General features: G+C 46.3%; 3 protein-coding genes across 12 annotated transcripts; 1 reads left to right on the forward strand and 2 right to left on the reverse strand.

The window, feature by feature from the left end:
• Positions 1-77,974: 77,974 nt before the first annotated feature.
• TMEM45B (transmembrane protein 45B) lies at positions 77,975-115,132 on the forward strand. 4 transcript variants are annotated; one of them, XR_013813061.1, is made up of 8 exons: positions 77,975-78,054; positions 105,755-105,951; positions 108,045-108,251; positions 109,300-109,484; positions 109,918-110,063; positions 111,081-111,525; positions 112,297-113,512; positions 114,999-115,132. XR_013813061.1 is itself a non-coding variant. In XM_079763207.1 (6 exons), the coding sequence occupies exons 2-6, from the start codon at positions 105,771-105,773 to the stop codon at positions 111,190-111,192; spliced, it is 831 nt and encodes a 276-aa protein (XP_079619333.1). In that variant the 5' UTR covers positions 77,975-78,054; positions 105,755-105,770; the 3' UTR covers positions 111,193-112,027. The 4 variants fall into 4 exon arrangements, 2 of the variants coding, with proteins under 2 accessions (XP_079619333.1, XP_079619334.1); XR_013813062.1 differs by lacking the exons at positions 112,297-113,512; positions 114,999-115,132 and adding an exon at positions 111,984-112,027; XM_079763207.1 differs by lacking the exons at positions 112,297-113,512; positions 114,999-115,132 and having other exon boundaries at positions 111,081-112,027.
• Positions 115,133-115,532: 400 nt separating this feature from the next.
• NFRKB (nuclear factor related to kappaB binding protein) lies at positions 115,533-143,701 on the reverse strand. Of its 4 annotated transcripts, none has more exons than XM_079763206.1 (27): positions 143,585-143,701; positions 142,459-142,595; positions 140,971-141,126; positions 138,731-138,932; positions 135,952-136,079; positions 135,137-135,311; positions 134,520-134,621; positions 133,609-133,682; positions 131,627-131,711; positions 131,091-131,271; positions 130,734-130,842; positions 130,227-130,353; positions 129,912-129,977; positions 127,725-127,804; positions 127,572-127,618; positions 126,481-126,538; positions 125,937-126,111; positions 125,027-125,133; positions 124,673-124,796; positions 124,384-124,463; positions 124,027-124,247; positions 123,661-123,931; positions 122,880-123,092; positions 119,951-120,718; positions 116,639-116,745; positions 115,777-115,912; positions 115,533-115,664 (listed from the first exon to the last, which is right to left on the reverse strand). In XM_079763206.1, exons 3-27 carry the CDS (start codon positions 141,103-141,105, stop codon positions 115,539-115,541), a joined length of 3,897 nt encoding a protein of 1,298 aa, XP_079619332.1. In that variant the 5' UTR covers positions 141,106-141,126; positions 142,459-142,595; positions 143,585-143,701; the 3' UTR covers positions 115,533-115,538. The 4 variants fall into 4 exon arrangements, with proteins under 4 accessions (XP_079619332.1, XP_079619331.1, XP_079619330.1 ...); XM_079763205.1 differs by having other exon boundaries at positions 126,481-126,541; XM_079763204.1 differs by having other exon boundaries at positions 134,520-134,657.
• A 1,513-nt stretch (positions 143,702-145,214) lies between these two features.
• PRDM10 (PR/SET domain 10) lies at positions 145,215-221,619 on the reverse strand. 4 transcript variants are annotated; one of them, XM_079762775.1, is made up of 22 exons: positions 221,517-221,619; positions 193,594-193,775; positions 190,922-191,086; positions 187,869-187,928; positions 180,335-180,560; positions 178,532-178,773; positions 176,819-177,022; positions 174,968-175,040; positions 172,737-172,854; positions 171,447-171,576; positions 170,486-170,728; positions 164,920-165,267; positions 164,054-164,209; positions 161,474-161,653; positions 159,581-159,691; positions 158,343-158,543; positions 157,598-157,741; positions 157,038-157,208; positions 155,190-155,327; positions 153,684-153,849; positions 150,126-150,229; positions 145,215-148,573 (listed from the first exon to the last, which is right to left on the reverse strand). In XM_079762775.1, exons 2-22 carry the CDS (start codon positions 193,660-193,662, stop codon positions 148,373-148,375), a joined length of 3,450 nt encoding a protein of 1,149 aa, XP_079618901.1. In that variant the 5' UTR covers positions 193,663-193,775; positions 221,517-221,619; the 3' UTR covers positions 145,215-148,372. The 4 variants fall into 4 exon arrangements, with proteins under 4 accessions (XP_079618901.1, XP_079618904.1, XP_079618902.1 ...); XM_079762778.1 differs by lacking the exon at positions 221,517-221,619 and adding an exon at positions 204,155-204,202; XM_079762776.1 differs by lacking the exon at positions 221,517-221,619 and adding an exon at positions 196,239-196,324.
• Positions 221,620-243,256: the final 21,637 nt, after the last annotated feature.

Below are 243,256 nucleotides of genomic sequence, written 5' to 3' on the forward strand. Positions count from 1 at the left end.
CCAAGCCGTCCATCACTGCGCACAGTGTGGCAGGAGGAGGGGCACGTGAGTCCCACAGACCTGGCTCTGGATCCTGGCCCCACCACAGGCTCGCCAGGCACCTGGGCAAGCCGGCTGACCTCTGTGAGGCCAAGTCCCCCACACGTGGGGAAGGTCGCAGACCTACCTTTTGGGTTATTGGGAGGATCGGGTGAGAAAATGCCCACAGAGCTCCAGGCAGCCTGGCCTGGGAAGGTGGGCATTCGGTGTGCGCTTCCTCACTCTCTGCACCTTCTTTCTTCCTCAGAAGCTCTCATTGTTCACGAATCTTGACCTGCCTCTGCCTCGGGGACATTCCCAGCACCGCGTGCTGCCGGCACCTCGCCAGGCTGGCCGGCGTGGGCCCACCGCCCTCCGCAGCAGCACGGTGGGACCGGGCTGGGGCTTTGTAACAAGATGCCACTCAAGTGGGGAACAACCAAGGAGACACAAAGCCAGACGAACATGCATGTAACAGGGTTCCTTCTGGACCTCGTGGCCCATCTACCCAGCCTGCTCAGGGCGCCCTCCAGCCTGGCCAGGGTCCTCCAGGTCCCTGCTGAAGAGAAAGAGGCCGAGGCCCTCGAGCTGTCTCTCCCAGCCAAGACCCACCTCTGGACCTATTTTCCCATCGGAACCCAGACATCTGCCCCAGATGATAACAGGAGTAAGCGTTCCTTTCGGAGGGCCCCAGCTCCTTACGTTCAGGAGAATGGCATCGACTCCGCACAGCCAACCCTGCGTGCATACAGGAGATGCTGGCCTGGACCAGCAGGAGAAAGAGAAGAGGGAGGGTTATTACAAGAGCTGGGTCTTTTTATTTTTTTAATATATACTTTTATTGATTTCAGTGACGAATGGAGAGGGAGCGAGAGATAAAAATATCTTACCTAATAATAGACAAACATGTAAATTGACCGTACCTCCGCTACACCACCAGCCAATCTGGAGTGATATGCAAATTAACCAAACAAAGATGGCGGTTAATTTGCATACTAAGCCGCCAAATGATGGGGGTGGGATGCTTGCGTCATCGCAATGGTGATGATGCAGGCGTTCCGCCCTACCCCCGATTCTCAGGGCCTCTGGCAGTGTGGGAAGGAGGGCCCAGAGCGGAAAGAGGCGGCTCCCAGAGCGAAAAGAGGCAGCTCTGGGGCCTGAGTGGAAAGGGGCTGGGCTAGATTGGAAAGGCGGTGCCAGCAGCCAGGGAAAGGAAAGCCCATTCCAGCACGAATCTTCGTGCATCGGGCTTCTAGTCAATGATAAGAGAGAATCGTTGATTGGCTGCCTACTGCACGCCCCCTGCTGGGGATCGAGCCCACAACCTGAGCATGTGCCCTTGACTGAAATGGAAACCAGGACCCTTCAGTCCAGAGGCCAAGGCTCTACCCACTGAGCCAAACCAGCTAGGCCAAGAGCTGGATCTTTACATGGCCTCCCTGGATTCTCACAACAGCCCTGTCAAGTATTTGGGGTTATCATCCCTAATCTGCAGAGAAGTGCATTTCAGCTCTGAGAAGTTGCATGAATTGGGCAAGGCCACACCTGCTAGCGGGGGGCAGAGAGAGCACTGGGGCTCAGTCATCTCCAAGCCCAGTTCTCTGGTCCCCAAACCCTTGAGCCCAGGATACCAACCCCAGCAGCTGCACCTTCCCAAGGAGGGAACCCGGGGCTCTCCTACCGACCAGCGTGAGAGAGGGCTTCCCGGAAAGTGCCAAGTGAAATGAGCAATGGACGGAGCCACAGGTACGAGGCCAGGGGACCTGGCAGCCGCCCCTTTCTCTGCCAGCTTGGAGGCCAGGACACCTGGGTTTGAGTGCAGGCTTCGCCACCTGGAAGATTGCATGGGTCTGAAATCTTGACTCTCAGTGCCTCCGTCTCTGGATCTGGGAAATGGGAACAAGTGAATGTTCCAAACTGGTCCAAAGGTGGTCTCTCTCTCTTGGGTGGGTGGGAGAGCTCGAGGGCCTCGGCCTCTTTCTCTTCGGCCTGGCCCTCGAGGACCCTTAGAATGGTGCCTACCACACAGTCGTTATTAAACAGAGATAATGTGTCAACATTGTTGCTGTTGTTACTATTATTCCTTCTCAAGGTTTTGTGACAAATAAATGAGACCAGAGATGTGAAAGCATGTTTATGCTGCAAAGGTCAGGGGTGAGCACTCACCTATGCTGAGAGGGTAACAGGAAAACAGACTTGGCCTCAGACAAGGTATCTGAACCGTTTCAAATTCTTCAACATGAAACACAGAACTACTTCTCCCAAAAGCAATCACTCGCCTTCTGGGTTTTTGTGTGTGTGTGTGTTTTGTTTGTTAGTTTGTTCTATTTCCATTTTAGAGCAGGTCTTTCCTATCTAGCTGTGTGCACTGCATGCAGTTTGGGCCTTGTTAGGGGCCGCGCCTGGATGTCACCTCGGATATCTTAATGGGAACGGAGAATACAATTATGCTTTGTCTCGCTGTCTCAGGTAATCCAGGTGCAATCATTCTTGACAGTCTGGAGGAACCAGGCAGGCCAGCCACCCAGAGAGGAGGAGTTGCCACTGGTTGATGGATGGCTGAACGCCCAATAGTACCTCCCGTCAAGATGCCGAGGCAAAAGCTCTTTGGCCCCCAGTGGGCCAGGTTTAGTAAGCGTCCGATCAATTAGCCAGGCGAGAGCCAGTGAGTCCGGCTTTGCGCCCAGCCACCATGGGGTGCATCAGGGAAGTGCCTGTGCCATGACCCCTGCCCTTATGGAGATCCTCAGTGTGGCTGATGGAATAAGACCGCTGGAACCAAAACAGTGATGTAATGGAAGGCTAGATTTCACAGCACAGAATGTAAGCTTGGGAGTGTAGAGTGAACGGAGCCGGGTGAAAGCTAAGGGGGGGCAGGAGGAGGCGTGTGCAGGAGACGGCTTGTTAGCTGGGCCTTCGTGGGTGTGTAAGAGCTGCCCTGTTGGAAGGGAAAGAGCATTCCACGTCAGGGAAACGGTGAGAGGAATCTAGGAGGTAGAAGAGGGCTGTTTATAGTGAAATTGGCATGACTGCCGTGGAGAGAGTGCAGGCACCCCAATTCCCAAACCCCGAGGTCGGCAAACGGCGGCTCGCGAGCCGCATGTGGCTCTTTGGCCGCTTGAGTGTGGCTCTTCCACAAAATACCACGGCCTGGGCGAGTCTATTTTGAAGAAGTGGCGTTAGAAGAAGTTTAAGTTTAAAAAATGTGGCTCTCCAAAGAAATGTCAATCGTTGTCCTGTTGATATTTGGCCCTGTTGACTAATGAGTTTGCCGACCACTGACCAAACCCATCCCCTGCGTTTCCAGAACCAGGAAAATAAATTCCCATTGGTGATAAAACTAGTCCAAGGTGGTCCGGCAGGTCCTGTTATGCCTCTCCCATGGATAGCCATCCATGAACTCCGGCAGGTCACTTAACCCCTCTGAACTCGCTCTCCTCCCCTGCAGAATGGAGGTGACGACGCATGTGTAACAGGGGCCCAGGGAAAAGGGGTGCTATGTGGAGGCTCCCAGGGCACGTGCTAGGAGACAGGTCATGAGGGGAGCCAAGTCTCCCTCCAACTGCAGGTCAGCAGCTCCAGGCTCAGGTGCACCCAGGGAAGAAACGCCCTCCCTGCTCTCGCAGGAGCTAGCGCCCATCTCTCCTTCCAGCGTGGCTTTGTCTCAGCCGTGTTTGGGGCAGAGGACAAGGGCAGAGGTCTCTTTGCTCCTGGGACTTGTGCCCATGCCAAAGGGACACCCAGACTCTGTCTTAGACTCTCGGAGTTGACATTGAGCCATAGGAAGTGCGAAAAGAGGAAGCCTCCAGCCCACAGGCCCAGAAAGCATGACTGCAGCCTGACCTTGTGGGGGGCCCAATAGACACCTGCCAACTTGGGGGGCCGATGAATGCAGCCAGGAGTCCTGTGGGGCGGGGGCGCTCTTCTCCTGCCTTGCGCTCCCTTCTTTCTCCTCCCTGAGAGGACAGAAAGGTAGGAATGGCCTTCGCTACCCTCTCCAAAGTGCTGACTGGCCCAGGAAACAGAGGTGACCCCGTAACAGCTGGGGGCGCACGGGAAAGGCTGAGTCGGAGGTGGAACGGGGCGCGCTGTCCTCTGCGCAGACTCGCGGGGGCTGTTGTGTGCGGAGAAGCAGAGGCAGGCGGTTGCTAGGGTTAGAAACAAACAAACAACCGCCGCAAAAATGCCTTGGGAGGAAGGAGCACCTAATCCATCACCCGAGAGGCACACGTCCGCACCGCCTGACGGTGCTCCTCGGCCTGGTTTCAGGCCACTGAGTCCAAGTTTCTGCCACAGACCCAGGGCCGGGGCTGTTTCCAAATTGCCTGATAATTGTTTTCCACCTGTGCCTTGCCCAAGAGCTACTGCCGAGCGCACCTTCCCTCTCTCCTCCCACCAGGCTGGGCCCCAGAAATCATTACTAAGAAGGGAGTAATCTGCCCGGCGAGGTCGGGTCTGGGCGGGGAAGCCCTGCCTCCCTCCCGGGCGCTGCGGCTGTGGACCTGGGGGTCACCTGGGACCGCGCCGGCCTGCCCCGCAGCGCGCCAGGCGGACCCCGCGCTGCACGTGGGCCCCGGAGAGGAAGCGGGGCAGGTGGTGACCACCGGGAATCAGGGGCCTCAATCCCTGGCCGTGCACCGCTGACCGCAGTGGGCAGGGGGCGTCAGAGCGCCCTTCAGGGCTGCTGGAACCCACCGCCAGTGCCTCTTCGCTACCCTCAGCGTGAAGCAGGTATGTGTGCGTGTGAGCGTGCGCACGTGTATGTGTGTCAGTGCGTGTGCGTGCACACGTGTGTATGTGGGTCAGTGCTTGTGTGTGCATGAGTAAGAGAGGCTTGTAAAACAGGAGGCATGGCGTGTGTGCGCGTGCACGCGTGAACAAGAGAGGGGGTTGCAAGGCAGGAGGCATGTGCACGTGTGCGTGCAAGAACACATGTGTACTTGCACGTGCATGTGAGGGCGCCTAGGTGAGCCCCTGCGTGTCCATGTGTGCATGCGCAGGTGCGCATAAACAGGTCCCAGAAGGGGGCACCCTAATGGAGAAGTCTAAGTAGCCTAAAGCCAGCCTGAAGCCGCTGGATAGAAACCCCTAGAACTGTTGCTCTTTGGAGGAGGGTTTTGATTGGTCACTGCCATATCCCCGGTGCCCATTAGGGTAGCTGGTACCTAGCAGGTGCTTAGTAAATAGTTGTTGAGTTGATGAATGGATGCCAGGGCAGAGGGAGGCCATTCTGGAACTGGAGAGAATGGGGAACAAGCCACGTTTCACCAGCATGGCTATTCTTCTTGGTACCAGCCCCGGCTCTGCCTCCAAGACCATCCCTTTTCCATACCCAGGTTGCACCACGTTTTCTTCTCTGCTCCTGCTCTCACACCCTCTCCCCTTGACCTGTTTCCCCGCTGTCCCCTTCCTGTTAGCCCTCCGCTGGCAGCGTGGAAGGCAGGGATGCAGGGGAGCAGAGCGCTGCCGATGGGCAGCTACCACGGTGGCCTCCCTCTCTGCAAGCACATGGTATACTGGGGTGAGACTGGGCACGGTGCCCCTGCTCCTCCGTTGGAGAATTTAGACTGAGCTTCCATCTCCCCACTTTAAGATAGCACCTGTACCATCTGCCTCACAGGGTTGTTGTAAAGAGTCAAGGAGACGGTGGGAGGAAAGTTCTGGAACGCGTGGTAGGTCCTATAGAAATGTTCATTTCTTTTCTCCACTCGTAGGCAACAATCTGGGAGTGCCCCACGCAGGTGGGGATTGGTTGTGGTTTGAGAATCGCTACCAGAACACCCCCCACACACTTCTTTTTTTTTATTTTCACAAGATGCCTTGGGGGGAATTGAGTGGTTGCTGAAAACCAAGGCAAGCTTCATTCCTAAAACATTCAGGAGTTCATATGCGATGAGTCACGTATGCTGCTGGGGCCGCGCCACACTCGGGAGGGAAATTTTCCAAGCAATTAAGCCATCAGGTTGCAGCTGACCTGAAGTGCCCAGCTCTGGCCTCGCCGCCTGGAGACCTTCCCCGGCCCACGCCGGCTGCCTCCACGACTAGCATGGAGGAGGTTAGCAAATGCTTCCTTCAGCTGCAGAGGGAGACACTCTGTGAACACCGGAGCCTGCAATAACATTTTTCATCACTTAAAGGAAGAATCAGATTTCACCCTTCTCGGCCTGACTTCAGGACTCACCAGAAATAACAACCTTCATGGGGCGGTAATTAGGGAACTATCCTCTTACAAATTAGTAGATGTCTCCCTTCTGTTCCTTGGACAAGAGGGAGAGGATGTTGTTGTTGTTTTTACCGTGGGGAAGCGGCTGGCTTAACCACGCCACCTGGGTAATTGTTCACTTGTGGGTAAGCGGATAGCTTGCCGTTCCAGGGTGCGCCTGCCAACGCTCTGCAGAATAACATGTTCCGTCCTCCGTGCAGCCCTTCCCGGTGAAGGGAAAACGTCAGTCGGATTTAGTTGAAGGAGCCCTTTAAACCTGGCCTGTCTGGAGGTGGAGAATTGCACGAAGGTTAAGAAAAGGTTTCCTAGACGCTGACGTCGCCTTGCCATACTAGCAGTCAGCAGCTGTGCGTCACTGCAGGTTGCCCAGGACCAAACCAGAGAGGATCGGACCTGCATTACCACCATTTGTCCACCATCCAGAACTGAAATGTCATTGCTGACATGTACACATAAGGAACTGTTTGACATTGAAATTGGGTCTCAAAAGAACTGTTGGCCCAGAAAGAAACTCACTACAGACTGATTCATTTGCCTTTCAGCATAACCATTATTGCTTGTCTCATTTTCGGTTCTTATAAGTGTATTTCTAATAGCACATGATCTCACTCATCTAGGGGAAATGATGAACAACAGACACTGATGAACAAGAACAGACCCAGAAACAAGGAGGCATAGATCAGACTGTCGGGCCTCAGAGGGAGGGGAGGGGAGGGTGGGGATAAAGGGGAGAGATCAACCAAAGGACTTGTGTGCATGCATATGAGCCTAACCAGTGGTTAAGGACAACAGAGGGGTGGGGGCATGCGTGGGGAGGGGGGTGGGATGGGAATGGGGGGGATGAGGACAAATATGTGATACCTTAATCAATAAAGAAATTTAAACAAAAAAATAAAAGGTGAAAAAAAATAGAAGAAAAAAACAAGAAAAGGTTTCCTAGAATTGGCTAGGCATGAATTTATCTGAAGGGATTGGGTGCCTTCAGTCTGAGCCTGATCAGTACCACCTGTGTCTGGGCTTGTGGGAAACAGTGCGGATGTTCTGGGAGAACCCAGGAAGTCCCCAGAGGCCCCAGGAAGCCTTGTTATTTGATAGCAAGGAGAACTGTAAGCTCGATAAAGCCTGACCTGTTTTAATTTAGTCATCTTCTAAAATGATATTGCCTATAAGAGCAGAAGCCCAAAGGCTAAAATGGAATTAACATCAGCTTCCTCCTTCCATGCTGACTTATTCTCATTCCTCCTCCAATCCCTTCCTCTTTCTCTCTCTTTTTCTCTCTCTCTCACCACTACCAGCACCAACAACAACAACAACAACCCAACAGACTTGACAAACTTCTTGGATTCATCACGTCTCCTTGAGTTCTCACTATGCGAAAAGAAGGACTGAACGAGATGTCTCTGTGTGAGTGTACACAAGCACATCTTTTAGGGTTTCTGTTTAGCACTTGATATATTCCAAGAGCTCTTGCACATTCTCTCAATGCAATCATAAAAAATAAAAAATAAAAAAAGGCGGTGTGGCAGATGTTATTACCCCCAATTTCACCTGGGAGGAAACAGAGACTAAGTCTCTGGGAGGTGAAATGACGTGGGTAACGTCGTGCCATTGGGGTGCCAGGATTTGAGCCCATGTACCCTCCCAAGTCATTAACAATGGCCATCATCTCATCCAACTCCGTGTGGAAATGAACTCGTCGTGAAATCGGTGCTCTGTAGTCAATGGCTGATAGCAGTTTCATGGGATGCCCCTTCCAAAAGTGTTTGCATTTAAATGGAAAACAACTCATCATCCAAAAGCAGAAAGCTCTAATGCTTTTTAAAAAAAAAAGTTAGGCCCCAGAAACCGGCTGATAAAAAAAATAAATATAATTATGAAGAGGAACTGAGATCTCTTGAATTACAAACATTGATGGAGGTTTTATTTTTAGGAGCCCCTATAAGCCTCCTGGAGGCTTGCCCTCAGCCTGTCTCCTTCCGACCTGCTCTGCTAGTGCCAGCTGCTCACGAAAGCATGAGTAGGGAAGACTTCCTAGCGCAATGGGTCCCAAGCATTCTCCCAGGATGGGCAGCATCCAAGGAACCTGGAGCTTATTAGAGATGTAGACCCCAGCCTGCCCCCAGACCAGTTTAACCAGGAACTCTCAGGGAGGGCCCACCCACCCATCTGTGATTAAGCCCTCCAGCTCATGCCGGTGCATGCTCAGATTTGAAAACCACGTCTGTAGAGCCTGCAGGAGAATGTCCAGACACCGGCCCAGGATACAATGACCCCAACAGGTCCCTTAGAGTCTATATCCACCTAACACTCACTGTCCTCTCGACATTTCTTTTTCATGTATCTTTGATACCCTGTTCCTGTTCATTGGAATGGCCTTTGTTTCCGCTTCCCTGCCTGGCAAACTCCTACTAATCCTTCAAAGATCTCCTCCTTTTAAGACGTAGCCTATCTTCTCCCAGGGAGTTTCACTCACCTCCTTCCTGAATCCCCACAGCATCTGCACATGCCTCAAAGTATTGTCCTGTCCTAGTCTTTCTGTTTCTCCACATTACCTCATAGTGCACTGTGATAAAGTCAGGGACTCTGTCTTATGCTCTCAATCCCCAGTACCTAGCATTGTGCCAAGAATACAGTAGGTATTGTGCCAAGAATACAGGATCCCCCATCAGGGCCCATGCCCAGGTTGCGGGCTCTATTCTCAGTGTGGGGTGTGAATCATCTCCTGGCAGCCAATGGATGATTCTCTCTCATCATTGATGTTTCTCTCTCTCTCTCTCTCCCTCCCTCCCTCTCCCTTCCTTTCTGAAATCAATAAAAATATATTTTTTTAAAAGAATACTGAATGATAGACAAGCAACTGGCCTATGGGCACACAGCTAGCTGCTTCAGAGCCTGATCTGACCCCAGGCATCCTGACTCGCAGCCCAGGAGAATAGCTGATTCATTTGTATCCCTTAGACTCGGTGGCTTTAGGTCAGGTACTTGGTAAACAAGAGAGTCGTTTTTGGCTACTTGGTGACACATGATTATGCCAAACACCCAGAACAGGGAAAATTCTTCCCTTTAGGCTACGGAGCTGCCATGTGGTGAGGTCACAGCCTCTCTCGGTTATCTCTGCATCTCTCTGTGTTCGCAGTTATATGTGGCACCGACCTATCGCAGTGGCATCTAGACCAACGACGAAACCATTTAAAATGCCCAGGAACCAATTTGTGGCAGCCAGCAATTAGTTCCACTCATGTTTTTCCATTTTTCTCCCTTTGAAGTTTAATGGATGGTTATTATGATGTCGTCTGCACGCCTCCAAGTCTGCAGGCTGCTTGCAACCCCGGTTGGCAGCTAGAGAGGATGAGACTCCAGAGGGAAACTGCATGGAACCAGGGAACCTAACACAACTTTCTGGATTCCTTTTCCCAAGTCTGTTGCTTTACCTGGGTCTTCCTTCTCCATGAAGAGAGTCAGGATGAACAAGGAGAAGGAATCTACCCCAGGGGTCCATTCAGGCAACACATATTGCCTTACCACGTGTTAGGTACCGGGGATACACAGAGTATCAGACATGATACCCACCGTCACAGAACTCCGAGCCTAGTGGGGGAAGCCAGGGTTGTGAATAGGAATTTATGCTGTGGAACCGGAAGCCCGTGGAGGGAAGGATATTTAGGCTGAGAGCCTAATATAAATGACTTTTCTGATAGATTGGTGGTGATATTAACAAATGTGTGGGGTTTGTGTGAGTAGCCCTTAGCCAGCTGAGACAGACAGAGGAGGGTCCCAGGCAGAGGAAGCCCAGTGTAAAAGAGGAAGGCACTCCTGAAGAGCTGAAAGCAGTTTCCGTGGCCAGACTCGTGTGACAGATGTTGGTGCTGCATGTTGGGTGGATGCCTTGAAATCGCGTAATGCACCAGAGGCCCGGCTGGGAAGGAGGGAGCGGGTGGACAGTCTGGTGCTAGGACGGTTAGGGAGCATAATTTCTCCACAGTGCCTTCCTTAAAAGTAATAGGCACAGACAAAAGTTTGCCCAAAATACCTTTCATATCAAGGAGAATCTCTGTCTCTCCAAGCCATTGGTGGCTTTGGGGACTAAGAAGGTTTGCAAGAGACAAAGAAAAGGATTATAATTCATCATGATTGTCAATCTTCCTTTTTCTACCGGCAACTTCCCCAGAGCTTATAAAACATACTCAAAGTCTCTTTCATCCTAACTAAATAAAAGTCCTTGCTCACCCTGTGATAGGTGCAAGTTACCTTTTTATCTCTTTTCCTCCTTTAAAAAAAAAAGTTTATTAATTTCAGAGAGGAAGGGAGAGGGAGAGAGAGATAGAAACATCAATAAAAAAGAATCATAGATCAGCTGCCTCCTGCACGCCCCCCACTGGGGGGTCGAGGCCACAACCCAGGCATGTGCCCTGACTTGGAATCAAACTCTGTCCTCCTGGTTCATGGGTTGGCACTCAACCACTGAGCCACACCAGCTGGGCTCTTTTCTTACTTTGATAATCAAGCTCCTAAAAAATGTGTGCACTCACCCTCTCCAACAGTGCTTTAAAATTTGATCTTTCAAGCAAAAATTAGAAGTTTAGAAAATATGCATCTGCCACTATGAGCATGACAGTTTCCCAATACTTAATGACTTTTCTGATAGATTGGTGGGGATATTAACAAATGTGTGAGGTTTGTCTTGGATCTTGTATAATGAGATGTATCAACATTTGGAAGGTCTGCATAACTCATTAAGCCAATATTTTTCAAATGGCCAGTGGTTGATGTTAAAAAAAAATATGTATAAGTAAAAAAGATCTATTCAGGTACAAGATGGACCAATGGGTTTTAATGTAACAGTTTCAAATGTTCATTAATATGGTTTCAGATTACACATTGCAACTAAACTTGAAGAAACTGCCACTTATCAAATCTTAGTGTATTATCAAAGAATATCCATAATTACCTAAAAAGGCTGTTAAAATATTTCTCCCTTTTCCAACTACATATCTATGTGAAGCAAAAGTTTCTATATATACCTCAACCAAAACAACATATTGTAAAAAACTGAAAACAGATATAAGAATTCAGCTATCTTTCATTAAGCCAGACATTTCTTACAACTTTTTTGTATTGAACAGTCAAATATGTTATTTATGTTAACATGTAATGAGTTTATTGGTATTTTTAAATGATTAACAAAATATTAAACATTCTTAGTTTCAATTTTGAATAAAATAAATATCAATGTTTATAATCCACATAAACACAAAATTCTTTGAATCCTCAATAATTTTTAAAAGTGCAAAGGAGTCTCGGTTTTAAAATTGCTGACCTATAGGATTAAGGTCCAAATTAGTTTTTTCCTCAGTATTTTCATTTTTTAAGGTTTATTTTAATTTTACAGATTAATTTGACTTTGAATGTTTAAGGTTAAAAAGCGAATGGCTGATAAATAACAGTAACTTGGAAAAGGATCATGACCACCAAAGTTAAATCTCCAAATTTGAGAAATATTCATCCTTAAAAATAAATGATAATTTGCCTTACTGATAAAAATAAAAGCTTTTTTATTTTAATATAGTTCAATGAACCTATTTTTTTCTTTTGTTGCCTATGCTTGGTCTCACATCCATGAAATCGTTGCTAAATCCATGGCATGCAGCTCTTCTTCTATGTTTTCTTCTAAGAGTTTTACAGACTTAGCTCTTACAGTTATTTTTGTTTATGGTATAAGGAGGTTCCAACTTATTTGCCCAACATGTTAGGTCATTCATTCTTTGGCCCCCACCAATCTCTCCAGCCTCTGCTGTCAGTACTGTGCTGTAGCCAACACACCAGCATGCCATGACCTCCCCTCCCAGCCCATCCACCGTCCCCGTGTGCCAGGCTGTCTCCTGCCTTTATGCCTTCGCCCACCCTCTGCCTGAACTGCGTTTTTCTCATATTGTTTTGTCTTGTCCTTTTTCTGCTTTTCATACTTCAAAACGCACTATTGTCTTCTCCTTTAATGAAACACCCCCTGCCCCCAATGACCCTCGGAAAGACTTGATCACTCCCACCTTTGAGTCCCTAGCTACTTCTATCCAAGCATCCGTAACATTTCAATGCTGGCTCTCCAGTCCATCCTGCAGGCCTGACCGGGGTGCATTGTGGACAGTTCCCTAATCGTAGGCAAATGAACTGTTTTACATACATTTTTTTTCTGTTCCTGACAAAGAGGCCTTGGACGTGCTTGTACATGTCTTCTGGGGCACTTGTGCAAGAGGCTGTCGAGAGGAGACTCCTGGAAGGGGAATTACTGGGTCACAGGGTTTGCGCCTCTTCGCCTTCACCAAGTATTGCCGAGTTCTTCTCCAAACCGGTTGCACCGATATATACCACCAGCAGCAATACATTAAACCTCCTGATGTCCCCACATTCACATCAACACAAAGTAATCAGACGAATGTTTTAAACTGATGGCTTGGAAATAACATCTCATTGTTATTGTAGTTTTCAATTTCCTAATTACAAACGAGGTAAAAATCTTCCCATAACCCACTCAGGTGTCTTCTGTAAATTGCCTGTTCAGAAATAGCCTGTGTGGATCTTTGGGTTGTCTTTTTCTTCCTGATAAGTGTAGTTCTTCATGGATTCTGGATACTAACCTTGTTCTGCTGTGTGCATTGCAGATCCCTCCTCCCTGTGTGTGATGAGTCTGTGAACTTGGTCTATGGAGTCTCCTATTACACAGAAGCTTCAGTATTTAATATGATCAAATGATCGATCTTTTTCTTTCTAGTTTAAGCATCATGTTTAACAGATTCTCCCCCAACCCAAGATCATAAGCTATTCCATCTATTTTCTAAGCAGAACTCTAAAACTTTTAAGAGTTCGGCTTTTCACATTTAGATCCTTAATCCTTCTAAAAATGTATTTTTGGTAAGGTATAAAGAGGCAATTTACTTTTACCTATTCCCATATGTATAGTTAGTTGGTCTGAATCCATTAATTAAATAGTTCATCCTTTCCCAATGTTTTGAAATTCGATTGGCCTTTTATTTTATTACAATGATCTACTTTTAGGGTCAGCAAAATTGTTCCGTAAAGGCCAGACAATAAATATTTTATGGTTTGTGGGTCACAGAGTCTCTGTCAGGATTACCCAACTGTGCTGTTGCAGTGCGAAAGCAACTAAATGCGTGTGGCTGTGCTCCAAGGAGGCTTTCATTACAACAGAGGCAATGGGCTGGGGCTGCACACAGGCCATGGTGTGATGACCCCTAGTCCATTTCTCTATCCTTGCACCAATAGGACACTGTTTCAATTCTGTGCAGCTTTTTTAAAAATGTATTTTTATTAATTTCAGAGAGGAAGGGAGAGGGGAGAGAGATAGAAACATCAATGATGACAGAGAATCATTGATCAGCTGCCTCCTGCACGCCCCACACTGGGGATCCAGCCTGCAACCCGGGAATGTGCCCTGACTGGAAATCGAACCGTGACTTCCTGGTTCATAGGTCAATGCTCAACCACTGAGCCATGCTGGCCGGTCATTTGCAGCTTTATTATTTTTCTTTCTGTTTGGTAGAGTCAATTTTTCCTCCTATGTTTTTTTAAAATTGTCAAAGCTATCCTTGGCCCTTTATCCTACCAAATAAACAGGATCGCCTTTAAAATCCCATCAAAATCCCTGATTTAAAGGGAAGAGGGGTTTCTTCTATTTTACTTTTCTAACTTCTGGAACTGAACAGCTAACTCTTCGATGTTTTACTCTTTCTTCTTGTTATTCATTTCCTTTAGCTATTGCCTTAGGTATGTCTCACAGGTTTGGTTGCTATTATTTTAATTGTTATAAGTGCTGTCTAACAACATACCCATTGTGATTTCTTGTTCGAATTATAGATTATTTAAAAGTATGCTTAAATTGTCCACCTGTAAGGGAGTGGTGAGGTTTGTCTATTTTGTAGTTATTAATTTCATACCTAATTACACTGAGCTTGAAGAATCTGGTCTAATTATATAAATTGAGTTTTTTGGTATTTATTAAAACTTGCTTTGTGGCCTAGTGCATGGTAACATTTTATAAATATTTTAGAATGCTTTGAAAGAATATATTGTTGAGAGGCAAGTTCTAGATCGCCTGTCCTGTTCTAAACTTTGCAAATATGGTTATAGAGTCTCATTTTTTCCTCATACATCTGTACATGTTTGCTCTCTCTCTCTCTCTCTCTCTCTCTCTCTCTCTCTCTCTCTCTCTCTCTCTCTCTACTTGAAGCTGTGTGATTTGCCTGGTCTGAATACAATGAGAAATAAAACAAAAAGCAAAGATGTAGGTCAAAGCATTCGCTAATAGAGGTGAAGCTGAAAGACATATCTTGGTATGACACCAGAATGGGTTTGCAAATGACCTGAAAATGAGCCAACATCCTCCCCCAGCTCCAGGCAGCTCTAGAGCAGGGCAGTCCTCCCCCACGGGGAGCAGAGCCTTTCAGAAAAGTGGAACAGGCACTCTCCACGGGCAGCTTGCTTCCACAAGGGAGAAGGCGCGGGCACCGCTGATCTACCCGTGCCTTTGATCAGCGCCCAGGTACCCATCAGACTAGTTAGTCCCATGGGTGGAGTGAGTAGGAGGCCGAGGGAGGTAGAGCATGATTCAGGAACCTGTCGCCTCGTGGAAGTTAGGAACCAAAAATTGTTCCCTTTAGCATATGCCTACACGTTTAAAATGGTGTTATCTTCCTGGTGAACTGTTTTTTCTATTATTGTGTGTTGACTTTGCTTATGACTAATACTACCTTTTGAATGAAAAATCTATTTTGTGTGACATTTTAGGAGCTGCATAGCAACTGTAAAAAATTAGTTTATGCCTGGTTTATTTATTTTTTGGGGGGCCCTTTATTTTTAAACTCTCTGTGTCCTTATATTTCACTTGTATTGTTTTCAATAGCACCCAGCTGAAATTCTGATTGTGGTAAGAATTGTTGAGTGAATTTATTTAGTCAGTTTCTTTTTCTTTTGAAAAAAGATGTTTAAACCTAGACAATGAGCACCACTATACCTCTCAACTAAGATTCGCCACTGCTAAAGTCTTGCCAAATCTGTGTTCCCTCTCTTATTCCCTCTCTTTTTTTCTCTCCCTATCTATCTATCTTTTTTACAAGTCATTTGTGCTATACACATCATGACACATCACTCCTTAACTATTTCAACACACATTCCCAAAGAACAAAGTCATTTTTATACAACTTCATCACCATAACCACACCTAGGAAAAAACATTAATTCAATAATATCTTGAGATATTCAGATTTCCCCGGTTGGTTTTCCCCTTTGATTTAAGATCCGTTCAAAATTTATGAATTGCGTCTGGCCACTATACCTCTTTCATTTCCAACAACCTAGATATTCCCCACACACAGACTTCCTTCTGCTTTCTATGATGTTGAATCCTTTGTCGAGTCTAGGCCCATTGTTCTGCACTAAGTTCTACACTCTGGATTTGTCTGACTTTCATCCTATGATTAGATTAATTTCAAGCATTCCTGGTGAGAACACCAGACAGAAGATGGCGTCTATCTGTGGGTAATGCCACGCTGGACTCCTCGGTTAAGTTTAGTAACTCCCAGATTTCTCCACTGTAAAGGTACAAGTTCTCCTCACTAAAAAGTAATCTGTGGAGTTTTACCTTGAGACCAAATAAATACCTTTCACTCAATCATTTTAGCATTCATTGGTGAACTTTGTCTGCATAAGTTATTACACGAAGTTACAAATAGTGGTTTGTGGCTCATCATTCCTTCCAGAGTTATCAACTGGCTTTCTTCCATCAAACACACTGCGTGTGTCCAACTTGATGATTTAGCCAACATGTCTCTGATGGCTAGTGGATGATGAGTGGGCCAGAGCACACCCAGCTTATGATGGTGTTTCAGATCACACAGTTACCTGGTCCTCCTGGTCAGGCACTCAGTCTCTACCAGAGCACACTCGCAAGCCAAGAACTGCTCTTTGTTGTTCTCAGCAGAAGATGAACAGTCTAACTGGCTCAGGGATTGAGCGTCGACCTATGAACCAGGAGGTCACCGTTCAATTCCTGGTCAGGGCACATGCCCGGTTGTGGGCTCGTGCAGGAGGCAGCTGATCTTTCATCATTGATATATCTGTCTCTCTCTTCCTCTCCCTTCCTCTCTGAAAGCAATAAAAATTTTTCTTCTTAAGTCTGAATATATTCAGAAAATATATCTAAAATTCGCTTATGGAAGAGCAGTTCCAAAGACTTCTTTTTGGCTCATCACACCCTAACAGCTCTCACTCCACGGATTAGAGAAGCAATGTGGAGATTGTTAGTGACTAAGCATGTCTAAATTCCACTATACCTTTATGGGTTGGGGAAGTAAATATGCCAAGCTCCTTATTTCACTGCACCCACCATGAGCTGAGCGGGAGGAAGGGCTCTGTCGCCTGGCATTCATAAGTCTCCACTCTTACCAGTGGGTGCTGGGGGCATTTTGGAACTCGAGATATTAAAATCAGCTCAAAGTCAATATCTAAGAGCACGCCGGAGTTCTGCATGCTTCTCTTTCACCTCCGCACAGTCATCCTGACAAATGGGTACTCGTTTCTCAGGAAAAGATTTGAAGGGCCCTTTTCCTAAGGGACTCGACGTTCTCCTTCACCAAGAGACTCCAAGTCTTTTTGAACTGAGTGATGTCTGAGAAACAGGTCAAAGGCTATGAAACCCCTACAGTATCTTGAGCCACATTGTGGCCCCCCAGACCCAGAATACTTCACTTACACATTTCGATGAGCACCTTAGCAGATGGACTCGCCATGCTATTCCTTGGTAAGCCTCATTAATTTGTTATGGTACAGATTCATGTGAAAACATTTGCTAGGAGATCAGTAAAAGCGTAGACTGCCCCTGTCTCCCAACAGCTTGTAATGGTAATTTTGTCCAGCATGTCTCCGATGACTGATGACCCCGCCAGGCCTCCACAGGCCAAGATCCATTATTCCCACTGAAATCAGGGAACCTAGTTGCCCTGACACTTCTGCCACCATGACCTCTGACCCAATAATTCTGGTGCTTTCCTGAGCAATGCAGTTCTTTCACCTTCATGAAGGGGATATCCTCTTAACCCTCCTTGAGAGGATAGGTAAACAGTGGCTGGGCAAGTCACTCATAAGTCTATTCCAACAGTCCCATCTCCAGAGCCTTTAGACTCCATTCTCTACCGTTACTGGTTGGAAGTTTCTGCTATTTGAATATGATCCATGAATCAGAACTTGTTCTAAATGCATAATCCCAGGCCCAGCCCAGACCCAGAGATTCAGAATCTGCATTTTAACAACATAGTCAAGTGATAGTCTGCCTATTAAAGTTTGAGGAACCCCGCTGTCTACCATTGTTGAGTCCAGGCTACTGTAACTACTACTTCTAGACAATTGAGTCAATATATTACATCTAGAATTCCAGATGAGTGCTCTAATACCAATAAATCCAGCCTGATCTAATCTTATAGTCTATATTCTTAGTCTCACACCTTCAGAATCCATTACCACACATTCTGCCTATAAGGAAACAGGCGCCTTAACATATGACCTGGCAGAGAGGGAGCCAGGAACAGTGCCACCCCTGGGATAAGCAGGGTCCTGGGAAGATACAGTAGGGGTTTTGTCTACATAAACAACATAATTTTAAAATGAGTTGCAAAATATCACGGGCACGTGTGAGCTGAAGTAACGTATAATATATGCACACCCCTTTGGAACCTGTTTATATTGTAACATGTAGATCTTTTGCTTCTGCAATCCCTAGAACCACTTATCGAATGCTGGTTCCATCACTACTTAGGATATCTCATCATCCATCATGAGCACTGCTGCCAAGGCCTCTCTTGAAAATGGTTACTGTGCTTCACTCACAGTGACCATAAGCACGAGTCTATCCAGAGTCTGCAGAAGGAGAAGGACAGTTTGCTTTCTGGTCATGTTAAATTTACCGTTCTGAATGTAATACTGTAAATACAGAATAGCACATCTTCCAGCCATGGTTTGGACTCTTTAGGCCATAACAACTGCACTCCTAGCATGTAGTCTCTTTCACTGTTGCACACTCTCCTACCCCACCCCACCCCACCCTCACAGCACCACCAGGAGGGAGAATAGGCAAAAGGCCTACGAGCAGAGTGAGACTGTGTGCATTGAGGTCTAGCCCTCAGTCAGCATGGCGTAAGTCTGACCTGGGAGAGCATAATGATGCCATGTCGATCAAGGGCAATAGAGGGTGTGAGTTAGGACATAAACAACAGTCTCAAAAGCCTGCAGAGGAGACAAACACAGCCACTCCTGGATTCCCTGTGAAAGGGGTGGGTAGTCACCCCAAGAGCCAGCAGTGAAGGGTGCACAGGCTAGAGGACACCTGTTGTTACCCCCACTGCCCTTGGGTACTGTTGATTATAGTGCTACAGTCAGAACACATTCAAGCAAGAGCCATATAATGAGTCCACAGAAGAGCCACAAGCCCAAAGAGCAATAGTCCAGTGCCTACAGCTCTGAACTCATCTTCTGTCTGTTGTGAGCGAGAGGCACCTAAAATCAGCGTATTAGCACTGTCCTGGTGGCCCAAAACCCAGATGTGGGTAAAAATGCCTCAAGCCCTGGCCGGTTTGGCTCAGTGGATAGAGCGTTGGCCTGCGAACTGAAGGGTCCCGGGTTCGATTCTGGTCAAGGGCATGTACCTTGGTTGCGGGCACATCCCCAGTGGGGGGCGTGCAGGAGGCAGCCAATCAATGACTCTCTCATCATTGATGTTTCTATCTCTCTCCCTCTTCCTTCCTCTCTGAAATCAATTAAAAGATATATTTTTAAAAATGCCTCAAAAGGAATCAGTGGGGACTGGGGCCCATGCAGGTTCCAGCCCAGGCTCAGAGCCCCCTACCCGGCTGGTCCTAGGCACTAGAAGAGGGCTTAGAAATTTTTGAGTTAGCCCTAACCGGTTTGGCTCAGTGGATAGAGCATCGGCCTCTGGACTCAAGGGTCCCAGGTTCGATTCTGGTCAAGGGCATGTACCTTGGTTGCGGGCACATCCCCAGTAGGGGGTGTGCAGGAGGCAGCTGATTGATGTTTCTAACTCTCTATCCCTCTCCCTTCCTCTCTGTAAAAAATCAATAAAATATATATTTAAAAAAAATTTTTTTTTTAGTTAGATGCTTTGACCTTTCAGCACCCAGGTGGGACTTGATCTGGTCTGGGGCATTTTGCCTGGACAGACAGTTCCAGCCTCCAGAGGGGGAGTTAGAAAATTATGAAGTAGATGTTTCCGGTGACCCCAAATCACACAGAACTACAGACAGACTTGGGCTGTCCTGCCTGTACAGCACTGCTGGTCCTAGCTCAGTGGTCGGCAAACTCATTAGTCAACAGAGCCAAATATCAACAGTACAACGATTGAAATTTCTTTTGAGAGCCAAATTTTTTAAACTTAAACTTCTTCTAACGCCACGTCTTCAAAATAGACTCGCCCAGGCCGTGGTATTTTGTGGAAGAGCCACACTCAAGGGGCCAAAGAGCCGCATGTGAGTCGCGGTTTGCCGACCACTGTCCTAGCTAGTCCCAAGCACTAGAGGGAATTTGGAAATTTTTGAGGAAGGCACTACAAAGCATGTTGCTATACCCCCCTGGAGTGCAGGGTCTAGAGTAGGGAAGCCCTGCTTGTCTGGATGTACTAGGCAGGAGAATAAATATCTCTCTTCTGAAAAATCCTATTCCCACCCTCGTAGTGACTGAACCCAGCCAGAAGCCAAAAGAAAGACAAGTGATTTTGAGTAATGCAGTCTATAGAGATCAGCCTCCTGGGACAAAAAGCAGTGTGCAGAAAGGTGAAGGTAGCCTGTGGAAGCAAATTGAAAATATTCACATAGCATAAATTGACAATTATTTTTTCTCATTCCATTTGTGAAATTAGCCCATAGTATTCTAATTTCTATTATTGCTAATAAGTTGATATCAGTTGAACTGTTCCTTTGTAGATATTCTGGGTAATTTTCTCAGCTCTATATTCTATTTCACTAATTCTCTCTCCAACTGGATTGCATCTGTTATTTAAATAGTGCATTGAGTTTTTCATTTCAACAACTCATTTTCATTTTTGGATATTCTAATTTTTATTTTCTTCTTGATTTTTCTTTTTAGTTTCTATTTTTTATCTCTATAATTATTTTACTTTTCAATTAAGTACAGCTGTTTAGGTGAAATTTCTTAAAAATTTGTTTGCTAGCTCTTATCCATGATAAGTTACTTCTTTGTGTGTTTTGTACATCTTAATAGTGAGTTCATCTTCAGTGGGATTTTACTTTCTATGCAAGTCCTGTACAACCTGAATTTTGGAGGAATTCCTTCCAGAGTGGTCCTGCATTTGCTTTGCCAAATGAGTTAGATTTATTGCTGGCCAAGTTCCAATTTTTATGTTAACTTCTCACCCTTGAGTTTCCTGAACCATATGATTCGATAATATTTAGACTCCAATCCTGTGCATGGTGCAGGCTTGGCCTAAGAATAATTTTTAAATATTTGCAATATTATCTTTCAATTTTTAAATGATTTTACTAAGCATTTATTTTGTGTTAATGTTCCCTGCTTCTAATTTTATCTTCTAATTATTATCAAATGTCTATATAAGGTAGAGGCTATTTTTACATATTATTGAACCAAGTAATTTTGTCACAATATTTGGGTGCATAAAAGTAATAACCAAGCATTTATTTATGTCTTTTTCCTCTTTACAGAAAACCTTCACATTTTTAGTATAACCTATTACAGAAAAACTATTCATTGCTTACTATTGTGACCAATCTTTATTATTTAAAAACACGTAATTTTCCCTAACCAGTTTGGCTCAGTGGATCAAGCTTCAGTCTGCGGACTGAAGGATCCCAGGTTTGATTCCGGTCAAGGGCATGTACTTTGGTTGCGGGCACATCCCCAGTAGGAGGTGTGCAGGAGGCAGCTGATCGATGTTTCTCTCTCATCGATGTTTCTAACTCTCTATCCCTCTCCCTTCTTCTCTGTAAAAAAATCAATGAAATATATTTAAAAAATAAAATAAAAATAAAAACATGTAAGTAGCGAGCTATGAAAAATACAGAATAACATGATTTTAAGAATCCCTTGGGAATTACAATTTCTTTTTTTTCTACATCACAAAAATAGCTATCTGTCAGGAATTTGGAAAGATTGGCCTGTACTCAGACAGCCAGAGTGGAAGTGGAGAGGAAAGAAAAGAATAGAGAGGTTGTAAGAGGTAGAATGATCAAAGTTAGTGGCTGAGTAGATGTGAGAAATAGGGAAGAAGGGCTCTAAAATAACTCCTAAGTGTCTGGTTTTGTTGACTTGGTTGATGAAGATTTCAGGAAGAAAAGCAGTGTGGGGCGGTGAGGTTGTTCGACCATACAAAGTTTAAGGAGCCTGAGTCATTGGGCTGGGGTGTCCTCCGGTATCTGGGCTCAGCAAAGAGGTGTGTTCTGGAGCTGAAGACTCAGCAGCGAAGAGATGGCAGTTAGAATCATGGGCAAGTTAGTATTTGTTTCCAACTACTTTGGACTTGCTTGATGCATCTAAAATATAACAGAAGAGGTGGGTGTCTGGGAGCAATATGGGAATACATATTTTATAGCTTTCCCAACCTTACACATTATCTTAGTCATTTTGGCAAGCAAAATCCGACAGCTGGCTATGGCTTTTAGCCTCAAAACCTTCCAGAATTAGAGATTTATGTATGTCAAAAAAATAAAGCAGGAATGCCTTTTGGTTTTATTTTAAATTGAAACTAAAATTTTAGTGAGAAGGAGAATTCTTCTTTACCCCTCCCTTTTCCTTTAATTTCAACAACATTTGCACAAATATAGAGGGAAAGCTGATGAAAATAAGTTAAATAAGCTAGGAAATAATGTAGCACAGAGATGAGATGATCTACTATGTTGTGTTAATATCAAATGGTAAACTTGTGCGCTGCAAGCACCTCATTCTACCTAATTTTTAAAACCTGAACATGTGTGACTACATTCTGATTTGCTTGCTCTAGAGCTCAGAGTAAAAAGCGAAGGCTCCCGACTTAGACAAACTCGGGTTTCAGTCCTGCCTCTACTGCTGCCGAGCTACCTGACCTCAGATGAGCTGTGAAATCCCTCTGAGCTTCAGTTTCCATGTACGCAAAATGAGTCATCCTAGACTTCTCCCATTCGTTAACCCCACCGCCTGTACCTACTACACACTTTTTGTATCTGCTCCTATTTCCCCGTCCCCAAGTCCGGGCTATATAAACATCTTGCGTCTGGACCATTGTCTTCCCACACTCAGTCTTGCTCCCTTGAAATCCATTCTTGATCCTACAACCAGAATGATCATTTGAAATCATGACCCTGTACATGTCACTCTGCTGTTTACAACTCTGCACTCTCCCCATTGCCTTTATGGTTTTCCACCCACCCCACCCTCCGCCTTCCAGTGGGGCGCCTACCAAGACACTCTCTGAGCTCCCTCTGCCTCTGGGTCTTTGCTCAGATTAAAGACAACCTTCATCTCCTCCACTCCATGCACTTTGACTTCCTAAGCCCTTTCATCCTTCAAGTCTCAGCTGAGAGGTCACTTTCTCAGGAAGTCTCTCATCCTCTAGCCCCCAACTCTGGATTAGGTTCCTATCGTAGGTGTTCCTGTAACACAATACACTTCTCTAATTCATTCTGCTTTAATAAGTTTGTATTAATTTGTGTATAATTACTTATTGTACTGGTTCAGGGTTTTATCAGGAAAATAGAAGCCACTCTGTCTATTCCAAGTATTAAGAGTTTTAAAATGGGAAAAGTAAGACTTATGTAACCACTGGGCAAGTGAAGACCCAGAAGGCCATCATCCACGCAGCACTGAAGGACATGCTTCTGAAGAGCTTATCTGGGAACAACAAAACACATGAATCTCTAAGATGATCCCACTCACTAGTCCAGCATGTGGACAATTCTCAAGAAGTCCACCTGAAAACTGTTTGAAACATGCATTTCTCTGTGGACCTGCCTACGGTGTCTGCCTCCGGAGAACAATGGTCTCTCCTTTGCTCACCTGGGTGCCTCTCATTGGATGATCTCTCCTGGAACCAGACAGAGAGAAGGGATTCTGGGAAATGCAACCACCAGTTTCTCTTCCGCAGAGTGGGAAGACATCAGAAGGGGATGTCAGTGATTTCAGTTGACGACCCACAGTTCAGCACACTTGTCCTGTGACCACTTAAAACAGTGATGCCAACAAGACTGGATGATACTGAACTTAATAGATATTTTGCTTGTTTACTGGATACCACTGCTCATTTTCCTGTAAAGCCACACACACAAAAATTAAATGGTGATGCACATTTCATCTGGTCCATACGATGAGTGTTATGACTGAAGCTGAGTTGTTTGTGTACTTTTTTATGACTTTATGATCATTATGACTGTCGAGTGGATAGGTGAGTCACATCCTTGTGTCCTACACATAACCTATTAAAACCAACAGGCCTCTACAGACCTGGGAAGAACAGGGCAGCCTTCCATCCTTAGATTCCATTCCTGGCAAAGGTGCGCTAAGTCAAAATGATGTAAGCTGAGTCAGATTTTCCAGTAACAACTCAGCCACGTGCATTACCAACCCCAGATGACCAACGTTTTATAGGAAGGTGACCACAAATGCCACAACTGACTACCTCCTAAGTATGCTCCCATGCGCAGTCAGCATAAAGCTTTACACAATGTATAGATAGCAAACAGGGCAGTAGAGAAGCCAATCGCTGCAATCTAATAATCAATTAAACTGTTCGTGTCTTTTAATGATTTTGTGTTATATTACCACAAAGAATAGAAAGTCAAATTGCATTTCTCTAGAGATTCTTTGCTTAGCTTCTGATGAGAATCCTTACACAGAATGTTGAGGAAACTTAGGAGTTTGAGATGATTTTTGAGAAATAAATCCAGGGATATACACCTCAGCTGCCAAGCTGTTAGTGCAGGTCTGAAGCGACAAATGATCGGTCGTTCCGTATGTGAATTCTGTGTGTCACTTTCTGAACTACAGTTCTACAAGCACTAGCCACTAACTTCTACCTATCTTATGCTAAGCATACTTTTTAAAAAATTGCTTTGAATATGCATAAGCTAACCTTTGTTTGCACTGGAGTGTCCATCATTTTATCACTTGTTGCATTGTTTCAGAGTGCCAATGTGCTCAGGAATTACAGCCAGACTCACTAATATGCATCATTGGGGTGGCCCAGAGTCCAGAGTGGTCCTTTTGCAGCTATAGTGGAATTGAATTCTCTAGTGGTTAAACATAATTCCATTTAAAAAATAAAAGACTCTAAAAGAGTGAATAGTTAGGATATTTACAAGTTAGAGAGCTCCTTCTCTTCCCCATAGCATGTTAGAACACAGAGACCCAAATCCCGAGCATTCGCCGGAAGTGGCTGCCTTGGTCTACACACTTCTGCAGTTCCTCTTGGTGAACTGCCTTTAGAATCAGAATCATCAAGGTGCTCAATTTCACCCACCGATTTTTCACAAGACAATTTTCACTGGTCTGCAGCCTTTCCCTTCTTCCTCTTTCCAGCTCCTCCCCTCCCCTTTATCTGCTGAAGTCCAGTTTCCCTTCGACTCTGCTGCCTCCATGCTGGAGCCGAACAGGAGGGAACTGTAAGAGCTGGGGACACGTACAGGGCAGGGGCTGCCCGGGCAGGGAAGGGAAGCTGGGATGGAGCACACTGGGAAGGCGGACCCAAGGCCGTGGGGTAACAGCACGGCGCTGACAAGCATGACTGACGTCAGTGTTCCTAAATTCACTGACAAGACACGTTTTCCAGAACCGCTGGTGGCCCCAGTGTTCTCATCTGTGAGATGAGTGGGCTGGAGCATTCACTCTTCCTCCTCCTCTAACTTTCTACGTCTCTCTGAGGTGTGCTCTCTGCTTGCTGAAATGTAAATACGTGCCAGAGGCCAGTGCAGATTTAGGCAGGGAGCAAACCTAACCTGACCATTTGCATTCTAACACCATAGGCCAAGGTGAAGATGCTGGCTCTGAGTGGACACGTCCTGGGAAGGTCTTGTGGAGGAAGTGGGATTTTCTGAGTCATCGGAATAAGGAGAGAAAGAGGTCAACTTGGCAGCTTCTCCATTCAAGCAGCCACACAGGTGAAGGCCCTGGGACATGCTGGTCTTCATTGGATGAGCTCGTCCACTCTGCCTTGAACTACCTCCCGGCACTACCTCTTCTCCTCCCAATTGCCACGTCAAGTCAACCCTGTTGACCTCCTGGAGTTCCTTCCAGCAGGGCAACTTTCCTGACTGCCTATCACTACCTAGCGATTCTTCCTGCTGAGAGCGCTGCCCCATATCTCACCCCACAGCCCACACCCCATCCTGCGTATATCAAGCCCCAAACCTGATCTAATCAACGCCCACATTGGACTCAATGCTCTTGAAGGCTGTGCGGGCTTTGTTTCCCCCATTGGGAGTTTGTGCTGTTTCACTGAGATTATAAACTCTCAGAGGGAGTTATTTCATTTGGTTGGACTCTGAATTTGTGCACTTAACAGGCTCCCTTTGGATTAACTGTTGAAGAAAAAAGTGGCCTCAGGCTTATAAAGATGCATCACAGCTCATATCATCCTTCAAGAGTATGGTTGTTGAGGTAATCTCTGCAGACCTTCCGCTGGACACTCTGAAATGGTAAGAGTAGCCAAGTCCTCATGGGGACAGGTGGGTAGATCCCCACTACCCTGTGGTCCAGGCTGTCCTGTGAGGTCCCATGTGTGAGCTACTCTTCTCTCCTTTATTTTCTTCTTCCGAAAAGAGGAAGTGTCCCCTGTTGCTTGTGTGGGTCTTCCTCCCCCGATTTGGCTGTGCTCTAGAGATGCTTCAGGAAGGAATGGACCAAATCGCCTTCTCTGTCGGATGCTCAGGTTCCTTGCCAATACTTATGGGAGGAGAGGCCAATGTAGGTGTCCCTACTTTGCATCTAGAAAACATGAAATCAGAAAGACACAGAAGAACTTACTATGGGATTATAATAAGTGATGGGAGAGATGAAAATAATCTGAGTAATAGGTCCCGTCACCCACTCCTCGGAGGATGGATGGGCGGGTCACTAGATAGAGCCTGCAGAAAAAGACCTTAGTCATCCAGGCCAACCGCTTCATTTTACAGGAAATCGAAATCTGGAAAGAAGCAGTGACTTGCTCTCTTAAGCTACTGGATTCAATCGGATGCTTTGCGCTTCTGCTTTAGATCGAGTCTAGCTAATTCTAAAACAACTGCATCCCTCCCAGGGTCCCAGGGGGTCAAGGAGCACCGGCAGGCCACTACTACTTACCCCCACACTCATCTACTCAACCTCATACCCAAAGTCCCAACCAATTCATTAGCAAATGAGTAAATTTCAGCAAAATAAATAGATATGTATTTTAAATTCCCAAGTCTATGAGGTCACAGAATAATATAGAAAGAATCAAAGCCAAGCAAATGGTATAAAATACAACTAGAATAACTGAGTATAAGAAAGGAAATCCCAAATTCCATTTCCCTAAAACCCAAGGGTGTATCTCATTGATGGACACAAAGTATTTTTTTTCATCAATGGTACTTTGACATTTGTTTCCTTTCTGATGATCATTTCTAATTAGCTAATCTGATGGTTCATAAAAACCCAGCTTTAAGACAAATTCCCTGGCTTCGCTCCTACAGAAATTCCGGAGTCACCATTGTCAGAAAACATGGGGCGCACTCCAGAGTTCCAGGGCAGTGTGGGCCAGTGTTCACTGGGCAGCCCACCTGAAAAAAAAGTTTCTAGAAACTCAGATGTTTCATCAGAAGGCTGTGAAAATTGGGGTTGTCTCTCTAAACAACACAACCCCTGGTGCCGACAGGAGCCCCTAGAGCTGGTGCCAGAGCCGGAGCCGTTGTGAAAATTCTCCAGTGGAGTCAGGATCCCCACCTTGGAGAGCAGGAGCTGACTCGGCTCCCTGTCTGCCTGGCCCAGTGGCATCTGGGAAACTTGTTGGCCACCCTGCCTCTTAGAAGGCAGGGCATGTCGCCCGTTGGAAATTTACTCCAGGGTGCCAGGCAGACAGAGGAGCAGATGGGCTCATGTTTATGAGTACTTTTGAACCTCGATTGACAGCATTCGTCTCCTCCTGGGACGCGGAGTGCTCCGTAAATCAAGCCTTTCTCTCGTTGCCAGCCTTGCTAGTGTTTGCTGAGTCCTCCAGTCAGAGGCAAGTTGGAACAGTGCGGAGACTTTGGCAAAGGGCTTCTCCCCCCCTCTCGAGCTCCCCGTTTTCATGAAACAATTCTAGGGTGAGGTTGGCCCTAGGAGTTATTTCTCTGACTCACCTTCCCTTTGCTCTTTTCACACACTCAGAATGCGAGGACTCAGTCCCTCATCGCCCTGGGCAGAGAGAGGCCAGGGTTGGGGCAAAGCCCTGCTGGGGCCCACTCCCAAGGCTGAGAGACAAACAGGGAGGTGTCTTTCCCAAACCGATTTCTGTCATCACCCCAAGCTATTTGGGGACACCATTACCACACACCTCCCGAAGAAGCTCAAACTGGTTCTAACTCTCAGGGGTGGAAGTAGGCCTACTTAACCGCCATGCCCAAAGCTGACGGAGAATTAGCGAAGGAAGGAGGGAGGGGGCTGCTTTGGCGTCTGTCCTTCTATTGGAAAAGGGAGTAAGGGGGGTCCTTACTGCATCTTCAGGGGCTTGGACTGACATGAGAGATGGACCCCGGCCCAGAAAAGCAGCTGGACTCTCTCGGCGTCTTGTCCCAGGCTTTGTGTCTGATCATGTGATTCAGCAAAAATGACTCTGTTGGCACAGAGGTGCAAAGATGATAAGGACGCAGTACCACCTGCAAGGAGCCCACAGATTAGCAGGAGAGGCAGACATAGGCAGCTTCAATGTGATGGCAAGTGCCGAGGCAAAGTTACGTGTGGAGGACTGGTTTTCCTTTCCCAAGGACACAGACAGTAACACACGCTCCCCCCACACATGTACACCCTGGTGCACACACATGCTCACTCCGAACATGAGCTCTGTATCATGATATATCCCCATTGGTGATGGAAGAGCAGGAGCGTGCGAGGTGGAGCAGGAGAAGCCCCGGCAGCGCTGAGAGTGGGAGAGTTTGCACAAAAGCCACCTTTGCTCCGCCACCTTCTAGAACGCGCTCTCACTCCTGCAATGTCACAAGCCGAGGCTCACTCAGTCCGAAACAAACAATCAAGCATACAGATCCTGTAACGTGCGCAGCTCAGCGAACCTGTCCTCGCCCTTCCTGGAGAACAGAGACACCCGGATGTCAGCTCTCTGGGCCACAGGATTCCCAAATTCCCTGCCCTCCTTGGCTGACCTTGAACACCCTTGGGAGCTCTTTGAATACAATGTGGAAATTGGGTTTTCTTGGAAAGCGCATTTGGAGTATTAAGATGACGGTGCCCGGTAGCATTCATTCATTCATTTGTTCATGCATTACCTCTGCATTTCACAATTACATCCAAATGCGTATTATGTGTTAATGTCGGTGCAAAAGTGGTGTGTGTGCAGGAGACAGAGATGAATACAATGTGCCTGCCCTCAAGGAGTTTGCCCTTAATGTGAGACTTGAGTTAATCAATTAACAAAAATCCAAGGAGGAATGACATAAATACAGAACTAAAAATGTACCAGTAGAATTTCTAGCAACAAGCCTGACTACACTTGTGTGGGCTTCCCCCCTACTTTGTCTGCACACAGAAATGCTAGCTAAACAAAAGAAGGAAAGAAAGAACCCAACCCAGAGAGAGTGGAAAGTCGGAGCTAACATCATAATGGCCCAAGAGGAGTTTAGGCCTGCATGTGGGCCCCAGGAGGACCGGTATTTTCCTGGTTACATTGGCACAGGGCATGGCCTGGAGCAGGCATCAATTTGGAATCGTAATGGAATCCCCTCGATAAAGCACAATGACTTGCAAGGTTCCCAGTCCCTGGAAAAGAGACTAGGAAACTTCATCCGCCATCTATGGAAGTGGCAAGGAATCTTGACATCCATTTGAAGCTTTGATGGAGTTCAAAGAAAAAAGTCATTTATAAGAAGGCCAACTTCCAGGCCTGTGTCATGGGACGGTGTGGGGTCTAGATGTGTGATGTACGTGCACATGGGAACTCCAAACCAAGCCATCAACATAACATAACACAAGTCCTGAAGCCTGGAAATGCCTGTGGCTCCCATAGAAGCAATTGAAAAGTCGCTTTGTAGAGGCACGTAAGCCATAGTAGACGTTTCCTGGAGGGGTGGGGGGAACGTTGTGATGAAGATAAGCTCAAAACCAAAGTTTGTAAACCCCATGAAGAAACAAACAACCGTGGTGTGAGGGAGTGTACATGGACCATAAGTAAATGCAGCAAATAGACTTAGCACCTCAGAACCTGGCAACAATGACCCAATTTGAATGAGATTATAATATACTAGAGGCCCGGTGCGGATTTGTGCACCAGTGGAATCCCTCGCCCAGCAGTCCGACATCCCCCAAGGGTTCCTGGAGTGTGAGAGGGCATTCTGCAAAGTTGCTGTCGCTTGGCAGCTCCTGCATTGAGCGTCTGCCTCCTGGTGGTCAGTACGTGTCATAGCTACTGGTCAGTCAGCTGTTTGGCCTGTCATTTAGGCTTTTATATATATAGATGAATGTTTAAACTGACTAGACAGGTAAGCGAAGAAATAAAAGCTACAAAGACAGTGGAAGATGGTTTGGAAATGTAAAAGCAAATCCAATAAAGAACTGCATCCTACTTTTACAAGTGACAAACATGGTCACTGAACATGAACAGCTCAATAGACGGGTTCCATGGCAGATGTGTGTGGTTCAACCGCCTACGAACGAGGGCAGCGCTATTTTGAAAGTTGAGCATTCACACCGTCTCCCGCTCAGCAAATCCATTTCTTGGAACAAAACCCAGTAAAGCCAAGAGACATGAATAATGGTATTTACAGTAGTGCTGTTCACAATTGCACAGACTTGGAAACGGCCCAAAGGCTGCTGACAGAACTGTGGGTAAATAAACCGAGAGATAGTCACACAATGACACAACGGAACATTATAGAGCAGTCAAAACAAATGAATCACAGCCGCATGCAGCAAGATGCGTGAATTTAGCATAACTGTGAATGAAAAAGCAAGTCCTGGTGGACTATCTCAGCATAGACTATTTTTATAAAGTTACCAAAATTTTTAAGTTAAAATAAAAAATGGGAAAGTGTGCTTTTAGAAATACATATGTTCTTAAAATAGAATCTATTTAAAATTTTAAGTAAAGAACTGATAATCACAACATTCCGGGTAGTGGTTACTTTGGATGAGAGGAAGTATTGGGACAAAATGGGAGGGAGCACGTAGGTAGATATATTGCTAACATGCTCGTTCCTTTATTTTTTATGTTATTAATGAATAGATTACCATATATTAGGTTGTGACTAATTGCAGGAAATTATCATTTTTCTGTCTGCAACCTTGTCTTCAATTTAAATAAATACAAATATAACAATCCTATTTTTATAGCTCCAGTTTTCGCTACCGAATTTTGGAATAAGGCACACTTATGTGCGATGCTGGGACAAAGGAATTTTCTTTCCCGTGTGCTCTTTGTGCTATCCCAGGAATGGCGTCTTTCTCCCCGGATTTTGTAAGTGGTGGTGGAAGAGGTTCCACAGAGGTCCTTGACTTTATTGTTGATGTTGTTGTTAATTCTCACCTGAGGATATTTTCTCCATTGATTTTTAGAGAGACTGGAAGGGAGGGGGGAGGGTAGAGGGAGGGGGGAGAGAGAGAAAGAGATAAGGTCTACCTTCTTAGCTAATTTAAAGTATGCAATACAATATTGTTCTGTATTCTGTGAAGGAAATCTCTAGGAGCTATTCATCTTGCAGGAACGCTGGCCTAGGCTCTTGGAAAGCCACGGATTCGGACGAGTTAACTTGTCCTCCAATTTGATTCTCCCCTCACACAGCCCCGGCAGGCATGCCCACCCCTCGCTGTGGGTTTGGAAGCCTTTGGCTGCATGGCGCTTTTTTATTTCCAACAAGGGTCTAGCCTGGGGTCATTTCCAGCTCTGACCTGCTCGCTGGTGATGGAGAAGGGGAGGTGATGGTTTCTGGGAGGTGCCTGGGACCAAAGGCAGAGCGGGCCTGCCTTGCAGCTGGGCAGGGAGAGGGAGAAGGAAAAAGGAGCCCTGAGCACCCTGGTCTCCTCTCATCCCCTCTGCCACGAAAGGGGAAGTGCCTCCTTTCGGACCGGCCTGCACAGAGTCATTGGCGGCTGCTCTAGGCAATCAGACGGGGAAGGTGTGCAGTCTCCTGGCTGGGGTGCTGGTCTCAGACCCTCGGAGTAAAACAAATGCAGCTCTGGTGACAGGCAACTGCCCAGCCTTCTCCGCACAGCCGGTCACCAATGCTACAGCCAAATCCTGCCACTGCCCAAGGAAGGACTCCCCTGCCACATCCTGTCCCCTCCCAGAGGGACCTGTGCAGGCCTGTCGCGGGTTCCCTCTCCCGATGCTGCCCGCCAGCCCAGCAGGGGGCGGTGGGGGCAGGCCACGGGCTTCCCGGCCATGGGAACCTGCCTCACGGTGGGTCACAGCCAGGGAAAGGATTGCCGTGGGAAGAGTGGTACTCAGCTCCCCTGGGCGGGGCGGGGCGGGGAAGTCAGCCCTTTCTCCCAGTGGCACTGGCTCTCCCTCTCCATGCACCTGGGCACCTGGGTTCGCCTCTGACTCACCCATTTTGCCCACGTGTGAAGATGGGTTTGAGAGAAGCTGCGCTGCTCTGTTGTTTCCCCGTAGAGACAGGCCCCCGAAGTGGCGGGCCCAGAGCTCCGGGCAAGTGGCCCTTCCAGACCGAAGATGGACTTGGATGTCTTGCTGCCTCGGCCCCAGGAAGGAGGTGGCCGCATCTGCCTGAGAGGAAGGCGGACTCTGGCTCAGTGCCTTACACAGGGGCACAAGCTGAAAACAGAGCCCCAAATACAGCTGACCCTTGGCCAATGCAGGTGTTAGGGGCACCCATCCCAGGCGGTCAAAACTCTGCATAGAACTTCTGACTCCCCCAAAGCTTAACTACCCTGGTATCGACGAGGGGTTGGTTACAGGGGCCCTCAGATCAGCAGATGCTCAAGTTCCCTCTCTACTAGTAAATGGTGTAGATCAATGCATATAGTTGGCCTCTGCATCGGCGGACTCCCAACCACAGATGGAGAATAGTATAGGTTTATATTAAAATAAATCTGTTTTTTGTTGTTGTTAATCCTCACCAGAGGGTATTTTTTCCATTGATCTTTTAGCCCTAGACCAGGAATCAAACCCATGATCCTTCGGTGCCCGGGCCAATGCTCTAACCACTTGGCAACACTGGCCAGGGCTAAAGGAAAGCTGGGTATAAGTGGATCCACACGGTTCAAACACATGTTGCTCAAGGGCCCACTGCAGTTTCAGTTATTCCACGTATGGATTCTCTATCTCACTTCTCACCGTCAGCCTAAATGCTGGGAAAACTGTGTGCAAGCCGCTCCCTGGAGACTCTGGGGGAGGCAATGGGGCTAAATGGAGAAGCCCCGGGCCGGCAGGGTCACTGCCTCAGAGCACGCGCTGGGATGCCAGGACTCGCCCAGCCAGAGAGCTCCCTCCTGCCTCCCTGTGTGGAGCAACCGGGCACCCGGTGCCCTCAAGGTGGCCTTGACCTCTGGAGACAGATGTTGGCTCTTCCAGGCAGGACAGAAGGGCATACATGCTTTGCAAGGTTTTGCGAGGAGGGGAAGCGCTTGTGCTGGGCCAGTCTCAACCTCGCCCCCTGGTGGTCAGAGGGGTGATTTGCAGGGTGGGTGGGTTCAAGAATTGAAACCAAGTTACTCCCCACATGGGAATTGAACCCATGACCTAAAGGACACCAAGTCCTGTTACTGTCCCTACCTCGGGACCGCTGCTCTGACCCCACCATGTGGGGGTCTCCCAGTGACAAGATGTCGTAGCACATTGGCTGACATATTTAATGTATACAACCTGATGAGTTCTTTCATAAAATAATAACTCCTCCCAATTGTAATCATATGGTTCCAGAGTCCTTCCCCGTGCGGAAAGCCTTGACCCTGTTTAATGTTGGGTTCTAGCACATTGTCTGTGCTCATAACCAGCTTTTTTGAAAGAGTGTAAAAGGCTTGGGTGTCCCAGCTCCATTGCATGAAACCCCTCTGCCTCAGGGGAGAGCCGGATCCTTGTACACAGTGGGGCCAGCGATGTGAGCCCCACCCTGCCTCTGGAGCGTCCCTCTAAAGGGCCTGGCCAGCCATCATGTGCCTGAGCCTGGCGCTCCGCAGGCGTGTCTGGAGCAGGACCCACAAGGGGTGTGGAGAGAGCAGGATGGAGTTGAGCGAGATTTAGAGAAAAGGACTTGGAGCTCAGTATTGAAGGGGGGTGGGGAATGTCAGTGATGGAGAACAGAAGTCAAGCACTCCATTTCTTCCTGCCACCGCCTCCCCCCGAATCCTTACTCGTTGAGCCATAAACCCTCGGAGCACAAAGACCCAGCTCACTGATCAGACTCTATATATCTCAGCAATATCCTCTGACAACCAGGGATATGTCAGAAACCCTAGGGTAAGACTTCCGATAGTCTCATTGGTAACAATATTGTATAGGGAGCCCTTCAGAGGCACCTCAAAATATTAATTAATTAATTAGTTAATTAATTCCTCACAACTTATTCTTTCTAAGACAGCCCCTGACTAGCAGGTTTGTCCTTAGTCAAAAGAGCTCCCCAACCCCCCGGCCCAGCTGGAGTGGCTCAGTAGTTGAGCATCACCTATGAACCAGGAGGTCATGGTTTAATTCTCGGTCAGGGCACATGCCCAGGGTTGCAGGCTCCATCCCCAGTGTGGGGCATGCAGGAGGCAGCCAAAGCAATGATTCTCTCTCATCATTGATGTTTCTATCTCTCTCTCTCCCTTCCTCTCTCTAAAATCAATAGAAAAAAAAAATTTTTAAGTGCCCTCCTACCCCTGCTTTGAGCCCACGTGTGCAGGGCCCGCTGGGGGGCCCAGGTTCTCATGACGTGCAGTCATTAGGAGTCAGAACTGCAGGCCTGGGTTGAAGGTCGGGTTCTAGAGCTTCCTCCTTCTACACAGCGGCTGGAAAGATGGAAAGATGGAAAGGTGGACACCCCTCTATTTCTCACCAGTTTTTTTGGCAGCCCTGGAAGAAACTGTTAGAAGTCACTCCTTGCATTCTAAATGACCGTCTTCCTTGCCTGGAGATGATTGCCTGACCTCCACGTAAAGGCGGAGAGCAAAGAGCTGAGATTGTGGGAGAGATTAATGTCCCCATACAGGGAAATCTGCCCCCCTTTTTTGCATAGGCAGCAGTTCAATAAATAATTAATGCTTGTTAATCTCCTAGCTATTTCTCCCATTGTAAAAAATTAATTGGTCTTCATCATGTATTGCATTGTAACCCGGAGGGATTTGGCCCCCATCCGCCACCTGCTGGGACACGCTCCTCCTGAAGCTCATTGGTGTGTGGCAGTGACACTTGGCAGCCGTGCCCAGCCCCCCGGGGTTCAGGGCATGAATGGGAGCGCACGGAGCTGCGCAGGCACCTGGGGAGGGAGCGCCGCACACAAACACTGCCTCTTTCTTCCCGGGGCCCGCAGTGTGCAAGCAGGCTGCCCACATCTCCTCCCTCGCTGCTGACAGCCCAATTTGCAAAAGAGGTTGAGCAAGATTCACCATGGGGTGGGGGAGCAGCCGCCTGTCTCTCTGGGCCTCGGATTACAGACAACAAAGGCCCTGGGATCTCCTTCTGGCCTTGGCCGCTGAGCTGTGCCTCAGTTTGCCTGTGCAGGACCCTTAGACCCACGGGAGGTGAGATGAGGAGGGTCAGGGTGGGAGGGAAACGCCCTAGGTGGCTCAGTTCGTCCAGCCTCGACGACTACATTTTTCTCTCTTTTATATCATCAATCAATCAATCATACCACCTCCTCCTCCAGGAAGTTCTCCTAGATGAAACCAGTGTGGCTACCCCCACCCAATGCCTGACTTGCTCTTCCCCCTCAGTGCCCTTAGGTGATTTTCCTAATGACCAAGTTCTGTCAGTGATAATTGCTGCCTCCTTTGTTTTCTCATATTACTAGAAGCCTGGTGCGTGAAATTTGTGCAGGGTAGGGTCCCTAGGCCTGGCCTCCCCGCCTCCCCACCTCCTCCTTCCCTCACTCCCTCAGCACCCTGCCACCACCGCTGGTCACCTGCCATGTTCCACGCTGCCCCCTGGTGGTCAGCACCCATCATAGTGAGTGACCGAACTCCTGCTCTCCTGGTGGAACTCCAGAGTGGACAATTTGCATATTAGCCTTTTATATATATAGACTAGAGGCCCAATGCACAAAATTTGTGCAAGGGGCTCGGCCCTCGCAGCCTCGGCTTTGTTCAGAAGGTTGTCCGGACGGTCGTTCTGCTGTTTGGTCTAATTAGCCTATTAGCTCTTTATTATATAGGATAATGTAAGCCCCGAGAGGGCAGAAGTCATGTTTGCTCTGTAACAAATACGCCAAGCACTTGTGTGGCTGGGAAGAATCTCAGAGGAGAGAGGAGGCAGTGAGCTGGGGTAGCCAAGAAGTTCAATGAGAGCAGACCTGAGCCAGCACTTGGAATGGTCCCCCTCCCCACCCCACCCCCGCCGGAAAAGCCATGCAGCTACATGGGTGCGAGGGACAAGCAGGTGTCAGGGGCTCGCTCTGGTCTGTCCCAACCCTGCTCCCTCTGCTGCTGATGAGTAATGTCACTGAGCCTCTCCCAGCCCAGTCTCTCATCTGAAAAATGCCTCCCTCGTCCAGCCGGTGTGGGTTACATGGGCTGATGCACATGGGCAATGTTTGCAGACAGTCGACACTAAGTAAGTATGCGGATCCGTTGCTCACATCATGTGTGGTCTTCTCACTCTAGTACCTGCCCTAGAGCCGGCTTCAGAGACACCTCCCGTGCCCACCTTGCCAGCAGCCTGGATTCCCAGGTGCTAACTTACCACCCTCCTTTCTGGCTTCTCGAGGTAGCTCAGTGACAGAACGCTGCAATGTCGGAGCCAGGACGACCCCAAGGTCAGCCAGCTCCTCGTTGCATGAGTAGGAAAACTGAGGTCGGAAGAACTCATGCAACTGACGAGGGCTTGAGTGGCTGCTCAGCAAGGCTATCACAGACCACGTGCCCCCACTCCACGCTGCTTGAGAGGGGGTTCCTTCATCAGAGCATCCGTGTGTGTGTGTGTGTGTGTGTGTGTGTGTGTGTGTGTGTGTGTGTGCTTACCTTGTGCCAGCACTGTGCATGGGTCACTCATTTAATCCTCATGAAACTCTGTGGGTCAGTACAATCTTTATCCTCACTGGATAGACGAGGTAACTGAGGCCCTAAAGGTCCCCAACAGAAAGTGTCAAAGCCCCGTTCTTTGGTGGTCTCGCTCAGGGGAACTGTGACCACGCGAGAGGACTCTGCTTCTTGGGGGAATCTTGCTTCTCCCAGGGTACTGGAGGTCTAGGTGCAGGGGAAATGATCGTACCCTAAGGGATGCCGGGCCAATGGGCGTGTCATGGCTCACAGACACTCTCCTCTCCTCATGCTCCGGACACAGAGGAGGACCGTGCAGGGAGACCAGCAGATGTGCTTGAACATAGGCATGAGGTTGGGCCCACAAAGGTGTATCCATGGACCAAACAGTCAAGTTGGCCAAACGACAGGCCACCGCACATCACTTTCGCTGTAGCTCTGAGGAAGACTGTGATGAGGAATCAAGAAGCTGCGAGCTAACGCGTGTTTGTACCTCTGGGAGGTCCCGCCACCACAGCATGGCAGGACAGTCACGGGACAACCTTGGGCATATTACCGAGGGCAAGGGCTGGGGAACCGTTTTTCTGCCAAGGGCCCTTTGGTTATTTATAACATCATTCTCGGGCCATACAAAATTATCAACTTAAAAATTCGCCTGCCATATTTGGTCAAACATTTAATTAACGCACCCCTCATGCCTTGGCAGGGCCAGACCAAAGGATTTTGTGGGCCTTCTATGGCCCATGAGCCCAATGTTCCCCACCCCTGCCATGGGCCGAAAATGGTGACATTCATAATCTCTCATACCTACGTTCTGCCTCTAACTGGGACTTTGCTGGAGACAATGCCTTACCCTCAAAAAATGAGTCCCTGGTCGGAATCCTGGGCTCCAAGGCAGGGCCGTGGAGGCAAAGGTTCCTGGACAGACAAGCCTGACACCACCCCTCGAGTGCCAGCATCTTCCACTTGCAAGGGAAGCCCCCCACCCCCTGAACATGGGGTCAAGGTGGGGTCAAGGGATCTGTGTCCCAGCCCAGGCTCCACCACTCGTTTGCTGTGTGGCTTTGGACAGACCTCTTAATTCCAGTGACCTTCCGTGACCTTGCATTCCTTTTCCGTAAATTGGAGGTAGGGTATCTTGTCCTGCTTACAGGGTTTGGCCAAATATAGCAGGCTAATTTTTTTAAATATATTTTTTATTGATTTCAGAGAGGAAGGGAGAGGGAGAGAGTCAGCAATGATGAGAGAGAATCATTGATCAGCTGCCTCCTGCACAACCCCTGCTGGGAATCAAGCCCACAACCCTGGGCACATGCCCTGACCAGGAATCAAACCAGCGACCTCCTGGTTCATAGGTCGATGCTCAACCACTGAGCCATGCTGGTAGGGCATATAGCAGGCTAATTTCTAAGTTGGTATAGGTGTTAAGCTTTCTGAACTAAGAAGACAATTGTCTGCGCAGAGGATTAGCTGTTAAGACCTCAATGAGGGTTCACCCTCTCTTTCTGGACTAGCGCATTCTTTCTTAGTCATCAATAATTGGAGTGGGTAATGATTGTTGGGTGATTTCGTGTTCAGCAATTACTTGATGAAAGCTAAATTTAGCTTTCTACGTGAGGTGAGGCTCTGAAGCGTGACCCGATGAAACCGGGCTCCGCGAGCACAAAACAGGTGCAGCCTTGAAGTCCAAGCAGAGTCCGGTGCCCAGTCCTGGCCCATTAATCCCAATCCGCTCGCACAGAGGGAACCGTTAGCGCAATGAGCAGACCGGATTAGGAGGGGTGATCAACCCCAAGAAGTGGAGTAATTTGTCTAAAAGGAAATCGGCTCCCAGAGGCCCCGAAGGCCCAGCCGGTGGCCTGCGCCCTGCTGGCATCTCTGCCCGTTCCCAGCGCCCTGCAGGGAGCCAGGTCTGACCTTGAGCGGATTGTGCAACCCCTTGCGATGAAATGCCTCATCTGTTACCTGAGACCGCAAGCCTTTCATGATGGACAGGTGGTCTGGCGCGGAGGGTGCAGCCATGGGTTGGAAGCAGGCAACGGGGAATTTAAAACCAGCCTTGTCACCATCGGTGCGATGTGACCTTGACGGAGCAAAGTTCTTCATTTGAAGCTGTTTCTCTCTCACTCTCTCTCTCTCTCTCTCTCTCTCTCTCTCTCTCTCTCTCTCTCTCTCTCTCTCTCCTAAAGAAGACTGGAGTTGGTGATGGGCTAGAATGTCACAGGATGGCCGTGGTACCTCCCTGGCCCACAAACATTCTGTGGAACCTTGTCTGAACCCCAGTTCCTTGGCCTGTAAGAGTTCAAAGGCCTTCACACCATTTCTCTGAATTCGCCTGCCACCAGGTAGGTACCTCGCTGGTGTGTCTTACCTCTGTTCTGCCCCACATCAACCCGGATGTCAGCCCAGCCCCCCACTGCCACAAGACACGTATATACAAGCATGTGGTGAATGCAGAGAAACTGAATATGGGCAAGGTGGCCTGGAGTCACTTCAGGCACCTCTCAGCCTTTCACCACCCCTCCCCCACACCCCCTTAGGACAAGGTCCAAACCTCCCCAGGCACATTCCATCCCAGCCCAGGTGCCCCTAAATATGAGCTTCTATCCCAAAGCACAGATCAAAGTATTTCCCCAACAAGCCAGCCTTCCGCTAGGGGAGATGCCGGTGTAGGTAAACTTTTCTCCATTCTGTCACAGTTGGAACTTGCACGAATATGCTTTGTTTGTAGGCACTTTACAGGCCATGCATTCATGCCTCACAACAACCCTGAGAGCTGTGACTTTACAGATGGGGAAACTGAGGCGGGGAGATGTGGGGTAAGCAATGGTGCGCACCTGGAATCAAAGCCAGGTTGACCAGAAAGCCCGTGCCTTTCCTTCCATCACCTGCCCCTGGGTGTCCGCTGCTGAGGACCCCTCCGGACTGGCCTGGATGAACACGGGCTCCCAGGAGGCCGTTGGCAAGCAACCCCTTCCCTGCCAGAAGGTCAGAGACCCTGCTTCTCCACCACCCCTTCCCCAGCAAAGCCTGCTCTCTAACCCCCAGCAGAGAACTCAGGTGGGGACAGCGACATGCTCCCCAGCTTCTCTCCTTCCAGCATTTGTCCCTAATCAACCTCCCATGCCCTCCTTCCTCAACCTCCGGATTCTCAACCAAGACATCCATGTCCTGGCAGCAAAGAGACACGTGTGAGACGTGACTCCAAGAGAAAGCCACAAGCAGAGAGGGAACAGCAGCCGGGCAGACAAAAGGGTAGGCACAGAGCGGAGTGTGAGGAAGGCTCTGGAGACACAACCTCGGGCATAGTGGAAGCTAACAACGGATGGAGACAGAGTACATGTAGGTACATATGGTGTATAAAATGATTCTCAGGTAATAAGGATAAAGATAAGAGGGTGTATATATGAGCAAGACAGACTCATTGTCTGCTTTGCAGTGTAGTGCAGCGTGTCTTACAGGCTTCCTCTAACACAGGCTGGCTCAGGCTGGTCATAAAATGCAACTGTAATTTCCCGAGCACGCTCCCCACCTGCTGATAGTGGCGGGAGGTGGCAGAGAAATGTGCTGGGTAGTTCAGGTAAGTCAGCCTCTGATTAGATAAAAGATTGGCTCTGGGTAATTTATATATATAAAAAGCCAGGGACTGTAAGGCTGTAACAACCAGTTGCTACGACGCCCACTGTGGCCAGCAAACCAGCCAAATCAGGGGGGTGGGACCAGCAGGCCAACCTCCCATAGCCTTCCCCTGGGCGGGCCCTGCCCTTGATCGCCCCCCCCTACCACAATAGGGGGTGTGGCCAGCCGGTCAATCTTCTGCAGCCCCTCCTTCCACCCAGCCCCACCCCAGATGGACCCCCAACCCCGATTAGAGGCAAGACCGGCCAGCCCCACCCCCAATCAGCCCCCACCACCTTGATTGGCCCTTGGCTCCTCCCCGCAGCCGGCCCAGCCCTGATCAGGGTCCCGATCAGGGTGGGCTGACTGGCCAACTTCCCGCCATCTCCTCCTCCCGAACAGGCCCAGCCCTGATCTGCTTGATTGGGGCCAGGCCGGCCAGTGACCACCTGTGCACGAATTCGTGCACTGGGCTTCTAGTATACTAAATAAATACCAGCAAAAGCTGACAGTTGACCACCCTGCCTAAAACCAGGGTAGTGTGCAAGCTGAGGGAGAAGGGCGTACGACGCCGCAGAGTGAAGTTTTAGATCATCGAGTGAATGAAAATGCAGTTATTGTTATAGTGCCTTCCAGTGACACGGCACTTGACAGTTGGTCCAACACTTCCACTTACATCTTTCTATTCAGAGAACAGAATCGTCTCGACTCCAGAGTTCAACTGCCTCATGTGAGCGTCAGCCCCACACGCTCTCCTGACTTTAGGAACGTGATTTTCTTCCATGTGCCAGGCCTCTCACTGTGCAATGGACATGCTAACGGTCCCCATCTCCTAAGGCTGTTCTGAGGACGCGCTCTGAGTCCTATTCATTCATTCATTCATTCATTCACTCGGCAAGTATTCGAGCGTCTCCTGCATGCCAACACAGTTCTAAGCACAGTGCTTTGGCAGATTGTGCCAAAAGCACTCTTTGCATAAAATGTTCTTTCCAGTGGGGGAAACAGAAAATTGACCTAATAAAGGAAGACACCGTACTGTATCTTAGGAGATGATTTAAGCTTTGAAAAAAAATGAGCAGGGTAGGTGGGACCACCGTGCCTAGCACCTTCGAAACACCAGGCAAACACCGGCCTGCCAGGAGACAGGCGTATGACTCACATTTTACAGGTACCCCTCCTGAGGCTCAGAGAGGCATCTGACCCACCCCAGGCCCCACAGCTCGCAAAGGCCGAGCCTGGACTCAGAGTCCTTCTTCTTCTGACTCCCACTCCGGCGCTCGCTCCCCGCGCGGAGGGAGACCAGACCGACTGCTGAAGGAGAGGTCACACTTAGAGGGGACTCGGCTGCACGCAGGGAAGCTGCTGACCCCTCCAAGGGCTCTGACACCTCCCTCCCTCCCGCCTGCCCGGGGAGCTGCCCGAACTTGCTGAGCAGGACACTCCGGGCAGCTGACAGCAGCGGAGGCCGGGGCTGGAGGGCCCGGGAGGAGGCCTGTCCCGAAAGGAGGCTCCTGGGGAGAGTTCCCACGCTGGGGAGGCTGTCGGGGCACCTGGGGGAGATGCACCGGCTGGTTTTATGGACTCCTCCTGCGGTGAGGAGACAATGAACAGGAGCGGAGAGGCATGGCAGCCTGCAGCTTGTGGCTGAGCCGCAGCCCACGCAGGCCCTGCCTTCTCCCAGCTGGGATGCTGCCCTGCGTGTCCCAGGGTTGTGCGCAGGCCTCCCCTGGCCAGTCCTGCCCAGGGACTGTGTGCAAACAGGCCGGGAACAGGCGTCACGCACACACAGTTCAGAAGGGACCCCTCTGGGTTGGCGCTCTGACAGGCTGCCAAGTGGGAGGGAGGGGTTCGTTTCCAGTTCAGGCCTCAGCCATGTGAGCACTGACCTCTTATTCTGAGACCCCACAGCCCTGCTTGTCCACAGCTGGGCCCGTCTGACCCTCACTGGGAGGCCTCCCCCAGCCCCTGGAATTAATCTGAACACACGGGGCGGGGGAGGGGGGAGCGAGCACTGAGTTACCCTCGGTACCAGGTACCATTGAGACCAGCCAGTGACCTGCCTGCCACCTGGCTCCTGCTTGTACTGTGGTGGCTGGCTTTCTCTGTTTCTCTCCACGCCCTAACAACTCACTACCCTCTAGAAAATCCTCATTGCCCGACTGGTGTGGCTCAGCAGTTGAGTGTCGACCTAGGAACCAAGAGGTCATTGGTTCGATTCCCAGTCAGGGCATATGTAGGGGTGTTAATCCCCTTGGAGGGACAATGCCATGATTCCCTGAGGTGGGAAGATGTCTCCCTGGTGAAACCAACAGGCTCAATGTCCAACCTCCCCTTTGCTTCCTCTCCTTCATTAATACCTAGCGAACTTCGGTAACAGTGACGTTTTGAAAACCTCCAACCAGTCCTGTGTGGCCCCCTCTCCTCAGAGCCTTTACAGAGGCCATGGACTGGCTCTTGCATTGAATGACCAAACTATCCTTGGACTGTAGCCAAAGCAGATGTTTGGATGGTGACCTTGGCATTGTTCCTGCACAAATTTAGGATTGTGTGTGCTCAGAGCTGACGCTCCATTATCTCTTCAGGGCCCCCAACTGCCCCCAAGCTCCCCACCAGCTCTCCCATTAGCTCATCTACCCCCACCCCCTGAAGGCTCATCGCTTACTTCCAGCCTAGATGAGGTCATGGTGCCCTACGTTACCAAGACCCCATATGCCCCCACGGGGCACTCAATGTGCCTCCTTATCGGCTGTCTTCCTCACCAAACGATAAACCCCTTGAGGGCAGGGACCTTGTCCATCTTGTTCATGGTTGGGTTCTACTGCCTAGAATGGTGTTGGACACATATACGCACTCAGTAAACAGTTGTTAAATGAACCCCCAACTTTCATTTAATAATGCATTCATTGCCCTAGCCCTGCGGTCGGCAAACTGCGGCTCGCGAGCCACATGCGGTTCTTTGGCCCCTTGAGTGTGGCTCTTCCACAAAATACCACGGCCTGGGCGAGTCTATTTTGAAGAAGGAGCATTAGAAGAAGTTTAAATTTAAAAAATTTGGCTCTCAAAAGAAATTTCAATCGTTGTACTGTTGATATTTGGCTCTGTTGACTAATGAGTTTGCCGACCACTGCCCTAGCCACTTTGGCTCAGTGGATAGAGCGTCAGCCTGTGGCCTGAAGGGTCCCACATTGCAGGCTCAATCTCCAGAAGGGGGTGTGCAGGAGGCAGCCGATCAATGATTCTCTCTCATCATAGGTGTTTCTCTCTCTCCTTCTCCCTTCCTCTCTGAAATCAATAAAAATGTATTCCAAAAAAAGAAGGAAAACTTAAAAAAAGATAATTCATTCATCAAAATTCTTAACATGCTCAGCACAGAACGAGGCCCTAGAGATTCAGAGACCAATGGGCATCACCGATGCTATAGAATGTCCTCCACTTCCTCCCATGATACATTGAGCCATGGAGCCAGGGCTCCTGCCACTCCAGTGGGGGAGCCAGCAGGTGAGCAGTGGGAAGCAAGATGAAAACTGTGGATTCCAGCTATAAATTATACAAATGCTTGGCATTAAAAAGGCATTTTAGCACATCGCATATTAAGTCATTCGTGCGCTCTGCAATTACTTTATCTGTCATCAGCACATTCAAGCCATTTGAAGTGGTGACAGATGGGAAGGAGCCCATGCCAATTTTTCCTGCAGGTGTGCATCTGGGCTAGAGGGAGGGCCTGTACGTGCAGGAAGGGAGGGGAGGGGAAGGTGACCGAGGTTATGAAACGGGAGCTGATGCGAGAGGCTTGGCAGAAAAAAGAGAAAATTGCCAATTCGCATCCTGGCGAGCTGCAGGCATCGCGCTCCCTGGGAACTCAGAGGGACCGTGCACTGGGCAGCTCGAGGGAGGCGAGAGGACATGTTGCCCACTTTACAGAAGGGGGAGGTCAAGGCCCAGCAGAGCTAAGGGGGCTAGTAAGGCAGAGCTAGTGACCAGACCCAGGAGCTCCGGCTCCGCTCCCCTTGTTGGAGCCTAATCCATTGGGCTAATCAGTTCTCTGAGTGCAGCAACCTGGAGAGAGGCAGGTTACGTGGCAAAGGGAGGGAGAAGGGGGTACAGATGACGTGTGGACTAGGGCTCCTCAGAGGCCCCCAGATGAGGGATTGAGGGAGCATCAGGTGCGGGATGGAGGGATGGGAGGAGCACCCTATACCAAAGGTCTGACCCAGGCCAAGGAATTTTCTAGAAGAGGTTCTGGTACAGGGTGTGAGATCCGGTCTGGAAGAGGTGGAAGCCTGCCTCTAAACCTGGAGCGAAGGCAGAACTTCCCGGGTCCGAGAAGGTACTCCCGCCAGGTGGCCTGACACCTGTGCCCGTGTCCACGTGCCCCTCCCCCCTCCCAAATCCCCAGAACCCGGGGTTCTGCTTCAGGCACAGCATCCTCAGCTGCTCTGAGAAGGCCTCCGAGGCTAGGAGGGCGCGGCTTACTCCGTCTCCTCCTGTCGCTCCAAACGGGTCCCCCCTCCGCTGCTCCACCCACCACCTCCTTCCAGATCACACTGTCTTAACTCTCTTCATTGACTTGGATATCAGAGCTCCCCCCTCCCCTTTCCTTCTAATCCCTTCCTCATAAATCTGGGCCAATCAAAATGCCCCCTTAGGCAGATGAGCCCCTACCTGCGCCCCACCCCAGCCACACACACACACACACACACACACACACACACACACCCCTCCTCGGGGTGATGAGGCCAAAGGTAGAAGCGAATTCACTCTACAGGGCCCCTTCCCTGAAGCAATAGCCCGTTGGGCACGAGATGATGCTGGTTTTCTTCCCTCTGCCCAGGCACAACGGCCGGGAACCGGGAAACGACCGACAGCGTGGCAGGGAGGGCCAGGTTGCTGAGAGCAATGACTTGCAGCCGGTGGCTGGTGGTCCAGCAGAAAGGAGCTTTGAGAGCCTTTTCCATGCGGGGCGGGAGGAGACACTTCAGATCTGGGGAGGCTCGGGCAGGGCCTTGCCTGGCAGACGGATGCGGTACCTTCCCCATGCCAGGCTGCTCTCGCTCTGTGATGGGCAGTGGGCCACCTTGCTGAAAGCCGATTGCCAGGCAGCCAAAGTGCCCAAAACCGTTGACTTCCAGCAACCTGACGTTCGGGGAATGGACCGAGAGCCACACAGTGGGGGCCAGGCGGGACGATGACTGACAGGCGAAGGGCAGACTGAGTTCTGAAGGGAGGGCTGTGCAGGCGAAGGGAGCACAGCATACTCAAGTTCCTTTGCTTCCATTTCGTTTCATAACAACATCTGGCTTGTTTTAAAACGTTCATAACAGAGAAAGGAAAAAAAATGTGTTTCTCAAAATAGGGCATGGGTTTTTCAAAATTGGGGAAACTTTGTTCTTGGATAATGTGCATCTTTTTTATATATTTTTTTTTATTGATTTCAGAGAGGAAAGGAGAGAGATAGAAATATCAATGATGAGAGAGAATCATTGATCGGCTGCCTCCTGCACGCCCCACACTGGGGATTGAGCCTGAAATCCGGGCATGTGCCCTGATGGGGAATCGTACCATGACCTCCTGGTTCATAAGTCGATGCTCAACCACTGAGCCATGCCAGCCGGGCAATAATGTATATCTTTATTGGAGCAAAGGATGGATTGAGATTCCATCTTATTCATTCTTGCATTTGTTCATTCCTACAAGAAATAGGGACTCACTCCCCACTGAGGCAAAGGACTCGCCGGACGTGGGATTATAAAGATGAGTAAGGGCCAGTCCCCAGCTTTGAGGGGGAACTAATCTGGCGGGGGAACTGGCATGAGAGCAGAGAATTACCACGCAGGGGATTCTGGGATGTGGGTGCTCTGGGAAGAGATGAAGGGACCCCAGGCAGGAGGCCTTCCTGGAGGCAGCAACCTTTGAGCAAGGGTACGAGGAGCCAAGCAGAGGACGAGTTTGGGAGCTGAGAGTCCTGATGTGAAGCGGCATCATTATTCCAAAAATGCCCCCAAAGCCCCCAGGACTGAATCGCATGGACCAGCAGCAGGAGCTGATGCAGGAATGGGGTGGGCGGGGCCGGATCAGGGCCAGGCCTGTGCACCAAGCTGAAGGCTTACAGGTAAAGTCCCCTGTGAAGGACAGACGGGAGAGGAGGCCAGCTCTGCGTGCAGGGAGGGGCAGAGAGCCAAGAGATTACTGCATAATCAGGTGGGAGAGAGACCCGTGTCCTGGAATCTACTCCATATTGGAGATCAACGAGGCCTTACACGTCTTCATCATCCACCACAATTGTGAATCCCACAACCTTAAACTTCATAAGATTCCAAGTAGGAGTTGAGACTAAAACTGGAATAAAAATGCAGAAACTGCCCGACCGGCGTGGCTCCGTGGTTGAGCGCTGACCTATGAACCAGGAGGTCATGGTTCGATTCCCAGTCAGGGCACGTGTCCGGGTTGCAGGCTCCATCCCCAGGACGTGCAGGGGCAGCCATCGATGGTGCTCTCTCATCACTGATGTTTCTATCTCTCTCTCTCCCTCTCCCTTCCTCTCTGAAATCAATAAACTTTTTTTTTTAAATGCAGAAACTCCAGGGGCAAACATATGCAGCTACTGCAAGATGAAGACACTCGGATGGATAAAGAACAGTTTTAGGAGAGAACCTGAGGGTATGAAGAAGTCAGGTAGAACTACGGCTCTCCTTCCCGGAGGAACTGAGAGCCGGCTTCCGAAAGGGTGCCCAGGAGCCTCAGTGTCTGCATTTCATGGAGGCTCTGCCGCTGAGGCATCTACCCGGTGCCTGGAAGCCTCGCCCCTATGGCCCCGGCCAGGAGGCCTACTCACGGGCTGTCTCTGCTCACTCTCCACGCAGGTCATGCACAGAACCACCTCCCCAACTCAGTGGCTCCGGCAAGGTCTCTGTCCCCGGAGGCCAGGCCCCCCCCCCACCCCCCCGGCAGGCACGGCCCCTCGCCACGCCCGATGTCAAGAGAGGATGATGCATGCTCATGAATGGACTGGGCTGAAGGGGGGCCAAGCCCTTGCCGGTCAAGTGCCAACAGGGCGACTCTGAACCTGCCAGGCGGAGTTAGTCATCACCCTTACAAAATAAAATACCCCAATGGTTCATGGAAGGAAGTGGGAGCCCCGCGGGGTCCCCTAGGAACTGGGGGAACATTATTAGCCAGCACAGCAGGAGGGTTAGGGAGTGCCCCTAACTCCCGCTTCCCTGGCAATAACTAAACCCCCAAATCTAAACCCCCAGTAACTAAAACCCTCTAAAGGTCAGGAAGAAAAAGAGGGGGGACACAGGAGATGATGCCCATGCTCAGCCCTTTTGCCCGGTCATTTCAGGCACCCGAGACTTTTCTAAGCATCTCTGTCCCTCAGCAGGCTTCTCCCTACACTGTCGGTAGGAGAAGCAAAAGTAAGGGCCATGAACCCTATAGAAACCAAGCCATTGCTTCAGCGATGCCTCCCCCACCTTTCCAAGTAGAACTTCCTGCCTGAGGGTGGAGGGGGACCCCAGCTCTCTGGCATGGATCCACATCCAGGTGAGAGAGACACATCAGTTGGTTGCCTCCAACCAGGTCTGGGGATTGAACACACAACCCAGGTACATGACCTTGACCAGGAATCGAACCCACAGGTTGGAGTGCAGGCCAATGCTCTAACCATCAAACACCAGCCAGGGCTAGCCATAAGTTTTGGGGAGAAAAAAAAAATCCCTGTTAATTCTTCAGCTAAAACCCAGTGTGACCACCTTTTAAATGTCTCAATTCCCTCCACTTCTCTCCACAGCACTCGGCCCACGTCAGCTCTCAGGTGCCCTGTGCCCAGCCTGCGGTCTTGCTCTCTTTCCTTCCATGTGCCACTCCAGCTGGAAAGATCTCCCCTGGATTCCTCCCCTAAAACCTTTCCACAGCTCCCAACTGTGGTCCTGACCCTAACCTGACTCCTCCCAACCACTCCAGCCTCATTTCCTTCCCACTGCTCCATCTGTCACTCAACAAAAAAGCATACTCAGCTCTTTTCCATTTCCCCTGTATGCTCTTTCCTCTACAGCAACATTCCCATCACTGACCTCCCTCCCCGCTGCTTTCAACCCACCTCTTCACTCACGAACTCCTGTTCATCCTTCTAGTCTGCTGCCTTCAGGAGAACTCTGGTCCCCAGACCAGGTTACATCCCCCTGTAATCTATTATCATCTGTCTAAACTTAGCCTGTCTTGCCCAACTGGCATGGCTCAGTGGTTGAGCATCGACCCATGAACCAATAGGTCATGGTTTGATTCCCAGTCAGGACACATACCTGAGTTTCCCAGTGGGGGGTGTGCAGGGGGCAGCTGATGAATGATTCTCTCTCATCATTGATGTCCCTATCTCTCTCTCTTTAAATCAACTGTCTTCTCTTTATATCTCTCCCTTCCTCTCTGAAGTCAATAAAAAAAACATATATTTTTTTAAAATATAAATAAATAGATAAACTTAGCCCGTATGACCCTCATTAACACTTTCCAGTGGCAGGCTTCCCATGACCTAGCCAGCCCTGGTCGGTCTCATTTGCTCACCACTGCTTTCCCAACGCCCAGCACATTCCTGGGTCAATAGATGTTCTAGGTGGAAACTAAACCCATTTTCAGGGCAGCTATGACTCTCTGTCTCTCTGTTGCCTCCCCAGAACCCCTGCCCAATGTCAGCCTTTGCTAGTAGTTCTGAGTTCATTTCATATCTGGATCCTCCTTTTGTTCAATCGCACAGAGTCTAGTGACTAGACCAATTTACCTGTTCTACTTCCCTGTGAAATATCCGCTGTCGTCACTTTTTCTTACTCCCCCACTAACTCAGTCTCCTACTCCTTCCCTGGACAGTAAATTCCATCTCACCAAGAAACTCAAAAGCCCCCAGAGCATTGCGCGATGTTGAGGAATTAGCTATTTAATCTTTTCAAGGCTGAACGGAGGGCTGGTACGCCCCCTAGAGGTGACGATGAGTGCTTCTGTAAAAATCGTCTGACCCCTTGGATCCCTGTTAGCAATCTCCAAAATCACCCCCAGAATCCCTAGGTGTAAACCAGGAAGCACTGTTAGGAGTCCTCAGTTCACAGATGAAGCTTAACCCCTGAGCTCCCAGAGTTATTCAAGAGGGAATCATATTGCAAAGCTTCGTTTCTAACAGACCTCCGTCACCCATATAATAAAACACAGGGAACACGCTCTCTGGTCAAATTCAGTAATCCTATGAAATGGGAGATATTTGCTTGTAGACATTTTATGGTACCTACAAAACGAATGCTATTTTAAGATATTCTTTTTTAAAATATGTTTTATTGATTTCAGAGAGGAAGAGGAGAGAGAGATAGAAACATCAATGATGAGAATCATTGATTGGCTGCCTCCTGCGTGCCCCCCACTGGGGACTGAGCCTGCAACCCGGGCATGTGCCCTGACCAGGAATCAAACGGTGATCTCCTGGTTCCTAGGTCGATGCTCAACCACTGAGCTACTGCGGCTGGGCCTTGGCATGGTTTTAGATGCCGCATTGCAACTACCCTTTAAGAAACTAGTACTCGTCAATTTTTCAGCTAACAAATATCTGTCATTATCTATTAAATACTTCTTCTCTTTACAAGTACATATCTGTGTGAAGTCAGATTTTCTCCATATATTTCAACTGAAACAACACAACACATTTTTGTTGGTGGTGGGGGTTTTTTTTGTTTTGTTTTGTTTTTCAGAAACAAACATGGGAAATCAACTGTCTTCTCTTCAGCCAAACTTAGAAAAGTTACAAACATCTAAACCACTGCCACTCTTGCCCTGGCCGGTGTGGCTCAGTTGGTTGGAGTGTCATCCGGTACACCGAAAGGTCATGGGTTCGATTCCTGGTCAGGGCACATACCCAGGTTTCAGGATTGGTCCCTGGTCAGGGTGCATACAGAAGGCAGCCGATGTAAATCGATGTTTCTCTTTCTTCCTTTCTCTTAAATCAATTTAAAATAATAATAATAATATTAATAAAATACTGCCACTCTCCTCATTAAAGTTTCTTTGCTTTGGAAAATATAGTTATTTTTTAATAAAAATCATGTTATTTATGTTGATATGTAATGGGTTAGTTTCGTGGTCGGCAAACTGCGGCTCGAAAGCCACATGCGGCTCTTTGGCCCCTTGAGTGTGGCTCTTCCACAAAATACCACGGCCTGGGCGAGTCTATTTTGAAGAAGTGGCGTTAGAAGAAGTTTAAGTTTAAAAAAAATTGGCTCTCAAAAGAAATTTCAATCGTTGTACTGTTGATATTTGGCTCTGTTGACTAATGAGTTTGCCTACCACTAACCATTAGTTGATTTTATTTTTAACTAACACTTTTTTAAATGTCTCAGTTTTCATTTCTACTGTATATGAGCAAAAGTAAACCATGGCTGTAATGCAAATCAAGCTATAGCACTTCCCTCCCTAAAACCTTTCCATGGATTCCCACTGCAATTAGAATACAATCCAACCCTTGTCCGCAGGCCAGGCCCACAGCGCCCTCTGCCCTACTCGGTGCTCCCCACCCGAGCCCCGGCACAGCCCCTGGCTCTCTGTTTCAGAACACGTCCAAGTTGCTCTCACTTGGATCCTTTGCACTTAAAGTGCATGGCAGCCTGGTCATCGTACTGACGGGCTCCGATGCCCTAGGACCCTCCACCACTTCCCCCTTCCCCACCCCCTACCCCTGCCCCCAGAGCAGCATGTGCATGGGACACGCCCACCACCTGAAGTCATCTCACTTGTCTGTGTTTTCTTTTCTTTTTTTTTTTAATGAAAAGGAAACTTTAATTTTGGTGGGGAATGAGAGGGTGGGTGGAAGGGGGCATGACGCTTTTTCTTTTTGGGGGTGACGTGCGGCAGCTTCTGCATTGGGCGGGTCATGCACCCAGGGTGGGCGTGGCGGAGGCTTGAACTTGTCTGTGTTTTCATGGCCTGTCTTCTTGCACCAGCATAAAAGCCCCATGAGAGCCATGGCCTCATCTGCCTCCGTCACCCTCTCTCCCCAGCATGCAGGACAATCTCAGGCAGGTCACAGCACCTCAGTCCCTGCTTTCGAGTCACCGTGGACAGGGAGGAAGGGGGAAGCCTTGGGTGAGAGGGCTCTGGGCAGACACCTCAGGCCAGAGTCAAAAGCTAGTTGGCGACGAGGGTGGAAGCGCCTCATAAACACTCTGCCTTCTGTAAACACCTTAAAAGGGGGACTCGAGAGAACCCTTCCCGTGACACATGGGCACAGCACCTCCCTTTGTCACGTACGAGCACACACACCCTCAGTTCCTCATCTGCGCACCTTCGCTCCAGCTTGTTGACTAAGCTACACAAACATACATTCAGACACACAGGCATGCACCCACATCCGCCCGATTTCTCTCTGTAAAAGTCCTCCCTCTTCCTTTCCTGAAATGCTGTCATTCCCGTTCTCTCAGTTCCTACCCGATTTCTGAGACGCACTATACGTTTTAACTCCTTGGCTGCTGCAGGCGTGGAGTCCATGAGAGAGGAGCTCTCAGAGTCTCGGGCAGCATTTTCTCTCGTCTTCACTCAGCGTTCCGGCGAATGCTGGATGTCCCAGTGGTCGGCAAACTCCTTAGTCAGCAGAGCCAAATATCAGCAGTACGACGATTGAAATTTCTTTTGAGAGCCAAATTTTTTAAACTTAAACTTCTTCTAACGCCACTTCTTCAAAATAGACTCGCCCAGGCCGGGGTATTTTGTGGAAGAGCCGCCCTCAAGGGGCCAAAGAGCCGCATGTGGCTCTCGAGCCGCAGTTTGCCGACCATGGGGATGTCCCCAAAGATGGCTTCCCTCCGAGAACAATCATCATGAAGCATTTACGTGTCAACTCAGCCTGTCACTGAATCTCATTTTTTTTATTATATTTTTTATTTATTTCAGGGAGAGGGAGAGAGAGAGAGAGAAACAACCATGATGAGAGAGAATCATCCATCGGTCGATCGGCTGCCTCCTGCACACCCCACACTGGAGATTGAGCCCACAACCCAGGCATGTGCCCTGACCAGGAATCGAACTGTGACCTCCCGGTCCATGGGTCGATGCTCAACCACTGAGCCATATCAACCAGGCTGTCACGGAATATCTTGCAAAATTAACAAAAGATACAAAATTAAAGTAGAAATCGTTAGAAACACATGACTGACCCCACGGTTAGAAAGATTTTAACAGCCGACACCGGTTTGGCTCAGTGGATAGAGTGTCGGCCTGCGGACTCAAGGGTCCCAGGTTCGATTCTGGTCAAGGGCATGTACCTTGGTTGCGGGCACATCCCCAGTGGGGGGTGTGCAAGAGGCAGCTGATTGATGTTTCTCTCTCATCGATGTTTCTAACTCTCTATCCCTCTCTCTTCCTCTCTGTGAAAAATCAATAAAATATACTTTTAAAAAAAAGAAAGATTTTAACAAAGAAATTCTTCCCAACTTTCTTCTGGTATTATATGGGTTTTAAAAAAAAAAAAAAAACAACCAAAAAAAAACATTTAAGCCTTTGGTCCATTTTGAGCTTTTTTTTTTTTCCTTCAACTTTTTCTCACCCGGGGAAGGGGTCCCTCGTGTCCCCTTTCATCCTAACCTGAACTTGGCCCTGCACTCCACTTAGACATGACAACAGCTGCCAGCCATGTAGACTTCAGGCACCTCCCAGAGCGATCAGAATCCCCCCATGAACTTGAGCTGTCTGCGGCGAAACAGGTTTGGGGAACTGAAGGAGGCAACTGAAAGGAACTCAACAGCGGGGGCGGGACCCCAACGTCGGTTGCCTCAGCCACTTAAAATTCTTGGAAGCCCTGGACGGAGTCACTCGGAAAGAGCGAGAAACGGACTTAAAAAGCCATCCCGGGGCTTGAACATGTGTTCTTCGCTGGTAGAATCCAGGATGAGGATTTGGAGGACCCTGTGGGAGTATCTCTCCCCGCTCTCCCCTAATCCTCTCCAAATCGCCTAGGCTCTACAGCTGTTGGTGAGCCAGATAAACTATGTGTTCAATTATTCTTGGCCTGGAGGGGGCGGCTCCCCTCAAAGGCTTGGGGGATGTAGAATTCGGGGGACTTCAATCAGCCCGGCCCTCCCAGGGCTGCCTCCAGGAGCCAGGGCCTGTTTGAAGAGCCAGTGGTCCCAGTGAGACTCTCTCTCTCCCTTCCTCTCCCTTTTCATCTCCGCCCAGACGGGGGCAGAGGCGGCTGACACCTCCCCACGGACCCGGTGGCGGGGAGCGGAGTTAGCGGTGGGAGCCATGCCAGAGCAGAGGACCAAGGCGATAAAATAATTACAAATGAAAGGGAGATTAGCGGGCACTGTCGGGACAAATGCTTCCAAAATGGTTCCTGAGATCTCCGGGGCGGCACATTCTCAAAGGAGACGGGCGCAGCAGCTGCTGTCTCCATGGCAATGGGGGCAACAGATGCCCGGCTGGGAGCGCTGGCTGCAAATGTCAGACCCAGCCCAACGCCAGCCACGGGCACGGAGATGACAGACCGGGTCACCTTGGCATCATGGAAATGCACTGGTAATTAACACAACTTTGTTTTCTCCTGTGTCTGCTCTCCCTCCGCCTCCCCTGGCTACGGCGGAGTCCCGCTAATAAATGGTTGACAGCTGTTGAGAGACGGGTCGGGGCTGGAGTGGCTCTGAGAAAGGCTGTCTTTGGGGGGTGGATCCCCCAGCGGCTGCAAGGTCCTCGGCGGGGCTGGTAGCTCTCTCTTCCACTGAGTGCTCCTCTGCACCCCCTTTGGCAGGTTCCACCTTTGGCGACTTCGCTTCCTTGGCCTCCTTTGCCAAATGCCCGTTTGCTAGTTTCTATATGTTTTTCACCACGTGTGGGCCGTGATCCACCCCCATCGGAATCACCTGGTTTGCTTGTTACAGGTGCGGGTCCGAGGGCATCATTCCAGACCTCCTGACTCAGAAGCACCGGGCATGAGCCCCCATCACGTGCAACTTCAACGAGTTTCTCACGTGCTTCCCATGTGCCCTTGAGCTTGGGGTCCACCCCAGGGCTCTGCCAGGGGGCCGAGCTCTGCCCACTCCCGCCAGCCGGACCTTAACTACCCAAGCCGCCGAAATCAACCCAGCTTCGCTTGAGCCTCCCCAAAGGCTAGAGAGAGAGAGCCAGGAGGGGCTGAAAAGGCCGGGCCTGTGCGCCCGTGGCTCCGAGGTGAGCAATAGTTGGGCGTCTCCGAGGTGAATTATCCTTTCTCCCGTCTGGACACACAGTGGCGGGTGTTTTTCTTTCAATGTCATGCCTAATGCTTCGCAGACTTCTGGGGGGAGGAACAAGGGCAGCTCAGAGGAGGGACTTTCCCGACCTGGAAGTCAGTCACCTGTCGCCACGGTGTGGGGAGATACAGGGGAGAGGCTGACCCCGAAGCCGGACCCTTCGCTCTTGGCCTTCAGTGGAGCGGGTGAGCCCTGGACCCTCGGCATTTCCCATAGTTAGGAAGATGGCTTGATGCAGCCTTCCCACTCCATCACCTGCGTCCCGGCTGGCACGGGGCTCACACAGGCACAGAAGGCTGCACTCAAAGGCCTAGGACCGTGGTCAGCAAACTGCGGCTCGCGAGCCACATGCGGCTCTTTGGCCCCTTGAGTGTGGCTCTTCCACAAAATACCACGGCCTGGGCGAGTCTATTTTGAAGAAGTGGCGTTAGAAGAAGTTTAAGTTTAAAAATTTTGGCTCTCAAAAGAAATTTCAATTGTTGTATTGTTGATATTTGGCTCTGTTGACTAATGAGTTTGCTGACCACTGGCCGAGGAAGTGATTTCAGTTTCCGTCTTGTCCTTCTTACACACACACACACACACACACACACACACACACACACAGAAATGGGGCAAAGGTCCAGGTAAGACACCATTTTCTTAGGTTCCTCTCCATCCAAAATTTCCTTCCGTCCTCTGACACACTGGCCCAATCCCTACCAGATTCACATCCCTTCACTTTCAATATTGAATTTTCCCTGTTCCCTCCCTACCCAAGAGAGATGGACTTCCTAGAAGCCAAACACCTAGAGAGGAAATAAAGGCCTTTGGGACTCCGTGAAATTGCGGAATCACTTGGGAGGGAAGGTGCCGCGGAGCCTGTCGCCTGCTTTTGTCCGCCCAGGGCGGCTGGAGCCGCTGGCTTTGGGCGGGCACCCTGGGCTTGAGCATTCGCCTCTGGACGAGGTCTCGCGGCCTCCCTGGCCTCGCGTGTCTACCTCTCTCCGATGAAACCTTCAGGGTGCTCATGTGGCAAGAACAGGGCAAAGGAGGTGTGCTTCGCGTGCCCTTGATAAGAAACACTTGCGCCCTAACCGGTTTGGCTCAGTGGATAGAGCGTCGGCCTGCGGACTGGAAGGTCCCAGGTTCGATTCCGGTCAAGGGCATGTACCTTGGTTGCGGGCACATCCCCAGTAGGGGGTGTGCAGGAGGCAGCTGATCAATGTTTCTCTCTCATTGATGTTTCTAACTCTCTATCCCTCTCCCTTCCTCTCTGTAAAAAAAATCAATAAAATATATTTAAAAAAAAAAAAGAAAGAAACACTTGCCCAAGAAATTCATTTGTTAAGTGACAGCGTGTCAGGAGAATCCAGTTTTGTGTTTCAATGACAGGCTTCTGCTGACGGGCATGCCAGGGTGGAGCCGGGACACCTAACGATCATTATGTGTGGCTCGTTCAGAATACCCTCACGTGCCTCATGTTTTCTTTTTCTTTTTCTTTTTTTTAAATATATCTTTATTGATTTTAGAGAGAGGAAGGGAGAGGGGGAGGGAGATAGAAACATCAATGATGAGAAAGAATCATTGATCGGCTGCCTCCTGCAGATCTCCCACCGGGGATCGAGCCTGCAACCCGGGCATGTGCAGGAATCCGACCCTGACCTCCTGGTTCATAGGTTGATGCTCAACCACTGAGCCACACCGGCCGGGCCATGCCTCGTGTTTTGAAAACATGCTGTCCTCTCTCCTTTCTAGGTGATAAGGCCTGAGAAGCCAGGAGAGAATACACAGAGGCCCGAGACATCTGTGAAACTGTATTGGACCTGGAGTGTGCAGGATCAAAGATATAACTTGGAAGACAAGAGGAAAAGAAAAGAGGGGGTGGACTTTTGCCCAGTGGCTAAGGAGGGCGAGGGGTGGGAGGAGTATGCACAGTTCATACTGTTCCAGGAGAGCTGAACATAAACCTATTTCATGGGTTACACTTGGCCCAGAAACCTGTTCACATAAGAGCTCTGGCTGACTGGAGACACAGGGAGGTGGGCTGCAGGGTCCCACGCTGAAGGGAAAGAATACACTGAGATGGACTCCCTGGGTCTGGGAAACAGAAGTCAGAGGGAGCCTCTTTGCAGTAATACTTCTCCAGGAGCCACGCAGCACCCCCTGGTGGCCGAAGGGCTGTGAGTGTCATTGCAACTTCCTGGAAACGGTGCCACCTGCTGCACGCTCTGGAGCCTGCTGATTTGTCAACCAAACTTCTCCAGGTACTTTCAATTTACCCACTTAAAGGAGGCAGTGTTGGGCTTTTGGAAGTGAACTTGTGAAATAAAAAAAGAAAGGGAACGTACAAAATGGTTTGACTGCAGCCATTAAACTGACCATGCTCTTTTCCCCGTGGGGGCCTGGTGTGCAATGGCTGCACACAGTTGCATTCTTATTTATTTTTATATATTTACTTAGTTTTGCATGTGAATGTCCAGTTATTATAACATTGTTTCTTGAAAAGATGATCTTTTCAACGCGTGTGTTTGTGGATTTATTGATGATAGCCATTCTGACAGGTGGGAGGTGATATCGCATTGTGGTTTTGTGTGGAGGTTCCTCAAAAATTTTTTAAAAAAATAGAACTACATGTGACCCGACAATTCTGCTTCTGGGTATTTATCTGAAGAAATCCAAAGTGCTCATTTAAAAATATATATGCATCCCTGTGTTCATTGCAGCATTACTTACAGTGACCAGAACATGGAAGCAACCTAAGTGTCCATATATAGATGAATGGATAAAAAAGAAGTATATAGCCCAGCTGGTGTGGCTCACTGGGTTAGAGCAATTCCCAGGCACCATCTGTGTGCCCTACAATCCAACTCAGTTCTGACACTATCTACCCACTGGTTAAGGGCGCAGTCCTACAAAACTGTCCCCTTTCCCCCACGTCAGACACCAACTGCAAGTCCAGGTTGTCACCTGAGCTCTGACCAATTGGCTGTAGATCAGAGGTTCCCACAACCCACCTCTCGGGTTCAATTAATTTGCTAGAGTGGCTCATAGACTCAAAGAAACAGGTTGCTTACTAGACTACCAATCTTCTATATATATAAAAGGCTAATATGCAAAGTGTCCCCTTGGGAGTTCGACCAGGAGAAGGGAGTTTGATCGCTCACTATGACTTGCGCTGACTACAAGCGGGCGGTGCGGAACATGGCAGGCAACCAGTAGCAGCGGCAGGAAGGTGGGGAACCTGATTGGCCCTGATTGCCGACCAGGCCTAAGGACCCTACCTGTGCATGAATTTTGTGCACTGGGCCTCCAGTTTATTATAAAAGGCTATGACTCAGGAACATCCAGATGGGAAGGGTCTCGCTTCTGTGCCTGCTCCAGCACCTTCACCTGTTCACCGGCCTGGAAGCTCTCCTACCCCCATCCCTTGAGTTTTGATGGAGGCTTCAATACAGAGACAGGTTTTTGTTGTTGTTTGTTTGTTTTTAATATATTTTTATTGATTTCAGAGAGGAAGGGAAAGGGAGAGAGAGATAGAAACAATAATGATGAGAGAGAATCATTGATCAGCTGCCTCCTGCACACCCCATGCTGAGGATCCAGCCTGCAACCTGGGCATGTGCCCTGACTGGGAATCGAACCTTGACCTCCTGGTTCATGGGTCGACGCTCAACCACTGAGCCACACCAGCTGGGCAGAGACACATTTGATTAAACTACTGGCCATTGATGATGAACTCAATCTCCAGTCCTTCCCCCTTCCCTGAGGTGGGGGTGGGGGCTGGGACTGAAAGTGCCAACCCTCTAACCTGGAGGTTGGTCCCCCTCAGGCACTTTCTCAAAATCATCTTATTAACATAACAAAAGACACCCTTTCTGCTTCCATCAGAGAATTCCCAGGGTTTTAGAGCTCTGAGCCACACTGGAGGCAAAAACCAAATACATATGTTTTATTCTAAATCCCAGCGTCACCAGACCCCAGACGTTTGGTGCAGACTCTAAAGGGACTGCAGTGATCCCCTGAGATCCTGGGGGAACGAGAACCAGTGACATTGGAGTTGTTAATGCATATGTTGCTTCCACAGGGCTGTGGAGACATGAGAAAAGTTTGCGTGGAAAGGGGAACTGTGGGGAAGCACGGGACTTGGTTGGAAAGTCTGGAAGGAGGATTCTCTGAGAGATCGGGGGCCTCTGGGGGGACCTTGCCGAAGGCGGCAGCCCCTGCCTTAGCTTTTCCAAACAAGTCTGAGCCCCCGGGTGTTTTGCTGGAATCTCTATGTTTAGTCTTTAAAGACCGACCTTGTAGAAGCATATACTTTCTCAAGGATGCTTACCCTGCTGATAGTATCTAGTAGTTAATTTTAGTTCAAGCTGTTGGGCCAGTAAAAGCCAAAAGAGGCAGGCAAACAAGGCTATTTGGCGGCAATAGGCAAATAGGCAATAGTCCCTTAGCCTCCCTTTCACAGAAACATGTGTCAGAGTTATCATTCAGGGTCTGCCGGTCAGCCCTAGCAGGGAACTTCACCTTTGTCCCCTCAGAAGTCATCAGCCCCTTGGCTCCACCCCGACACCTTGAAGATCCGTCTTTGCCATTTCACAGAGATGGAAGCCAGGAGGTTGTCTGACCACCTACCACGTTACAAAAGGTGGTAGGAGCTCATTTGACTCAACATAAGGCTCCCACTCACGTGTCTATCATCCCAGAGAAGGTTCCTAGCAGCTGTCTCCAAGTTCCAAGTGGTAGGAACTACTCGGTAGATAATATGTCAAAACACCATTCATGCCCCCTCAACACCCACTGTCACCCCCCTCCCCTTCCTCTGTCAACCACTTTGCTCCTCGGCCTCTCCCTCCAGCTTCAATGAGCTTCCACAGCCTCCCTCCAACCTACACGCAGCGCTCCCCATCCTTTCTCCTCCTCCTTCCAGTTCCCCACACCAAGACTGAGCACCTGTCAGAAACTGCTACCTCTGGGCCTTGGGGGACCTCCTGTCTGCCCCCCACTTCCTGAGGTCCCGGGCCTCCCGACAGCTGGGTCCTTCCTGGCTCCCCTCCCATCACCAAGCCAAGCCAAGTGTTCCAAAATAGTCTCCTGAACAATGAGGACAACTGCGCAGTTATGCTGGAAGGTCTGTGTGGCCAAGACTCAGAACAATGCAGGAAAGACAATGAGGCAGGGGGGAGGATGTGGTGGGAGGGCAGCAGGGCTCACGGGTGGGGCCGATGAATTCAAAACCTGCATTTTTCCTAAAGGATGACCAGAGAATGGATGGGCATAAGACTAAAACCACAGCCAGGGAGGGCCCTACAGCTTCCCACCCCTAAGACTGTGAAGACAGAGAAATGGCTTCCTTTAAAATTGCCTTTGTTATTCTCACAGGGTGACCAGGATGCAGGGCCTGGGTTACAAAAGGTGACACAGCCTATTGGAAGGCCTAGCACTCTTCAAACTGCAGTTTCTAAGAGGCCCAGAGTGGAGTCCAGTGATACCTGGTGATAAAGATTACTAACTGGAGCTTTAAACAAACAGGATCAGCTGGGAGGGTCTATGGGAGGAGCTAGGGCTTATGGGAGTTCTCACACTTTGCATAATCACAAGAACCCTACACGCGAGGACCCTACAGAAAGAATTCTGTGTTTATAAGAAAGCTCTCTGGTTCTAACTTCCCTTTCCCTTCACTTCTGTTTTCCCGTCTATGAATACCCTCCATCTTAGCACGCAGGACAGATGCAACCCTTTCTTTTTCCCCAAGTAAATCCTCTTTGCTGACAAAACACCGAGTCGATATTATTTTCCAGTCGACAATAGCAATATTTTTCTTCTTTATTTTTGAAAATCTTATAAAACGTACAGACAGAAACATAAAGTTATTACGTTTACCCTTTGATGAATTGTCACCAAATGAAAGCATCTGTGAAACCAGCACCAGATCAGGAAACATAGCATGGCAAAATCCCAGGGCTCCCCCCCCCCGCCAAAAAAAAAAAATATATCCAGTCACTACTCCACACCCAGCCCCGGGGCAACCACTCTCCTGACTTCTAACATTGTAGACTAGTAGTCCTGTTATTTGAACTCTAAACTCAGACTATAATTTCATGACTGGCTTTCTTTTTCCACTCAACATACACTGAGTGCCAGATTATTATGATCTCTGAACACATAATAATCTGGCCACTCAATATATATATATATTAGAGGCCTGGTGCATGAATTTGTGCATGAGTGGGGTCCGGCCAGCCTGGCCAGGGGGAGGGGACATGGGCAGTTGGCCGGCCTGCCTGCTGGTCGAACTCCTGGTCGAGGGGACAATTTGCATATTAGCCTTTTATTATATAGGTTATACACTGAGTGGCCAGATTATTATGTGTTCAGAGATTATAACAATCTGGCCACTCAGTGTAAGTGTGTGAGATTCGTCCTTCTTGTATGTAGTTGTAGTTCATTCATTCTCATTCTTGTACAGTATTTCATTGAATAAATAAGTATACCACTGTTTATTCCTACAGACTACCGTAAGGCATTCGGGAAGTTTTCATCCTGGCGGCATTGGTAAGAGGGGTGTTGCGAACCTTTCTAGAACATGATTTTTGATAAACATATGCATACATTTGTCTTGGTGTATACCTTGGAGTGGGATTACAGTTCTCAGCAATATATTTCAAAGAAAAGAAAACAAATTCAAGTTTGATGTAGACTTGATTGTTGCATGAAATGGGTTCTGTGATTGTAGAGGAGACCACGATGGCCATGAGCAGTGTGCTTGTTAGAAGGACAACTATAAAATTGGGAGACACGGATGAATCTTAAAATGATAGGACAGAACTCAGAAAAAAGATCACAGGATCATTCAGACGAATAAGGCTGGTGGGTGGGTCTGTGACTATCTTCAGAGAATCTGTGTGAGATCATACAGTTGCTCTTCCTTCTTTATGCCCAGCTCTCAGGCAGTGAGTGCTGCGAGTCATTGGAAAGGGAGAGACGTGGGCTCTACAAGGAATCTGAGCTGGGAGGTTTTTTAAAAATAATTCTGGATGGAAGTAAGGAGGCAGGTGATATTCTGTTGTCTCAAGAAAAGAATTTGAGTTACCATTCTCTGCCCTGAACCCTCCTACTGTGTGTGAGTGGAACAACTTCATTCATGCTAGCAGATCCCCTCACTGACCCAGGCAAAATACTTATGAGCAATTTTAGGGGATTCCCATTCTTTTTGAAAGTGACAGAATTAATCTTCCCCTTATGAAAATAGAAAAGCGAAGCTCCAGGGAACCTCCATTTTCTTGTTTCAGTTTTAGTGGACATCCCGGAAGTTCTGTCCGAGTAACTGAAGTGACCCAACCTTTGAACCAGACAGAAAGCCTCAACCTTCCACGCAGCAAAGCAGCTGGCTGAGCCTACAGCGCCACCTTGTGTCCACAGTGAGGCAGCCACTTTGTAAGTACACCCTCTGTCAAGCATTCTTCAGCTATTCCGTGTTGAGTGTTGTGCCTCACTAATACGGTGGGTGCCAGGCATACAGACATGAGTAGACAGTTTTAGAATTCAAGTTTTCATCACCATATGGCTTCGGGCAATTTGTTTTATCTCACTGTGCCTCAGTTTCCTAAACCTGGAATGGAAATAGAAGTAGGAAACGGATACAGTTTTTCATATGAAACGTTTGCCAACCTAGTCATCACTTCACACATGGCAAATACAAAGCATGATCCCTTGAAGAGCTGACCATTCCTGTAGGGGAGGCAGACATGTAAATGGGACACAGAAAATATATGACAAATAATGAAATAAAAATAGAAATCCTTTTGTGGGTATTTCATCCACACAGACAAACAGCAAAGCTAGCATAGATTGCTCTTACATGTGGCCTCTAGGAATTATGCTGTGAGACTTTCACCACAATCAAAAATCAAGCACAGACTAAAATAACAATAAAGGGCCTCCTGGCCCTTTTAGGCATAGGAAGTAAGTTATCTGGCATTATTAACTTTCCAAGCTATATTTCTCAGCCCTTAGTTGTTACAAATTAACATATCACATATAAACATTTCAGAATTCTATTTCATCTATAACTAGAGGCCCGGTGCACGAAATTCGTGCACGGGGGTCCCTCAGTCCAACCTGCACCCTCTACAATCCAGGAGCTCTCAGAGGATATCCTACTGATGGCTTAGGCCCACTCCCCATGGTTCTCTGCTCTCTGCGGGGCCTGGAGGTTTCCCTGCAGCCATGGGGATGAAGCCCCCATGCCCTGCTGTAGCTCTCTGCCTGCTGCCACCATGTGCCATGTGAAGGAAGCCCCAATGCCCTGCAGTGTGCTCTGTCTGCCAGGCCTGGGGGCTTCCCAGACACAGACACACTAAGGAAGCCCCCATGCCCTGTTGTCCAGGCTCTGTCTGCCCGGCCTGGGGGTGTTTCCACTGCCACTGCCCACTAAGGAAGCCCCCAAGCCCTGCTGTCTGGGCTCTGTCTGCCATGTCTGGGGACTTCCCTGCCACTGCCCCACTAAGGAAGCCGCCATGCCCGGCTTTGCAGGGCCTGGTGGCTTCCCGGCTGCCAAGATCAGGAAGCCACCATGCCCTGCTCTGGTGGCACTGGAGTCTTCCAGATAGCCTCTGCGACCAAAGGGAAGGTGCGGTCCCCGCTCCTAGGCCGGCTCCGTGTGCGCGGGGCCCGGCCGCTTCCCGATCGCTGCGGAGATCAACGGGAAGGTGCCGATCCCCGCTCCTAGGCCGGCTCCGTGTGCGCGGGGCGGGGCCGCTTCCCGATCGCCGCGGAGACCAACGGGAAGGTGCCGGTCCCCGCTCCGAGGCCGGCTCCGTGTGCGCAGGGCGGGGCCGCTTCCCGATCGCCGCGGAGACCAACGGGAAGGTGCCGGTCCCCGCTCCGAGGCCGGCTCCGTGTGCGCAGGGCGGGGCCGCTTCCCGATCGCCGTGGAGACCAATGGGAAGGTGCCGTCCCCGCTCCGAGGCCGGCTCCGTGTGCGCGGGGCGGGGCCGCTTCCCGATCGCCGTGGAGACCAATGGGAAGGTGCCGTCCCCGCTCCTAGGCCGGCTCCGTGTGCGCGGGGCCCGGCCGCTTCCCGATCACCGCGGCGAACAACGGGAAGGTGCCGGTCCCTGCTCCTAGGCCGGCTCTGTGTGCACGGGGCCGGCCGCTTTCCGATCGCCGCGGAGACCAACAGCAGGGCTGAGGGGACTGGGCGCCGCCATCTTGTGGGTATGGGGCCGCCATTTTGTCGCAGAGTGACGCCTAATTTGCATATTACTCTATTATTATATAGGATAGATATTCAAGTTCATTAACTTCAGAGGGTTAATATTAAAGAATATGGTTGACAAAATAATGGCGTTAAGCCCAGCTGGTGTGGCTCAGTGGGTGTCAACCTATGAACCGGGAGGTCACAGTTAAATTCCCAATCAGGGCACATGCCTGGGTTGCAGGCTCAATCCTCAGTGGGGAGCGTGCAATGATTCTCGTCATTGATGTTTCTATCTCTCTCTCTCTCTCTTCTTTGCTCTCTGAAATCAATAAAATATATATCTTTTTTAAAAAGATAATGGCATTAAAGAATAGCACAGCCATGTCCTGGCCAGTGTTGCTCAGCGGTTAGAGTATCAGCCCCATCACCAAAAGGTTGCGAGTTCAATCCCTGGACCCAGTTGGGGTGCATTCAGGAGGCAACCAATTCGTCTCTCAAGAATGATCCCCACAGCCACTAGACACCACCTACAACCTTCTTTGCAAGCAGCTGCCTCCTCTGGTCAGTTTGTTCTTCCTCTGCTCACTAATAAAGCTGCCTTTCTCTCTCTCCATGGCCACCTCTGCTTCCAGCCTGAGCCACAGACCCCCAGCTAAGCCACAGCAGGCGAGTGGGAGCCTCAGACCAGCGCGGGGACTGGAGGCTGCCGCTTGGACGGCCACTTGTCTCTCTTTCCTCGCTGTATCCACAAGAGGGAGCCTGGTGCCAGCTTCTCCAGCCACCTGGCAGCCACCAGGACACCACTTCTGCTCTTCGGTGTGGCACCCAGGAAGGTAAAATTTATAATATCTTGCATCCAATCAAAAATTACCAGGCATGCAAAGAGAGAGAGAGAGGGAGAGAAGAAAAACCCCCAGAAAAATGCCAACCATGATGAGGAGAAAAAGCAAACATGGAAAGCAACCCAGAAATGACACAGATTGTAGAATTAGTGGACAAGTGAGGTGGACAGTAAGAAGCTAGGAAAATTCCTGGATGGGTGGAACAGGGAAACTGAGGCAAGATCATTAAGCAAGGCCAAACAATTTGAGCAGCGTACAGCCAGCTAGCAAATCGCAAGACCTTATCTCTCCTAACCAAGGACACTTGAGAGCAAATGGTTTCTCCCTCTCTTCCCTAACCAGAGAACACATAGCTGAAACCACCCTGGTTGGGGAGATCGAGGACAGAGACCCAATTAATGCCATCTGTGCCATCCAAACCCAAGGAAAAAAGAAGTCAGGGAAACAAAACCGGATTCGATTCGGACAGGACCTGGCCAGTTTTGCTCAGTGGTTAGAGCATCAGACCTGGGCTCAGCTCTCCGAAGCATACTGCCTCCGTGGGGCCTCATTGGCCCCCGGTGCCAAGTTGTGTTAGACCTGTCCTATCACGGTTTGAAAAACAAGCCTCACCATTATCAACAAGACAAGCAATAACAAGGGTTGGAGAGGTTGTGGGGATATAGACTGGTACAACCACGATGAAAAGCAGTCTGGCGGCTCCTCAAAAAATTAAGAATAGAGCTACCACATGACCCAGCAACCCCACTCCTGTGTATATACCCGGAAAAACTCGAAATCATGTATTCAAAAAGATACATGCACCCCTGTGTTCATTGCAGCATTATTCACGGTGGCCAAGACACGGAGACCACCAGAGTGTCCTGCGACCGAGGGCTGGGTAAGGAAGATGTGGTCCATGCACACAATGGAAGACTACTCAGCCACAAGAAAGCATGAAAGAGCGCCATTTGCCACTACGTGGATGGACCTGGAGAACATTGTGCTAAGTGAAATAAGTCAGCCAGAAAAAGCTAAGAGCCATGTGATTTCACTCATGTGTGGGATATGAAACAGAAACTCGTGAGTGGTGGTTGCCAGAGGGAAGGGGGTGTGGGGAGAATAGGGTCCTAATATAAGGTGACAGGAGAAGATTTGACTCTGGGTGGAGGGCACACGGTGCAACATACAGATCTTGTCACATAGAAACCCACACCTGAAACCTATGTGTTCATGTTGGCCAATGTCACTCTAATACATTTAATTTTTTTAAAAAGATTTTTTTAAAAATAGGCATAAATAGAAATCTAGAATTTATGATGAACAGTTAAATCTCCCACCATGGTTAGAATTTTTTGTGGTTTTTTAAAAATCTTTATTGTTGAGAGTATTACAGATGTCCTTCTTTTTGCCCCCCATTGTCCGCCTCCACTCGGTTCCCACCCCGCCCCAGGCCTTCGCCACCCTATTGTCTGCGTCCATAGGTAATGCATATATGCATGGTTAGAATTTTTTTTTATTGCAATTCTGTCTTTTCTCCTTAGGAATTATTGTATCATCCACCCCTTTAGTAAAATTCCACAACAAAGGAAAAAGAGCCTCAAGAATGAAACTGACTCCAAGTAACTTATTGCATTCTAAACCAAGCCAAAAAAAAAGGTAAAGGAATTCAAAAAATCCACCGCCCGATAACATAAAACGTACAATGTCTACCACCCAATCAAATATTACCAGGTATGCAAATAAGTAGGAACACAGCCTATAACCAAGGGGAAAAAAATCTATTTGTTGATCTAAAAAGCAATTCCAAAGAGCACAGAGGACAAAATGAAGTCTATTTTAGCCAAGATTTCACACTTTCGCCTCATCACAGCTTTTAGCAGCAGATGGTGACTCAAACATTACAGAATTAGCGGTTTCCTTTCCCTGAATTTTAGGGCTAAACATCAAAAAGTCATTAAGAAGAAAGGAAAACAAAAGCTCCACTGATGTCTCATTGCCTCAGAGTTCTCTAATCTTCCCATTTTTAAACCCTGCTTCACTTTTTGCGCCTTTCCATTCTTTTTTGTATTCCTTCTCTTTGGTAAGTACATGCCTATTTTATTTTTAATAGAAGTATTTTATTTAAAAAAATAGTTCAAAAACAAAAATTCAAAAAACATACCTAAACTAATGTATGCATGTCCACCATTAAAGGGAGGTTTCTGTTTTGTCATTTTCGCTTTAGGTCTCTTGAATAATAGAAAAAAAATGGATAATATGCGGCTCTGTGCCAAGCACGGTAAGTGCCATGGAAGTATGTATATATTCTCATGTAAAATACACACGTTTTGGTTATTCCAGCAACCCTATCTGGTAGATGTTATCATCAGTTCCATTTCACAGATGAAGAGATGGAGGCACACAGAGGTTCAGAAGCTTGCCCTCAAGTTATGCGGTTAATAACTGGCAGATTGGGCCCTAGCCCGTTTGGCTCGGTGGATAGAGCGTCTGCCTGTGGACCGTAGGGTCCTGGGTTCAATTCCAGTCAAGGGCACATACCTGGTTGTAGGCTCCTCCCCAGCCTGGGCCCTGGTCAGGGCTTGTGCAGGAGGCAACCAACCGATGTGCTTCTCTCACATTGATACTTCTCTCTGTCTTTCCCTCTCTCTCTAAAAATCAATGGGAAAATATCCTCAGTGAGGATTAAAAACAAAACAACAATAAATAACTGGCAGATTGGGGTTTGAATTCAGGTAAGCTACCACCAGAGCCTGTGATTTTAACTGCTATACTGTAGTGCCTCTCACACACACACAGGCTATTTTTTAAAAATAAAGCCACACAGATGTAACTGCTGCAGCGCCCTCCCTTCTTTTCCCTCCCTACCTCCCCCAAAGCAGCCACCCATCTGAAGATGCAGATAGTTCTCATGTATGACTTCCCCCTCCCCTCCCCCCACCTTTGGGTCTCAGATGAAGACGTCTGAGTAAATCATATTGCCCAGTTTTTAGCATACAATCCATCTGCATCAGCCCACAAAGACCCTCCCCCTCTTATTTTTTGCAAATGAATGTATATATGCATACCTTTCTATACCCTTTCTCGAGCCCCACTCCCTCATTTCCACATTGTTCACCTCCACAGTTAGTTGGTCGAATGTGCTTTATATGTATCCTATATAATAAAAGGCTAATATGCAAATTGTCCCCTCGACCGGGAGTTCGACCAGGGGGTAGGGCCGGTCCACCAACCTCCTGAAGCTCCTCCCCACAACCAGCTTGGCCTGATTGGCCCCTATCGGGGTGGGCCGGCCTGACCCCACCTGTGCACAAATTCATGCACCGGGCCTCTAGTTTTTTTAATATACTTTTATTGATTTCAGAGAAGAAGGGAGAGAGAGAGAGATACCCTTTGGTATGCTACTTGTGAAGCTAATTGGATCCTGTTCTGAAGCTGGCCACTGGGTATGTTAGTTCTGGGGCCTCTTGGGAGGGACTCTGGTGCAGGCCAATGTCATTCACGGCCTATGACTGGCCCTGGGCAACCTGTTTGGAGCTACAAAGTGATCCACAGTTTGTGACTGCCTCTACTGGGCCTGGGTGTACACAGGAAGGACCAAGCTGTGCACCAATGCTGGATTTTATTAGCACCAGGTCCATGGGCAAGTCAGCAAAAGTCCTGAGGACCCCAACATCTCCTTCCACCTCCCCCACATCCCCACCAGCTGCCTGATAGAGATTCTGGCAGTACTTGAGGTGTATGAGGTGGGTTCTCAGTGAGGCAGTACTTGAGGTGCATGAGGTGGGTTCTCAGTGAGCCACCAGGTAGGGGTGGGTGGTATTCAACAAATAGATGCAGGTTCAAACTCAGTGCCAGTGCTGGGTCTGAGGCTACTCAGCAAATGTCCCAGGGTGTTCCAAGTCCATCTGTCACCTGCTGGATGCCTACAGACCTTTGTGGTAGGGTGGGGGCCCCAGGGAGTCATCAGGGTGAGGCCAGCAGGGTTTATGAGGCCAACACTGACTAAGATTTGGCCATGTGAAGGGATGGCTCTGCATCAGGTGGGCATTCACAGAAAAAAAAGGGCCCTGATCCTAGAGCCACACAACTTAGTCTCCAAGATTCTACCAGCAGCCTGAGCTCAACAGGGCAGGGCCGCTGGGGGTCAGAAGGGTGGGGCTAGAGGATGTCCTGTGAGGGGGAGTTGCCAGAGTTGCCGGTCAGGCTTGGGGAAAGGTGGCTGGAGTGGCCCCCGCCCCAGAGTCACACCAACCACTCAGTGTGTCCTGAAATCTGACCAACTTCTGCAGGGTGGGGCTATCTGGAGCCTAGAGGGGTGGCTAGCGGATCTCCCATGAGGGGGATGTGCCAGTCAGGTTCACAGGGGGAATGTCTCTCTCCCCCCAAGGCCACTCAGTTAATGACACCCCTGAGTCTTCCCAAACCTCTACACCCCGGCCCAAGCAGCTGACTCCTCAGCATGGCACGATCTCTGCAGGGTGGGGCACAGAGAGTTCAGAGTGTGTTGCTGTTGCTTTTCCCAGGCTGATGTTGTAAGGAGGGGTGTGCTCCACCTAAGAAAGATGGTGTCTGTGGTGCGGGAGAGTGACTCAGACAGGAGTCCCTGCAGCTGTCCCCTCAGCTCTCTCCCCAGAGCCACAAACCCCCATCTCTCCTCAAATGACTCCAGTCCGCTCTGCCCTCCCTCCCCTGGAGCCCAGGGTGAGTGACTGACTGCAAAGGAGATTTTTTTGTGTGTTGGCCCCTTTAAGAGGACACCTGTGTCTCCAGCAGACTCTTGTCTCTCCCTGGAAGATAGCATCCCCCCAGATTTTCTCAGCCAAGTGGATGTGGGGACCTCTTCCCAGCTCTGGTCCTCTGGAGTGGGGAGCCTGGCATGGGTTTGAGACCTCAGACTTCTCAGGGGGAACCTCTGCCGCTGGGCTATCCCTCCTGGAGCTCATGGGAGTGGGGCCAGTCTCAAAAACCAGCCTCGATGTGGCTTCTTCTGTAAATTTTTGGTTATAAGACTTCTATTCAGCTAGTTTTCAGTTGGTTATTCAGGTTGATTGTTCTATATTTTAGTTGTAATTCCAGTTTGGTCATGCGAGGAGGTGAGTGTAGCAGCCACCTAGTCTGCCACATCTTGGATCTCTACCTCTTTCTTTCAAATACACAAAAGAAGCTGTAAAACTATTATTCCCTGGAATTTTGAGATCTTGCTTTCTGGCAATTGTCTTTATTTTTGACTCAAATAAACTCTAATGAAAATTCAAAAGCCCGGCCGGTGTGGCTTAGTGGTTGAGCATCACCTATGAACCTGGAGGTCACAGTTCAATTCCTGGTCGGGGCACATGCCTGGGTTGTGGGCTCGATCCCCAGTGTGGGGTGTGCAGGAGGCAGCCAATCAATGATTCTCTCTCACCATTGATGTTTCTGTCTCTCTCTCCCTCCCCCTTCCTCTCTGAAATCAATAAACAATATATTAAAGGCAGGTTTCTAGGTAACTCACCGTGTTTTTTTTAAATATTGTAGACTTTATAAACATGTATACTTAGGCTATACAAAATATATAAAACAACATGAAATTTAATCAAGCATAAGAGAAATTATGCAATCGAGAGAAAGGTAAACACAAGATGTTTGAGGCTGCTGCTGGGGTAACAGCACTTACTGTTTTACAGCGAAATTTTTTATAAACAGAAAGAGTACAGTCTAACATAACAATAATAAATCTAGTATAGTGAATACATAAACCAGTAATGGTTGTTTATCATCATTATCAAGTATTATGTACTATACATAATTGTACGTGCTTTACTTTTATACAACTAGCAGCCCAGTAGGTTTGTTTACACCAGCATCACACAAACATGGGAGTGATAGAGTGTGCTGTGCTGTTGTAATGGCTGTAATGTCACCCAGTGATAGGAATTTTTCAGCTCCATTATCATCTTATTGGATCACAGTTGTATATGCAGTCCATCATCAACTGAAACATCAATATGCATGACTATATTAGTAGTTCATTCATTTATGTTGTAAAATAGTATTTTATTAATAGTATTTTATTTTATAGACATACTAGAGGCCCGGTGCACAAAATTCATGCACAGGTAGGGTCTCTAGGCCTGGCCAGCGATCAGGGCCGATCATGGCCTTCCTCCCCCCCCCCCCCCCCCCCCCCGCTGCCAGCTGCTGGCTGGGGCTTTCCTTCATCCCGCACCACCCCCTGGTGGACAGCACGTGTCATAGTGAGCAGTCAAACTCCTGGTCAGTTGAACTCCTGAGGGGACAACTTGCATATTAGCCTTTTATTATATAGGATGTACCACATTTTGATGACCTACTCACCAGTTGATGGATATTTGAATTGTTTCCAGTTTTGAATATTATGTATAATGCTACTACGAACATTTACATATAAGTTTTTGCATGGACATGTTTTAATTTCTCTTGGATACATACCCAGGAGTGAAATTGCTGAGTCATATAATAAGTTTAACTTATTATAAAAAGTTATATAAATTGCTGAATCATATAAAAAGTTATCATTGTTTAACTTTTTAAGATACTGTCAAATTGTAATCCTGAGTGGCAATACCACTTTACATTTCCATAAGCAATAGATGAAGGTTTCATTTTATTCACGTCCACCCCAGTTCTTATTATTTTCTGTATTTTTTTTACTAGACTCATGCTAGTGGGTGCATTGGTATCTCATTATGGTTTAAGTTACATTTTTCTAATATTAATTGTGTTAACCATCTTTTCATGTGATTTTTAAATATGGTTTGTTGGCAAAATATCTACTAGTATTCAAATAGTTTGCCCATTTTTAATTAGGCCTCTTATTAATTGATTTATAAGACTTCATTGTAACTCTAGCCACAAGACCTTTATCAGATCTATAACCTGGAAATAATTTCTCCTAGTCTGTGGCTTGATTTGTCATTTTATCAATGTCTCTTTTGGGATTTTAATTTTAATGATGTCCAACTTATCAGGTTTTTCTTTCATCAGCCATGCTGTTGATGTAGACAGCTTGGGTCCTCTCTGGTCTACCCTGTGCAGACATGTGGAAACTTATCCCGACCTTTTGACGGTCTCCTATTCCAGACCTTCCTGTTAAATTTTTGGGCAGTCTCCCACTTGTCCCAGCCAGGACTGCCAGCTGAGCCACTGGTTTTACCTGTTTGTTTGTCATCGAGGTCACAATTATTACTTACAGCGCTACTGGGCGTGGGTTTTTCCAGCTCACTCCAAGTCAAGTGAGACCCCTCTGGCAGCGAAGCTGTGCGTTCTCACAGCCTGAACACCTGGTAGTGCCTCCCGTGAACTTGGGAAGGAATGGAAACAATCCCAGGAGGATCACCACAGAACCTACTGTTTTTACCGAGTCCAGTGTCTCATTAATAATCCCTTCTAACGTGGTCATCTGCCCCTTTGGTCAATTTCCAGAGCCCTTAAATGGCTGTTTTTGACAAGTTAGTCCAGTTTTGTCATTGATTTGGGGGAGAGAATGTTCTGGGAAGTAGGGTTGAAGGACTGTGTGCATGAGACGGCCTTTCCCAACAAAAACAAAACTAGGTTGTTTGGGGGTGTTGCTGGGGCACCAACTCAGCAGTTTAAAAATCAGTAACTAAAGAAAAAGAGGCATTGATCCTGCCTTTTGGTATGAGCTCTGTATCAGGGAACTCAGATTCCTTAGGATGAAGGTGAGTGCGCGTAGAAATGTTCTAGCTAGTAAGTGCACAGTGAATGATAGAAAATCACCATTGGCAGTTTCTAATGAAATAACTAATTCAGGCAATGATCATTCATAAATAAATTTAACAAAATATGCCCAAGACTTCTATTCTGAACCCTATAAGACAATATTGAGAGAATTTAAAGAAGACCTGTGTAAAAGAGGAACATACTGTGTTCATATATTGAAAGACTCAGTACAGTCATCATTTAATTCTCCCCAAATTGATCTATAGATTCAATGCAATCTCGGCCAATCACTGGCAGATTGCGTGTGTGTGTGTGTGTGTGTGTGTGTGTGTGTGTGTGTCTAAAACAATAAGCTGTTTTAAATATGAAAATGCAAAAGAGGATAAGAATAGCTAAGACAAACTTGAAGAACAAAGCTGAAGGACTTATCAGATATCAAGACTCACAATGTCACAATCTAACAGCCTGGTTTGGCCAGCCGAAGGGCCTCCAGGGCACAGTGGCTGACAGTGAACTATCACAGGCTGAATGCCAAGGCTGTGCCCTTGGCCCCTGAGGTGCCAGACATCATCTCCATCGCTGAGATAGTGACAGCCTACCCTGGAGATGGGCATATCTGCCATCAATCTGGCTCATGCTTCTTTCTCCACTTGCAGGAGGAAGAGGAGGACCAAGTTGCATTCACCTGGACCGACCTGCCGTAGACTTCCAATAGGCTTCCGCAGGCACACCTCAACTCCCTGGCAATATGCCACCAGTGGGCGGGGCTTGACCTCCCACAAGTCCAGGTCACCACAGGCATTTCGGTCATCCTTCGTATCAACGACACCCTGATAGTAGGGCCCACCGAAAACCAGGTGGAGGGGCTGCTGCAATTAGTCACAATGACTAGTGACAGCTGGGCTCTGAACCCTGAGAAAGCCCAGGGCCCAGCACAGCAGGTGCCATTCCTAAGGGCCACTTGGGCAGGAAGCCAATGAAACGGCCCAGATTCGGTAAAGCATTGTGACCCTGGCGGCACTGGAGACAGCATGTACCCCTGTGGGTGGTCTTTTGCCACCACTAGTTTAGGTGACCCCCAGGTGCCAATTTTCAAAAATGAAAGAATAAAGACAGACTAAAAGTTTAAAAAAAAAAAAAGGCAGAAAACAAGTGTCAGCAAGGATGTGAAGGAATTGGAATCCTTGGGCACTGCTGATGGGAATGTAAAATGGTGCAGCTGCTGTGGAAAACAGAGTGGCAGCCCAGCCAGCATGGCTCAGTGGTTGAGCGTCAACCTATGAACTCGGAGGTCACGGTTCGATTCCCGGTCAGGGCGCATGCCCAGGTTGCGGGCTCTATCCCCAGTGTGGGGTGTGCATGAGGCAGCCGATGAATGATTCTCTCTCATCATTGATATTTCTATCTCTCTCCCTCTCCCTTCCTCTCTGAAATCAATAAAAATATATTTTTTAAAAAATACAAAGAAAACAGTGTGGCAGTTCCTCAAAAACTTAAACATAGAATTGATGCAGCAATTCCATCAAAGAACTGAAAGCAGAAATTCAAACAGATATTTGTGGACAAAGGTTCATAGAAACATCATTTTCAACAGCCGAAGGTGGAAACAAACTACGTTTATCAACAGATGAATGAATGAATAAACAAACCGTAGTATAGACACACATTGAATCTTATTCAGTCTTTTTTTTTTAATATATTTTATTGATTTTTTACAGAGAGGAAGAGAGAGGGATAGAGAGCTAGAAACATCGATGAGAGAGAAACATCGATCAGCTGCCTCCTGCACACCTCCTACTGGGGATGTGCCCGCAACCAAGGTACATGCCCTTGACCGGAATCGAACCTGGGATCCTTAAGTCCGAAGGCCAACGCTCTATCCACTGAGCCAAACCGGTTTCGGCAAATCTTATTCAATCTTAAAAAGAAATGAAATTTTGATACATGGGTGAACAAACGAAGACATTATGCTAAATGAATTAAGTCAGACATAAAAGAACAAATACTGCCCAGCTGGTGTAGCTTAGTGGTTGGGTGTCGACCTATGAACCAGGAGGTTATGGTTGGTTGGGTGCCTGGTCAGAGTTGTGGGCTCGATCCTCAGTGGGGGGCATGCAGGAGGCAGCTGGTCAATGATTCTCTCTCATTATTGATGTTTCTATCTCTCTCCCTCTCCCTTCCTCTCTGAAATCGATAAAAATCTATTTTTTTAAAAAAACAAATACTGTCTGATTTCATGTACATGAAACAGCTTGAGTAATCAAATTTATGGAGACAGAATGTAGAACAGTGCTTATCAGGGGCTGCAGAAGCAAGAAATGGGCAGTTATTACTAAAAGGGTTTACAGTTTCAATATATTAGAATGATGAGAAAGTTCTGGAGATAGAGGTGATGGTTGTATAATAATGTGAATGTACTTAATGTCACTGTAGTGTATAATTTAAAATTATTAAAATGGTAATTTTATGGTACATATATTTTACCACACACACTACTCTGCAAGCTTTTTAACTTTACCAGGGTAATAATACTTCATGACTATTTTCCTGGTCAGTAAATATGAATCTAATTCATCCTTTTTAATAACTACACAATATATCATAGAAAGGGCACACTATCCTATATTGAACTACTCCCATATTGACAAACATTTGCTGTTGTAAATAGTGCTGCAGTCAAAATCTTTAAGGTTCTTATGATGTATTAGGAGTCTCCAAACCGTGATTAGTGGGCAAAGTAAATAGTATATTTAGATCTTCCTCTAAGCCATTTTTTAATTTTTATTTGTTCCTGGTATAAAACTAAGGGCAAGATGTCCTACCATTTGGCTGCATATACCAAAAATCTCAAATAGCTGTGACTTATACAGGATAGAATTTTATGGGCATTTCAGGACTGGTGTGAAAACTAGTGTTGAAACTTCTGCATGAGATCATCCAAGAATCCAGCCTTTTTCATCCTCTTACTCCACCCTTCATTTTCGTGATCCAAGATGGCTCATGGTGATGTCCACATTCCACTGAGCAGCAGAAGAGAGAAAATGGGCACACCCACTTCCTCTCAGGACTCTACCTAAAAGTTGCCTCTTCCACTTCCACTAATAGCCTATTGTCCTGAATTAAGTCATGTAATCCATCCTAGCGAAAAGGAAGATTGGGAACAATCCCACTCACCCCGGGTGGCCATGTGCCCCATTAATACCATGGCTGGACAAGAGAGACTAGATACTGAGCAATTCTCTGATAAGATATGCCAAAAGAAGGGTCAATTGTGTCAGCAATATTTATAAAATATTTTCCATTGAATTAAAATGCTGTCCTCTTGTTTATTAAGGTCCACATACAATTGGATCTGTTTCTAGACACTAATCTATTATATTAAAATAGCTTTATAATAGTTGTTAGCTGTTCTTATTGTGTGAATTTATAGTTGTTGATATATTAGTAATTTATTTTTTGTTAACTGTTTGATTTGTTATTTGATTTACATTATTTTTACAGATCAAGTTAAAGATGGTCAACCTATTCTGTAAAAACTGGTTTGTTCTGGCACTTGGATATTATAATTTGAGGCAGAGGTCATTTTCCTAGTTCTGATTTTTCTTTTATCTTTTTACTTATTTCAGAGAGGAAGGAAGAGGGAGAGAGAGATAGAAACATCAATGACAAGAGAGAATCACTGATCAGCTGCCTCCTGCAGACCCCCTAATGGGGATTGAGTCCACAACCCAGGCATGTACCCTGACTGAGAATTGAACTGTGACCTCCTGATTCATAGGTGGATGCTCAACCACTGAGCCACACCGGCCGGGCTAGTTCCAATTTTTCCATGTTAAGAAGCATCTCTACCCACCAGTAATTACAACTAAGAGGTCACACATTTGTTCATCATCATGGCCCTAGAGGAAGAGAAAACCCCACGGAAGAGAAAGCCTGACCATAGCAGGGATCTGATGGCAAGGAGCAGGGTTTCCCAGGGTAACAGGCGTCCAAGGCTCCACGTTGTCATCCATTTGCAAAACAATGGGTGTGAGCAAGTCCCAAGATGATGGGTAGTGAGAGGGGTGCTCTCCCAGCTCTGGCTCTGGCGCATTATCCATCTGAAGTGTGTGGCTCCATCAGCCTTTTAACTGGTATCAGTGCCTCTCTGCCATTATCTCCTTCCACCAGGCTTCCTTTCCTTTTTATTTACTTATTTATTTATTTGAGAGTGTTTATTACAGCCGGGGACAGTGGAACAAGGAAAGACTTAGGATGGAAGAAGCAGCAGAAGAGGGACTAGGCAGGGCTGCTCTGGCTCTCTGGAAACATTATGGGAGAGAAGTGAGCCAAGGAGGAGCTGCTGTCAGCTCACTGGAGAGGCAGAGAAGTGGGGGTCCTGGGAGAGGGGTTAGCCCAGGACAAGACACCACTGCCCATTGCTCCCCTGGATGCAAGTCTCCTGGGGTTCCTCAGAGTTTAGAAGATGCACACATGTGGGGGGAGTAAAAGGGGAGGGGAAAATGCAGGCGTGCTGGGGGTGGGAGGGTGCACCCACTCTTTCATAGAGGAGATTTGCTCAGATTTATGCCTCATCCTCAAAAGTGCCTTCCTTTGTAGAAAAGGAAAGCTACTTGATCAAAACAAGCTGCATTTGGGACCCTTCCCTTCCACCCAGCTAGTGTATATCCTTTGCCTTTCAGTTTAAAACCTACATGCAGCATCTCTTCCAGGAAGACTCTCTCGGTTTCCCGTGCCTTCAACAATGGATAAGCTGGCAGGTGTCTTAGAGATCTCAACCCTGGCTTCCTCCGGTCACAGCCAAGCATGTCCAACTCGCAGCCGGAGGGTCCGGTCCATGGACACCCACTGCGACCAACTGTGACCTCCCAGGATGCAGTCATGACAGAGCCTGGGAGGCGGTGGCCAGAACTGGGATATTTAAAGGAGGCATACGGCCCGCGGGCCTGGGAGTTTGACGTGCTGGGAACACCTGCCAGCACTCCTCCCAGATTGCCATCGCTGGGTCTGAGATGCAGCCTGAGCTCTTGCATGCTTTCAACTTCCACAGGCTTTGATGAGCAACAAGGTGGGAAATTCAACTCGGCCAACCCTTAACTTACAGATGAGAACATTGAGGCCACCTGATGCTACAAAGAAAAATAGCATTTCTTAGTAGGAAGCCGCTCTTTCAGGGTAAGGACTTTTTCTCCATAGCAGCTCTAACCCCAGCACCCAGAACTGTGCCTGCCTAGCAGTGGCAGATTTGAGGGGGGAAGGAAGGAAGGAAGGAAGGAAGGAAGGAAGGAAGGAAGGAAGGAAGGAAGGAAGGAAGGAAGGAAGGAAGGAAGGAAGGAAGGAAGGAGGGAGGGAGGGAGGGAGGGAGGGAGGGAGGGAGGGAGGGAGGAAGGAAGGAAGGAAGGAAGGAAGGAAGGAAGGAAGGAAGGAAGGACGGAAGGAAGGAAGGAAGGAAGGAGGAAGCTTGGTGTGGCTGCACCCAGCTTCAACTACAACGCTGGCTTCTGGTCCAGGATATGACACACTCTTCCTCAGCACAGCCTCTCTCCCAGTCCTGGCCGCCACCTCCCAGGCTCTGTCATTACTTTGCATCCTAGGAGGTCACAGTTGCTCGCCGTGCGCGCCCATGGACCGGACCCTGTGGAGCGCACTTCTTAGGGAGTGTCGGGGCGGGGAACAGGGCAGGTGGAGGTCAGGGGCGTGGAGGAAAGTGAGGACTTTGAGAAGGAAGGAACGGCGCGTGAGCAGGGGCGGGGAGGGGCGGTCAGGGGCGGGGAGTGCGGGCTAGATAGAGCCAGGGCGCCGGCGGGAGGAGCGCTCGCACCTGCTCCTCGGCGGCAGCGCGCCAGCGGGTCGCTTGGGCACTCAGCACAGGTGAGATGCCCGCTGTGGGCAGGGGGCTCGGACGGGGAGGGGGCTCCGATGGGGAAGGGGGCTCGGACGGGGAGGGGGCTCGGACGGGGAGGCGGCTCGGACGGGGAGGGGGCTCGGACGCAGAGGGCGCTCAGACGGGGAGGGGGCTCGGACGCAGAGGGCGCTCAGACGGGGAGGGGGCTCGGAAGCGGTGGGGGTTCGATGGGGAGGCGGCTCGGACGCAGAGGGGGCTCGGATGGGGAGGGGGCTCGGACGCAGAGGGGCTCAGACGGGGAGGGGGCTCGGAAGCCGTGGGGGTTCGATGGGGAGGGGGCTCGGAAGCCGTGGGGGTTCGATGGGGAGGCGGCTCGGACACAGGGGGTTCGGACAGGGAGGGCGCTCAGACGGGGAGGGGCTCGGACGCAGAGGGGCTCGGACGGGGAGGGGGTTCGGACAGGGAGGGCGCTCAGACGGGGAGGGGGCTCGGACGCAGAGGGGCTCGGACGGGGAGGGGGTTCGGACAGGGAGGGCGCTCAGACGGGGAGGGGCTCGGATGCCGAGGGGCTCAGACGGGGAGGGGGCTCGGAAGCCGTGGGGGTTCGATGGGGAGGGGCCTCGGACGTTGCCCAGGTGGGAAAAGCTGGAAGGCTCACGGTTGGGGAGGCTCCCCCCACCCCGAGCCCCTCTGCCGTCGCCTGCGGCGCTGGGAGGAATTTGCTGGGTTGCCCGTGTTGCTCGTGAGCGGAGCTGGGAAGGGCGAAGCCCCTGCCGTCCATTCCCCCAGCGGGTTAGAGACTCCCGGGCGGTGACGACTGGTGCCGGGCCCAGAGGCCGGGGCTGCTTTCGTGGCTCGACGGGACGGTGGGCTGAACAGCCCCACTGTCACTTCTCGGGGCGCCCGTCCACAAACCCACCAACCAGGCTCTGCCCTGAAGCCAGGAATCTAATCAGAGGCGATTGATTGATTGGTTGATTGATTGATTGATTGATAACGTCTCTGGAGCCTTTGTTCCGCTTCCGCTGGTAGCCGGGTGGGTAGAAAGGGATCCAGGAGCCAGAGGTGCCATTAGCGCCGGTTGGAGAGGTTTACGGGACCTAGACGCAGGTTTGGGGTGACCCTGCCTGGGTCTAGAGGAGACAGGACCCAGCCTGGATGCAGGAAACATTTGCGTTTCAGGAAGGAAACCTGTGGCTTTAGGAAAAGTTAGCCAGGCACCTCTTGTAAAAGCCCCAGAAATGACCATTTCCTTCACATGCTCTCCCACCTACCCCCCCAGTTTCTACCATTGCCCCCCTCTTCCCCATCCCTTTGCCCCACTGCCCCACCCATCGCTCTACCTGGCTCATAAAGTGGCCTAGGAATGGTGCCTGTACTTTTACATTCACTTTAATAGGGAGTGTGGCTTAGTGTTCAGAAGAAACCAATCCTGATACAGAGATATGAAGCCCGGCGCTTCCGAGGAAGGGCGTTCTCCATGACCCGGTGCTGTGGGCTTGGTGATGACCGCTTACCCTCGGCTCCTAGTGTGTCAGGGCAGGTGCATTCTATGTGGGATGTATCCAGTGTGGCCCCTTGGTTTCCCAGGGAGAGCGCCTCCCAGGGACGTAGTGAGGCGTGGTTTTTGCCTGTGCGGTATTTGTTTGGGTATCTGGGGAGCCAGGCACACAATTTCCTTGATTAAGGAGCTTTGATTTCCTCTCGCTTCTTCCGTGGGAGGTGGACACAGCAACACCCGTGACTTAGCTCCTGGGGGCATGAATCCTCCTATCCCGTGGGCTCCTCCCTCGCCCACCTGGCGGCCGTGGGCTGTGATGGCCACGGGGAAGCTGTTGAACCTCACGTTCAGCACGTTATTCTATTTGGCGACTTCCCCGGTGTGTCCTTGGTTGTGTCTCCTGCCTAATCTCAGCAAACAGCGCTAGGAGATCGTTGGAATTGGGCAAAGGCTGGGGGGGGGGGGGGAACGTAAAGAGAAAGACCTGCTTTCTTTTCTCCCCGCCACCTTTGGGTTAACATCGGCTGCTGCGCTTAATTGGTCAAAGTACAGGTGTTCCTAGGTTGGCTATAATGAAAGGGTTATCGCTTGTCCTCAAACGACTCTGCCGGTTGATATGGATAAGGGCAGTTTTACCCTATGTGGAGCCACTCCCATAGCTAAAGTTCCTGCTATTGTGAAACTTCTTATAATTGTGGGTAAGAGAACTAAAGTCACTCCTGTGTCATCGGCTAATGACTGCATATGGAGACAGAGTTCGTATCGATGGCTTTTTTCTGTAGACCGGTCATAAAACAAAAACCAGATTATTCACAGTACGATACGATGCTGCGTGTGAGCCATCAGGGGCCACGGGTAAGTGATCCCACACTGTATTTGAGTTGGGCTTGCCTTCTAACCACCCACCCTCTCCCCCAAACCGCCACTGGGGCTCAGGCAAGTGGGTGGTTTGCATTTTAGCTGTTTTTGCTTCTCTTGTCTGTCCTCTTGTGTGAAAATAAAATGGGTCACCCGGGAGAAGGACACTCAAAAGACCCATCAGCCTTGGGTGATGACGGATTAAACGGAAGCTATCAAAGCGCACACGTGTGTTTCCCTGGCAGGATGTAGATATTATAAGCCATTTCCAGTGTCTTGTGGGTATTATAAGCCATTTCCAGTGTCTTATCACATCATAAGGGGGCTTTACAGAGAACAAGGTGATTTCCACAAGCAGCACTGTGAGGGCAGAGGAGTAGCCAATTTCATAAATAAGGACATTGAAACTTCGAGATACAGAGAATCTGGCCTGGGCTTATCCATCTGTTAGGTGGCAGCTAGGATGCAAAACAGAGCTCTCCCAAATAGCACAGCCCGTCCAGGGTGTGGTGTGTGTGTGTGTGTGTGTGTGTGGTGAGGAGTTGTGATTTGTCTTTCCTGAACATGTATTTAATCTATTCTCTGACTTGAACTCTTAGAATATAAATTTAGAGACATTCTTGTTTGGTATAGATCATGCCCATCATTTTTTCAATGTCATCACAAAAGTATTTTATTTTATTTTTTAAATTTCTTTATTGATTAAGGTGTCACATATTTGTCCTCATCCCCCCATTCCCATCCCACACCCCTCCCCATGGATGCCCCAACCCCCCGCTGAACTTAACCATTGGTTAGGCTCTTATGCATGCACACAAGACCTTTGGTTGATCTCTCCCCCCTCCCCCCACCCTCCCCTATCCTCCCTCTGAGGCCCGATAGTCCGATCGATGCCTCCTTGTTTCTGGTTCTGTTCTTGTTCATCAGTCTATGTTGTTCATCATTTCCCCTAGATGAGCGAAATCATGTGTCACTAGAGATATACTTATAAGATTTGAATGTGCGACGAGCAATAATAGTTATGCTGACAGGCAAATGAATCAGTCTGTAGTGAGTTTCTTTCTGGTCCAACAGTTCTTTTGAGACCCAATATCAATGTCCACCAGTTCCTTATGAGTACATGTCGGCACTGACCCCTCAGCTCTGGATGGTGGACAAATGGTGGTAATGCAGGTCCGACTCCCTCTGGTTTGGTCTCGGCCGGATCCAGGGGCATGGCTTCACCCGGATCCAGGGGCCCACGGCCTCACCCGGACCCGGGATCCAGCCTCACCCGGATCTAGTGGCACACGGCCTCGCCCAGACCCAGGATTCAGCTTCATCCGGACCCAGGGGCGCATGGCCTCACCCGGACCCAGGGGCGCGTGGCCTCTCCCAGACCCAGGGTCGCGTGGCCTCACCCGGATCCAGGGGCCCACGGCCTTCCTGGACCCGGGACCCAGGCTCACCCGGATCCAGGGGCCCACGGCCTCACCCGGACCCGGGGCCAGACTCACCCGGATCCAGGGACCCACGGACAAAAGTATTTTAGAGGTGAGGATAGCCTTAAAGATGATCAAGCTCAATCTTCTTGTTTTCCAAAGGAAACAAACAAAAAAAAAAGTGGATTCCGGAAAAATTGAGGAAGTATGTCATGTGGCTTCCCCAAATCTACTTTGCTGAAGAATTATGGCTGAAACCTAGGTCTCCTGATGTTCAGATTCCTGTTCTTTCTGGCATGGGGTATTTGAGGATTTCCCAGATACATAAGTCAACTGGTTTAGTTTGATTGACTCTATTGCTTTTTTGGGGGGAAGGAGAGTAGTCTGTGAGAGCAAACTATAGCTTCCCTGAATCCTGGACTCAAACTTCTGTAGATTATTCTACTCTTGCTATATCCCATGTTCCATGAAGGAAAGAGCTTTACTTGTCTGGCCCAGGTGTAATTCCCAGCACAGTGCCTGTAGTAGGCACTCAATGAAACATGTTCAGTAGCTAGCAAATAGTTGCTTCTTGGGTTAGAAGAACAACAGGAATATAGTTGTTGGGGAAAGGTGAGTTTAGTCGTATCTGTACTACTCATAATAGATAGTAATGATCTCGTTCAATTAAAAAAAATCCAGAAACAAATATGAAGAAATGTTCACCATTATGAATTCTGGGTGTTGAATGTTATTGTTTGCAATTCTTTGTATATTAAATTCCTCAAATGATAAAAAAAAAAACAACTATCAGATAAACATTTGAATACCTGTGAGATGTCATTCAGCTGCAGTCACAGATCACCCTACTCCAGTGACTTGAGATTGTTTTTCACAAATAACTAGGCGTCTGGAGCTGAGCAGTCAGGGCTGGGCAGCTCCTCTGCCTTCCTGCCCCACTGTCCTTGGCGGGCAGCTGGCGTCCTCGCTGAAGGACGGTCACCTCTTCCGTGTTAGCTAGAGGGCAGAAGGCAGGTACCAGCTGAGTCTGTCCTTTTTTTTTTTATAAAACAAGATCTTTCCTGAAAGCCCCACCCAGTCAACTTCTTACATCTTGTTCATGTAAAGGACTGTGTCCCATAGCCACTCCTGAGAGCCTGAGAGGATTGAGTGCTTTGTCAGACATTTTGCCAACACAACAAAATAGGGGCTCTGTTAATAAGGAAGAGGGGAGAAAGGCTGTTGATTGGGTAGGCAGTTATGGGAATTTGCCCTCGTATGTTTTCTGAGTCATTGACTCTTGTCTTCTACATCGGTTGTTAGGTTGTTTGTTTATTTCTTTGGTTTACTAACAAGCAATAGATACGTAGTGGGTCTGGAGGGACTTTTTTAAATTATAGAGTCTGAAGTCCATCCCAGGAAATGCTGGCTACTTAAGTCTGGGACAGGCCTATGAATCTGAATAGTAAACAGCCCTCTGAGTAATTGAAATGCAAGTGTTTGTAGGGGCACAACTTTAAAAAACATTGAATTGGAGGTGCTTTAGCAGGGACACTTCATTGTATGTCCAGCAGCTTTCTGTATCACTCCTCTTGAGGACATTACTGAAACGGAATTTTTGGACTGGGACCCGGATTCTTTGTCCACCAGAGTCAAAGAATGAATCCACGGACAGAGGGTAGTATAGCACAGGTGGAGATTTATTGAAGAACAAGTACAGACTCCCACGTGGGGAGAGGGAAAGAGTCCCACAGAATGGACTCCCACGTGGGGAGGGGAAAAAGGGTCCCACTGAGTTCTTTTTCTCTACGGCTTATAAAGGCTGCAGGTCCTGGTGCCTTGATATCCCCTGATTGGTCACTGTTCCCTTAGACCAGTTACTATAGTAACTCCTGAGCTCAAAGGTCAAACACCACATGGAACATGTAATGCCCGCCTCCCTCATTGTTCTTTTCTTTCTGGCTCTCTTCCTCCTTCTTCATTTTGTAAATATAGACCTTTTTGGCTACTTCCAGCTCCCTTGTCTTACGTAAATGCAACTGTTGCTGTTCCCTGCACCTGGCTTCCTTGTGTGATGGAGATGTACCTTCTCCAAATCGGTAGCCCTGTGTTTTTCCATGGACCCCAATTCTACAAATTGCCTAAGCCTGCCTATATTCCCCTAACATTCCTGTTTCGTTACTTCATGTTTTAAATTTTATATTTTGGTCATCATAAATGTATAGTTCTAAGGTCTTTATGGAGTCCATACTGAGCTGCCCCCTATAGGCGACTACTTGTAATGCTCTGGGCTATTTTTTTTTTCTCATATTTACCACCATATTGCCAAATAGCATGCTACTGGCTATTTCCTTTTCTTTTTCCAGTTCTAGATACTATCTGTTAACCTCCTACCTTGGAGGATGAGGATTCTGCTTCCTTTATTCTATCTCATACTAACCTCTGTTTCTTGCAAGATCCCAAGATATTCTACTTATGTTTAATACAGCAATGTTTAATTAGTGTTCACATTATTATGACTATGCAGATATTATTCACAACTGTGCCTTTTGATAAACCATGATTTTTTTTCAAAAAAGAATAGTTGATTGATTTTTAGAGAGAGAGGAAGGGAGAAGAGAGAAACATCGATGTGAGAGCACAACACTGATCCCCTCCCTCTTTTGCAGGCCTCCTACATGGGATCTGCCCTGACCAGGAATCGGTAACCAACCAACTGAGCCACACCAGTCAGGGCAATAAACCATGATTTTTACCCTTCCTTTCCTGGTCAACCTTTTTCCATCCCCTGGAGTTAGTAATTGCTTCGCCGTCTTCAATTTTGCTTAGTTTTTTGAGTATTCATTACCAATTCTTGTTCAGACGTTGACAGGATGGTAAAATTCCTCTCAGTAGAGTTAAACATCAAGTAGCCACTTTGATTTTCTCTCTGTCTTGGAAACTTCCCTGCTCAGCCCCCATCCTCTGGGACTGGCTGTTCTCTGAGCCCCTGTGATACTGGGAGCTCCCTCGCTACCGGCCTGGGAATGCCTGGATTCCTGTTCCTCGGATTCCATGCCTTCTCACTCCTTGGCTTTGCTGGAGCACAGCTTCCTGAGAAAAGGCATGTGGAGACAGAGCAGGTTTATCCTGCAGCTTACAAAGCTCATGGGCCCTGGGAGGGCTGAAAACTGCTGCCAGGTGTTGGATGGAGAGGAAAAGCCAGGTGGCCACCAAGAAGCATTTTGGCCCGGCCAGTGTGGCTCAGTGGTTGAGCATCAAACTATGAACCAGGAGGTCACGGTTTGATTCCCAGTCAGGACACATGCCTGGGTTGCAGGCTTGATCCCCAGTGTGGGGAGTGCAGGAGACAGCAGATCAATGATTCTCTCTCATCATTGATGTTTCTCTCTCTCTCTCTCTCTCTCCCCCTTCCCCTCCCCCTCCCCCTCCCCCTCCCCCTCTCCCTCTCCCTCTCCCTCTCCCTCTCCCTCCCTCCCTCCCTCCCTCCCTCTCTTTCTTTCTCCCTCTCTCTCCCTTCCTCCCTCCCTCCCTCTATGAAATCAATAAAAAATATTTTTTCTAAAAGAAGCATTTTTGGTAAATTTCCTAAAGAGATTTTAAGAGTCCTGAACCTCCATGGCTCCGATTTCTTGTGATTTCTTTTCTCAGTCTGAATAAATATTCACTTTCACACTCAATTTTGTGTTTGCAATCTTATGATTATTTTTTTTCCGTAAAGAGTGTTCCCCAAATTAGAGAGAAGTCAGGCCCCACAGGACATGGCTGCTTTTTGAGACGTTACGCATTTAAGATGTGCGTTTTCTTCCTTCGCACTTGGCGGATGGTGGCTGGATAGAGGGTATTAACTGGAAATAGCTTCCTCTCAGTTTTGGAATCACTGTTCCATTTTCTCCCGCCTCCTTGGAGTGCTGTTGAGAAGGCGATGCCGTTCTGACTTCTGGTCCCTTGGATTTTGTTTTGATCTCTGGGAGTTTGTAGGGTTTTCTTTTCCATATTCCTCCTGTTCTGATATTTCACCACGTCATTAGTTACTGATAGGGTGTGTTTGTTTGTTTCAGTCATTGTTCCAGGTACTTTCAAGACCTTTTCCATCTAAAAATCATACCCTGGCCCTAACTGGTTTGGCTCAGTGGATAGAGCGTCGGCCTTCGGACTGAAGGGTCCCAGGTCCAATTCTGGTCAAGGGCATGTACCTTGGCTGCGGGCACATCCCCAGTGAGAGGTGTGCAGGAGGCAGCTGATCAATGTTTCTCTCTCATTGATGTTTCTAACTCTCTATCCCTCTCCCTTCCTCTCTGTAAAAAAGCAATAAAATATATTTTAAAAATAAAATAAAAATCATATCCTGCAGTTCTGGGTGGTTTTCTTGTTATATCATTTCCTCTGTCCTGTTTTTCTGAAACATTAATTACTTAGATGTTGGGTCTCTTGGATCCGCCCTCTGAGTTGCTTATCTTTCCCCATGTTCAAAGCTGTCTCCTGTCTTTTAGTTCTAATAAATCTCCCAAACCCTCCTATGAAATTTTTCTACTTCTACCATGATATGTGTAATTCCCAAGGGCTTTTATTTGGCTAGGAGCCTTCTGCATGTTTTGTTTTATGGCATCCTGTTTTTATTCCATGGATACAATATCTTCCCCTATGTCTCTGAGAATATTAACTTGGAATTTTTTTCTACACTTTTAAGTTTTCATCAGCTGCCTACAGCGTCTGTTTATTTTCAAAGTCTCTGTTCTTTTGGGTTCTGCCTTTTATGTTGGGGGCTTTATTGAAATGTCCAAGTTTAAGAATGGTGTACTTAAAATAAGAACGGCATACGAAAATCCAGTCTTGGGGTGTTTGAAGAGTGGCAAGCTTCATTGCAGGGTGATCAGGCAGTGCACTTTCTTTGTTGGCTTATCGTTATGTCTCCAGCAGCTTCCTAGTATAATCAGTTTCTCATTAAAAAGGTCTATCTCTAGCCCGGCCAGTGTGCCTCAGTGGTTGAGCATTGACCTATGAACCAGAAAGTTATGGTTCAGTTCCCAGTCAGGGCACATGCCCAGGTTGTAGGCTGGATCCCCAGTGTGGAGTGTGCAGGCGGCAGTCAATCAATGATTCTCTCTCATCATTGATGTTTCCATATCTCTCCCTTCTTCTCTGAAATCAATACAAATATTTTTTTAAAAAAAGAAACACGAAAGGCCCTTTAATCAATAAAGATTTTTTAAAAAGGCCCTATCTCTAGTCGTTTGAGAAAATGCCACTAATAACTTAGATTTATTCATTATATATAATTTATTTAGCAGTAGAGATTCTTGTTTTATGGAAGCTTAAGTGGTAGTCTAGGGTTCAAAACCAGACTTTTTGTTCTAGACTCCACCCACTTTAGAGTACCTGGTGCTTCGGTCACCTATGTGCCCCTCGGCGTCCCTGTCTGTCACAGAGACCATCAGAGACTAAAGGGTCCCAAGTTCGATTCCAGCAAGGGCACATGTCTGGGTTGTGGGCTAGATCCCCACCCAGTAGGGGGCATGCAGGAGGCAGCCAATCAATGATCCTCTCTCATCATTGATGTTTCTATCTCTCCATCTCCCTTTCTCTCTGAAATCAATAAAATTTTATTTAAAAAATAAGAGATTCTAGGGCAATGTACATATGTACAAATAATTGTTTTGGAGTAAGCATTTCCAAAACATGTATTCCCCACCCATAATGAAATACTTAGGAACCCAGAATAAATCAGGGGCTTTGAAGAAGCTCTATCTCATGCCAGTGTTTGTCCTAACAGGCTGTTTAGGAGACGATTTAGCTGAGATGGAAAAGCATAATCCGCCTGGTAATTTTTCTTTAGAAGGCTTTACTGGGGAAAGATTGTCCTAGTACCTCTGGAGAATTTCTTGGCCATAGGATCTGGGAGAGAATTTCTGTCCCTGAAGGCCACCCTCCGAATCCATGCCGGTTCCCCTTGTGCAGCCTGACGTGAGAGTCAACGCGTGAGGCAGATTCATCGCTCTCGGCTGGGGAAGCTTTAGGTCCCATGGAGACACCGGGCACCATGTTACAGGCATGACTCCTGGTCTCGCTTCCAAAGACCAGCGGAAAGCCTCCACGTTAGATACTGGCGTGTCCACTGTGGGCTTTTCCTTCTCAGGCGCCTTCCGAGAAGACTTGCCAACTCCTTGGAGGCTGGGGTTCAGTCTTGCTCTCCCGGTTCCTCCATCACCGGTCCTAGAACAATGCCGGATGCATAATAAGCTCCGGATTAATGTGGCTTGACTTCAGTTGACGTCACTACCCTTTTTAAATGAGCCCTTCCTACATGTCCCCTTGCTGTTTCCTCTGTTTCTCCTGCACCTTTTTCTAAAAATAAGTTTTTATTAATTTCAGAGTGAAAAGGAGAGGGAGAGAAAAGTAGAAATATCAGTGATGAGAGAGAATCATGGATCAGCTGCCTCCTGCACTCCCCACACTGGGGATCGAGCCCACAACCCGGGCATGCGCCCTGACTGGGAATCAAACCATGACCTCCTGGTTCATAGGTCAATGCTCAACCACTGAGCCACACTGGCCGGGCTCTTCTGCATCTTTTCATGTCACTTCCCTCATCCTCAAAGTTGATAGATGGGACAGCTGGAAGATAACAGACCAGGAAGGTGTCAAACTACCAGGACTCCAGGTAGAACTTCCAGGGGTGAAAACTCCCCATGTCATTTTACTAAAGATGCAATAATTTCTGAGGTTATCACCCAAAACCCTGCAGATAGCCCCATCTTTAACCACAGTCCCATTTGGAATTTTTTTCTTCATGCTCCACATCTCGCCTCCACAGTCCTTCCTCTCCTTCCACTCTCTTTGATCTGGCCCCCACTGTGACCCAAGCCTTCTCTTTGTTGTGTTTTAATGTTGTTTTTCTGCCTCCTCTCCCCTACCTTTATCTAGCATCTGGAATATTCTGTAATAATAAAACACAGTGATGTGCTATTTCAGAAGACCTGCTTGCCTAACCAGGCACATACCCTGGTTGCGGGCACTAGTAAGTAAAATAAGGGTGACAGGAACACAAGCATTGGGGTCTGAGACAGTCAATCTGGGCCACATGTAGAAAACTGAGCAAAGGTAAGTCCAGTGAAGAAAATTGCAAAGGACATAACCCAAGCCCAGGATGAAAAACCTCTCTCTTCTGGCTGCTTTTGAGGTCGTTTCTGTGCTTTGGTCTCGCTGGTGCTATTTATTTTTATATGACAGGCTCTCATCAAGAACTAAACTACAGTGTAAAACCATGATCTGTCCATTCGTGTTTCTCAGACACTACACTCACCATAGAATGTGTGCCCCCACGACATGGAGGCTTGGCCGAGAACAGCCTAGAATAAGCTGAAGTCATTTTTTTTTTAAAATATATCTTATTGATTTTTTACAGAGAGTAAGGGAGAGGGATAGAGAGTTAAAAACATCGATGAGAGAGAAACATCGATCAGCTGCCTCCTGCACACTCCCTACTGGGGATGTGCCCGCAAACAAGGTACATGCCCTTGACCGGAATCGAACCTGGGATCCTTGAGTCCGCAGGCCGGCGCTCTATCCACTGAACTAAACCGGTTAGGGCTGAAGTCATTCTTAATGCCTGAATGTGTATGATACTCTACAATCCACCTCTATCTGTTTTACCAGGAAAGTCATATTCCGTGAAATCTTTAGGTGAAATTGATACTCCAGGATGATGTACCATATTGGTCCTGTAATTTCAGATATTCCTTTGCTTACCTACTCCCAAGAGGCACAGTACTAGATGATCCTTGTAAGGACGCATCTAGCTCTAAAAATTATCTGAGAAAGTACTGGTCGCAGCAACCTTACTAATGACTGGATTTAGATGATAGTTTCCTCATGATTTAGGGTTAAGGCTAAGCTGCATCAGTTCATTTCAGATCAAGAACTGTTATTATATGCCCAGCTTTGTGCTCAGCCTTGGGAAGTTGAAGATGAAGCAGATAAGGTCTGCTTTTGAGGAGCCACTAGTCTAGTGAGTAAGACATGTACGTGTGTAATTTTAATGTGACAAGTAAATGATACAAATCAAGATATGTATAAGGTACTATGGTAGCACAGAGGTGGTACACGTAACCCAACCTGGAGTTCACAGAGGACTTTCTAAAGGAAATAAGGCCCATGTGTTGAAAACTGAGCAAAGGTAAGTCAGGTGAAGAAAATTGCAAAGGACATACTAGGTGGAGAGACTAGCATGAGCAAAGTGTACCCTGAAGGTTTGTGTTGGGGGAAAATGGGAGATGAGGATGGAGAGGCAGGCAAAGAGCCAAGTCTTGGGACCAGTAGATCCTTTTAGCCACACTTTCGCTTTCCCTGGTTTCAGTTACTCACAGTCAACTATGGCCCGAAAATATTACATGGAAAATTCCAGAAAGAAACAATTCATTAAGTTGCATGCCATTCTGAGTTGTGTGATGAAATCTCATGCCATTCCTTCCCGCCCGGCTGTGAATCATGCCTTTGTCCAACATCTCCACACTATTGTTCCCACTGGTTAGTCACTTAGAGGATCTACCTCAATTATCAGATTGACTGTCTCAGACCCCGATGCTTGTGTTCCTGTCACCCTTATTTTACTTACTAGTGGCCCCAAAGTGTAAGAGTAGTGATGCTGGCTATTCGGACATGCCAAAGAGAAGCCAGGAAGTGCTTCCTTTAAGTGAAGAGGTGAGTAGTAGAGTACAAGAGGATATTTTAAGAGAGACCACATTGACATTATTTATTACAGTATATTTTTATATTTACTCTAATGTTGTTGTTAGTCTCTTACTGTGCCTAATTTATAAAATTTATTATAGGATAGGAAAAAAATATAGTATATATAGGTTTGGGTACTAACCATGGTTTTAAGTATCCATTAGGGGTCTTGGATTGTATCCCCTGCAGATACGGAGAGACTACTATATATGAAATGCAAAGGGGAGTGGGCTACATCCATGTGGCTATTAGTCAATGAAATATTTTTTTTAAATTTTGTATTGATTTTATTTTTTTCAATATTTCAATAAATTTTATTGAGAACAGTTTTATATTTACAGAAAAACTGTGAAGATAGTGCAGAGAATTCTCATTCATACCACTCACAGTTTCCCCTATTATTAACATCTTACTAGTATGGTACATTTTTCACAGTTAATGAACCAGTATTGATATGTTAGTATTAACTAAAGCCCATATCTTACTTGGATTTAATTAATTTTTTTTCAATTAATTTCTTTTTAATTATAAATTTGAGTCCTTTAACATACTTCATGATTTCTTATTTTTTACTTTGCTTCTATTGCTTCTACCACTTATAATTTCTTATTCTTTTAAAAATTTTTTAATTTTTTAAATAAATCTTTATTGTTCAGATTATTACAGGTGTTCCTCTCCCCCCTCCCCCCGATAGCTCCCCTCCACCTGATTCCCCACCCCACCCCATGCCCTTAACCCCGCCACTGTCTTCATCTATAGGTGTAAGATTTTTGTCCAATCTCTTCCTGCACCCCTCAGGCCCCCTTCCCCCTGATAATTGTCCGTCCCCTCCCTTTCTATGTCCCTGATTCTATTATATTCACCAGTCCATTCTGTTCTTCAGATTTTTTATTCACTTGATTTTTAGATTCACTTGTTGGTAGGTATGTATTTGATGTCTTTTTGTTGTTCATAATTTTTACCTTTACCTTTTTTTTCTTCTTCCTCTTCTTAAAGAATACCCTTCAGCATTTCATGTAATCCTGGTTTGGTGGTGATGAACTCCTTTAGCTTTTTCTTATCTGTGAAGCTCTTCGTCTGACCTTCAATTCTGAATGATAGCTTTGCTGGGTAGAGTAATCTTGGTTATAGGTTCTTGCTGTTCATCACTTTGAATATTTCTTGCCACTCCCATCTGGCCTGCATAGTTTCTGTTGAGAAATCAGCTGACAGTTGTATGGGTACTCCCTTATAGGTAACTAACTGTTTTTCTCTTGCTGCTTTCAAGATTCTCTCTTTGTCTTTTGCCCTTGGCATTTTAATTATGATGTGTCTTGGTGTGGTCCTCTTTGGATTCCTCTTGTTTGGGGTTCTGTGCGCTTCCTGAACTTGTAAGTCTATTTCTTTCACCAGGTGGGGGAAGTTTTCAGTCATTATTTCTTCAAATAGGTTTTTAGTATCTTGCTCTCTCTCTTCTTTTGGCACCCCAAAATTTCGGATGTTGGTACGCTTAAAGCCGTCCCAGAGGCTCCTTATGCTATCCTCACACTTTTGGATTTTTCTTTCTTTCCGCCTCTCTGGTTGGGTGTATTTTGCTTCCTCATATTTCAGATCTTTGGTTTGACTCTTCGGGTACGGTGATCTACAGTTGAGTGGCTGTATATTCTTTATTTCAGACAGTGTATGCATAATTTCTGACTGGTCCTTTTCCATTTTTTTGGTATTCTCATTAAGGTCCTTGAAGGTCTCTTCAAGTTTCTCAGCGGTTTTTAGAAGATTCTTGAATAACCTTATAAATGTGGTTCTGAACACTGTGTCGTCCATTAGTTTACTTTCCTCTATCTCTTCTATTCGTGACATACTTCGGTGTCTCCGCATTTTGGCTGCCTCCCTGTGTTGATGGAGTGGCTTTGTGTGGTCAGTGACCTATAGGGGCTGGTAGCTCAGCTTCCCCAATCACCCTAGGTGGTCGCTCTTGGTACACCCCTTTGTGGGCTGAGTGCAAAGTCTTGGTGTAGTTAAAAGCCTTGATTGCTGTTGGTACACTGGGAGGAATTGACCTCCAGGCCAATTGGCTGTGAGGATCTGCTGTGTCTATAATGGAAGCACTGCTGCGCTGGAGACACGCTTGTGGTACAGGGCCTGTTTGAGTGGGGCTTTGGTGCTCACTGAGTCTGCCTCCCGAATGTGTCACTTATGGATGTGCGGAGTTGAAATCTGGTGCCTCACACTGACCACTAGGTGCATTGGCTTCTGAATCTCCAATGGGGTGCAGTTCAGCTGCTGTCTGAGGCTTCCCTGCAGGAGCTACAGTGAGAACTGCCGTCCTCTCCTCCCTGCTTGGAGCTTGGAGGCCTTGGAGCTGTCTGTACCGGGTTGCAAGTTTACTAGTTTAAACTCAGTTTTTCAGCGTTTGTGCCCTGATTGCGCCCGTCTCTTTCGGTCTAGTTGTAGAGGTTCCGCTCAGCCAGCTTTCCCGTGGTTCTGGATGATAGACGTTCTGTCTTTTAGTTGTAGTTTTGGAAATTGTTGTGGACGGCAGCAGCCCAGATGTTTATCTATATTGGCATTCTTTGTATTGATTTTAGAGAGAGAGAGAGAGAGAAACATTGATGAAAAACATCAATCGGTTGCCTCCCACACGCACCCTGACCGGAGATCGAACCTGGGTATGTGCCCTGACTGGGAAATGAACCCTCACCTTTGGCGTATGGGTCATTGCTCCAACCACACCAGCCAGGGCAATCAATGAAATATTTTAAATTCTATGGTGGTACAGTCAGATTTACATTGTAGGTAGATGACTGTGGCTGCAGAAGTGGAAAGATTGATGGGCAACAGGACTTAGAAGCATTGCAGTAGTCCAAGCAAAAGACACTATGAGCCTAAGTGAAATAATTGTAGGAACAGAAAGGAAAGAGGGAACACCAGCAAATGTGGAGAAATGAAATAAGCAGAGTTTTTTTAGTCTCTTGGGGGAAAAGGGACCCTGGAAGGCAGAGTGAGGGACAAAGAGGAGTCTAGGGTGACCCCCAGGATTCTGGCTTTAAGAGTGACTGGATGTTAAGCCATTGCCCAAGTTTGGGATACAGAAAAGCCAGTTTGGTGGGGAAGGAAAATGAGTTCCGTTTGGAACATGTTGACATGAAGGTGACTGAGAAGTATCTGTGTGTTTATGTGTGTGCCTGTCTGTTCGGCAGGTTAGATTCAGGAGTCTGAAACTTAGAGAAGAGCTCAGGGGTAGAGATAGTTATGGGAGTCATCAGCATGCAACTGTTAATGGAGCCATGGGTGTGTATGAATTCTTATAAGACAAAGACATAGAAGAATGGGCCAGAGACAGCTCATGTTTAAAGAGGCAGACAAAAGAAGAGGACTCCTTAAAAGGGAGGAAGGAGATTATGGAAGATGAAGAGAACCAGGAGAGAATAGTGTCATGAAAGCCAAAAGGAGTAGATCATTTCAAAGATAAGTGACTAGTTGACCCTGTTGACTACAAAGTAGTGTCAAAAAAAAAAGAGAGGTCTACTAAGATAATGTTTTAAAGATTTCCATTGAATGAAACAATATGAAGTGAACTCGGGTTTTGAGGGAAGTGATGTGTTCTCAAAAACTCATCTATGGGAAATAGAAGGAGGAGCTTGCACGTGACAAGAGCTGTTGAGTGGAGTAGAAGGCCCAGCATCCACCTTGTTCACTGATGTAAGTGCTGAACAAGTTCCCTGGTAGTAGAGAAAGTAGGAAAAATATACTAAACTTTTCCCCTTTTTGCTTAAAAAATAAGCCAACCTTGCCTGGCCGGTGTGGGTCAATGGTTGAGTGTCAACCTATGAACCAGGAGGTCATGGTTCGATTCCCGGTCAGGGCACATGCCCAGGTTGCGGGCTCGATCCCCAGTGTGGGGCGTGCAGGAGGCAGCCAATCAATGATTCTCTATCATCATTGATGTTTCTCTCTCTCTCTTCCTGTCCCTTCCTCTCTGAATTCAATAAAAATATTTTTTTTCTAAAAATATGTAAAAATATGAGCCAACCTTTCAAGTTCAGAGATGCCTCCTTCAGTCTAATGCATGCTGAAGTGACTGCTGGTGACTGCTTCTTTGTTGGTAGAATCCATAACCTTTGTTCCATTCTTCCCCCACCCTGACTAAACTTGTTCTAATTTCTTTTCCTTTTTCACTTCATTCATTTGTGTAATGTGTTAGGAACAAAGGAAGAAAGGTATTTTAGAACCAGGAAATGCCATGGAGATTACCTCTTCCAAACTACCCCTTTAACACACAAGGACATTATGATCCTGAGAGGTTACATATCTTGCTCAAGGTCACAGAGTGAGCTCATAGCAGAACTTGGACTAGAACCCAGGTCTTCTAACTCAGAGGCCGGTGTTCTTTATTAGATCTTGAGAAGTGAATTTCAGTCTTTAAGATTCCAGCCATAGCCAGTTTGGCTCAGTAGATAAAGCACCAGCCCGCCAACTAAAGGGTCCAGGGTTCGATTCCGGTCAAGAGCACATACCTCAGTTGCAGGCTTGATCCCTGGCCCTGGTTGGGGCACATGTGGGAGGCAAACAATCAATGTGTCTCTCTCACATCGATGTTTCTCTCTGTCTCTCCCCCTCCCTTCCACTCTCTCTAAAAATCAATGGTAAAATATTCTTGGGTGAGGATTAACAAAACAACAACAAAAAAAAGATTCCAATGAGACTGGCTAATGTTCATGACAGTTTGAAAGACGCAATCAAGAAGGGCCCAGCTCAAATGCCAGACTCCTCTGTGACGGCCTCTCAGAGTGTCTGGTGAGTTTATTCTCCCGTGTCCACAAGGACTGCTATCAGCATATCCCATGACACGCACTGTTTCACAAGTATATAGCACCCTACTAGATTATAAACTTGAGTGTAGGGCCCATTTCTTATTCCTGTTATTATTTCCTCAGCACCCAACACAGAGTCTCGTATTTAATAAGCTCCCATGGGAAATAGAAAGGTAAAGGCAGGAATGAGACCATCCTTTGCATAGGAACCAAACTGAGCTAGGAGGCAAATGAGCTCTTGTTCATGGTAATTTTGCTCAATAGCACCGTGAGCTCGTGCCAGAACGAGGTTCACACTGTTATTCTGGTCTTGCACCTGCAGAGCAAATAACAATGATGGTAGTCGCTGTCAATTCGGAGACAGGGATGGACTAGGCCCGCGGTCGGCAAACTGCGGCTCGCGAGCCACATGCGGCTCTTTGGCCCCTTGAGTGTGGCTCTTCCACAAAATACCCCGGCCTGGGCGAGTCTATTTTGAAGAAGTGGCGTGAGAAGAAATTTTAAATTTTAAAAATTTGGCTCTCAAAAGAAATGTCCATCGTTGTCCTGTTGATATTTGGCTCTGTTGGCTAATGAGTTTGCCCACCACTGGACTAGGCTATCGCCACACCCGCCAATGGGCAGCGGAGGGCAGCCAACACGGTCCCTGTGTGTCCCTGCCTCCTGTTACTAAGCAGCTCACAGAGGAAGGAGGGTGTTGCCCTGGTTGTTTGCAGAGGAACAGAAAGCTGAGTCAGGCAGGGTTGGTTGTATTCCAAAGTACACTCAGACTGGAAACCAGGTGAGTGTTTCTGTGGGGAGGACAGGGTCAGGGAGTATAAAGATCAGGTTCTGCAGTAAAATGCTCTATTCTCCCCAGAATCTACTTCCCTACTGATCAATACACATCCCACTCGCCAGGATTAGAACAGCAACACACACACACACACACACACACACACCCCTTTGGGGGAGGTCAGCTATGAAAAGCAAGGGGCAGCAGCCTTAGTGCAATACGTATACTTCTCCTGACAGACGCCCAGGCTTCTCCCCTGTGAATTGTGGGAACAGGTTTAAGAACGCCAGAGACGAGAGGAAACCGGCATTTATTAAAAACGTACTCTAGCCCTAGCCGTTTGGCTCAGTGGATGGAGCATCATCGGCCTGTGGACTCAAGGGTCCCAGGTTCGATTCCGGTCAAGGGCACATGCATGGGTTGCAGGCTCAATCCCCAGTAGGAGGCATGCAGGAGGCAGCCAATCAATGATTCTCTCTCATCATTGATGTTTCTCTTTCTCTCCCTCTCCCTTCCTCTCTGAAATCAATAAAAATATATATTTTTTCAAAAACTTACTCTAGTTAGCAGCAGACGTTTTCAGTTAATCCTCACAAGATCCCTCTGAGGTAGGTGCTAACGTCCCTGTTTTAGAAAGAGGGGTCCTGAGATGCAGAGGTTGGGGAACTGGGCAAAGGTCGCAGCAGTAGAAGTGGCAAGACCAGAACTGCACGTGGGTTTGCCACTCCGAAGGTCGTGTTCTTTCCATGATGGGACCACATCTCCCCTTAAAGGGAAGGTTAGGAGCCCCGTTTCCTTTAGGTCGCGAGCTACATGTGGCTCTTTGGCCCCTTGAGTGTGGTTCTTCCACAAAATACCACGGCCTGGGCGAGTCTATTTTGAAGAAGTGGCGTTAGAAGAAGTTTAAGTTTAAAAAATGTGGCTCTCAAAAGAAATTTCAATCGTTGTACTGTTGATATTTGGCTCTGTTGACTAATGAGTTTGCTGACCACTGCTTTAGGGAAATCTAAGAACTAGCATACACCTGACCAATATAACACTTGACTTACATCTTCCCCAGTTCAACCTTCCTCTGGCCCGTTTGTGGTTGGTTTAATCCCTTCCCAGAGACTCTAGGGCAGGAAGGACCACAGTGCCTGGTTGATTTGACTTTTAAGTATACTGTTTGCACATTCCCAAACTAAGCCCACCTCGAGGTTTCAAGCATCCCTCCCTGGGAGAGAACGACCTGGTCCTGGTGAAGCTGGGGATGTTTGGGTGAGGAGCAGGAGTGCCAAGCACAGCTGTGACGTGTGAATGACTGGTCTGGCTCGTTCTTTTTCATGGTTGCGTAATATTCCAAGGTGAAGGTAACCCATCATGAAGTCAAAGCTGTGAGTGGAACTAAGCAGAGTTCCAGGTGCTCTGTGATAGGTGGTAGTCCACACCGTTTGCATCCTGCCATCACTAATTGGGAGCAGTCGGCTTCAGCTCTTCCTCCTGCTGTGAAAGCCACACCCTTAGCCCTCCTCATGCCCAGGCAGAAAACCAAATCCACTCTTTGCTCCTTCTTCTTGATCCTCGGACTCATCTAGATACATCCCTTCCTTTACTATTCCTACTTTCCCCATCGAAAGGGAAAATAGGGACTTTATTTAAAAAAAAAAAAAGGGTGCCATTATCAAGTTTTTTAAAAATATATTTGTATTGATTTCAGAGAGGAAGGAAGGAAGGAAGAGGGAGAGAGAGATGGAAACATCAATGATGAGAGAGAATCATTGATTGGCTTCCTTCCAAACACCCCACACTGGGGATGGAGCCCACAACCGGGGCATGTGCCCTGATCAGCAATCAAACCGTGACCTCCTGGTTCATAGGTCGATGCTCAACCACTGAGTGCTGGCCAGGCTCAAGTTTTATTTTTAACTCCAGGCGAGTGGCATCAACCATGATCTCTCCTCCCCACCATCTCCTCTCTCTACTTCTGTGCTTTTCCTTCCTCGCTCCCACTCTTCCTCACTCTTCCTTTTTTTTTCTTTCTGACACCATCAGTTTGTCTTCAGTTTCACTTACCTTACATGAAAGAGACAGAGAGAGAATGTAGATAGGGAAAATGGTTGAAAACAAGGAGAACAAGGAAACACAAGTCAGACTTCTTCCTGAAATTAAGTTCCTTTCCCAGCGATCTCTTTAGATGTGAAATGAAAAGTTGACCACAGCACTAGCCTTCTCGGTGGCCAGCCTTCGCTTACAGCTACTACCTGTCCAAAATGTCCAATCCCCCCGTCATGCTCACTATCTATCTCATGTGATATCAAAAAAAGAGTAAATATATTAAAATGTAAAAGGAGACTTGTCTTTGCGGAAGCACTTTCTGATGTTTTCCTACCTGTGGGTTTTCCTTAGAATAATACATTTTAGAGTGTAAGGCCCACACCAGTCTGTGTATACTAGGGAGCTCATTCCTTCAATGTTTACTTTTTTTAATTTAAATATTTTTTAAAATTATTTCTTAAAGCTAGAATTCTCAGGGACTTAAACCTATTTGAATGTTGTTATCCAAATTATTAGAAGTCTAAATTTTTTAAAGTTTATTTTTATTGTTGGGGCACTATTACAGATGTCCCCATTTTCCCCCCTTCCACCCAGCCCCTGCCCTACCCTCCCCTCTGGCCATCACTCCACTGTTGTCTGTGTCTGTGGGTTATGTATATATGTTCTTTGGCTAATCCCTTCACCTTCTTTCATCCAGTTCCCACTTTTCAACCCTCCCCCCACCTCTGACAGCTGTCAGTCTGTTTCATGTATCCATGTCTCTGTTTCTATTTAGTTTGTCAGTTTATTTTGTTCATTAGATTACACGGGTAAATGAGATCATACGGTATTTTTCTTTTGCTGACTGGCTTATTTCACTTAGCGTAATACTCTCCAGGTCCATCCATGCTGTCACAAAGGGTAAGATGCCTTCATTTTTGCAGCCATGTAGTATTCCATTGTGTAAATGTACCACAGATTTTTTATCCACTCATCTGCTGGTGGGCACCCCCCTAATTCGATAGAAGTCTAAGTTTTTGGTTTTTATGTGAGGTCAGTTATTGCCTTGTGCTTCCTCATAAAGACTGACCTATCTTATATCTCTACCATATGTTCTGTAATGTAGCTAATCTAATAAACTAAGCAAATAATTTGTTAATGGAAGAAATCTACCTCCTCCCTTTCTCTCCCCTATCAAATCAAGCTACTCAGCCTTCCAAGAAGCCTAAGTAAATTCATAAGTAGTTTCTACAGACGTGCGGCAGGCCCTACTGATATAAATTTCAATCAGGGAGAAGGGGAGGGTGGGCCCAGGTATGGACACAGAGGCAGATAAGGACTCGGCCTGCATTTGGGGTACTGCTCTCAGAAGAATGGAGAAGGGCAGGGAGCACTGACAAAGCTGATTTTTTCTGCACTTCTGGCTAGAAAAACAAAGGTGTATAACAGGCCTGATCTTGAAAGGGGCCTGTTTTACATATTAAATAAAAATGGAGAATTGTTTTATGTTAATTACAAAAATTAACTCAAAATGGACCCTAGGCTTAAGTGTAGAATGCAAAAGTAGAAAACTTCTAGAACATAACATAGAAAACCTAGATGAAGTTGGGTATGGTGATCCTTTTTAGATACAACAACAAAGACATGATCTATGAAAAAAAAAATGATAAGTTAGACTTAATTTTTACATACATTTTTTAATTGATTTCAGAGATGACGAGAGAGGGAGAGATAGAAACATCTATGATGAGAATCATTGATTGGCTGCCTCCTGCACACACACCCCGCCCCCCCCCCCCCCCCCCCCCCGCACTGGGGATCGAGCACACAACGCTGGCATGTGCCTCAACTGGGAATCAAACCATGACCTCCTGGTTCATAGGTTGATGCTCAACCACTGAGCCATGCCAGCCGGGCTAGACTTTACTTAAAATTACATTTTCTCCTCTGCAAAAGACAAAATCAAGACAGAATACAAGCCATAGATTGACAGAAAATATTTACAAAAGACACATCTGTAAAGGACTGTTATCCAAAATAAACAACTCTTAAAATTTAATAAGAAAACAACCTGATTTAAAAACAAGCTAAAGACCTTAACAAACACTTTATCAAATAAGATATCCAATAAGCCTATGAAGAGACTAGAGGTCCGGTGCATGAAATTTGTGCACAGGTAGGGTCCCTAGGCCTGGCTGGTGATCGGCCGATCTGTGGGGTAACTGGCGGGGCAATCAGGGGTCCTTGCACCTGCCTTGACTGGCCTGGCACTGCCCACTCACCGGCACCGCCCCCACCCCCACCCCCGCCTCCACCAGTCGGGGCCTGAAGGCTGGGGGCAGCTTCTGCATTAAGCGTCTGCCCCCTGGTAGTCAGTGCGCGTCATAGCGACTGGTCGTTCCACTGCATATTAGGGTTTTATATAGATAGATGCTCCACATCAGATGACATTAGGGAAATGCAAATTAAAACAATGAGATACCATTACACAACTATTAGAATGGCCAAAATCCAGAACACGGACACCACCACAGGCTGGTGAGAATGTGGAGCAACAGGAACTCTCGTCCGTTGCTGGTGGGAATGAAAGTGGTGCAGCCACTTTGGAAGACAGTATGTTCTACAGAACATACTCTTACCCTCTAACCCAGTAATCTCACTGCTTGGTGCTTACCTAAAGGAGATAAAAACTTATGTCCACACAAAATCCTGCACACAGATGTTTATAATAGCTTTATTCATACTTGCCAATTCTTGGAAGCAACCAAGATGTCTTTCAGTAGGTGAATAAATAAACTGTGGTACATCCAGACAATAGAATTTTTTTTGTGTATTAATCCTCACTGGAGGATATTTCTTCCATTGATTTTAGAGAGAGTGAAAGTGAAGGAGGAGGAGGAGAGAGGAGAGAGAGAAACATTGATGTGAGAGAGCCACAGTTGGTTGCCTCCTGCACACACCCCAACAGGGGTGGGGAACCTGCAATCCAGGTACGTGCCCTTGACCGGAATCGAACCCTTCAGTTTGTGGGCCGACGCTCTAACCCACTGAGCCATGCCATCCAGGGCTAGAATATTATTTAGTACTAAAAGTATATAAGCTATCAAGCCATAAAAAAAAAAACAACACATGGGAGAAACTTAAATGCATGTTTACCAAGAGAGGAACCAATTTGAAGAGGCTACAAGACTGTATGATTCCAAGTACAGTCAAACATGGGTTCTCGAATGTCTCCCATCTCCCACAACTCAGTTCTCCACCAAGTTGTTCATGGAAAAAATGTCTCGGTTAGCTTCAGTTCTCAGCCTGACAACCCTTTCATGCCGATACATCAGCATGACAAAAAGCATCTCTCAGGAGAGAATGTGCCAGTATGAGTCAGTTTACCACTAACATCTCAGGAAATTGTGCATGAGTGTGTGTGTGTGTGTTGCTTTTGTTGCTGGAAAAATAGACAATTGGCATTCATCCCACAAATATTGGAGTGCTTACATACTATGTGTCAGACCCTGTGTGAGTACGGAGCTACCTGCAATAACAAAGCAGATCAAGTCCCTACTTTCACAGAACTTACATTCTAGTGGACAACATAGATGCTAAAAAAAAAAAAAAAGGATCAATACGTACTACAGATAGTGATTCATTAAAGAAATTTAGAAGTATATATGGATTGAAAGTGGGACACATCTGCTACTTTGCATAAAATAGGGAATAAAGAAACATCTGAGCAGAGACCCCAGTAAAGTGAAGGAGAAAAGAGTCGGCTCTCTGTGGGAAAACTGGTCTAGAAAGAACAGCTAGTGCACAGCCCGGAAGCAGGAGTGGGTGGTACTTGTTGAAGCAATAGAGGGGGACCCTGTGTTGAAGAGATAGAGCGGGAGGCAAGATCAAAGAGAGAGCTCAGGTCACGTGGAGCCCTGGTAAGGACTTTGGATTTCCAGAGCCATAATAATGTAGCTAATGATTTCAATCAATGTGTGTAATGTAACGCCTGTGAAGTGAAGGGGAGAGGCTGTAAGAGGGCTCCAGGAAGTTGACAGAGAATGCCCGACAACAGTAAATTAACAGATGGCCGTGTGCACAAATTAACTAGAACGATGGAGGTAATTACCAGAAGAAGAAAAAAAAACCAGAAAGAATTCAAAGTGGTTTATGGTGGGAGGCGGGAACATGGGGCTGCTGTTTTTCATTGTAAAACTTAAAATACTATTTGACACTTTAAAAACTGTAAGCGTTTTTTAGAAGCTTGTGGAAGCGCTTGATGAAGGGTGGAAACCTCAACTGCAAAAGTATCAGGCGCAAACCAGTCCTGACGATGTAGCCAGTGTTGGGGACGGCAGGGTTGGAGTAGGCTGTGCAGACCGAGGTGCTCTATCTTCCTAAGTGGTATGTTCAGATCTCCATCAACTGCTATTTTTCTCCCACCCTACATTGCTTTAGGTCACCAGCCAGGCCGCAAAAAAAAAAAAAAAAGGCACTTTCCTTCTGAATAAGTTCTGTGTAACTCATCATGTTGCTCCCATAGCCTATGCTACTGTAACCAGGATAAAAGAAACCAGGCCTGAAATTTTGTGTGGAATAAGGTGGTGCTGATGTAACTATTTTGACTTTTACTGAATTTGAATCATGTTGACCATATTTATGTTAGAGCTGCATCAAATCTCTAATTTTTCAAATTATATTCCAATTAGGTGAAAATGATACTGTGCATTCGTTTGCATGTCTTTAATTCCAGTGAGATTCCTTATCGGTGTGTTATTTGTGAATTGTGTTCGTGTCTTTGCCCGTTCTTCTATGGCAGTGGTCGGCAAACTCATTAGTCAACAGAGCCAAATATCAACAGTATAAGGATTGAAATTTCTTTTGAGAGCCATATTTTTTTAACTTAAACTTCTTCTAACGCCACTTCTTCAAAATAGACTCGCCCAGGCCGTGGTATTTTGTGGAAGAGCCATACTCAAGGGGCCAAAGAGCAGCATGTGGCTCTCGAGCCGCGGTTTGCCGACCACTGTTCTATGGTATGCTCCTCGTTAATTAGTAAAGGCTATGGAAGGGAATATTGTGATGAGGAAACAGCTATTTGGAGTTCATTCCCAGGGTCTAGACATTTAGACAAGACCTGAGCTGAGGACTCCCACCCCAAGTTCTGGCTTTGCTTCTCCTGGGGTGCCTTTTAAAATAACTATTCCGGCCAGCCGGCGTGGCCCAGTGGTTGAGCATCAACCTATGAACTAAGAGGTCACAGTTCAATTCTCAGTCAGGGCACATGCCTGGGTTGCAGGCTCAATCCCCAGTGTGGGGCGTGCAGGAGGTAGCCGATCAATGATTCTCTCATCATGGATGTTTCTCTCTCCCTTCCTCTCTGAAATCAATTAAATATATAATATATATATATATATATATATATATATATATATATATTATAAATTTTTTTTTTAAATAAAATAGGGAGTCTCTGTTTGGGGGGCTCAGGCAGCTGTGCTGTAGGTGCCACCTTTAGAGGCTCCCTTTCCCTGAGACTTTACAGCCATTCGAGGCGAAATGGCTCCAGACTAGAAAGGAGCGGGCGGAGGCTGTGCAGGGGCTACGGGAGCACAGCTGCCTGCAGGGAAGGACGTGGGAGGCCCACTGAGTCGCTGGGCCTTTGCTTTCTCCCTTTGCTGTGGCACTCACTGCCTACCGCAAAGATAAACGTGTCTTCTCTTTGGAGAAGGAGCATCTGTGTTGCTGGTGGAAGTGGGGCCCTTGTGGAGTCGTGAGAAAAAGCAGAGACCCACAAGGGAGGGTGAGGTTTGGTGGTAAGAGTTATTTGGGTGAAAATAGAAGGCCCCAATGTCCCATTTGTCTGTCCCAATATAGAAAATCGGGGCCAGGAAGTAGGGCCAATGTCCAGAGAGTCTGTGCCATGTTAAAGCTAGGCCAGGCCAGCCTTCCGCACCGTCAGCGAGCTTAGTTCTTGTTCTGGCTGCAATCAGGTGCGGTGCTGCTGGATCCAGGCTCCCATCTGGAGCCAGCGTTTGAAGTCGTCCCGCCGTCCCCATCAGCCATGCTGCTAAGGCCACATGGTTGCTAAGGAGAGAACATGCAAATCAACAGGATGATTGCATATTCCCTGAGTATATATTTTTATTGATTTCAGAGAGGAAGAGAGAGATAGAAACATCAATGATGAGAGAGAATCATTGATCGGCTGCCTCCTGCAAGCTCCACACTGGGGATCCAGCCACAACCCAGGCATGTGCCCTGACCAGGAATCGAACTGTGACCTCCTGGTTCATAGGTCAAGGCTCAACCACTGAGCCACGCCGGCCAGGCATCCCTGGGATTGTATTATCTTGGGCTTGGGGAGGACCAGGTGCTTTTTCTAAATAACTGACCAACTTCCGAAGCTTTCACAGGCCTCTGATGGGCCCACCCCGATCAATGATGCTGGCTAGACTGACAAGCCTCTATGGTCAAGCACCTCCCCGTGGGCCATTTTGACTTCTATTTCACGTGTGCTTACCTCCCCCTGGCCCCCCAGACAATCCGGGCCCTGAGGGGGAAGGCAGGGGTGTTAATCCTTGGTGGGGCAGTACTGTGATCGCCTGGTGAAACTGCAAGCTGTGTCCGATTCAGCTCCCCAGCCCTTTAAGCTCAACGGTATTTGATTCCCTTTGCTTCCTTTATTAATATCGACACTGCTGTCTGCAGACGCTCAGCTTCTCAGCTGCAGAAAGACCGGGTCGAGCACGCACCTCCACATGGACATGTTCCACGAGCTGAACCGTGACGCCGTTGAAACAGTGTCTTATTGCTTGTTTCAAACGCTGGACCAGTCTCTCAGCAAAACAGTCCTCAGACATTGTTGGCCTCATACTGAATTCCAGAAACGTTGCTTTGAATGCTTAAAAAGAAAATGTGTGCTGAATGTGGACGTAGCTTTCCTCGAGTTGTTGGTTCAGTGTTTTTCTCCTGGTGCAGTGGTCGGCAAACTGTGGCTCTGTTGCCTAATGAGTTTGCCGACCACTGTCCTGGTGGACCTAAGTTTATTCAGCTAATAATCATTTTGCATGATTTGTTGCAATGAAATATATAAAAACCCACGCATGAAGGGCAAGGGGCGGCCCCCTTCCCTGCCATGCCCCGTTTCCCTGGACGAGGGGCGCTCTGCACCAACCAGGTCCCACTGCACGCTGAGGGCCACCAGGGCGGGGGACCGGAGGCCACCTGAGGCTCCTCAGCCTGGGCAGGACGCTGACAGGCGGTCGGTCATAACCCCACAGATGGTAGCTTCGCCCCACTGGCTTGCCTTCTCGTGTTTTGATCTATAAAGTACCAGTGTCCATGACTATTTTTCTTACTCCCTCCTTTACGTTTAGGAAGACTTTTCTACCCTGAGATCAATTAATATTTACCTATCCTCCGTTTCCCCTCTCCCCCTCCCCGCCCCCCTGCTATTTACCAACATTGTTCAAACCTCAGGGTCAGCATGTAACTGCTCAGCGGACAAGATGTTGGTGACACGGTGACAGGACAGACTTACTTGATGAGAATGAGTGGGCCCTTCTCCATACTGCTTGTGACTTGGACTCCTCAGTCATATGTTGCATTTCCTGCCAAGATTCCCATTTGTTTTCCTCCTCCAGCCACCTGACAGCTGCCCCTGTGTTTCAGGTGACCCAGGGCCCCGATGGCAAACTTCAAGGGCCACGCTCTCCCGGGGAGCTTCTTCCTGATCGTTGGGCTGTGGTGGTCAGTGAAGTACCCACTGAAGTATTTTCACCAAAAGGGGAAAAGAGGCCAACTGAGTCATAATTATGAGCGTCTGGAGATCATTGAGGCCGCCATCAGAACTTTATTCCCCGTCATTGGTAAGGATGGGGACTGCGTGGTCCAGGGGATCTCCCATCACACCCAGAGCCTTCAGCCCCCCTCTGGACCCTGTGGATGGACGGCTCCACGGGCAGAGAGAACAGAACGGGCTGTCAATGGGCCACTAAACATTTCACCGCAACACCTGCTGTGCACCCAACTTCGTAGTATCAACAGTGAATAGTGCCTGGCATCTCAGTGCACTGTGAGAAAGTACCAAATAAATACATCCTTTGCCCTAGAACAGTGGTCGGCAAACCGCGGCTCGCGAGCCACATGCGGCTCTTTGGCCCCTTGAGTGTTCTAACGCCACTTCTTCAAAATAGACTCGTCCAGGCCGAAAACCGACTTCTGCGCATGGGCCACGAAGTTTCAATCTCACTGTACGTGCGCGCCCGCACGTGGTATTTTGTGGAAGAGCCACACTCAAGGGGCCAAAGAGCCGCATGTGGCTCGCGAGCCGCGGTTTGCCGACCACTGCCCTAGAAAGACATGGTTGTAGGAAGAGAAGACATACTTTATGAAAAGGGCAAAACACCAAAATAGAAAAAGAACAAATTAAGAGAGTAAGCTCACGAGTTATAAGAAAAGACTAAATGGAGTTTTAGAAAAATCTTTTTTCCCAACTGTCTCTCCTCCAGAATCTCAAGAGTAAACCCCTACTCATTGGCGTATCCTCCACCCCCAAACCTCAAGCAGGTAGCGAGAGGAGTGTTATGCTTGGGGCTAGTAAGAGGCAGCGGAAGAGACGGAAAGAAGCCCGCAGAGGCTGTGAGAGGGATCTTCCTTTATGGTGCCCTTCCCTACAAGATTCGCCCACTTCCTCCTCACTATTCCACTCTGCTGGTGGCACAGGAAGAATGAGTGGTATCAATGAGGGACCTTATTCGGCAATGGCATTTGCCACTCACCATCTCTGGCCTCGTTTCCTGGGCGCAGCTGCAGCCATGCCAGCGGCTTCTCTGGGAGCTGGCACAGGAACACAGCTTTGTTTCCTGGTCCGGCTGGACTTGCCCATTCACCAGCCACTCGGGCATCAGAAAGGCTTTCTCATCTTTCTGGAGCCGAGAAGTAAACAGGGACCATATGGCTGAAATGGTATTGGCCTAAACAAAGCTAAAAAGCTGTGTCTGGGTGAAAACAACTCATTCACCAACGATTTCCTGAGTTCTCACCTCACTCTGTGCCAGGAACTCGCCGTTCTAGATAAGGGGGTACAGTGGGGAACTACAGCTAGTCTCCAGCTCTGATAGGACTTCCCTTTCCTGGGTTGTTTTCACCCACTCCTGGATCCTTTATGCATACATTCAGACAGGGGCTGGGTTCGGGGAAACAATGTTGGGGAGCAGGGTCCCGAATGTGTCATGGAGGAGTTACTGTAGCCCCAAGAACATTCTGGGCACCAGGCATAAAGGCAAAGCTTTCGCCTTCCAAGCAGGTGACAGGAGGAGGGAGGAGAACCGAGACCCACACTGAGGCACAGCTTAGCCACCTGGCCGTCTCTAAAGCTTGTCTCTCCTGGGACACAGTATGGGAGAAACCCCAAGGTGACGTGTAGGACACTGAAACCTAAAGCTATGGGAAGGAGCCGAGACCACAGAGCCCACTCCATGCCTCGAAGCGCCCCTGGGAGCGGCCTCCCTCCCTTGGGCGTGCACAAGTATCTCCATCACCAGTGTCTGCTCAGATTCTATTATTTCCAACCGAACGGTTTCCTTCCAGGATCTCTTTCCCTGCTCCCTTGGCACAGGGAGCCCCAGGACTAAGTTATCTGCCACACTCGCACGGAGGTGACAATGCCTTCCCTCCATCTCAGCTCCCAGACAAGTTTCCTGTGCACTGTGCTGCGTTTCTACGGCTGCTGCTCCTCCCTCCACGTGCCCCCGTCCAAGGAACAGCAACTAAGACACGACATCTACATAGGTTCCTCAGCAAAGACCTCACTTTAGACTGAAGTAGCAGAGTAGGGCACTAAGCCGCAGGCCGTCACCCACATCCTGACTTCAGTCCTGACTTGGGGTTATTTTTGGCTTGTCTCCAGCTGTCTTAGAGTCACTCTCCCCTCCTCATTTCCATCCTCATTTCCCTGCAGGGATCCTAGCAGAGCAGTTTGTTCCGGATGGGCCCCACCTCCACCTGTACTCGGAAAATGAGTGGATCAAGCTGATGAATTGGCAACACAGCACCATGTACCTGTTCTTCGCAATCTCAGGAATCACGGACATGCTCACCTATCTCGTCAGTCACGTGCCCTTGGGGGTTGACAGACTGGTGATGGCTGTGGCAGCGTTCAACGAAGGTAACTTAGTGGTAAGGATGGGAAAAGGGAAGAAACTGACAAGCTGTGGTTAGGAGGGATTTGGGCACAGGACACCAGAGCTATCACAAATATAACACCCTTCCCCAGAAAAATCCAAATCTCTGGACTTCAACAACCGAGCAGGCTTAGTCCTATGCTCTGATGGCATAGGTGACATATTCCTTAAAGAACCCACGAAAGGCCCGGCCACTGAGGTTCAGTGGTTGAGCATCGGCCTATGAACCAGGAGGTCATGGTTCAATTACCGGTCAGGGCACATGCCTGGGTTGTGGGCTCAATCTCCAGTGGGGGACTTGCAGGAGGCAGCCATTCAATGATTCTCTCTCATCACTGATGTTTCTCCCTCTCTCTCTCCTTCATCTCTGAAATAAAAAGACCCACACAGAGCTAGGCAAACCTCCCAACGTAGCTCGATGTTAAATGGGTCCTTAAAAAAAAGCATCCTGTAATCCAACAACCTCACTGACTTTTGTTATTTCAGGAAGAGTTTAAAAAAGGTGCATGAGGGCAAAACCGAATTTCAAGTGAACACACACACAATATGTCACCAATCAGCAATATTTCACTTACCCATCCTGTATTGAACCCTACCATCAACTCTAAAAAGATAGAGATATATCCTTTGCTGCTTATAGCCACTTTACACACAATTTTTAAAAAAAAATATAGTCTTATTGATTTCAGAGAGAGGGGGAGAGGGATAGAAACATCAGTGATGAGAATCATAGATCGGCTGCCTCCTGCATGTCCTCTACTGGGGATTGAGCCCGCAACCCAGGCATGTGCCCTGACCAGGAATTGAACCGTGACCTTCTGGTTCATAGGTTGACACTCAACCACTGAGCCACGCCGGCTGGGGCAGCACACACACAGATTTCATCTGCCTATTGCTTGTCCTGTAATGTTCTATAAACGGACTTCCTATGGGCAGAAGACCCTGGCTGAGGACATTCTGTAATGGGGCGTGCAGGGTGAATGCTGACGTAGAAACGGGCATCTCTGACGGCCGTGCCTGGCTCTGGGGCAGGTTTCCTCTTCTACCACCATGTCCACAACCGGCCGCCACTGGACCAGTACATCCACTCGCTGCTGCTGTGCGCTGTGTTTGGAGGGGCTCTCAGCATCTTTTTGGAGGTGATCCTTCGGGACAACATTGTGCTGGAACTTTTCCGAACCACGCTCGTTCTTCTTCAAGGCACCTGGTTCTGGCAGGTAATTATTCAAACACTGCTCCTAACACTGTATGGACTGAGAGGCCCCACGGAGCGTGTCCAGGTGAAGTCTGACATGCCACGTGGGTGGACTTAGATGGCCGCCCCTGGACCTGGGAGCTTTACCCATGAATAGCCTGCTGATACGTTAAGCAGAGTCTATGGAGCGTACACAGTGAGCAGATTAACTATTTCCCCATCCGCCCACCCCAGTGGAGGTACTGATACCATCTACAGGCTCCACTTGCTAAACTGTCCACCTGAAATTTGGTTGGAAATAAGCCTTCACTAAAACCAGAATGAACCCAGCCATTCTCCTGTGCAAAACGTCTTTCCACGCTAAGGCAGGCTTGGGGAATGCGGTCCGAATGCCTTTGGTAACCACAGGAAGGAGGCAACTAATGACAGGCCGTCTTCTCTGTGTGACCCACCAGATTGGGTTTGTGCTGTTCCCGCCCTTCGGAGGCCCGCAGTGGGACCAGGAAGATCACGCGAACCTCATGTTCATCACCATGTGCTTCTGCTGGCACTACCTGGCTGCGCTCTGCGTCGTGGGCGTCAACTACTCTCTTGTTCACTGGTACGACCCCGAGACTTCTGTCAAGGTTTTCCTTCCTTACCAACCCCCTGCACCATTTTTAATTCCAGGGACCCCTTTCCCAACTAACTCCTACCACTTAACAAGTACCAGCTAAATGCTGAGTCCTGTGCTAGGTGCTCTAGACCAGCTGTCGCCAACCGGTGGTCCCTGAGGTCCGAAAGGTTGGCGACCGCTGCTCTAGACTATGAATGAGGGTGATGGGGCTCTGAGAAGGTTAAGGGCCTGGTCATCGTAACCTGGGGCAGACCCAGGCTGCAGAGGCAGATCTGACAGAGCTCAGGCCTGTGCTGTGACAGAAAACACTCGGAATGCACCGGCCTGCAGTCCTGCTCTGTCCCTGCTCATTCCGAGCCCATCGCCTATTTCCCAGAGGCCTTGTGACAATCAGATAAGACACCACGCAGCTGAAGTGCTCTTCCGAGATTACAGCGAACAGTTCCCAGGCAGGGGAAGCACTTCATGCACTGCCCAATTTAATCCTTATCACTTCGTGAAATATGTAATGTTTCACAGACGGGAAAACCAAGGCTTCAAAAGACTAATGTGATCAAGGTCGCCCAACGAGCAAATGGCAGAGCTCCAGTCTTTAACCACAGTGCCAGAGTGGCTGTGGGCACACGGCATTAGCTGTTGTCTTAGCTGCCCCTATCTCTGTCCCTGGCTCCTGATTTCCCCACCACAGCAGATACACTTCACCCAGAAAGACTTCCACGCAGACCAAACAGAACGCAACTCAAGGACACAGTTTCCACTCGTTCTCCTGCCTGGTCAGTGCAATAATAAGAAGGGGGGCAGGAGACCAAAGTTTAGTCTCAATTACAACATTAACTATTAAATACTATTAATCACGATCCCTTTATCTACCCATGAATACTGAGAAGTCACAATATTTAAGAAAGTAAATGCTTTAAGAACCATTAGATGCCTTCACATCCTTCAGTGAAGGAATAGGGAGTTTGGGGGCTGATTTCATTTGTTACTGTTTCTCTATTACAGCCTTCTGACCCGGCTCAAGAGGCGCAGAGAAGGAGAAATCATTGGCATTCAGAAGCTGACGTCAGAACCTACTTACCAGAAGGCCCTCCTGAATGGCTCCGATGAGGAATGAGAAGGGGCCATCGGTCACAAACGGGGCGGACGTGTCCCCTTGAGCAGGACTAGCTGAGTGGCACAGGCATAGCTCATTTCCGTGTTAATGCTTGCTTTGGTCTGCCCTTAAGGTGCTCTATATCTGCACCTTCTGATTTAATGGCTGAAGACTGTGTTGGCGCGGTATCCTTCATAAAGAAAAATGAAGCAAGCCTTTACGTCTCAGAGAGAAGAGAAATCAGAGACTCTGAAGTGTCAGAACGGCATGTAGCCTCATTGACGAATCCAGGATCTGAATCCAGCCAAACGCACTGCTGTTGATGACTTAGCCCTTTTCCTCCCAAGAAAGCAGGTACTTTCTTATTAGGAAGTGAGTGAATGACAGTGCCTTTCTTTTAGAGATTCAAGTGTAGCAAGTATTTTTAGAAAGTAGTAATCGACAAGTTTTGGTGTTTACACATCACTTGTTAACATCTCTTAACTAATCGTGACACTTCAGAGTACTGCAATACCACTGTTGGTAAGTGACAAAGTTGGGCCAAAGGTGAATTTTATTTTTAAAATCAGGAAGCTAGTTAGTGGCCCAGATGAGAGCTGGAACTCAGATGGTCTGACTCCTCAAAAGTGCCCTCATGAGAGGATGCTGACAGGAAAGCTGTACCGTGAGGGAGAGAGAATGTCAGGTCAGGGAAGGCCTTGACTTTAAATACAGCTGAAAGCAAAGGACAAGAATCCCGCAAAGGATCTGAAGCTGGAACTGGTAATACAATCTTGATACTTTAGTCTTGGTTCTGTGTTTTTTTTTTTAAGCTTCCTTCAACAAGGGCTTATTAAACATCTACTTTGCACCAGGACTGGAATGGTTGTACGGATTAACTAAGTATGTGCCCAGCAAGGAATTCAGTCTAATGGGGAACTATGCAGGCAGTTCATACGGGGTGACTGGTGCCATGATGGTAAGTGAAACCACCATGAGACAAAGGAGGGAGGAGCTTGCCCATAGAAAAGGCACATTCTAGGCAGAGAGAAAAGAACATGAATGGATAAAAGCGGGTTAGGACAAATTTGAAAGGGCTTACCGTATAGACCAAGTAGTACCATTCAATTGTTTGGCACTTTTCAGACTCTGAAATATAGCATCTTATTGGTTTCTCACGACCACCTATGCTGGAAATACATTCGTTCTTCCGGAGTTGAGCGGTCTAAGGTTACTATGTTGTAGAACCAGATTTCAGGAGGACTCCAGCCAGCCTGTCTCTCGCCTTTCCCCTCTGCTACGTCACACAAATGCAGTGACCGTTCCCGTGGAGCACTGGGGGTCATTTCCCCGGGAGAAACGCTACGCTCAGCACCTCCCTTGCTCAGCCAGCACTTAGAGCTGGAGGCACAGCTTCCAGAAGAATGAGCTCCTTGAAAACTCGGATTTAATACTGAGAGGCGAACCCATGGGTACCCTTTCAGGATCCACTTTGGTTTGCCTGCTGAATAAAACCCAACATCCTTCAATGAGTACTAGAGGACCCATTATTGGCAATTAATGTAAAACTTGTCCTTCCCTCGGGGATTGGAGATGGGAAGAAGGAACCTACTCTGGGTCTTACTTTCAAAGCAACGCTCTCCATTTGGAATTAAAGGGAGTGAGGCAGGAGACTTCAGGGAAATGTGGTATTTCCTCCAGAGCAGGCGTCCTCAAACTACGGCCCGCGGGCCACATGCGGGTGTTTTTGCCGTTTTGTTTTTTTACTTCAAAATAAGATATGTGCAGTGTGCATAGGAATTTGTTCATAGTTTTTTTTTTAAACTATAGTCCGGCCCTCCAACGGTCTGAGGGACAGTGAACTGGCCCCCTGTTTAGAAAGTTTGAGGACCCCTGTTCCAGAGTGAGAGTGAGGGGTGAGGATCAAATATAAAACATCCAAGTTTATTCTAATGCTCCTCCCAGCATGGCTGGGACCCCGTCACAGAAGTGATCACTGCTAACATGAACATTCCTGGCTACAGTACAAACCCCTCACAACGCTACGCACCAAATCCAGTCTTAGACACACGGTCGGAATAATTTTGCCAACTTCTGTCCACCAGAGGCTCAAAGACTCAAGGCCGCCACAGGTCCTTCTGGAATTGTCCCCCCACACACCCCCGGAGCCACCACCTCTCTCATGGCCCCAGGACCCGTTTGGTGCAAATGCTGGTGACGTCACCTGAACAACTCCAAGAGGGGGTTTCCGGTGTGTACTCCACCGACAGGCTGGCCAGGACCCATCTCACTTCCCGGGGCTGTCATACACTGTTCCCCTCGGATGTCAAAGTCTGCAGCCACTAAGGAGACGAGCGGTCAGGTGACTTCAGTCAATAACAGGGTGGGGTGGGGTTGGGGCTGAATGCCAGAACGCCTTTTATGAAATCATTTATTAAATAAATTCAGAGGAAGTTTATTTTAACCAGTAGTAAACACCCAAGACAGGATTCCTCAAATTTCTACCTGTTTCTCACTTAGAGCCTGTCACATGAACTTTCCATATGAAATGTGACTCCAGGGAGTAATGACATGCAAATACCAAAGTATTATGAAACAGCAGGTGCAGCCGCCTTTACTCGGAGGAACAGTCTGTCTCCTCACCGCAGTCCCACCTCTGGCCATTTCCCATCCATTTCTGTCCAGCTCTCCACTCCCCTCAAGAGCTCAGTCCCGCCTCGGCCGGTTCACCTGTTCTCTGTAATCCAGACTTACCACCCTCAGCTCTGGACCGTCCCCAAGTCTCACCACAACACATCACGGCCACTCCCTTCTTAGGAAGGCAGCAGGAAGGGCACCTGACTGAGAATCCGAAGACTGGACTTACACCTTGGTTCTCTTTAACTCCAGCTGAAACGCACATTTTCTCCCAGTTAAAACAGGGTAACTGTTTCACAGAACTTCCTTAGGAATCCAATGAGATGCCTGTACAACCACGGTGTCACCACCAAACCATCGAAAGGTGTCTGCCCCCCAACAACTTGCCCGATCCCTCCGCTCCCACCCAGCAAGCCCCTCTGAAGCAGGCCATTCCCACTCCCTCCGACCCACTTCCGCACGCAGACTCTATAAAGTATCATCGCTACACTTCAACAGGTTAAAATACCTTTTTAGTCATCCGTATCCTTTCAAGAGTTAGGGAAGCTCTGGCCCTGCAGAAAAGCTTTGCTCCAACACAGAAGAGGCACATATTCTTACCAACCAGTGCTTTCGTTAAAGCATCATGCCCAGCTCTCTGCCTATAGCTTGGTGGGGCTGAGAACTAGCCAACAGCCAGGATTAAATAACTTGTATACCTACACTCACCTTTGGGTTGGTGCTATCCAGCAGGGACACCCATCTCTACTCTGGAATAAAAGTCAGCAAAGTTTTACTTAACCACATACAAAGTATTTTAGACTTGCGGGCCATGTGGCATCTATTCAGTTCTGCTTCTATTCGAACTGAAAGCGGCCATAGATAATACATAAACGAATGGGCCTGGGCTGTGTTCCAATAAAACTTTATTTACAAAAATGGGAAGCCAGCCTACGGGCAGTGGCTTGCTGACTCTTGTTCTGGAGCAAAGCAGAATGTAGAGTCTCTGAACTGAAATACAGCTTGTGCTGCAAGAGCAGCGTCCCTGCTGGCATCCACCTGCTGTGCCCACCGGCCTGGGCGTGTGTGAACAGGCTTGATGAGGACAGCCAGCAGGGAGAGAACAGACCACAGCCAGGATCCTGACACCCCACCTTAAGAGGCAGTGCCAAACTAGTCCCATTTCGGAGAACCCACACAATCTCACTTCCTGTTTTTTTTTCCCATCTTAGAGCCTCTCCATGGAGTTATCAAGTCAGCCACCAACTTACTAGAATCCTGCCATTCTCACATTCTGGTCAAAAGAATTGAATCCGTTTAGGGGGCTAACGCCCAGGTTTCTATTTGACAAAGATGTACAATAGGCTCTTAAAAAAAATAAGTTACATAAAAATTTCTGGAGACAAAACTATCCAGACCACTCGTCACGGAGAAGACCACAAGCTGAGAGGTACGAGCCACATACAGAATCAGCACAGTCGCTGTCTGCGCTCCCCCCTGTAAGCCCGCTCTCGGGGAGCTTGGCTTGTGTGACCCACTGACCTCACACAGTCCTGAGAGAAGCCTCCCTGGGTCGGTACACAACAGACCTGGAGCGAGCCTTCCTCAGTGTCCTCCTCGGGGGGGGGTGGCAGCAGATGGCAGCCCTGTGGCCGCCAGCCCACCACTGGCCTGCCTGAGACAGGAGCTCAGAGGGAGGAGGGCCCTCCCTGCTCCCTGTCGGCCTGCAGGGCGGAGCAGGCCTGGGCTTTGATGGAAGCGGCTTCTCAGAGTCACTGCTGTTCAGGTGCCTGCTTAGGAGACGGAGCTGTGGTCACAACAACAGTGGAGACCGCTTTGGAGGAAGTCGAGGCTGTTCCCTGTTGGAGATGGGACGCGGGGACAGTCTGGATGCGCACCTGTTGGCAAAGGGAACGTCTGGTCAGCAGCCTGCAAATAGGCTCAGCGGCTGGGAACAGCCAGCAAAGGAAAGGAGAACCTGGTGTGGCCCGCAGTGCGCCCTGGCCTCACCTGGGTGGCCTGGCCCTGCTGCTGGAGCTGCTGCAGCTGCTGGGCAGTGAGGAAGCTCACAGGCTTGTTGCCAGCAATGAGCTTGGTGCCCGCTGGCATGGTGGTGAGGATGATGTTGCGGCCCAACCCACCGAGGCTGTGGACGAAAAGCAGGACAGGGCATTAGCTCCCGCCAGAAGCAGGCCACGCACGGAAGGAAACCAGGGGGTCTGGGGCCCCTGAAAATCCCAGCATTCTGGACTGAAGTGGAAACTAGCGGATGAGACCACGTTTGTTCCACCTTCTATGCTTCCCACGGCAAGCCCAAGACCCCCAGTGCTTTGGCTAAAATGACCCTGATATCCAGACCTTGGTCAGCAGGAGTAATGAACAAGGCCCCAGGGAGGCGTGCACTTTTGTCAAGAATCCCCTGCCCCACACAGCTGCCTTGAGACCATCAGAATGATCCCATCACACCCTTTCTCCCTGGCCCATTTCAGTCAGGGCCACGGAAGCCCAGGCTCCAACAAGCCCTCCTCCTCTGACCACACCACCGGGCTCAAACGTGAGGCCTTCCCAGCAGCCGCAGTCCACACTGCTGCCTGAGCCATGTCAGTGATGGCACTGCCTGTCCCCTGCCCTGCTTTTTCTTCATAGTACACCTTACTGCCCACACAGTATCTCACTTTATTATTTCGCCCCCCACTTGAAGCCAGCATGGACTTTTGTCTCTTTTAATCACTGCTGTAGCCCCCACACCTTAAAACAGCACTGAGCACAACAAAGGAGAGGTACCCAGGGCGAGCCCCAGGAAACCAGCCGCCTTCCCACCGGCAACAGGGAACCACCTGGAAGCCCTGCCCTCCCTCCCGACGTCACTTACTTGGCTCCGAGGTTGCCTTTGATGATGGGGGCTGTGACCACACTCTTGCCCTTCATAGGCTGGCTGATCACAGAGAGGGGGACTGTGATCCGCGTCGGCAGCTTCCCCTAGAGAGAAGGAGGAGCCAGTGTATGGGACACAGATAAGAAAACCAGGGTCTCCTCCATGGCTGAGCCGAGGAGCCAGCGCCAGAGGCTCTCACCCCTGTGCTCTGAGGGCTCCAGCGTTCCTGAGGTGCGGCCCAGGGAGGCCTCATGAAACAGCCGTCACATACTGTGGTTCAGGGCTCCTGTCTACACTGAGGGGCCACCTGATCGCTATCCTCTCTTCCATGCTGCCTACAGCAGCAGGCACCACCCACAATGCTGTCGTCAGGATTAAATGTGTTCCTGACCCACAGAGGAGGAGGTGTGTTCACTTCCGCACAGAGAGCCGAGCTCCTAGAAGGTAGCCTTACTCATCTGTGTAGCCCCCGACCCGCGGCGCTCAGCAGCTGTCGGAAGCAGTGGGAGCGGGGACGGGGCACTGGAGTTCACACAGCAGGTGCACAGCTGCTGCTTCGCTGGAACACGGCAGGGCGTGCCCCAGGGGGACGGCCACCTTCTCCAGGTGCCTTCCGCTTCCGCCAGAGATAAGGAGGTGATCGAAGGACACCAATAACAAACTCAGCCCAGTGAAAAGCCCAACCCACAGCTGATTAAGCCCAAGAGGAACTAAAAGGCTGAGAAGGCCTGTCTTTGGGCTTTCGGATGGCTAAGGTTCGGTCACTGCATCACCTGTTTTTAGGCGGCCTGGCTTCTTAGGCCTTGGTGGGCAATAAAAGTTACGTTCAGTAAAATTCTGTGTGGATCTGATTTTTAAAAATGATTCAAGCCTGGCTGGCGTTGAGCGTTGACCTATGAACCAGGAGGTCACAGTTCGATTCACGGTCAGGGCACATGCCCGGGTTGCAGGCTTGCCCAATGGGGGCCTGCAGGAGGCAGCTGACCAATGATTCTCATCTTTGATGTTTCTATCTCTCTCCCTCTCCCTTCCTCTCGCAAATCAATACAATATATATATTTTTAAAAAGTATTAAAGAGGGGTGATCTGGTAGGCTGCTAAGAAAGGGCATTGGCATGCCTTATGGGTTCTGAAGTCGGGCACTCGGCGTAGCCCACTGGAAAGCACGGAAAGATGTCACCAGGCAGCAGAATGGCGCCTCGGGTGGACTGACATGTGGTTTTCCTTTCTTCAAGTCTTAGTTGCTTAGACATTTCAGACCACCAGTACACAACCGGAAACGTCCCTTCCCGAGCTAGCCTCCCGACAGCTGACAAGAGGCAACACTTCCTACCCCACTGGACGCGCTCTGGTCCACAGCGTGGGGCGGAGGTATGTTTACAGTTGTGAGCACGCCAAACAGTTCATTCTTGTATACTGTGTATTAATTACTGTATTCTTTTCCATACAAACAACTATAAGCCTACTTCTGCCCCAGCCTGGTTTTCATCCCGATCAATTATAACAGGGGAGATGGCACTGGATAGGAGCTTTCCCTGTTACGAGAAGGATTTGAGGGAAACAAAAGTGGGTCAAGTAAGCTGTTTCTTTTCTTCCTTCTAACTTCTAAGAGAGGAGAACCTAGATATTTCCTTTTAAGCCACACTCCGATCAGGTATTGGCTGGTGGTTTTACTAATGTATATGTCTTCCTTCCTCCATCACTCCGGCTCTTACCCGGATTATTGAGGTTTTACTCTATAGCTTGTTTAGAAAAGGGAAACTATGTTTTTCTCTGCCCATATAAAATACACAACAGTGCTCCTGATCTAGAAGCTAAATGGACACAAAAGCATCCAGAAACACACCTATCTTGACATGAGAATTTGGTTTAGGATAAATGTAGCACTTCAAGTTAATGGGGAGCAATAAATTAGTGATGTTGGAATAATTTGAAAAACATAAAATGAGATCTCTACCACAGGCTATTCACAAAATTATATTTCAAATGAGTTATCAGCTATACCTTTCTTAAAACTCTGAAAATGTTTTATGAAAATACAAGCTAATATCTTTATGACCCTGGGGTAAGAAAGGCAAAAGACATAAAACCCAGGAACCATAAAAGAAATGTTGATAGACAGATCCAATCAGATAAAATACCTGTAGAGCAAAGGGCTCCATATGCAAGGTTAAAAAGTGCCAGAGGGACCCCAGCCAGTGTGGCTTAGAGGTTGAGCGTCGACCCATGAACCAGGAGGTCACTGGTTCGATTCCCAGGCAGGGCACATGCCCAGTTGCCTGCTCGATCCCCAATACGGGGCGTGCAGGAGGCAGCTGGTCAATGATGTTTCTCTCATTGATGTCTCTCTCTCTCTCTCTATCCCTCTTCCTCTTTCTCTAAAAAAAAACCAAAAAAAACTTCTTTTTTAAATGACAGAGAGGAAGAAAATGCTTTCCACAGAGAACACCCAAAGATAAAAAGGGTCACTCAAACTATGAAAAAACAGAAAACCCCAAAGAAAACTGGCAATGATTTATCTGCTAGAGAGCACGGCCAGTCTGCTAAGGACTGGATGCTCAACCTCACTACAGACCAGGGAAACAAAACAGAAAAAGGACTCTCTCAGGAGTAAGAGAGTCATATACAGTCCAAACAACACGTGCTACCCGGCCCTGGTGCAGCCAGGAGACGTGCTGGTTGGACTGAAAGCTGCTATGGCCTTTCGGGTAGCACAACCGGAGTATCAAAACTTCCAGCGTGTGGACCTTCGTGGCCGGGCTAGCCCCTCGGCTCCAGAAATGCTTCTACGTGTTCACATATGCACACCCAAGCATTTGTTATCATGCTTGTTTAAACGATGAAAAAGCTCTCTTTAGAAGAAGAGTGATTAAAACACATCCCTTCTACGGACTACCACGGTGTCATAAAGAAGGATGCAGTCAGTATCTGTGGAGGACCTAGCATAACCCCCAAGACATCTTTTTAAATAAATAAGGCAAACCATAGGACAATCTACAGACTAAGGTCTCTCACAGGACTTTTTAACTATGTCTGTCTGTATGAAGATGCTCTGGGAAAAGACTAGAAGGACAAACGCCAAACACCCTCAGATGTTAGCCCTCACGATGGGAGAGCTAGAGGGGGTGAAAGAAACTTTGGATTTTACTCCCTGAACTTCTGGGCGGCTTTAATATTTGAATGTAAGAATGCATGCATGTCTACTCTCATAAATGTGTTTGGGTCAAATGGTGGTACAGACATTTCCGTTCCTAAGAGGAGAAGTCCCTGGTGGGAGGGCTAGTTGTGCCCCACCCCAATGGTACTCACAGCCTGGGACGTGGAAACAACCGTGGTGCTGACGGGCACCTGCCGCACCGTGGGGGCTCCCGTGCCAATGCTGATGGGGGTGCTTGCGGCCCCCGAGGCCACGGCCACAGTCTTGGACACAGCAGCGTTCATGCTGGGCAGGGACACGGCTGACGTGTGAACAGTTCCAGACCCGCTGGCCACCGAGGACCCTGGCTTGGCATGGGCTGCAACTGTGATGGTCTGGCCGGCCTTGGGAGGCATCACGCCCAGGCCCTGCACGATGCGGATGGTGGCGGCTGGCTTTGCTTCTGACGAGGCCACTGTGCTTTTCCCCTTCTGGTCGGCCACACTTACACCGAGTGCGGGCATCAAGCGAAAAGCTGACCCCGAGCCTTCCGCCGGCTTGAGGTCCGGAGTCACTTTGACCACGGTGGTGCCCGTTGGAGTGGACGCAGGGGCACTGGCGGAACTGGCCTTGGCAGGGCTGTCCGTGGCGTGGACGGGGTTGGAAGTGACGTGTAAGGTAGCAGAGATGCCTTTGCCTGCCGTGCCGCCTCCTGTCCCGAAGAGGTCCTGGGTCAGTTTGACTGTGGTCACCTGGGACTTGGCCAACGTGGCCATCATGTCCGGTGTGATCCGCAGGACCGTCTGGCCTTTGGCATCTGTGGTGATGGAAGAGGGTGGCAGGCGCAACACATCCTTGCCCTGGATGCGGAAGTTAGTGGCGGTAAGTGGGATGCTGTTGCCTGTCTGGGGCTTCACACCAAGCTGCCCTGTGATCGCCACCTGGTGGGGAGAAACAGCACTGACCGAGAGATCCACAGCGCTGCACTGGTCACACCGCATAGTTCGGCAAACCTCCATTTGTGTTTCATGTGTTTCTCTAGCTTTTCATTTTAAAAAATCATAGATATTCACAAAAGAAGAGAATAGTGTAACAAACCCACGTACCTATCACCCAACTTCAAAAGTTACCACTTTGTCAATCTTGTTTTATCTCCCCTTCCCTATTTGGGGGGGAGGGGGTGTGTGAGCAGAGGAGAAGAGTGGGAATATTTTTAAGTAAACTAATAGATACCACTTTGCTGATCAATACTTCTGTACATATCTCCAACCTAGAAAAGAGCTTTTTAAATTAAAAAAACCCCACACCTATTATTACCTAATAATATACATTCACATTCCCGCTACCGTCCTAAAAAGGTCTACTTAGGGTTGTGCCGGCCTCCACGTGGAGAGCAGCAGCGTGGCCAAACGCCATGTGTAGTAATCGCAGCCCTTCTGGCCTCGGGGACTTTCTGTCACATGAGCGATTGTCCCCTCTCTGCTGGACCACCACCATCCAGGAACGCATTTCCCATCCTAGACCACAGACCCTCGCTTCACCCCCATCTCCCTCCCCATCTCCACTCCACCTGCATCTCCACTGCAGCCCCAGTCCTCTGCTCTCTTCAAAGGCAAAATTACTCTAAAAAGTATCTATCTTCACATCTCCATTTCCTTGCCTTACTTACGTTCTCTCGAACACATTCCCAAAAAGGCACTCAGCCACTGGACCCAGTCAAGTTCACTCATGACCTACCCCCAGGCAGTGTCAGTTCCCAGGCCTCCCATCACTCATCTCACACACCCGATGACGCGCTGACTTCTGGAGCACCCCTCTCTCTTGCCTTCGTCCTGCACCTGGGTTTCCATCTCAAGAGAATGACGTCGCTATCTGCTCAGTCACTCTGGCCAAAACCCATGGACTCCCTTCTCCCAGACCCCACAAACCACCAGAAAATCACACTGACTCTACCCTGAACCCTACATTCAGAACCCAGCCCTTCTCACCCTGCGATGACCATTCACAGGAGGCCAGTGTTACCTCTCACCGGGACCACTGCAACGGCCCCCGACCTGGTCTCCCTGCTTCCGCTCTTGCCCCCTAAAGTCCACTCGACACAGCAGCCAGGCCTTTGTTTAGTGTAAAACAAATCAGGTCATTCTGAGTCACAATCTCTCAATGGTTTCCCCATCACCTTTGAATTAAAATCAAAGCGCCACACGACTGAACCAGCAACCTCTCGAGAAGCCATTTTCCAACACTTCTGCACTTGCTCACGAGGCCTCAGCCACACGGGCTTCCTGCTGGCCCTCAAACAGGTTCCTGACTCAAGACGTCTGCACTTGCTCTGCCCATTCCTGCCTGGCTCACCTCCAGCTGTCTGTAACACAGCACACTTCCCGCCTCACTCCTCTCAAACGCCAGCTCCTCCAGGCCCGATGGCCCCAGCTAACAGCACATGCGCTATCCCTCCCCTGCTACTGCTGATCTCACCTCCCACACCTGCCCCGGGGGCGCCCGTCTCCCAGCTCCATGGGAGAGTGGGCTCCACGAGGGAGGGACTTTGTGCAACACACCACTAAAGCCCCAACACTCCAGACAGGGCCTAGCACACAAAAGGTACTAATAAATATTTAATGAAGAAAAATGTTCCTTTATCGTTTTGTGGTTCCATTTCGGCTATAAAATGGGGATAAGTGCCTGCCCCACGGTGTTCTGAGCATTAAATTATTTAATGTGTGTAATATGCTTGGCACAGTGCAGGCACTAGTTGCATTTTGCCCAATTCTTTGAAGCTCAATGGTTAGCCTTGCATAGTCACAACCACGAAAGCACAAATATATGCTTTTACTAGTAATAAACTGAAACGCTGATAGAGCATGTAAAGTCATACCCCAGGATTTTAATTCATGGAGAGGCTCCTCCACACTCAGAAACTCAGCTACTAAACGCTGAATTAGAGGGAGAGGAGCAAAGGAATCTATCTCTGAGGCACCCGCAGAGCCGGCACTGCCCTTGGTGGGAACGGGAACCTGAAATACCTGTGAACTGAGGGTCACGATCACAAGTCACCGAGCTCGGCACTGTCCCCTGCTCGGGCCGGAGGGCGGACCCACCTACCTGCTTGATGATGTTCTGCCCGCTCACGTTCTGAATGACGGCGGCTGTGGACGCGCTCGGAGCAGAGCTGCCGGGAGAGCTCGTGGCTGGCTTGCTCGCAGGGCTGGCGGTGGCAGGGAGACTTGTCACCGTGAGTCCTGTCTGCCCGGCTCCCGGCCGCTGCACAGTGGCCGCTGCAGTCTGAGCTTTGACTGGGACGGTGGCCATGACTGTCTAGTTCAGAGCATGAGGCCAAGAGCTTAATTAGAGACTAAGAGGCAGCCCAGGCGCCACCACCCAAGAAGTGTGCCTCCGGAAGTGCTGCTAACGGAGCTCACCACTCCCTAAAGCGACGCTGTGAAGTTCTTGCTTTGGTACAGCGTCTTTAATTTTCAGAATGCCTCCACATTTAACACCTCATCCTATACCAAGGACAAACATCATACCCACTTTATAGCAGAGGAGACTGAGGCAAAGATAAGGCTTTCCTCTAGAATCACACACCTAGCTAGTGGCATGGCTGAGACTAGAGGCACAAGGGAGGAGCCCGAGATTGCGAATCGCAGGTCTGGCTTTAACTCCAGCTCCACGAGGGGCCTAACGTTGCCATCCTGGGTAAACCAACCGACTTCCCCGAAGTTCTGATCCTCAACACGTCAAGTACAACGTACACTAAAGTACAGCTCGTAAGAGCACTCCCCAGCTGTGGACAGTGAATGAGCTGGAATACACAGCAGCAGCAGCTTACCCAGCCTGCCCACGGGACTCACGGCCCACCTCTGGGTCCGCGGTCCCCGCTTACCTGGGGCATGACTTTGGTCTGCGTAGCAGTGGCTGGCACGCGGATCGGTGGCCCTGCTGGAATCGGTGGCAGTGTCTGTGCTGGCCCCGCTGACTGCTGGGTAACAGCAGGAAGGCCAGGCTGGGCCACCACCCGTACCTGGGGGAGTCCCGCCGAGCTGGAGTGGCTCACGACACGGGCAGTGGCCTGAGAACTCGGCGGCGTCTGGCTGGCGGCTGGGGAAAGCATGGTTCCCAGCTGTGGCATCGTTGGCGAGGAGACCAGAAGGACACTAGGAGGGAAATTGGGGAAACAGAAAACAACCAGCTTAGGATGCGCCGAGAGGACTTGGAGGGACAGAGCAGGAGGAGAGACAGGCGAGCTTACCCGGAGCTGGATTTCGCGGGTTCTGGGACAGTGGTAGGACCACTCTTGTTGACTGCCGAAACGGGTGGAGGGGAGATAGGAGTGGCGGGCAAAGCTGGCGTGGTGGGCGTCACGGGAGTGACAGGGGTGGGCGGCATGCTGGAGTCGCTGAGGCTCATCTGGCTCTGCTCAGAAGGGCCGCTGCTGAGGACCTTCAGTGAACTCTCCTTGCTACTGGACTTCTAGGCATGAGAGAGAGAGATCCACGCGCAGATTTAACACGGGGGCACAGAGACAGGCTCGGCCCTGGTTCCCGGTGCTCTGAGCCTCGCCGCCCTCCCTGAAACCACTAGGGCAGGCTCTCAGCTGGTCACTCACCACCTTAGATGAGGGCTTGGGTTTCTGCTGAAGGGCTTTTCTGGCTTTCGCTGCCGCTGCTTGCGCTTGGTGAATCCGCTCTGTCAACGAGAGTGAAAAGCCTCAGCGACTGCTTAACCTCAGCACAGCAAGAAGGGTGCTTCCATCTAGAGCCAGGGCCTTGCTGGAGGGCCAAGTCCTGCTCTACGGTCCTGTCCTGCCCAAATGCCAGAGAGAAGCATCGTGGAACTGGGGCAGAAAGTCAGAGCATCCCTAGTCTAGCTGGACACACTGCCCGAGCCTCACACACCGAACTCTTCCTCGCTCCTGTCACGGTGCAGGTAGATCCACAGCTTGCGCCCGATGTCGTACTTCACGCATGGGTCCTTCTCATAATGCAGCCGATCCAGGGCCCCACTCACCACCGTGTTCACCTAACAACCAGAACAAAGGGGATGAGGTCCTAAGACCTGGGGAAGGTGGAGCAGCTGAGTCGAATCTGTGCTTCACTAAGAGCAAGGGTCTTAGGTTAACACTGTTCTAATGATACCCTTTTCTCCTCTTCAGTTTTTTTTTTTAACTTATGTTACTATATTTTCTATCCTCATTGTTTTCCTTAATTCCTTTCGGGAACAAAACAAAAAGAATCTCTTCTCCATCCTACCTGAGTGCTGGTGACATCTGGTGCGAGAAACTGGGAGTCCTTGAGCAATTCACAGATCTCTGCCCGAGTGCCCTCGCCGTTAGGCAGCCGAGCTGCGGCATCTCGAACTGATGGCGTCGGAAAATGGAAAGTCCAAGAATCAAGCAGAGCTACTGCTGGGTACACCCTTCCCTCCTTGCTCCGGGAGTGACATGCCCTGAGGTGTCTTCCTCACTCAGCATTGGGTGGACACTGCCCTCTAGGGGCCGTTCCCTACGTGTACACTCTTCACACTCAGCCAAGATTGAACAAGACACCTAGGACTATACATTGGTAACAAACCATACACTGGCAGTGCTGTGATGCTGTAACAGACTTAGATACGTTCATACCACGTTACAGCTGCTGTAGACCACTCCAAATACCATTTCCATGCATCACTATTTGGAAATTACAGAAGGTGTAAGTCCTGCTGCTAGATCTTATCATTTAATATCATATAAAGATACATATATTTCTGCACGAGAAATTTGTTTTAATATTTTGACAACTATTTCAATATGATTAGTTTCTCTTGTAACTCTATGCATTTTGTTTTCTGCATTTAAAGTATAATTCTGAGGAGGGTCCATAGGTTTTACCAGAGCCAAAGATTCATCACACACACAAAAAAAGGTTAAAAACCTCATCTTGAAAGGAACCCCAGTCGGGAGGCAGCAAATTCCTACACTTGAACGCACTATTTAGCTGGCCTGGGAGCAATGAATTCCTGAATAAACTGGAGCGCAGACGTCAGGAAAGAAACAGATTCCCGCTAAGTCTCTGGGGGTAGAAGGCCCCTTCCCGAACTCCCGACCTGCAAAGCTCTCCTGTGTGCGGTGGGGGCGGGGTGAGGCACACAGCTGCCTGGAGGAGCATCGGTCCTACCTACCGAGAGAGAGGATGGTGACGTAGGCGGGCCGGTCCGAGCGCAGCAGGGAGTGCTCCCGAGCCTTGTTGAGGGAGGTCTCCTTATCAAACACGCCCTTCACGGGCCCCACCACGGACTCGAAGCCGTGCATCCGAAAGGTGAACGCCTTGTGGGGCTGGCTGTACCTGTAACGCTCCTATCAAGAGGAAAGGGCCAAGCTCCTAAGTCAGGATCAGTGGGTTCCCTCCAGCGCGCCCACCCAATCAGGAGAGATTAAAACGAGAGGAAAGAGGCTACTCCACTAGGACTACTGAGCCGACTCCAGTAGGAAAGGGATGCTCCCCAAAGCCCTCCTCCCTGGCAAAGGGACAGGAAGGTCAATGTAAATGTACTTCGCTGTCTGGAAGAAAAGGTCATTAAAACACCATTTCTGCCCCTAACAAGCAATCCCACCAGCAGGAATCTAAGGTGAAAGGTGTGAATTTCCTCCCGAACGCGGGCCCAGGGAGAGCCTCACCACACAGCCTCACGGGCACAGAGATCCCCTCTGGTCGGGCTGCCTTACCTGCTCCTGAAACACTCGTTTCTCCTCCCCGGTGCTGGGCCGCACCACGTAGTCAGTTCTTCTGGAACATAAAGAATTTGGGCAATTAAACAAAAGCCGAACTCACAGAAAGAAGCAGGGAGTAGAATGGTGGTTACCAGGGGCTGGTAGACAGGGAAACGGGGAAATGCTGGTTAACCCTTTGCACTCGCTTGCTTTTTTCTCGATTCCTTTATTCTACTCGGGATTTAATTTTTTAAATACCCCAGATTTTACAAAGCGCGGCAGTAGAATAAAAAACTGGAGTTTCTTTTCATACAAACTTATTTATTTGGATTTTTTTGTATTTCAAATTATTGATACATTCGAAGAGTAATTTTAATCTCGACATCCGAGTGCAAAAGGTTAAAGGGCACAAACTTCCAGCTATAAGAGTAAGGTCTGGGGAATCTAGCATATAGCACGGTGACTACAGGTCATAACACTTTAAAGTTGCTGAGAGAGACCTTACCACACACAAACATATACACAAACTGGTAATTCTGTGAGGTGATGGATGTGTTAACCTTATTATGGTACTCATTTCACAATCTATACATATATCAAGTCAACACAGTATTATGTGTCAACGGCATCTCACAAAGCTGGGGTAAGAAAAGAGGACCATACCAGACGGAGAACGGTCACATGAGATGCTGTGATATGAAGGGCTCAGGGCTAGAGGCCAAGAGGCCTGAATTCTAGCCTTGGTCCTGTCCCTAACTCCGGCCAGTCACTTAGCCACGTGCCTCAATTTCTTTTTAGGTGAAGTGAGGAAGATGGATTGGATGAATCACGCTCAAATGGGAACCGAGGAGGGGAATTCGGGGGAAAAAGCATGCCCACCTACAAGGCAGATCACATCCCCTCCCCGATCCAGCATCCTCTCCTCAGGGAGCCTCTCTGAATGATGGGGTGGTGCCCTCAGGTGTGCTGAGGCAGGTGAGAATCCGTGGGCCCCCAGGATCTCTCAAGCCCACAACAACTCTAACAGACTAAGGAATGTCAGAAAAGCCATGGCAGTGGGATAAACCAGGATTCAAGGACAACCCCGCTGTTAGAGTTATACTCACACCCGGGGAACAGGCGTGGTGGCATCTGAGCTGTCCTCGTTTTCTTGCTGTGGAAAAGGAAAACATGAACAGGTACGTGGACTACAGGATTCTGGCGGACTTAGGGCCCTGGATACCCCGTCAGGAAGGCTGACATTTCTGTACAAAGCTTACCTTGCAGAGGGCCTGGTCTTTGGTTTCGAGCCACAGCTGGAAGAGCGCAGCTAACTCCTTCTCGTTGTCTTGGGACTGGCCTGTTAGAAGAATCAAAAGGCAAAAAATAATGAAACAAACGAAGGCATTCCTCGGGATCTCACTTTCTCCTTGCGTGCTGTATCTGTGAGAGAGAGAACCCGTCAGGACCTGTAGCATGGGCCTCTGCAACAGAAAGCATCTGGCCCACACGCTCACAATACTTATTATCTGGCCCTACAACGTGTGCCACGCCGGCACAAGTGTCCCACCACGGCCGACTTCAAGCACCGCCTGACAGCGTGAGTCGCCTTCCCTCACCCCGGTCCTGAACTCAGGTCATTCTGATAAGAATAACTCTTACGAGCCCTAACTGGTTTGGCTCAGTGGCTAGAGCGTCGGCCTGCGGGCTCAATGGTCCCAAGTTCGATTCCAGTCAAGGGCATTTACTTGCTTGCAGGCACATCCCCAGTAGGGAGTGTGCAGGAGGCAGGTGATTGATGTTTCTCTCTCATCGATGTTTCTAACTCTCTATCCCTCTCCCTTCCTCTCTGTAAAAAATCAATAAAGTATATTAAAAAAATTAAAAAAGAATCACACTTACAAGAAATTCTTCACTTCTTCCATGTCCACAAGTCCACAGCCTTTATCTTACTGAACCTTTTAGTAACAATCAAGGCTAATGACCACTCCCCAATTCTTAACTCCCTCACTGCTTGGCTTCCAAGAGTCAGCTATCTCTTGTAGTCGCTTCCTCTCCACATGCTCCCACTCCACCTCCTCTCAAGGCTTAGTCCTCAGCTCTTTTCTCCATGTTTAGCACCTTCCCCATGCCTTTGACTTTAAATGCTTTATATACCAATATGCCAACAGCTCTCTACCTCAACTCCGGGCTGGGTTCTAAACCCATATATACCACTGTCTATTCAGTACCTTCACTCAGATGCCTCAAAGGCAGCTCAAACTCAGCACATCCCAAACTAAACTCATGACCTTCACCCTCACCCATGTCCGGGAGTCTTCCACAGCCACCCACCTCCATAAACACCACCTTCAGCCACGAAACTCAAACCTAGCAAAGGGATGCTTGACTGCACTCTTCTTTCTCTCCCATGTCCAAGTCATACCAAGCCCTGTGGCTTCTCCACCTAAAACCTTCTTAAATTTTAGATCCAATTATCTTCATCTCTGCACAGGCTGTGTGATCGTTTTGAACCGAATCTTCCCTGGCACCACGGAGCCACTGCCTCCTCCACCCCGAACGCCCTCCCCGCCATCTGCCGGCCTCCTCCTAATCACCACCGATATCTCTGCTCATTCATCGCTTCCTCAGGAAGGTCCTCCCGGATCCAGACTACACCAATGCCTCGCTGTAACTTGTCCTTCCTGGTACTCTTCCTTACAGAATGGTAAGACTGTTATTTCACATGAAGGACTATTTGTTCCCCCAAACAAACCTTAACCCCCTTGAGTGGAGCGCACTGTCTGTAACTTGCAAACCATTATGTCCCCTAGCACCTGACAGACTGACTGATGCCTAGAAGTTGAACAAATGTTGTAATGGATGGATCTACTGCATCTCTCCATATATATCCTCATAGACTGTGCAAGAGCGTAAAGAGAAAGGTTCATAAATTTCAACATGAAACCAACACTGGTTTCCCTTATCACCATCACCAGGTAACAGTCACCAAGTTACTTCAGGTGCACGCTACACAGCTTACACAGTAAGTAGAACTTTATAAACTTAAAACAAAAGCAAGGGCCCCGTGCCTTAAAAGCAGCTTATTCGGAGCTGCCTGGCATCTTGCTGCACATTATCTATCCTCCATAGCAAGTCCCATTTTTAGGAAAGAAAAATAACTACATTATTACAAATTGACCTAAAACCGTAAGTACAATTAATATAAACGCATTTAAATTTAGCCAGCACCAGAGTGCATCGTAATAGAAGGGCTATTCCACCCCAGCCCAGGTAAGCCCAACTCCACTGGAGGGGATGGAGGGGGTGAAGTTCGGACCCTGAGCATAAAAGGGATCCCAAAGGAGTCTTCTGCGGAACAGCCTAAGATTTAATAGTGCCCTTTACTGACTGGAAGGCCAAGGAAGCTGAGGGGAGGAAATGAGAGAACGAAGACCTAGTGTCACTAGGTCTTATGAATTACTTACCAAGCAATTTCCACTGCTGCGTTTTCTCCTTGAATTCAACAAACGGAGAGAAACTGGAAGGCACGGCTGTAAGAAATGGATTCCATGAACAAGCCACACAGATCAGAGTGCTAAACTCAGAACAATGACCGTCCCTGAGCTGAGAGAACGTCTGCATGTTTCACAGTACCAGGCCTCCAAGGCTGGCACTGGGCAAAGCCATGATGGTTTCAGCCAGAAAAGCTGCCGTGCACTATGAGAATCACTTAGACCGGCGGAGGGTGGGGGGCCTGGGTGGGGGGAAAGACTCTGACCCTCCAGAAAAAAGCACCTTACCACGGCTTTCTCCAGCAAGATACTGCAGGGCTGGCAGCACCAGCTCCGCCCAGTTGGGGGCTGCAGAGAACCAGCTATTGAGGGAGCTGGCCGGAGAGGACTGCCAATCCAAAACCCGCTCCTCCAGCTGCAGGAAAGCAAAGGCAGAACAGTCAGGGTCCAGCAATTCCACGAAGGCCACAGCGAGCTGGGTGGATCTGTCCAGTCTGCCCACAGCAAGTCAGCTGAAGGGCTCTGGGAGCGACCCAGAGTTCTTCTCAAGCTGCAGACCTGGGTGGGGAACATCCAGCCCACGGGCTGTCTAAGGCCCGAAAAGTCATTAGGTCTGGCCCTGCCAAGGCATTAGGGGTGAGTTAATTAAATGTTAGACCAAATATAGCAGGGTGCTTTTTAAGTTGATAATTTTGTATGTTATAAATATCCAAATGGCACCCCTGCTACAGAACATTAAGATTTTCTACGATTTGAAAACTTTTGATATACATCTGACTTTCCCACGACTCTTACCACAGGAAGGCTAGACTGCCCCTCCAGCAGCAAGATCTCGAGGAGAAGAGAGAAGAAGCTGGAAGATATTTCATTGATTCCCAGGCAAGGCTTGAGGTCTTCCAGAGGCCTAATGAAGGAGGAAAAATATAAGAACCAAAAGGACCAAGAACACATCCCTAGGTGGTTTAAGCCCTCCAAGCCTCCTGTCTATCACAAAAGAGTTCAATAAAGGGCCACACTATGTACTTGCCCAGGTAGAACCCCAGGACCCTGGGCTTATGGTTCAATACCAACCAGGCCACCCCAAGTACCAGTACTGGGTCACCCTTCGGCCCCATCCTCCACCCTGCACGGTCAGCTCTGTTGCTCACTTACTCCTCCTTGATGGCAGGCACTGCCAACGGAGACGGAGCCTGTGAGAGAGGCGGGATCCCTTCAGTCCCGCTTAAGGGCTCAGCCAAGTCCTCTGCTTCTGATTTGATCACTTTTATTTTCTTCTTCTTCCTCTCCTCTTTTTCCTTAACCTTTTTTTTAAGGACAGCCAAGTCATACAGGGCTGCGAAGAAAAAACAACACAAATCATAGAACTGCATTTTCTACATCCGGGAGTGTGAGAGTCTCATCTGCATTTATTTTCTCAGGCCCACCAGTAAAAGAAAGAAGAGTCTCAAAAATGAGACATTTAGGTTTACCAAACCCAAAGAGTGATTTACAAATTAATTTTAACAGTTATTCAGGCATCAATGATCTGTTGTTCTGATTCTATATTCACCTATAAACCCACTAGAGGGAATAACCAAAAAAGGTTATCAGCAAGAAGCAAGCTGTGGTTTCTGTTTTCCAACATGTACATAGGTTCACGGAATTTAGCACCAGTCAGACGATGGCTGCCCACTGAGGGCGTCATTTACCTGCTAGAGAGCCTTTCCTGCCAGCATTGACGCGAGTCATGATGTCATTGAGAGTCAGGTCCCCTGTCAAAAGGTCCGGGTGATCCTAGATGTGATACCAGAGATTTGTTATGGAGGCCCAAATATGGAGCCCAAACTGCTTGGGGTTTTGCCAATTTACCTAACAGATAAACAGATGTTACGTACAACTTAAGAAAATCATGCTGAACTAAAATTATAAACATAAAAACTGCTCTTCATAACGAGGCAGAGGAGAACGCAGTGCCAACCTTTCTATTGTATGGCATTTATAAAGCTCTTTCACATTCCTCACCTGGCGTGCTCTTCAAATAGTCTTGTTAAAGATCATGTTTTACAGCAGGGGTGGGGGACATTTTTTCTGCCAAGGGCCTTTTGGATATTTATAACCTCATTCGTGGGCCATACAAAATTATCAACTTAAAAATCAGCCTGCTATATTTGGTCAAACATTTAATTAATTCACCCCTAATGCCTTGGCAGGGCCAGACCAAATGACTTTGCAGGCCTTATATGGCCCCAGGGCCGGACGTTCCCCACCCATTCTTATAGTTAAGGGACTTGCCCAATACCACAGAGCAGGTGGGGAAGACAGTCGGTTCTGACTTCCACTGTGGGAGTCTCCCCATCTCGCCACCTGCCTTAGGCGATCTGCCTCCTCTTCCTACTGTGCTCTCTGGTGTGGCTGCACTGGAATCACCTTGATTAGGTGGAGCTTAGAAACAGGAAAGAGCGGGCAGCGCACAGGATCTGACCTTGGCTCAGCCACTGACCAGCTGCAGGGCCAAGAGCAAGCTCCCGACCCTCTGAGCACTGGTAAAATGGGTACGATTCAACACCAGTCTTAACCCTTTGCACTCGCTTGCTTTTTTTCTCGATTCCTTTATTCTACTCGGGATTTAATTTTTAAAATACCCCAGATTTTACAAAGTGCGGCAGTAGAATAAAAAACTGGAGTTTCTTTTCATACAAAGTTATTTATTTGGATTTTTTTATATTTCAAATTATTGATACATTCAAAGAGTAATTTTAATCTCTATAATTTTTCATGGTGTGATATTTTTTGAAACATTCACCCACATGAAGACCTGGTTTACATTCACATGTTTCGCAAATATAAATCGTCTCTCTTCTTCCTCCTTTGATTTTTCTGTTAGAACAAACAACATAACCTTGGTGTTTTTTGTTAGGGTGAGGTGTGATTATATGGAGCTTTCCATCTAAACGTTGCTCTAAGTTAGTGGATAATAATCTATCCCGAGAAGTTAGTGTACCATCTCTGAATTCTCCAACAAGATCATGTACTAGTTTCCTAATAAATTTCACATGCGTTATCGGTTTTTCATTTTTTCTTTTATGGCATCAGTTGAGACGGCATTTACATTTTACTTGTCCTTTCATGCTAATGAAAACAAGAAAAGATACTGGAAAAATAGACAAAAATCCCCCTTCCCCCCGCGGTGAAACTACGTGTCGAGTCACACTCGACATCCGAGTGCAAAAGGTTAAGCAAAGATTAAATCAGACACTATTTTCAGAGTGCCTTATATAAAGTCAAAGCACGGCCCTAGCTGGTTTGGTTCAGTGGATAGAGCACTGGCCTGTGGACTGAAGGGTCCCAGGTCCAATTCCGGTCAAGGGCACATGCCCAGGTTGCAGGCTCGATCCGAAATAGGGAGCATGCAGGAGGTAGCCCATCAATGATTCTCTCTCTCATCACTGTTGTTTCTATCTTTCTCTCCCTCTCCCTTCCTCTCTGAAATCAATAAAAATATAAATAAATAAATAAAAATAAAATCAAAGCACCTTTCGTGTTAACTAGTGTCTATAGGTGTCCTGCCCTCTAACGGTGATAAGGAAGCAGAAATAAGGTAGTGACTACCTGTGTGTTCCCTCACAATAGCCAATCCAGAGACTCGACACTGAAAACCGCTAATAAGCACACACCCGGCCCCCACTCTTACCGGCTGATGTTTCCGCTTCTCATGGTGCTTCTTTAGCATTATCTTCAGGTCACTGTCCCCCAGTTCTATCTTATCTGAGAGGAAATGAACCAAACCACATGCACTAGGTCATTCACAACGTGATGCTGAAATTTAAATCTTTCTGGTCACCTGTGATATTCAAAACTAAGGTATTTCTCTGAGCTTCCCTTCTGAGGGCTGTGTACTACAAGTACCATCAGTCTTGAAACAGTCACAGGGTCAACTCTTCAGTTTTTCTATACATTGGTCAACAACCATGACCTCATTTACTTAGCTGCTCCTAAAACACATTCAAGGTTCTTAACATTCTTCGTTTCCTATCCCAATTAAAAATTCTTCTCTGCCCTGGCCGGTGTGGCTCAGTTGGTTGAGTGTCCTCCTGTGCACCTAAAGGTCACCGGTTCAATTCCGGTCAGGGCAAATACCAGGTGGCGGGCTCGATCCCTGGTGAGGGTGCATGCAGGCGGCAACCAACCAGTGTTTCTCTCTCACACTGATGTCCCTCTCTCCCCCCACTTCCTCTCTTTCTCAAATCAATAAAAACACATTAAAAATAAATCCTTCTCTAATTTCACAGATGTTCTGAGAAATTGCCACGGCCCTGGTTACCCCTTTGTTCTATTATTGAAATGTCCCTTAGTGCTGCTGTTTTGTTTTAAATACCAGTGCAAAATACCAGCTGATCAGCTCCTAAGAAAAAATTTCAAAGCAAAGGCAGGCAGGCCTACCTGCTTGTAAAAAAGCGGAATTGTACCCAAACGTCTCCAATTCCAAGGACCACTGCTTTGTTTTCCTGGCAGGTAAGAATCTGGCCCCACCTCCCTCCAAGGGAGTCCTCAAATCTACCTGCAGATTTCCCAGAATGCCAGCAGCAGCCGCTTAGTCCTCACCTGCAGTTTTCATGTCTGTGGTGGAAAGCGTGGGCACCACCCTCAGGGGCACCGCAGGGCTAGGAGAACGCGCTGGGGAGCTCGGGAGCCATGAGCTGAGATCTTCAAAAGAAAATGTTTCCTGTAAATCCCACGTGGCTGTGGACTCCAATAGGGAGATTGGGTAAGTGGCCATTTGGGTTCAACAAGGGCAAGCCAACAACAGGGAGGCCAGGGTTCCACCATTCCTTTCTGACCCTTCCCCAGGCGAGCTGGAGCACTGAGGCCATTTAAACGGCTCTTCCGGGAAGAGACTTCACCAGTGATGGGTCGCACTGCAGCAGGCCAACAGTCACTACTACTCTCCTGTGGGGGGAAAAGCAGTTCTCTCAAGGGGCACACGAGGACCAGACAGGCCCACTGCGGAGAGCCCTGCCACGCAGGGGCCCAGCTCATCGAAACCAGTGCCAAGTGCCCATCACGGGTAAAAATGCTATGCAGTCATGCCCCACCTAACAGGAACGTCCACCCCCCGACAGACAACGGGGCAGCCTCTTTGCTGGGGAGATAAGTGGCTACCACTGGCTCCAACCACACAGCAAGCTGCTGGAGAAAATCCCAGAGCCCAGGACACTCACCCTCTTCATCGGACGACAGGGCCGTGTCCCCGCACTCCTCCTTCACTTCCCTCAAGACCTTCAGGTAGCGCTGCTGGGTGCGCCACTCCCGCTCCTCGGGGGTGCGGGACAGGGAAGGGCGCTTCTGCCGCAAGGACAGGGCTGGGCCGCTGCGACGGGCCATCTCCAGGAGGTCCTAGGAAGGCCAGACGGGAGCACGTCAGCACGGAAGCTTGTTCTGGTACCTTCTCTAAGTCTCCATTCTCTTCTCCTCATTGTTTAATAAGCTCCATTCCTTCTCTCCAGATTACAAAAAAGATGTGTGATTATGCCAAATAAAAACAGCCTGTTTTGATTATTACATGGCGAATACTCATTACACTAGAGACCCAAATATTTCCATACTGAAGCTTAAACCACTGAAAGCCAGAACTCTGTCTCAAAGAATTAGCAGACTGGTCCAGCCCCGGGCCCAATGAGGTTGGCGCTCTGCATACCCCACACGGCTCTCAGGGGCCCGTGTAACCCACACTCCTTCCCTGCACGAGCCATGATGGAGCCGAGAGCTGTTTATTTATCGTGGTAAATACTGAAGCTACAATATTTCACCCATTTTAAGAGGTACCTTTTCCCCTGTTTTAACATCTCAGAGATCAGGGTACATCTAAAAATTGAACGTAAGAAAGAATAATATAGCTTAACTGTATCATAGCTTAATTGGTAGCATTTTTTTTCTTTAGTGTTATCTTTCGTATTTTACACCTGAGCCACTGCTTGAGGTCATGAAACCGGTGTGTTCACTGCCCGTTTCACATCCACGTCCCGACATCACTTACGTTCCGGGAAGCCAGAATCTGCTTCAGCAGCCGATGGAAATACTGCTGCTGGGAGTTGAGGTACCGCTTGTACTGCGACTTGAAGCACAGCTGCCGATATTTGACCACCTCAGGGTTAAAGTGTCCATCTTAAAAGAACCGAGGTACAATATACATACATCAGTCAGCAAATATTTAACGTGTGCCGAAAATGTGGTCAACTCTACTAAACTGAGACATATAATATTGGGGGCAGGGGGAGGAGATAACCTTTGTGTATGTGGAGCCTACAGTCCCGTGGGAGAGACAGCAAATAAACAGGTAAACAGATAATGGTCAACTCTCTTCAGTACTATAAGGAAGTTAACTCCAGAGAACTGAAGGGCAAGGAGAGTTCAATCAGGAAAGGGATCTCGAAGGAATGACGCACAAAATGAAGCCTGATTAAAGTAACTGCAGCAAAATACCAACAACTGATATAGGTGAACATTACACGAATGTTCGTTATATTATTTTTCAACTTTTTCCATATGCTTACAAGTTTTCAAAAGGAAAAACTGGGAGGAATATATGCCTGGCTGGTGTGGCTAAGTTGGTTGGGTGTTGTCCCATACACCGAAAGGTAGCCGGTTCGATTCCCAGTCAGGACTCATGCCCAGGTTGTGGGTTCAATCCCCAGTAGGGGGCGTACAGAAATGTCTGAAGACTAAAGCAGAGTAGGTGGTAGCTGAGAGCGGCACGAGATGACCTGGGAAGGTGACCCGAGATCAGACCACAGAAGCTTTTAGGTCATGCGTGGATTTTATCCAATGAAGGTTTAAAGCAGAAGAATGACATGGCTGGGAGCAAGAGTAAAGGGAAAACGGCTGCAGTGGTCTAGGTGTGACAATGGTGGCTTGGTCCCCTGGTCTCCCTCCACATTCAATAAAAGCCGAGACCCTAAAGATGGCCTATAAGGCCCTTCATGACCTGTCTCATGCCACCTGTGGCCTCACCTTCCACCAGTCCCCCTTTTGCTCACTCTACCTGACCCTCACTGGCCTCCATGCTGTTTCCTGAACAGGCCACATACCCTACTTTCTCAAGGCTTTTGTATCTAAAGCTCCCCCTGCCTGCAATATTTCCTATTAACACCCAATATTTTCACGGCTTGCTCTTCCTCCCTTCATAAAGTTTCTGTTCACATGTCACCGCGCTGGAGAAACCTTGCCCAAATACCAAATCTAAAACAGCTCCTGCCCAGCACTCTAGTCCCATTACCCTTTCTTATTTTATGTAGCACTTAAACCAATAAATATTTGCTTATTTATCATCTATTTTTCTCTATTAGAATGTAAGGTCATTACTCTATCTCCAAACCACAACGAATGCCTGGCACAAAGTAGCCGATTGGTAATTAGTGGTTAAATGAATGGAAGCAAGAGAGACTTGGGATACATTTCCAAGGGAGAAAGATCAGACCTGCTGGGGCAGGCAGGGGAGCAAGGAGAGGGGGGCAACTGAGCACCATACCAGCCCATCCTACTGTTTTGGGGGAAAACATGACAGCAAAACAGACAGTGGTAACATTACACAGGTCCCTGACGTGACCTCTAAAACCAAGCAGCTCCCACGGAGGCCCCGGGTTTCAGTGAAGTAAACCTCTGCCACCACAGAGGGGAATTCTTTACACAAACAACCCACCAAAGGAGAGCGAGCGAACCTTAAGCCCTTAAGGCAGTGGTTCTCAACCTTTCTAATGCCGCGACCCTTTAACACAGTTCCTCGTGTTGTGGTGACTCCCAACCATAAAATTATTTTCGTTGATACTTCATAACTGTAATTTTGCTACTGTTATGAATCGTAATGTAAATATCTGTGTTTTCCGATGGTCTTAGGCTCTACAGCAGCGGTTCTCAACCTGTGGGTCGCGACATACACACACACACACACACACACACACACACGTACATATATACATAATTCAGACATACATACATACATAATTCAGACATACACACACACACACATACATATATGTAATCATGCAAAATTATTTAAAGACTAGTCATAAAGGTGCCTATAAGATGTTGGTATTTTTATTTACTTATTTTTGTTAATCCTCACCCAAGGGTATTTTTTCCATTGATTTTTAGGAAGTGGAAGGGAGAGAATGGGGAGAAAGCGAGCGAGAGAGAGAGAAACAGCAATTGGCTGCCCCCTACAAGCACCCCAAACTAGGCTGGGGATCAAACCTGCAACCCAGGCACATGCCCTTGACTGGAAATCGAACTTATCCTTTAGGGCTCAGGCTGACACTCTAACTTCCGAGTCACAAGGGCCAGGGCGATGTTGGTAATGTTTTATTTCTTGATCTAGGGGGTTGTTTTACATAGCTGAGTTCATATTATAATACATCATTGAGCAATACACTTATGATTTATATATTTCCTATGTAAGTTTAAAAAAAAAGATGGCGAAAAAAAAAAAAAAAAAAAAAAGATGGCGTAGGCAGCAAGTGTTGCACAAAACCAGTCTGCTGAGTCGGTATCTATCTATAATAATCTATAATAATCAAAGCATAATATGCTAATTAAACCAGACACCCTTCCTGACGACCTTCCGGATGAAGCCAGGGCTACAAGGGAAGCCTGGGTCCTGGATGCCGGCAGCTGGGAGAAGGAAGACCTATTCTCGCACAAATTTTGTGCATCGGGCCTCTAGTCTGTACATAAAAACAGACCGACTGAAACGAAGACCTGCACATAACTGAATGTGTCCCCACCTTCCACTCCTCCCGAAAGCCTGCTGAGCTACGCACCTCGGAAGAGCTTCTGGGCGATGTGCAGAGGGTTCCCGAAGCGGAAGTTCTCGCCCCTGAACAGGGCCAGGAGCAGCTGGTTCTGCTGCTCAGCACTGTCCTCAGGAACACGGGGCAGAAACTGCTGGAGGTGCGCACGCTGGGAGTCACTCAACACTTCCTGCCACGTGGAGAGGCTGACCACCTCAAAGAATATCTCGGGCTAGGAGAAGGAGGGAAAGCAGAAGTCAACGAGAGAAAAAGAGGGTTCTAAGTTTTCTGTGTGTGATAAAATATGTATGACATAAAACTTCCCATTTTATCCATTTTTAACTGTACGGTTCAGTAGCATTAAGTACGTTCACTGTTGTGCAACCATCGCCACCATGCAAGTTTAAGTGTTTTTAAACAAACTAAAATTCCACTGATCTTTCCTCAATGCTCAAAATTTAAGAGATTCATAAAGACTACCTATAAACCAAAGTCTTATACCCAACAGCAAGTAATCCAGAGGAAAATCATCTCAGTAGAGAGAACCCTATCTGGAAACCATTTCTGCCAGCAGGGGACATGATGGCAGACATCCGAGTTTAGCGAAAATGAGTGGCAGGAAAAAGTTAACACGGGAGGAGAGAACATGAGGAGTTGAGGTCACCTGCTGAGAGTGAGAAGCAGCGGGATGGAGCTCATTTTCAGTTCAACAATCACATACTGGACATCTATGTGCTACGTACTAAGACAGACTAGTACTGCATACATATTGTCTGGTTGTAGGAAATATTAAACAAGCAATTACAACGTAGCTTAAGAAGTTTACCTATGAGCACATAGGAGAAGCACACCTCCCAGACTGAACGCTTCAGAGAACACCTAGCAGAGGAAGTGACATTTAAGACAGTGGGGGATGTCCAGCCGGCGTGGCTCAGTGGTTGAGCATCGACCTATGAACCAGGAGGTCACGGTTCAATTCCTGGTCGGGGCATATGCCCAGGTTGTGGGCTCAATCCCCAGTGGGGCACACAGGAGGCAGCTGATCAATGATTCTCTCTGATCATTGATGTTTCTATTGCTCTCTCCCTCTCCTTGTCTGAAAGCAATAAATATATATATGTGTGTGTGTGTGTGTGTGTGTGTGTGTGAGATAAAAAGACAGTGAGGGATGACAAGGAAAAGAAAAAAAGATTGAGGCAAGAGGGTTAAAAACCCAAGAACAAAAAGAATTCAGGCAACATGAGGCTGGCACAAGGACAGGGAAGGAGAGGGGAGCAGCCAGCAGGAGGAACAAGGGACCTGTGAGCATGCTCAGTACTTGTGCCTTTACCCTTTAGGCAATGGAGAGCCATCAACTATCTCAGTATGAGTACACCAAAGCACCTCGGCTCCGTGTCCAACATGTTCCCCTGCAAACCTGTTGGTGATCACTTTATTCCCAGCACCTCAGTGTCTGGCATAAAATAGGTGCTTAATGAAACAAGTGTTTGCTGACTGAGTGACACAGGAGATTTACTTGAAAGAGGATGCAAAGGAAACATGGAAGGATATACAGCGACTTCGGCGGTTGTTACTTCAGGTGAGAGAGGGAATAAGACAAGGGCAGAGTGGTGGCTTTATCTAAAATGTCTGACGTATTATGAAAGAGAAATCTGAACCAAATATGACTAAATGAAATTATCTCCTAAAGCTGGATCATGCTCAGATGAATGTCAGCTTTATGATACTGCACCTATGTTTAAAATATGAAAAATAAGCCAACACAGAGAAACAGACGTTTCAGCACCTAGCGTCTTCCACGTACTAAGCGCTTAATAAATGGCAGCCACCTTAATGATAATGATCACAGCGCCTGTCTGTGAAAGTGGTCACAGCACGCTGATATGCTTGCCCAGGGCACACACTAATAACTGACGAGCGGGTTCCTTATAGCCAGAGAGGACATGTTTGGGTTTGGTTTCATGAGTCACAACATGGGTAATCAATGTAATGTAAACATACACATAATTCTCTTTAAAAAACTTGTTGCTGAAAATTAACTTGTTAAAAACAGGGCTTTATAACATACTATCAAGTTATTAAACATGCAGAATGTAGCTTATAATTTCTTCCTTATATCCAATAGAATATTCAATAGACTCTCCACAAAAAAAGAGAGATCACTCTGGCTGCAGTGCAGAGAATGAAACAGAAGGCAGCGCGAGACTGAAAGGGATGAGAACAGTGGCTGTGGGAGGCTGAGGGGAAAAGATGGTGGTGATGTAACTCACATCCTCCAGAAGGTCCTCCGGCAGACTAACCCTGGTGTCCCCCAGGAGGCAGTCCTCCATAATCCGTGCGCCATGGCCATCTCCACACGGACCCAGTTCCAGGGGGTCCGTCAGCATATGGTCCAAGGAATCCATTTTTTATGTTCCCCGGGGAATCTAGACAAACACAGGCAGTCACACCTTGAGACAGAAAGGCAGGAATCCCGGGGATCTGGTGGACACACTCCTTCAGAAAATACTCTGGCCCAGAAAATATTCCATCTCAAACCCACTCTTAGCCCTTATCCTCACACCCTAACTACAGCTGAACAGCTCTTCTCCCTTCCGCTCACCACTCCATAGTCATCTGAACTTTCAAATCTTACCAGACCTCTTCTAACTCCCAAATTTATAAATTTTCTAACTTCACTTTACACATAAGCAAAAGGAGACTCGATGAACGGATCAGCAGAGCGCGTAATTTAGACTTCTAGACTTCCCAGGCCAATATCTCCACTATAACATAATTTAACAGCCCTAACCAGTTTGGCTCAGTGGATAGAGCATCGGCCTGCGGACTGAAGGGTCCCAGGTTCAATTCCGGTCAAGGGCATGTACCTTGGTTGCGGGCACATCCCCAGTGGGGAGTGTGCAGGAGGCAGCTGGTCGATGTTTCTCTCTCATTGATGTTTCTAACTCTCTATCCCTCTCCCTTCCTCTCTGTAAAAAATTAATAAAATATATTTTTTAAAAACATAATTTAACAATTGTATTTTTTAGCAATTAAGTCTTTGCTCTTTCACAAAAGAAAGTTCACACAGACTAATCAAGCTCAGACACTAACAATAAGTTATTTAATGAGGGCCTATCTCATTTAATTCTCACAACTGTGAAAGACGGGGTTATTATATCTATTCTACAGACAGTAAAACATGTAGTAAGTAACTTGCCTAACCCCAGGGATAGGACTGAGGCTCAGGTCTGCCTGACGGCAGAGCCATTTCTTAACACTACACACAATACACTACACCCTATCTAAACTTCCCATTTAAATCATGAAAAGGGAGCATCTCATGGTGACTTTAGTAGTCCAAATAAACTCCAGAGGCTCCAAGAACCTGACAGTGACCACCTGTAACGTGGAGGCCAACCCACCTTCAGTTGGTCCATCCGACTTTTACAGCCATGTAAACGTAATGCTCTTTTTCTCCTTCCTGTAATAACGGAACACAGCTGGCCACCTCTAGTCAAGTGCTTATTAAAAACATTTCACAAGGCTGATGGCTAGAATCCATGTAAAGCTGAGGCCACAGGACGGAACAAAGCTCTCAGGAACAAGGAGCGTGGACTCCATCACTCCAGGAACACTGGCTAAGTCCATGCTCTATTTCCTATTCCTACCCAATGGGCTAGCAATAACAAGCACCGGAAAATGGGAAGAAGAAAAAAAAATAGACTACAAATCGAAACACCAAACTTCTCATCTCAGTGACTCTGGACAAGTCTTACCTCACCAGGTGTCAATTGATGAAGGGTGGCTAGGCCAATCCTGGATTCCTGCAACGAACAATCTCTAGATGGATGAGTGTACGTGACTTAACGCGGTCACGTAACGCAGTCACGGAATGACTTCTCATTCTGAAATTCTCAAATGATAAACAGCAAACCTGTAAGTTTACTGTTAAAACAGGCACCTCCCCACTAAATTATTTCAAGTTTATCTTGAAGCGGTTTCAGATCTACGTGCGACCCAGCGGGTGGGTTAGTGTTGAACCAAGCAGCTGTGTGTCCCCCCCCCCACCCCCCCACCCCACCCCCCCCGCCGGCCGTGGTGAATTACAATACCCTGAGCATCCCCTGTGCTAACTGACTGAAGCAGGTGAGAAAGCACAAGACAGGTGTGTTTAACAAAACTTTGAAATAGAAAAAAAAAAATGCAGAAGCAACCTGATGCTGAGCATAAAGTCCCAATTGAAAAGAACTGACGTACAGCAGGGTAAGAGCTGCAAAGCCCAGCGTTCCACCTGCCTCTTAGGAGGATCACCTGTCCCACAACTTGCTCACAAGTGTCTTCAATTCGGTGGACCTGGAGCTAAACTGAATCTTACCCAGTGGCAACCTTTGCCCTGCTACTATTCTGAACAGGCTCTCCAAATACAAAAAAGCAGGCAGCTGCCAGAGGTTGGAACCCCGGAAGCCAAGGATTTCTAAGTCTTGTGGCGTCTGGACCCCTTTACTAGACCAGGGAGGCCTCTACCAATGTCCTTTCCTCTGCACCAGGGCTAACCGACCCTCCCCGCCGCCCTGCCTCCCCTACCCCCGCCCCAAACAAGCTCAACCTTAAGGCTCCTTCCGGGGCCACCCCTGGCTCCAAATCCGTCGTCCCCGCAGCGAAGCCTCCCCTAGTCAACCCCGCCCCAGCCTCAGGCCCAGGTCCCGCCCTTCCAATCCGCACCGCCGCGCCCAGGCCCCTCCGCCCCAACCCTAACCCCCTCCCACCCGGGCCACTAGCTCCCACAGGCCCGCTCCCCGCCACCTACCCACCCGGGCAGCGACCCTCGGAGACCCCAGCACCTCCCTCCCTCCGCTCCCCCGCAACGACTTAACCCTTTCGCCCCCTAAGGCCCGCCCTCACCTCGGCCGCAAGCGCGGGCCTCGTTGCCCGCTGCGAACCTCGGCCCGCGGGCTCCAGGACGCGCTCGCCCTCGCTAGGCGTCTCTACGCGTGCACGCTCCGGGCTCCGGCGGCGGAAGGGGCGGGGCCTTGGATACCGGGGGGCGGGTCCTAGAGGGGCGGGTCCTGGGACGTCGGGGCGGGGCTGCGTGAGGCGGGGCCTGCAGAGGCGTGTCTCTGGGCGGGGCCAGGACGGTATGTAGAGAAGCGGAGCGGGATCTGGGGCGGGGCCGGACCTGGGGCGGGGCCAGACGCGGGGCGGGGCCAGACGCGGGGCGGGGCGGGGCGGGGCGGGGCGGGGCCTGGGGCGGCTGGAGCTCTCTCCGCTGTGTCTCAGGATGCAGTTTGCCATCAGCGTGCAGAGATCAGCTTGAAGGTCGCACCTGGCTTAGAAGTTTCTGGAGGGTAGAGACCTTGTGTAGCTTTTACCTGGCCGAGAATTGAGGCCCCAAAACCCGAGTCACTGAATGCAGTTTTATTAGGTAAGGTTTGCAGAGAGCATACCTTGCTCCAGACACTATGCTAAGCATTTTCTATCAACTGTCTTTGTACCACAGCTGCATTTTTAGTACTATGCACTATTAATTCCCATTTTGAAAATCAGCGGTTTCTCGAGTGACGTTGAGGGGAAAGGGGACTCGAGCCTATGCCCGCCCCCCCCCCTTGGTGTGTTCCCATTTCTCCCTCCCCACCCAGGACCCTGGATGTCGTAAAAAAGTATACACACTGAAGAAATACATTTTAAATTAAACTGGATAACGTTCCTCTTGTTAAGCATCTATGTCTCTTTCTTCTTACTCACTGGCTCTTACTTAGAATGGCTTCAGACTCCACAGCTACTCCCAGCAGACGTGCAGAGATCATCCTCAGTTCTCTATTTTATATAAAGTTTTTTTAAAAATAACACTTTTTAAAAATATATTTCTTTATTGATTTCAGAGAGGAAGGGAGAGGGAGAGAAAGATAGAAACATCAATAATGAGAGAATCATTCACCGGCTGCCTCCTGCACGCCCCCTACCGGAGGTGGAGCCCACAACCCCGCGTGTGCCCTGACAGGAATCCAATGGTGACCTCCTGGTTCATAGGTCCACTCTCAACTACTGAGTCACACCGCGGGCCTCAGTTCTCTTGATCGGATACAAATACGTCAGAGAAGCTGAAGGGCCCCAAAAAATATCCCTCCCTTTTTGGAAAGTAGAACTTTTTTTTAAAAAAAAAGCTCCCTCTCTGTTCCCCTGCTGGCTGCAAGGCTGCCCTTAGTTCCTGTTAGAAAGCTGGTAGGTTCTTGAATTAGAAACCACCAAGTGAATAAGCAGAAGAACATCATTCCACAGTTGTCATCCACAAATTCTCTCACAGGGAGTCTGACCAGACCACAGTGAATCCAAGAGTCAAAACACTGTAAGTTGTAATAGTAGGAAAAAAATTTAACAGTCTCAGTAGCTCTTGAAGCGTCACACATACAAACAAGGAAGATGTTTATTTAAAAAAATATTTATTAATTTTTACACCTGCTGAGTAGCACAAGACTATTAACACTATAACTCACTGAATGTACAATAAATGTTCACATTTAAATAACAGGAGAGGGTCAACATTTTTAACCCGGGGGTCGGCTTTAGCATCTCATGAAGTGCTTTTTAGCCCTAAGAGTTTTTTGAAAGGATAATTGGAAATCAAAAAACAATTCAAGAATCAAAATAATAGTTTTTTTTCCTGGATAACAGGAATTTTACATGATAAAATGTCTATTATGTGGGCACAAATCAAGCAATAAAAATGTAAAATCTATGTTACTCCAAAATTTACACTGCACTGATTGAAGTCTACAGTGCCAATGTGTCTTAAGAAACAAAACAATATAAACATTGGCTACAAACATTTTCCCCCCAAATTGGGTCTTCAGATGACTTATACTCTGCCATCTCTTCAAATCCAAGTCCTTTTGAAAATTTATTACCTTGGATGAATGTGCGAAATACCTGATCTTAAAGCAGTGTTATTTGGCTTGACTGCCACCTGCATCTCTGGTTGATAATATACAAATTAGTTTTAGAGATTTACTTATTCCACATAAGAACAAAAGAAAAAGAAAAAACAAACCAACTTAGATAGGAAATAGACAAAGAGGTCCTTCCACATTTCCTTCTGTGTATTTTAAAACTTGAAATAACTGGTATAAAATGAACATTCCATTTAGTCATAGTTTTCTATGTTAATCAATGTTACTCCTGAGGTGAGGAGGGAGAGGTACCTTGCTGATTCAATTTAAAAAGGACCCAAGAGAGCCAAATTTAAGGTATTAAAACGAATTGGATCATTGGGGAAGTGTAGTATTCTTCACCTAGCAAGTCATTCTAGACTGGATCCTAGGATGTGTACAATCATTACAACGTGGGACTGTGGGACCCAGAGTCTCTAGTTTGTCATTCAGGGTCAATATTTTCTATTAAAAATATTGACATTACCTCTTTGTTACCAAAGATACAGAGTCCATTTTCAGTTTCTACACATTTCCCAAGGAACTTTCTCAAGTTCTCTTAGTGCCCAAATTTTCAGGGGTAACTAAATAAATGAGGTCTCAGAAATAAAGTGCAAAAATCTACATATTAGTAAAGTTGTTTCAATTGAATTGTTTACCTTTCAGAAAAGTTATCTTTACTATAGTAAAGACGCTACTATACTTAATTGATAGAACCAGTTTTTACCCAGAAATGTAAATAAAATAAATTAATTTCATTTGAAATTTAAGTCAGGTCTTTCTTTTCTGCAGTGATAAATTCTACCATCAGTAATTATTCTAAAAATGTGTTAGTATATCACAAAAAGTTGTTAAAATACATACTGATCTCTGCAGTGTTTTATGTGTACAATTGGAATGTATAGTAAAAAGAAGGGAAATGTTTTCCCCCAATGAATTCATAGCTAACAAAGAGGAATGCATATAAGCAAAACTATTACTGAGGCAGATTTTTTTCCTTTCCCTACTGACAGTGTAATAGCCATAAAGATTAGATTTCTCCCAGACCCCTTAATGCAGCGATTTTCAACCAGTGTGCTGTAAGAAGAATTTGTAAAACATTCAATACCTGACTATTTAGTCAGGGGCACTGACCTCTTCTCAGATTGTCAAATAAAAAAAATGACAATAGCCAATACAACAATAGCCATCTGGTATGAATGCTCTGTCTTGAACCATAAATACAGTGTCCCCCAAAAATGTATGCACACTTGAATAGCAGATAGCTCAATTTTGAAAGGGATATGTATTATAATAAACATCGCCTTTATAATAACCCAAAGTATGTATACATTTTTGGGGAACACCCTATATATAGATCATATAATAATTAATTGCATCTTATTGGTTGCATTGCATAATAAGGTTTCATCTGATTGGTTAGTTCTTGGTACCAGAAATCTTTATATACAAGCAAAAAGGGTAGGTAATTATGATTTTTTTTTTTTGTAAATCATACCTTTTTTTGTCAGATTGGCAAAAAATATATTTCTTGGTGTGCCACAGAATTTTAGTAATTAGTTTATGTGTGCCATGAGATGAAAAGGTTGAAAATCATTGCCTTAATGTATTATAAATGGTCCCCATGTTCTTATTTTACCCCTAAGTGTGAAGTTGGTCATACCAAAGGGTCCAGATGGGTTGTAGTATGTTTAAGGTAAGAGTGGTAAGAAATAAGGAGGGCCACCTTCCCATCCAACCTTAAAGAATGTTCATTTTAAGAAAGCATTAAAAATCCTAAAATACACTGAATGCTGTGGGCGAGGGCCGAATATACACCTGCTAAGAGAAAGGAATTCACCCTTTACCAATGAATGGTATGGATCCTGCAAGGCAGGACAAGGTTTCAGTGCTTTTCACTTTATATACATATTATATCGTCTCCGTAATTTTACTTGGTACAGCTGTCTCTAGCATCTCCTTATTACAACCACTTCAGAGAATGGTGGCAATGCTTTAATGCAGAAGTTTAAATTCTGCTGACATCAGGCAACCTTTTTCTTACAGGGAGTCCACCGTTGTGGACTAATAAAGTAAGATCCGGCAGAACATGGTCTCTTGGCCTTATGTGCTGAGGGCAGTAGCTCTGGGAAGTACTACCAATAGCCCAACAGTGATTTTTCCAAAAAAAGGCAAGCTGTTGTTTTTTCCAATCAGCAATAAAAAAAATTTAGACGACAGTTTTTCCTTCAGAACATCACTGTCACCCTTTGTTTCATCATTGTTGTTTTCATAGTCAATAGGCCCCCGTGGTTAAGTTCCTGCAAACTCAAAAGATGAAGCAGTCCTGGCCTAACACAGACCCATAAAATAACCCCTTCTCCTTTGGTGCCACGGCTTGGAATGAAGTCCATGGCCATGGACTTGTCACACCCTTTCTCCACCTTTGGTACAAACACAATACGCCACTTAATAGTTCCACAAAGGAAAAGTAAGGCTTATCAATGTATTAAAAAATCAACCCACGAACGAGGCAAAATTTCTCCATCTTGAACTCTACTTGCCACTGAAAGATCTCCATTCCACAACAGCAACTCCTAGAGTCCATTTGGTAAAGGTGGCCTTGATAAAACAAACCCCAGTCAATTGTACGAGTGTCAAACTGTAACCTCCAAACTCTTGAGTGAATGACAAATTGTAAAAAAGAGTGGTAAGTGTCAGAAGCTTTCCGATTAATGAATGAGAAAAGACATGATGGGACTGCTGGATTCTAGCTCAAGGGCGGCAGTTAAGGTTTGGTGATATGCACTTCCCTGCTCCCGTTCCCGTTGGTGGTGGTTGTAATGATGTACTGTGTGGGCTGCTGTTGGCTGGTGGTCTGGGGGTCCAAGTCACTGTGCGCAGTTGGCTGAACCTGGACTCCCCCAGAGAGGGCAGAAGCTTGCTTTTCCTCCAGTTCCGGTTGACTTTCTGATAACACATAATGACCCTGGAGCAGGAAGAAAGGATCTTTAGAAATCTGAGGCCTAATGGGGGTAGGGGGATCCTGGGGACAGAAAGAGGGAGGAATCTGTAAAGAAATGTTACAAGGGGAATTAAAATAGGCACGTAGGGGAGGTGCCTTACCAAAGTGTTTTGGGGAGAATGGGTCAATCACAGTAGTTGACCACAAAGGTGATTTAGGAGGGGTCCTTGGTTATTCTACCAAAAGATACATTGAAGACCTTCAGAGAGAGCTGGGCATCACAATGGTAACCTACATGGCATACAAAACATTTGCCCTTGAACTACTCTGAAGAATTTAGATTTCTAAAATAAGACTATCTGGGCCTTTTCAAGCAATGCCCAGAAAAAAGCCATAGCCAAATTTATATTAAATTTTAAGATTAATATAAAATTGATCAAAGAAAAATTATCATCTAAAGCAAGCGTGTCAAACTCAAAGGCTAACACGGGCCAAACAAATGAGGCATGCAGCCCACGGGCCGAGAGTTTGACATGCTTGACCTAAAGTCTCGTAAAGAGGCAGAATAGCCCCCAAGACAGGTAGTCAAGAACAACTGTTCCCAGATTTCAGAATGTCAAAAACCAGCAAAATTAAAAGTAATAATAAATGTTTCCAAGTGTTATTTTGCCAAGCAAAGCCATATTTGAAATGCTGCTGTCAAACAAAAGACGCTTGAACACTCAAAAGCATAGGAAGAGCACAGTCTTAGAATAAAGTCCATTACAATGAATAAATTAGCATCATGAAAATATACACTGTCTCTCTATTTCCTCATTTTTCCTTTAATAATGATATCTCCCTCATAGAGTGCAGCTAGCTATATCTTTATGTTAACATTTTAAAGGAAAAATGTGATGGACAGAAGGGGGGTTAGCTAGCTACTAGGCTGAGAAAAAAGGTAGTCACAGAGCAAAGCCGGTGTGGGTCAGTGGTTGAGCATCTACCCATGACCCAGGAGGTCACTGGTTTAATTCCCGGTCAGGGCACATGCTTGAGTTGTGGGCCCAATCCCCAGTGTGGGGCATATAGGAGGCAGTTAAGCGATGTTTCTCTCCCATCGATGTTTCTATCTATCCCTCTCCCTTCCTTTCTGAAAAATCAATAAAAAAATTTTTAAAAGCCACAGTGTTTGAAAACTCAAGCATTGGCCTTTTCAAGCAATGTCCAGAAAAAAGCCATAGCCAAGTAACCATTTGATTGATCTAGGGCCATATTCTCCGAGTCCACGCTCATCACACAACTATAATTTGGTTTCCCATAGCCCAGCCTCCTATGCAAGGCACTGAGAATAAAGAGATAATGACCAAAACCAGGCTTTCAAGGAATTAATTCATCACCTACTGAGAAAAGATAGATAGTAAACCAATAATTAAAATAAACTGTGACAGGGTTAGAATACAGCTCCACAAGTTGTCATGGGAGCACAGGAGAGGTACTTCTAACTCAGATATTGCAGGTTGGGGAGCAGAAGGCAGGGGAAGGGGAGTCGGATGCATAGGGTGGACAGGAAAACCCTCGCGAGCACACAGCTTACCGGAGTAACCGCCTTCACTTGGCCGGTTGTGACTGGAGTTGCCACACCACTATCTGTGATCACAAACTGTCCTGGGGGAAGCGTCATCATTTGAATCTCGGATGCTGAAAAACAGGAAATATGCATATTTCAGTGGTCTCAGATTTTAATACAAGTGGTAGACAAAAACCCTAACACGTGACCACCTTCCCCACCGAGACACTGCCAGGGATTTGCTTGCTGAGAGAGTCTTATGATGACGTGATTTTTTGATATAGTAAAAGCACCTCTGATACGAACTGCCCACGTGAGGTTAGTAGAGTTACCAAATATTGCAGGCGATCAATGCACCTCCCTCAACTGTGGCTTCTGAATATCCATAAAGACAAATACACACAGCTTTTTAAAACCCTGAAATAAGACACAAAAACTTACCTGTTAGCTTAATATTTTTATCTCTTATATTCACATCTGAATGAGTAGCACAATGTATCCACTATTGCCCAGCAATCATGAATCAACCTAACTTGAGTTTTATTTCACCAAAGTTCACCCTAGCACCCAGTTGAGTCTCTGAGTAATATTTTCTACTAAAAGGGACCAGAGTTTCTTGGGAAAATAGCTGATTCCAGATCTGGGTCAGAAAACATATAAGATGAACCTAGAACAAGGTGTCACACCAGCATGCAAGATACTACAAAAGACAACAAGATTGTGTAGAAAACAGCCAATCCAAAGATGCTCCCAACCAGCATGGCTCAGTGACTGAGCATCGACCTATGAACCAGGAGGTCATGGTTCGATTCCCGGTCAGGGCATATGCCCGGGTTGCGAGCTCCACCCCCAGTGTGGGGTGTGCAGGAGGCAGCCGATCAATGATTCTCTCGCATCATTGATGTTTCTCTCTCTCCCTGTCCCTTCCTCTCTGAAATCAATAAAAGTATATTTAAAAAAAAAAAAAAAAAGATGCTCCCAGTAGCTAAATGCCAGTAAGGATAACCACTGCAGTAATCTGAAACACGTCAGCTGTGTTGAAATCCATGAGTACATGACAGTAGTAACACACACACAGCCCTCATTGGTCTACTGGGTAATACTAGGAAACAACGCATGAATTTGAAAATCGGCAAGTAAGGAGATGAGCCAGGTATTTAAAGCATTTATCCTGCCATTCCTGCACAAACTGAACCTCAGAGAAACCTGCTCATTAAGGTAAAATTGTTTTCTTCATTGAAGCTTCCTAGCTAATTCGTGTATAAAAATGACAGAATCGGCCTAGGACCACTTTGCAATCCCCGATGAAATAGCGGGCCAAAGGAGCAGAGAGAGAGGCAGACACCGCGCGCCTCCTGATGGAAGCACACAGCCAGCTATGAAGTGTCGGAGACAAAACTGAACCTGACTCCAACAGAGCTCTAGATCTAACTGCCAGCCTACGGGGAATAAAGGGGCGGAAGAAGGCATCTTAAATGATCATATGGGGATGTCAATAGCAAAATCCTTGTGGGATTTTGAGAAATGTCGGAATGTGGAAAATTCTACAGGTCAAATGACCCACCTTCTTCAACACATAAATTGTAACTTAAAAGAGAGAGAACACACAGTAAAAGAAACTCAAAATACAGAATCAATTGCAATGTTTGGCCCTTATTTGGAACCCAGTTTGGACAAACCAACTATTAAAATTTATGAGACAGTCACAAGAAATAGGAGCCCTGACTGGATATCTGATGGTATCAAAAAAATTACCATCATTTATTTTTAGGGGCAGTCACGGTACTGGATTTGTTTGTTTTTTTTTAAGTATATTCCTTTGGTTTTAGAGATTCATACCAAAATATTTGTGGATGAAATGACATGGATTATTATCTAGTTGGAGAACTGGGAGAGATGGAGAGAATGACGAGGGGATATGGGGGTGTTCAGTGGAGATAAAATTGGCCAGGAGTTGATAACTGCTAAAGCTAGATAATGGGTACAGGGCATTCATTACACTATTACTAGTATATTTTTCTTATCTTTTAAATTTTTTCCCTAAAATAAAGAAGTTCAGTTCTAGAATCCTTTCTTCAGGTTAGAATGCTAGTTCATACTATTATCACCGAGACTGTCTTCATCATTCCATATTTTGTTCACAGGAATTAAACTGAGTATAAATGCCAACCTGTTGACCAGGATCCCACTGGTATTTACCATGCCTAGAAACGAGACTCAGACCTCGTAGTGCCCACCAATATTTAAGAGACTAGACTGTAAAAATAACTAGCTGGACGGGGTGGAGCCTAATTCCATACCGAATCTATATAACGTAGCCAATGATCAAACACAACAGAGATGGACGCCCCCCCCCCCAAAAAAAAAAATCAATAGTAGGGGAAGATCATCACTGGTCTTCCCACCTTCTCAGCCCCTATCCCTCCTAGTTCCCTGTACTGAGGCCTTTACCTCTAGTCCTGTTCCTCCCACATCTTCAGTCATAGAGGTCCCATACTTTCCAGCTCATACCCAAGGCTGTCATCCCCCAGACTGTCACCTATTCTGAACTTCAGCAGCTAGCCTTTTACTGCTTCCGTAGCACTAATCTCGAGGTTTTGAAAGCAACTACTCATATCTCTCTCTCAACCAGCTAATGATCTTTTTGAGCCAATGAGGCAGCCCAGCAGGGTGGTTTGGTGTCAACTCTGGATCCAGATTGCTGGGTTCAAACCTCCATTTACAAGCTATGTTCCTCAGACAAGTTCCTCTGTTCCTAAGTTACCTTATCTGTAAAATACAAATAACTATTGTAGTTACCGTATTTGCCGACATATAAGACGACTTTTTAACCCAGGAAAATCTTCTATACGCCCAGTTGTCTTATACGCCGGAAAATACAGTATCTCAAAGGTTGTGGATACTGAATGTGCATATACGTGGCTTAAAAACCTTCCTGGCACATAGCAAGAGCTTAATGAAAGTTGGCTAGCATTATTATTACTAGTGATGTGAATGTTAATCTTTTGTACACTCAGGGTCTAGCACACTGGTTGAGATGCAGACATTCAATAAATACTGGTGGAAGACATGAATCAATACTATCGACAGATCCTACATCCATCTATTCTACTATTTAAATCACCTGCCTACACTTATTCCAGCAATAGTCCTCATGTCTCTGAAATGGGTGGCTCTCTGATCAGGATGCTACCTTGAATTCTGTCATGAAACTCATTCAAGTACATGCAGAGTGAAGAAAATGGTCAATGAGACGTTAATCTAGAAAATCCGTTATAAAGCTGATGAAATGATGACCCATGGCTGCAGGTTCCCCACCAATGACCTGCAGCTTTATCCCCTTATTTATTTTTATTTCACTGACTTTAGAGAGAGGAAGGGAGGGAGAGAAGGAGAGCAAGAGAGAAACATTGATGTGAGACAAAAACATCGATCAGTTGCCTCCTGCAGGTGTCCAGACCAGGGTTCAAACTCGCCCTCACTGGGTATGTGCCCTCACTGGGAATCGAGCCGGCCACCTTTTGGTGAACAGGCAGACACTCCTACCCACTGAGCCACCCGCCAGAGCCCTCATCTCCCACTTACAGTAGCCACGGAAGGAGTTCCAGGTGCTGGGCAGGTAAGTGTGCTGCACAGAGCTCTGCTGCTGCTGGGGTGCCTGGCCTGGGGCCGAGGAGCTGCCTTGCATGTGGGAGGGGCTGAGCCCCTGCTGAGACTGCTGGGAGGAGGGGCTCAGCGGCTGCCCAGCCACCTGGAGCGAGAGAAAGCGAGGGAGTAGAAAAACCATGAATTCCCAATATAGCGAAGACTCTAAATCACTGAAGAAATAAGTCAGGCTAGTACGAATTATAATACTGAAAGTACCCCTACTAAAATAGTAATATGTTAAAAACAAATAGGGTCAATGAAAAGTAATCATAACAATGAAATCCTACTTAGTTTTCTTTCTTTCTTTTTTTAAAATATTTTTATTGATTTCAGAGAGGAAGGAAGAGGGAGAGAGAGATAGAAACATCCATGATGAGAGAGAATCATGGATCGGCTGCCTCCTGCAAGACCCCCACTGGGGATCGAGCCCACAACCCGGGCATGTGCCCTTGACCGGAATCGAACCTGGGACCTCTCAGTCCGCAGGCTGACGCTCTATCCACTGAGCCAAACCAGCTAGGGTTCCTACTTAGTTTTCAAAGGATTCTCTCCAAGAGTATCTTGTTAGAAAGATAAGTGAGTGAAAATATGATTATCTACATTACACGAAGTGAGAACAATGGAGAAGCGAACTTGCCTGTGTCACAAAGCTAATTTGTCGCACAAACTGAAGTCCTACTTCCCGCTGAAGGGAACTGCACAGTCCCAGCGTTAGTGCAGCTGAGCACAGTGGGAGGTGGAGGCCACTCCTGTCCCAGGGTAAGGCCCAGGCTCCCAGGCTGCTCCTCGAGCCTTCTGCACTCCAGCTCCAAACCACCTTTCCAGCTTTTTTTCCAAACACCATTTCCTGTTAGTACCTAAACAGCTTTCTATAAATACACAATGTCCCATCTCTGTGTCTTTACTCGAATGAGACCATATTCAAGTCATCATGCCTTCCCCAAGTACCACGTCAAAACCCTACCTCTCCTTCAAGACCTAATCCAAACACCACTTCTACAAAAATGTCCTAGACATAATCTTCGTCATTCCCAGAATTTATCTCTATAGCCACCTCACTCTTAGACCCAGGCCAGGGGGATCCTGCAGGAATCTTGGTGGGCCCTTCTCCGCTGTGCCCTCATCCTACGAGGCCAAGTGACCACACCCACCTGGAATGTGAGGGAGTCCCTTCCAGGCCTCCCTTAGGGGGCCACAGCCCCTTCCCTGTGGAAATGACCCTGCACCCACTTGGTCTGCAGGCCGTCACATCACAGGGCCCGTTGGGATAGAAGCTAATCACTTAACATGTGTCCAAATACCAATATAAAAACTAAGGTCCACGGTAACGTTATTTCGGGAGTCAAGGAGACGAGGTCTGAAGGGAATGTCTCTTCACTTTTATTAATTCTTCAGGGTCCCTGGGTCCCACTAACGTCTGTGAACAGTCTACGCCGCGTGTACCTGGGAGGCCGGGGCCGAGGCGGCGGGCTCGGTGACCTGGATGTGCTGCACCTGGATGGCGTGCTGGGTGTAGGTCTGCGGGTCGTGCAGCTGGCCCACGTCCACAGTGGACTGCTGAGACTGGTGAGGGGAGGTGGCCTGGGGGAGACAAACACAAACCCATCCTGATCGAGGCGAAGGGAAATCTTCCCAGAGAAGTTCAGCTCAACCAATATCCCAACAGGAACGCAGGAAGAGAGAGAAGAGAACCTTCCATCCAAGGCTTCACTCCCAGAGAGCCCACACCTGAGCCGAGCTGGCAAACGGCAGGGAAAAAGGCAGTTTTTATAATGAAGCTTGTAAAACAGGAGCCACTAATGCTATTAACTTCTGAAAGGGAAGGAGCCAGAAGAAATATAGCTCTTCATAAAAGCTGGATGAGACGCTCTCCGGAATCGGAAATCTTTCCCCTTCAATTTCAATTAAATGTAATGACCTACCCTTTATGAGTTAAAAGATATCACGGAAGAGAATTGCCTTTCAGCTTGTCTCGACTGAACCACTAGAACAGCGGTTCGTAACCTTTTATGCATCGCAGACATCTTTGAAAACTGGCTAACGTATGAGCCCTTATTCCAGAACAAAGTACATGCACATCGTATTTTACAGGCAAGTCCAGGGATCCACAGATTCTTCCAGAACCCAAAATGAAGAGCCCTCCCATAAGAAAAACGAGATGAATAGTCAGTGAGTGGCAGCTTCCACTCCATGCTCTGGTATTAGCTTCCAATTTTCAGAGACCACATGATTTCCATTTGGTTTGCTCATGCGCCTGGCGGACACTCCCTCAGTGTAATTAAATGAAACAACAGTTCTGGGGGGAATCCTTCTCTTGGCTCCCTGATCAGGAAGAATGAGCTACTAATTACCTGGTAGAAGGAACACAGTTATACGCCTGTACCAGCGATTTTCAACCTTTTCCATCTCATGGCACACATAAACTAATTACTAACATTCTGTGGCACATCAAAAAATGTATTTGTTGCCGATCTAATACAACTATGTATAATTTTGATTTATTCACGCCAGGCAGCTATTGTTGTGTTGGCTGTTGTCACTTTTTTACTTGATAATCTAAGGCAGTGGTCGGCAAACTCATTAGTCAACAGAGCCAAATATCAACAGTACAATTGAAATTTCTTTTGAGAGCCACATTTTTTAAACTTAAACTTCTTCTAACGCCACTTCTTCAAAATAGACTCGCCCAGGCCGTGGTATTTTGTGGGAGAGCCACACTCAAGGGGCCAAAGAGCCGCATGTGGCTCGCGAGCTGCAGTTTGCCGACCACTGATCTAAGGGAAAAGAGGCCAGTGCCCCTGGCTAAACAGTGAAGTGTTGCATGTTTTAAAAATCCTGGCGGCACACCTGTTGAAAATCGCTGGTCTATTTGAATAAGGTACTGCCTGGTATTCAGAGACTGGGTCACATTTATCCTGTACAAGCTCCCATGATAGAAGTCACTTGATGCCTGTGTCGGGACTTCTCAAACTGGCTCCTCACCAAGAAGTCACCCCGGTGACCCAGGATAAGGATGCAGAAGAGGCTCAGAGAGTTTGCGCGGGTATTGTCCGCAGCAGCGCAGATGGCAGCGTGCGCTGGAGCCTAAACCCTCTGACTGCTAAGTCAGAGCCCTGCTCGGCCGCAGAGGGCTTTACAAATGCCTTAGGCTCCGGATGTGCGTGCAGAAGCACGTTCTAGCAGAGCCCCACGCCAGCCCTGAGAATCGTGCTTTCGTTAACCTCAGGGCCACATGCGCTGGTGACAATGTGGCAGTCAGGAAGGGAACGAGAGACGAGTGCAGTACAGTACCGGGGCCACTTGCACCACTTGAAGCTGTATGTGCTGAGGCTGCTGGAGACCGGACGCGGACTGTGACACGGGGATGTACTGAATTCGCTGGTAGTCCCCTTGGGGCGTCCGGTAATCTGTCGTCAGGGTCTGGGACAGCTCTGTCATGGCCTGGGTTAGCAGGTCTGTTGTCTAGAAAATTCACACAAAACGCATTAGTTGATGGCAGTGCTGCTTGTAGCTACTTCAGTGCACTTGGACCCTACAAAAGTCTCATTTGTACCACTGGTGGGTCGTGGAACCTACAAGTTAGCCCTGAGCTCGCATAGAAGAAATTCCCAAGCAGAGAAGATGCTGGAAGGTTACCTATATATCTGTACCCATCTGTCTGTGCCAGGCCCAGTGGGGTGACCCTCAAGGTTTGGACAACCTTGCGGCCAATGAGCAGCACTGACTACCCCTTTCACAGGGGAGACCCGATCAGAAGCAGAGTGGCGACATTTGCAGCCAATTAAAGACTCTGGCCCTGAAAGCTGTGACCCCTGAGGGGCCCAAGGTGCTCTCGCCGGTCACACACTTACCACCACGGTCTCGCCGGTGGCACTGTCGGTGGTTAACACGGCCGGAGCGGTGCTGATCACAGCGGTGGTCAGCGGCGTGTGCAAGGTGTTAGGGAGCTGGGCGTACTCTGGATGCTTCTTGCGAATGTGCTGGACCATCTTGGTCTGGAAAATTATGGCAAAAACCAAGAATTAGTTACTGCTGGAATTAGTTATTCTCAGTCCTTCTCAAAAGCAAACCTACAAAGGTTCCTAAAGTCCCCGATGTTATCCATTAAAAAAAAAAAAGTCAGAGCGATGCTGACTGTGCCCTCCCTAAGGTGGCCCATGCTACAAAAAGGAAAAGAAGAGGCTGAGAGAAATCAAAGAATCACATGACCCACACCATCAGAGGTCAGAACACCTCACAGCACCCCCTGGTCCCACCAGCACCTGCCGCAGTCAGTCACAGCCCCCCTTTTCAGGAGCCATCACGTGATGGGCAGTACTCGAATGCCCGAGCTCACAAACTCTGAGCTGGACTCTCACACAGGAGCCCTCAGCGGCAGGCCAAGGAAAAGGAGCCCAGTCGAGTGCTCAGGCCACCAGATGGTGCTAATCCTGGGACTAGCCCACCCTCTTCTCCCCTGTTCCACCTATGTTCCCAGCTCTCAGCAAGCAGCTCCTTACAACGTCAGTCCCCATCAAGTCAGAAGAAGCCAGCAGGGCGCCTGGGAGAAGCCACCTTCTCTCCAGAGACCCTTTACTCCGCCAGAGGCTCCCCTACCTTGCTGCTGTACTGTTTGGAGCAGTGGGGGCAGCAGACAGGAGGGGTAGCTATGGTGCCGGTGAGCTGGGTGTGGGTACTCAGCATGGGGTCCGGTTCTCCAGGGCCGGCAGGACGCAGCTTCCGAATGCTTGGCGGGAGCTCGGCCCCAGGATGGTTCTTCAGGATGTGGGCCTTCCGCTTGCTGGCACTTTTGTAAACCTGCAAGTTCAAACGCTTTGCCATGAAAGCCGTACCCAGTTCCCCTTTCCTGCTTAAAGCCAAACCTCTAACCATTTCCGTACAAGGAAAAGAGAAAACGTATTAGTGTAGCCCAAAATAAAATAGATATCATGCACCCAAAATAAACAGATAAAATGAAAGATAATATATAATATAGATTAGAATAAAACAAGGACATCATCTAGCCCGGCCAGTGTGGCTCAGTGGTTGAGTGTTGACCTATGAACCGGGAGGTCACAGTTCAATTCCTGGTCAGGGCACATGCCTGGTTGCAGGCTTGATTCTCTCTCATCAGTGATGTTTCTATCTCTCTCTCCGTCTTCCTTGGATTTATAGATCTACGATAGTAATAGTGAAAATAGCCTTTCTCCTGCAGTTGAAGAGAGGGATACACAGAGAACGAGAACTGTTCCTAAGGCCAGTATCCTTTAGCCTTTCTGTGAAAGCTCTCACACGATGTATGTACTTGACTACCAGATGCCAAAGAATCCTCCACAATGAAAAGTCTAATAGCAACCAGGACCTCATTGTATAAGGAAACAGTGTTACAGTGAAGCAATAAACACATGTTCTCTTTCTGTCTTTTTTGTAACTGGACAGAAATAAAGAATGAAATAGCACAGAGTACTCCACCGCAAAACCTTGGCACATGCTACTCGATCTTCTAGAAGTCCAAAATCTACCACATATCTTACAAACCCACTGATAAACACTCTCATTATAGAGCTAAGACATTTTAAATGAACCCATATACTAAGCTCTTGGTAATAAGACTCTTCTTTTGCAGCAAAAATCACAGAGAAGGGAACAGGAGTAAAAGAAAGCCAGCTCATTCTGAAGAAAAACAATTTGGCTTAAGTTGAGGCTACGCTTGCAGCCCTTGTTTTGTGGAAAAACACTGGGAGCCGGGGAACCATCTGTCGAGAGCACTGAAGGTCCCGGCCCACGTCCCCACCCGCGGACCAGCTGGCCCTGCGCAGGCTCCCACAGGGCCCTGCGGCGGGCGGTTCCGTTACCTTGTCACAGTACTGACAGAAGTAGTCGCGGTTGGGCTTGATGATGGGCAGGGTTAACTCCGGCACCTCTTCTATCTTCATGTCCGGGTGCCTCTTTGATAAGTGATTGACCTAAACGGGGGAATAAGGAAATGAGAAAAAGAGAGCCTATGATGAACAGAAACTAGGCAAATGTCTCCGAGCGATGGCAAGAAGCTGACATTCTCTGCAGCGGTGCCCCAAAACAATAGGTGTTTGGCCAGAAGCAGACCCATCTGACACCAAAGCATTAGCAGTCCCTGTTAACAGGAACTCAGCAAATTACGGAAGGGAACTGGGTCACTGTGGGTCCTATGAATAGTCTTTGATGAAGGAACTGTAGAAAAAGGGAAATTACAGTAGCAGGAACTTCTGTGGTGAATTCTCCTGATGCAAACCTGTCTTTCATTATTTAGTGCCCGACCCTTAGGGAGGACATTGAATGAGATAAAAATTAAGGTTCTGAATGTTATTTTATTTTTATATTTGTATTGATTTCAGAGAGGAAGGGAGAGGGAGAGAGAGATAGAAACATCAATGATGAGAGAGAATCATTGATTGGCCGCCTCCTGCACACCCCCTACTGGGGACTGAGCCCGCAACCTAAGCACGTGCCCTTGACTGGAATTGAACCTGGGACCCTTCAGTCCACAGGCCGAGGCTCTATCCACTGAGCCAAACCAGCTAGGGCCAGGTTCTGAATTTTAAATGATGCTCTCTGACTTTAGCTCCTGGCAGAAATACAAAGTCCTCACTTAATGTAGTAGCTGTCAATAGGTTCTGCGACTTTAAACAAAACAACTCTAAGGAGACCAATTTTACCCCAGGCTAAGTGACACAAACAGGGATTAAGTTCTGGCATCTCATCGAGATTGTAACAGAAGGCGGTACTGGGGCCTGCTGTGCGCTGGCTGTCCTGGTGTCCCAGCTAACCTGGTCGCACGGCTGCCTTGATGAAACTTTCTTCTGTTGCTGTGTCATAGCTGGAAAGAGGTTAAAGGAACAGTCGGCGAGAAGGCAAAGAGCCCAGAGAAAGTACACTCAGGAACACGAGAAGAGGGAAATAAACGTGGGTAAGACCAGAGACTGAGAAGGGTAAAGCAAAACAAAACTAGCAATGAAAAGTGATAGATAGCCCTGGCCGGTGTGCTCAATGGTTAGAGCGTCGGCCCATGCGCCAAAGGGTCACGGGTTCCATTCCTGGACAAGGGTACATACCTGGGTTGCAGGTTCTCCCCCTCCTGCCCCCCCTTCCCCGCTGGAGGCACATACAGGAGGCCACCAATTGATGAGTCTCTCTCACATGGATGTTTCTCTCTCTCCCCCACCTCCATTCCCTTCCACTTTTTCTAAAAAAAGGCAATGGAAAAAAATGTCCTCAAGTGAGGATTAACAAAAAAAAAAAAAGAAAAGTGCTAGCTATACACCTCTTCTAATGAACTATGGCAGTGGTTGGCAAACTGCGGCTCGCGAGCCACATGCGGCTCGTGAGCCGCAGTTTGCCGCTCTGTTGACTAATGAGCTTGCCAACCACTGAGTAAGGCATTACCTTTACCCAGAAGTTTTGACTTCAGGTTAAAGACATGAGTACATTATTAAAATGTTTTTTAAGTGTTTTTCCCTAAGGCAGTGGTCGGCAAACTCATTAGTCAACAGAGCCGCAGTTTGCCAACCATTGAACTATGGCAAAGGAGGGCGAAGGGAGACTGGCAAGGAGAGAACTCCAAATTGGGAATTGTTGGCCTGTTTTTCCCCCAGCCCCTGCCAGAACCTATGGAAGTCTGTAGAATACAGGTATATACAAGAGCCATCACCACACAATAGAAATGAGAGGTGAAAGGTGGCCGGCGGAGCCCGGAGCCACTGGGCACTGACCAGCATGCCCCGTCTCCGGAAGCCCATCATGCACAGGCGGCACTTGAACGTGAAGCTGTCGTAGTCGGTGGACGTGATGCGAGGCTTGAAGGTCTTGGAGCGGCTGATGCGGTCAGCTTTCTTGGCCTCCCTCTCGGGATTGTGCATCCTCTGCATGTGTTCCCGCAGTTTGTCTTTTCGCTATGGAGAGAAAATCGTTGAAAAGGCAGGGGGTGAGAAGTGGGGGTAGAAAATTTTTAATTGAAGGGATATTTTAAAAATATCAATACAAGTTAGCAGTGACCACAACCTACTGAGATGCACCCGAGTTGTCAGAGCTGGAACATACAAGGACATGGCAAAGTGACTAGGAATGACTCTGTCCACTAGCAAGTAAGTGCATCTCACTGAGCCTCGGTGGAAAATGACCCTTCAATTTGAAAGCTACCGATTTTTGCCCGGCCGATGTTGCTCAGTGGTTGAGCGTTGACCCATGAACCAGGAGGCTACGGTTCAATTCCCGGCCAGGGCATATGCCCAGGTTATGGGCTCACTCCATAGTAGGGGCATGCAGGAGGCAGCCAATCAATGATACTCTCTCATCATTGATATTTCTATCTCCCTCTCCCTTCCTCTCTCTCTAAAAATCAATAAAAACTCTTTTTTTAAAAGAAAGACACTGATTTTTTAGAGAGAAAAAAAACACTGCACTTTTGCAGAAGAGAGCAAAGGGTATATGGAATAAGTTTGGTATTAAGAAGTACAAGACAGATTGATAATGAATGATAGGTAATACGGAATTTACAAAGCGGTATGTAAACTCAATTCTCCCATGTTTTAACAAACATAATGATATTCCTCTAAATCCCAAATAAATGTAAGATTCTCTCATCTTCTGGATTCAGAGGTTCATGCAAACCATTACACTGCCTGCTATGGACAGAGCTCATGGTCTAGGTCTAGTCAGGTGAGCACATGTTGGCGTGAGTCCATGGAAAAACCATTAGGCAGAGCCCATCCTGAACGAAAACAAAACACGCCAGCTCCCTTGCCCAGAGGGGCTCTGCTCTTGGACATACGATTAAACGGTTACTTGTGAAGACTCAGGACCTCCCACCAGACTAGGTCCTCTCATCTCTGGTACCGACTGGGAGGTGGAGATGCAGCAGCAGCCACGATGCTCTCGGGTCAGATGCGGTGGTACCAGAGCATCCCTGCTGTCCCCCACGAGCCACCAGCTCTCAACTGCCAGCCCTGCTGGCCAGTCCATGTCCACCCCATGGGCAGCCACACAGTCGTCCACGGCAGCACCAGCTCTCCCTCACAGCCCACCGTGCGCTGCAAGGGCCTGGGGGCCCAGACTCCCAGGTTCTCTGGTCCTGCAACTTCTCCTGTCAGACCTTTACTCCTCCATCTTCTCCTGTAATAAAACCCCTCATTCCATAGTACTCCTAGTGGTTTGGCCTCCCTGACTGAAGTCTGTCTAATGTATTGGGTGAAAGTAAAATATTAGCAGAAAAGTGTGTGTGTGTGTGTGTGTGTGTGTGTGTGTGTGTGTGTGTGTGTTGTATGCCTTGGTGCTAAAATGGTATCTGGCACAAAATAGATAACCAAAAAATGTTAAGTGGATGGGATAGATGGCTAACCAGTAAGCATCACAAAACAGGAATCCTTTTAGATAAATGGTCGTTTTTTTTCAATTAAGAAATAGAAAAACCTAGACCCATTTATACTTTCCCATTAGAGTCATTTAGAGAGTTCTAAATCACGCTACTATATATGAAAGGCCATTGAGATTACAACCTGCCAACACACACACCATAAAACTTAAGCTTTGAAAGGCATTTCTACTACTCTTCAATGTGTCCACGTTCTATACAAATACATCCTTGTAAAAATATTTTTCCCCTCCTGATACTTTTCCAGTTACTATGACAGAGCCACCTACAGTCAGAGCCAGGAGGGTGTCCCTCCACGGATCTTTGCAGAATCATCTGATTTCCCAATAAAGCATTTTTATTTTTTTTACCATCTTTACATTTATTTGTTTAACTCAGATCTCTGGGCCTCCCATGGGTTTTTCCTGTGCTTCTAAATTCCAGGCAGGTTACTGACTTTATTTTTTATTTTAATCCTTGACGTCATTAACATTCCCCAGAGTGGTCTAAGCCCTCTCCGCACCCTACAGATGTCCCGCCTCCATCAGATGACAGTCCTGCTGCTGCAGGGCTCAATCATCAGCCTCCTGTACTTAGTAAGTGCTCAATAAAAATCTCTTGCTTTGGTAAGTAAATGGACTGTTCTCTTAGGAATGCCTCAATAGCAATTTAGTTCTAGTTATCATACATTTGGATTATTTTGGGAGATGCATTATTACTCTATTTGCTTGGGGATCTGAATGAATCATTTTGGGAAATGAAGGTGAGTTTCCTTCCTTAATGTTATCAGAATAACTAACTCAAACATGAGGCTCAAAATGCATCTCCAGTCCAGCTCTTTGAAAGTGGGTGATGAGCTGATGAAACAAACACGCAGTGATCCTTGGCTGGACGTGACTGCAGTGGCCGTGAGAACCACCTCCGGCTGCTCCTGCTCACACACCTTAAACTGCTTCCCACACGTGGAACACAGGAAATCCTTGCGGTCCGAGTGTCGGAGCATGTGGAGGCGCAGCTTGTCGGGGCGGCAGAAGGCCTTGTCGCACTCCGTGCACTGGTAGATCTTTTCTGAGTGGAAGCTTCGCACGTGTTTTTTCACCTGCCAGCAAAGGCAGAAAAGGTCAGGGGACTCGGCACCAAAGGAAATGACAAGGCAGCTTATCAACTCTAGAGGGCGCCAGAGGCGTTGCCAAGCACTTTCAGAAACTGAGCAAGGTAATCCCATTAGGTGTGACTGATAATTGGCCTCAGTAACACACACTTTCCTTTCGACAAAGTCACAAAACAAGGAGCCAGAAGCCTTACAAATCTTGACCTCCCATAAGAAGAGGAGGAAGGAAGAGTGCTTGTAGTCAAGGCCCTGATTACATGCAACCAACATTTATTTTCCTTCCTTTTTAAGATTAAAAACAGAGTTCCCGCCTAGCCGGTTTGGCTCAGTGGATGAGGCGTCAGCCTGAGGACTGAAAGGTCCCAAGTTTGATTTCGGTCAAGGGCACATGCCCAGATTGTGGGCTCGATCCCCATAGGGCGTGTGCAGGAGGCAACCGATCAATGATTCTCTCTCATCATTGATGTTTCAATCTCTCTCTCTCTCTCTCTCTCTTTCTCTCATCTCTGAAATCAATAAAAATGCATTTTAAAAAAATAAAAAATAAAGTAGATTGAAGGAATGTCCTCAATTGTGAAGTTGTTACAAAAAAGAGAAGAAAATGCAGGTGACAGGTGACGGCAGTCTCAATTTTCCAAACATCCGTTTTTCTCACCAAAAGAGGGAAGCAGACAGGAATCTCAGTAGCAGACACTCACCTGGATGAAATCTGGGAACCGCTTCTTACAGGTCGGGCAGGTGAAGTAGCCGTCATGGATATGGATGGCCACGTGGTCTTTCAGCAAATCAAGGCGGTCAAAGGATTCCGGGCAAAAAATGCAAGAGTACGTCTTCTGGTCCGAATGGAGCTTCATGTGGCTCTCCAAGGACGCGCTGCTGATGAAGCCCTTGTTACAGAGGTCACAGGTCAGCGGGCAGTTCCCCTCCCGCCCATGGAAGCGCAAGTGCTGGTCCAGTTTGTCCTTTTCACGGAAGGCCTTCCCACACTGCAAACATTTAAAAGGCCGGAAGGACTTGCGAATGAACAGATGCTGGAGAGCTGCGTTCTGAAAGACACACACAGACAGGATGGTTTAGGGAGGAAATTAAATGTGTGATCGCAGGTTTATAGAGCAAGAGGGTGATCTCTGCAATAATTGATTTTCCATAGAAATGAAACTCTAGGACACACTGGAAAAGAAGATTTTTCTGGCGAGACATTAAAAATAAAGACGTCGCAAAGAAGTTCATCTTGAAAAGACAAACGTTTCCTGTTTTGTTTTATGTCTATGTGTGTGTTTTCTTATGAAAGCATTTAAGCAACATTCAAAAACATATTCCCAATAGAAGGCTTGCTCAGTAAGACAAATCCTAAAGTGACGTGGAATAAAAATTGCCGACTTGGAAGAAATGACTTGGGATTAAGTCACACGTGCGTGAATGAGGCTGGAGCAAGTCAGTCAAATGTTACTTGTCCAAGTCCTTGAGAAAAAGAATTCAAAGCTTGGCCAGGCCAGTGTGACTCAGTGGTTGGGTGTCGACCTATGAACCAGGAGGTCACGGTTTGATTCCCTGTCAGGGCACACGCCTGGGTTGCGGGCTCGATCCCCAATGTGAGGCGTGCAGGAGGCAGCCAATCAATGATTCTCTATCATCACTGACATTTCTATCTCTCTTTCCCTCTCCCTTCCTCTCTGAAATCAATAAAAATATGTTTTTTAAAAAACAGAAATAAAGAATTCAAAGCTTGATTAAAATGTTTAGCGGGAAAAAAATACGGTAATAAAAAGAACTGAAGGGTAGCACTTGCCAAGGGCTGGGTGAAGGAGGCAATGGATACGGGGTTTCTTTTGAGGGTGATGAAATGTTCCAGAATTAGATAGTGCTGATGATTGCACAGCTGTGGGAATATTCTAAAAACCACCATAAAGGGGCGATTTTTATGGTATGTGAATTATGTCTCAATTTAAGAAAAAGAACTGAGAGAGAAACAAAGGATACAGATTTATGTGAACGTGTTTGCTCATGAGGTAAGATACATGAGCACACATGATAAATGGAGATTGTACATTTAATCACTTCTACTCAAAAAATGCAGAGGACAAGCCTCAATGCAGCTAGTTAGTTCCACTGGTTAGCATGCCATGCTAACCAAGTTAAGCGTACTGCTTTGTTCCCTGTCTAGACCAGTCCGTTTTGCCTCTGCCCCCTTTTCAGTCACAGACTGCATTTCTAATGTTGATTAGCCACCTAGGAAATTCATGCCGTTGTTATGGGGAATCCAAGTGAGAGAATACGGATAGTCAGTGCAAATTCATCACCTCTATTGGAAAAGCAACTCATCTCTCCTGAGAGCAGATTAACAGTCATCTTTCACACAGATAGTACAGAACCAACACCTTAGCTAAACTATAATGCAGTTTCATTCATTAGCTCCTCAACAACCAGGGGAAAGGTCTACTATGAGAAGGGGGAAAATCCCTCAAAAAGAAGAAAAAAATATATATATATATGCTTAGATAAGTAGAAGGGAATAGTAATGGAAGGATTAGTGGAGCTTTTAAGGCATTATTTGTATAACAAAAAGTGCAATGAACAATGCTTAGACCCTTCATTTCAAATTACACACAGCAACTTCTAAATTAAATTTGCTGTAAAATAATCATTTCGGGAAAAAGCAAAATACTTGGTTTTGATTTAGTGAGAATTCTGAGCCTAGTTGCTTTGCCATAGAAAACTCCCTCCTCCGGGCTTCTCCAGCGGGGCTGAGGGTGCACGTTACACTCCTGTCTTGAGCAGGTGTTTAGGAATTCTCCTATCTTCCAGGATGACTGGGGCTGCACCAGGCTTGCAGCAGATTTTATTCACCTTCGCACCTAGCGCCCTTATTTCATAGGAAGTGTTCAAGAGAAGTTCGAGAATTAATTAAATGTATTTCATGTGAAAATCAAAAAGAATTATTTCAAACTTTCCTAGAGCATCAGCGGAGATCTTTAAAAACAGACCTTTCTCAAATCAGCCAGAGCTCGCTCTCACTTCATTCTACTGCCTAGCTGTTGCCCAACCTTTTAGATCTACAGATCCTTATTCTACATCAAAGCTCTCAGTATTTTAGCTCCTGTCAAAACTTTATGGAAACATGGCAAATAAGCAAATGCTGTCCTGAAATTCAGAGTCCAGATTTAGAGCGCTTTCGGCAGGTAAGAATCATTCCCTTCATCCAAGTCACTAGTTTCCAAGGGCAGACAGTGGACACCACCTGACCTTGGCCTCGCTGGAGATTCCATTTCTCCTTGGATGTCAACTCTAGAACTCAGTTTTGTTTTGATCCATGATGCTAATAAGGCTCCTGTCACTTCTGATTATGGATGAGCATCCTCAGACTCTTGATCTAACTGAGCAGCCACCTGGCTCCACTTCCTTGCTTCTTGGGACAACCTTGCTCTTATCGTCTTTTTCATTTCCACGGAGCCCTGAGTACTGTCCCGGTCCTCAAGAACTAGATTGCATTTCTCTGATCTGATGATCCTAATGCAGTCCTCACGTTGCACGGCAGGAGAGCTGAGACCATTCCGACCACGGATGCAGGCCATTTCACTCTGGAATCTCCTGTAGTTCAGAGCTACAATTGGCACACATTTCCAGGACAAATCATGAAAAATGGTGACGGCAGCACAGGTGCATCCATTATGGATCCTATAATGCTAATTTCTATTAATGAGATACAGCCAGTCAACCACACCACACTACACGGTGCAGAAGCTAACAGAAGGGAGCCCAAGTGGTACAGTTGCTAAAATCTGTGATGAGAGGTTCCACTTACAATGCAGTGAATTCTGAGACCACAGATTCTTTGCAGACAAAGACCATAACATGTTCCTAAAGTTTGATATTAATAGCTAAAGAAACCCAAACTCTTGATTAATTTTCATATTATTTTGATCCTGCATTCAAAGTCTCGGGTTGGCTAGCCCTGCCCGACATACCTCACTCACTGCTGTCCTTCACCTGGCACCCACCCTAGGGTCAGGCTAGTGTGCGCACTGTCCCATAACCACACCACGCACACCTTTCTCGGCCTGCATCCATGGCTGCCCTCCTTTGAAACGGTCGACCTTCTTCCGGACTCTCTATGAAGGGCTAGTTTTAACTCTCACTACATCTATGAATTCATCTATTCCCTGACGCCTTCATCTTTTTTTTTTTTTTTTGCCTTTCACTCTTTGAACTTCTTATAACAATTATATGCTAAACTTTTAAATTTAGCACTTAGCACCTCACATTAGCATTGTCTCCCAATCAGACTGCAAGCTCTGAGAAGACGCCTCGGGGAACATTCCATTGTACACAGCACATGCTGAACACATGTTAGAATTCAATACCATCCCACGCGTCCCTCAGACTGTCTTAGAGCTGGAAGGGGCCTTGGATTGATCACTTAGTCCTACCCTTCATTTTGTGTCTGAGGAATCTGCAGCCCATGACTTACTCGCTGATCTATTGGAAAATAAATTACCATTATTCATTAACTAATTTGCATTTACTGCCGCAACCAAGTTGTAGTTCCTACCAGGATTTAGTAAGTACAGGTTGCAAAGGATAGCAGATAAGGCAAACACTTAAAGGAACATTCTGTTATTGAAACACAGAAACCAACCTACCTGCAGCTCCAACTGAGCAGGCAGCATTAGAGGAGAGAAAAATAGTTACATTACCAAGTGGATTGGAAGACTTCCTTTCAGTTGGTCATTACCAACCTGGACAGAAAAGATGAGAAAAATACATAGCCCTACCTTTCAGGATGTGTGAGAGGGGAAAAAATAGCTCAACTGACCTTTCAAAAGCCACATGCCCGTGGCTTTTGCTTTGACATGAGGAACCTTGTACCAAAACCAGCAACCACTCACTCAAGAACACAAGTACAATCATAGCTAGATTATGTTTGTATGTCCTTATCTCCACTACACAGGTAGGCTTTAGATTTTTCCGTTAAAAAAAAAAATTAAATCTAGTAAGCATTTCTCTGAATTAAGTGAAAAATCAGAATGGCCAAAGCAGAGAAGACAGTAATTGGGCAAGAGGGTGAAATGCAGACCGGGAAGTAACGTGGAATGATGCATGGGAAGTTATTGGTTCGCAGCTGTTTGCCTTTCTGTTCTCTATTTCCGTGTGTTTACATACACTTTTGAAATAACATACATGGAGCCACAAGTGTTAGATGTGTCCCTTGCAGGAACCTCACAAAGGTCCTTTAGCCTCAGTGGGCTCAGAGCTCTTTGATGCTACCATGTAGCTATTAATGTCTAAACGCATTTGTATAAGCCATGGACTAGACTATTTTTCAAGGTCCCTTCTAGCACATAGGCATATAAGAAGACCAAAAGAAGTATAAGCTGCACCTATGCAAGTGAGAAAACCAACAGAAACATTAGCTAAAACCATGAGCCATCCAGAAATTGGAAAGTTATTCAAAAAGAGCCCTGTCGTCCGCATATAAAGTACTAATAAAAGGCTTTACACATCCTGCTCAGAAACAGGGGCTTAAGACACTGTTTTCTGAATGCAAACTGTCAGCACAGGCACCTACTCCACAAAACCACATTGCTCTCCACATGCACCCCTGCAGCTCCTAACTCGGACTCAAAGGCTGTCTGCAGAGTAAGAATAAGATGCGTCCGCCTGGAAGCCAGCGAGGCCCTACAGCCCTGTGGCCTCGAGTCAAGATGCAGGGCACACAGGTGAGACTCCGACTTGCTCCAGGACCTACAGCTTAACTTCGAGCTTTCCCTGGGGGTGTGGGTCGTCCCTGTCACATCAGCTAGGACACAGGTCCCTTTGCATTGATGGCTGATGACACTGGCCAGTCTCCCCTTGGAATCTGCAGATAACCAAATGAAGGTGCCCCAGAGTAACGTGAGAGCGATGATTAGACACAGGTGAGCCTCGCTTTAATGGACGTAGCTATTATAATGAAATGTACTCCATTTCCAATCAGGGAGTTTAGGGATCCAGAGAGCTCTGCGACTTTAACTCTACCAGTCCAGGAGCTGCCAAAAGCCCAGCTCTGCGTCCTTAATAAACGGATGGACTCTAGAACCAGCCACCCAACCGGCCTGCCACAGGACACAAAGACACCGAGACACAGATAACACCTTCTTCCAAAATAAGGGGACTGAGCGTGGGATAAGCCAGATGCGAGATTTCGAAGTGGATGGTGAACAGGTTGGAAAGCAGCACCTTTCAGCCGGCTGACTGCAGAAAGGCCAGCGCCCGCTTCCCACTTACTCGGATGCGTTTGGCCCTGCGCATGTCATCGGCGGTCAGGGTGCTCTGGGTGGGCAGCACGCTCTCCTCGTGCTGGGGCTGCAGGTGCAGGCTGTGAGCTTCCGGCTCCTGCTCCAGGGAAGACGGGGTCTCCTGTGGCAGCTGAGGGATCGGGAGAGTGGTCTGTTCTGGTTGATCCAGCCCGTTCAGAGTGGCTGGCTCAGCCTCCTCAAACTGTTCCTTGGGCGAAAAATGCAGCAAGTCCTGAAATTGCAATAACCAGGAATTATTCCCTTACCTAGATAGAGGTGAGCGTGAGAAAGAGTGTCAGCTGTGGTTTTGAATTACTGCTTTTTTGAAATGGCTAGAGTCGTAATGCTCAGAAAAAGTATTTTCCTCCTGGGAAAGTTAATTAGACAACTACCCGTAGAACGTGAAAACTATGAGACATTCCAGATCGCTTCATGAGGAGAAGACTCTTCTGGAACATCGTATCTTAATTTTTAAACTAATTAAACAGTCCCCCAATATCTCCGGACAAATTCAAAACTTTAGGGCAGGAAAGTTGGGTTTTTGTTCTAATATCTGAAAATACATTTTTCTTTGCCTCTCTCTAGCCACTTTTTTTTTTTAACTAATTCATTTTTATTGCATTTTACAAAAAGTTAACAGCAAGTTTAAAAAACCAACCATGCCCTGGCCCTTCTTCAGGGATGCCTTAGAAAGCACTGCTACTGACTCCCTTTCCCAGCCTGCACTGGGCTTGGGATGCTGCCCCAGGCTGTGGGCATGTGAAGTTCTCCTTTTGGTCTCTAGCCACACTTTAAGCAACAGGCAGCAGAGGGCTGGCCCGACAGACCTGTCATCCTCGGAAGGGCATCTGCATTAAATCCAATAGCAGTGCCGGTACATCCTCTAATTAGATGCACCAGTAGTGCCGGTACGCCCTCTAAGCCAGCCTCTTTCCCATGCGCCCCAGTACCTGTGTCCCATCATCACACTTCTCTCCATTTTCACTGGTGATTTCCAAGCGGATAAACTTTGGAGGACGTCCTGGCCGTCGGCCTGGGCCAAATCGCCTCTTGCCTCGTCCCCTTCCTCTGCATCTTGTTCTGAGGACAAGAGATTGGGTTATAATTAGTCATGGCTACATAATGCTCCGTAATAAATATTTTCCCAAATCTTGATTTCCTTACTTTATTATTCTTCCTGATGTTTTTTCTAATGGAAACAATTGTTTCTGCTAATATACACTTTTTAAATGTCTCATCTTTGCTGTCTAGAGAGCTCAAAGAGATGTCTCAAATTATTCAGGAAAAAAAAAAAGGAGCTAGAGCCCTGGCCAGTGTGGGTCAGTGGACGGTGCAACCCAACCCTCCGCCCACTCTGCATGGCACCTCGCAGCGAAGGAGCTGGAGATGGCACGGCCACGCTGGTGGTCTCCCTGTAATTCATGGCCATGGACTTCAGCGAACTCCCAAGGCTGCAGGCAATCATACTGTACTTCCCAGACCATTTACTTCCCACTCCCTGAATGTGTGTCACACTGTCCCCTCTCTTCAAATCCTACAGAGGCTGGTAGCCCGGCCACTGTCCTCTGGTCCTTTCCCTTCCAAACCACTCGCATTCTTCACCGGGACAGTTCAAAGAGCTTCTGACTGGACTCCCTGTCTTCACTCTTGCTCCAATATAAGCTAAAATGGTTTTATTTTTATCCGGGTGATGTTTTAAAATATAATTGACATCACAATACTCCCTGATCAGAACCCTCTAAAGATTTCTTATCAACACTTAGAATAAAATCCAAATTTCTTACCATCACTCATAAGGCCTACCTGATCTGGCTCCTGCCCACCCCATCCGATATGATTCTCCCTCGTAGAGAAGAAATATAGTGGAATTTTTATATAGTGGAATTGAACATATAAGGAAGAAATTCTACTACTAAAAACAGTCTGAAAATCAAAGATGCACATTATTTCCAAGGTGTATGCTATCTCAAGAATTCATACTTTAGGATCTTTAGTTAGGGGAGATTTAACTAAGGTGAAAGGCCCTCCCATTGCTGGGTACTGGTTATGCTGGAAAAGAGATTTATGGTAAATCAGGGTGGAGGGGGTGGGACATGACAGATAAAAAATTCCCCTCAGCAGCCTACCTGGTTACCTGTTTACACACACACATATACACAAATACTCATCAGTTTATAGACAATATGAAATGAGTCTGGACTTGAGAACCTAAGTTTTTGAAAAATTCCCCATCATTCTACCTGCTAAATACATCCAGTTTCTCATCATGAGAATTGAGATGCTGTTGCAACTGCTCCGAGCTTATAAATCGGCGGTTACATTCATAGCAGGGCCAATTCTTCTCTTGCTCTCGAAGAACTACAGTCACAGGAGAGAAGTTATAAAGGCTGATGATCAATAGACACCAATAAAACTCAAGCATCCTCCCCCACTCATCTCACCACAGCCGAGTTCATAAACATATAGTGTCTGCTACTTGCATTACTGTTTAAAATCAAAGGCTAAAGTTTGACAGAGAACAATTTTTAGGACCTTATTTTCTGATATATTCATGATGGAACAAACATCCTCATACTACCCTCTTCCACCCCCAACACACACACACACATACACACACACACACACACACACATCCTCACCACACTGGAAGGACAGAAAGTACTACAGTGGAAATCTGTATTCAGATAACCTAGTGATTCAGATGCAAGCTTCAAAATCTGAGGGTATATTTTATCACAAATAACTTGAAAATCAATGCCCAATATAACCACTTTGGCACAATGTTCAGAGCTGATTATATGCATAACTTATGACCCAGCAATTCCGCTCCGAGAGGTACACCCCTGAAATGCACACACATATTCATTAAAAGATATGCATAAGAATGTTCACAGTGGCAATCTTCATAGTATCCAAAAGCTGGAAATGACCCTCCCGTATACTAACGAATGTAACCGGCTTTTGTCCCTGGCTCCTGGGAGATAACCTCTAGACCTTGGAATTTCCGAGTAATATGTGTTTTTGTGATTGATAGTAGTCCCTGACCATCCCTGAATTTATGCTAATGAGATGATGCTGATGAGGGCTGGCTGTGCCAGAAAGCCAGGCCACCTGATTACAGATTGCTTTGAGCAAGGAGATAGCAGCCAGGGAGCGGAGCAGGAGTTGGAGGGTAAGTTCAGCCCCAGGAACAGTGATTCACTCCATGGCGCCTAGGTAATGATACCTCAAAAAAGCCCTGGGCATTGAAGCTCAGGTGAGCTTCTGTGGTTGCTAAGCATACATCAACGTGCCAGGGAGGTGACATGGCCCAAGGACTGATTTGGTATTCTATTGTATGAATGTACCACAATTCATTTGTCTATTTTACCGTAATGGAAATTTGGGTTGTATAAAGCAATTCTGATACTACCTACTTGGAGTTAGGTCACATAGCAATGAGAATCTATAATAATAAAAGGGTAATATGCTAATTAGACCGGATGTCATTCCGGGTGTCCTTCCTGACGAAGCCGGGGCCAGATGGAAGCCAGCCTGAGTCCCAGATGCCTGCGGGCGGCCCAGGGGAAGCCAGCTTGGGTCCCAGATGCCTGCGGGCGGCCCAGGGGAAGCCAGCTTGGGTCCAAGGTGCCTGCGGGCGGCCCTGGGGAAGCCAGCTGAGGTCCCGGGTGCCTGCAGGTGGCCGAAGGGAAGCCAACCCGGGTCCCGGGTGCCTACCAGCAGCCAGAGGAGGGAAGCCTGGGTCCCGGGTGCCAGAGGGAAGCCAGTGCCGGCAGCCAGGGGAAGGAAGGCCTACTCTTGCACGAATTTTCGTGCATCAGGCCTCTAGTGATCAAATAACAATACACAACAATACGGATGAATCTCATGAACATAATGTTGAGCAAAAGGTGCATACCAGAAGTGTACATATCACACAGTTCTATCAGACTAAGCTTAGGGCCAACATATCATGTCTGGGAGGGAAGTCAGGAGGCATCACACTTGGGTGAGGTGAGGGGCAATTGAAAGAAGCACAGAGGCCCCCTGGGACACAGGTCCTGTTCCATACCTGCACCTGGGTGCAGGTTACACAGGTATGTTCACTTCATGAAAAGTCGCCGAGCTGTATACTTATCATTTGTGCATTTCTATGTATGGAGATGATACTACCGTAACATTTATATTACAAACACAATCGATGCCTGTCTGGCTATCTCCCCAGAGATTACATCTAGATAGGAATCACCCTCTGATTTAGCATTTGCAGGTTTTCATTACGTTAAATACTATTTCCCAGCACTCATGAAAGAGATGTAAATATGTCACTGTCATTTGATCCTAGAATTAGACAGGGATGTGTAGCTCTAGAAAGCCTACTGGAATATCTTTTTAAATATGCTGATATAGAAAAATTAGGGATTGCATAAAGATACAAACTACGTAAGTTAGGATTCATATATAACATATAAAAAAATAAAAAGGCAGCCACCTTTCCTTTCTTCCTCAGAAATGTCATGAATTTTCTGGTTCACGAACTCAGCGTAGGACGCGGCGTACCACACCTGCAAGAACCAAGCGCATGGTGAGGCACTGGGGGCCATTAGTAGGTGTTCCCTGCGAGCTTAACTTCTCAAATACTTCCCCTTTCCACAGTCTGTGGAGAACAGCTCACACCAACAACACATCCCACTGTGCCCAACCCCTCCAACACCAGTCGGCAGATGGGCACTCAGGAAGTTCATCTGCCAAGACACACAGCGTGTTTTCTTTTTCTTAAATTGTTTTTGTTATTTGAACAACTTCACAAGAGGTAATATTCATGGCTCTTCATCTAAATAAAACACAGCCTCTCCTGATGTTTCTATCTGTATTTAAACACGGGTTTTCACACAGCTGTAATCACAGCGGCTTCCATCCCCACCAGTCACCAAACGGCTCTCACCCAGGGCCTCCAGATGCTGCCACGCCTTCCTGGTCTCTTCCCCTCTCCCTGCATCTGCTCCATGTATGGCTCTTCTTCCTCTCCCTGACTTCTTAAATATTTGGTGTTTCTCAAAGCTTAGTCCAAGTTTAGGGCCTTCTTCATTTTTGCAAAGGTGATCACATCCATTTCCAACCAATTCTATACTAATAACTCCCAAATCAGTATCTCCATCCTAGACCCTCCCTGTTCCCTCCACGTACATTCTATTGCCTACTTGATATTACGGATGTTTCACAAACAGCTCCAACTTAATGTGCCCAAAACTGAATTCAAGATGCTCCCCTACTCCCCTACTAACCACTGCTTACCTTCCCCATTTCAATAAATACCCCACCTTCCACCCAATTGCTCAGACTTGAAACCCAAAAGGTATCTTGGACTTCTCAGTTTTCTTCTGTAACCCTTTAGCAAAAACTGTTGATTGCTCGAATGTTCTTCATCTCTGTCTCTGTCACTAGATACATGCCAATGAGCCTCCTCTTTTCCACTCTTGCTCCCTCCAGCCCATCCTCCACCCAGAAGCTAGAGTGGTTTTCTTAAAACACCGTCAGGTTCTGCCATTCCCATGCTTAAAAGCCAGCAACAGCTTCTTGTTTCGTGACAAACCTGACATGCCTGACAGTCTCCTAAGGGCACATAATCTGGTCCTACTTGCTAAGCATCCCAGCTCTCATCACTCTGCTTCACTGTTTCTTCAACCAAGAGGCCTGTGGTCAGTTCCTCAAACATTCCAGGTCTTTCCCACCCCAACCTTCATTTGCCCTTGCTGTTTCACCACCGGGAATGCTGGGTTCTTTTCTTCACCATCCACTAACCCTGCTCCACGGCTGGCCCCTTCTCGTTAGCTAATTCTCGGCCTAATTATCTCTTCAGCAAGGCCCTCCCTCTCCAGCGACCTAAACTGCTCCCGTCGCTGTCATTTGCTTTTTTTGCACCATTTGTTTCCTTCCTAATGCTCACCACTATTTGATATTGTTTGCTTATTTATACCCTTTGCGCCCTCCCCCTCCCCCCATCTAGAATACAAGTTTCCTAACACAGGGAACCGTTCATCTTTTCCTCGTGTCTGAAACCAGTAGGGGTTCCATGTATTAATCCCTAAATGAATGAATCATATATCATTGTTATGGAACATTATTTTAGCAATAAGAAAATATTAATTTTGAGAGGCTTCATTTTTAACTGCGGATACTATTCCACAAAGTCTGTATTCTAAAATGTACTTAGCCATGACCCTATGGTTGGATTTTTAGGTGATTGTGGTTTTGCTGTTATAAATTCAGGAAAGAAAAAAAAAAGGTAGGGAAAGCATTAATCACAATTCCTAGCAGAGTCCCCACTGACCCCGCTCCGTACCTTCAGTTCCTGCTTGGGTTCCACGTTCTTTATTGTTGTGTAATACACGTGATGGCCATACTGGTAAGCCACCAGGTTCTGCTCCAGGTGGTTCTGGGCTGGGCGCACAAACATCATCCAGTTACAAAGGGTCTCATCAGACAACTCAAACCAGAGGTCTTCGTGCAAGTCCCTGTCTTTCCTGTCCCCTTTGTCAAGGGAAACCTGCAACCGAAGAGAAAGTGAAAAGCCACACCAAACAACAAAAATAAACTCTTCAATATGCTCTGCCTTCGCGTCATAGCAGAGGAAAGATTAAGCCATATGTCCCGATTCTCCCCTCTGTACAGATCCTGGAACTGTGTCTTGCCAAATATAAAAGGGAAAGGGTACTTCCAAAGACCCACCTATAGGAGAATTACCTGGCAAAACCTCAAAGTTAACCACCTGGTTGTATAGCTTCAGAAGATGTCTTATCATTAACTAACACATCAAAAAATGCTACAAATAAGCCAGAAATTGTAAGCAAAATACTCCCCATTTCATTACAACTTGCTTTCATTTGGGATTCAACTGCATTCATTTATAATGTGCAGCCTGTTTTTCTCTTTACAAAGGAATATCCTTCCTTAGAGATATAGAGCATTTACCAAAGAACACCTCCCCATGATAGCACCTAATTTCTCAAAACACACATCCCAAATACTGTTCCTTCCCACTTCCCTTTCTTAACTCTCCAGAGTGGCTCTCAAAGAGACAGTCACCAAGAGGTTAAACAGAAGCAAAAGCATCAAATGTAAAAAAAAGAGAGAGAGATCCGTATAAATATACTTTAACTTACAGTGTGCTATTCTTTAGCAAAAGATTCAACATCAGTTTCAAAAACTGAAAAGTGATTTTCTTGAAAACATTATTGGTACTTAGATACCTTTTTTCTGCCAAAGGCCATGTGGATATTTGTAACATCATTCTCAGGCCACACACTATTATCAACTTAAAAATTAGCCTGCTATATTTGATCAAACATTTAATTAACTCACCCCTACTGCCTTGGCAGGGCCAGACCAAAGGATTTTGCGGGCCTTATAAGGCCCAGGGGCTGGATGTTCCCCACCCTTGGTTTACACAATCCTCTGTATTCTAATCATTTTGCGGAGGAGGTGTTAGAGCACCTGTTATGGGCTGAATTATGTGCCCCTCCCCCCGCCAAAAATAAACAAACAAAAAAGTTCATGTTGAAGACCTAACCCCCAAGAGCTCAGAGTGTGACTGTATTTGTCGATAGGACTTTTAAAGAGGCGGTTAAGTTTAAGTGGGGTCATTAGAGTGGGTCCTACTCCAGCCTGACCGGTGTCCTTACAAGAAGAGATCGGGACACACAGAGAGACACCAGGGCAGCCTTCCAGGGAGAGATGACCAGAGAGGCAGCAAGCAGGCGGCCTCTACACATCAGAGAGGTGCCTCAGAGGTAAGCACCCCCCCCCCCCCAACCTTGATCTTGGCCTTCTAGCCTCCAGAACTGTGAGAAAATGCATTTCCATCATTTAAACTGGTGTTTTGTTATGCAGCTCTAGCCAACTGATACAGCCCCTAACACCGACACCTTTCAGAGCTGTTCATGTCATGCCTTAGCAATCAACTGCTATGAAACTGGGTTAGGAGACTCAGTAGGAAAATGTGTGCCCTTTAAAAGTAACAAGAACAAGAGTGAACTGCGAATAAAGCATAACTTACCTTTAGGTGAATGTAACAGTCTTTCAGCTCGGACTCCCTGACAAGGGGTCCCTCCACGGGGCCAAACTGGGTGCGCTTAGGGATGCGCCTTTTGGAGAACACACCTCCAAGGAACCGGTCAATGTAGAGGACCAGGGGGAGGCTGGCTCTGGCTCTGGTGAGCACGGGGCGGTTGGGGATGGGGTGCAAGGGGCCGTGCTTCGGGCACACTGAAGAGTGTGCATTGTTACACTCCTCACACCCTGCAACAAAAAGAAAACTTGCAAGTCAGATCTTTCAGCATGACTTGATCTCAGGTAAAAAGTTCTAAGCTGAGCCCTGGCCAGGTAGCACAGTTAGAGCATCCTCCTGATACGCCAAAGCTGCGCATTCGATCCCTGGTCAGGGCACATACAGAAATCAACCAATCTATAATAATAAAAGCGTAATATGCAAATCGACCAAGTGGCAAAACCATCCGGGTGACCTTCCAGACAACCTTCTGGACGAAGCCAGGGCTGCGAAGGCCTACTCTTGCACAAATTTCGTGCATCAGGCCTCTAGCAGATGCATAAAGAAGTGGAACAACGGATCGATGTTTCTCTTTCTCTCTTTCCCTTTCTCTCTCTCTCTCTCTCCCTTCCTCCCTCTAAAAAAAATCAATTAAAAAGTTCTAAGCTGAAAAATCCCTAAGTTTTCAGACCAAAATTCAATTAACTCCTATAATTACAATACCCATTCAATTGTAATATATTAGCTTTCATAGACCAATAAAATCTTGAACTTTTCCTCTAAAATCAGGCAGAATCAGCTACGCCTGCCAAAAATAATATGCAGACTGTGGCTGTGACTTATTTCTCTACTGGTATTAATTCAAATAGTGGCCACTAAATTTACAAATCAATTATAATATGTCTGAAAAGAAAAAAAAAAGAAGAGCTTATTAGGCTAAATGCTATAAAATCTGATGATATGAAAAAGGTGAATTTTATAGTGTATAAATTATGTCTCAATGAAGCTGTTAAAAAGAAAACCTGACAATATTATTTAATCAATTTTTTCAAAAGAAATTACAGAAATCTCATTGTCTGGGAACGAAAACAGAGAGCGTACTGTGCAGTTTGAGAGTTCCATACACTCCGTGAAGATAATGCTAAAATGAATGGACTGAACATCCCAGCCTTCATTTACCTGGATGGCACAATCGGACCCACCCGGAGAGGACGCACTGGCTCATTCTCCGAGTGATCAGTTTGCACTAAGCATCCACACTCCCTGCCTCTTCCCCCGCAGCACCCATCTGTCAGCTAACCGTCAGAATGATGTATATATAGCCACTGGACCACACAGAGATCATACTCACGACCCTTAGCTAATTTAATTAACCAATCATATTTTACCAGCTCTGGCTGTGTGATGATCTGGCTTAGGAAATAGAAGTTCCAATTTCAACAATTCTCCAATAGTGAAGAGTTACTTTGTATGAATGTCTATAAGAGAAAGTGACTTTATGTGTATTTTGACTAAGGAGTGGCCTTGAAAACACATGCATTCAAGGAAAAACATACGAGATAGATCTCTGTTGGACATGAAGGTGAACTCTGGCCCCATGCAAACGGGCTTTACTACCATCACACGGAAGATCCAGGAGAAATTTGGGGAGCCCAGCCAGCGTGGCTCAGTGGTTGAGTGTCAACCTATGAACCAGGAGGTCAGGGTCCAATTCTCGGGCAGGGCACATGTCCAAGTTGAGGCTCAATGCCTTGGAGCAGGGAGCATGGTCCACACAGGAAGCCTCACTCGTGAGAACTCGCTGGTACTCACATAAGTCGTGCGGGTCAAAGGGCCGAGGGGGATCCGGTTCCCAGTCATCCAGGTCTGTGTCTTCACCATCTTCCTCCTCCTCTTCCTCTGAGTCCTCATCCTCATCCTCATCCTCTTCCTCTTTGGCCTCCAGTCTACTCATAGGGTTCTGCAGAGTGGCCAGAGGGTCCGAGCCGTCCACACTCTCGATGGAAGGTAACACCTGGTTATGCACCGGCAATGAGGCCTAGACAAAGTCACATGACAAAGTTAGCACAGGTCCCCTTACAGTTACTGTAGACACGGACACACGCGACATTCAGGAAGTGGTAGCAGGTATTCTTCACACTAGCCCCCTCCAAGGCCCTGGAGAAGTGATTTCCATCCATTGGCTGTAAACAGAGTCTGCCCTCATTTTTGCTGTTTCTGCCCCACATCCGGGCAAGCTGATGAGATGTCCCAGGTGCTCCCTCCTTTGATACTGGCAGGAGTTTCAAACCCCACCAGCACCTGACCATGTACTCTCGAACCCTCATGCTGACCCCACCCCTCCATCTCGACAAGACCCTGAGCCAGTCTCCTCTCCTTACTCCCTCCAGCCAGTTCAAACTTGCTGGAGAGGCCTGCCCTGTCTCCTCTGGGACTGCAAGGATGTGAGCGATAGACCTTTCATAGCCTTGGGGTGTGCGTGTGGTACCATCAGTCTCGACCTCTGAACTCAGTTTTGGGTGGGGGTCCCTCCTGCCTTTTCAGGGCGGCCACAGCACTGTAGGTAATGATTTTACCTACCTTCCACCACTCACTTCTCAAACTAAGCATGCGGTGCAACCTGCAGTTGGTAAAATTCCATGGTGAGCAGCTCTCTTCCTACCCCTCAGAGAGGCTGAGGTCTTAAGTAAGAATGAAAGTGGTGTCTATTTGTTTCAGCGTGCTGACGCCAGTCTTTTGCAAATAAGAGGAGGTTTGGGTCATGTATTGGGTTAATGGCACCTTACCAAATCCGCTGGCAGAAAATGAAAGGCCCCTTGGAGAGTTTTCTCACCTCCTAAATGAGTGCCATGGGTTACAGACCACCCAGATTCCTTTTACCCAATCTTATTTCTCCTGCCCAGTTAGTCTCAATTAACCCTAAGCTATACTCAAGCCATGTCCCCTTACAATTTAATAAATACAGCAAGGCCCTTGATGGTTTTGCTCAGTGGATAGAGCATGGGTCCTCAGACAGTGGGTCCCGGGTTCCACTCCGGTCAAGGGCACGTACCTCAATTGCAGGCTCAATCCCCAACCCTGGTCCAGGATTCTGTGGAAGGCAACCAATCGAGGTGTCTCTCTCACATCAATGTTTCTCTCTGTGTGTTTCTCCCCGTCCCTTCCATTCTCTTAGAAAAAATTGATGGGAAAATATCCTCAGGTGAGGGTTAACAAAAAAATAAAAAATAAATACAGGAAATTCTTTTTTAATGTCTAATCCCTTTCTCTTTATCTCCCCACTGGTGTTTTCCTCACCCAGAATGCTTTTCCCACACCAATCTTCTAAAGCAGACATCACGTTCCAGTTTCTCCATGATCATCCTTTCGCTCTAGCCCTCCCTGACTTCTCTGTTCTGACCTCCTGGGGCACCTGGAGGCACAGAATCTCACCCACATCAGCCAGCCTCTGCTCCACAGTCAGCACCTCCCAGGGCAGCTGGACCCTGCTGGAGAGTTCAATGATGGTCTCTGTGGAGTGGAGATGTCCCTGTCCGTATCTCCCGTGCATTGGTCGGGCCCTACATCTTCCCTCTCCAGACACCTGAAGACAGTTCTTCAACTATGTCAAGACCAAAACCTCGAACTCATTCACATGGCCAAACTTCCAGCCCGCTCTTCATCCTGCTGTCTTCATTGGCTCCTCAGTGGATTCCATATCTGTGTGAATGCAGCATTAGCATTTCTGACGGCCTCTGTTCCACTGCTGACCCATTTCCCATTTGCAGATCATTAAATCCCCAGGTCCCTCTTCCCTCTCAGAGAGCTATTAATCCACTCTCTCCTCCTCAGAACTTAAACAGCTGATTTTCACTCAAATGAGAGGATTCTGCATTTCTCTCCAGTCAATTTCCTTTTATTACTTGTTCTGTTCTTCTAGTCTGCCAAGATCTTTTAGAAGCTTGATTCTGACATCTCACACACTGGCAATCCCTCATAGCTTTGTAGCCTTTGCCAAACACCACCTACTTTTCAATGCTATGCATTTTCCTGTGAGTCCACCCCGACTCTCCAACTGCCTCTCAGGGAAGCAGAGCATGGGCTCTGGCGTCAGACAGATGTGGATTAAAATCCTGGCCCCCTACTTGGCAAGTTAACAAACTACTCTGAACCTCAGCTTCCTTATCTGTAAAACGGACATAGCAATAAGCCTATAGGTTGTGAGGACTAAATCAAACAATAGTGTATATGAGGCTAGTAGTAAAGTGTCTGGCATTTAGTAAGTGCTTAATATTAATAATAATATATTATTATCATAAATTCTGTAAGGACTGAGATAACATTATATGCTTCCTCTACACTGTAAAAGACTGCTGTACCTTGTATATTGAATGAAGATTACTTGGTGAAAATATATTGGCCCCTTGGGAAATGACACCCGTCCCTGTAGGCACCTAAAGGAACTGGGCTGCTGGTCACAGGAACACCGTGGTTGGTTAGTTGTGCACCAAGTCCAAGAGCTTCCTAAACTCTAACGAGGAAGTACTGAGAGTGTTTACAGAGCCTGATGCTACGGCAGTCAAACCTCACAGGGAAGGCAGGGGAGGGTGGGGGAGGGGGAGAGATCAACCAAAGGTCTTGTATGCACGCATATAAGCATAACCAATGGACACAGACACTAGGGGGGCGCGGTGAGGGCACGAGCGGAGGAGGGGGGGGCGCAATGGGGGAATAAGGATACATATGTAATACCTTAATCAATAAAGAAAAAATTATAATTTTTTTTAAAAAAAAAGACCATTGCCCAACATTTAAAATACTCAGGCTCGCCTGGCCGGTGTAGTTCATTGGATTGAGCATCATCCCATGGACCAGACTCAATTCCCAGTGAGAGCACATGCCCGGGTTGCAGGCTTGATCCCCAGTAGGGGGTGTGCAGCAGGCAGCTGATTGATATGCCTATCTCATCACTGATGTTTAGATTTCTCTCTCATTCTCCCTGCCTCTCTGAAATCAATAAAAATATTTTAAAAAGTAAAAAATAAAATAAAATGCTCAGGCTCCAGAAAGCAGATAAAAACAGTTACCTCAAACAGTGCATGCCTGTTTTAACATGCATGCATGTAACCCAGGAGCCCGGACTCCTACATGGCATCCCACCTCTGCAGCTCAGGGCCTTCTAGAAGCTTTACGTGGGAGGACAGCATTCTGGGAGCTGCTTCAGCTTCAGCTTCCATAAAAGCAGAATGAAATACCCGCCGAGTGAAGCCTGCACAAGGCAAAGAGCAGGGACTCCTGTCTGGCAACAGGACTGCGTTTGCCACCTCCCCTCACAGCCTCCTCTGGTCCTGCGGCAAAGCTGCTGTGTTCCCACTTGTTATCTCAGAGCGCAGTTTCAATGTCGCCCTTTATTCTAAGCACTTAAATTTTATGCCTGTGTTAGTGATGAATGTTATCACACGCTGAACAAACCAAAGCATATATCCACCTCTGCTCCTCATAAATTCTTTATATCTTTGCAGAGCCAACCTCAAAGAATGAATTCAGCAATTCAGAGGCGTTCCAGTGGAGCGGAGATGTATTTCCCCCGCAGATGCTGCTAGAAAGACTGTGGTTGGGCAAGGTTACCGCTGGCTTCTCGCCACTGCTGAGAAAGCTGACATTAAAATAGTACCAGCAACCTTCTCCTCCCCCGCGCTGAGCTCCCCTGAAAGACTGTGGCAAAGAAAAGGCTCGGCACTTCAGCATTATCTGGAAAGACTGATGTTAAAGCAGAGATTGAACGCACCGCAGAATCGTGCAAACTACTGTTGAAAAGGGATGAAAAGGGTCCATGACAATCACTGCTAGGTACAGACTGTCTATTTCCAGAGAGCATAGACCTCAACACACAGTGGGCATGCATTATAAATTTGTTCAATTCATGATTCAAATTCAGCCTGGCCAGTGGTTGAGTGTTGACCTATGAACCAGGAGGTCACTGTTGGATTCTGCACATGCCCGGTTGCGGGCTCAATCCCCAGCAGGGGATGTGCAAGAGGCAGCTGATCAATGATTCTCATCATTGATGTTTCTCTCTCTCTCTCCCTCTCCCTTCCTCTCTCTGAAATCAATTAAAAAAACAACATATATATTTTTTTTAATAATTCAAATTCAACTGACACTTACTGAGAGCTAGGCATATTTTTAAATTCCTTTGAGGCCAGGTACCATTACCACATCGTTCCTAAGTGGCAGAGATAAAACTCAAATTCTGACTCTGCTTTTTCCGCTACATCACAATGGCTCCTACAGAGCAACTGAGGAGGTGTGCCTCACATACACCTTGAATCCCAGAGCCACAAGGCAACCACCCCTGCTCTGGAGACAATAGCCAGGCAGCAAGGTCGAGTGGCAATGATACTCACAGAAAAAGAATACTAAAGTATTTTAATCATGTGCATTTTGTCACCCACAATAAAACACGGGAGGTAGGATGGAAAAGAATTTGTTAAACTTAATGGTACACTTTCTCCGTCCCACTTAATGCCTCTCTCTGTAATTACTTCTGAAACTTGTAATGCATTTGCATTTCAGGAGACAATTTATGGGAGAAGTGAAATATGAAGCCACACTGGACAGCAGCAAACACAACAGAATGCTTCTGGTCCCTACTGAGACCGATGATCAGGCAGCATATTTCCTTCTCAGTGTGTGGGGAGTCGCACATGTTCATTTTGAGAAACAAAGAAGAGACTGTGCTCCCAGGTCTGGAGACTACTGGTGCCTTGCTTAGGGAGGAGGGAAGACACATATGAAAAAGGCTTCAGCCCTAGCCGGTTTGGCTCAGTGGATAGAGCATCAGCCTGCAGACTGAAGGGACCCAGGTTCGATTCCGGCCAAGGGCATATACCCGGGTTGCGGGCTCGATACCCCCCTAGTAGGGGGCATGCAGGAGGCAGCCAATCAATGATTCTCATCATGGATGTTTCTAACTCTCTGTCTCTCTCCCTTCCTCTCTGAAATCAATAAAAAAAATATTTTTAAAAAAAAGGAAGAAAGAAAAAGGCTTCAAATGGGTTTTGCCACCACTGAAAATAGGAACCTTTTTGCTAAGGGGGGAAAAAAAGCATTTATCATCTGTGTTAAATGCTCATCCAACTCTCTATCTGGAATTTATCCAGGTCACCGAGTAAGCTGACAATCAATGAGGTGTTATAGCCAGGAATAAAAACCGTGAGGGTTGAAAGGAAACTGTAAAAAGGGAAGATGCTAAGCCAACAGTTACACTTCCTTGTGATGAAATTGTTCACAGAGCTATCTGAGCCCAACTCTCCTTTTGTACAGAACATAAAACAGATTGTTTCTGGAGATTGAAGAAGATGAAGGGTCCTTTGAGGTGCAAATGGTAACACAATTTCTAATTAAAATATGCCTTAATAGTAAAATAACAGAATACCATTTTGCATATCAGATTGGCAAAATATTAAAAGAACGCAAGGGTGTGTGGTAATGGGCATTCTCATATAGTGTTGGTAGAAATGTAAATTTTTTTCACCTCTGAAAAGCTATTTAGGGAGTCTTATCAAAATAACTTTCCCACTTATAGTGACAAATTTTAAACATATGTCAAATAGAGAGAATAGTATAATACACCTCACACACCCATCACTCAGCTTCAACAAGTGTCAACTCACGGCTAACCTTATTTCAACTACTCTCCCACACACTTTCTCCCTCACTAGATTATTTGGAAGCAAACCTCAGGCATTGTACATTTTCATCTGTAAATAGATCTGTAGATATCTCTACAGAAAAATAACTTTTAATCTTATATATTATCATATCTAAAAAGTTAATCATTCCTTAATATCATCAAATAGCTACTTAGTGTTGGAATTTCCCCAGTGGTCTCATGTTGTATTTTTATAACTGGTTTGTCCAAAGTCTCCTTTAATCTGTAAATTCCCATTTCTCTTTTTTTCCTTTGCAATTTATATGTGGAAGAAAGTAGGCCTTTTGTCTGACAGTTTGCCACAGTATAGACTTTCTGACTACATCCTTGTGTGTCTCTGAACTTGTTCTATTTTGTCTACCATGCTTCCTATAATCTGGTAGTGGAATCCAGAGACTCAATCAGATTCAGGTTCAATTTGGGGGAAGGAATACGTCATATGAAATGAAGTAGAAGGTACACAACAGCAGGAAGCCTATAATGAATGGTTCTCTCTTTTTCATGATATTAACAGTGTTCAGAGGGTCAAGTTGATCCATCCATTATAAAGTGCCTCATCAGCTTTTTCCTGATGGTTTCAGACTATTGTTAATGATCACTGCCTAGGTCCATATTTCATTAAAGATGAAAAATGGTGATATTCTAAGCCAGGCATCCCCGCTTTATTTATTAGTTGGAATGCTTCTAAAAAGATATTTCCCTCATCAAGTAATTGTTTACCTGAGTACATTCAGGGAGAAAGGCCATATTCTTTCTGGTCATTTACCAGTTTCCTGAATAATGAATGTAGTGGTCCCCTAGCATCCTCAAAAAGTGACCAATGAGTTATTGCTTTTAATGTCAGTGTGAGCTTATAGATTTTAAATATATTTAATGTATTTCAATCTATTATAGTTGTTTTCCCTTTTTAAAAAAATATTTTAAATATATTTTTATTGATTTCAGAGAGGAAGGAAGAGGGAAAAAGAGATAGAAACATCAATGATGAGAGAGGATCATCAATCAGCTGCCTCATGCATGGCCCCCACTGGGGATCGAGCCTACAACCCAGGAGGTCACAGTTCAATTCTGGTTAGGGCACATGCCTGGGTTTTGGGCTTGATCCCCAGTAGGGGGAGTGCAGGAGGCATCCGATGGGTGATTTTCTCTCATCATTGATATTTCTCTCTCTTTCTCCCCCTTTCCCTTCCTCTCTCTGAAATAAAAGCATATATTTTTTTAAAGTTCAAAAGCAGAAAGTGCTTACCAATTGAGAGTTTACTTAATAATCACTCAAGACACTCAGTGGTATGGCTAAATTAATCATACTACCTAACATGAAAATAAAACTATTTGGAGTAAGACTGACAACATCTAGCTCCTGCACCTTCTTTATCACTTTCACAATCTGGAGGAAAACAAGGAAATCCCTCAAAGTCAAAAAGGCTATATTAGAAATATGGATGAAAGGAAAGAGATGTTTTAAAGGATAACCAAAAAGAATCTCAGTTTTTCTGAAGCTAGAATGATGAAGGTTGCCATCAACTTTAATTTCCTATATAAGAAACACACATCAAGAGAATACACAGTGCAGAGGGTTGGGGAACATTCCAGGGAATGGTAACATTCATAGTATTATCCCAAACAACAAAGAGGCAAAAAGGAACTCATTACCTGCTGAGTTGTAGCATCCTGTTGGACATAAGCTACCTGGCCGGGGTCTGTAAACAGAGTCTAGACAAAAACAAACAAACACAAAAAACAACAACAAACTTATCAATAGATCTTTAGACAGCTCGCCTACACAGGAAAAATTATCCTATTGCTAAGCATCAATTCGTGGGAGAGTTAACTCCCATGTAGCTAGTAATAATCCTTCATTAATAAAGAAGATAACGATAGCAATCTTACATTTAGCCAAAGCCTTTCATTCAGATGGCACCAAAGAGACTGTGTAGGCTAACCATCTCAACTGGCTAACATACTTCAACATTTTACTTTAAGCAAAGCCTCTCTTGAGGCTGAATGTCACGGCTAATTTAAAAGGCCTGTCAAGAAAACATAAAAGACACGCCATGAACGGGGGTGCATTCACTCACACTTAATATTGTGAACAACAAGGAGTAGACCTGCAATTAAATGAAAATTATAAACATACATAAAAATATAGAGGAGTACTACATATGCAGGCATTGCAACTCTTTCAAATATAAAATGCACACATTATCAGAAGAGCAGAAGAAAAATAAACTGAATTTAATGTTCCATAGATTTTTTTTTCAGAAAAGCCAGTAAAAACACAATTTAAAAGAAAGTTCTCATAAACACATAATTTATGTCATGATGCAGCAAAGCTGATTATAGAAGGAAAATCTTCAAAATTATTTTAGCCAGGGGACCACAAAAAAACCTCCAGTCCAGAAAAATATTCTTTCCCCTAAAACTTTTAGAAGACTTTCATTTGCCCAAGCCTTGAGCAAACCTATGGGAATAAGAACTATGGCTAAGTTTTGATTGCAAAAGAATGTAAAAGAGAGTTTCAGACAGTGCCAGATTCTTAAATCTGACATTAAAAATTATTAGAATTCAGATATTTAGCATGGTAATAAACTAAAAGCTGGACATAGAACAGTCTTTACATAAACTATGTGATCTTATTTTAATACAGTTAGGGGACTATGCCTAAGCAGAGGCATTCCAAAACTATCATCTCATTGTTTGCCAATTTCATGTTTATACCAATTTGAAAGGTATCAATTAGGTAGGCTCCATTTCTTCTTGGAAATGATTTGAGCCTTCTGATTAAATATTGAATATAAGGGCAAATTTTTATTACCAGGATCCTACTATAAAAGTATGGAACTTGATTTTTTTAATATGCTTAAAAGTGCTTTGTCCAGTGTAAAAAAGTCCTAACAAGAGAAACAAATAATTACATATTGGGGAATATGTGTGTCATACATTTGAAAACTAATACCCCAAGTCACTGGCAAAAAAGAACCTATAATTGTACAACTTTTACCTTTGCTCTACTACAGGCCTGCAAATCAGTAATCCTATTAATAAAAGAATAATATGCAAATTGACCATCACTCCAGCACACAAGATGGCTGCCCCCATGTGGTCAAAGATGACTGCCCCCATATGGACACAAAATGGCCGCCACAAGATGGCCAACAGGGGAGGGCAGTTTTGAGGGACCAGGTCTGCAAGGGAGGGCAGTTGTAGGCAATCAGGCCAGCAGGGGAGGGCAGTTGGGAGAGTCCAGGCCTGTAAGGAAGGGCAGTTGGGGGCAATCAAGCCTTCAGGGGAGGGCAGTTAGGGGTGACCAGGCCGGCAGAGGAGGGAAGTTGGGGGGGACCAAGCCGGCAAGGAAGGGCAGTTGGGGAGGGGGGGGACCCAGGCCTGCAGGGGGAGAGCAGTTAGGGGTGACCAGGCCTGCAGGGGAGGGCAGTTAGGGTTGACCAGGCTGGCAGAGGAGGGAAGTTGGGGGTGATGGGCCTGCAGGGAAGGGCAGTTGGGGGGGACCCAGGCCTGCAGGGGAGAGCAGTTAGGGGTGACCAGGCCTGCAGGGGAGGGCGGTTAGGGGCAAACAGGCTGGCAGGGGAGCAGTTAGGCATCAATCAGGCTGTCAGGGGAGTGGTTAGGGGGTGATCAGGCTGGCAGGCAGAAGTGGTTAGGGGCAATCAGGAAGGCAGGCAGGTGAGCAGTTGGGAGCCAGCAGTCCTGGATTGTGAAAGGGATGTCTGACTGCCCTCGAGGGGTCCAAGATTGGAGAGGGTGCAGGCTGGGCTGAGGGACACACCCCACCCTGTGCACGAATTTCATGCACTGGGCCTCTAGTGAATTAATAATAAAGAGCAGTTAATAAGCTAGTAGGACCTTTGCTTATACACTTAACTACTAATCTGTATGTTTCCCCTGATCCATCTTTGATTAAGCTATGCAGAACTAAACGCCATTTTTGGCCTGCTTGTTGATACTTAGGAAAAGTAACATGTTGATCTAGTTCATGATCACTGGGGAGAAGAATTGATACAAGCCCAGTGCTCTAAAACTCAGCGGCTTTCAACCATGTGCCGCAAGAATTTTTAAAACATGTGATACCTGACTACATAGCCAGGGGTACTGGCCTCTTTTCCCTTAGAGTGTCAAATTTAAAAATGACAACAGACAACACACCAATAGCTGTCTGGTGTGGGTGCCCTGTCTTGAACTATAAATACACAGGTCATATAATAGAGTCGCATCTTACTGGTCATGTTGCATAATAAGGTTGTGTCTGATTGGTTAATTCTTCGTGCCAGAAATCCTTATATACAAGTATAGGCACCTGATTTTTTAAAAAGTCACTTTGGAGCAAAAAGGGTAGGTAATTATTATTATTGTTGTTATTTTTTTGGTAAATCAATCTTAAAGATACCTATTTTTTGGTCAGATCGGCAAAAAACATTTTTTTTGGTGTGTCGCAGAATTTTAGTAATTAGTTTACATGTGCCATGCAATGAAAAAGGTTGAAAATCACTGTTCTAACTCATTACATTTAATTTAAATAAATAAATCCTATCTTCCTCTGCCAAGCTAGTTATAAACTCCTTGAAAGCATAAATCTTATGTGAATATTTCCTGTATCAACAGCCACCGTGGTGACTGGCAGAGAGTAAACGTAAGTAATGAGTGAATCAACTGATGAATAAACAAACTATACACAATAGTCATTCACATGCCTGAGCAGCTTCCACGGGATGGATGTACACCAGGGTGTGCTCGGGACCATCCACTGAAGTGTAGGAGGCACCATCTGCCGTATACACCACCTGCTGGGGCGGCCGAACCTGGTCATCGGTGTAGACGATCTGAGCCACAGTTCCGGCGTCTGGGACAAAGTGTACCTGGGGCAAAAAGCAGCAATTATGTAGCGACACCCCTGCAGCACCAAACCAGTCTCACAAAGATCCACGCAGACCAAGCAGAGTACACCGCTGCGTTCCTAAAATATCCCCAACGAAAGAAGGGGGTGGATCCATGCTCACCCCTGCTGAGTTAGTGACTGGGAGGCAGGCGCCAAGCACCTCGTCACTCATGATCTACTGCTTACTATTAGGCCACTGATTTAAATTCCCCTTTGCCTCAAATATCCAATGCAGATCTCTCTTTGCGGGAGCTTATGGGGGGAACTTAACTAATCCTGTTAGTATGACTGAAGGGTCCAGGTCAATAACATTCCCCAAATACAAATTATTCTGTAATGTTAAAAAATATATATATGTCAAGACTCAAAAGCCAATTGCTGTTAACACATCATAAAAACTCCACTTTGTAACTAATCGTGCCTTTCAGCAGACACATTAAAATAAGGTCACTCTCTCTCCGAGTTATTTCACACTCCAAGGCTGCACTGGAGGCATGTCAGTAAATTTTTGCTGAATCAAGGACTGTAACAGAATTCCTGGCCCGCTAGATCAACACACAGAAAGTCCTAACCAAGTCCTTTTAAGGGGTTCTGGACAACGTTTCAGTTGTCAACAGGGTAAATAATTTCCCATCTACCAAGAACTAAAGCAGAAATTGAATTTCCTAAAATGTTTTCTGAGCAGTCAGCTTCAGAGGTTTGAATTCTGGAAGGCTCGGGTTTGGCACACCGCCTGAGTCTGATATTGAAGGTACAGAAGCAGATGGCCAGGCACACTTTTGGGAGAGAAATAATTTATGTGCTGATACTAAAGCTGATCACTCATAGAATGGAATCCTTACTCTTATAGTAGACTCTCTTGTCTTTGGACCTAACTTTTTTCCTCCGATGGAAAACAGTAGAACCCAAAGATGACATAAGCTAATTTCATCCCCAGAAACCTAGAGAGCAAATGCAATCAGCACCACAGAAATAAAGCAAACTTCCACTTTTACACTAAGTGATCGGTCCAGCTTCTACATAAATTTAATTTGTCCACGAAGGTGCAGTTTATATATTGGAAGAATTAGGCCTATAACATACTTGTGCTGCACATTTAAGTGCTGCAAGATAATTTTGTGACTTAAGATTTGCCCATTTACATCAAAACCCTGCCCTGGTTTCAGTGGTTTAAAAAGCAAAAAAACATTTCCTCCTCCACTCGCTTCACCACTCGCCGTTCCGCTAACCCCGAGTCCGCAGCGGGGAGAGGCAGGGCTGGGCGGAGAGGGCGCAGTGAGGGAGGTGAGCTCTGCTGTGTGCTGCTGTCTGGTGACCCACGTGTGGGGACCCTGCCGTAACCACGTTTTCCTTTACTCTGTTCTTCAATAAACTACATTTCTGTTTATAAATAAAAGACATGGTAATATATAGCTGCATTGAAGTACCTTCAACATGGTTTCCATGAGAACAAAACAGCATTCTCGATGGCTCTGCTGGAAGCATCTCCAGAACGTTTTTTTTTAAGTATTCAGACTCAGACATTTAAATCATACCAGATGATCCATTTTATTCGCTGTAATGTTTATTATATTGTTTAAATTATATGTGTATATCTAAAGGTTTCAATAAACGTCCTCATTTTGATATTACTGTGGTCATGCCATTCAATGACAAATTAAATAAAAATTCTGTACTTATTATAATGCTGAAAAAGTAAGTGTTGTACTGTGGTCACATACAAAACCTGGCTCCCCAGACGCACACCAAGCATGCAGAGGGCCTGCCTTTGCCGGAAGGAGAGGGCACTGGGGCAGCAGTTTCAAAGGCAGAGATTGCAATCACTGGCTAAGTGACTAACCTCCAGAGCTACTGACTCAACGGGACAACTTTCAATTAGAGGTTTTCACTCCTCATTTGAAAAGAAAGAAAAGCCCCTCACTTTATAGACATACCTTGAACTTCGTTACTCGCAAAACAAAACAAAACCATATGCTAGATAACATCAAAGTAACACACTTTCACCCAGCCGGCGTGGCTCAGTGGTTGAGTGTCGACCTATGAACCAGGAGGTCATGGTTCGATTCCTGGTCAGGGCACACTCCCAGGTTGCAGGCTCGATCCCCAGTGGGGGGCGTGCAGGAGGCAGCGGATCCATGATTCTCTCTCCTCAATGATGATTCTATCTCTCTCTCCCTCTCCCTTCCTTTCTGACATCAATAAAAATATATTAAATTTTTAAAAAGAGAAACACTTTCAGCACCAATAACAAAATAACATGGAGGAGTGAGACAGACTGACATGAGCCGGGGAAAGCAGAGAAGCCGCGGGGTGGTAGTTCAGCCCCTCTGCATCGCACGGGCACGCACTGACGGCATCCGAGGTGCTGAGCCACAGCGGGTTCCTCGCCTCCGGCTCTGCAGGTCCGCTCCCTCCCGACTACTCACTACTGTAGGAAGCTGCTCTTTGGCTGTGGGCACATGTCCCCACGCCGGAGACCCCCTTCACCTGTGTGGCGCTCTCTTCGTGTTCGGCAGCCGCGGGCCACACGTGTGAGCTCTCATCTTTGGAATCCATCCTCTCCCTGGACAGCTCACGTCAGGGCACCTAGAGCAGCATGGGCCGGGGGGCAGTCACCTGTCTACCACGCAGGTGTTCATGAAGGACGAAGGGATGTCTCTGCGAGGTGCCTGCAGAGAGAGAGGAGAGGAACCAAGGCTTTAAATAGATGAATACATTTTAATAAATTATCATTTCAACCACCAAGAGAGAAAAATAAAACTCTGTAAAAGAGAACACCTGGGCAAAAAAAAAAAAAAGGTAAAAGAGAAATTTGTTTTATAATTATGCAATGTCTTGCATGCTTGCTATGTTCTAGGCACATGTGATATAATGTAACCCTCATCAAAAAGACTTAAGGAAGCCCAGTCTGCTGGCATTGCTCAGTGGTTGAGCATTGTCCTACGAACCAGGAGGTCACAGTTCGATTCCCAGTCAAGGCACATGCCCCAGTTGTGGGCTTGATCCTCAGTGTGGGGCGTGCAGGAGGCAGCCAATCAATGATTCTCTCTCATCATTGATGTTTCTCTCTCTCTCTCCCTCTCACATCCTCTCTAAAATCAATAAAAATATTTTTTTAAAAAAAATACTTAAGGCAGTTCTCTTAGTTCCGATTAGGAGAATGAGGTTCTAAATGCAGGTAGTGATGGTTCACACCCACGTCTGACTGCGCACAGCCCCAGCCCCCCCTTCCACACCTGCTTAGACACTGAGTTCCCATACCACCTACTGAAATGAACAGCAGAATAACAAAAGTTACAGAACGAGGGAAAAATGGCAGGCAGAGGAGGCTCAACTTTCTGGGCCCCCACTGGGCGAGTGCAAGTATAAACTGTGTTTCCCATTTAGTCAGTACAGGAGTGATGAGTGAACAAATCAAACGCCTTACCGAACATCAACAGGCACTGAGTCTGCCTCCTGAAACCTTATTCTTTTCCAAAACAGGCATTTTAGGGAACTCAGTCGTCCCGTTAGATGATGATAGAATGCTGACATTTTACAAGCCCGTGGGATTGCTATTTAATAGGGCTCCGGGGCAGCTGTGCCTGATAAACCGCCTCCCGCCACCCCACCAAAGAGGCCTGTGTAGACAGGAAACGTAAATCTGCCCAGAACACCATCGAACTAAAGGTAAGAAAGGCCACGGGCCAACATCCAGCCAGAATTTTCTTTCTTGCTAGTGATGAAGAGGACCAAAATTTTGCCTTTTGGGGTATTAATTTCAAAGTGGTTATTAAGAAACAAAAGGCTCAGAAAGGACCTTTGACCCTCTCTCTTCCTGCCTAAGAGACTGAGATGGAGAGACCCACTCCAGGAAAGGAACCTTGGGATGCTCGCCTTACCTAATTTGATTTAATATGGTAAATGGCAGGGCGCCAGGCAGAGGCCTCTGAGCGAGATACCCAGGGCCCCACTGTTTCTGAGGTGCCTCGAAAGAACTGCCCTGCCCTGTGTGCTCAGCTCTTCCTCAACTACAGGTAAACGGCCTGCTCTCACTTCTGAAATCTAAAACCCCGCCCAACCCCTTTCTCTCCTTTGTCCAAAATGTCATACATACCCAATGTTGCCTCGCTGTCCTTGAAATGTTCATGCTTATGTGAATTCCCTGTGCACGTATATTAAATTTTTTCTTTTCCCCTGTTCATCAAATCTCTTAATTTGATTATTAGCCCAGCTAGAAACTCTTAGCAGGTTCTGTTACCTCCCACCATGGAAACAAGCTGAGAAGGACATTCTAAGACTACACATGCTCCAAACTCCGAACCAGATTAAGGCCCAAAGAAGAAAGAAAGAAAAGATGCACTAACATCCAACGTCTGGGCCTGACTCAGACACACAGGAACTGCTAAGTCCAAGCTGCGGGGCAGGCTCTGTGAGCCATGGAGGAGCCTGTTCCCCGCACCTCAACACCACCATCCTCACCGCCCCCACGCCCTCCCACCACTATGCTCACCCTGAAAGCACCCCACTCTGCTCTCCACCAGGGACCATGTGCACCAGCAGGTGAATGCATCAACAACGGGACAGAGGGAACTTTCTGAAGAAATGGAAAGGTTCTACATCTTGTATCTGAACTGCAGTAGTGGTTACATGGGGAATAATGTGTCCAAAGTAAAAACAAATAAACAAAAAAACATTTTTAATTAAAATATGTGAATTTTATCATGTATAAGTTATCTATAATAATAAAGGCATAATATGATAGACCAGACAGCCAAACAAACTTCTGGACGTCCTTCCAGACATCCTTCCGGACAACCTTCTGGACAAAACCAGGGCTGCGAGGGCCAAAGCAAGCCGCTGCGGCTGCAAGGGCCGAGACTGCAAGGGCCAAGGCAAGTCACCGCGGCCGCGAGGGTCGAGCCCCTTGCACGAATTTCGTGCATCAGGCCTCTAGTAGCCTAATAAAGTTAGTTTTTAAAAACTTCTTATAAACAGCACTATTTAAGCAGATATTAAAAGATATTTAGGATGAGTTGTACAATATGTTCATTATATCACAACAAAGCTGTTAAATAGTTTTTTAAAAGGAACAAAAATATTAAGAAACATAGGAGAAAATATCAATGATAATATAAAGAGTTGGCCCTCACCCAAGTGGCTCAATTGGTTGGGTGTGGTCCCATGCACCAAGGGGTCACCGATTCCATTTTGGGTTAGGGCACGTGCCCGGGTTGGGGGCTTGCAGGAGGTAGCTGGTCGATGTTCCCCCTCTCTATCTCCCTTTCCCTTCCTCTTTTTCTAAAATCAATAAAAATATTTTTAAAAGAAATAAATGTGGTACATATATACAATGGAATACTCTCTCCTTCTCTCTCTCTCTCTCTCTACCTGAACTATTTGAGAGTAAGTTGCAGATACAATGCCCTTTTACTACTAAATTCATGCTTATTTCCTAAAAATGGGGACATTTTCCCACGTAACCACAGTATTCATATCAAAATCAGGACATTACCAGTGAAACAGTACTATTACCTAATTTACAGACCTTCTTCAAAAGCTGCCAATTGTCTTGCCCTGGTTGGTTTGGCTCAGTGGATAGAGCCTTGGCCTGTGGACTGCAGGGTCCCAGGTTCCCACATATTCCAGTCAAGGGCACATGCCTAGGTTGCGGGCTCGATCTCCAGTGGGCACTGTGCAAGGGACAGCCAATCAGTGATTCTCTCTCATCCTCATTGATGTTTGTATCTCTCTCTCCCTCTCCCTTCCTTTCTGAAATCAATAAAAATACATATATTTTTTTAAAATTTGCCAATTGTCTAATTAATGTGCTTTGCAGAGGAAGAAACAACCTCTCCTATCGCACACAGTGCACAGACCTGTCACGTCCTCCAGTCCCCTCTGGTCTGGAACAGTCCCCGGGCTTCCTTAGTTTTCCACGACCTTGACATTTTTGAAATGCACAGGCTATTTATTTTTCAGAATGTGTCTCAACTTGAGGTAGTCTGCCATTTCTTCATGGTCACATTCAGAAGCTCTATTTTTAGCAGGAACACCACAAAAAAAAGATGTGTCCTTCATATACAGGAATTTGAGAGTTTTTTCCAACTCGGTTCATCGATTGCACAAATACTCAAGTGCATACTACGCTAGGCACTGGATGTGATGAGGATGAAGGCAGGCTTATCCCACGCACTAATGAAACACACAAGCCCAGAGTGCCTTTCTGCATTTGTTTCAGTGCCCAGAAAGGTGCTTATTGTTGCTTTCATTTTAATCCTACTTATATCTTTTTTAATAGGCAATAAATTCAACCAACTCAAAATTCAAAAAGCACAAAAAGGTATGTACAGTAGGCAATCTCCCTACCTGGAATCCCCTAGCGACTCTTCAGAAGCACCTATAGGATCAATTTTCTGTCTATTCTTCCAAAGGTATTTTATGCATATACAAGCCAAAACATATACAACAGAGTGTCCCAAAAAATGCATACACACTTTAACAGCTGATAGCTGAAATTTGAAAATGAAATGCATTTTAATAAACAATGCCTTTATAATTATTCAAAGTGTATATATACATTTTGGGGGATACCTTTATACTCTTTGCCTCTCCAACCACATATTGCAAATAAAGCGGCATCTCTTCTACACCTTGTTTATTCCACCTAATACCATACTTTTTACATTGTTCCACATCCATACAGCATTTCCTCATTCTTTTTTTTAATATGTTTTTATTGATTTCAGAGATAGGAAGGAGAGGGAGAGAGGGATAGAAACATCAATGATGAGAGAGAATCATTGATCAGCTGCCTCCTGCATGCCCTCTACTGGGGATTGAGCCTGCAACCAGGGCATGCACGCTGACCGGAAATGGAACTGTGACCACCAGCTGGGTCCTCATTCTTTATTATAGCTGCATCATTTCATTGTAAGAATATATCACAATTTATTTAATCAATCTCATGTTGATAAACATTTAGGCTATTTCTAATCTTTTGCTATTACAAGCAACGCTGTGATGAACAACTTTGGACATATATCGTTTTACACATGTTAGTATCTTGAATTCTTTTAATCTCTGAGGGGAGACACTGAATCCGTTAAGTGGCTGTATGACTGTTCAATCATTATTAGTTTCTGAATGAGTTCCAACACTGGAGCTCATCTTCCCCTCCACCCCACCCCCCAAGCACGAGGGCCCTGAGGATACCCAGGGCAAGGGCTCAGTGGAGAGGCAGCAGTTAGTACAAGAGGGATAGTGGTTAAGAGCCTGGACTCTGACCTGGATTTGGGTAGCAATTCTCAGATTTAACCGACCCTAAATTCCTCTTTCTTTTCTGTAAAATGGGGACCATATGTTATTGAGAGAATGACATGAAATAATACATGTAAAATGCTTAGCACAATGTCCGCTATAAAATAAATACTCACAAATTAGCTTTTTTAAAAACGATATTCAATCATATTGCATTTTTCTGACTAATGGTCTGCCTCCCCATCTCAACTCTAAGTTCTTTCAGGGCAAGGAATGTGTTTGCTCACGACAGTAACTAGACCTGGCATGGGACAGGTGTATGGAGTGGTTTAAAGGTATCACCATGTGCAGTGGGAAAGAGAAGAGGCCACCCAATCCCAGCCACAGCCTTCAGGAATGACTTCTCCAAGGTGAAACTTAAGGATTAATGGGAGCAAGTAAGCAGAAATGGGAAGGGACAGACTGAAATATCTTTGTTCTAATTCTACCAAAATAAGGAAGTAGATACTACATGACATAAAATTCCATCAGGCAAGGAAAAGGGGAAATTACTCCCTAGCAGATGTGGAGCAGAACAGAACAGTTAATATATGCATAGGAAAGTCTGTCAGTAAAATTTAGCAATAAATTTTGCCCACCATTTTGCAAAAAAAAAAAAAAAAGAAAGAAAAAGAAAACTGCCCACAATAGCAGTTCCCAATAATTTTAGAATACTGTTAGCAAATAAGGAAGCCCAAGATGGTGAAACCCTTTAATTCAAGAAGTGTCTAGAATCCAAAACAGAGATACAGCATATACAGTTAGTAGTTCCTGTTCTTTAAGACATAGTTATAAGGCCTACTGAGCTCCTGTAACTAGTAAACTAAAACACCAGCATGACATTCTGCAATTATTGTTTAAAAATTTGTTCAAGAAAACTGAATTCTAAGCATGACTCCACACTAAGTAACTCATTTAAATCCTCTAGCATCAGTGTCCTCATCTCCAAAATCTATAATAATAAAAGCGTAATATGCTAATTAGACAGGACAGCTGAACAACCTTCTGGACGTCCTTCCAAACGACCTTCCAGATGAAGCCACAGCTGCGAGGGCCAAGCCCCTTGCACGAATTTCGTGTATCAGGCCTCTAGTAAGAACATAAAATGCTTTCTAATGCCTATCCTGGCCTTAAGCTTAGATGGTAAGCAGTGAAGTAGAAAATCTGCAGAATCTGAATTGAATCCTGGCTTCCAGACTGTCTCTATTGCTCACTAGTTATATAACCTTGGCCAAATCACTTAAACTCTCAATATCACCACATGTAAAATGGAGATAATAATTGCCTCCTCGAGTTATGGTGTTATTCACATGATATATGTGAAAATGCTAGGTACAAGATCTGGCATATAGTAGTGCTCAAATACATCAATTTTTATAAGAGCTTATAAGAGGTTCAGAATTTTCAAAACATTTCATATTTTTAAAACCTCACAATGTGTCAAATAACAAATGCCCTGGACATGAACTTCCTTTATAGTAAGGCTTGCCGTATTTGTTTTCCTTTTTAACGACACAATTTATAAAACCCTGTGGATCTTTGTTTTTCCATCTGTAATTTTTATTATTTTACTTTTCAATTACAGTTGACATTCAGTATTGTTTTTATACTAGTTTCAGGTGTAAAGGAGCCCTGTTTATCAGGATTTATAGAAGATGGGAGGTAGCATCCGGGAACTACCTCAGCGCTGTCCACCAGGCTGGTGCTGACGGGCTCCACTAGCTAGGGATACACTTCCACTGCTCACCCAGTTGCCTCTTTTGCAGACCTGAAAGAACTAGAGAACCAAACTACGTGTGGTCTAGAAAATGGTCACCCACATTCCGTTCTTTCACCCATTGTCCAAAATGTTACAACTATTTCCAAGAAGAGGTCATGCTTGCCTTCTATCCTCTCTAATGACTTTATTCAACAAATATTTATTAAGAAACTTAGCATTGTCAGGTACTGTTCTAGACCCTTAAAAAACATTAGTGTATTAGAAAAAAAAAGATACTTGCCTTCTTGAAGCTTCGAGTCTAGTTATTTTTTTTTCTTGAATAGTGTTGTACAGTTGAAAGTATGAGCTTTAGAATCAGACCTATCTGGATTCTACGCTTCCAGACCTACCAAGTGCTTAATGGGTGCAATGTCAGTAAGCCACAAACTGAGCCTGGATATCCTCATTTGAAAATCTCAATTGTCGTCCTAGCTGGTTTGACTCAGTGGATAGAGTGTTGGCGTGCAGACTGAAGGGTCACAAGTTTGATTCCAGCCAAGGACACATGCCCGGGTTGTGGGCTCTATCCCCAGTGTGGGGCATGCAGGAGGCAGCCAATCAATGATTCTCTCTCATCATTGATGTTTCTATCTCTCTCTCCCTCTCCCTTCCTCTCTCTGAAATCAATAAAAATATATTTAAAAAAGAAAAAGAAAATCTTAATTGTCTGCCCAGGCTGATGGTTGTAAGAATAAACAATCTGGCCCTAGCCGGCTAGGCTCAGTGGATAGAGCATTGGCCTGTGGACTGAAGGGTCCTGGGTTCGATTCCTGGTCAGGGCACATGGCCCAGGTTGTGGGCTCAATCCCCGGTACTTCTAAACATTTTAGAGCTTGATGGGTCAAGCACGTTTTATGTTTAATTTTAGCATGAACTACAACACTCCTCTGCCCTTGAGCTGCATTCCTACATGCAGTGAAGTGGGTATGCTAGAGCCACACACCTGGATTCCAATCCTGGCTCCACCCCTGACCTACAGATAACCTTGCACAAATTACCTAACTGATCTATGTCTCAATATCATCATCTGAATATGGTGACAAGAATAGGCTGTACTTTAGAGTTGTAAAGAGGAATAAATGAGTTAATATTTTCAAAGTGCTTGAACAGAATCTATGTTATGATGAGCATTTTATATGGTAAATGAAAAAATGATATGGGTCAATTCTGAGACACAAATTTAAAATGGTAAACAAGAAGAAACTAGTGGGAAGAGAGAAGGGAGTGTAAAAAGAAAGAGAAGAAAAGAGAAATTTAATGAAGAAACAAAAGGAGATAGAGTATTCTAGAAGAGAACATAAGATTGGGAGGAAATGAGGTAGGAGGACAAAAGGAATAGAGTGGGGGAGTCTAAGAAAGCAAGAACTAAATAAGCACAAGAGGAGTGAGGGGGAGAAGGGAGAGAATAAGAGTAAAATAAATGGGAAAAATGAAATAGATTGCTCTAAGCTAACTGGATAAGAATTGGAAGTACAGGTAGAACAATCTACAATATGATTCCCATGAGAAAGATTTCCCAGGTAAATAAACTCAACAATTACAGTTGGGGTTTAGGAAGGGGACACCTATTAGGCTCCCACCATGATGGGACTCTCTCATCGTTGATGTTTCTACCTCTCTCTCCCTCTCCCTTCCTCTCTGAAATCAATAAATAGATGTATTTTTTAAAAAACAGTTACTAGTAAATGGTAAATTTTATTGTATGCATATTTTACCACAATAACAAAATTTCACATTAAAACATGCTGTAGATGACCCTCATAGTAACCGCCAGCCCACCCCACCATGTGGAGATGGGACTTCACTGGTCCCTTTCCCATTGCAATCATCAATAAACCCCATGGCCACACAGAGCCCCTATGCTTCACATTCACAAAGAACCCTGACTCCACTGGTCCATCCTCTGCCCAGCCAAATAAGCCTGTGCTGTCCCTGTCATTACTGCCATCACTTTCAGCTCAGGTCAAAAGAGCTAATCTCTAACACACCCACTCCTGAAAGCCAATCAACTGGTCTTGTAGCAGGGTAGCTACCATATAAAGCATCCTACTACGTGCCAGATTGTTCACATCCTACTATGTGAACAATAAATAGCAGCGATTGCTATTATTTCCAATGTCCTGTCAGACCTCAGTTTCATTCTTCCCACTTCTTAGGTACAAATACCTCACCCACATAAGTTACCTCTAAGACTCTGGGGGTCAGGGGAGTAGAGGAGACAAAGACAGGAGGATATGAAGGAAGGTCCTTATCCAATTCACTTTCCAGTTAAAGGCCCAGTCACCGAAGGCTGCCCTGTGGACCTATTTCAACTGCTCCTTTTTCCCCACCTCCCAGTTCCTAACTCACAAACCCTCGGGTTCTGGTTCTGGGTTTATTTCCTGGATCTCTGACTCCAGACCTGATCCATCTTGGGTTTCACTCCACACTTTTTAGTGCAAGGCTTGGGAGACTCCCGACCCCACTGGCCGTGGAACCTACCACAGAGCACAGTCCTCTGGTTCTGGCACTGAGCCCTTGGGTGGACGAGGGAAGACAATGAGGCCAGTCACCGGGGCAGGAGCTAACATGTAGTGGATGCCTACTGCGTGCCAGACACTGGTCCAACCAATTAACACTTATCAATCATTTAATTAATGTAATGCCCACAATGACCCAATTGTTTAAAACTCATATCCTCACAATTCAGAAAACTAAAGGGTACAAAATCATAAACGAGTGCTCTGCTGTCACGTGACTGAGAGGTTACATTAAATTTGAGAGCTTCAAGTATTACGTTCACTCACTTGGAATGGCAAGTAGAGATTTAACATTTAACTGATTTCTAGAACAAATAGTTTTAGAAGAGAAAAGAAAAAATACTGAACTTCGTTCTAAAAGGTGAACAGGAACTGGCAGCGGAAGTAGCAATGAACAAATAACAAAATTATACAAATTTCAGCACAAATTCCCCATTGTTGCTGAGAAGGGGAAGCCCAAATAACCCCTGACATAAGTTTCTCAATTTAAAAAATTCACAACCAATTATTAGCATTGAAAAAAAGTGAACCTGGGTAGCTAAAAGCAACAACACTTTAACCCAGCCCGGGAAAGGTTTCAGCCTTCGGAAACCTACTTGCTCTTCACCTCGGTGCTGTGGGAGGGCTGATGCACTGTCGTTCCCCATTTCACCGAGGGGGAAGTGACTGCGGAGAGGTGACGGCATCTGCCCACAGTCGTGGGTCTGGTCAGCCTGAGGTCACTGTTTGTCATCTTACCCTACCGTGACCCAAAGCGAAGAGCGACTGGAAACCACAAATGAGGGTGGAGTATTAGGACTAAAATATTTTGTTAGTTCCACTCAGAAGCAAAATAAACACCATTTTAGTTAGGGGAAATATGCCGAAGGACCTGAAGATTTCTGGGAAAGTAAACAAACAGGGAAGCCAGGCTTTCATAAAGGCTCTCAACAAATTTTAAAAATGGTAACAGAAAGCCTTTGACTGGGTCCCCCCCAAAAAATGTTTTCGATTAGGCCATGATGGATTCAGAATATTTCCACATAAACAGAGAGATCCAAAGGGAAAGGTTAAGAATGAAAAAAAGTGATCTAATGGGGTCCTCCAGGTATTTCTACTGTCGCCACTCACATTTAACATTTGTTTTCAATATTAATAAAGCAAACAATGAGATGCTCAAGATTGCAGAAAAACTCCAGATAAAATCATATGCCACTGGAAAAAGAACTCCAGAAAAAACACTTCAGAAAATGGGTAACGTAAACAGGCAATGGCAGATACATTTCAGAGTAAGCAGCACTTCTAATAGCATGAGACTGAACTATTCCGTTACAAAGAACTATTATAGAACGTAGCCTAAAGAAATCTGCCTAATTTGTTTCTGGTCATCATCAAGGATGATACCAGAAGAGAACTGAACTAAGGTTCAAATTAAAAAAATAAGCAGATTAGAAAACAAGGGCGACCAAAGCCTGCAAGAAATGAAGCCATCAAGCCGGTCTGAAACAGTGACCTTGGCCTTCTTTTCCTCTTGATGTGTGTCCCTTTGCCCTTCCACTTCCCAGGCAGAAATCTTCACCGCACAACGATTCCTCCTGCTGTCCTCGTGCTCAAAAGGACTTCAGAGACTGTGAACGAAAGGTTTTCCTCTGTGAAAGAAGGTTCTTCGCCTGGTCGGGATTGTGCGCTCCTTCCTTCTGCCTCAAAGAGGCACGCAGGCCAGTGCTTCCTCACGTCAGCCCAAGAAAGCTTTCTTTTTTCTAGTTCAGATAAGAACATTTCATGTACCGAGACACAAAGGCTGATCCTCCCACCCTATCTGATAGTTAGGAATGCATGGGAACCCCATCAAGTCCCTGAAAGAGCTCTCCGCACTGACCCAAGGGAAAGAACCTGGGCTCACAGCCTTGTTGGGGGTCTTGGCCTGAGGATTCTACATTAACCCTTGAGTGTTCAAAAGGAGCCAGCACTGAGTGCCGTTCTAGAGAAGGATAAACCCTGATGCCTGCCTTTCCTTCTTGCAAAGAACGCTGGTTGGCTGGGAAAACGGGAAGGCCATTTCAAGGAGAAATCTATCAGGAGGCCTCCACTCGACTCTCCCAGGACTGTAGGTACAAACCTCAAAGCTGCAGAGTGTATCGCAGGCAAAACCATACAAATCACTGGTGCCCGGCCTGCGAGATGCTCACAAAGTGAATGGATGTGCATCAAGGAACAGACCACCAGCGGCCCCTGGCAGCCTCAGGGCGCCTCTCCCAGGGGCACCCACACCTTCCCTCCCCTGGCGGCTGCAGAAGGGCAGGCACCGCATCCCGGAGCCCCCTGGAGCTGACCTGGACGGCTGTCAGTCCCTGTAGACTAGAAGAGTAGGCCTGCTCCTGGGTTTGACCTTCTAGGGCTGACAACAGATTCTGAGGGGTTTCAAGGAGCCCCTTCCTTGGTGGACCCTAATTCCAGTTTTGGTCTTCCCAGCCAAAAATATTGTTATTCAAATGTAATTCTCCTGACTTTGAAATTAAATGCGTTAAGTTAAATATTCCTTCTACATACATTACAATGGAGTCTCACCAAAGACCAACCTCTCCACTTGGCTGCTCCAGAGCGGGAGCGGCCTTCTGGTCCCCCCAGGGCTCCACCGGGAGTCCTCTGCAGCGTCACTTTCTCCCTCCCTCCTGGAACGTTCACATCAGCAAGTCTGCATAATATCTCCTACCTTTATTTTCATTTTACTGATTATCTATTTATTAAAATTTTAAAGTGTGTGCTTTTCTAGACATATATTTCAATAAAATGTTTACAAGCAAAACCTTTCCCTTGAACCCACCCTCCTGTTCACCCAGGACACTACCTGCTCATTCTCACACAATAAAAGCTCAAGCTCTATCTACAGTCCACCTGCCTTCCTCACCGCACTTTCCCTCCTCGGCCCTCCCGCTGGGCTTTGGTCTCCCACGAGACTGCACTTTTTATATGTCTATTGCCAAGTCCAAGGCTCACAGGGAGGCTGCCATCTTACTTAACCTCTCTCCACAACATCCACACCCTCCTTAAAACTCTCTCTCCTGCCCTAACTGGTTTGGCTCAGTAATAGAACCGATGCCTGCAGACTGAAGGGCCCTAGGTTTGATTCCGGTTAAGCGCATATGCCTCAATTGCGGGCACATCCCCAGTGTGTGTGTGTGGGGGGGGGGGGTTGCAGGAGGCGGCTGATCAATGTTTCTCTCTCATCGATGTTTCTAGCTCTCTGTCCCTCTCCCTCCCTCTCTGTAAAAAATCAATAAAATATATCTAAAAAAAAACCCTCTCCCTCTCCTAACACGTGCTGGGAAGCTTCCCTGGTGTCCTCCAATCTGGGGCAGCTCCTGCACAGCCTCCTCCCGGCCTGACCTCTGGCTGCGCTGCCCGCTGGCTCCGTCCCTGCTCTCCTCTTTTCTGCGTCCACTCCTCCGAGCACATTCCAGCCCTTGAGCTTTTTGCAGGAGCTCCACCTGAATGCTTATCACATCCTCCTCCACGTTCAGCTCTGAGAATCAGTGTTACCCCCTCAGCAGGCCTTTCCTGTCCACCCTCCCTCACATTACTCTCCTTTAATACTGTGCAAAGTGCTTATCATCAATTAAGTGATGCATACAGTTGTGCATTGTCTTCTTCCAATCCTACCCCCATGGTCACGTGAGAGCACCCTCACCCTCAGCACCTAGAACCGTGCCTGACACCCTGGCCATCAACAGCTGTTTCTTGAATGAATGTATGCTACCGTCTTCTCCTGCCTTAGGAAGAAATCTGTTACTTAACCAAATCCCTTAGGATGAATTCTCATAAGTAAAAAATGTACTACCATGTAGAAGGGTGATGCACACTGCTTTCCCAATTAAGAAACCAGGTGTATATATACATATGACTTCAATGTTTGTAAATGAAGTTTAATGAGCAGGAAAGAAAAAACACACACTGAGGGAGACATGCAATTTATACATGACGTCATCTAGTACATAAACTAGCACATCAGAATATTCTGAAAGAACTTGAACTGATGCCAACTACACTGTTGCAAAAGGTACACGGAACGCATCAGCTCCCCGGGTACACAAAATCAAAATCAGTCCCTGAAAGTGCAAAGAATACACTGTAAGCCAAATATGGTATCAGAAGAAATTCTCTGAGAAGTCAAGGGGTATGTCTTGATGTATGATGTACAGTTTCTAAAGCTGCCACATCCATGATCTTATGTCATGCCATGACAATGCTGTAAGATTAGCTCAAATATTACCATCGCCATTACACAGATGAGTTGAGCTCATAGTGGTCAAAAAGCAGGCTCAACTTGGCACAGCCAAGGTCAGTGGTAGAGCAGTTCTGGGAATAGAATTCATATCTCGCTCTTCCCCAAAGGCCTCCAACCTGCTTTAGTTAACAGGATGGGCAGAAGTTCAGAAATGACCATGGGAACTGTTGGAAATAACACATAAACATGTTACATTCCCTCATGTAACAGGCCTGTGGTAAGCCCTTATGTAATGTCTGATGCCTTAACATGACCTTCCAGAAGCCTACTATTGATCAAACTTCCTCTTTTCCCACACCCAGTCCTGCCACATGAATGTGGATGAGAGGTAACCCAGCTGAGAGTCAGACTCTTCAGCCACTATCTACTTGCTACATGACTGGGAGCAAGCTAATTCACTTCTCAAGCCTTCATCCCCTCACCTATAAAATGGGAATAATAATTGTTCTACTCCCTGAGGCAGAACTATGACATCAGTGAAATAAAACCCCATACCTGGCACAGGTAAGTGTTTCAAGGAAACACTTGAAAATGTTCATTGTTGTGGTCCTTCGGGTTATTAATATAATTATTAATACACCCTAATAATTCATGTTCATTCCTAGAGTTAAAAGGAATGAACACTTGGGTTCTTTTTTCCCCCTTTTTAAGTATATTTTTATTACTGATAGTATTACAGATATCTCCCATTTCCCCTCCTTTACTCCCCTCCTCACAGCCCCTGCCCACCCCCCGAAGCACTTGGGTTTAGTACCTGCTATTGTGTAAGTAGAATATATTTGAAATTCAAATCATACAGATTGTAAACTCTCCACTAAAAATTTGTCCAGCTAAGAAAACGTACAGGATATTATAGCTTCAGAATAATTGCTGAACATCATTCCTATAGCCTGAATTTCAGCAAAATACTAATCTCTGAACATAACACTAGGCAACATTTGTTTTTAATCATCACCCAAGGATATGTTTTGTTTTAATTGATTTGAGAGAGAGAGAAAGGGAGAGTAGGAGAGAGAAACATCGATCATCTTCCATACTCGCCCTTACCAGGGATCGAACCCACAACCTAGGTATGTGCTCTGACCGAGAATTGAACCCGTGACCCCTCAGGTGCATGAGATGACAACCAACTAAGCCACACTGGCCAGGCCTAGGCAACTTTTTTTAAGCCATGTCAACTAACTATACAATACAGCCTTTGTTAAGGCTATTCTAATTTCTACCCTACTCATTTTTGTAGTATATTTTAATCTTCTCAATTCATTCAAAATTCTGATATAGCAGCAGATAATAGCAAGTGTTGGTGAGGGTGCAGAAAAACCAGACCCCTCATCCACTGCTGGTAAGAATGTAAAGTCTGGAAATTCCTCTAAAGGCTGAACATGTTACCAAATGACCCAGTGATCTGTCACCAGCTATAACAAACCAAGGGCAATAAAACCGTATGTTCACATAAAAGCTTGTACAAGAATGTTCACAGCACATTATTCATAATAGCAATAAAGTGGAAACAACCCAAAAGTCTATCAACTGATGAGTGGGTACATAAAACGGGGTACTATCCATATAATGGAATGTTATTAACCAAAAAAGAAAGAAATGAAATACCTTGAAAACTCTGTTCTCCTAAGTGAAAGAAGTTAGTCACAAAGGACCACATACTGAATGATTCCATTTATATAAAATATGCAGAACTGGCAAATCAATAAAAATAGAAACTGGGTAAGTGGTTGCATGGGAAATTGGGATGATATTAAGGGGTGGGGCATGGAGTTTCTTCTGGGATTATGAAAATCTTCTAAAATTGATTGTGGTGACAGTTGCAATAGATAGATAAAATTATACTTGTTGCTACTTCAATAAATATAAAAGCATTTCTGATTAAAACAGCTCAAGAACGTTTCAGAGACGAGAGAAATGCAGGCCATGCTCAGGGACTAGTAACTATGAGAGAAAAGCCTCAAACAGTAGCGAGGATGGGCCTGAAAGACTTCAAGTTGAAGTACTACAATTCCCATAGTTGTGTCAGAATCCCCTGGGGATCTGGGAGAAAGGCCGATGACAGTTGCAGAGGTCAAGGACAGAGCAGGAATCTTTGTTTATAAACCTCCCCAGGCGCTGCTGATGTCAGCCAGATCTGGCTAACTCTCCCACAATAAGGAAAGAAAAATATTTTCTCATGGCAAGAACACCTTTGGGAGAGTCATTCTGTAAGTAATCTGAGGGAGTGATTATAATGAGGCCAAGAACTGTTGTTCGTAAGCACTGGGCAAATGATTAGAGCCCTGAATTCTTACTCCAACTTAGTGGTAGTAACAGATGTTCATACACAAACCTTCAGTGCTCAAAGTCTTCACCTTAACAAATACTTTTATGTTACTGAGTAACACTTAGTAAGAATCCTTACACCTTTCTTAAAGACTTACCAGCCTGTGGTATTTATATGCCTGTGGTATTTATGCAAAGGCTGGGTGGCTGTGCACTGGGGTGGTCCTTCTTGCCAGCCCGTTTCCTCTCATGGCATTTGATTGTCCAACTTCCCTTCACCACATGACGACAAGGAGATCTGTTCCATATACTGATCAGGAATATTTTAAATAAGCTCTGTCTATCAATATGGTTTTATGAGGAACATTTGAAAACTGAAAGATTGATACAAATGACTCACCAAATAATATTGTCTATGTTTTTCGACTCTGCATGATGGATTTACATAGCTCCAGCACAGTTCCCTCCAGTTACCTTTTGGAACAGTGGCATGCATTTGCAAGACAAACAGCAGGGGTACACGTACAATCTGTGGCCCTGGCACACCTGCACGCAGAAAGCTATCTGGCCCACATATCTCGGGATCTGTTGCTGAACTAGCAATTGTGGTAACTAAATGGGCGACTTGCAAGTGGGTCTTCTGGGGCCTTTCGTACAGGTGGGTCTGGGTGATTAACTATGGCCCTTGACAATCACAAATACAACCTTAGTATAAGACACCGGATAATGTAATGAGGCATAATCTTAAGTATAAGCTGTTTCCTCAGTACACTTAAGTGCTTTAGCCCGGCCAGTATGGCTCAGTGGTTGAGCATCAACCTATGAACCAGGAGGTCATGGTTCGATTCCTGGGTTGCAGGCTCAGTCCCCAGTGGGGGGGGCGTGCAGGAGGCAGCCAATCAATGATTCTCTCTCATCATTAATGTTTCTATCTCGCCCTTTCCCTTCCTCTGTGAAATCGATTTTAAAAATATTTTTTTAAAAATTCAATTGCCTTAAAATGTTTTAATTGGAAAAAAGAATATTAAAATTGCTTAGAGGAAATTATTCTAGAACACAATTTTCATAATTTCACACTGTGCACATAACACAAAAGAAAACAGTGTAAGTACATGTTCACTCTACCTCAGACTCCTGAAACACACACAGCCTTTTACTCAGGAGACTGAACCATGGCACTGACCCAGGACTAAGGAGCAAACGGCTACTGGTTTGAAGTAATTCCCTTCATATCCCATTCACTCCCCCTGTGAAAGGGGAATGTGGGCTTCACCTTCTGTTCATCTTCAAAACCTCATTCCTCCACCTCAGTTCTTTGGTTGCTAAGTCCAATATGAAACACAGAAGTGTCTAAAGCAAGCATTTGATTAACAAGATGGTGAGCCTAGTCAGGCAGTTATTATTGCCTTCATTAAAAACTCTATCTTACTGGCATATAATGAAGATTTGTCATCGAAATGGAACCTCCTCCATCTTAATAAAACCGCTACAGCAGGCCAGCATCCACTAGTCTAATATTCAGAGTTGTCTTCTATAAGCCAGGATGTTTCTTAAAATGTTTTCTCAGTACAGAGGAATGGGAAAGTATTGGAAGGCAAGTAAAAGTTCTTTATCTGTATCCCTCTCCCTTCCTCTCTGTAAAAAATCAATAAAATATATATTTTTTTAAAAAGTTCTTTATCTGGACAACTGGGATAATGCCACCTGTATTACCTGATTCGCAGGCTCACTGTTAAGTTCAGTGGAATGCTTGTTACAGTATAGCACAATGGTATAGAGCAGAGATTTACAACCTTTTTCAGCTCGTGATATACATAAACTATTAAAATTCTGTGACACCAAAAAATAGATTATATTTTTTGCCGATCTGACAAAAAAAAAGTAGATATAATTTTGGTTCATTCACACCGAACTTTTATTGTTGTGTTGGCTGTTATTTTTTATTTGACAATCTAAGGGAAAAGAAGTCACTGCCCCTGACTAAACAGCCAGGCATTAACAATTCTTGCAACACACTGGTTGAAAATCACTGGTAGAGTGTATTACCAATATTAATAATTATTTAAATTATGATCACTACAGGCCAAGTATTAGATCATGAAGGTGTTTTATCCAGAAAAGTCTAATTTCCAATTAAGAGACATTTTTAATATTTTCACTATTAAAAAATTTATTTGGGAATAAGTATCTCTTAAGTGTGGGCAAGCATTCTCTCAACTGATATATTTCACTAGAAAACATGTACATTTCAACTTAAAATTGACAGAATTTTAAAACTATGTGATTGGCATTTTCTTCCATAAGGAAAGACAAAAATAATGGCATCCTGCTCCTGTTGAGAAATCTCAGCCTTATCTACTCTTTGCAAACACGTGCTGGTCCATTTCATGGTTGGATTCATTTGCAAATCCAGTGTAGGAGTTAAATGAGACCACAACATTAGAATCCCCTAATAGATGCAGCTCTTTGTTATAAAAATCAGCACAATCATAGTTCATCTGATTAAAAATGCATACTGTGGAAATTCAATGTCACTTAAGTACAAAACCAGTGAAATAGTGATAATTATAGCTATTGCCATTTATTGTGTACCTATCGCATGCCAGGCATTGTGAGCTGTACTGAGTACTGTATTTAAATACTCAGTGGGTCTCTAAATATTTAAATACGCAGATATCTTGAGTAATCCTCACAACCACCTAAAATTGTTCCTTGTCCAAGGTCATGGCACTGATAAGTGTCATTTGAACCCAAATTCTTTTTATTATCGAATTTAAATATCTTTTCCCTTCTCTGCAGGACAGCTCTCCTTCTAGGCAAAGCTGCCAAAACCCAAGCGTGGCTTGGACCTGCTGCTAATCCCTTGGTCTCCCACCAGCTGATGCAATCACCAGGCTAGGCTTGATCTCAGAGGAACCAGGGAAGGTTGTAATTTACCAGCCCGCAAACAGATTGAATTGGGCAAATTAGTCAATAGCCAGAGAGTTGGGGTAACTATAAACTTAAAGTGAAGGGTACCCATTTTAAAAATTCAAATAATTGTTTAAAAACACAACAATATTTATTAAATGCCTATTCTGTGCCTAGCATTGTTTTAAGAACTGAAAGCCAGACTGAATATTAAAATATTCAGCAGATGTACTCAGAAAATTATAAGAAACTGAAGAAGATACAAATAAGTGGAAGCATATACCGTGTCCATGGACAGGAAGAATTCACATCATTAAAATGTCCATACTACCCAAAGCTACCTATAGATTCAATACACTGCCTATCAAGATACCAATGGCATATTTCACAGAACTAGAATATTCCAAAAATTTATATGGAACCACAAAAGACCCCGAATAGCCACAGCAATCATAAGAAGAACCAAGTTGGAGGGATCACACTACCTGATATCAAATGATACTTACAAGTTCATAGTAATCAAAACAGTATGGTACTGGCATAAAAACAAACATATAGATTAATGGAACGGAATAGAGAGCCCAGAAATAAACTCATGCCTTCATAGTCAATTAATATTTGACAAAGAAGGCAAAAACATACAGAGGGGTAAAGAGAGTCTATTCAATAAACGGTGTTGGGAAAATTGGACAGATACGTGCAAACAAATGAAACTAGTCCACCTTCTTACATCATACACAAGAATAAATTCAAAATGGATAAAAGCCTTAAATGTTAGACTTGAAACCTGTGTAATTTTATTAACCAATGTCACCCCAATAAATTCAATAAAAAATAAATAAAATATTCAGCAGAGAGAAAATAAATAATATTTATTCACTGTTGTGGGGGAAAAAACAACAGAACAGCACCTAGCAGCCCTCAAATATTAACTGAATCAATTCATATCAGGAAAACTCATTACTCCAAATATTTTTTCTGATTCTCTCATGTGTGTGTATTTATCTAAGAGTGGAATCGCTGGGCTTTAAAAGAGTCTGCCTATCTTTGACTTTCTAGGTAATGCCAAATTATTTCCCAAAGTACTCAGACCAATGTATATTCCTACCAGCCAGGTATGACTGTTCCTATTGCTCAACAGCTTCAGGATTTGGTATTGCCACCACTACTTTAGGTGCACAGTAACACGGCACTATGGCTACCAGTTGCATTAACAAGGTTGAGCATCTTTCCGAGTGTTAGTTAGACATTTGGATTTCTCTTGAACAGGGTAAGTGCCTGTTCAAGACCCCTGCCCAGTCTTCTATGATTACAGGTAACATCTTATTTAAGAAACCCTTCTCTGTACTGAGGTCATGAGTTCTCCTATAATATAGGACCTATATTAACCTCTAAAGGGTTTCTTGTTTGCCTTTCATCTGCCATGCCTCCTGGGTCATAGATCAAATGTTTGAATATGTGTGGGACTGTTTCTGGACTCCTTGTGGGGTTCTATTGGCCTATTAGTCTATCCCGATGCCAATATCACACTGTCTTCATTATTATAGCTCTTATTGATCTCTAGTAGAGAGTTTTCCCAATTTCTATTTCTTTTTCAAGAATGTCTTGCCATTTATTGGGCCTTGATAAAAATGTTAATATTGGCTTGTCTAGTTTTGTTTTGTTTTTAATTTTCTGGGATTACATGAAATCTACAAGTCAGTTCCAAATAACTGGCCCCTTACAATATTGAATCTTCCAATCCTTAAACCAGTGTGCCTTTCCATTTATTTAGATTTGGTTTAAATAAATTATTTCTGTAACGGTCTTATACATATTTTGTTAGACTTAACTGTTGAAAAACCATGAATATGAAAAAATATATGATTTTTTTTAATGTATAAAAATATATCTTGATGAGATACCTAGGCTTTGTGAAGAGTCTATACAAATACTGAATATAAACTTTCTTAAAATTTTTAAATAAAACAAAGTTCACCAAAGCACAATTAATGCTACATAATTTAGTTTTAAATCTAGGGTTACTATTTTATAGATATGTCATATGTCATTTCAATAGGTTCAACATACTTGAGAAAACTTACATGTCACATAAACAAGTGTCCTAAACATCTATTGGCCATAGGTCCTTATTACTAATCAAGTTGTGAAATACATAAAACCCAGATTAATTTCAATTCATCAACTTCCAAGAGAAAAAGAAGCAAAGAGATGAATAAGAGTCTGAAATCTTACTAGCATCACACCATTGCCTGAGATTGAGAAATACAAATACCTTGCTCCTAGCCTTAGCTCCCACCACTCTCACATAATTCACTAAGCTTATGTCTCCTTTTTCTCATCCTATATAATAAAAGGGTAATATGCAAATTGATCCTAATGGGGGAACAATCAGAACAACCGCTCAACCAGTCACTATGAGGCATACTCTCGGTCCCTTTCCCCGGCCATCAGGCTCCTATCGCCCAATGGCGAATAGGGAACCGGGAGTGGGGGAGGGGGGGGGGCGGCGGGGACAGGGCCGGCTGCGGGCAGCCGAGGAAGATGGCCCTGGATCGCAGGCCAAGCCTAGAGACTGTACCTGTGCATTAATTTCGTGCACTGGGCCTGTAGTTCATAATATAGTTACTACACTGTTCTGTCAATGACGCGCATTAAGGATTTAACAAAAACAGGTGTTGCCCTAACCCAGTGGTTGGCAAATTGTGGCTCTCGAGCCACATGCGGCTCTTTGCCCCCTTGAGTGTGGCTCTTCCACAAAAATACCACGGCCTGGGCGAGTCTATTTTGAAGAAGTGGCGTTAGAAGAAGGTTAAGTTTAAAAAATTTGGCTCTCAAAAGAAATTTCAATCATTGTACTGTTGATATTTGGCTCTGTTGACTAATGAGTTTGCCGACCACTGCCCTAACCGGTCTGGCTCAGTGGATAGAGCGTCGGCCTGCAGACTGAAGGGTCCCAGGTTTGATTCCGGTCAAGGGTATGTACCTTGGTTACGGGCACATCCCCAGTAGGGGGTGTGCAGGAGGCAGCTGATAGGTGTTTCTCTCTCATTGATGTTTCTAATTCTCTATCCCTTTCCCTTCCTCTCTATAAAAAAATCAATAAAAATATTTTTTAAAACAAAACAAAACTGGTGCCTTAGAAAGGACACTTAAAAAGTTAGTCAAACACAAAGCAATAGTTACAGCTACCCCATCATCAGGAGGACATTATGAGGTAGCCTGTCATCGTGGTTTGCAGCAAGACTGAAAATAACCCCCAAGAGACGGGCCTCAAAATCTTCAAGCAATGCTAAGAAAACGGAAGAATTTGCATAATTTGCATACAACGCTAAGAATTTTGAAGAAAAAGACTTCAGTAATCACTTTGAATGTCTTAAGTTGATTGTATTCACTCCTTTATTCCTCCAGACATTTTAGAATCCAGTAAGTAAAAGTCACTCTATATGAGGGGGGCTAAAAAATATATCCATTGCTTTGAGGAATTTATGTTTAGGAAGCAAGAAACAAGCACAAATCATTGCTACAGGACACAAACTAAGCACTCAATAAATGTTACTATTACAACCAAACGGTACAAAAATGCTGTAGGACATTCGCAGACAAAAGGAATCACTTTCAAGTAAGATGGTCAACAGAGCCTCCGGGAGGAATGAGTGCTTTCAATTTGCTCTAGTTCAGGGGTTGCCAAACCAGAGCCCACGGGCAGGGCAGCAGGACATCTGCTTTTGTAGGGCCTGTGAGCTAAGAACGGTTTATACTTTTCAAAATAGTTGAAAAGACTCAGAAGAAGAATATTTCATGACACATGAAAGTTATATGACTCCAGGTTTGGGGGTCCATAAAGTTTAACTGGAACACAGACATGCTTTTGCACTGCAGGGGTGGAGGACAGTAATTGCAACGGGGAGCATACCGCCCATCTAGCCACAAACATTTAGTCACTGGTTCTTTACCAAAAAAAGTTTACCAACCACTGCTCTAGAAGAATGGATGGGATTTCAGTGGGCAGAACTGGGGCAGGAGAAAGGAGTGGGCAGAGAGGAACAAACATCCCATTCAAGAAATGAAGGAGTGAAAACGTGAAGGAAAACCCCTGAATGTTGTAGGGACGATGGGAAGACCAATTTGGATGAAGCAGGGGGTCCAAAAATCAGTAGACGCTACTGAGCCCCGGATAACTCCTTGTTGTTGAGTCATTTATACTATTGAAGCATGTGAAAACAAGCACTCTCCCACCTAGTCTATGAGACTGGTACTATTATCATCCCCATTAATAAAGAAACTAGTTAATGATTTATTAAAGAAACTAAGGCTTTAAAAAAAATAAAAAGAAACTTAGGCTCACAGAAGTTAAGTAATGGGCCCAAGGTCACAGCCAAACAACTGAGCTGAGCTATGAAGCTAGCCTAGGTTCCTTTGCCTGTAGAGCCCATGCTGTTAAGTGCTACACAGCATCAAACCTCCATAGAGCACAGTAAAGGAAATACATCTACAAAGGTCAATTAGGGCAAAACTGTCCATGTTTTCAAATATAGGTGTGAAACTATATGATGTTTATATGTAGGCCATGATTCTTTTTTTTAAATATATACTTTTATTAATTTCAGAAAGGAAGAAAGAAGGAGAGAGAGAGAGAAACATGAATGATGAGAATCACTGACTAGCTGCTTCCTGCACACTCCCCACTGGGGATCAAGCCAGCAACCTGGGCATGTGCCCTTGACCGGAATCGACCCTGGAACCCTTTAGTCCGCAGGTTGGCGCTCAATCCACTGAGCCAAACGGGTTAGGGCTGTAGGCCATGATTCTTTAACTGTGTTTAAAAGGACAGTTGTCCCACAAGTTGGTCCAAAGATTTTCACACTTAGAATGAAACGATTATGGTTTGTTTGTTTTTAATCCTCACCGGAGGATATGCTTAGAGAGAGAGGAGGAGGAGGGAGGGATGAAGGGAGAGAGAAACATTGATGTGAGAGAGAAACATGGATCGGTTGTCTTTCGTAGATGCTACAACTGGGGATGCTACCGTACACCCAGGCATGTGCCCTGACGAGGAATCAAAACGGCAACCTTTAGGTGCACATGACCATGCTCAACCAACGGAGCCACTCTGGCTGGGCTTACGGTCTTTTCTTAAATCACAGGAGAAAAAAATGTGAGCTGGATTTTCTCAATTTTAAGTTTCTCCCAGAAATCTTTCTTAAATCTTTGAAAAATTTTACATTATGAAAATCAATGGGTAAGGAACAGACCAAGTTTGGGGAAATTTAGTTGCTTATGCTTAGCTCAACTTTTTGGTTAATGGATTATGTGCTCAAGAACTGTCATTTTATTATTTTAAGTTCAAATGATTAATTGTAGGCTAATTGCATAACAGTTCACTCAATTTTCTGGAAGTGGTTTTAAGATTAAGGTGTCCTGCAAAATAATAATGCTTTTGTGAGAGCTGACAGCACTAAAATGATCAAATACATCTACCCATTAGCAGTATCTATTAGTAGGAACTAAGGAAACAAAGAGATAAATGCAAAAACAAATATAAAAACAAAAAGATAAAAAACTGTATGATGACAGTGCTACTTGGGAACGCCCACCCCTACCAGACTAAGTCTAAGGCTGCACAGTTCATGAGAATCACACATGCCAGCCACATGTAATTTTATTTTTTTAATTTACCTTGGAGCACGGAGGACGATGCCTTGAGAGAAACACCCATGTGAGAGTGAAACATCACCGGGGATCGAGCCTGAAACCCAGACACGTGCCCCGACCAGGAATCCAACCACCAACCTTTCGGTGGGCAGGACAATGCCCAGCCAACTGAGCCACACCAGCCACGGGTAATTTTCAATGTTCTGGTAGCCACGTTTTCTTAATATAAAAAACAGGCTAAAATAATTGTAATCCTATGTTTTATTTAACTTAATATCTGCAACGTATTTCAACATGTAATCAGTATTTTAGAAATAGAAATATTTGGGGGTTTTCATACTAAATCTCGAGTCTGGCATGTATTTCATATTGACAGCACTAGCCATATTTCAAGTGCTCCACAGACCACGTGGGACCGCACAGATCCCAGGGACGGCTATGATCAAGATCACAGCAGGAAAGAGGCTGTGGCCTGCAACCAGCCACTGAAAGTGAAGGACCTGGGTAAAGAAAGGGGGTATTTGGCTCCAATAATTCTAATGTTAAAACAAGACTTCAACTAAGAATTAACAAAAACATATTTTAGCAGTATTGATTTTATAATGGTTGTTTTCACCACATTTTAACTAGTCTTGCTCTGGTTGTGACGACTTGGGATTATCCATAACCTCCCTCCTCCCTTTCCATTTCTGCACTCCCTAATTCTCTAAACCCGTGGTTGGCAAACCGCGGCTCTTTGGCTCCTCGAGTGTGGCTCTTCCACAAAATACCACGGCCAGGGCGAGTCTATTTTGAAGAAGTGGCGTTAGAAAAAGTTTAAAAAATGTGGCTCTCCAAAGAAATTTCAATCGTTGTCCTGTTGATATTTGGCCCTGTTGACTCATGAGTTTGCCGACCACTGCTCTAAACTATTTCAAAATTATCAAAAAACAAAACAAAAAACCCACATGTTTTCCACCACCTGAACAAACTTGCACAGGTGTAGGCAATGGGAAGCCACTGAAGGCTTGCGAAAAGGGAATGGAAATAATGTTTCGGAGTTAAGTATCAATGTCGCAGAGGGAGCTGGAGGAGGGAAGCTGGAAAGGCGCCAGTTCAGAATGTTCCACAGAAGTCTTGAACTCGAGTTCTAACATTGATACTAAAAGGACAAAGGCCAGACGCCCAGCCCAGCAGAAGTGATTCCACTCAATCTGGTAAATAGTATGAAGCGGGAAACGAAGGGTTCCACAGAGAATGACCACAACAGTCAAGTCAGAGCTCCCCTCTTGCCTTCCTGCCAGAACTGGAGCAGAACCATTCCGCAGATTTGGTTGTAGCAACATTTGCTTTTTCTTAACTCATTGACTCTACACCAGGCCAAATTCTCATTTGCTATGATAACTTTTAAAGTAAATTTCTCAGAGTACCTATGATAAATTTAAACAGCAGCCAATAAATTCTGCTCGTGGGAAAAAAAAAACATACAAATTTCTGGACAGGGTGTGTCTACACATTTTGGAAAAGAGGTGCGGGTGGGGGTGGGGAAAGACTGTACTTTAGTGGTTAATAGGTCAAAGTACATCAGCCTTCTATTTTAACACAAATGATGACTACGCAATTCAAACATTGCAGTGACAGAAGGTTTAATAGTTTACTATTTTTACCGGATGAAATTAACGTATTGACCAATGCTGACAATGTAAAATTAAGGAAGTCAAAATTACAGCTGAATATTTCTCAACTCTTTAAACAATTCTGCTTGTTACTCAGAAACCTATCCCATTTAGGTTATGCGTTTGAAAGGTAAAATGAATCACATAATTATTTTAATTAAAGAATTAAAAAGCATCCAGAGCTTTTGAAGACATGGACTTGGCCGTAATCTATAATACGTACTCAATGACATTCACAAGGTGAAGAAAATGTCTTGGTCCAAATTTTTAAAAGGTGAATCTACTACTAAATTTTGCACACTTTAAACTAGTTCATTTCATGCCAATTTCGCCTCAACGTATTAAAAAGAGTAAACCTTGCCAAAACCGGTTTGGCTCAGTGGATAGAGCGTCAGCCTTCTGACTCAAGGGTCCCAGGTTCGATTCCGGTCAAGGGCATGTACCTTGGATGCGGGCACATCCCCAGTAGGGGGTGTGCAAGAGGCAGCTGATTGATGTGTTTCTCTCTCTCATCGATGTTTCTAACTCTCTATCCCTCTCTCTTCCTCTCTGTCAAAAAATCAATAAAAAGTATATTAAAAAGAGTAAACCTAGAAGTTCCTTTCTAAATATACCAGATTGAATCAACACTGCTTTCAACTCGGCTTTGCTCCAACCAATACGTTTTGGGTTTTTTGTTTTGTTTTGTTTTGTTTTTTTCTCAATTCTACAGCAGCACGTAATGGTTCATCAACATAGAAGCTACTGCGGCGCCGGGGGTGGAGTGGGTGGGAGAGGACTCAAAACATACAGAATACCTTCCTGCCTTCGAAGAGCTTAAAAGCAAACAAAGGAACGGGTCGGAAAAAGAGGCCACGAAACAGTCCGGAGTGATTTTTGTGTTTTAATGAAGGTTAAGTCCAGTTTCCAAGAACTTCTGGGTGTGCTGAGCCGGGCAAGATTTGAACAGGCGAATGAAGACGCGGGACTGAGCTGGGTGGGACTCACCACGCATTTAATCGCATTTCATCCTCGATGACAGCACCCCAACCGGCCCTGCGCGTGCTTAAGCCGACAAATCCAAGCCAAACCGAGCGAAACACGCACGCACCCGAAACCCAACAGCGCTGCGTTCCCTTCCCTTAGGGAGACGGGGGGACCTGACACCTGGCCACAGGCTAACCAGTGCTCAAAAGGAAAGCTGATGATGGGGTGGGAGCTGCAACACCAACCAACCCTCAACCGGCTCCTCAACGGCCTTCCACTCCCGCCTTTGCACTCCTGCATGCAGCACAGGTGGACCTCGGCCTCCCACCAGCGCACCCCCGGCCACTCGTGCCGGAGACGAACCCCAACGCGCCAGCCCCACGCGCCTCCAAACGGGGGCCTCCCGGGTCCCAGGGACGCCCACTGGTAAAAAAGGAACGGGGGGTCCGGCCATCAGAGGCAGGTGGCGGCGCGGCCCTCGGAGACAAAGCAGGACGCCCCAGGGCGCAGGCCCGCTGCCCACCCTGCCCCTAGGACCCGGGCCGGGCCGCCACCCCGCACGTCCCCCCCCCCGCGGGTCCCGACCGCCGGGGACGCCCCGCAGCCACCCGTGCGCCCGCCCAACCGCCGCCCAGGAGCGCGCCGGGCGCCCAACCGCCGTCCCGGCCCAACCAACGCGGGCAGGGGAGAGAGGTGCGCGCGGCCGGCGGAGCGTGCGAGCCATCGGGGGTCGCGGGGAGGAGGTGCGCGCGGGGAAGACGGGGGCGCAGCGGCGCCGAGGCCATCGCGGGACGCAGCGCCGGGAGGGACGCCTGTAGGGGGGTCTGCCCCGTCCCCCTAAGAAGGTGCCGATGGTTTGACCCCCCCAACCCGAGTGAGGTGCCGCGTCCCAGCCCCGGCTGGACTGTACCATCGGGCGGTGCCGCCGGGATTTCTCCCCCCCACCACCACCACCATCCATTCCCCCCCCCCCCCCCACCCGGGTCCGCGGTCGGTTGGCCCCGGCCGGGCTCTGAGACGCGGAAAGCGCTTGGCGCCATTTTGGGTGGGACTAAGCAAAGACGAAACACCCTCCCAGTCGATGGGGTACTCTGGACGCCGGCTTATCCGGTTCCCTTAATCCTTTAGGTACTTACACGATGTTGGGTGAGGGGAGCTGGAAGATCAGCGGGTCCCCGATCCTCTCTCCCTAGGGGTGATGGAAATCAATCCCCCCCCCGCCACCTCCAGGTGGTTCTTCCCGCCGCAGAGTGGGAGCAGCATAAAAGGCGGGGCCTCATTACCATAATCTGCCTGGCAACCTGATCTCGGCGTGATGTGATTGGTTGAACTCTATAAACCCCATGCCCAGCCTAGATACCAGTAACGCTTGGACGAACTGACAGGCCCAGATTTAAGACTCATGACGAAGATTTCCGAGCGGCTTATTCACTCGGCGGAGAAGGCAAAAGGAGATTCACGCAATGGCCCAATGACGGAAGGCCTCTTTATTTCGTGCTCTGCTGTTCTTTCCAAACCCAATCAAAGAGCGGGTCTCAGGCAGGGCTCGCCTTGCGTTCGCACTCTAAGCCAATCAGAAAAGCCGACTCTTTCGGATCCAGAGTCGGGCCAGGCTCTCGGGGTCCCGCGGGCGCTCCGGGGCGGGGAAACCACCACCAGCCTCCGGGCTCCAGGTGGAGAGGATGCGCTGCAGGTGGGGCTTCCAAGCCCCCCACGCCCGAGATGCCACGTGTCCTGGAGCGGCGTTCCTGCCCCGCGCGCAGCTGAACCGGTGCTCCGAGCGGGAACCCACGCCCCGGCCTCGGGCTCTAGAGTCGCTGGGCTGTGCCCCGGCCCGAGGGCTGGCTTCCACCTCTGACCCGCCCCCGTCTTCAGTCCCTGCCCATCCCTGGAGTGCTTCACTGCATCTACCCTTTCTCCTTACCATTCAGATAAAAGAGAATGGTTTTTCGGAAACGTGAAGTGTCATTATTCAGTACTGGTTCACCAGTAATTTAACCCCTTGCTTAACCCAGGGCCCCCACACCCTACCATCCCTTAAAATTGCCTTCTCAAAGCGTAATCGAGTGCAGAGAAATAAGCTCAAGCTCTGGAGCAAGAAACCCAGCTCTCGTTACCCGTGATAGGAATGGCGACTAGATCTCCAAGAGACCTGAAAACGTCGTACCTTCGGGGAGCAGGTTTCCCATCCACGACATCTACCTGGCTACGTTATTTTGAAGATGAAATAAGATTTACAGCCCGGCCTGTGTGGCTCAGTGGTTGAGCTTCGACCCATGAACCAGAAGGTTATATGGTTGGATTCCCATCAGGGCACATGCCCAGGTTGTGGTCTCCAATTCCCAGTGTGGGGCGTGTAGGAGGCAGCCCATCAATGATTCTCATCATTGATGTTTCTATCTCTCCTCCCTTCCTCTCTGAAATCAATTCTTTTTTTAAAAAAAATTGTTTTTAAAGGCTGCAAAAAAGGATAAATCCACAGACAAAAAAAAAAAAAAAAAAAAGTGCAACGAGAAGCAAAGGGAAATCAGATCAAAGTGGCTGACCAGGAACCTAAAGAAGATCTGCCAGCAGAAAATGGAGAAACTAAAAACATAAGAAGGAGGAAATTCCACCTCGTCCCATTTTTTTAAGTGTAAATGTTTTTTTTTAATTGATGCAAATCAGATGGAAAAATATTAGATGGATTTTTTCAGCACATATGGCAATATAGAAGAGGAAACAGTGATATTGTTACCAAGGCCCTGGATGCATAATTTTAAAGACGAGAGGAAATAAGCACCACTGGTTAGAGAAGTAATTCTGTCAGGACCGCATTTCTCTGATTATAAAAAGTAGGAGACCAGTCAGAAATGAGAGGAAACTCTATTGGACTCTAAATGCCTACCACGATACTTCATGTTTGGATTCTAAGTTGCTTGAGCTTTTTGCTCCTTCTCTTCCAAACATTAACAAGAGAAAGGTACTGCATAGATTTACATTTTAGTCGGACCTTTTGCCTCCTTACCAGTGTTTTTTATTTACTCCTGTGGTCATGGATGTAAATATTTTTCTAACTTCTTCTTTTCATATTAAAATAACCAATACAGGGCTTGAAAATTAGGCAGGAATTTTTTTCCTCAAGGATTGTTTTCAAATTCTAGTATGAACCCAATTTCTTTTCATTTTAGTCAAGAAAAAAAGCAGCCCTAACCGGTTTGGCTCTGTGGATAGAGATTCGGCCTGCGGACTGAAGGGTCCCAGGTTCAATTCCAGTCAAGGGCATGTACCTTGGTTGCGGGCACATCCCCAGTAGGGGAGTGTGCAGGAGGCAGCTGATCAATGTTTCTCTCTCATCAATGTTTCTAACTCTCTATCCCTCTCCCTTCCTCTCTGTAAAAAAATCAATAAAACATATTTTTTTAAAAAACGACAAAAAGCAAAAATTTTAAGTTATTTTTTTTATTTCCTCACAAGGAAGAAGCATTAATTACCAATACCTACAAATGTAATAATTGCTAATGACTAGATCCATAGAAAAACATACATTTTTTGTTTGTTTCTTCACACAAAGTAACCTACACATTTAAACATCTCAACTATTCAGGTTGTGTTCATACCCTTGTCATTCAGTCTATTCATATACAAATTGTTGGAAGTGTTCCTCCAGGTTAGAGAAGAACATTAAAATCCTGTTTTTTAACCTTGATACTATGAATCCCTCTAAACATTTTATGCAAAATACCATGTTCAGTTCCTGACCAGGTAGCTCAATTGGTTAGAGCAGTGGTCGGCAAACTCATTAGTCAATAGAGCGGCAAACCACGGCTCGCGAGCCGCATGTGGTTCACGAGCCGCAGTTTGCCGACCACTGGGTTAGAGCATCATCTCGATATGCCAAGGTTGTGGGTCTGATCCCATGGTTACCAGTGGAAAGAAGACCTCGTCCCCACCTGTTCCTCTTGGGGATGGGTTTTTTGTGATATCAGAAGAAAAAAATTTCTGACACTCGGGAGGATGAGCTATTGGAGAATCAAACCCCTGAGTTTCAAAGGCCCCATTTCCCTTAGTCCAGTCATAGAGGGAGTGTGGCTGGGGCTTCAGCAGAGCTAAAAGCAGAGCCAGGGTCAAGTTTCCATTCCTTGCTGGAGCCGAGTCCAGTCCAGCATCAGGCTAGCTTAGCTTGTTTCCTGCTGCAGTCCATTAATCCATTGTGTGTGGGTTCACATGGGCCATATGGGCGAATGCAAGAGAGCCAAGAGCAAAAGCAGCAAGAGCCGAGAGAGAGTTCCTCTGTTTAGGGGATTATGTATCCCCAAATTTTCACGGGCTTGTGTTGGCTCCACCCTTTCTGGTCAACACATGGTTCCCCTGGCTAGATTGACAGGCAAGTACCTTCCCCGTGACCCCACCTTCACTGTGCCTGTGTCTGTCTCCCCTTTGTTGGGCTCCTTCCCCCAGTTAACCTGCAGGGAACAGGCCAATGGTTGCCTGGGGAGTGTAAAGTTGCAGCTTGCTGGTGAAGCTGCCCAAATAATATGCCTATAAGGTCTGGCTTCCCCCTTTGCTCCTTTCCTATTATTAAAAACTAGAGGCCCGTTGCACGAGATTCATGCAATAGGCCTTCCTTCTCCTGGCTGCTGGCACCGGTTTTCCTCCAGCACCTGGGACCCAGGCCTTCCCTCTGGCCGCCACCTTCAGTCTTCACTCTGGCTGGAGCACTCCTCCTGTAGCTCCCTCCACCCCCGCCCTCCCCCTCATAGCTGGTGTCCCACCCTGCCCAGCCACTCCACGCCTGCATGCCTGCTGCCCAGAGGCCCAGAGTGGCTGGGGGTTGGGGCTGCTGCCATCCTTGCTGGGTTAATTTGCATACTCGCTCCTGATTGGCTGGTGGGTGTCCTGGGGTGATGGTCAATTTGCATATTTCTCTTTTAGTGTAGACTAGCTAATTACAGGGCACATACAAGAGTCAACCCATGAATGTATAAATAAGTGGAACAACAAATTGATGTTTCTCTCTCTCTTTCTTTTCCTCTCTCTCTAAAATTTAATTTAAAAAAAATACCATGTTCAACTTTATGTGTGTATTTCTCCCAAGGACAGATTTCTGTTCCCAGTGCATCCTAAGGAGTTCAAGATCCCATAAAAATTTAGAATCACTACTTTGTAATAATTATTGAGATTTGACAGTCTGTTCCAGGCTTTTATGTCTCTGGATCTATTTTGTTCATCAGTTTATTTTGTTCTTCAGATTCCATATATGAGTGAGATCATGTGACACTTGTCTTTCTCTGACTGGCTTATTTCCCTTACATAATACTCTCCAGGTCTCTCCATGTGGTCTCAAGGGTAAAAGATTCTTCTTTTTTTACAGCTGCATAGTATTCCATGGTGTAAATGTACCACAGCTTTTTTATACACTCATCTACTGATGGGATATTGGGCTGTTTCCAGATCTTAGCTATTGAAGTCATTTTTAAAGTAAGGTTTTATTGAGCCCAAAATGTTAGCCAGAAGGCCGGTCTTGGGGCATAGAGTCTACACTACCAGCAGCATAACTAGGTAGAAAAAACAGCATGTTTGTTGTCCCAGAATTCTGCCAGCGCTTTTATACATCATTAAATTTACAAATGCTAATCTGAAACTTGCTAAATTTTAAGTTCTTTTAGTGGTTTTAACACATCCATGTCCCAGAATAGCATTTGCAGAACTGTTAAATGCTGACTCATGTAGTTTGTCGAGTGTGAGCAACCTTGATAGCCTATAGAGACCTCTCATTTATGTTTTTCTTTCCTTTATTTTGTGTTTTCTTAAGAAAATAATTAGCAGTTCAAGTTTAAATGACCATTAAAGCCTTTCAAATTACATTTCACTAAACTTGTCTAATGTTAGGAAAATTAGCACTCTTACTATTTCTTTATGAATGTCTTCTACTTTGAGAAGTGAACACTTCTGCAATTTTTTTTAATTTCTATTATTTATTTATTTTTTAAATATTTTTTTATTCATTTCAGAGAAGAAGGGAGAGGGAGAGATAGAAACATCAATGATAAGAATCATCGATTAGCCGAAACCGGTTTGGCTCAGTGGATGGAGCGTTGGCCTGCGGACTGAAGGGTCCCAGGTTTGATTCCGGTCAAGGGCATGTACCTTGGTTGTGGGCACATCCCCAGTGGGGGGTGTGCAGGAGGCGGCTGATCAATGTTTCTCTCTCATCGATGTTTCTGACTCTCTATCCCTCTCCCTTCCTCTCTGTAAAAAAATCAATAAAATATATTTTTTTAAAAAAGAATCATCGATTGGCTGCCTCCTGCACACCCTCCACTGTGGATCAAGCCACAACCTGGACATGTGCCCTGCCCGGGAATCAAACTGTGACCTCCTGGTTCATAGGTTGTTGCTCAACCACTGAGCTATGCCAGCTGGGCTTTAATTTTTATTTTATTATGTTTTTATTAATTTTTTAGAGAGAGAGAAATGAAAAGGGAAAGAGAGATGGAAACATTGATGTGAGAAACATTCATCGGCTGCCTCTCGCACAACCACTACTGGGGATTACTGGGGATGGAGCCCACAACCTGGACATGTGCCCTGACTGGGAATCGAACTGGTGACCTCCTGGTGCATAGGATGATGCTCAATCCACTGAGCCACACCAGTCGGTCAACTTCTGCAATTTAAAAAAAAAGAAAAGAAAAGATTTGACCTTTAAAACAATTTAAGACATAGATTGAATGGATCAGTGATTCCACTCTGAGGAGAAGAAAAAAGTATCATTTCTTTACCTTTCTTATACTTCCTCTGTTATGAAGAAACTCCTGGGAATTAATAGTCATCTTCTTTGAAGACTTATAGAATTGATATAACTCTTAACAGGTCAAAACAACTATCAACCTACCAAAAAGTATTTATTGAACACTGCTTTAGGTTCAGGCCTGCCACAGGTGCTAGGAAATATAAGGAAAGCGAATCAGTGGTCTTTTTAAGGTTGAGCAGAGAGGGGAGGAGAAAAGTGAGAAATCAAACTGCGGGCTACTGCACCAGGTTACAAATGGTCTTTCATAACCTACTAAACATATGGAGTTTTTTCCACAGCAATCAAGAGCCTTAAAATATTTGTTTTCCTTTCTTTTGGCCACATCATGAATCAGTGGGCATCTTTATTTTTTAATTATTTTTTTAGAATTCTTTATTGTTGAAAGTATGACATATGTTCCCTTTTTTCCCCCCAATTGACTCCCTCGAGCCCACCCCCGCCCCTGGCCCTTACTGCCCCATTGCCTGTGTCCATGGGCCATGCATATATAGTGGGTATCTTTATTTTTTTTTTAAATATATTTATTGATTTTTTTTTTTTTTTTTTTTACAGAGAGTAATAGAGAGTTAGAAACATCAGTGAGAGAGAAACATCGATCAGCTGCCTCCTGCGCACCCCCTACTGGGGATGTGCCTGCAACCAAGGTACATGCCCTTGACCAGAATCGAACCTGGGACCCTTCAATCCGCAGGCCGACGCTCTATCCACTGGGCCAAACCGGTTAGGCCCTAACTGTTAGGGCAATATAGTGGGTATCTCTAAATGCACAGACATGTGCGGGCCTAAATAATAAATAATAAACTATCATCATTTCTCTTTGAATTAAAAAAAAGTGTTTTAGAAAGATAATTCAGGCGGCAGTGTGGAAAATAGACTGCACAGCAGAGATATGGGTGGAGGGTGACCACCGGGAGATTGATTGCAACAGTCCAGGTGAGACACGACGAAGGTCTAATGTTGTAAGACAGCATGCTGGGCACCGCGGGGGAACACAGAGCTGAACAAGACTCACCCCCACATGAAGGATGAATGAATGAAAATGTCACACTGCGTGCCTGTTCCCCCGACCAGGATGCCCCTGGAGACGGTGATGTACAAAGATGTGAATGAGAGAAGACAGACTTTGATTAACCTCCTGCTGAAGGGAAAAAAATTATAGAGAGCAATAATTCTTGCTTGATCTTTGCAATTTGACTATGTTGTCCCCCATGTCTTTATGTAATCAATTGGCGCACCCTGCTGTGTGTGTTTTGACCAACCATAAAGAGCCAGGCGAAGGGAACAAAGCCGGCAGCAGTTGCCTGGACTTGTTAGCGGATGTGCTTTCAGTAACTAAACTAGTTGCTGACTCAGAGACCAGAGGAAAGCTGAAACCTCCTCTCTGTTCGGTGGCCAGCCAAGCGGTTACAGGCGTGTTAAAGTCCACAGCGATGGGGACCTCTTACTCCTGCCCACCTTGCTCATCTGCTGTGTCATCGGGAAGCGGGACTGGGGTTTCACAGTCAACTCAGAGAAATGAGTGAGTCATGGCAATCATTTCCGGGGCTTGGTATCCGGGGCCAGGTGGCAAAAAGACCAGACTCCTTCCCTGGCCCTGGGCTCCATTACTCACTCACCTGTGCTCCTGTGCGGCTCCAGCTCAGGCTCCTGGGCCCAAAGGAAAGCGACCGCAGCACCCTTTGCTGTTATTTGCAACACCATGAGTCTAATTAAATAATAAAATATCATCATTTCTCTTTGAATTAAAAAAAAAATGTGTCTCAGAAAGATAATTCAGGCGACAGTGTGGAAAATGGATATTGGCTAATGAAAAGGAACACGCAGCACAGAGCCTTGTCCCACAAGAAGGGGAGAAAAGAGTGGGATTTAGAGTCAGATGTGGTTGAACAGGGACTTGGTCAAGGCTGTGTGACCTCCTGCAAGTCAGTTAACCTCTTTCAGCTTCAGGTTCCCCACCTATAAAATAGTCGCTATGGTATGATCACACATATCTATGTGAAAGAATATATGGCGCTAGCTGGTTTGGCTCCGTGGATAGAGCATCGGCCAATGGACTGAAGGGTCCCAGGTTTGATTCCAGTCAAGGGAATATACCTCTGTTGCAGGCTCGATCCCTGGCCCTGGTCGGGGCAGGTGCAGGAAGCAACCAAGTAATGTGTCTCTCTCACATTGATGTTTCTCTCTCGCTGTCTCTCCCTTCCTCTTCCACTCTCTCTAGGATAAAAAAAAAAAAAAGAATATATGTACAACGCCTGGCGCTCCCATACTTTGCTGGTAGGAACGTAAAATGGTTATATGGTTTAACGTTTCTTTAAAAGTTAAACATAAATTTACCATCCGGCCCAGCAATTCTACTCCTAGGCATCTACCCAAGAGAAATGAAAACATATGTTCACACAAAGACTCGTGTGTGAATGTTCATAGCCGCATTCTTCATGAGTGAACCACGAAAACATTATGCTAAGTGAGAGAAGCCAGACCAAAAAAAAATCACATCTTGTATAAGTCAGTTTACACGAGGAAAGGCAAATCCAGAGCAGATAAACCTTAAAGTAGGTGGCAGTTGCCTAGGGCTGGGAGAAGGACAGTGACTACAAATGGCATGAGGGATCTTTTGGGGCGATGAAAATGCTCTAAATTGGGTTGTGGTGATGGATGCATGACTCTGTAAATTGACTAACAGTCACAAAATATACACTTATACTGGTAGAACATTATGGTATATAAATTATAACTCCTCCAGCTGGCGTGACTCAGTGGTTGAGCATCTACCCATGAACCAGAAGGTCATGGTTCAATTCCCGGTCAGGGCACATGCCCGGTTGCAGGCTTGAACCCCAGTGTGGGGCGTGCAGGAGGCAGCTGATCAATGATTCTCTCTCATCATTGATGTTTCTATCTCTCTCTCCCTCTCCCTTTCTCTCTGAAATAAATAATAAAAATATATTTTAACAATAAGTAAATAACTCAATAAAGCTGTTTTTAAAAACCTACCAGGCATGTAGTAGATACTCAATACCGTAGTGAATCACTAACATTTAATAAACATTTATTAGTAAGTGACTTTGAACACATCACATGCCTTAATTCAACTTAACTCCTATTTCTAAAGCACATTTCTAAGTTTCACAAACTTTTTAGTTTTTCAAATAACCACTTTCCCTACTTTTTCCATGTCCACTTACCATCTGTACAATTATCAACTGAATATTTTTCTCCAAACAAAATTACATTTAAAAACTTTGTAAGTTCATTTTAAAGTAAAACCTTATATCACTATGGTAAATGGAAACCCGGTATCATTTGTCATAAATAAAACATACTGTGAAAATAAACACAAGAAAAGTCAAATGATCTTAGTAGGCAGATGTTTTTGCCTAAAGAAGGTTTTCTCTCTCTGCTTGATAAGGGAGACTACATATCTTAGAAAAGAACCCTGACCAGAGTGGCTCAGTTGGTTGGAGTGTTGTTCCATATACTGAAAGGTTGAGGGTTCAATTCCTGGTCAGGGCACATGCCCAGGTTTTGGGTTTGATCTCCAGGTGGGACACATGCCAGAGATAACCAATCAATGTTTCTCTCTCTCCCCCTCTCTGAAATTAATAAGAACATATCCTCGGGTGAGGAATTTTTGAAAATCTTGGAGAAAAGGGTAAAGGGGGCATAGATGATGATGGAAGGAGACTTGACTTGGGGTGGCAAACACACTATACAATATACAAATGGTGAATTATAGAATTGTACACCTGAAACCTATATAATTTTATTAGCCAATGTTACCACACACAAAAAATAATCATTAACATATAATGAAAAAGGTTAGAGAGATGACTTAGGCATTTCTCTTTGATGCAATCAGACCCGGAGATTGGAATCCCAGGCTGAGAACAGAGAAGATTTTGTGTGTGTGTGTGTGTGTGTGTGTGTGTGTGTGTGTGCCCCAGCATCTATACAGAGTTGAAAACAATTGAGGTCAGATATCTTTTTAGGGCGTATGGTGAGGCAGCCACTCCTGCTCCTGCTGCTTATCATTATGCCCCTGTAAGTCCAGAAAAGCAGAGGCCTGGAGAGAGGCCGGGGAAATCTTCACGCCTGACTCCCCGGCCTGGCCAGCTGTGAGGTCGTGGGACTTGGCCTGAGGCCATGAGAGGCCTGAGGGAATCACCCACGGAGATGACCCAGTGGTGAGGAAGGAGATGGCATCCCCCCTCCACACTGGAGGTTGGCATCGATCTCCAGCACGGGGTGGGGAGACAGAGGCCTTGAGGAGCCCGGGTCCACCCCTGGCGGAGGCCCAGGGACACTTGAAGGGGTCAAGACAGAGGGCCTCTCTGATGCAAGGGAACCCCGCAGGGTCCCTGAGAGACTCGCCCGCACAGGGTTTGGCTGCCTGCACCAGGGGCAGAGGCAGCGCAGCCCAAAGAGGCTCAGACATCCCCTCTCCCTTCTTTCCCAAAACAATGGGGAGAAGAGTTCCCACTGAGCGTGCAGAAGGGAAATAATCAAACATTTCACGTCTGTACTCCACTTGACTGGGTAGAGAAGGGTTAAAACAACTTAAAAAGATCTCACTTTCAGCCCTGGTCGGGAGGCTCACTTTCTTGGAGTGTCGTCCTGTACACCAAAAGGTTGTGGGTTCGATGACAGGTCAGGGGATATATCTAGGTTGCAGGTTCGATCCCAGCTCATGGTGCATAGAGGACTGACTGATCAGTGTTTCTCTCACGTTGCTGTTTCCCCTTCGCTCTTCCTCTCCCTTCTTCTCTCTCTAAAAATCAATAAAAACACATTTTTTTTTAAAAAAATGCGCTAGAATGATATCTAAGTTACTGTTGTAGCAACATATAGAAATGTTTAAAAGTGTTTAAAAGCCTCTAAAAGTGTTTTAAAAGGTTTTAAAATGTGTGAGTTAACTTTCCTGAAACTTAAAGCGTGATATTAAGGACACATACCCCACCACCCTGAACGTGTGTGTCCCATAGATAAGGATTTGCATTTCGATTAATGACTTAGAGTGACATGCTATGATAGACATATGTTCACCTGCATAATTGCTGATGAACACTTGTAGCCCTGAAGTAGTTATAATCTTCATAAACTTTTGTCCATCTTTTCCAAGTGATGGTCATCAGGGCAAAATTTAGTAACACTACATACCTGAACAAAAAGACGATTTTTCTCACTTGCTCTGGTTTCCTTGTTTCTTACTGATTTCTCAGTTCTTTGGTCAGCAAGGGAGAATTCTACCTGCCACTCTCCACTGGGCTGAGAATCCAGGGCCCCTGGGAGGGAAAATGTTGGGGCACAGAAACTCTTGCCTGCGATGGCCCGAGTTTGAATTCAGGTTCTGCCTTTTGTTACCTATTTAGCCTTGGGCAAGTCCTTGAACTTCTTGGACTATGTTTCATCTGTTAAATGATATTAATTATAATATCTGACTCCCAGGTTGTTGTGAAGCTCAAATGAGGTAACATGAGACTACGCACAGTACAATTCTACAAGAATGTTACTTTTTATCATCATGGTGGTGCTTTTTATTTTATTTTAATTTTTAAAATATATTTTATTGATTTTTTTTTACAGAGAGGAAGGGAGAGGGATAGAGAGTTAGAAACATCAATCAGCTGCCTCCTGCACACCCCCTACTGGGGATGTGCCCGCAACCAAGGTACATGCCCTTGACCGGAATCGAACCTGGGGCCCTTCAGTCCGCAGGCCAACGCTCTATCCACTGAACCAAACCAGTTAGGGCTATTTTAATTTTTTTTTTAAAAAAATCTTTATTGTTGAAAGTATTTTCTGCGGGCTGGAGGGGGCCAATGGGGGTGGGGGGAGTAATTTGTCGAATTAAGATAAGTTTGTATGCTTCCACATCTCCCAGAAACATAAAGTTAAAAAACAAGAGTAATTTGTAGAAATATATGCCATGTAATTCAACGTGGATTTAACCAGCTTTATTGAAATATGGTTGACATGTTTAAGGTATAGAATGTGATGATATATGTGATATATATGTATTATGAAATGTATAACCCTGTAGTAGGGTTAGTTAACATCTCCATCACCTTATAATTACCATTTCTTTTTTGTGGTGAGAACATTTTAAGATCTACTCTTTTTAGCAACTTTCAAGTATACAACAATATAGTATTGTTAACTTACAGTCACCATGTTGTAATTACATCCCCAGAACTGGAAGTTTGTATTTTTTGACCAACATCTCATTTCCCCCACGACCAGCCCCTGGAAACCACCATTCTACTCTGTTTTTTGAGTTGGCTTTTTTAGATTTTCACATATAAGTGAGATCATACAGTATTTGCCCTTATCTGTCTGCCTTATTTCACTTAACATAATGGCTTCAAGGTCTATTCATGTTGTCACAAAAGGCAGGATTTCCTTCTTTTTTTATGGCTGAAATATATATATATATATATATATATATATATATATATATATTTCATATATCATATATCTCACATTTTCTTGACCCATTTATCTGACACTTGGGTTGTGTGAATATGCTACAATGAATATGGGGGCACAAATATCTCTTTGGGATACTGATTTCATTTCCTTTAGGTATATACCCCAAAGTGGAATTGCTGGATCATATGGTAGTTCTATTTTTAACTCTTTAAGCAAACTCCATACTGTTTTCCATAGTGGCTGCACCAATTCATATTCCCAGCCACAGAGCACCAGTCTCGCTGACACTTACCTCTTAGCTTCTTGATCATAGCCATTCGAACAGATGTGAGGTTATATCATGGTTTTGATTTACATTTTCCTGATGACTAGTGATGTTGAGCATCTTTTCATGTACCTATTGTAGGTACCTTTTGTATGTCTCTTTTGGAAAACATGGGGAATTTTAAAACACATGAAACAGTGATATGTATTGTTCATGAATATATACATATGTAGGAAAAGTACTTCAAATGTGTGGGAAAACACATTAAACTCATACTAATGGTTGCTCCTGGGGAAAGGGGGGTGGGCAACGGGATTGAGGAAGGGTCCACAGGGGATCCAGGTGTAGCTAGAGCATTTTATTTCTTTGGAAAAAAGAGAGAGAAATATTCAAAGCAAATATAACAACTTATGAACAAGTGTTCAATCTGAGTAGTAGGCACATGAACGTTAACTATGTTGTTCTCTATGCTTTTCTCTTTTGAAAAAAAAATATTTTTTCTTCTTTTAATATTTAATCTTTTGAGTTAAAAATGTTTCAGTATTATTTTATATTAGTTTCAGGTGTACAGCATAGTGCTTAGACAATCATATAATTTACAAAGCCATTCCCCTGATATTTCAAGTACCCAGCTGGCACCATACCTAGTTATTACAATATTATCGGCTATATTCCCTATGCTGTACTTTACATCCTCATGACTGCCAATTTGTACTTCTTAATCCCTTCGCCTTTTTCACCCAGCCCCCCAGCTCTCTCCTATCTGGCAACCAACAGTTTGTTCTCTGTATCTGCGAGTCTGTTTCTGGGTTTGTTTTTTTGTTTGTTTGTTTATTTTGTTATTTAGATTCTACATATATGTGAAGTCGTATGGTATTTCTCTTTCTCTGTCTGACTTATTTCATTGAGCATAATACCCTCTAGGCCCATCCATGTTGCCACAAAGGGTAAGATTTCATTCTTTTTTATGGCTGAGTAATATTCCACTATATGTATATGTACCACCTCTTCTTTATCCAATTGTCTATCGATTGGCACTTAGGTTGTTTCTATATCCTAGCTACTGTAAACGATGCTGCAATGGACATAATTTATCTATTCAAATTAGTGTTTTGGATTTCTTTGTATAAATATCCAGAAGTGGAATTGCTGGGTCATTGGGTAGTTCTGTTTTTAATTTTTGGAGGAGACTCCATACTGTTTTCCGTAGTGGCTGCACCAATTTGCAATCCCGCCAAAAGTCCACATCCTCCCAACACTTTTTTGTTGATGTATTGATGATAGCTATTCTGACAGGTGTGAGGTGATATCTCAATATAGTTGAGGCTTTGTTTGTTTGTTTGTTTTATTGACTTCAGAGAGAAAGGGAGAGGGAGAGAGAGATAGAAACATCAATGATGAAAGAGAATCATTGATCGACTGCCTCCTGCACGCCCCACACTGAGGATCGAACCTGCAACCGGGCATGTGCCCTGACTGGGAATTGAACCATGTCCTCCTGGTTCATAGGTTAATGCTCAACCACTGAGCCACACCGGCTGGGCTCATTGTGGTTTTAATTTGCATCTCTCTGATGATTAGTGACACTGAGCATCTTTTCATATGTCTATTGACCATCTCTATGTCCTCTTTGGAGAAATACCTATTCAGGTCTTTTACCCTAATTTTTAATTGGATACCAAATGTTAGTTTGTTGTGGTATTAAGTTCTATGCATTCTTTATAAATTTTGGATATTAACCCCTTATCAGGTGTGTCATTGGCGAATACCTTCTTCCAACTGAGAAAAAAAATTCTTAATAAATGTTTTAGCTCAATGCTGAAAATCTGGAGAAAACACAAAAGAATAGAGGCAATGACAACAAAAAACCTAACTAAAAACAACTACTATCAACATTGAGTGGTATATGTACCTCCCACCTCTTTCCAGTGGTCGGCAAACTCATTAGTCAACAGAGCCAAATATCAACAGTACAACGATGGAAATTTCTTTTGAGAGCCAAATTTTTTTTAAACTTAAGCTTCTTCTAACGCCACTTCTTCAAAATAGACTCGTGTAGGCCGTGGTATTTTGTGGAAGAGCCACACTTAAGGGGCCAAAGAGCCACATGTGGCTCGCGAGCCGTGGTTTGCCGACCACGGTTCTAGGCGAATGCAGGTAAACACAGCTGGATCATTTTATTTTGTGAAACCCAAGGCGCCTGCTGGCAGCTGGGTTAGATTGCTTTTGGCCTAGGTGTCAAACAGCCGGTCCTCTACAAATAAAACCATCTCCACCACCCTTTTCTTCCTGGGGCTTCTGGTTTATAAAATTGCCCTTTACAAAAGCTCTGTTGTGTAGAGTGTAAATATTTAATTTAATCCACATCCACTTAGGCCTGCCTGGTGTTTGTTTTTCATTTATATTTCACTGTATTACATAATGCCGAAGTCATCTGTCCTTTCACTCCATTCAGTTTGCAGGGGGCAAAGCAAAATCATGTTTTAGTGGTGTAGCGATACCAAATGGTCAGGTGACTAAGTTTTCCTTTTCTATCTACTTGACTTAGAAATAATTGTATATGTGTTCTCCTTCTACCTCAGGAATAGATAAGGATTTTTTTTCTTCTCTCCAGCCTTTCACTTTTCAACCTCCTACTTCTTCTGTGTTTTTTTTGTTTTGTGTCTGTGTGTGTGTGTGTGTGTGTGTGTGTGTGTTTTAATCCACACCTGAGGATACTCCAATAGTCAAGAAACCTGGATGTGGCCTGTAATATCTGGAAAAGCCACCCCGAAGTATAAAGTTGCATTGTCTGATGTAGCAGCCAGCAGCCATGTGTGGCTAAGTCTGAATTTATTAAACTAAACAAAATTTAAGGTTCAGTTCCTCACTCACACTAGACACGTTTCCGAGCGCTCGGTGGTGGCCTGTGGCTTCTGTGTTGCTCAGCACAGGACAGAGCAGGGCCGTGTCTCAGAAAGAGCTGTGGGGAGCGCTGGTCTGGAATCTACGGCCACAGCATGGCCACTTCCTGCGCTTTCCAGGGCTCCCACTTAGAGAAAGTTCTGCAGGTGCAACTCTGGATGAGGAAACTGTGGGTGATGCGTGAATGAGGAAGACAAAGCTAAGGAGGGCCCTCTTCGTCTTCCCTCTACTGCTATGCCTGCTGAGCTGCTCGGGCTTCTGTCCTGGCCAGCATCTTGGAGCCCTAATAAGATTTTCAGGTAAAGATCTTACCAAGAGTCAGAAGTGCATTCACCCATCTAAGGCTCCTTGTCATTTTATTTGTGAAGAAAGAGTTCAAAAGGATATGAAGGCCCAGCCGGCGTGGCTCAGTGGTTGAGCATCGACCTATGAACCAGGAGGTCACGGCTCGATTCCCAGTCAGGGCACATGCCCGGGTTGTGGGCTCAATCCCCAGTATGGGGTGTGCAGGAGGCAGCCGATCAATGATTCCCTCTCATCACTATTGTTTCTCTCTCTCTCTCGCCCTCTCCCTTCCTCTCTGAAATCAATAAAAAAATTTATTTTAAAAAGGACATGAGGCAAATGTAATAGGCAATCCAGTTTCATCCTTAGACAAACTCCTAGTCACTGCATCTATCTATTCTCTTTTTGGAAATCAAACTAATAAAGAGACAAAAACATCTGTATTGATCAGTTGCCTCCGCACCTCCCGCATGCGCCCAAACCCATGACCTTCCTGTGTATAGGATGATGCCCCAACCAACCGAGCAACTGCAGCCAGGGTGAAACGCCTTTTATTTTTGTAGGGAACATGTTCTACCGGCAGGTAGGCAGGGCAACAAGATAAGCTAACACTTGGTAATCTTTGAATTGGGGGGGAAATAACATATGTAATTCCTGGTGAATATGTCTTTCCAAAATTCATGAGAATTTTCTTACTACTTTCTCCCTTGTTTCTGTGATCTCGCCTAGTGCACCATTGTTTAATTTTTTCCCCGATTTTATTCTCATCTGCTTTTTTCTATCTGGCTTTTACAGACGTGTGCTCTATGGTTATTTGAGAATGAGTCAATACACCACTTAAACTTTAAATCAGATTTTATTAGAATACCTATAAAGTATTTATTATTCAATTAATAAAAGCACGTCCTGTGAATCACTGCCTTGGGGAATGAGTACAAAGTTAAAGGCACGCAGATGGTATTTAAAACTGTAAAAGCCTTCAGTCGAGGACAAACTTCAGGCATGAAGCCACTTTACATAATTTTAAAGCAGCTTTCACAAAATGCTCTCTTATGGAGAGGCCAGCAGAAGAAAGGTAAATGTGGGTCCAAACTCCGAAGGCAGCCAAGCTAGAGGCTTCAGCAAGACTGGAGTGGGAGGAGGTCACGTGGGAGGAAGGTCCTCCAGAGGAGGCCTCTGTTGTTTTCGGTTCCCTCTCCTGCAGGTGGATTGGGGCCCTGTGAGTGGCTATGCTCCACCTGATGGCAAATTACTGCCACACTGCAGATGAGGGGCAGTCACTAGGGTAACCAAATCTCAAACCACTTAGGTCTTTAATAGACATGGTCCACACTTAAAATTCTCCTTAGAAGCAAATACGCAGCTTGTTCAGACCCTCCGAGGTGAGTTCATCGCCCCCTTTCAGATTTTCAGAAGTAAAGGAAACAAACCTGGTGAGTTTTCATTTAATTCTGTGAATCTTTCCTGAACGCTAGGCAAGTATCCTTAGCACCGCGTGTAGTCACCACTGCTTCTCTTCAAATCACTGGAGGCCAATCATCGCTCCCAGCTCATCCCCTTAGCCTCTTTGCAGTAACAATAATGAGCTTTGGAAAGAGGACCTGAGATTTTAATCAGCCACACGGAGGTTCCTAGTTACAAATCATCTCCCTTGTTGTTGAGCATATTATTTCGGGCAATGCTCGGACCACCTGCGTAAGTACACTGAGTGGCGAGATTATTATGATCTCTGAATGCATAATAATCTGGCCACTCAGTGTATATCCTATATAATAATCCTATATAATAAAAGGCTAATATGCAAATTGTCCCCTCGACCAGGAGTTCGACCAGCAGGCAGGCCGGCCAACCGCCCATGTCCCCTCCCCCTGGCCAGGCTGGCCGGACCCCACCCATGCACGAATTCATGCACCGGGCCTCTAATATAGGTATACACACAGACACACACATACACATATATATACACACACTGAGTGGCCAGATTATTATGCGTTCAGAGATCGTAATAATCTGGCCACTCCGTGTATAGCCACGTGCTTACGATAAAGCATTATTCCTAAGCTCCACCTGAGACCCAAATGACTCAGAACCTTTGGAGAGAGGTGCCAGGAATCTGTATTTTAACAGCTCTTTCCCATGATTCTTACGTTAAAACTTAAGATGAAATGGATGGAAGGTAAAAAGGTTTTCTATGCCTTTTATTATGAAGAAATTAGTTAGAAATTCAGCTAAATCTGAGAACCAGGACAAACAATTAATAATTGAGAAATAACTCTGGGCGAAAGGCAGTAGATGAATTTTAAAGCTATAAGTACTTTTAAGGGGTCCAGTGACTTGTAAGCCCAGTGATCATATACTCCTCATGTTTCAAGCTAATTCCGGTTGCACATACCCTGTCCTACTGGCTGAGATTATGTGCAAGTGTTCATCTTCTCTTTATTTCTATTTCTCATTTGTATTTGTGAAATGAGAAATAGAAGGTTCTGTCCTATGAGATAATATATGTCAAAGCAGTTTGAAAACTGTAAAGTGCTTTACAAACATTATTGTGTCCAGAGAGCAGTGAATTGCATTATTCTTTCATTGACTAATCTTTGTCATTTTTGGAAAAATCAGTTAATAATTCAATCTTCTCTTCTGTAAATTAGGGCCATGTCTTTGAATCGTAAGTGCACTATATTATGGTACAATCCATCCATTCATTGTTTGTCTGTAATTGAATTAACCATGTAGCAATTGACACTGATTATGGAGATATTCAGATAAGATGTGTTTTTTATGGCTTTTCATAAGTGTAGATCTCCTTCCTCTCATGATTCTTCATATTGTTTCTTTTCATTTAAAATTTTTTATTTATTGATTGATTTTTATTTACTTTTTAGAGAGAAAGAGGAAAGGAGAGAGAGAAAGAAAAAGAGAGAAAAAATCAATTTGTTGTTTCACTTATTGATGCCTTCATTGGTTGATTCTTTTTTTAAAATATATTTTTATTGATTTCAGAGAGGAAGGAGAGAGAGATAGAAACATCAATGGTGAGATAGAATTATTGATTGGCTGCCTTTCGCACGTCCCACACTGGGGATCCAGCCCAAAACCTGGGTACCTGCCTTGATGGGGAATTGAACTTTGACCTCCTGGTTCATAGGTCGACGCTCACATTGGTTGATTCTTTTATGTGCCCTGATTGGAGATCTAACCTGCAACCTTGGCGTATCAGGACGACACTCTGAGCTAACCCTCCAGAGCTCTTTTCATTTTTACTATTTGTTTTAAATTATCTATTTAGGTCTTTAAATAAGTAATACGTTTGCAAGAATCAAAAAGTATAAAAAGCTATAATATACAAAGTCTCTTTGCTTCTCCAGCACCCACTTATTCCAATTCTCACCTACTTTTTATAAGTAATCATCCTCATTGATTTCTTGCATATGCTTCCAGAAATTATTTTTATGCACACATAAGCAGATATCTTACCTTATAATAGACAAATATGCAAATTGACCGCACCTTCGCTACGCCCAAGCCACGCCCACCAACCAAGCCATGCCCACCAGGAAACCGTTGCAGGGATGTTGGGGTGTGGCGGAGCCCAAGGCCGGGAAAGCCTCCCCGGGAAAGCCCCGGGGCGGAGGCTTTCCCGGCCTGGGGCACCAGCAGGGAGCCTGCACGGATCGCAGGAAACCACTGGGGGCGGCTCCTGCGATCCTTAGCAGGGATGTTGGGTGCGGCCGAGCCCAAGGCCACCGCCCGGGGCCAAGCCCCGACCCTGAAAGAAGGCAGAAGGCGGTGGCCACAGCCAAGGCCTGGGTCCCTGGTGCCGGCAGAAAACAGGTGCAGGCAGCCAGGTGAATGAAGGTCTATTGCACGAATCTTCGTGCAAACGGGCTACTAGTAAGTATATATTATCCCTTCTCTTACTTTTTAACATGATGCCAGCATAATCCGTTTACTATTCTGAACTTGTTCCACTTAACGATGTATGTTGGCGATCTTTCCCTAACACAATAGAAAGAGTTTATTCAACCTTTTTTATAGCTTCAGTAAATTCCATTGTATAGATGCACTATAATTCATCAAGCCAGTCTCATTTTTTTCTTAATATATTTTTATTGATTTCAGAGAGGAAGGGAGAGGGAAAGATAGGTAGAAACATCAATGATGAGAGAGAATCATTGATCGACTTCCTTCTGCATGCCCCCCACTGGGGATCAAGCACGCAACCCGGGCATGTGCCCTTGACTGGAATCGAACCTGGGACCCTTCAGTCCGCAGGCAGATGCTCTATCCACTGAGCCAAGCCAGGTAGGGCAAACCAGTCTCATCTTAATGAACTTCTAGGTGTATGCCAATCTTTTGTCATTATATGTTGTAATGAATAAATTTGAACATTCATTATTTCCCATTTGTGTGAGTGTATCTGGACGATAAATTCCATATGGCTCATTTTCTAGCCTCTACATGTTTTGGCTGATTTTTTGGGACTATTCGCAAGTTGTGCACACTTCTCTTCCAAAATTGTACATAAAACCTAAGAATCTTCCCAATGCTGAATATAACAGGATTGCTTTTCACTCTCTAGTTCTTGCATATCAGATCTGCCAGAATTGTAAACCGGTCTTTAAAAGTGGCCTAACAACTGTTCTAAACAACTAAATGTATTGAAAATAAAGACCTAACATTGCTGAAAACTATGAAATATTTAAGCACCGTGATTTCCAGTGTTATTACTGCTGTTTATTTTTATACATTATTTCCTCTTTAACACATGTACTTTGTTTGAGTTTCTATCTTAATTGTAAAAGTTTGATTACAATCAAGGCTGCCCAATACATAACAATGAAAGCAGCTATTAATAGGGGGTAGAATGGGAAAATATTATTTTAACTGTCAAGTATATATGGTGGCTAAATATTCTGATTTAAAATATTTCAGCTCTGGCCAATTTGGATCAGTGGTTAGAGCATCCATCTGTGCGCCAAAGGGTTGGGGGTTCAATTCCCAGGCAAGGGCCCAAACCTTGGTTGCAGGTTCCCCAGCCTGGGTGGGAGGTGGGGGTGGCAGGAAGCAACCAATCCATATGTGTGTCTCTCTCTTCCCCCTCCTCGCTCCCTTCCACTCTCTCTACAAATCAATGAAAAAAATAAAATAAAATATTTCTTCTCATTATCTGATTAGAAGTCTCAATTTTAGCTTCAGAAAATACAATCGCCACACAAATATAGAATATCTTTAGCCCAGGAACTTGGTAGCTATAGCCTGTTAGTGTTTAAGGTGGCACCAGTTGCTTGAGAACGTCCAGTTTCCCTTAATGTTGATAATGCTCAGTGATTCAAAGTGACTTACTTAGTAGCAAGCAGAAATAGCTACTACCTCCAAGGAAATTTTGCGGTATTTACTGAGCATACCCAAGCCAAATGGCACTGCATTGGCTTTTTGCTTGTTTGTTTATTTGTTTTTACTTTAAAAACCACATCCATTTTTTATAAGAAGTGGAAACTTAAATAATGGAAAGCCACAAAGAATCCCAGAAGTTCACTTTAACTGATTGTCTCATCATGATTTTCTCTTTGTCTTACCTGTCCCTTTCTTTCCTTTTCTCACTCCCAGATCTCCTTATGGCAGAATTTCTCAAGCAGGGGTAAATTCACTTTTTTTTTTTTACAAAAAGATGTCCTTGCATTTCCTCAAGGGAATGGCTATAAAGGGAGTTAGCAGTTTGAGGAACTAAGAGGTCATGGATAACATAAAGTAGATGGACAGTTGAGAGCTCACTTTGGTTTTCATCAGACACCTCTGAACTCAAATTAGAATCTACACTAATAAAAGAGAAAGATGCAAATCGACTGTACCTTCACAACGCCCACCAGCCAATCAGGCGTGAGTATGCAAATTAACCAAACAAAGATGGCGGGTTAATATGCATACTCAGGTGCTGAGCAGACAGGGGCAGGGCGGGACACCTGTGTCATCGCCATGGTGATGACACAGGTGTTCTGCACTGCCCCAGCCGCTCCGGGCCTCTGGGCAGCGTGGGAAGGCAGAAAGGTGGCTCGGGCCAGAGCAAAGGTGGTGCCGGCAGCCAGGGGAGGAAGGCCCATTCTTGCAAGAATCTTCGTGCATCAGGCCTCTAGTTGACTTATAACATAGCTGAGTGGTAGAAAAAACAGAACTCAAGATTGAACACCCAAAAATTTTCA

The sequence above is a fragment of the Cnephaeus nilssonii genome (assembly GCF_951640355.1).
Source record: "Cnephaeus nilssonii genome assembly, chromosome: 22".
Classification (NCBI taxonomy): domain Eukaryota; kingdom Metazoa; phylum Chordata; class Mammalia; order Chiroptera; family Vespertilionidae; genus Cnephaeus; species Cnephaeus nilssonii.

What these genes read in the sequence shown, in the direction of transcription:
- NFRKB (XM_079763203.1), bottom strand. Translation starts at nt 141,105, where the DNA reads ATGGATTCCTTGGACCATATGCTGACGGACCCCCTGGAACTGGGTCCG. An exon ending in AGAAGCGGAAACATCAGCCG is followed by an intron (nt 131,712 to 133,608) that starts GTAAGAGTGGGG and finishes TATCACATCTAG; the next exon opens with GATCACCCGGACCTTTTGAC. An exon ending in TCTTGCTGGAGAAAGCCGTG is followed by an intron (nt 129,978 to 130,226) that starts GTAAGGTGCTTT and finishes CATTTCTTACAG; the next exon opens with CCGTGCCTTCCAGTTTCTCT.
- TMEM45B (XM_079763207.1), top strand. Translation starts at nt 105,771, where the DNA reads ATGGCAAACTTCAAGGGCCACGCTCTCCCGGGGAGCTTCTTCCTGATC. An exon ending in AACTTTATTCCCCGTCATTG is followed by an intron (nt 105,952 to 108,044) that starts GTAAGGATGGGG and finishes ATTTCCCTGCAG; the next exon opens with GGATCCTAGCAGAGCAGTTT. An exon ending in AACTACTCTCTTGTTCACTG is followed by an intron (nt 110,064 to 111,080) that starts GTACGACCCCGA and finishes TCTCTATTACAG; the next exon opens with CCTTCTGACCCGGCTCAAGA.
- PRDM10 (XM_079762775.1), bottom strand. Translation starts at nt 193,662, where the DNA reads ATGGATTCCAAAGATGAGAGCTCACACGTGTGGCCCGCGGCTGCCGAA. An exon ending in CTTTGACCCGCACGACTTAT is followed by an intron (nt 178,774 to 180,334) that starts GTGAGTACCAGC and finishes TTTTTGTTGCAG; the next exon opens with GGTGTGAGGAGTGTAACAAT. An exon ending in AGTGTGATGATGGGACACAG is followed by an intron (nt 170,729 to 171,446) that starts GTACTGGGGCGC and finishes TTGCAATTTCAG; the next exon opens with GACTTGCTGCATTTTTCGCC.